This window comes from Schistocerca cancellata, chromosome 2, assembly GCF_023864275.1.
Source record: "Schistocerca cancellata isolate TAMUIC-IGC-003103 chromosome 2, iqSchCanc2.1, whole genome shotgun sequence".
NCBI classification, from domain to species: Eukaryota; Metazoa; Arthropoda; class Insecta; order Orthoptera; family Acrididae; genus Schistocerca; species Schistocerca cancellata.
The window spans coordinates 380,127,785-380,416,142 of NC_064627.1; the positions used below are offsets into that span (position 1 = coordinate 380,127,785).

General features: G+C 40.3%; 5 protein-coding genes and 1 pseudogene across 6 annotated transcripts; 2 read left to right on the forward strand and 4 right to left on the reverse strand.

Annotated features, from left to right (window-relative positions):
• The first annotated feature begins 396 nt into the window (after positions 1–396).
• On the forward strand, positions 397–125,215 carry LOC126161775 (endonuclease/exonuclease/phosphatase family domain-containing protein 1-like). Of its 2 annotated transcripts, none has more exons than XM_049917844.1 (13): positions 397–512; positions 2,892–2,979; positions 11,497–11,694; positions 26,975–27,186; positions 27,870–28,077; positions 51,913–52,045; positions 56,193–56,439; positions 73,230–73,281; positions 78,215–78,322; positions 97,673–97,804; positions 105,983–106,136; positions 110,531–110,665; positions 119,523–125,215. In XM_049917844.1, exons 3-13 carry the CDS (start codon positions 11,545–11,547, stop codon positions 119,654–119,656), a joined length of 1,665 nt encoding a protein of 554 aa, XP_049773801.1. In that variant the 5' UTR covers positions 397–512; positions 2,892–2,979; positions 11,497–11,544; the 3' UTR covers positions 119,657–125,215. The 2 variants fall into 2 exon arrangements, with proteins under 2 accessions (XP_049773801.1, XP_049773802.1); XM_049917845.1 differs by lacking the exon at positions 397–512 and adding an exon at positions 544–707.
• A 39,324-nt stretch (positions 125,216–164,539) lies between these two features.
• Positions 164,540–168,549, reverse strand: LOC126161777 (uncharacterized). Its single transcript, XM_049917847.1, has 3 exons — positions 166,738–168,549; positions 166,160–166,391; positions 164,540–166,074 (listed from the first exon to the last, which is right to left on the reverse strand). The coding sequence occupies exons 1-3, from the start codon at positions 166,742–166,744 to the stop codon at positions 165,969–165,971; spliced, it is 345 nt and encodes a 114-aa protein (XP_049773804.1). The 5' UTR covers positions 166,745–168,549; the 3' UTR covers positions 164,540–165,968.
• Positions 168,550–168,689: 140 nt separating this feature from the next.
• On the reverse strand, positions 168,690–170,531 carry LOC126161776 (uncharacterized). The gene is made up of 2 exons (XM_049917846.1): positions 169,101–170,531; positions 168,690–168,955 (listed from the first exon to the last, which is right to left on the reverse strand). The coding sequence occupies exon 1, from the start codon at positions 170,455–170,457 to the stop codon at positions 169,177–169,179; it is 1,281 nt and encodes a 426-aa protein (XP_049773803.1). The 5' UTR covers positions 170,458–170,531; the 3' UTR covers positions 168,690–168,955; positions 169,101–169,176.
• Positions 170,532–170,947: 416 nt separating this feature from the next.
• Positions 170,948–179,214, forward strand: LOC126161779 (protein asteroid). The gene is made up of 2 exons (XM_049917848.1): positions 170,948–172,078; positions 177,275–179,214. The coding sequence occupies exons 1-2, from the start codon at positions 171,263–171,265 to the stop codon at positions 178,871–178,873; spliced, it is 2,415 nt and encodes an 804-aa protein (XP_049773805.1). The 5' UTR covers positions 170,948–171,262; the 3' UTR covers positions 178,874–179,214.
• A 41,941-nt stretch (positions 179,215–221,155) lies between these two features.
• LOC126145825 (mitochondrial import inner membrane translocase subunit Tim29) lies at positions 221,156–232,519 on the reverse strand. The gene is made up of 3 exons (XM_049915583.1): positions 232,311–232,519; positions 232,011–232,112; positions 221,156–221,611 (listed from the first exon to the last, which is right to left on the reverse strand). The coding sequence occupies exons 1-3, from the start codon at positions 232,366–232,368 to the stop codon at positions 221,232–221,234; spliced, it is 540 nt and encodes a 179-aa protein (XP_049771540.1). The 5' UTR covers positions 232,369–232,519; the 3' UTR covers positions 221,156–221,231.
• On the reverse strand, positions 223,094–223,210 carry LOC126163462 (5S ribosomal RNA; annotated as a pseudogene).
• Positions 232,520–288,358: the final 55,839 nt, after the last annotated feature.

Here is a 288,358-nt window from a genome sequence, read left to right on the forward strand (position 1 = left end):
CTATACCACCTCTAACGACACACTGGGGGACACAGGTCAGAAAAAATTGGAAGCTATTATTGGCCTTATGTATAAGCTTACTAGCTGGTAAAACCGGCCAGAACTGGCTACCACTACTAGCCCTGTGTTCAGCAATCTACAGCGCGGATACTTGCGTGTCGTACTATATCACGTTACATTACCTCGCGAAAAGGTTACAAACGGTATAAAGTAAACAGATGACCCAAAGCTTTTTTGTATCCTGTTTTTAAAACTGAAAAAGCTATGCTTCTGTTATATGTTGAACAAGATGCTATCTCTGCTGTATAGACGTATAGGAAGTTGTTAATACTAAAACTTGAAATTCGCGGGGCAACAGGAGGAGTGTCTGAATCATGTAGCACTTTGATTTGAGTAGTTTACGCTGAGTTGACACTTTGCATCTGTACTGATCACCAACAAGTAAATCATGCAATTGACTATAATGACACGATCTCCCTGTCATGCGTTACATCTAATCTCACCCTATACAGGTGCGCTAGATTAGTTTCAGAGCTGTTCTCTTCCGTGTATCAGCAGTTCTTATCCAAGATGAGTCTTCAAGGAGGTTATCGGCGAAACAGATATTCAATGAGTTGTCTATGTTAAGCAAGGGCAGACGATGCTGAGTAATCGAAATATGACAGGAAAGCTTTTAGGTGTCAGTGGCCCATAAATTTTAAGTGAAGGTATTTTTTAGAGGTTAGAGATTTTACTAGTATTTTGTATTTACTACCATATGCTCGGATGATAGACTGACGCGAGGCTTATGTCATCGCTAATCATAAACTAACCTTGTGCTAGTTGTATACACGGTAGCATTGGGAAGTGGTACGATGTTATTTAATGCCCAGTAAAACTTGAGTTACAGGAATGTGTTATTATACACTGTGTGGTACAATATTCTGTAGATGCAGAGTAAGCGTAGCTACAGTGGGTGCACCTTGCTGGAAGTTATGTTTATGAAGTAAGAAGCGCATAATCTGGTTTAGGCCTGTGTGTCCCGTCGTTGTTATTCCGTTTATGCTATGTTGTGATTTGCACAGAGCGTCAACAACAAAATTTGTGTTAGCACCACTTAACAGAAACGCCGTTTATAGGCATACTGCTGAAAGCTGTGGACAAAAGTTTTGTTGTTGCTGTTTGTAATATGAAAACAAGTTGTTGCCAGTTAGTAGGGGAACAAGCACAACGTCAGTACGTTATTTTATATTAATACTATATACATGCCAAAGAAACGAAACCTACAGGGGAGGGGGCGGGGTAAAGGATCTCATCCGTTCCCTACATTCCCGGCCAAATTTAACACTCGCTTCTGCATATATTTTAAAAAGTCGCGACTATGATCCCTTGTTCATTACTCTCCGAATCCATTTTAAAGTCGATAATTGCTTTCTCAATAAGTATCTTTTACAACCTATGATACCACTCGATAGTGAATGTGAAGAATGTGGTACACAGTTTCGTATATCATTCATGATTTCCTGTACAATATATCAAGGCAAACATCGAGACATGGAAAAGACTAAAAAGGATATGTTGAAAAAACCCACTTAGTGTATTTTCTGCTGACCACTATGCAGTTGCATTAGTTAATGTGAAAATAAACATTAGATAAACCAAACTGCACCAAAGAAGAACTTTAGTGAATATTTCAGTGAATTCAGTTGGCAAATTCCACTTATGAAGGTAGAAGATAGTGGCAGCAGGTTTTTGTTGTTCGGTCTCTCTCTCTCTCTCTCTCTCTCTCTCTCTCTCTCTCGCTCTCTTTTCACATATGAAATATGAAGAAATAACTATTTGTGAGTTTAGATAGTAATGAGGTCTCAAAGGGGAAGAAGGCAGTGTGTACAAGCTCAGTGGGCCTATGCTGAGTACGCAACAGTGTTTGTTGCCACTTTTCTGTGTAGTTTTGTGTATAGTGTTTTAGTAGTAGCTAATATCTTCCATGTTACTGTAAGTGGAGAAACTGCTGTTTATGATTTCTGTTGTCAGTGGAATGTTAAATTACCAATATTCCATACTTTCATTTTCCTTCTTAGTCGGAAGAAGTGACCCTTTTTCAGGGAGAAAATGTGATAAAGTACAGTTCATCATGAAACATACTAATTTCTGTTGGAATTTTGGAATTCATTTTATGCTTGATCGTAAGAACTACTGACATTAAACGGTTCATCTGACTAACATTGTTGATGATCCTGTTAATGTAATTGTTCAAGGATTTTAATCCTATAGCAGATTTCTTGTTTATTCATAATAAAGTTTTTATATGCTGTCCCCTTAACAACCATTTATACATGCAGACTACAATTGGGCATCAATTGTGCACAAGGATGCATTGTAGTACAGCACATATTCTCATTGTACATAAATGATTTACAATACAGTGTAAATTTCGATGTTAGTTATATACTAAATTTTTGATAGGCAACTGGTATCCTAAGAAAAGTAGTGTGACATTTAGAAAGACTTACAAAATTTCAGTACTTTTTGCAACGTATCACAGGCACAGTAAATATAAGCAGATACAATATAATGTTCGTAGTTAAAAAGTAAGTTTGGACACAACTAGAGGATGTTATCAGCAGTAAATCACCACTGCCACTGACATAAATGCCTTGGCAAGCACATTCAAGGTGACATGAGATTGCAGTTCATTGGCAGAATTTTGAGCACCAGCACATCTTTTGTGAATTCATTTAGTGTATACTGTGATGCCTTGCTATCCTACTTTAAATTGTGTAGTCAGCATATTTTGAATTTATTACCTACAGCTGAAATGTAACTAGAATAATGAAATAGATTGGTTACAATTCTTTTGTACCTCTTATGGCACATGGAGCATTACTAATACTCCCATTTTTTTGTTTCAGACATGCTCAGTAGTCAAAGAAAGGTGTTCTGATATTTTGATTGATCTTACCTTTATGGACAACCAGTGTGTTCAACTTGAACCCTAAGGTACGAATTATTATTTTTTTATTTTTATTATATTTCACAGGATAGAGTAGACTGAAGACACCAACAACATTAAAAAGTGATAAAAAAACTAGTACTGTATGAATTGTAGTACGCAGAACACAATTATAGACTACAAAATTAAATATTAAGTATAAGAAGATAAAAAGAAAATGTACTAAAAATTAATTAATCAGATGACGATAAAGAGGTATTCAACAGGAGTAGCCAGACAATAGCACAGTATAATGAAGAAAGCCAATGTCTTTCTTCATTGTAATTTCAAGTGTTCATACTTCCCTGAAACCCTGTGTATCAGTTACGAAAGTACCACAGGAAGTGGGAACAATATTCCCTTGGTGGTTACATTAGTTTGTAGTCATTTATTTTTTGTAATGTTTTCATGTTGTGAATGAAATCGTTCATTGGTTGTTTCTTGTTCGTTGGTCTGGCAATGCAGTATTGCATTGTTAACTACACCTGTATCAGAATAACATTTGATTGACAGATGCACATGAAAATGGGTGATGTAACCGCAGAGTGACATGACAATGTTGAACAAGATGGAAAGCTTGACCAAGGTCATTTTGTGGTGCATTGTTGCTGTGGTAGTTTTTTTTGTAAACAGCTAACTGTCAATCACCATATTATTTCTATTCAGATGTAGTCCTGAAAGAGTTTAGAGGGAAGGAAGAAAGGGGAGGGAGCAGGAAAGGGAGAAGTGGATGAGAAATAAGGAGGAATGAGAAAGGTTGAAATAAGACAAGGAGGATTGTGCCGGCAGAACATACAATGCCGGGAATGCAGTTTGGCTGGTGGAGGTGTGCAAATGGTTGAGTTGGCTGGGGGGTAAGGGGTGAAAGAGAAGGATGAGGAGGAGTGCAGCAGGCGTGTGCAGGAATGTGGGAGGTAGAGGCAGCAGGTACATGGGACTAAGAGTGGGACACATGGGCTCTGGAGCCAGTGAGTTTGTGTGATGCACAGTGATGATGACATAGATTTTTTTTTTGGTGGGGGGGGGGGGGGGGCAGGGCAGAGGAAAGAGAGACTTTCGGGTAGACAGTGTGAGTGCAGTAGGTTAGCAGAGACTGTAGTCAGCAGGATTACGAGATTGAAGGATGTGCTGTGAGGATAACTTATACTTTTTTAGTAAAGCTTGCTAGTATTGAGGAAGTAGACGTAGATTTGAACATTTACTAATTGTGTTGTTATCTGTATAGTTTGGGAAAGCTCATGCTGGAGAGAAGGATCCAGATGGCATGGGTTGTGAAGCAGATATTGAACTCAAACGTGTCACACTCAGCAGTATGTTCAGCCACTGGGTGATCCACTCTGTTGTCAGTCACAGTTTGGCAGTGGTCATTCATTCTGGAGGACAGCTCGTCCCACATTCCTATCCTGCACACCAGCTGCCTCCCTCCGAGCCACCAGCTACCCCTCACCAACTGCTCCTCCCACCTCTTTCTCTCATGCATGTGTGCATGTTGGGGGGAGAGGGGTGGCACTGAATGGGGCCCACTCATGCGACACCTACAGGCAAATTGCTTAGGAAACTTAGTACTCTCAGATTTCTTACCATGCCTATGGGAAAGCATGTCACACAGTTCTTCAATGATTCTATGAAGCTTTGATTGTATCCTGCTTGGAGAATGGCTGTGCTGCCTATTGGTTGACAACACAATCAGTACTGAGCTTGTTTACCAAGTGAGGCAGTGCTGTATTTAGCACACTGGAGTCGCATTCAGGAGAATGGTGGTTAAAACCCACATCTGGCCACCATGATTAGGTTTTCAGTGATTTTCCTGAATCACATTAGGCAAATGCTGGAATGGTTCCTTGGAAAGGGCTTGGCCGATTTCCTTCTCCATCATTCGCTAATCCGAGTTCCTCCTCCTCCTCCTCCTCCTCCTCCTCCTCCTCTTGAGCTTGTTAGACTTGTTCATCAAAGTGGTGTGTGGTTAGCAACTGGAGCCTTCCGGGCAAACCACGTAGACAACCTCGCACTGACGGTCAGGTGCTAGCAACTTTTGGCAAGCTATATGGACGCAGTCAATCAGATGCTTACCCATCCATGTTATTTGAATCTGTTTTATGACTCACTGTTTGGACTGGCTACAAATTGCCCAAAAATATGTAGACCAGCTGATGTATGAATGGAGGCTCTGTGCAGGGATATACAGGTCACCTCCCCCTCTCCCTCTTCCTCCCCACGTTTTGTACAAAGGTCTGTGATTCAGGTGAACCTTTTCTGGAGGAAAATACTGACACTGGCATTCTCAGAAGTCTCTTCTGTTCGGTTCTCTGTGACCACATCCAATTTGGAATGCATCTACACAGTTGGATCAAAAGTCAATGACAAGGTTGGTTATATGTTTGCATACTCAAGGCGCGAGGAAAAGCAGTCTGCTGAGTGCATACAATGTATACACTGTGGACTCTCCAGGAGGTTCTTTCATAAGTTCGTGCATGGCGCACATGGGGCCCCGAGCTATTGTGGCCCATTCTTCATTCCCTGGCTGCATTTCCTTCCCTCCCTCCCTATCCTCGGTCCTTCCCTGTTGCCACCTCCTTTCTCTCTCTCGGTGTTCTGATTTATGTCGACCTGGCTATCCACCTGGTTTCCTGTATTGGTTGCAATTTTGTTCCTTTTGCCTGTTCTTTCATCCTTTTTGGTGTTTAGGTTCCCACTTGAGGTTTAACCTCCATTTCAAAATTTCCTGTTTTTAGTGTGAGCCACATGGGGAACAGCTCCCTCCCTAGCATCTACAGTGTGGATTCCTCTCCTGCCTTCCTTTCCCTCTCCCTTCCCCACTTTAGCCCCCTTTCAACCTACTAGGTCACCAGCGTGTGTGATGGGGCTGTTATGTACCCTTATGGCTGAGCCCCCTGACAACACAGGGATCACACTACTGATATCGGAGCTGTTCCCTGGTCGGAGTGAGTGGTATCAGGGCAGATGCTTGGTGCGTGAAGTGTATCAAGCTGCAAACATCTGGCCATACTCCAACAACCGTCTCTTCAAATGGTGAAGGGTCCTTGACTGCTGCTTCGTATGACCTGGCTACTTTCCTTTCCCAGACTATGCCATGGGAGGAGGGCCAGGCTCGCAGTTTTGGGATGAAACCCTTTTCCCTTTACCTCATCTCTACTAGGACGGATGGAGACACTTCACCACCACAAAGCCATTGTTTATTGTGGAAAATGTAGAGGACAAGTTTGGTAATATGTGGTTGTGCTCCCTGTTGATCAAAGCTACTTCTGCCACCCAATCTGCAGCTCTTCATACCTAGGGTAGTCTTGGCAATGTCCCTGTGTCTATCACTCCTTTCCAATGTCTTAATATGGTCCAGGGAGTAATTTTTCATAGGGACCTCATCCTAAAAACTGATGAGGAACTCTGAGCTAATCTGAAGTGACGTGGTGTTCATTTTGTTCAATGTGTGCAGAAGGGTTGCAAAGACAACCGCACTTATACTGGCACCTTCATTGTGGCTTTTGAGGGGGATACCTTCCCAGAGAAGGTCAAGGTTATGCGCTACAGATGTGACATGAAGCCGTACTTCCCTCCACCTATGTGGTGCTTTCAGTGCTTAGGTTTTGGGCATGTGTCTTCCCGCTGAATGGCAGACCCTTTGTGCGGTGACTGTGGCCACCCACTCCATGAGGGAAGCCCCTGTGTTCCGCCACCTGTGTGTGTCAGTTGTACTGGCCACTCGCTGGATTTCTCGGCTTACAAGAGAGAAAAGAGGATGCAAGAATAAAAGTCCCTGGATCACCTGTCTTATGCTGAGGCTCGGCAAAAGTATGAGGAACTCCATCCAGTGCCACTATCTTCAACTTTTGCCTCTGTTACTTCCTTTCCTCCTCCTCCCTCATCCTTATCTCTGCCCCATTCCACTCTCCCCTCTCCCTCCCGTGCAGTTCCCACGACCTCTCTTCAGGGAGCTGCTTCCCCTCCCCAGCCAAAGAAGTGCCCTACTTCATCAGCATCTGCTGGTGATTGAGCTCCCTCCTGGGACCCCTCTCCCCGGCATCTCTCAGGCCAGAAGACTGTTACTACCACTCAACTACGAGGTGCACCATTTGTCCATCTGTGTGCCCCAAGGTTGCCCGCTCTCTTTCGGTTCCAGATCTTACAGCAGCCTATACTCCCCCTGTGCCCTGCCCTCTTCCACCTCTGAAAAAGAAACATAAGTCCCAAGACAAGGTGCCCCGTGGAGGTGCCATCTCCACCCTCGCAACCCGAGTCTGACATCTTATTTATGGATGTCACCCCATCCTTGTTGGTGACAACTATTGGCCAAGTGACCTGACCTCCTCCTCGGCTTCTTTGTCTACCTTGGACTCATGCCACATGATCATACAGTGAAGTTGCAATGGATACTATAGTCACATACCGGAAATTCAACGTCTTGTCTCCTCTTATTCTGTGTTCTGTCTTGTTCTTCAAGAAACGCATTTCCGTGATGACCACTCTTCAACTTTTCATGGTTATTGGGCATTCTGTCAAAACCATGCTGGCCTTGGGGTAGCGTCTGGTGGGGTCTGCACTTTGGTTCACTCCAATGTCATTAGTGACTGGATCCCCGTACGTACCACCTTGGAAGCGATAGTGGTTTGAGTGCAAACAACTCCAGCAATCACCATTTGCAAAGTTTACCTCCCTCCAGGTAGGCCACTTGCTTACGTTTCTCTGTCTACCTTAATCCAGCAACTCCTCTCCCCATTTCTCCTCCTTGGGAACATCAGTGCCCACCATCCACTGTGGGGGAGTGTCACTTCAACAGATAGATTGACCAACTTATCACAGACCTTGTTTTGTGTCTCCTCAATGATGGCTCCCCTACCCACTTCAGTGCCGCTCATGGCACCATCTCTGCTATCAATCTCACAATCTCCTACCTGCCCTCGTGGCTTCCCTTCATTGATCATCCCATGATGACCTTTGTGACAGTGACTACTTCCCGGTGATTCTGTTGTTTCCCTGCTGCCACCAGGCAGACAGGCCCCCACGTTGGGCATACCGCAGTGCCAATTGGCCTTTATATACATATGCTATCCACTTTGACACCCCCTCTCAAATTCCATTGGTGTAATCATGCAAGGCATCTCTGCCACTGTTCGTCATGGTGGTGGCACTGCTGTCCCCCTATTTGCAGGTCCCACTCATCGTTGGCCAGTACTGTGGTGGACCGAGGATGTCGCAGTCGCTGTCCAGGACCGCCGGAGGGCACTGCAGTGATTTAAGTGACACCCTTCACAGACCAACCTCCTCACTTTTAAGTGTCTTGGTGCTAAGGCTCGTTACCTTATTAAGCAGAGTAAAAAGGAATGCTGGGAGCACTATGTTTCCTCCCTGGGGTTGTATGCCCCTTCTTCACAGGTTTGGTCAAAGCTCCATACCCTTCTGGGCTGCCAGAGAAAGTCAATTGTCCAGGGCCTGAACCTCCAAGGTGCTCTGTGCACTGATCCATTGGTCCTCACACAACGCCTCACAACTCACTTTGCGATGGCATCATTGTCCTTTTCCTACCCAACTACCTTTCTCCGGCAGAAATGCAGAGTTGAACAGACCCCCCTGTTTCATCCCGCACCACACTGAGCCCTATAATGCACCCTTCACTGAATGCGAATTGGTGCAGGCTCTTAGCTCTTCACAAGAGACAGCCCCAAGGCCAGATTCCATCCACAACTAGATGATCCAACACTTGGATGTTCCCCAGAGGCAATAGCTCCTCAGGGTCTTCACCCACATTTGGCTCACAGGTGCTTTTCTGTCACAATGGTGAGACAGTATAGTTATCGCTGTCCTTAAGCCCAGGAAAAACTCAGTCTCTCAACAGCTACTGCCCAATCAGCCTGATGAATGTACTTTGCAAACTGCTTGAAAGGATGGTCAGCTTCAGATTATGTTGGGTACTCTACTCTCGGGGCCTTTTGTCGCCTTATCAGTGTGGCTTTTTGGCAGGGTGATATCCAATGACCATTTACTCCAATTGGAATCAGCCATCCAACAGGCTTTTACTCACTGCCAATGCCTTGTCGCGGTCTTCTTTGACCTACATAAGGCGTGTGACATGGTTTGGCGCTATCACATTTTAGTTACACGCCGTGACTGTGGATTCGGTGGTCCCCTTCAGATTTTTATTCATGAATTTTTATCATACTGGCTCTTATGGGTTCGAGTTGGCACTTCACTCAGCGCCCCTCAGATTCAGGAGAATCGTAGCCCACGGGGTTCTGTGCTAAGTATCACATTCTTCCTCATTGCCATCAATGGGTATGCAACCTGTGTTGGGCCTCTGTTTTTCCCGTCGTTGTACGTTGACAATTTCTGCATCTGGTGCAGCTTCCACTCAGTAGAGTCTGCTTAGCGCCAGCTCCAAGGCACCATCCAACAGGAATCTGTGTGGGTCACCGCTGATGGCTTCCATTTTACTACCTCCAAAATGCGGGTTATGCATTTTTGTCGTCGACCCACAGTGCACCCCCTTCCAGAACTTTATTTAGGCAACCAACTCCTCAGTGTTGTAGCACAGTCCCATTTCTTGGACCTTATTTTTGATAACAAGCTGACATGGCTCCCCCACATTTGCCACCTAAAGACTACATGTATGCGGAAGCTTAATGCTCTCTGCCTCCTGGCCTACACAACTTGGGGTGCAGACTGTTCCTCCTCCTCCATTTTTACTGTGCCTTGGTCTTGTGATAGGACTGCTGTTGTTTTCTATATACATAAGTGATTTTGTGGACAACATGAGCAGCAATCTGTGGTTGTTTGCTGATGATACAATGGTATACGATATGGTGTCAAAGTTGAGTGACTGTAGGAAGGTACAAGATGACTTGGACAAATTTCCAGTTGGTGTGATGAATGGCAGCTAGCCCAAAATGTAGAAAATTGTAAGTTGATTTGGATGAGAAGGAAGATCAGACCCGTAATGTTCGGATACAGTATTACTAGTACTCTGCTTGACAGCCACATCATTTAAATATCTGGTCGTAACATTGCAAAGCAATATGAGATGGAACGAGCATGTGAGAACTGTGGTAGGGAAGGCAAATGGTCGACTTTGGTTTATTGGCAAAATTTTAGGGAAGAGTGGTTCACTTGTAAAAGAGGCTGCATATGGGACACTGGTGCAACCTGTTTCTGAGTATTTAGGATCTGTACCAGGTCAGGTTGAAGGAAGACATTGAAGCAATTGAGAGGTGGGCTGCTGGATTTGTTATTGGTAGGTTCAAACAACACGTGTAAGTGTTACAGAGATGCTTCCTAACTCAAATAGGAATCCTTGGAAGGAAGGCGACATTCTCTTTGAGGAACATTATTAAGAAAATTTAGAGAACTGGCATTGGAAGCTGATTGCCAAACAATCCTATTGCTGCCAACAAACATTGTGCGAAAGTGCCATGAAGATAAGATATGAGGAATTAGGGCTCATATGGAAGCGTGTAGACTGTCGTTTTTCCCTCACTCTAGTTGTGAATGGAACAGGAAAGGAAATGACTAGTTGTGGTATAGGGTACCCTCTGCCATGCACCGTATGGTGGCTTGCGGAGTATCTATGTAGATGTAGAAGATATCATGAAATGCTGTCAAGTTGTGTATTACTATTGTGTGTGTGGTGCCTGTTCTTTGGACATGTGCGAAAGAACAGATACTGCACACACAATAGTAATAACCACAAAATGCCAGCAGCTCAAGCATTCTGTTCAGAATGCATACCTCTATCAGAGTTTGTATATTGGTGACTGTTCTAAGAGAGGAAATTGTTATGTCTAAAACAAATGCGAGCAAGCTATGGTTATTTATGTTGCTAGTGGGCCTTATTTTCAAACTATTGGTATGTGTATTAGTAATCTCCTTAGAATGATTAGCACTCTCTCTGGGAGGTTTGTAGCAGCAAGTACATAGTCCTCCACAAATGTTTACGTATACCAAAATTGAGAATTGAACAGTATATAGTTTATCATTAATGCAGAAATATTTTTGAAAAAAGGAGCACAAGACATGTATAAAAACATAGATTCAGAAATTTATTAAATTCACTGGAAGGCTGATGGCCTAGCCAGTGTCTGAATAGAATAAATGAATACAACTGGGCTGTCTTTATATATTTTTCAGTGTGTCTATTGGATCTAAAGAAATTTGTTTCTCAATAAGATAACTTCAGTGATACAGTAGTTTTGCCAATTCTTAAAGAATGTATTTCAGTGACTTGTTATTATACGTAGTTTCCGGAGAAATTACATTTAGTTTGACATCACCTTCCTTTGCAACATTTTTTCTGTAAAATATACAAGGCATGAAGATTAAACACTTGCAATATTTTTATCACTGGCTGTGTATAATTTTATCCATTTTTTGCTGTTTGTAGTACATGTCTCATTACTGATATTTGAACTTTCTATGTGATGCAATCCTATCTCCAATATTTTAAATAATGTGTGACTTTATGCAGGACTAACAGATTTGGTATAACGTGAAACTAACTCATGATTATTATGTTCTTCTAGGAAGGACATTGGTACTTTTAAATTCTGAACCACATAGTGCTGACAAGAATGGGTCAAAATACAAGTGTTCCATCTGGATCACATTTGGGACGAAGGAGATCTTTTCGTAATTCCTGGCGCTCTCCCTTTCCTCGGCGATCCCACACGCACAAGAGCTCTTTAAGTGCTGCTGTCAATTTCATAGATGTTGATCCAAAGGTAAATAAAAGTAATTTCCTTGTCTCTTTAAAATATATTTTATGGGTAGGTGGTCTTTTGAACAGTTGCGAAAAAGTAAAAATCTTTACCAGACTGGGACTCATTCGAATCTTTGCTTATTACAGACAGTGGGTTACCAATTGTTCTATCAGTATGTGCCTCACAGGCTGACAGCAAATTTTCAACTCCTCGCTTGTTTTCTTTCCACCTTCTAATGTCATGTCATGTCGATTTTTAACAATGTGTGTGCATCAAAATATAATAGTGAGTGCAAATTGGGCACATTGGTGACACAGAGGTGGTTGGTGCTTAAGAAATGGTAGATTATAATTTGAGAAAAATATTATTAGCTGCCTCCATTCACAAAATTGTGTCTACACTATAATGTAACACAATACAGCATGAGCACTGGAGATCTGTATTCAGATGTTATGGGTATGTCTTTAGATGGAAGTACCGTATTTACTCGAATCTAAGCCACAGCTTTTTTCCGGTTTTTGTAATCCAAAAAACCGCCTGCAGCTTAGAATCGAGTGTAAAGCAAGCGGAAGTTCTGAAAAATGTTGGTAGGTGCCGTCACAACTAACTTCTGCTGTCGAATATATGTAGCGCTACACAGGCATGCTTTGCAGGCACAAATGTAAATACTGGCGCCAAAACCTCTACGTCAGCAAATAAATTTAAAAAAAAAGGTGGAAGATGAGCTTTTATCTCCGCCTCGAGTTTCGACCACTGTATTTTCATACATTATACAATGAAGTAAATACAAATTCTGTATTGTTCGTCTTCGAATGTAGCAGCATTTAAATGTACTACAAAAATCTGACTGGCAAGACTGTCTGGGATGTTTGTCAATATGGCCAACTCTACGTTCTGAATTTTTTCCTACCTGTGAGAAGAGATGGTTGCTAATAGGAACTTTTATGAATTGTGAATCACAATTCACCAAAAAATAATACGAATATAAACATTTTGCCACATATTGTTTCGTGTTTGCTGCTATCTCATTTAAATCCTGTCTGCCTAATAAATTACGAAACTGGAGTGAGACAACAGCAAACGTGGAAGAATATACATACCGTGTCATGTTTATATTCGTATTATTCTTATGCCTAATAGTGATACAGTCAGAAATGAAGCACGGCAATTGACTAGATTTTTAAATCTAAGATGACACTAATTTCTGTGCAGAATGTAATGTACTAAAGAGGCGCCTGCAAAGATTTTGAAACGGAGAAAAATTTTCGCTAAACTCTCGTTCAGAACATCTTCTATCATAGGCAGTCTATTATTTGGTTCTTGTTGATAATTATCAAATAAAGCAGCAGTGTAAGTAACAACAAACAGCAGTCTCTTTCCATTGTTTCGCTAATGAGACGATTCCTCTCTCTCTCTCTCTCTCTCTCTCTCTCTCTCTCTCTCTTTTTTTTAATTGTAAGCGGCGGTAGCACGGACAAAAGCAAGCCATACCGCGAGCGGCAACAGGCCGTAAACACTCATTATCAGAATGAGACAAACAATGCATGACTCAGTACAATAATGTATTTTCAGCTTAAAGTGACGTAAACACCTATAACAAAGAGAATGGCACTTGTCAGATCAAAGCAAAATAAGCAATCGATTCAAACCAGACGAAGCACGTGAAAAAGGAAGGGTACCTGTATAAATACGGACGGAGCGCCTGACGCATAGCAGTGGCTACCTGGTAAAGCTTAACTGCTAAGCTTAAGACTCGAACCAAACTACTGTAGCTGTACTGTCATTCATTCGAACTAAATTGTGTCTCATATTACAATGGACCAACTTTATTTCGATTTGGAGGTGCGGCCTAAAACTTTTCTCTCCTCTTGAATTTCGAGTCTCAAATTTCAGGTGCGGCTTTGATTCAGAAAAATTTTTTTTCCTTGATTTCGAGTCTCATTTTTCAGGTGCGGCTTAGATTCGAGTGCGGCTTAGATTCGAGTAAATATGGTAAGGCTCATTCCATCTCAATATGAAACATGTGCTTCTTACGTGAACGTATGTCCCTTGGTAAAGAATAGTGTTTCACTCCATTGTACATTTATGTTTTCAAAAATTTCAAGCTCTGCAACAAGATAGTAACTCTACCCATAAAAAAGGATAATTCTTTTAATGGCTTTATGTTCATGTGATGAGATCTGAATGTTGTTCTCTCTAAATTCCAGTAATATGAGACAGGAGCATGTAAATGTAAATGGTCAGAAAATATCAATTTTTAGTTAAAGCTCATGGGATTCTCTCTCTCTCTCTCTCTCTCTCTCTCTCTCTCTCTCTCTCACACACACACACACACACACACACACACACACACACACACACACACACACACACACACACACACGTGGCAGCTGTCCTCTCTAGACACCTTAGTGACACTGTGCTGATTAGTGATCTCAGCTGAGGAAGTTAGTGGCGGTCAAGAAGAGGTGTGGAGTGGGGATTCGGAGGGACAGCAATTTTGGGGTTGGAGGAGGTGCTGTAGTGCTGCCTGTAGTAGTGTGCAGCATCATGGCAGACTACTAGGTGCAGCATTGTACTGGAGAGGGGGGGGGGGCAGAGAGATGGAAATGACTATGTTGTTGAGCTGGGAGGGAGGGAGGGGGGGGGGGGGAGAAGGTGGTGAAAGGCAAATGTAAGGCTGGAGTGGGAGCAGGGAAGGGGTAGAGGCAGTTGGTGGAAAGGGACTTGTGAAGGTTGATGCCAGGGGTGTTACAAGTATGAAGGAGATGTTGCAAGCAGAGTTCTCACCTGCACAATTCAGAGAAACTGATGTTGGTGGGAAGAATCCAGATGGCATAGGCTGTGAAGCACTCGTTAAAGTAAAGCACATCACGTTGCATGACATGCTTAGTAATGGTGTGGTCCAGCTGTTTCTATGTAGATGAGAACGGCAAGGGTTTGAGAGCAGGGGTAGAATATGGTCAAACAAGGATATTATGTAGATTGGTTGGCAACAAAATATGACTGTGGGAGGGATGGGTTGGATAGTGGGGGTGATATTTCTCATTTCCAAGCTTTAAAAGGAAAAAGAGTGGAAAGTATGCATAGTTGAAGGATACATTAGCTACTGAAGTTGGACATTAAAGAGAAACAATACACACAACAGGAACATGCCCTTGAAAGATTGTTACACACGAGCAAAAGCATAGCTCTTTCTAAGAGAGTAGCTAACTACTTAAACAATGATGATTTAGGAACAAGTGTCATTTTAAAACATTTCAGATACAGGTACACCCACTACTTTGCAAAAAATGGGAAAGAAATTCTACACGTCCTGAGAAATGAACTCATTTCGCACAACATGAAAAAATACAGTGGCACTTGCAGGTGGTACAAAATTAGAGAACAAATGTATGCTTTTACTTTTGGTTTAAATTTAAAAGATTAAAATGCAATAAATGTGGTTTGGTTGATTTTGGGGAAGGGACCAAACAGCAAGGTCATCGGTCCCATCAGATTAGGGAAGGATGGGGAAGGAAATTGGCCACGCCCTTTCAAAGGAACCATCCCAGCATTGGCCCTAAGCAATTTAGGGAAATCATGGAAAACCTAAATCAGGACGGCCAGAAGTGGGTTTGAACCATCATCCTCCCGAATGGCTTGGTAATGCAATAAATGTGTGAAATGAATTATGGAAAAGTTAATTTTCTACCACTAACCTTGATTTGACAATAAACAACACAAATGAAATGTGTCTTAAGAAACTATCTTAGCTCTGTCTTGCTACAAGCTTTCGTGCCATGGGTAGGGTGTAATAGTTTGCATTGCACCTGTTGTATTATGGGTCACCAGTTCAAAGCTGACCATCAGCAGTTATTTGTTATTACTTATTTAGCACTTTTAGAAGGGTCTTGAAATATGTTACGTTTGTAATGTTTGTAGACCTGGAATATTCGATGGTATTATAAATAATAGCTTTCTGGAACATTCGATGTTTGTCTAAGTAAGTGCACTCTCTGTCCAGGAAATCCATTCTGTTCTGGCTATATGTTGACGCCAGTAATTAAACGTGCTTTCATTTCTATATGTTGCACTTTTTTGACAGCTGTGCCTTCAGATTTGGATTGGATTGTGGTTTCAACATGAGGTTGTCTGGTGGAGGCACAAGATATCCTCAAGACATCTACATCACCATGGCTCCAATTAGGCATCATAACAATTGTTTCTTACACAGACAACAACCAGAGTACAAGCAATAAATCGTTTCCATGGTCTGTACAATCAGAAGACCAATGGCTTCCATGCTGGTAGTAAGTCAAGTTCATATCAGACATCTGCCAGTATTTTCTGGTTGGTAGCGAACAGAAGAGGTAAAGGAATTCGACCGAGTCGCCAAAACCAACAGGTGAGATGACGTGATGTGTTCAGCAAATGTGTTCTTCTACTTGGATGGCACAGCCCAGCAGTGGTTAGAGAACAACAAATAGAAAGCTAGTAGCTGGGACAAATTCCACACAGAATTTCAGAAAACATTTGACGACAGTCAGCAGTGTCCTTTTAGCTGAACAAAAATTGGAAACAAGACCCAACATCATGATGAAATGACACAGCCATACATATAGAATCTTTTGGCCCTTTGCAACATTATAAATCGAAATATGGCAGTAGCTGACAAAATCTCACGTTTGATGAAAATGATCACAGAAGATGTGCACCAAGCTCTTCTGGTAAAGGAAGCCACAACAGAAGAATTCATCTGGTGATGCCAGCACATGGAGGAAATGTGACAGAAAAAGTCAGTCAAAAGAAGTGTGTTTGACTCCAGAATGTAGCCCCTTCGGCAGTTGTGGAAGACCACTATGACCTCACGTATCTCATATGCCAGTTAGTAAGAGAAGAGGTACCAGCAGTGTGTGGTAGCCCAAAACTTCGGACCGAGTATTAAAGAGATAGCAGCCATGTACGTTACTCCCGTATGTCAGGATGTAATAGATAATGTTGAAAAAAAGGTGTATTGATCTTCAGCACCAATCTCTGCCACCAGTCAAACAAGCCATGACGAATGGACGTGCCCAATTTGGTCTTGAGCTGCCACAGTTGAACGGCAACCCAAAATTTGGCTAATGCAGTTACGACCAACTCCTCCTCCAGGTAAAATGCCCCAAAGAACAGACATTTGGAGGACAGAGGTAACACACCAGTATATTTTCACTGTGGGTGCCCTGGACATATTGTACACTACTGCAGAGAGAGAGAGAGAGAGAGAGAGAGAGAGAGAGAGAGAGAGAGAGAAATGTTTGACAACTATTACACTACCAGACTTCAGCCATCACAACAGTCCTGTTCATGCCAGTCATCTGCAGATGATTATAGTTGACTGGGGATGAGACTGTTGCCCAAGATGCTGTCATTGTCATTACAATTATCAGTTGAGATACACAGTTAAACTGTGAAACTTGTGAAAAGTTACTTAGATTCACAAAAGAAATCAAGATACCAGCGACAGTCTTGAACACTGTAGGTTGTCAAGAACAGCCACTACCCATCTGTCAAGGTATGTTTGTGGGGACAGCCAAACCAGTCTGGGAAGGGCAGCCTAATGCCATCAATGAAGCACTACACTCCTCTACCATTACTAACAACAAAGGGAGGGGAGCTACTTCCGAACTGTCAGTATTATCCAGCCTGACCAAGAAGCAATGTCAGTGAGTGTTTGCCTTTCTCCACCCATTTTCACATGCTTTCAAATGCAGATGGGAAAAAGACAGACCAAGCAGCCCATGCTAAAACACCCTATAAACACTGGGGATTATCCACCATATAGCGGGTCGCCAACTGAACGACAGATAGTCCAGGAGGAAGTGGAGAAGATGCTGCAAAATGACAGTCATTGAACCTTCTGAGAGTCCTTGGTCCTTTCTGATAGTCCTAGTTAAGGAGGATGTTGGCACATAGCATTTCTCCATTGACTGCCAATGAGTTAACAAAATTATGAATAAGGGTGTCTATTCATTGCCGTCCATTGATGACAACCTGGTCTGCTTGAAAGGAGCAAAGTATTTTTGTACTAGGGACATGCAGACTGACTACTGGCACATTAGGGTTGACATGGTTGACCAGGAAAAGACTATGTCCATAACTCCAGATGGCCCCTTAAGAGTCCAAATTTATACGGTTTGGGTGATGTGACACACTAGCCAGCTTTGAATGTATGGTGGACAATTTGCTTCAACACCTTAACATGTCATTGTTGTTTTTTTAAGAACATCTAAGCTGGCTAACAATTGTGTTGAAGTGTGTTCAGATTGCAGGTCTCTGCCTGAATCTGAAACAGTGCGTCATCTTTGCCTAAGAAATAGAAATCTTGGGGCACCTCATGAATGGCAGTGAAGTCTGTCCTGATCCAGAGAAAATAAGACCAGTCACAGATTTTCCAATTCTGCAGCACAATCATGATGTGAGAATTTTTCTCAGAATGTGCTCATACTACCAGCAATTCATAGAGTTCCTGTACAAGGCACATCCGTTTCAAGAACCACTTCAGGTAGATGTGAAATTTTCCTGGAATGAGGTGTGAGAGAGATCTTTCCTTGGCCTTTGGGAGGTGCCATAATCATCATCAGGTCCATTGTATCATGAAAAAGCCAGTACAGAATTTCACACAGACTTTAGCAGTGGATGCTGACGGCCTGCCTTTCAAGAAATTCTTTGCTGGAACACAGCATTTGTACGAAATGTCGGCCATCACTGCATTAAATGACGTTGCTGATGAACAGAGGGAAGAGGCAGCATTGCTGAAATTACAGAAGCATAGAAAAATGAGGAAGCAACCAGAGGAAGATTCCATTTCATAAACTGAATATTTTATAAGAGGAATTATGGTCTGATGAGGTAGACATTGCTGCTTGTCATTCCAGCACATCTGCGGCCAGTGATCCTGAAGTATTTTCAGTATTTTTATGTACAGTCAGATTTCCGTACAAATTCAGTGCAGTAATGTGATAATTGTAAACAGGCGTTACAATTTTTTTTTATTTTTTTATTTTTTATTTATTTTTTTATTTGATGATGCATGGCTCCAGCAGTATAAGAATTATCGCATACACGTTAGTGTATTGAGTATTTGCATGTTTTATGACAATTTATTTATTACCTTTTAAATGGAAATATGTTGAAGATTTTTTTGTCTTATTCACTATTCCTGAGAACCATTTCACTCTGAGGATCTGTGGAAGGTTCATTAGCATTTTTATTTAAATTTTTTTTTATTTACTATATGTTCTTGTTTTTCTGTCATATTCACGTGCGTTCTCCTTAGTGACTACAAATTTTATATCATACTGATGTTGCCTGACACGCACTATTAAGTGCAAAATGTTGAATGGGAGAAATAGCTATTTAGTAGAGAGAGACAAAGGCAAACAGTTTTACAAATTACTAGTGGAAGCATTCTTATACAACAGTCTTAAACATCTGCTTAAGTTGGTCACGTGTGACATAAGCACTTTGTATACTAGCAACTTATACACAGGGTGTTACAAAAAGGTACGGCCAAACTTTCAGGAAACATTCCTCACACACAAAGAAAGAAAATATGTTATGTGGACATGTGTCCGGAAACGCTTACTTTCCATGTTAGAGCTCATTTTATTATTTCTCTTCAAATCACATTAATCATGGAATGGAAACACACAGCAACAGAATGTACCAGCATGACTTCAAACACTTTGTTACAGGAAATGTCCAAAATGTCCTCCGTTAGCGAGGATACATGCATCCACCCTCCATCGCATGGAATCCCTGATGCGCTGATGCAGCCCTGGAGAATGGCGTATTGTATCACATCCATCCACAATACGAGCACGAAGAGTCTCTACATTTGGTACCAGGGTTGCGTAGACAAGAGCTTTCAAATGTCCCCATAAATGAAAGTCAAGAGGGTTGAGGTCAGGAGAGCGTGGAGGCCATGGAATTGGTCTGCCTCTACCAATCCATCGGTCACCGAATCTGTTGTTGAGAAGCGTACGAACACTTCAACTGAAATGTGCAGGAGCTCAATCGTGCATGAACCACATGTTGTGTCGTACTTGTAAAGGCACATGTTCTAGTAGCACAGGTAGAGTATCCCGTATGAAATCTTGATAACGTGCTCCATTGAGCATGGGGCCCAATCAAGACATCACCAACAATGCCTGCCCAAACGTTCACAGAAAATCTGTGTTGATGACGTGATTGCACAATTGCGTGCAGAATCTCATCAGCCCACACATGTTGATTGTGAAAATATACAATTTGATCACGTTGGAATGAAGCCTCATCCGTAAAGAGAACATTTGCACTGAAATGAGGATTGACACATTGTTGGATGAACCATTCACAGAAGTGTACCCGTAGAGGCCAATCAGCTGCTGATAGTGCCTGCACATGCTGCACATGGTACAGAAACAACTGTTTCTCCCATAGCACTCTCCATATAGTGACCTGGTCGACGTTACCTTGTACAGCAGCAACTTCTCTGACGCTGACATTAGGGTTATTGTCAACTGCACGAAGAATTGCCTCGTCCATTGCAGTGTCCTCGTCGTTCTAGGTCTTCCCCTGTCGCGAGTCATAGGCTGGAATGTTCCATACTCCCTAAGATGCTGATCAATTGCTTTGAATGTCTTCCTGCTGGGACACCTTCGTTCTGGAAATCTGTCTCGATACAAACGTACCACGCCACGGCTATTGCCCCGTGCTAATGCATACATCAGATGGGTATCTGCCAACTCTGCATTTGTAAACATTGCACTGAGTGCAAAACCACGTTCGCGATGAACACTAACCTGTTGCTGCTGCGTACTGATGTGCTTGATGCTAGTACTGTAGAGCAATGAGTCGCTTGTCAACACAAGCACCGAAGTAAACATTACCTTCCTTCAATTGGGCCAACTGGCGGTGAATCGAGGAAGTATAGTACATACTGATGAAACTAAAATGAGCTCTAACATGGAAATTAAGTGTTTCCGGACACATGTCCACATAACATCTTTTCTTTATTTGTGTATGAGGAATGTTTCCTGAAAGTTTGGCCGTACCTTTTTGTAGCACCCTGTATGTGACTTTATCATTTTATACATTTTGGTATTAGTTGTTCTAGAAAAAGGCTTGTAGATGAATAATTTACAGGTGTAAAATATGCCCTGTTTCCTGTTCAGACAATGGTTAATACTTCATGACTATGTTCCTGTAGTTTAAGAGGCCTCCAAGGTATTTGAAGATTTCTACTTGCTCTTCTTCTTTCTGACGTATGAATTGCATGGTATCAGCATTAGCTGGCATATTTGTCTTCCAACCCAATTCAGTTCCTGTGAAATATTTTCCCACTTCCCTTAACTCTTTTTCTAGGACCAGCACAGGGCCTAGAGGGCAGAGTAGGAGAGTGAGTTCGGTTCCTGATTCTACCACAAATTCTTCTAGTATCTCATTTTGTTTTCTCTCACACTGCATTTGGATAACTAGTGCAGAAAGTTCATAAATTGTTGTAGCAGGCAAGAAGGTATTAGGAGATGGTTTTAGAATAACACACACTGTTCTTACTGAAGTAAAGTCTGGTGAAGACTGTAGGGAAAATTTCAGTTAGAGATGGAAGTTATTGAGTTACTGCTATAACATGGAGTGTAAGTTTTGACACCAGTCTAACACACACAGTGCAAACTATGCAGAATACTTTGCCAGAATTTTTGTCATACTTGCTCGTGGTCTGATCTGCTGTCTCAGTGTGACTGTCAAAGAAAGAGAATACTTAATCTTCCAATGATGAAACTGACAAAAGCCACATCCTGATGTGGAGAATGGGTTCTGTATTCTCTGCTGCTCATGACTAGACCTCAGACTTTTAGGTTCTAAAAGTCCTAAATTGGGCACCTAAAATAGGTTCTACCACTTATAAAAATAGGTTATAAAAATCAAAAAATAGGTGATCAAAATGTGACATTTTATTGTTTAGAAAGATAGATAGATTGACAAAAATCCACATTATATTATTGTCCATGACCAAAATTACAGTCACAGTGAATAATTAACACTTTCTCCAGATTTTCCGTTGAGAAACTGCATCTCTTGTCTGTTAATAGCATCTTATATGCCGAGAATGAGCGTTCCACATCAACAGATATCACCTGAGCATATTTAAATGACAGTATTAGGCGTAATGGAACTGCACACTCATGTTCTGTTGATTTACCTGATAAGATGGCAGCCACTATGCAGAGGGTGGTCAGTCCTGAGTTTTTTGTAGCACTGTCTTTAGTTTCTCACTATCTTTCATACCAATAGAACCTGGGACCAAGTTGATTTTTTTCTGTCATTTCTTCTATCAATCGCAGTTGCTTGTAGACAGGTTTCTCTCAACACTCTAGAGCTTTAATAATAGGGACCAAAAATGCATAATGAGATTTTATGTATACAATATTGTTGGAAATTGTTGGGTCCTTTAGAAGGACTTTAGCTGAAGTAATGCTCACTGCCTCCTCCTGCAGTTAAAGAACAATGTTCTTAATGTATTCCAAATACTCGCTGTAGTATTCGGTGGCTTCTAGCCACATTCCCCAGCGAGTAAGTGTAGGTTCTGGTGGAAGTGGTACGTTGGGACGTTCCTCTCAAAATAACTGGATTCTTGTAGGTGTCTTAATAAAAAAAAAAATTTGATGGTTGAAACTAGCTTATTTACCTGTGGAAACTAGAGACACATCATCTCGGATACACGATTACCGAGCGAGGTGGCGCAGTGGTTAGACACTGGACTCGCATTCGGGAGGACGACGGATCAATCCCGCGTCCGGCCATCCTGATTTAGGTTTTCCGTGATTTCCCTAAATCACTCCAGGCCAATGCCGGGATGGTTCCTCTGAAAGGGCACGGCCGACTTCCTTCCCCATCCTTCCCTAATCCGATGAGACCGATGACCACGCTGTCTGGTCTCCTTCCCCAAACCAACCAACCAAATCGGATACACGATTCATGGCCTGGGCAAGACGTGTGATTTGGAACAAGGCTCGGTAAAATAATTCAACAATTTAACAGCAGCAGTTGTGTATGTGGGTGCATCAGTGTTGATAACTAATACTGTATTTTCATCTAGGCTGTTGGGGAAAAGTAATTTGAGGGCTTTATTAACAAAGTAAGCAATTGTTTCCTGGTTAGTCTTTTTTTATATGCTTGCTGTAGATCAGCTGAGGTACAGAGTAAGTGCCAGGATCTAACTTTCCAACAATCAAATTAACCACATACCGACCTTTTCTGTCAGTTGTCTCATTGACAGAGATCTACAGGGTTATTACAAATGATTGAAGCGATTTCACAGTTCTACAATAACTTTATTATTTGAGATATTTTCACAATGCTTTGCACACACATACAAAAACTCAAAAAGTTTTTTTAGGCATTCACAAATGTTCGATATGTGCCCCTTTAGTGATTTGGCAGACATCAAGCCGATAATCAAGTTCCTCCCACACTCGGCGCAGCATGTCCCCATCAGTGAGTTCGAAAGCATCGTTGATGCGAGCTTGCAGTTCTGGCACGTTTCTTGGTAGAGGAGGTTTAAACACTGAATCTTTCACATAACCCCACAGAAATAAATCACATGGGGTTAAGTCGGGAGAGCGTGGAGGCCATGACATGCATTGCTGATCATGATCCCCACCACGACCGATCCATCGGTTTTCCAATCTCCTGTTTAAGAAATGCCGAACATCATGATGGAAGTGCAGTGGAGCACCATCCTGTTGAAAGATGAAGTCGGCGCTGTCGGTCTCCAGTTGTGGCATGAGCCAATTTTCTTTATTCGTCGACTTCTGCGGGCTACGCGTGAAACTTGCCCGCACGCGTTCAACCGTTTCTTCGCTCACTGCAGGCCGACCCGTTGATTTCCCCTTACAGAGGCATCCAGAAGCTTTAAACTGAGCATACCATCGCTGAATGGAGTTAGCAGTTGGTGGATCTTTGTTGAACTTCGTCCTGAAGTGTCGTTGCACTGTTATGACTGACTGATGTGAGTGCATTTCAAGCACGACATACGCTTTCTCGGCTCCTGTCACCATTTTGTCTCGCTGCGCTCTCGAGCGCTCTGGCGGCAGAAACCTGAAGTGCGGCTTCAGCCAACAAAACTTTATGAGTTTTTCTGCGTATCTGTAGTGTGTCGTGACCATATGTCAATGAACGGAGCTACGGTGAATTTATGAAATCGCTTCAATCATTTGTAATAGCCCTGTACATGTGTGAATTGCCTATATCTTCCCTTATCCTGCTCAATGTATTGTCATATAAAGTATCTAAATAATTCTTTATCAGTGTGGATTCTAATGGAATGCTGTGGTGACAGTGTTCCTCTAGAAAACTTTTGTACTGGCTATTTTCAACTGCATTGAATGGTATGTTTGCTGCAACAATGGCTCAGCTCAGGTCAAGATGAAATTCATTTTTGTTTGTTGCATTTGGTTTAGTTACAAACATTTGTTTCAAGTTTGATTTATTTTTTAAATTTGTCTGGTGTTTAATCCCTGCAACATGCCAACTTAAATGCAACCTCTGTTCAGAATGTACCTAAAAACAAAAAGAAATGAGAAATACTTTGTGGAAGAATTTACGTACGAGATCTACTTAGGAAAAGTAATCTACATGAAGGGTTTAGAAACAATAATTTTGCATTCCCATATGTCTGGTCAAAGTTAACTCAGAAAAAAAAAACATTGACGTCACTGTTCTCTGAGTGGGCATAACATTTAAAAGGCTAACATTTTACTTACATCTTTGTTGCACACATTGCAGTGAATAACTTTTCTGTCTGTAGAGAAATCAGGAAATTTTTGTAACCACTGACGAATCAGAGATGATTTGGAGCTGGTTACTTTCAGCATGCTTGACTTTCCAAAAATACACTGTCGCTGTGAAATATTTCACCACATACAAGCAGCATGCAGACCGACTGAATGAAGAGAGTGCAGGTGTTTTAAACAGGCTGCCCCTGACAGGGCAGGAAGGTGCAAAGAAACCAGTTATCATTCAGTTAACATTTCTAAGTAGTCAGGAAGACCAGAAGAGTAGTTTTAGTCAGACAAATTTTATTTGGCTTGATTTTTAAAAATTAGTTAGTCAGGCTCTAACATGAAATTAGATATTTTTAGGATTTTTAAAAATGAGGTACAATCAGGTACTATCATGAAATGAGGTATTTTTAGGTGCCATAAAACTAACATTTTCAATCATAAATTGACATAATTCGTTTATGTACAAATTTTATTGCCTTTATGAAATGAGGAACAAAATAGGTTTTTACCTAAAATCTGAGGTCTACTCATGACACACATCAGCTGGTCATGACAGGCACATTGTGGCATGTGACAGACAAAGATTAGAACTCATCCACACTCATTGAAATTTTGTTCAAGAAACAGGAGAGAACACCCTCTTGGTATCTGGAAATTTATTTATTTATTTTCAATTTACGTGGATCCTTGATACGAGTGCATTGCTAGTATGTAAAGTGTGTCAGATTGTTGCAGTAATAACCACAAGTAAATGATGACGAGGCTTAGAATCTAAATCACATGTAAACAGATACATGAGATTCAACTGTTCAAGTAACAACACAGATTATACTGGTAAGAATGGTTGCAGAAAAAAATTATAAGTCTTACATTCTAATTCATTTAAAAGCATTCCGTCAGTGATTGATATACCAGTGTTGCATAGTCATTTCATAAAGAAATGCTTTAAATTAAACACATTTTGCTAATTATTGCACATTGTCAAAGTATACCTGTAAAGAATAGAAAGAACTATTCAAAAGACAAAAGTTTTAGCTGGTTTTTTGAATTTAGTCTTATACCCAATGACTGATTTGACATGAACTGGAAGTTTATTGTATACTTCTATGCTTGAATAATTTACTCCTTTCAGTTCCATCCTGAGATTTTTTGTGAAGATAATGTTTACTTCTTGTATCAAAGGTTCACACGTACTTTAAAAAATCTGTAATAATGTTTCTCTTAGTAGCATTACAGGGAAAAGCTTTTGTGTAGATGTTAGAAATGCCATTTTTATCTGTGTTCTCAAATCTGACAGTTTGCATTACTGCTTTCGGTGAAGGTGGTGTGTGGTCATCTTCACTTTTACTTTGTCATATAGCTTAGAGAATATGGAGCCTAATTCAGTATACCTTAATCATAGATTATTTTTCTATTTTTCCCTCTTCTTGTAACCTTGCACCCACTTGTACTTCAACTATAGCTAACAATTCGAAGGCTGAAAGAATGGATTGAAACAAAAACTTTGTTATAGGTTTCTGACTCATTGAGTCTGTGCGTGTACATTTTATCTGTCCAAGCTGAACTAGGATGAAATGTCACTGCTACAAGTGTTAAGTGTATGTTGTTTTTGGGAATTTTTTACTCAAAAGCTTATGTACTTGTCACAACTGAGGGACATTGATGCACAGCACCTCAAATCCATGAATATTTTAAAATATGTTACTCTCGGGACATAGGAAGCAAACTACACATGTTTGCTGTAATTTTACATATCATGTATAAGATGTTGGCTTGGTTACGGATGCACCATGAGGAAAATATGCTGAATGTCTGGGTATTATGTCCTCAGAATCTTGAAAGCTGCTCATTCATTTTGTGTGTGAGATGTTTTATATAGTGTCCTGGTGGAATTACTTTAATATTTCTGTAATGTGTTGATACTGACCAATCAATATCTCGTAAATCATGCAGCTCTTCTCCGAACATTTCAATTACATTTGTCTTTCTGTCTGTGAAGTGTTTGCATGTCCAATTTCATATAGTGCATGTAATTTGTGTAGCTGTCAGTGATTTAAGCTCTTAAATGGAAAGACACAAATCAAAGAAAACCTACTGTTCTTTTGACTAATATTGCATTAATCTTATCAAATCGTGAAACCTCATGGGAGGAAACACATTGGTTGAGTCACTGGATTTGCATTTGAGATCAGTGGTGTTCAAATTCTACTCAGGCCATCCAGATTTTAAGTTTTTGTGGTTCTGTTACACTGATTAAAGCAAATGATGAATATCATGATGATTCCTTTGAAATTGGCATGGTTGATATCGTTCCCCATTTTGTCCATTCTATCTGATGCTCTGTTGCTAATGGATTGTCAACAATTACACTAATGTTCTTTCATTCAAAGTATGAGTGTTACAGTATATGTGAAATAGACTTTACTATTGTTTTATTATATTTCTCCATTGATTTTTGTTGTTTTTTCAGCTTAAATCAAACTAGTTATGAAATTTAATTCCAATTTCAGCATATAGAACTGTTAAATGTAAACACAGCCAGTGAAGAAGAGTTAATGACGTTGCCAGGGATTACAAGGCACATTGCACGAAGCATTGTGGAATATCGTCAAGCTATTGGAAGGTTTAAGAAAGTTGAAGATCTTGCTCTAGTGTCTGGTGTAGGAGCAGAGAAACTGGATTTGATTCGCCCAGAGATATGTGTTAGGAGCAAAAATGCAAGGTATGATTTATAATATAATTCAAAAGTCTGAAGCAGATTAACTCTTTTCTTTTGTAGGTGTATGTATCAATGTCATTTTCAGTTTACATACTTATCCCTAGTCACTGGACTGTTATTGTTAGCTTGTGTGAACAGGTTTCGTTGTGTTCCTCTAAGTAAAATATGGGAGCCACATTCTAAGTTTTTACAAAAACCGTTAAAAATCAATATTTTGATACAAATAATGTTATTGTTTCTAATTATTTGCCTTCAGAATTAACACATTTTTGCCTGGATTTGAATCAATTCTGGGAACATTTTTCCTCTCCACTGTTAACTCAAAAACATGATTTTCGGAGGATTCATCAGCTTCTTTAGGTGATGAAATCATTGTCCATCAACATTTTGTGTGATGTAAGAGAACAGAAAGAAGACAGTGGGTTATAAATCAGTTGAATATGGGGAGTGAACAGAAACATTTTTTGTATCTATTAACTTCTGTCTATATATGTGTCAAATTGCTGATATTTGAGCAGACTTCACATTTGGTAAGACTTCTTTCTCTGATTCTTAAGTAATTGTATTCTCATATTGGAGAGCCTTATATTCAATGTAAAAAGAAAAAAAAAATTGTTTTACTTTTTGACTGTCTCTCTTCAATTGATGAAATGCGTAATATACTTTTCTTTGAAATGGCTTTCTAGTTGTGCATCATCTCGAGCACAGTCCTTTGACAGTATAGCAAGTTCTGAGTTTTCTCAGGCTGGATCTACTAGCCGCACTGTAGATGTGAACTCTGCAACAGTTTTTGAGCTGATGACTGTAAATGGCCTTAACCAAGAACTTGCAGCTAACATAGTTGAACACAGATTAAGGAGAGGGCCATTTAGAACATTAGAGGATCTGGCAAAGGTTAGTATTCTGCTTCCCTTTGCAGTATTTTATTATACCAGATTATTGATTTACAGCAGATGCATATGATAACTGGCTACTAATTAATCATTATTTTGTAGCTATAATACTGATCTTAAATTAGTGACCTGCCTCACAAAAAAGTGAAGCACCCAGTAGGAAAAGAGGAAATGAAACTGCACGGATTGAGAGGCTATTTGATAGTACTCCAGTGATTACAATACCTAGTCAACTTTACATAAGAAATTTGGGAGTATGAACCCACTTATCAGTACGACGTTGCACTCCCACGGCCCTGGATATGTGCACTGATTCAGTTGGGAAGGGTGTCATAAAACTGTTGTCACCTCTCCAGAGGCAAGTTAGCCCACATCTGTTGCAGCTGGTCCTTGATACCATGAATGCTGACATCAGAGCTGGTCCCACACACATTCTGTCGGAGACAGATATGAAGATCTTGCTGGTCATGGTAATACCTCAGCATCATGCAGACGGTTCATAGAGAACCATGCTGTGTCCGGACAAGCATTGTCTTGAAAATGGCACTACAATACTATTCTAAGAGTGTGAACACTTGAGGACACAGGATGTCCGTGATGTACTGTTGTGTTGTCACATTTCCCTTGATCCCTACCAGCTGACTTGAAGCATACCTGATGCTCCCCACACCATGACACCAGTAGTAACGCTGCTGTGCCTCACCAAACCATTAGGAGGGTGAGGCATCTCCTCAGGTTGCTGTCGTACTTGCCAGTGACAGTAATTCCAGGTAGTGCAGAACTCTGATTAATTGCTAAACACAATGTAATGCCATTCATCTGCAGTCCTTGCTTCCTGATCAGAGCACTACTCTAGACACAGCTTTTTGTCTGACATTAATGGGAGCCTATGTGTGGCACAGTAATTCCCTAGTCCCGCTGCTGCTGCTGTTGCTAGTCTCCAACCAGTGGTGTTGCTGGTACTCGACTCCTTGTTCTCAGATGGCAGGCACAGATGTGAAGGGGGTTACGGTGTAGCTGGTGTACAATGTGGTCATCCTCAATTGTGATGGTTAACCAGAACTTTGATATTGCGTATGCCTGTTCTCATATTCTGATGCGGTCCAACATCAAGCCACTGTTGCATCTGAATCCCCCCCCCCCAAAAAAAAAAAAAATCTGGATAATGCACAATTCAACCAGCCAGACAACTGAAGACTCATAATGAGACCCATTTCAAACACTCTCAGGTGCTAATAATAATGCCTCACATGAGTATACAGCATCTCTGTGCCCTTCACTGTGATTGCTCATCTGACACTGTTCACACCCCTTATACACACTATCAGTCCTGGCACTGTACTAAACACAGACAACACTTAAGCATTTTGGTGGCTGTTTACCTGTCACAGAGAACTCCAACTATAATAATTTATAAATCTTCCAATGGTATGTGCATGCACAATATTACATTGATGTCTAACCATGTCTTCTGAGTGCTTCACTTGTTTTAGTCAGGCAATGTATTTTCAAAGCAAACTGGACTGCTACTGAATTGAGGCATTGCATTGAGAGCAAAGATTATTTATCTTCTTGTAACTTAGATTATAAAATGCAAAAAGTCGTGAATAAGTTCAATGATCATGGTGCACTTTTGCAATAAAAGAACTGTCCATATAGTGCTTCATTATCCTCATCAATGTTTTGAAGAATAGTCATCATCAGATTCAAGAAAGAAAGAAAGAAATAATTTTACATAATATACACCAATTTTTGTATTGAATCTTGTAATTTACACGTGTCAGGTTGTGGTTATTGCTTTCTTCTCTAATCTGATGATGACAGTCTATTGAAACATGTAATTTACAATGGATAAATAAGGTGTGGTGTAGACCATGTGTAGCATCTCATTAAAAAAAACTTTATTGGTACTGTTTTTAGAGATATTACTGAAGATTAATTTTCAAACTGCAACTTCTGTGAAGCAAAAGAGCGGAACATGATGGAGAATATTCATATTTTTCAAAAAAAATGTTGATTTTGCTGTCATGTAGGATGTCAATTTATTTTGAATGTATGCAACAGTGCATTGCAACACCTGACATTCTACAGTTTAGAGAAATCTCACTGTGGCATATATGGTAGCTGGTCTTTGTATAATTAGTTTTTTTCATGGGAATAGCAGACCCTTTCAGCAAGCATAGATTGCTTATGTAACATAATCCTAAAGATTTTTCTCGGTATAGTTGACTGATGATTTGTTTTTGGGTTGCTGATAGAGCACACAATATTTCAGTGTCAGATCTAGTGTGCTTAAATTGTTTGAAGCTGTAATATGATGTGTACCTGCTGCTGGACTCCAGCCAGATTGAGAGGTATTATTTGTGTTGTGCCACTATTTGTAGCCAAATTGATTCCTTACCCTTGCTACTCCCTTTGACACAGATGTTGTTTTCCTGCAGCTATGAGAGTCCTTCGAGAAAGAAACATAATAGAGCTAGAGAAAAATGTCAGTTTGTTCTCCTGTAAAGTAAAGTTATTAATTGGGCATCAGCAGTTAATTTTGTTAATATTGGGTAGTAAATAAGTGTACTTCCTGTTTCAGTTGATACAACAAAAAATGTCATTTTTCCAGTCGTATTGTTTATAAATAGTGAAAAGTTTGTAAGAAGGGAAAATCTTGCATGTAAGCTTCAATTTGTTAACAATAAATGTGAAACAAACTTTGTCTGGATTTAATTGTTTAACTCTCATTTCATTCAAAATAATTTTTTAAGTTTTCATTTCATCTAAAACACCAAGTATCAGAGTACTTGATGTTTACTTATGAGAAATAAAATGTTTGATTTTGATTAAGTTGTGAGGAAATTTGGTGTTATAAGTTGTGACCAGTTGGGCTAATTTGTTTATACAGGGGCCATCAGATGATAGAGGTTTAACTTTGCTTTTAAATAGGATTCACTTCTAATTACATAGTAAGTGCAGTTTTTAATCACTGTACAGGGCAGTTTCATTGGTTCAGTAAATCGTAATATGAGGGGAATGGAGGAAGCCTGTGACAGATCACCAATGGGTACAATTACATAATCTTGGAGTTAAACAAGAACATTCTGTACCACCCATCAACTTTGACCATTGGTGTAATATCAAGCCCTGACATGCTACACAGACACGGTTTCAAAATGTCAACCAAATAACATTACACGTTGCAATGGTGCAAAAATATAAACATCAAATGCAGAACACAAATGTACAAAATGTCATAATGTGATACCAAAACACACAGTGAAATCTCACAAAACTAACAAAAGACAGAATCAATCACATGAGTTGAACTAAAAGGTTACCTTCCATTGGGAAAGTGGGTGCACTCAGCGACTGTTATTCAAAGAACTGTGACTGACGTCCGAACAACAAGGAACTAACATGCATCAAGATTAGAAAATGTTGCATTGATAATGGCTAGGCACTAGCCGAAATCTTGATTTGCATAATAAAACCTACAACAAAGAAGAAGAAGAAGAAGAAGAAGAAGAAGAAGAAGGAAGGAAGGAAGGAAGGAAGGAAGGAAGGAAGGAAGAAAGAAAGAAAGAAAGAGAAGGAAAAAAGATGGCCAATTGCTGCGCTCTATAATTTATTGCCCTATATACACCCACCATTGGTGGGTACATAAATGATTAAGAGTTGCAGTTCACTGTGACAGGTAGAAAAGCCACCAAAGTAGATTAGTTTTGTTCATGTTTAATGCTGTTACCAGGCATGATAGGGCGTATATAAGGGAAGTGAACAGTATCAGATATTTATTTATCACTTTTAAGGATGTGTAGATGCTTTGTACTTGAGTAAGAGTGTGTTATAAGGTGCCTCAGAGCTTAAAAAAGGCCTTGTTGTCGGTCTACATGTGGCCACCTGCTAGACTCTTGCAATAACCAGATTCGTGAGCATTTTGAAGTGACAGTGGCCCTTTGTTGGACTTCATGGGTACATGAGGACAAATATAGATGCTGTCAAGGTTCCAGTTAACAACATCCTTCCACCACAATATAGGGTCACCATATTGTGTATTAAGCACATCATGACCCTTTCACATCTGCCTCTGTCTTTGAGAAATGGTAATGGACTTCCTGGAACATTCTGTATCTTTCTGTACCATTAGTTGGAGAGTATCAGTAGCAGTTCTAAGGATGCACAGGGCGCATCCTATTGTGTTCAGCAATTAATTGCCATTCTGCACTACCCCAGATGACTACCATCAGTGGGTATGGTTGCAACACGGGGGGGAAGTACCATTATTCCAATGTTTCGGAGAGACACAATGGTGTTACTCCTGGTGTTATGCTGTAGGGAGCTGACAGGTATAACTTCAGGTCACAGCCGATAGTGACTGAGGGAACTCTGACTACACAAAGATATCTCACGGACATCCTGCTTGCTCAAGTGATAACTCCCATGAGACAGTATCATGGTACCATTTTTCAACTGGACCATACTTGTCGAAGCATGACATGTACCTTTATGAATGGACTCGATGATGATCCCCACATTTGTCCCTGATAGAACATTTGTGGGACCGGCTTGCATGTAAACTTCATCCCAGTGTCAGTATCCAGGATATCAAGGATCATTTACAGCAGTTGTAGGCCAGCTTGCATTAGTAGAGGATACAACACCTTTATAACACCATTCCCAATCGAATCGGTGCATGCATCCAGGCCAGTGGGGGTGTAACATTGTACTGATAATAGGGCTCGTACTGCGCAGTTCATTGTAAATTTGACTCGATTTTGTAATCACCAAAATAATAATGCATGCCCTCTGTACCTGAGAAGTTTCTGTCTGTCCTTTGCATTTCATAAGTACTAAACTTGATGGAACTTAAAAATCACAATTGTTGCAGTATAATTACAGCAGCCTCTCAAGAATAGCCACATAGAGTGAAGTGTAACTGCATTTCATGATTGGTTTGAAGTTTGAAAAACCTATGAAGCTGCAATAAATATTGAAACCATTATCACACCCAGTTAAATAACACCGAAAAAACTGAAATCGGGGAATTATACTGGGACATATTTTCACAATATTGATTAAGTGATGACTATGCATGTGTTCAATGCAGAGAAAAAAAAAATAGTTTTCTGGGTAGTCAGTGTTATTTCAGGCACCTGTAAAGAGCATCAAATAAAGTGAAATGGGTGAGAAGTTAGTTGGGTAATGTAGGCTACTTCAGGGATTTGTGGACATGGTAAAGAGCTGTGCATGTCTTGTTCATCCTGTCCAACAAGGGGTGCAAGGCTGATGTGACAGAGCAACAAGGAGGGATTGCCTCTAAGCATACAAAAATTAATTCTATTAGAAAAGTGGTGGATGTTGCAAGTATTACTACATACAGTCGCACAGGCTTCGTAAGACTAACAGACATCCCCATTCACAAGAAATGCCATTGAAAGGTAATAGCCAGCAACTTATGTTGTACAACACACCATGAGATCTGGCTGTCATGTGTATTTCCCGATGCGCTTGCTGGACGGGGCTCCACTCCTGCCGAGAGGGCTGTTGTAACAACTGCAGCCGTCATCTGGCCTGTGTTGTGTTAGTGCGTGAGTGTAAACCTGAGTCCAAATGTAAATTTTTGTGCATGAACCAATAGTTCCCTGCATTCTGCTAGAGTCGCTGTGATTTGTTCTTGTGACACACAGTGCTTTCATTCCTGGTTTTGTTACATTTGTATGTTAGTTATTCTATTTTTCTTACCTCTATTCTTGTATGGGTTCCTATGTACAATATACCAAGTAACACAAGCAAACAATGAGCTTACTAAGTGCAGTTGATCTGTTCCCATGTTCCTAGTCTCATGAGCCTGGTATTTAGTGTTAATCCTCCTGAGCTCTGTATTTAACATTCTGCAGTCAGATTAAATTCTGTGGTGTTGAAGATAATACGGTGTATGTGTTGTTCCTGTAGCAGTCATAGTAGAATCTCGAGAACTGATTCTCATACACAGTGGCCAAGGATTGATATAGACATTTCAAGGGTAAAGCTGTGGACTACACTCAACAAGCAATGCCACAGCTACGTACATACATGCAAATCACAATTACTCAGTTCTCTGCCAAGGAAATAAAAATTCCCTCCATCAAAAGCAATAACTCCCATGGCATTCATAATAATCAAGTAAATGAATACAGTGAAAACACACACACACACACACACACACACACACACACACACACACACACACACACAATGCTGTTAGTCACATGTGCAATATACCACAGTCTGAAATATATTATTGTCAGACCCTTTTAAAAGATATGTTTTAAGGCAGATATAAATAATTGCTGATGAGTCTATGTGCTTCCTTCTTGGTGACACTGAAAAATATTGAGCATGGAAAGAATAACAGTATACTTATCCCAAAATGAGATACTTACTCCCAATGTTTGTTTCAGAATGATCTCTGCATAGAACATACCAGTTTTCAGTTTATGAAGTGAATGGCAAAAATATTGCCAACTGGTATTTTATGTGACATGCCAAAAGCATTTAATTGGGTGGTAGCTGGTGACAGGTTTCCATCCTATCTAATTAAAAGAATATAAAGTGAAACGTTGGTCAGGAACACAAGGAATGCCCACAATGAATTAACATCTTCATTATAGCAAATGGTTACTACAGGTGTACCACATGGGTTGATATTGGGTCCACACTTGTTCTTGTTATATATAAATGAATTGCTGTTGTATGGCAGAACAGCTGGATTAGTTCTCTTTGCAGCTGATACTAATATTAAAGTTAAGCCTAATACAGAATTGAAATTACTTTTGAAATTAATAACTAGTTCACTACTAATGTTCTGTCACTGATCTTAGGTAAAACATGATATATGTACTTCTGTTCTGCCCAAGGCCTGAACACCTCATTAGAAATAATGCATTAAGGCAAATCAGTAATGAAACAGTTTATTCTTAATTCTTAGGTGTTTATACTGATAATAACCTGAAATTGAAATCACTTGTCTAAGCTCACAGCTTTTGTATTGTGAATAATTTTAGATTTGGGGAATGAAAATGTCAAAAAGTTGACTTGATCAAATCAACCAATCAACCACAAATGTCGTATGGAATCAAATTCTGGGCAGACACTGTATTGAGGAATGAAAGTTCTTGCTGCACAGAAGCACGTAGTAAAGATAACAAATGGTGTCCACTTCAGATTCTCTTGTAGATAGCTCTTTAAACAGTTTGGCATACTGAAAGCAGCCTCGCAGTACAACAACTCCCTTATGAAATTTGCTGTCAACAATTGGTCACAGTTTGGAAGCAACATTAATGAATATAATACTAGGAAGGGAAATGACGTGCATTATTCGTTGCCAAACCCTTATGTTTGTATGGTACAGAAAGGAGTGTAAGATATTTAGCCACAAAAACTTTGACCATGTACATAGTAATATGGAGAATCTGAGAGATAATATAATGGACTCCAAAAACAAACTAAAATTGCTGTAGCTCGCCAAACGAAAGCGTTGTTACGTTGATAGAGACAATAAAAAACTCTCAAACACACAGACAAATTTCAAGCTTTCGCAACCCAAGGTTGCTTCATCAGAAAAGAGGGAAGGAGAGGGAAAGACGAAAGTACCGTATTTACTCGAATCTAAGCCGCACTTTTTTCCCGGTTTTTGTAATCCAAAAAACCGCCTGTGGCTTAGAATCGAGTGCAAAGCAAGCGGAAGTTCTGAAAAATGTTGAAAGGCGCCGCCACAACTAACTTCTGCTGTCGAATATACGTAGCGCTACACAGGTATGCTTTGTAGACACAAAGATAAATACTGGCGCCAAAACCTCTGTGTCAGTAAATAAATTTAAAAAAAGGTGGAAGACGAGCTTTTTTTCTCCGCCCCGAGTTTCGACCACTGCATTTTCATACATTATGCAACGAAGTAAATACAAATTCCGTATTGTTCATCTTTGAATGTAGCAGCATTTCAATGTACTATGAAAATGCAACTGGCAAGACTGTTTGGGATGTTTGTCAATATGGCCAACTCCACGTTCTGAATTTTTTCCTACCTGTGAGAAGAGATAGTTGCTAATAGGAACTTGATGAATTGTGAATCACAAGCAGTATTCTCTTCACCATAAGAATAATACGAATATAAACATTTTGCCATGTATTCTTTCATGTTTGCTGCTATCTAATTTAAATCCTGTCTGCCTAATAAACTACGAAACTAGAGTGAGACAACAGTAAACGCGGAAGAGTATACGTATCGTGTCATGTTTATATTCGTATTATTCTTATGCCTAATAGTGATACAGTCAGAAATGAAGCACGGCAACTGACTAGATTTTTAAATCTAAGATGACTCTAATTTCTGTGCAGAATGTAATGTACTAAAGAGACGCCTGCAAAGATTTTCAAACAGAGAAAAATTTTCGCTACACTCTCGTTCAGAACATCATTTATCATATGCAGTCTATTATTTGGTTCTTGCTTATCATTGTCAAAGAAAGCAGTGGTGTAAGTAACAAAAAATAGCAGTCTCTTGCCATTGTTTCGCTAATGAGATGATTCCTCTTTTTTTTGTAAGCGGCGGTTGCGCGCACAAAAGCAAGCCATGCCGCGAGAGGCGACAGGCCGTAAACACGCACTATCAGAATGCGACAAACAAGCATGACACAGTTCAGTAATGCATTTTCAGCTTAGAGTGACGTAAACACCTATAACAAAGAAAACGACACTTATCAGATCAAAGCAAAATAAGCAAACGATTCAAACCAGACGAAGCACGTGCAAAAGGAAGGGTACCCGTATAAATACGGACGGAGCGCCTGGCGCATAGCAATGGCTACCTGGTAAAGCTTAACTGCTAAGCTTACTACTCGAACCAAACTACTGTAGCTGTATCGTCATTCATTCGACCTAAATTGTGTCTTATATTACAATGGACCAACTTTGATTCTATTGGGAGGTGCGGCCTAAAACTTTTCCCTCCCCTTGAATTTCGAGTCTCATATTTCAGGTGCGGCTTAGATTCGGGAATTTTTTTTTTTTTTTTCATTGATTTCGAGTGTCATTTTTCAGGTGCGGCTTAGATTTGAGTAAATACGGTATGTGGGTTTTAAGGGAGAGGGTAAGGAGTCATTCCAATCCCAGGAGCGGAAAGACTTACCTTAGGGGGGAAAAAAGGACAGGTATACACTCGCACACACAGGAAAAAAGGACAGGTATACACACACACACACACACACACACATACAGACACAGGCAGACATGCCTCTGTGTGTGTGTGTGTGTGTGTGTGTGTGTGCACGAGTGTATACCTGTCCTTTTTTCCCCCCTAAAGTAAATCTTTCCGCTCCCGGGATTGGAATGACTCCTTACCCTCTCCCTTAAAACCCACATCCTTTCGTCTTTCCCTCTCCTTCCCTCTTCCCTGATGAAGCAACCTTGGGTTGCGAGAGCTTGAAATTTGTGTGCGTGTGTGTGTTTGAGAGCTTATTTCATGTGTAATCTATCTGTTATAAGTGAAAAAAATCTTTCTGGCTGGGTTTGACAGAATTCAGGATGGAACTACACTTTTTGCTACTGTGCATGTTCTGAATGGTCATTAACTATCCTTTTCCTGTAACAGCTTGCTCTACTATTTTCCATCTTGGTTTGGTGCCCTGATAGATAACTGAAAAAATAATAATGAAAAACCAGGCTGTAGGAAAAAGGAAAAGATGGTAAGATTTTTACTTGAAATTCATGCCATAAAATATGTGATGTTCATCTTGGTTGGTTCTGTTGAAGCATCTCTCAAATACAAAAGTGAAAAGTTGATTCTTGGAATACATTACATTGATTCTTACATACAAAAATTTCAAGTGCATTTACTTCCAATGTAAAATTACTTTAACTTCATATTTTCAGGTGCTGACCTTTCTCTGATTGTGCAATACATTATTTTCATATGCCTTCATTATTCTTCACATGAGGGACAGAAACATCAAAATGAATGTGTCTAAAGGTACAAATTTAGAATTGTGCTTGTCATTTTCATTGCTGCATAGTTGCTGCATTACTTGTTGAAGAAGTCTGTGTTTGCAAATAGCGCTTTTTTTGTAGCATACACACACACACACATACGTTTGTAACTACTATTATATCAATTGCAAACAGTTCGTTCAGTGTGATCCTTTGTCATCTTTGTATGTTTGGTAGTTTCCGCTGTCTTAATGGGAGCATTTAAAGACTATGATAAGTCCGTATGGTTTTTAATGGTTCTTAATCACTTTTTTTCCTATGTTGTCAATTTTGTCCTGAGCTGGAGTACTTCATCCTTTGTGAGATGAAGTCATATAACACTTCACATTTTATGTACACTCATTTAGTTTCACGTGAGTTATTTGTGCTTTGTAAAAATATTGCATTAAACAGCTTTCATCAACAAATTTTGTTTACTCTCGGATGAGAGTAGCCCACATTGTCTGGGCAGGGAGAGGGGGGTGTGGTGAGGGGTCAGGTTGTCTGGCTGCCATGCACATGACCCAGCAGCATTTTCCCAGTAATTCTAGGGATTTTTTCCTTGGGTGGGATTTCTGAAACAGCATGCACACGGACTTGTGAGACCAATTAGAAGCTACTTTAATGAGAAGTAGTGGCTCCAAGGTATGGAGAACGATGTGCTGACTCCATGCTCCTCCATACTACATCCAAATGACGGCATATGCCAGAGGATGACAGGTCTGCCAGTCAGCATCATACAGTCCACTTGGCTTGTTTACAGAATTCCTGTTTCCTACATGCTAGAATGCACTCATGAAGATAAGTTTCAATTGATTATTACTCTTAGTACTAATCAACTGAGACACTGGGAACACTTGAACATTCTCCAATCACAACAAATTTTTGTGCATTTAGTGGCTACATAGAATTGGTTTTGTTCTAAGCAGTTACTGTTCACTAACAATGTCCTCATTTCTTGTTATTTGTGTGCGACTTCTACTGACTTTAAAATATAAAAAATAAAAAAGTGGAAATGCTTACACCTACTTGTATAGGATAATGTGTAATCTGTTATGTGTTGTCTTTTCCAAATCTGAAATTTTTCTCTCGGGGAATGTTGAAACAGACCAATAGATGAATGTGTGTCAGTTTATATTTTGAGCTAGTATTAGCTTTTCTGTTTTGCTTACTGTGTTTAAATTTTGTGAATTGCAGTCAGCTTGCCACAGATCATAGTCAGCAATTGGTAACTTCCAATATGCATTAAAGCTACACAGAGTGGTTGTAAAAATACTAAACTACACAATGGACAGTAACAACCTGAAAATTTATCTCATTGTGTTTGAATTCTTTGGTATCATCTAGGTAGATTGTCGCCTCCCCAATCAGTTAACTCCACTAGTGACATGTACAGTTATCATTCATCGATACCTAGCTTTTTAACATGAATGACACTATAATTATCTAAGAGCATTGCATTTTCTGTATGCTTGCACCCATTACGTTGGTATGATGATGTATCACTCATTTGTAAATGTTTTTCTTGATTATACATTTCTTGAAACATGTAATGGGTATGTGTTCATATCTATAAAACAATAAACTCAAACATTTGGTTGAATACTACTTCAATTTTGTTTTCGTTTAATGTCCATCTTTTCAGTTAGTTTGCATTTTACCATTACTTCCTCATGCACTGATGATCATTTCTGAACATTGACTTTGTTTAAAATAGGTCACAACCTGAATAAAGCTGACTCCTAAGTTAAGATTTTGGGGCTAGTGACGTTTGTGGCATGAGGCAAGTCATTTTAAGTTTCAGTATACAATCGACTGCTGAATTGCGTAGCCAGTCCATTTGGCATACTATCATCTATTAATGTGAAATTGTTGGGAGTTTAATGAAGGCTAGGGATTGTTCTGTCTGTCATTTGCATTTCATAAGTACTAAACAGTCTGTTCTAAAACTTGATAGTAAGTTAACAATCACAGTTGCTGCTGTATAATTACAGCAGCCTCTCAAGAATAGCCACATAGAGCTAAGTGAAACTGAGTTTCATGATGGGTTTGAATTCTGAAAAACCTATGAAGCTGCAATAAGCATTGAAACCATTATCACACCCAGTTAAATAACACCGAAAAAACTGAAATTCAGGAAATTATACTGGGACATTTTCACAATATTGATTAAGTGATGACTAAGCATATGTTCAATGCAGAGAAAAAATATAGTTTTCTGGGTAGTCAGTATTACTTCAGATACCTGTAAATGGCATGAAACAAAGTGAAATGGGTGAGAAGTTGGTTGGGTAATGTAGGCTAGTTCAGGGATTTGTGGACATGGTAAAGAGCTGTGCATGTCTTTTTCATCATGTGCAACAAGGGGTCAAGGCTGATGTGTCAGAGCAACAAGGAGGGATTTCCTCTAAGCCTGCCAAAATTAATTCTGTTAAAAAAAGTGGTGGATGTTGCAAGTATTACTACATACTGTTGTACAGGCTTGCTAAGAGTAAGAGACATCCCCATTCATGAGAAATGCCATTGAAAGGTAATAGTAATATTTCTGGACAGGTGGCACAAGTTTCTGATAGTGGCTGAAGATTACTTGACTACGAGGCACAAACTGCTGCAGTACTTCACAGCTGGTTGTTACTGACCCATTTCTAAGGGAACATGAACAAGTGTGATTTGCTTCATGATTGTTTGGAAGAAAGTTGCCCACAAAGCAGCATTTCTCATTTCTGTCTATGAAGTTATCAACTTACAATAGGCTGTGAATGAACAAAAATAAACCTTAACTGGTTAGAAATGTATCTGGTCATGTGAATAATATTGCTGCCTAAGTGTGAATGGTGTGTGATTTTGTGTTAATTGTAAGCCTCAGGCTGTGCATGTTGAAAGAGGCTCTTGGCTTAACTGACAGGCTCATTAATTCAGAATGGACACATTTCACTCCTGGACAGCTTCATTTGCAGTTTTCTGTTATCTTAATAAGGACCATGATATTATGAGCCCTGTCATCCAACTTGACAATTCTCTTGACTGAGCTGAGCATGAACAGCTTTTCATGACAAAAATTAATTAACAATGACACAGATGGATTGCCCTCAAAGTCCCTGAATTTAGACATGAAAGCAATTGTATGGAATCATCTGAAAAAAAAGGCAAAAATCTGGAATGCCATCCATATGTCCAACACGAGATGGCAGTTGTTGGAAATAAGTTTTTGCTATATCCAGAAAATGGCACAGAAAAGTACTATTGCCACAAAACTTGTGCAACTCTTTCAATCTGTTAGGATAAAAGTAAACTTATTTTTGGTTATAATATTTGCACCACATTAAATTTAAAAGAGAAAAAAAATGTAGACAGTATTAGCATGATTTTTAAATAAAATGTAGTAATTCATCTCAGTATTGCAGAATTCTAGACTTAACTTCTGCATAACATTTTACTTGTACTTAATGACCACACTGTGAAATGCTAAAAACATGTGGGAATCCACTACTAAATAACCTGACGCTTACTTTTATGCAGAATTTTATTTCATATGACACAAAAAGGCTGAGCCACTTTGGTAACAAATTACAGGTAATATATCCTTACTATGTATGCTAAAACTGCTTTTCTCCTGATAACATCCTATGTTGCTGCACCTTGGTACTGTCAGTGATTCATGATCCTTGTTTTGTCTTTTTTTTCCTGCAGCACACTAACTAAGTGACACTCTTTTATTCTTTTCTTACTGCCTTCTGTAGAATAATTCGTGGCAGGTTCATGTATTGGGATTGTGCAGTGGTGGATGTGATAAAAATTAACTGTGATAGTCATAATCATTAGCCTTCTTGGGTTAATTTTCTAAGGATTGTGGTTGTAAGATGCTTTCATATAGCTTTATTTGTTTGTCATCTGTGATTCGTGCAGGCATTTAATAATTTTCCATTTTGATCTCACTTGCTAACTTTTCAGCTTTCAGTTTCATATGAAATACTTGTATACATTTTATTCAACACCAAGTAACTTCACTTATTCCCTTTAACTTGTATTAAGAAAAAATAATGATAATGTGGCAGATCTCACTCAGATTGTCTCACGAACCATCCACAATCTTGCACAGATACTTCATGCACGATTTGATTACAGATGGTGCCTTATGTAGGGAAGGCTGTGAAATTCACAACCACAATATTAGACATAAAAACAATTTCCATATAGTCTATGTATTATTGCAATATATTTCATTGGGTCTAGTAAATCGTACATGTACGGTATAGCACATTAAATATAGGGCACCGTCTGGGGTCCAGAATAAAATTAATATTCTGGTACAAAAGTCTGTATCAAGTTGCCAGCAGACAGCAATGGCAATCCCCAGATCTAAAAGTAATTTTTATAAAAATTGGTGTGCTTAATTTGGCACTAGACTTGATTTTTTGTTAGTATGCTATACGGAAATTGCCTGCAGTGGCTGCTTCTGCCTGTTAACTCATTCCACATCTCTTAATGCTGCCCTTCAAGATAAAATTTACTTGTGAGAGTGAGTGAATGTATGAATAAACTGTGCATCAGCAAGCCCAATGCACTGCAGTGCTGATTGTGGTAGTTTGTAGTTATATATGAAGTAAAACTATCAACAACATGAAAACATAAAAAAAAATCTGCTCACCAAGTGGCAATGGGAGACACAAATATAAAAGGTATTACGTATGCAAGAATTCGGAGCCAGTGGTTCCTTCTTCTGGCAGATGGGTTAAAGGGGAAGGAAGAGGGGTGAAGGAAAAGGACTGCCGAGGTTTATCACTAATCCTTTACCTTCACCTCTCTTCCATCCCTTCTGACGGAAGTAGGAGCCACTGGTTGCGAAATCTTGCATACATAACACCTTTTATATGTGTTTCCTCCTGCCACTGCTGAGTGAGTAGATTTTTTTATCTATTCAATTACACTTGTTTTCAAGAATTGCTAATTTTTGTTAACGATATGAAAAGGGTAGATTGCTTTTCACCATACAGAGCAGCTGTTGACTCACATACCAATACAATGAAAAGACTGCTAAAATTGTAGCCTTTGGACACACACACACACACACACACACACACACACACACGACTTCTGACTATGGCTGTTTGCGCCTGACTGTGGGCTACACCTGCAACTGTAATGAACAGCAGTTTGGAATGGGTTGGTGGGGGTAAGGAGGCAGAATGGGTTGTGGAGGGGAGGAAAAGCAGGGTGAGGATGGGGGAGGATGCTGTTCTGGGAGTGAGCAGGGATGTGGTGGCGTCAGGATAGGGCTGCTAGTGCGGAGTTGGAAGGGGAGGGAGAATGGGAGAGGGTAGAGGAGAGATGTAGAGAAGGGGAAAAAAACTGTAGTATGTGCATTGGAGGAGTAAAAGGCGTGTGTGTTACTGGAGTGGGAACAGGGAAGAAGCTGGAGAACAGGGGCTAGTGAAGGTTGAGGTGGGAGGGGGCAGGGGGATAAGAGAATGTAAGATGTGTTGTAGGTAGAGGTCTTACTTGCACAGTTCAGGATGAATAGTATTGTTAGGAAGGATCTAGATAGCACAGGCTGTTAAGCAGTCACTGAACTGAACCACATAGTGTTGGGCAGCAAGTTCAGAAACTGAATGGTCCAGAGGGGCCTAAACCTTTGATAGTCCTGATCCTCCAACCTCTGCCCTGCTTCCACTACAGCACAATACACCTATTCCACCAATGTACCTACTAGTCTTATACCCTTCCCCATGTATCTTCTCTCCCCTTCCCCAACACAGCCTTCTGACTGCACCTAGCAGCCCTGTCCTTTCCCCATGTCCTTGCTTGCTACCATGACAGCACATCTTCCCCCACCTCTATCTTGCAGGATTTCTAGTTTGTGTTATGAATAGCTGCTTGCTGTAAATGTAGTTTATGTAAGTTGATGTGGATGAGTAGAAAAAACAATCCTGTAACATTTGCATAATAGTGTGCTGCTTGGCACAGTAACATCAATTAAATATCTGGGCATGACATTGCAAAGCAATATGAAATGGAATGAGTATGTCAGTTAGGTAGTAGGGAAAGAAAATGCTCTACTTCATTTTATGGGAATTTTGGGAAAGTCTAGCTCATTTTATTGTTAGAATTTAAGGAAAGTGTAGCTCATCTATAAAGGAGATGACATATGACATCTCAAGTATTGCTCGTGTGTTTGGGATCCACACCAGATCACAGTAAACAAAGACATTGGAACAGTTCAGAAGTGTGCTGCTAGATTTGTTATCGGAGGTTTGACCAGCATGCAGGTATTACGGAAATGTTTTGTGAACTCAAATGTTTAGGCTGGAGAGAGAAAAATGCTTTTTTCGTGATGCACTATTGCAGAAATTTTTAGAACCAGCATCTGAAGCCAACTGCAGATCAATTCTGATGCCACCAACATACATTTTGCATAAGGATCATGAAGATAAGAGAATTAGGAAACATATGGAGGATACAGATAGTCATTTTTCCCTTGTTCTGTTTGCGAGTGGTACAGGAAAGGAAATGAAGAGAGATGGTAGTGCTCCTGTTTGAGAAGAGTGTCGCCACAAGTCAAGGCATAAGAGTCCAGCACTCTACCGGACACCGACTCTGGACATTGGGCACTGTGGGGTGTTATACTCAAAGATCTTGTAGGATGCACAGCATGACATTAGCACATGGGAGGAGATGACTGCCAGCTCCCACAGTTTAAAGCCCAGCTTGAAGAGGTCTCTTGTGGATTTTGGGGACCATTTTCCCTCCCATTTCAACATGACCAATGTAAAAAACACTTTCTTGGCACCACGATGCAAGTTGAGGATGGCATGCTGGATGGATGGTGTGTTGTACTGCGTCGCCTTCTCATTGTGGCATCAGTCAAGCCGAAGGTGGTGACAGACTATCTGGATGTTGACTGTGAGGGCTTGGCTGCCTTTGACTACGACAGTGTCTGGCTTGCGGAGTCCTGTTATATAAAGGTGGGTCTCCACTGAGACATCGAAGCCCCTTTGCGTGAGTCCACGTGTGAGGTACAGGATATGTGGCACCATACAGTGGCATGTGTGTAGATGCATGTGTACCCTGATTTCCCTACCTCCCCCTCCCCATGCTGCTTCTCTACTCCTACCACCAACCCCAGACTGCTGTTCACGTCAGATGTGAGCACTGCATGCAGTCAGGCTTGAGTGGCTGTAGGCATAGCCACGCGTGTGCGTGCGCATGTGTGTGTGTGTGTGTGTGTGTGTGTGTGTGTGTGTGTGTGTGTGTGTGTGTGAGCGCGTGCACATGTGTGCGTGGGTGTGTGCACATGCTTCTGTTTCTGAAAAAAGACTTCTTTGTTTGAAAGCTAAAAGTTTAGTTTATCAGTCTTTACATTGTGTGTGTCTGTGACTCAATGCCTCCTCTGTGTGATGAGTATAATCTATCCTTTTCATATTGTTGTTGTTCCATCCTGGAGTTTCCATTGCTTGATTAACTATCAATCCGAGATGTCAAGCTTCAGTAGTATAATACTTCTATCATTAGTTTTTGTGAAAAATATTTGACTAAAGTTCGCTGAGTTCCATCCTGAAGCCGTGAATGTGAGTAGTATAGAACAAATGTGGGGATATGAAATGGCATGATCACATAGGCTCTGTCTTGGGTAAACCATGTAGCAGACTTTGGTTCATTGGTAGGATACAGGAAAACTCAAACATCCTGCAAAGCAGAAACATTACTAAAATATGTGGGATACATACCATATGTGACTCACAGGAAATATTGACTGTATTCATAAAAGGGCAGCACAAATGATAACATGTTTATTTGACTCATAGGAGAACATCATGGAAATGGTGAAACACCTGCACTGGCAGACACTTGAAAATAGATATCAGCTATCCTGAAAAAGCATAGTCCCAAACTAGTGTTGAGTGAGGAATTGAAGAATGTACTGCAGCACTCTACATTCTGCTCCCACAGTGACTGTGTGTTCAAAATTATAGAAATTGCAGTATGCACAAAACCATTTAAGTACTCATTCTCCCTGTGATCTACACATGAATGGATCAAGATAAACCCTAATAAATGTTACAGTAGAGAGTACCGTCTGCCATGCACTCTACATCTACATACATACATACATACATACGTACATACATACTCCACAAGCCACCATTACAGTACATGTTGGAGGGTGCCCTGTATCATTACTAGTAATTTCCTTTTCTCTTCCACTTGCAAATAGAGGGAGGCAAAAATGACTGTCTATATGCCTCTGTATGAGCCTCAATTTCTTGTCTCTTATCTTTTGTGGTCTTTAAGTGAATTGTATGTTGGTGGCAGTAGAGTCGCTCTGCAGTCTGCTTCAAATGTGGTTCTCTAATTTTCTCAATAGTGTTCCTTGAAAAGAACATTGTCTTCCCTCCAGGGAAGTTCCTGAAGCATCTCTGTAATATGTGTGCATTGTTTGAACCTACTGGTAACAAATTTAGCAGCCCGCCTCTGAATTGCTTCAATATCTTTCTTTAATCCAATCTGGTGTGGGTCCCAAACACTCGAGCAGTATTCAAGAACTGGTCACACTGGTGTCCTATATACGGTCTCCTTCACAGATGAATTGCACTTCCCCAAAATTCTCCCAATAAACCAAAGTCAACCATTCTCCTTCCCTACCATAATCCTCATATTCTTGTAACATTACACTCTCATTTTTAAAGGTCATGATTGTGTCAAACAGGACACTACTATTGCTGTATACAAACATTTTAGGTATGTTTTTCCTACTTGCCCACATTAACTTACATTTTTCTACATTTACAACTAGATCCCAATCATCACACCAACTAGAAATTTTGTCTAAGACATTGTGTATCTTCCTACTGTCATACAACTTGGACATCTTGCCACACACCACAACTTCATTAGCAAACAATAGCAGGCTGCTGCCCACCCTGTCCACTAGATCATTTATGTATATAGAAAATAATGACAGCACCATTATGTGTCCCTGGGACACTCCTGACGATACAATGGTCTCTGATGAACTTTTGCTGTCAAGGATAACCTACTGGGTTCTATTACTTAAGAAGTCTTAGAGCCACTCACATATCTGGAAACCTATTCCATATGCTTGTACCTTCATAAACTATCTGCAGTGAGACACAATGTCAAATGCTTTCTGTAAATCTAGAAATGTGGAACCTGTCAGTTGCTCTTATCCATAGTCCGCAGTACATCATGTGAGAAAGGGTGAGCTGAGTTTTGCATGAGCAATTTTTTCTAAACTGTGCTGATTTGTGGACATAAGCTTTTCGTTGAACAGAGATTATGTTCAAGAATCGTACAGCAAACATATGTTAAGGATATTGATCTGTAATTTTGCAGTTCCATTGTTTTACCCTTCTTATATACAGGAGTCACTATTTTTTTCCAGTTGCTTGGGATTTTGTGCTGGGTCAGATATTTGCAATAAATACTAGACAAGTAAGGGACCAGTGCTGTAGAGTACTCTGTAAAACTGAATTGCGATTCCATGCGGACCTAGCGATTTACTTGTTTTCAACTCTTTTAGTTGTTGCTTTATGTGAGGTATGCTTAATGCTATATTGTCCATACAGGACTCTTGAGTGATGGTCAGATGATAGTATAGTTGTACAATTCTCCTGCATGAACAATTTCTTAAATGCGAAATTTAAAAGTTTGCCTTTTGTTTTGCTAGTTTCTGTTGCCACGCCAGACCAGCCAACAAGTGACTTAATGAAAGCCTTCAACCCACTTAGCATTTTTACATAGGACCAGAATTTCCTCAGATTGTTTACCAGGTCTGGTATGATTGTGATAGTTCCATGCTTTGTGCATTGGTCTTTACAGACACACAAATCTCCCCTAACTTTTGTCTATCTGTCATTTGCATGCTCTGTTTTGAACTGAAAGTGCAAGGGCCTTTACTTCCTGAGTATTTTACGAATTTTGTCGTTAAAGAGAGGCAGATATTTTCCGTCCATAATCCTCTCACTAGGCGTGTACCTGTCCAGAGAATGATTTACAATCTGTTTAAACTTCGCCCATAATTCCTCTATGTTCATAATATTGGAACTAAATTACATCAGTTCATTGTCTAAGTCAACAATGTAGGAAAAGATAGATTGCTACTTACTGTAAAGAAGACGCATCAAGTAGCAGACAGGCACAGTTGAAAGACACTCGCATATAGATTTTGGACACAGCCTTCATCAAACAATGGCTTATGTGCTCTTTCTAGGAGAAAAACTCTCGTAGCCCTCTTGACTGATTTATTAACTTTCGTTACCATAGTCACTATGATACAATCAGTAATCTCTGTGTCTATATTGCTGGTGTCGATAAGGTCTGGCCTGTTTGTAGCTATAAGGCCTAAGATATGTCTTTGGATGTGGTTGCCGAACTAGTCGCTCAAAACAGTTTTTGGAAAACATCTTAAAAAGTACTTCACAAGACTGTCTGTCTGTACCCACCTGCAATGAATCCATAGATTTCTCATCTACATTCGTTAGTTAAAGTTGCCTCCAACTAGTATTATGTGATCTGGATGTTTAGGCACTACTGGGCATAGACTTTCATTGAACGACTCTAGAACTGTTACAGTGGAAATGGGTGTCTTGTAAAACACCCAGAATTTAACTTAGTTTCAACCTCAGCAGAGACAACATTTTTGTCAGTTGCACTGAACACTACCCCTCCTGTGATGTATAACCTGTCTTTCCAGTATACATTCCACGACTTGCTAAATACCTCAGCTTTCTACTTTGTATTTCAGCCAGTTCTCAGTCGCAAGAAAAATTTGAGCACAAGAACTTTCCTGGTGGTGGGGGGGGGGGGGGGGGGGGGGATGGAGCAAATTTGGTAGTAACCTTGTTATGAATACTTCACCAATTTACTGATAAAATTTTGACAGTCGCAGTGTCTTTATTCTGAATGCAGTCTGATTTCACTAGTTGCTGGCAAGTGTCCATCAGAGTACCTGAAGCTACCTCCTAGCCTAAAAAAGAAATCCATGTTCACTCCATAAGTACTTCACTAACTGAGCAGGTGCTTTCTGTGTCTGGTGCACACCTGATCTATTGAAGGAGTCCTACAGTTCCCCACCTGATATTGCAGGTCCAGAAATGTGCTCCCAAGCCTGGTAGAGTTGATGAAAGCTTTGGTTGAGTCTCTCCACTCAGCTCCAAACCAAAGGACCTCAGTCAACTCTGAGAGCAAAGCTGCAAATTGTGAGCTGTGCTTGCACACCATGTGCAAGGCCAGCAGCCTTCACTACCTCCACCAGCCACCTGTACACAAACTGAGGCTGTCCTGTAAGCCCATGTGATAAGTGCTTTTGGTGCTGATGTGAGCCACAACTCAGAGACTCCTGCACCCTGCTTGCCTGATAGCTGCAGGCAAGGCCACCTTCACATCTTGGATGAGGTCCCCTGGCAGACATACTGAATCCACATTGGCTTTCTTTCCAGCCCTGAACACTATCTTCCTAAGGGGCACCATAATGCACCCAACGTTGGAGCTCCTGATAACTAGGAAGCATTTGCTCACGTGTGCCTCCTCAGACCCTGCTGAAGGAGTGGCCACCTGTTCAGTCACAGGGTGAATAGGCGAGACCAGAGTGCCAGCCTCCACATTGACCATCTGCCTCAAGTGACGAAAATGCAATACCAACTAACACCACTACATCCCAAGGCAGCAGCCTGAAGGCAGCTACCCATAGCCAAAAGAGCATTCCGCTGTTCACAACCCGCAGCCATTTCCTTTTTTGTTCGCATATAGCATGCACACATACTACTCATCCTAACAAGACTAAATAAAGAAGTAAACTATAAAACTATTCCTCAGTGGTTTGCTCAGTACGAATGTAGAATATATATCTTCATGTTGGCTGTTTTTCATCATGGAACCTCGGAGGCAGTCACTGGAAGAATGGTATGATGTATTACTTATAAGGTCTTAATTATATGGTATGTAGTGGTGACAGTCGTATGTAGTGGGCCTGAAGTCAACATTAGATTATGAGCAGAGAATTTTGTTTGCTATGAGCTAAGCAAATGATGTAAACTAGGTGAAAAAATAATTTGCCAAAACTGTGATAAGTAAATGAATTCCTTATTGGCAATGTAAATGTTTCAAATAATTTTCTTTGTTTATTTCTGTTTTCCCCAGCAATAAAATAATTTTTCCTGACTATATGATTTGCTCTCTCACTGTTTGTATCTTGTGGTTGTCATCATGTTATAAATTATTAGTTGCTTTGTCCACTATTGAAAGAAAATTACCTTACTGATACATCATTGATTACTTGACATAAATTCCCATGATTTCTCACAGAAGTCTAACATAATTTGATCTTTTTCCCAATTTTAATGATCTGTTTATTATAAAATGAAATATTAAAAGACACATATTTCCTTTATATTACTTTTGTAACATAGATTTCTAGAAGCAGGGCATATTTGTCCCTGTGATCTGTGATTTTGATTACATGCAGCCTTGTAGGTAGAAATGAATTATAGGTGAACATGTTGGGCATACTGCGGTGTCATCCTGGGCTAGATCTTTGTGAGTGTGATTTTTGTTGTGATTGTTATATCCATCTGACTCACAAATTTCTGTTAGTACTGTATCGTCATAGCCATATTGTGAGATGTTAAAAACATAAAGAAAACCACTACTAAATATGCAGACTTTTATTTCACATAAGCAAAAGAAAAATCGGGTTAAGCTACATGGATAATGAACCTGTACCAAAAAAATGAGGTTTAGGATTTTGCTTGAGCTATGTTTTTACATGCTTTGTGAACAAATGGTACAATATAAATCAGATGTAAGTGATTAAGACTCTCTAACCTTGAAATGAACCACCATATCATTGTGATTTAATGTAAGTTGATATGTAATGCACTGTTGCTCACATACGTTTGAATAACTTTGTACCCACTCAAATTCTTTTTCTTACTGAGACTAGTGGACCAGAATTGTTTGTAACTAACTATAATTAGTGTACTTACAATATCATTCTTTCCTTTTGAAACATTTTTGTCACCTATATAATGCAATCTTTTTCTCTTCTGTTGCAAGTTATTAAAAGAGCATTATGATCTAACATACACCATATGTGAATAGGCAAAAAACATAACATTTTAGCAACAAATTCCACAGTTAAGCAATTACCTGATGCTTTAAAATGGTGCACCTGTAATCACTTACATTTGTTCATTTGCAGCAAGCAGTGGCTATGTGGAAAATCTGCATCACAGTTTCAATGCAGCAAATATTTTCAGAGCTTAGACGAGGAAGATAAGTGGGTGAGATAGAAACTGCAGACCTCAGTGAAAGAAAAAAAAACTGTCTATTAAAATGTGTTACAGCTCAGACACTGTTTGGAATGTAGCATATATCTACATAAACTGTTTTGTTTCTTATAGCGATCCCTTCCCCCACCCTTCCATAGTCTTCCCTCTCTCCATTTCAGGGGTAGTAATCACTATGTAAAAATGTGGTGAGGAAAACACTGTACACAGTCAGAAAGAAATAGAAAAAGTTTTTACATATTATTGAAACACCTTTACTGTGTTTTTGACCATCACAGATCATTAGTTAAGGATAGGTCTTATTGTCTAATAATAGTCATGAGAAAAGACTGTAAAATCTTCAGTCCATCAGTAGTATAAATTTGAGAGCATGATGGCTTGTTTATGTGATCTGCAGAAGTGAGCTGCTGCAGAAAAATATCTAGTGAACTGCAAAATAAATGATTGAATTGTGTATTGAGCTGTTTTTCATCAACTTTTATGACTTTTAATTTGTTAATAGAAACCTTTTTGAAAATATAAATTAATAATCCTTGTTTTAGGTGAAAGGGATATCACACTTAAGACTTGGAGCCATTCGTTCACAGATAACAATGAACCTGCCAGAAAATTTGCCAGTAAGAAATGGTTACGTGCCACACATGATACCAGAGAATTCCACTTCATCTCTTGAAGGTATGGTAGTAAAATAATTTGAATATACTGTTCAGTGGAATAGATTGGGTAAATTGAGAGGCAAAGGACAGGTGTTCAGCAGATAGGAAGTGAGAAAATGCTGCATATTGCACTAAAGAGCAAAGTTAAGTGCATAGTTGGAGAGGGAAAAGAGGAGAAATAAAATCATTGTTAAAATGATAAATGCATCACATCCCAAGGGTGCCAATTAATGAAGATGCGAACCCAAGAGTGAGATAATGGTAGGCCGTAACTTTTGGTTGGATAGTGATAGAGGCTTACATGGTTAGGCTGGTCAAAGAGTTTTAACATGTAATGTTTCACTATATCTATATTTAGTGTACATCTCTTAAATCAATGTGAAATGTATAATAGAAATTATTTTTTATTGTATTGTGTTTTTGTGCCCTTCTATTTGTTGTTGGAGCTTGGGAAAAATGACTGTTTGTAAGCCTCTGTGTGAGCTTTTATTTACTTACTTGCACGATCTCTGCAGGATAAATACATTGAATGTTGAAAATTGCTAATAGTTTCTGTTCTTAAAGATACTTCCTGAAGTTTTCCAAGCAGAGTGTAATGGTATGTGTGGTGTATTTCTTAGTGTGTCCACCAGTTAATATTTTTTAACATTTCTTTCACTTTCTCCCAACAGTTGAACAAGCATATGACCAATCACACTGCTTTTCCTTGTGTACAATCAGTTTCTTCTGTTCATTGAGCTTGATATGGGTCCATTCATTTAATCAGTACTAAAGTCTGGGCTGTACAAATGTTTCGCATCCGATCTACCTTGTAGATGAACTGCTGTTTCCCAATATCCTACCAATGGATTGTAGCTGGCCATTTGTTTCATAGACATTGAGCTTATGATGTCATTCCTCTTCATATATTTAGACAACACTACTTCCAAATATTTGTATGCCATGACTAACTCTGGTTCTGATTCATTAATCCTATAGTCAAAGGATGCCATTCGTTTACAATGCTTAAAGGGCACAACTTTGCATTTCTATATATTAAAAGCTAGTTTGCAGGTTTTGCACCATGTTGTTATTTTACTGGGATTTAACTGGAAGTAACTGCAAATTTTATCAGATAGAATTTACTCTTAGATAACAGCATCATCTGTGAAAAGCCTGAGGTTACAACTAAGACTATGTAGTTAGTCATGAACTGCAGTAGTCGTATTAACATCTGCAGCACTTCATATTTTGTTTCAGTGTCTGTAAAAGGCAGTCCATCCCGGATAACATGCTACATCCTGCCTAATTAGGACATTTTTGATCCAGTTGCAAACCTGTTCAGCTATCCTGTAGGAACAAATTTTCTGTAGAAGCCATTGTTGTGGTACTGAATCAAAAGCTCTAGCACTGAGGATGTCATATGTGAGAAGTAGGAGTTTTTAGTTTTGCGTGATTTGTCTATTTTGGGATCTGTGCTAATCCCCATGGAGAGTATTACTTTCTCACATGCTGTTGGAACTGAGAGTGTGTTTCAGTAATCTGCCACAACAATGTCTGAATGTTGTAGGGTAATAGTTCTGTCGATCAGCTCTACTAGACTTTGTATGGCCCTTCTGAGTTTTAGAAATGTAAGCTGCTTTTCAAAACCACTGGTGCTGTTTAGTGTTCCTTGGCAGTGGTACAGCTATTGAATGACAACATTCCTTGTCTTGAAGGATGATTTAAAGACAGAATTAAGTGGTTCAGCTTTTGTGTTGCTATGTTTTATTTCAGTTCCTGTCTCATCCACAAGGTTTGTACACTGATTTTTGTGCCAGCAACAGCATTATCATATGACATAAATTACTTAGGATTTCTACAATTGTATTGTTCCATTTGAACCTATTGTGCTGTTTGTGCTATTTTTAAGATGTTCTTCCCTATTGTCTGTCTTCCAGGGCATCTCTGCCATCTTTATCATGCTTGGTTCTTATTTTACTAGACATTAGTCTACTATTTGTTTGAACTTGAGCAACAGTTCCTTGTGTGTTCACTGTTTGAAGCAAATAGTTCTAGTTTCTGTCTGAGAAATGATTTAACCTCCTCCTTATCCATTTTACTGAACATAAACATTTCTAGCTCTTTGTACCCAGGAGTCCACTGTTGCTACAAAAAAATTGTTAGTGTGTTTTACACTGTAGAATGGAATAATCATTCTGTACCTTTAGTATTTTCATGGTTGAATGATTGATTGCAGCACATTTCACTAGGTCCCATCAGCTTCCGTTTAGTGTATGTAATTATTGTTCAGTGAATGGTCAAAAGCAACACATTAACCAGAGCGCTATCAATTCAAACCTATTGTTTCCCATCGTGCATAGCAAAACTTTTTACAGTAAATGTTCTTAAAAGACAGGGCTGGCTGTGGGTAACTAAAACAAAGAAAAACACTCTAGTGTGGATAGAGCTAATATTATTTGTAAACATGGATTGTATATTTAATCAAAAGGTAAAAAGCATCAAAAATGAAAATAAAGAGCTTTCATTGTCAACACAGGAAAGTAAATGATTATGAGTGTAATGTCACATGGAAGTTACAGAAATCGAGTAATTCCTCTTGAGGTTTCCAAGTGTATGATCATAGAAGTAGATGAAGAAGTTTGTTGGTGTGGTCTTCAGTCCTGAGACTGGTTTGAAGCTGCTCTCCATGCTACCCTATCCTGTGCAATCTTCTTCATCTCCCAGTACTTACTGCAACCTACATCCTTCTGAATCTGCTTAGTGTATTCATCTCTTGGTCTCCCTCTATGATTTTTACCCTCCATGCTGCCCTCCAATGCTAAATTTGTGATCCCTTGATGCCTCAGAACATGTCCTACCAACCGATCCCTTCTTCTAGTCAAGTTGTGCCACAAACTCCTCTTCTCCCCAGTTCTATTCAATACTTCATCATTAGTTATGTGATCTACCCATCTAATCTTCAGCATTCTTCTGTAGCACCACATTTCGAAAGCTTCTATTCTCTTCTTGTCCAAACTATTTATCGTCCATGTTTCACTTCCATACATGGCTACACTCCATACAAATACTTTCAGAAACGACTTCCTGACACTTAAATCTATACTTGATGTTAACAAATTTCTCTTCTTCAGAAACGCTTTCCTTGCCATTGCCAGTCTACATTTTATATCTTCTCTTCTTTGACCATCATCAGCTATTTTGCTCCCCAAATAGCAAAACTCCTTTACTACTTTAAGTGTCTCATTTCCTAATCTAATTCCCTCAGCATCACCCGACTTAATTTGACTACATTCCATTATCCTCGTTTTGCTTTTGTTGATGTTCATCTTATATCCTCCTTTCAAGACACTGTCCGTTCCGTTCAACTGCTCTTCCAAGTCCTTTGCTGTCTCTGTTAGAATTACAATGTCATCAGCGAACCTCAAAGTTTTTATTTCTTCTCCATGGATTTTAATACCTACTCCGAATTTTTGTTTTCTTTCCTTTACTGCTTGCTCAATATACAGATTGAATAACATCGGGGAGAGGCTACAACCCTGTCTCACTCCCTTCCCAACCACTGCTTCCCTTTCATGCCCCTCGACTCTTATAACTGCCATCTGGTTTCTGTACAAATTGTAAATAGCCTTTCGCTCCCTGTATTTTACCCCTGCCACCTTTAGAATTTGAAAGAGAGTATTCCTGTCAACATTGTCAAAAGCTTTCTCTAAGTCTACAAATGCTAGAAACGTAGGTTTGCCTTTCCTTACTCTGTCTTGTAAGATAAGTCGTAAGGTCAGTATTGCCTCACGTGTTCCAATATTTCTACGGAATCCAAACTGATCTTCCCCGAGGTTGGCTTCTACCAGTTTTTCCTTTCGTCTGTAAAGAATTCGTGTTAGTATTTTGCAGCTGTGACTTATTAAACTGATAGTTCAGTAATTTTCACATCGGTCAACGCCTGCTTTCTTTGGGATTGGAATTATTATATTCTTCTTGAAGTCTTCTTGAAGAGGAGGGAGAATATTTATATAATATGAAGAAGCAAAGTAAAATCCTTGGCCATATTCCTGACAACTGCTCAAAAAATTGAGAAACTTCACACAGCAGATCAGTTTAGTTGTATTGGAGTATCACAGTCACAGTTTGCAAATTGAAGAAACCCATTTATGAAATAATAAAATGTAATTTCCCTTTTCTTTCAGGTCACAAAAGAAAACCGCAAACATCACTAAAATATGGCACTTCAAATGGATTCCTGGCTATTGGAGATATTTTTGAGATGCTTTCAGCATCAACTCCACGACCTATAGTTGAAGAAGATTTCCAGTATGAACGTAATGGTAAACCAGCAATAAGAATAGCATCATGGAATCTTCAGTGCCTCACAGTGGAAAAAATAGAGAATCCTGGAGTGAAAGAGATATTTTGTCGAACGATACTGGAAAACAAGTAATTATGTTTCATTGAATTTTAAGTCTTTGGATTTGTTGCAACTACCTGACTTATTTTGTTGAGTATTGGGTGTTTGAAAAGCCTATTCATGTCATATGTCATTCACTGGCTTCTGTAAAAGTCGTAAAAATTTTAGTGTACAGCAAAAAGTTCCTAGCTCTTTCAGTTTCTCTATTTTGTAGCTCATTACTGTGTTGACAAGTGCATCTCGGTGTCATATATTGTTCAATAGCAATATAGCCTATTGTAAGGTGTGTCCTTGTAAACATAATTACATTTTACAATGGGTTGGTTAGAAATCAAGTTAAAAACAAAATCCTCAAAGTTTGAAGCAGAAAATATTCTTTCCCAAGGTAGATGTACAAGTAGAGAGGGAAGTAAGACAGAATGGTTGAACAAATTTCTCTTATATTGAGTGAATTGTTTAGGTTCTATATGATGATTATCACATATGTCTGTCCTGTTAAACTAGTGCATTAAACATATAAAACTTGTAGCCAAGATGAACATAGTTGAAAGATATAAAACACAATGAAAACTGTTCTTAAACATATCATCATAACATTTTATTATGTTTTATGCCTTTCGACAGTGTCTGTCTTGGACGCAGTTTTTTTATATTTTATATTCTAGTTTAGTGAGACTCACATATCTAATCATGATCATGTGGATCAAAATCAATTGTGCAATAAAAGAGAAATTTATGCTGTCAGAAACTGTTTGAAATTATACAGTTTTCAGTATATTTCCCTTTTTCTTAGTCAGTTGTGAAGCTTCTTGCATCTCAACAAAATAGTCAATATATGCAAAAACTGTCTACCCTTCCCAAAACCTTAACTGGAATAATAAACTAGCCTTTGTTGTATTTGACTTCTGTAATAGTTGAAGTAAAATTGTTGGCTTCTTTCTTAAAGATTGTGCATAAAGCTAGTCCAAAGAATGTTTCCACATTCAGGCTTCCCTGTGAATGATGTAATCTGCTCAATTGCCAAGACATTGTAGTCAAAATCATTAGAGCCTGCAACTTTTCAATTACAGCAAGTGTAGTTTTCCAAAGACACACAATACTAAGATTTTGTTACTGAGCCAAGATAAGTTAAAGTTGCAGCCAGAACATGCTCTGTGCTTTCATGCGCAGTGTGATACATTTTCTGTTAATGAGACATCAAACTCACAGCTACTTGTGTGAACATATATGAACAGATTAAGACCTTGTGAAGAACTCTTCAGGAAACAAACAGTCCTCAGAAATATGAAATCCTTCATTCAGTAAAACAGCAAAAAGATAGGAGGAAATGGAGCTGTTGAAAGATTGGACAAAACATTCATCTAAGGCTCCAGCTCTAGGGTCAGTAAGCAAGAGAGGAGATGGTTGACCCTGAGAAGACTCCTCCGAAAATCTCCATCTGAATCTATGGAAATTCTTGTTCCATTTATGATATAGAATTCCCAAACATACTGGTCAACATACAGTCATCGGCTTCGAAGTAGCCAGTAATGTTGCTGCTAGTTTTGGTAACATGCATAATGTGTCAAAAAGACTAATTTATGTATTAAAATCACTACTCATTTGGTGGTCCTCCTGCATTCTGTGCCTGCCCCAATCATACTCATATTTCACTATGTGTCATTGATACCATTTGCTCTCTTGACCAACTGTGTTTTGTTTTACAAAAAGTAGTACATGACTCCATGTTATTATTTTAACAGGCCTATTTGCTTCGCATGAAGGAGTACAAATTTTCTTTATTCTAATCTTTGTCAAATTTTATTTGCATGTCACAGTTCATTTTTACTGATTAAGCAGAAGTTGCTTTGAAATGTATCTACATCTCCATCTACATCCATACCCCGCAAGCCACTTGACGGTGTGTGGCGGAGGGTACCCTGAGTACCTCTATCGGTTCTCCCTTCTATTCCAGTCTTATTGTTCGTGGAAAGGAGGATTGTCTGTATGCTTCTGTGTGGGCTCTAATCTCTGATTTTATCCTCATGGTCTCTTCACAAGATATACGTAGGAGGGAGCAATATACTGCCTGACTCTTCGGTTAAGGTATGTTCTCGAAACTTTAACAGAAGCCCGTACCGAGCTACTGAGCATCTCTTCTGCAGAGTCTTCCACTGGAGTTTATCTATCATCTCCGTAACGCTTTCGCGATTACTAAATGATCCTGTAACGAAGCGTGCTGCTCTCCGTTGGATCTTCTCTATATCTTCTATCAACCCTATCTGGTACGGATCCCACACTGCTGAGCAGTATTCAAGCAGTGGGCGAACAAGCCTACTGTAACCTACTTCCTTTGTTTTCGGATTGCATTTCCTTAGGGTTCTTCCAATGAATCTCAGTCTGGCATCTGCTTTACCGACAATCAACTTTATATGATCATTCCATTTTAAATCACTCCTAATGTGTGCTCCCAGATAATTTATGGAATTAACTGCTTCCAGTTGCTGACCTGCTATTTTGTAGCTAAATGATAAGGGAACTATGTTTCTATGTACTCGCAGCACATTGCACTTGTCTACATTGAGATTCAAGGTAGATCAGGGTATGTCTTGGATTTGGATAAGGAAGAAGCTAAGAGATTATGTGAAGACTGTCTGTAATTAATATCTTCAGTGGCTTCAGTATTCAGTAGTATGGTAAATCCCTGCGGCATGCCTTTGCATCCTACACAGCTCGCTCAGAAAAATTACCCTGTGTTTAAGTTAGAAATTTTCATCACTCTTGTTTGTAATTAGAATACTATGTCAGGTGAGAACAAGAGCGTTTTATACTTTCTGTCTAGTCACCTAAGAAGTGCACAGTAGTGCTGGAGTTTTGCCGAATATTATTTCTTTCTCTTTAAAAATTAAATGACATTGAAGCCATACTGTTTCTTTACTCGTCTCCTTTTATATCTGAACTGCAACTGGTCGCATCGTTGTAGGTTAGTTGGACCTCTGGCTGGCTAGTGCTGTCCAAGTTTAATGCACTGGTAAAGCTGTTGTCCCATATTATCACTCAGTTTTTGTGCTTGTAACTCAGCATAAAACAAATCCTTATGATCACACTTGACTGTACTGGTCACAGTTTTGCTTCTGCCCCACATGAAACAAAATCCAATGAGATTCAAGCAATCGCGGACGAATACATTGCATACTGTTTATGTCAGGTTTATTTTTATGTTGAACAGAGTATAGTTGGGATAATAATATGTAATAAGTTGATACTACAGAAAATATTGATCTAAAATTAGACACTTGTCACCCTACAGTAAAAAATGTTAGCTCAATATTATTTGCACACCGTCAAGGATTGTGAGTCACTAACATGATTCTGAATGTAGAAAGTAAAGTACTCCAGACAATTAAGGGTGTCAAAATATAATGGAACAGAGCAAACTATTATTCATGTTGAGATACATTTCATATTGAAATAGTGTCTTTTCCTGTCATATATTCAAGAATGATGCCTCTCGTCATTACCAAATACCAACATCTTTTTTGATTGCATCATCATCTTGGAATTCTCTACCAGCAGGGGAAAGTTATAAGATCAGGTAAGATTGGACCTGTAAACTGAATGAGGAAAAGTTTCCTCAGTGGATGTCTGCAATGAGCTGTTATGTTCAGCCATTGGGTGGTGATTGAGTATTGCCATAGATGACATCAGCAGCCTATCTCAACATGCAGCATTGCTCATTATGGCCTGTACTCTGCCATTTGTATTACATTGTAATATCACTTGATGGTTGCATTGCTCAAAACAGTCCATCAGCATACTTTACCTGCTCCAGAACACCACTGTCAGGAGCATTTTAGTGGATGGAACTGGTTTGGGTTTCATCCTATGTGACGAGATGTGTGCCTCCACTTTCCAAACTGTTGTTTTGCCTTAGGAATCTCCTGTGAAACCCTTCTTGTATCTAGTCACAATACGGTTGAAAAGAACCACCTACCTTCTTATGGTGTATAGTATTAGCCATACCTTTTTAATTTGTCACATTGTTATGTATGCATTGTGTAGTCAACATTCCATAGTCTGCAGTTATGACAGCCAATTCATGAATGCTTGGATATAATACATAACTCTATGAAAATCTCCTTATTTTGAATTTAATGAATTGTATGTTGACTTGACAGTGGCTTCAAGACTGAAGCTAGAAGTCTGATAAAGACTAAATTCATTACACTGCCTTTGATGCTTCCACTGTGACCTTATTGTGAAGATTCACTTTACCTGACATAATTTTTATTTTTTTATTTAACCTGATAAGGTTTGTACCGTCTACACTCCATCGTCATCCGCAGTTAGTCGGGCTGACATGATGCACCTGATTGTTCAGCTTCCTCCGCCATTTTTATTGTTTGGCGACTTCAATGCCCATCATCCCCTTTGGGGCTCTCCTGCATCCTGTCAGAGAGGCTCCCTCTTGGCGGCGGATGTCTTCAACCATCTCAGTCTTGTCTGCCTCAATACTGGCGCCCCGACTTTCCTCTCGGACTCTACTCATACCTACTCCCACTTGGACCTCTCGATCTGTTCTACCACTCTTGCCCGTCGGTTCGAGTGGTATGTCCTTTCTGACACCTATTCGAGCGACCACTTCCCCTGTATAGTTCGTCTCCTGCACCACACCCAACCCCACGTCCTTCGAGCTGGAACATACCGAAAGCTGACTGGGGACTTTACTCCTCCCTGGCAACCTTTCCAGACCACGATTTTCTCAGTTGTGACAGTCAGGTCGAATACCTCACGGCTGTTATCTATCATCAATGCTGCCGAACGTTCCATTCCTCTTACTGCCTCTTCTTCCCGTCGCGTTTCCGTCCCCTGGTGGAAAGAGGCTTGTCGAGACGCTATCCGTGCTCGACGACGTGCTTTACGCACCTTTCGCCGCCATCCTATGTTGGCGAATTGTATTGGATACAAACGACTCCGAGCGCAATGCCGTAGAGTCATCAAAGACAGCAAAAAAGCTTGTTGGGGCTCTTTCACCAGCTCCTTTAACAGTTTTACTCCCTCTTCTGTCGTCTGGGGTGGCCTGCGCCGGCTGTTGGGCATTAAGGCCCATTCCTCGGTACCTGGCCTGACTTCAGGTGATGAGGTCCTTGTTGATCCTGTGGATATCTCCAACGCCTTCGGCCGCTTTTTCGCGGAGGTTTCAAGCTCCGCCCATTACCACCCTGCCTTCCTTCCCAGGAAAGAGGCAGAAGAGGCTCGGCGACCTTCCTTCCACTCGCTGAATCTGGAAAATTATAATGCCCCCTTTACTATGCGGGAACTCGAACGTGCACTTGCACTGTCCCGGTCCTCTGCTCCGGGGCCAGATGACATTCACGTTCAGATGCTGGCACACCTTTCTCGGGCAGGCAAAAGCTTCCTTCTTCGTACCTACAATCGCGTCTGGACCGAAGGTCAAGTCCCCATGCGTAGGCGTGATGCCGTCGTTGTTCTTATACCCAAACCCGGGGAGGATAGACACCTTCCTTCTAGTTACCGCCCCATTTCTCTTACAAGCTGTGTCTGTAAGGTGATGGAGTGCATGGTTAACGCTCGGTTAGTTTGGATTCTTGAATCTCGACGGCTACTTACCAATGTTCAATGCGGCTTTCATCGCCGCCGCTCCGCTGTTGACCGCCTTGTGACCTTGTCGACATTCATCATGAACAACTTTTTACGAAAGCGCCAAACGGTCGCCGTGTTCTTCGATTTGGAGAAGGCTTATGATACCTGTTGGAGAGGAGGTATCCTCTGCACTATGCACAGGTGGGGTCTACGCAGTCGCCTGCCCCTTTTTATTGATTACTTTTTAACAGATCAAAAGTTTAGGGTACGTGTGGGTTCCGTATTGTCCGACGTCTTCCTCCAGGAGAACGGAGTGCCTCAGGGCTCCGTCTTGAGTGTAGCCCTTTTTGCCATAGCGATCAATCCAATTAGGGATTGCATTCCACCTAATGTCTCAGGCTCTCTTTTTGTCGATGACTTCGCGATCTACTGCAGTGCCCAGCGAACATGCCTCCTGGAGCGCTGCCTTCAGCGTTGTCTCGACAGCCTATACTCATGGAGCGTGGCAAATGGCTTCCGGTTCTCTGAAGAGAAGGCGGTTTGCATCAACTTTTGGCGATATAAAGCGTTCCTTCCGCCATCCTTACATCTCGGTCCCGTTTTTCTCCCATTCGTGGAAACAACTAAGTTTCTAGGGCTCACACTGGACAGGAAACTTTGTTGGTCTCCGCACGTCTCTTATTTGGCTGCTCGTTGTACATGTTCCCTTAATGTCCTCAGAGTTCTTAGTGGTTCATCTTGGGGAGTGGATCGCACTGTCCTGCTTCGCTTGTATCGGTCCATAGTCCGATCAAAGCTGGATTATGGGAGCCTCGTCTACTCGGCCATCCCTCTTACGCCGTCTCAACTCCATCCACCATAGGGGGTTACGTCTTGCGACCGGAGCTTTCTACACTAGTCCCGTCGAGAGTCTTTATGCTGAAGCTGCCGAATTACCATTGACCTACCGGCGCGACGTACTGCTTTGTCGGTATGCCTGCCGGCTGTTGTCAATGCCCGACCACCCCTCTTATCAGTCCTTCTTCGCCGATTCTCTCGACCGTCAGTATGGGTTGTATGTGTCTGCCCTGCTGCCCTCTGGAGTCCGCTTTCGTCGCCTGCTTCGACAATTGGATTTTGCCCTCCCTACCACCTTCAGAGAGGGTGAGAGCCCGACACCACCTTGGCTCCAGGCTCCGGTTCATGTTTATCTCGACCTCAGCTCGCTCCCGAAGGCGGGTACTCCGGCTGCAGTGTATTTCTCACGGTTTGTCGAACTTCATGCGCGACTTACCAGTCACACCTTTATTTACACTGATGGCTCCAAAACTGACGATGGTGTCGGCTGTGCCTTTGTCGTCGGGGCCGTCACCTTTAAATACCGGCTCCTCGACCAATGTTCCAGCTTTACGGCTGAGCTTTTTGCTCTCCATCAGGCCGTTCAGTATGCCCGCCGCCACCGCCATTCATTGTATGTACTGTGCTCTGATTCACTCAGTGCTCTTCAGAGCCTTGGAGCTCCATATCCGGTCCATCCCTTGGTGCAACGGATCCAGCAGTCCCTCCATTCTTTCGCTGAGGGTGGCTCTCCTGTCAGCTTTATGTGGGTTCCCGGCCATGTAGTAGTGCCTGGGAATGAGGTTGCTGATGCTGCAGCCAAGGCTGCAGTCCTCCTGCCTCGGCCAGCCTCCCATTGTGTCCCATCATCTGACGTTAGTGGGGTTGTTTGTAAGAGGCTTGTGTCCTTGTGGTGGGATACTTGGTCCTCACTTCAAGGAAACAAGCTCCGGGCAGTAAAACCATTCCCAACTGCTTGGACAACCTCCTCCCGACCATCTCGGCGAGAAGAGGTCCTTCTGACCAGGTTGCGGATTGGGCATTGCCGGTTTAGCCACCGCTACCTGCTCTCCGGTGACCCAGCCCCGCAGTGCCCTTGTGGTCATGCATTAACAGTGCGCCATGTTTTATTGTCGTGTCCCCGTTTTAGTCAATCTCGTGTTGTCTTGTCTCTGCCATCTACTTTACAGGATATTTTAGTGGATGACGCTCGAGCAGCTGCTCGTGTTCTTCGTTTCATTACTTTGACTGGATTGTCCAAAGACATCTAACTCTTTTACTTATTTTATCTGCCTCTTTGTAAGAACTTTCTGGGTCCGCCCCCCCTCCCCCCCCCCCAAGTTGTACTAGATTCTGTGTGCTCTAACAATTCTGACTGGGCGCTAATGACCTCAGTAGTTGAGCGCCCTTAACCCCCCCCCCCCCCAAAAAAAAAAAACACTTGACTCTTAGCAACAAATAATCCAGAGCTGATGATGAGCATCAAAACAGATACAGGGATTGGTGAACACAGGGTTGTCATAGTGAGATTAAATATTGTAACCCCAAATCCCCCAAAAATAAATCAAAAATATACCTATTCAAAAAAAGCACATAAAAGTTCACTTGATGCCTTCCTGAGAGACAATCTCCACTGCTTCCAGATTAACAGTGTATGTTTAGACCAGATGTGGCCTGGATTCAAATAAATAGTGTTGACAGAAATCAAGAGATTTATAACAGATAAATTAACAAATGACGGAGCTACCTTGGTACACAAACCGGTGCAGAACACGGTTGCCAAAGCAACGAAAAAAGCATGCGAAATTTAAATGAACACAAAATCTTCAATATTGGTGATCTTTTACAGAAGCTCAAAATGTAGCGCATATTTCAATGTGAGATGCTTATAATAGTTACCCTCAACAAAACTTCGTCTCAAAACCTGGCAGAATATCCAAAAAGAGTCTGATTGTATGTAAAATATGCTATTGGCAAGACACAGTCAATACTTTCTCTGAGTGATAGCAATGGAAATGCTATTGACAACAGTTGTGGTAGAGTTACTAAACACAGCCTCCAAAAATTCCTTTACCAGAGAAGATGAAGTAAATGTTCCAGAATTCAAATCAAGAAGAGCTGCCAACATGAATAACTTAGAAGTAGATATCCTTGTAATAGTGAAGCAACTTAATCACTTAATAAAAGTAATTATTCTGGTCCAGACTGTATACCAATTAGGTTCCTTTCAGAGTATGCTGATGCGCTAGCTCCATACTTATCATATACAGCCACTCGCTCGATCAAAGATCCATACCAAAGACTGGAAGGTTGCACAGGTCATGCCAATATTCAAGAAATGTAGTAGGAGTAAGCCACTAAATTACATGCCCATATCATTAATGTCGGTATGCAGTAGGATTTTGGGACACATATTGCATTCAAACATTATGAACTACCTTGGAGAGAGTGGTCTGTTGACACAAAGTCAACATGGATCTAGAAAACATTGTTCTTGTGAAACACAACTAGCTCTTTACTCACACAAAGTGTCGAGTGCTATTTACAGTGGATTTTAAGTAGATTTCGTAGTTCTAGATTTCCAGAAGGCTTTTGATACTGTACCACACAAGCGGCTTGTAGTGAAATCGTGTGCTTATGGAATATCGTCTGTTATGTGACTGGATTCATCATTTCCTGTCAGAGCAGTCACAGTTCATAGTAATTGATGGAAAGTCACCGAGTAAAACAGAAGTGATTTCTGGCATCCCCAAGGTACTGTTATAGGTCATCTGCTGTTCCTTGTCTATATAAATGATTTAGGAGACAATCTGAGCAGCCATCTTAGATTGTTTTCAGATGATGCTGTCGTTTATCATCTGGTAAAGTCATCAGAAGATCAAAACAATTTGGAAAATGATTTGGAAGAGGCATCTGTATGGTAAAAAATTGGCAATTGATCCTAAATAATGGAAAGGTCATCCACATGAGTGCTAAAAGGAATATGTTAAACTTCACTTACACGATAAATCAGTCAAACCTAAAGGCTGAAAATTCAACTGAACACCCAGGAATTATAATTATGGACAACTTAAATTGGAAAAAACACACAGAAAATGTTTTGGGGAAGGCAAACCGAAGACTGTGTTTTATTGGCAGAAAACTTAGAAAATGTAACAGATCTACTAAAGAGACTGCCTGCACTATGCTTATCCATTCTCTTTTGGAGTACTGCTGCATGATCTGGGATTCTTACAAGGACTAATTGAGTACATTGACAAAGTTCAAAGAAGAGCAGCATGTTTTGTATTATCCCGAAATAGGGGTGAGCATGCCACTTACATGATACAGAATTTGGGGTAGACATCATTATAAGAAAGGTGTTTTTCGTTGTGGTGGGATCTTCTCATGTAATTTCTACCATCAACTTTTCCTCTGAATACAAGAATACTTTGTTGACACTGATGTGCATAGGGAGAAATGATCATCATACAAAATAAAGAAAATCAGAGCTCTCATGGAAAGATATAGGTGTTCATTTTTTTGTATTCCCACACTGTTCAAGACTGGAATAATAGAGAAGTATTGTTAAGGTGCTCGATGAACCCTGCTGTACCAGGCACTTAAGTGAGATATGCACAATATTGATGTAGATGTAGATATAGGTGCAGATCCCACTGACACGCTAAGTCGCTCATGCATGTGCAGAATGCACACAATAGGGTCACCTGGCAGGTAGCCTATACTACCTTCACCTGGGTGCTCGTGGACAACATAAGTACTCCTCAAGCCACTTATGGTGCATTGCGAGGGGTATAATGTACCACTACTAGTCGTTTTCTTTCCTGTTCCACTTGCAAACAGAGCGAGGGTAGGGCAGCTAGGTGCAGTAGGGAGGTTAAGCAGGGGGGGGGGGGGGGGCATTAGCGGAAAAGGAGAGCAGTAAAAAGACTTTGGATGTGTTGTTGGAATAGGGGACTTGTGTAGTGCTGGAATGGGAACAGAGGGGGGGGGGGGGGGAGGGGGGGGGCTAGAGGGTAAGGACACAGGCTAATGAAAGTTGAGTCAAGAAGGGTTACAGGAACTTAGGATATATTGCAGGGAGAGTTCCCACCTATGTGATTCAGAAAAGCTGGTCTTGATGGGAAGGATCCAGATGGCACAGCCTGTGAAGCAGTCATTAAGATTAAGAATGTCGTGTTGGGCAGCATTCTCAGCAATGGGGTCATCCAGCCATTTCTTGGCCACAGTTTGTCGGTGGCCATTCATGCACAGAGCCAACTTGTTAGTTGTCATGTCCACATAGAGTGCAGCACAGTGTTTGCAGCTTAGCTTGTAGATCACATGACTGGTTTCACAGTTAGCGCTGCCTTTGTTGAGAGTAGGTGATGCTTGTGACTAGACTGGAGTAGAGTAGATGGTGGTGGGATGATATGACAGGGATATGAGCCATGAGGCAAGGGCGTTGGAAGCAGGGGTAGAGTAGTGATGGACAAGGATATTAAGAATACTGTGTATGTCCAGTAGGCAGTGGAATACCACTGTGGGAGAGGAGGGAAGGGTACTGGGTAAGACATTCCTCATTTCAGGACACAGAGAGAGGTAGTTGAAACCCTGGTGGAGGATGTGATTCATTTGCTCCAGTACTGGGTGGGTATTGAGTCACGAAGGGAATGCACCTCTGTGGCTGGACGGTGGAACTTTGGGAGGTGGTGGGTGGCTGGAAAGATAAGGCACAGAAGATCTGGTTTTGTAAAAGGTTGGGAGGGTAATTACAGTCTGTGAAGGCCTGAGTGAGATCCTCAGTGTATTTCGAGAGTGACTGCTCGTCACTATAGATGTGACAGCGATGGGTGACTAGGCTGTATGGAAGGGACTTCTTGGTTTGGAATGGGTGGCAGCTGTTGAAGTGGAGGTATAGTTTGGTTGGTAGGTTTGATGTGTGTGGAGGTGCTGATGTAGCCATCTTTTGAGGTGGACATCAACATCAAGGAAGGTGGCTTGTTGGGTTAGGTAGGACCCGGTGAAGCAAATGGAGGAGAAGGTGTTGAAGTTCTGGAAGAATGTGGATAGGGTGTCCTCATCCTCAGTCCCAGACCATGAAGATGTCATCAATGAAGAATGAGTCTGATGAGGGTTTTAGGAATCTTAGTGTTCAGAGGGGGAAAAATGCAGTTATGGGCTTTAAGCCAAAAATTGACTGTGCTTTACTTTTTTATGCAGTACTTTGTCTTCAAATGACAGGTTGTTTCCCTTTCCATGATTACTCTTTTTGCCTCCTCGTTGCCATCTTCTTCTGTATAATTTCATTTTTTTTATCATAGTAATGTGGTAACAGAAAAACCTGAAAGAAGTCTTTAGTATCCCCACAGCAGACCTCCCAATGGAGGCAGATCAATTGGCACTGGTAGAACAGCAGAGTAGTTCAGGAATCTTCCATGGAGGGCACACATGTCACGTCATATGGGGCAGACCCTCTGAAGTGTTTACTTACGAGCAGCAGTGAACAGAACAGGCAGTGTTCCTGCAGAGTTAGACTGCTGCGGACGTAGTCTAGAGCTCGTGTCGAGAGTTGTCATTGTGCATGGTCATTAGACTCCCATGACAGCCCTTACTTCAATTTGCATGGCAGGTTAGTCCCATTCACGGGGGTTCTGTTCCCTGTTTGTTGCCAAGCCACCATCAGCATAAAGTACCATGCCAACCGTGTTGAGTAGCAGCATTCTCACACTTTCTGCAGATAGTAAAGTGATAACAAAGGACATTCTTACATGTGTGCTGCCCCTCTTTTTTTTTTCCATGGTGTTCACTTTGGCCAACCATGGACCTGGCATTTCAGCAAAGCTGACAGGAACAATGGTGCGTACAGGAGAACCAGTAGTAGTTGCAGCAGTAACACCAACAGGAGCAGCTGCATGTGCTGGTAACCTAGAATATGAACTTAATCCACACCCTTGTCTCCCCGGGGAGTCAATTTTCTTCTCCACACTCTGTGCCATTTGCCCAGTTTCCATAAGTCTCCAGAAAGTGGGATAATTATCCGTGCTGGTTCTCGCTGCACTGTCTGGTAAGGCATATTGTTGATCTGGTTGATATGGCCACCGTGTTGTTGACCAGCAGTGTGGGTTTACATGAAGTTTTACAAAATTTAAAGCCCTCAACTGAGCCCGAGAAGCTCTCCTTTGACTAGTTTCGTCAGTTGTTCACACAGTATTTCGATCCTCAAACCCATGTGATGGCAGTAGCATGGTTGCATTTTAACAAGCATCGCAATCACTCTGGGCAGTCATACGTGGCCTGGATCACAGATTTGCATGGCCTATCACACAAGTGTCGTCTTGAGTGAGTGTCCGGTGAGCCACCTCTTATGCTGACTTGCCAATTCATGAAGTGATGGGTCAATTCCTGATTACGATATTCAGATTAGGGCATTGACCTTGTCCGATCCTTCTTTAGCCAACATTGCCCAAAATTCAGAGTCACAAGAGGTTACGGTAGTGGGAAGGGATGCCCTTTTTGATAACTGGCAGGTGGCTCAGCTGGGTGTGTGTGATAAACAGCACTTGATGCACCATGGGATGGATACCCCAGGCAGCCAAACCTCTAGCGAAGTCAACTTGTGTTACCACCATTTATGACATCAGTGCCAAGGTGTTGCATCGCAGCCTGACCTCACCTGCAGTGAGCAAGACATGTTCACACTAGTTGCAGCATCGTAATTCCTATTGGCAGCATTTTTCGAGTCCTCAATGTCATTCCCTTCACACTCGTTGGGTGAGCCAGTGGTCCTGCCCTGACTGTCATTTGTCACATTGCTGTGACTCCCCATGTGTGGAAGCCACATTAGTCAGTGGAAGCATGAATCAGCCTCATTAATTGGGATACATACAGTATCTTGGGGTATCCGATGCTGCAATGACTGCTCCATCAGGTTGTGTCTTACAGTAAACAGTGCATTCCATTCAGAGGGCAATTCTCTACCTCTGCGCATTACAAGAATGTTGAACAGCAACTTAACATTGTTAGTGGTCAATTTATCACTGGTGCAAAATATCTTTGGGCTCAATACCTTTCCTGTTTCCAGCTTTCAGATCTCGAACAAGTGCATTTACTATCTCAGTTTGTTCCTTTTCATGATTTGGACTCCTTACTGCAATCCTATAGCCCACTGTTTGAGAGTACCTTGGGCTGGGCAGAAAATTTTGAAGCAAGTTTCTCATAAGCCACTGGTGGTCCCAAAATTTTTTACCCCACCACATTCCCTTTGCCATGTGCTACAAGGTAAAAGCTGAGTTGCAGTGTTGGCAGGATCAGGGTGGTTTCTCCAATTTCAGTGAGTCAGTAGGAAACTCCTTTGCTGGTAATTCAGAAACCCTAAGGTGCCGTGTGCCTCTGTGTCGATTTTGAACAGATGGCCAGTGCACAATCTGTCGTGAATTTGTATTGCATTCTGTGGCAGGCGGAGTTGTTGGCAAAGTTGTTGGGGTGGAGTGGGAGGGAGGAGGGAGCAATGTTTTTCCCCGCATCGACTTGAGTGATGCTTATCTTGAGGCAGTTTTCTAGCGGTTTCTACTGAATGGCCTTAATTGCAAGTTCTCTCCATAGGTGCATTTTTGGGTCATGTGCTTAGTAAAAAAAGGCCTTGTTCCCGTTGAGGCCATTGTCAACCTACAAGTGCCCACGAATCTAAAGGAGACCCAGTCTTTTTTTGCATAAGATTTGACATTATGCTTAGTTTATTCCCCATGCTATGCACGTCTGCCAGCCTCTTAATCGTCTCTGCCAGAAGGACATTGAGTTTGTGTGGCTTGTGGACTGCCAGTGGGCTTTCCAGTCTCTCAAGCAGTGTTTTTACTGTGCCCTTTGCCTGGATTCTCTTAGGCTCAGTACACCTTTAACCCTGTCCTGTGATGCATACTAGTATGGCATTGGTGCCATCCTGTCTCATCGGAACCTGGATGGCTCCAAATAGCCCATGCTTACACTTCGAAGACACTTTGTGCTGTGCAATGGAACTATTCACAGTGGAAAAGGAGGCACTAGCTGTTATTTTTGGGGCCAAAAAGCTCCACACTTTCCTGTATGAGGTGAGGTGCCTCCTCATCACTGACCACAAGCTATTGGTTTCCTTATTTGGTCCTCATTCTGAGTTCCCAGATAGGACTATCCACTAGTTGCAGCAGTAGGCCCTCTCTCTCAGCAACTATTCTTATAACATTCATTAGTGCTCCACCACCCACCATGCTTATACTGATGTGCTGGAGTTCGACCAGCAAGAGGCTCTTGTGTTTACCTTGGATGATGGCTTGCAGCAAACCCTGTCAGATTTTCTGTTGACAGCATGAGAGGTCACAACTGCCATGGTGGTTGATGCACTTTTCCAGAAAATGGCTTCAGTGGTCCAGATGAGTAGCCTGGATCATGTCTCATTGTTTGCGTATCCAGTGCAGGCATACTTTTTTCTCCTTTGTGCTTGACTCAGCATTATCTTTGGGGTCCTCATGATTGCCACTGAGGAGCAATGCAGTTGAGTGGTTGTCCCCTGCATCCTTGCATTCTCCAGTTGCTGCATGTGTCACACTGGGGTATAACTTGGACAAAGACTTGTGATGTCAAACATCTGGTGTGAACTTGAGGGGCTTGTGCACAGAACTGGGCCATACCACTGTGCCAGTTCTCTCCTTGGGTAGACCCAGAGCATACTTGGTATGTAAACTGCATGGGGCCCTTTTTGGGCAGCATGCGGTGGTTAGTTGTAGATACGTTGTCAAATTTCGCATGCATAGACGAGCTGTCATCCATGTCATTGTCTACCACCATTTGTGCATGCTCAGTTACTTTTTCCATTGAGGTATCCCTTTGCATTCTACTGTCTGATAACAGTAGGCAATTTTTGTTGTAAGGGTTTGAACACTATTGCATCTGCAGTGGTATTCAGCATCCGAGTACCACTCCATTTCTCTCGGCTTCTAACTTGGAGGTGGAGTGCTTTAAGCTTACATTCAAGACCCAGATGAAGTAGTCCATTTCTACCCCTTCCTGTGTTGATGCATTGTCAAGTTTTCTGGCTGGTCAACATGTGCAATCCAGCACGAGAGCCAGGTACAGCGTCTTCTTGATTTATTGCATCCTAAGTCACATGCCACAGACCTCCTTGGCCCATTGCATTTCCCTGCTGAGGCTGCCGTTTGGGCCTGATCCTTTGGCTGGTGGCTGGGATGGCTGCCGGATGTTGTGGTGGGCCACAATGGCTGGCAGTTGTTCGTAATGGATGTCTGTGGAGAGCAGCACGACTCATCATACCAACCAGTTGTGCCCATGCGCTGGGAGAGTGTCGGCATTGCAGCGTTCCAGTCAGCTGAGTGACAGTGTTGAATGCAACGTTGTTCCCAGACGAGGCTTCCACGTGCAGCATCATGCCTCACTGTTGCCATCCCCTCCGTGCCCTCCAACTTCCTACCATCACCTGCCCCATTTTGGCCCGGTGAAACTAACACCTCCACCTGCTGTGATTGAGTCTATGGATTTCAACCCGCTGGATTTCAACCCACCTCTCTTACCTTCTGCCTCCTCTCCCTCTTTGTCAACGAACATGGCCTCATCCCCACTGCCATTGGATGAAGCGTCATTGCCATATCCTTCGTGTCCTTCCACCCTTCTATCAGAGCCAGCAGTGTCAGTGTTGCCTTCTTTGGTAGCTAGTTCACTGCAGGGTTCTCCAGTGCTCTCTCCAGTTCTGTGATGGAGGTTGGTATTCAAGCCAATTTTCAGCCCTACATGGCCTGGTAGTCAGCCTGAAGCACCACACTGACTGTGCCGAGAAGTGGTGTTGTCACACCTTCTGCAGAAACTGAAGAGTGTGAATAATAATTGAGAGGCCAGACCTTCACTAACTTTTAAAGGGATATGGAGTGGTGAATCAACATGCCAGAAATGCTGAACACTCTCTCTCTCTCTCTCTCTCTCTCTCTCTCTCTCTCTCTCTCTCTCTTTGCCTCTCTGCCTGTATTGTCACCCCTCCCCTACTTCCTCTTTCGGGTGTGGAGTCTTCTGACAGGGAAAATGATTTGGGAGGCGGGGGAGTGGGGGGGGGGGGGGAGTTGTCATCCGTTCAAATGATTGTAATTATTACATGGAATAATAACTAAGTATATTTACTTTCTGTGACCTTCCATTATGTCACTCCGAACCTTAGACACCCCCCCCCCCCCCTTGCTGCCTGTAGTTTGTTTTTGCTGTAGTTAGTTTATCAGCTCAGTGCCTCTGGGTTATCAGTTATTTTATTATTCTCATATATGTATCCTTTAAAGCAAAGTGTAAGTAATGCTTTTGGTTGATAACATTGCTATCTTAAGAGAGCCAACATTTGACAGTGTTGGCAATGCATAACAGATTTAAACATACATTTGTCAGTTTACTTTAATAGTACTTTTGGTTTCAGGTTTTCTGTGATAGCTATTCAGGAAGTTATGGACAGTTTTACTTTAAAAAAGGTATGTATTTTATACACCATCTTTTTCAGTGTCATGTGTAACTATATTGATGTGAATATATAGTTGTTGAGAGTATAAAAGATAACTCTCATTTCTTCCCTGTCAGTGCCCATCCTTTATGCTTCAGTCTAAGGACAAGTGTATATTTTTGTACTTGGAGATAATGTTTTTATACTATTACATTTGGGTATATTTTTAATGTTTTCTTGAGAGGAGCAAGGCAATGGAAGTAGAGTGTAGGATAATTACAAATACAACTTTCTTAACAATTGTTAATTGGTAGCTAATACATGACATTGTAACTAATGAGTAAAAAACAACAACTTCTTCATTCTGTAGATAATTGCAATAGTTTAAGAGCTGCAATATGTGGATGTATGTGTTAACACTGTTTGAGCTCCATGTGTTGCCCCTTTTCTTAACCGTGTCTAACAAACAGCTGTTTGGAAATCATACATGTCAGTCACATGTCCTTCACCAGCACTCAGATGCGAATGCAACCAGAGCAACATTAGGCTATGTAATGTTGTCTTTACTAATCATTTCAATGCGCACTTATTTGTCCATGGTGGAGCAATGAGTCCTGCAAGTATACATGTTGTTTACATCACAACTCAGTATTACAGTAGTTGCACTAGTGTACTACAGTGTTGTTACGTGTACAGTCAAAACAGTACAGGTCATTGTAGTGAAACTATCACAGGTCTTCACACACGCAGAATGTGGTGCCATGACCTTTGTCTACATGTTCTGCAAAGGTAATTCCAGACTTCAAGCAAAGGACCATAAAATGAGCTCAGATCAGCAACACAGCAACTGTCTATTAGAGTTGCAAAATGGGTACAAATTAAACGAACCATTAAATCATAATGTTTTATCCACTAACATCTACATTTGTCCTATTGACCATTTTTTTCATTAGTTTTCTCAGAAACTTAAGAACAAGACCTATTTTTATATTACATGTTTTGTTCATAATCACCAAATGAGATGGTGACAACTACTCTTTCTTCATACCCATGAGGTCCTCATCTAGGTTCTGATGAAAATAACAAAATACATGAAACAGTTCTTTCAATCATCCTTGGAGCTTCCGTGGCATCATGTGAAGTCCCACTTGCAAATGCAGACAGGATGCACATACTCTGTGATGTGCAGTGCCCAAGATACAGTACCTGACATATTGAAACATCCTTGCACATCAGAAGTGTGTGCTGGACTGGGACTTGAACCTGGACCTTTGCCTATGGTAGGCAAGTGCTCTATTGACTGAGCTATCCAACTCATGCCCTGCCATCACAGCTTAACTTCCGCCAATACCTCGTGCTCTACCTGCCAAGAAGTTTCAAATCAGCACACACGCTGCCACAGAGTCAAAATTCATTCCAGTTCCCGAGGTGTTGGCCGGTTGGTGTGGCCGAGCGGTTCTAGGCACTTCACTCTGAAACCGCGCAACCACTATGGTTGCAAGTTCGAATCCTGCCTCAGGCATGGATGTGTGTGATGTCCTTAGGTTAGTTAGGTTTAAGTAATTCTAAGTTCTAGGGGACTGATGAGCTCAAATGTTAAGTCCCATAGTGCTCAGAGCCATTTGAACCATTTTGAACTGAGGTATTGCTCACTCAGAAACATTTATTGATGAACTTGGATTAAACCTCTGCACTGATAATAGTATTAAATCAAGACAGATTTAAACTTCTTGTGGCTCCAAAATCAATTATTAAAGCTCTGTAGTTTTGTAACAACTTCCAAGAAGATTCCTTGATCCAACAATTGGACTTAAATGTATACACTTCTCCACCTCCAGCTGGCTAGCAGCAATTTTTTTTTATAATACCCAGAAACACAAAACAGCAGAAGAGTCCCCTTCATTCATTGAACATTATTTCAGGCTGGCTGCTGGCTCCACGATCTAAGGTTTCTGCCTTCCGAGCATTTCGCACTCAAAAACTGCCAACTCTCTCCTACATGATTGGAAAATGATTCAATGAGAATTCAGTGCCCACATGTAGGAATACACTTGCAAATTCTTTCAAAGATTTGTGCTCTGGCATAACAGTGTTATCACTCACTCAGGACTTCATAAGTGCATCACCAAAAAAAGTACAGCTGTTTTATCTGTTTTTATTGCTCTGAGTTGTGCATCAATGCTTCAATATGCTGAACTGTGCAAGCATTATTAGCTGCAACAGGCAGAAAATGTGCTTTGTTGATACTGTACATTTTAGCAGTTTTGATCGAGATAAACTTGTGCTGCAGTATTCTTCTCCAGCACACCGGTGTAGAAGTGTGCACAGAATCAGCTAAGTAAAAAATCCGTGCATTAAGCACACTTATTTATATATAAAAGCAGACTTCAGAATTTTCCTTTGTGTTAGTCCGCGTGTACAAGATCGTGTGCAAATTTAAAGATCTAGATTCATGTATTTTACTGTTTGCATCACTTCTACATAATCTTTTATTGATTGTATCAATACCCATTTGTATTGTGTTCTGTTGTGAAATTTCAGACATTCGCAAGTGATGTGATAAACTAATACTGTTGTTATCAATTGTAGGCTTAAACTTAATTGTGCTCTTCTAAAGTTTTTGGGAACAGTAGACTTATCCTCATTCAAAATAATTGTTCTCCAATTACATTGTGCAATTATGTGAGAAATAGGTTATTTTGAGAATTTTTGGACACTTAAAAAAACTATATTTTTGTAAGTTACTGGTGCAAGTGTTTTGGATATGTAATTCATTTCGTAGCAAATCAGGATTTGTGATCCACAGTTCAGCCAAAGAATACATCACCCCTGAATTTCATTGTATATCAACGAAAATAAAAAAAAAGCATGTTTGAGACTTTTCGGAAGTTACCATTGTCCTTTGCATAATTTACAAGTAATTTGTAGTAAATCAGCATTTGTGATTTAGTTACTGTAGCAGATTTTCTGACTGACATATTGTGTTACATCTAGTTTTCCCTTAAAGAGGTGTAGCCCTATACATTATCTGTATTTATTGTAAATTAACTCTGTTTTCGAGTTTGCTAAAACCTACACTATAATTAACATCAAAACATATTAGGACACTAGTAATTTTTACCACAGGTTTTTGTGTTGCCTTAACAGAAATCTTGTTTTGTGTATTTGCCCCAATTCTTAAAAGTAATTAGCAACCTTTTAGCTCAGCAGAGAAAAGATAATAAGTGGGCTTAATTTGAAGTTATTTGTTCACTGCCTTGTAATACATTGTATCAGCCACAATGCAGCCCCACAGTGAATGACGTTCTCAAACATGGGATGAGTTGTTTGATGTTCATAAGCAGCTGGAAATTGCTCTCTGGCTACTGTCGAAGGATTGGCAGCTGCTGCGAGGTGGTTGTCGGAAGAGATCCTGAGAGTTGTGTAACTGTGATACCTGTATCAGAGGTGCCTCAAGTACTATTCTCGCCTGTGGATCTTGTATCCTTGGCAGAAAGTACAGGATCTATTACTACTCTTCTACTTGACTGTGAGTGGCTTGTCAATGGTAATCTAGATGTCCTGTACAGGATGGATGGGGACCAGGGAGGACTCAGGGTTTTGTACGGATCCTCCTAACCAACAAGTTTGAGCTGCCATCTTTTTCTGAAACTCGGTGAGTGGTATTCACTTCACTTGTTTTGGGGAAACCTGTTTCGTCTGGTGTCAGGAGAAGGAAAATGCAAAAGGGTAGGAGTCTGTTAATCGTCTGCAGTTCAAATGGACGGCGAGTGATGGGACCCGTTAGGGAAATGGCAGCAAGGGACAGGGAAGGACACAAGGTGCACTCAGTGTGTATGCCTAGGGGTCTCATTCAACATGTTGTAGAGGCTATTCCAGCAATCATCGGGGGAACAGAGTGCAACCAACTGCAGATTGTGGTGCAATTTGAAACAAGTGATGGCTGTTGTTTGGGCTCAGAGGTCATTCTTGTGTCATTCCAGTGACTGCCAGAGCAGTTCTTGGAAGGAGGTCACATCCATCTACAAGAAGGGTATTAGAACTGATCTGCAAAACTACTGTCCCATATCCTTATCATCTATTTGTTGCAGAATTTTAGAACATACTCTGAGCTCAAACATAATGAGGTATCTTGAACAGAATGACCTCCTCAATGCCAACCAGCATGGATTTCAAAAACACTGATCATGTGAAAACAACTTGCACTTTTCTTACATGACATACTGAAAGCATTGGATCAAGACAATCAGGTAGATGAAGTGTTTCTTGATTCCCAGAAATCATTCATCTCAGTGCCACATCTATGCTTATTGTCAAAAGAATGAGCATATGGGGTATCAAGTGAAATTTGTGACTGGATTGAGGACTTTTTGGTAGGGAGCACACAGAATGTTTTCTTGGATGTAGAGTCATATTCAGATGACAAAGTTTCCTGGGTGAATAGTTATGCCATTTAAACCTTTTAGTAGTACTTTATTCAATTATGTATTTTTAATGTAGAAAATTCATTTGTTGTGTGTACGTGAATACGTGAGTGTTCTTTCTTCTGTGCTGTTTTAATCAAACTTGCAGTTAAATTGTTAAAGGTATTAAAACCAAAGAAATGTTAATCATTATTGACACAATTTTCCATATCAAACTAAAATACTAGACAAGAAGAATGCATATGAAAAAAGTAGGAGGGAAATCGGGGAAACACAATACATGTTGAAAGTGTACGAGCAATGAGCTGATTACACATTTCTGGGAGGGTTGGTGCTTGAAAAGCATTTTTATGAAAACAAAGACTTTGTTGATTGCAATGCAGGAGTTGTTTTTGGCAACAATAATTTGATTCAGAGTTTATTTTGTAACTATATCAGATTCATATTTTCATAGATGCTGTAATACTAAGTCACAAATTAGTTTCACATTTCAAAATATTGACAGCATAGCATCAGAGATTGTATAATTTAATGTTTCAGATATGTGAAGAACTTAACAGTCCAACACTACGTAAAGTTGCAGAATGGAAGGATAATTCAAAAAACTGGAAGTGCTGCACCTGTGAGAAAACAGTTGAAAATTTCAAGGTTAGTACGATGTATTTGCAAACTGAAGACTTATTTTAAGGCAGCCTACTTGTTTTGTTATCCTGGTTTTTTGCACCATAAATGGTATGAAAAAAAGAAACAAGATGGTTTCATTGCTTAGCAGTGGCAGAACTTGCACTACTGTAATTTTACCTCAAATTGTGTACTTACACCATGACAAGTTTCACCAAAATAGAAAAATTTAGTGACATGACAGTGGATGAGCCCCTTCCAACAGAAATACTGTAGTAAAAAGAGTTATTAAAATGGAATGGTATGGCCCATGTCAGATGCAGGAATGTTGGGCATTAATAAAGTGGGAAAAATGTGTTCAAAATTTATGTTATTATTGTGCATACATCATAAACACAAATTTCTCAGGATGTGTTTGCCTGGGTGCAGACATGACTTCATGTATGGGGGTGGGGGGATGAGAATTAAGGGATTAACCATTTTATCTTGCCACATGATGAAATTGGCAGAGTATGAAGGTATAACTGTTTAAAGGAAGTCCCTCTAACTAAGAGCTCACCTTCAAAGGATGTCATGTTTCCAAGTAGAGAAGGAATTAGCGTATTTCATCAAGATATTAGAGGTATTAGAGATAAAGCTAGTGAACCACTTATAGATATTGACTCTGAAATTATTGATATGTCGGGGCAACACTTAAATAATTTTCCAATTCAGGGGCTTCCTTTACCAGGATGCAGATTAGCTGGCTGTTTGTCAAGGAGATCCTTGCGGGGTGGGGGAGTGCCTATGTACGTAAGAAACAGTATTCCATTTGAGTCTGTAGACGTATCATGGCACTGCACTGAACAGATATTTGAATGTTGTGCAGGGGTAGTTGAATTTAGTGAAACTAAACTTCTAATTGTTGTTATTTATAGGTCCCCTAACTCTGTCTTCAGAGCATTTCTGCTGAAGCTAGAGGGGATTCTTGATTCACTTTGTAGGAAGTACCAAAATTTAGTTGTATGTGGTGACTTCAATATAAATTTTGTATATGATGGAGCAAGAAAGAGATGTTGGTAGATCTCCTAAATTTATATGGTCTGATGCAGACTGTGTTTTTTCCTACTAGGGTGCAAGGATACAGTAGCACAGCCATAGACAATATTTTTATTCATTCTTCACTACTAGATGGGCATTCTGTTAGTAAAAGGGTGATTGGTCTTTCAGGTCATAATGCACAAATTTTAACACTAAAAGGCTTTTGTACTCAAACAAATGTCACATATAATTACAAACTTTGTAGGAAAGTTAATCCAACAGCAATAGAGAGTTTTTTAAACCTTGTCAAGCAACAAGAGTGGCAGATTGTTTATAGTGTCGATAACATAGATGATAAATATAATGCTTTCCTTAACACATTTCTCATGCCCTTTGAGCATTTCTTTCCATTAGAATGTTGTAAATGGCGTACTAGCAGTAATAGGCAGCCCGAGTGGCTGACTAGTGGGATAAGGATATCATGTAGAACAAAGTGGGAATTCTAACATTTTGATATAAGTAGACACAGTGAAGTCGCAGTAGCCCATTACAAACAGTATTGTGAGGTGCTTAAAAAGTTATTAGGAAGGCAAAGAGTATGTGGTATGCAAATAGAATACCTAATTCACTGGATAAAATTAAAACCATATGGTCAGTTGTGAACGAAGTGTCTGGTCAGCAGCATAAGGTTAATGACATAAAGTCAGTTCGTAGTAAAAATATTTCTGTTACTGACAAATCAGATATATGTACAGTATTCACCAATCATTTTCTGAGCATTGCTGATCAATTAAATAAAAATTTAGTTTCTACAGGGAACAAGTTAAGGCTTTGATTTTGTCTGGAAAATGAGGTTGGATAAGGTAATTGGTAGTGCACTGGCTGCAAAATGTTTTGAAAGTAGTGCTGTCACATACAATAATCAAATAAAATATTCTGATAAGAGTAAAAGAATTTATTCTCTTCTTAGAATTCTTGCAGTTCTTCATCTGATTGTGAGCACATTTTGTCATACGCTCAAATGGTTTATGTGTAATGCTTTTTGTTTATTTTTAAAACAAGTCTCGCTATTCTTATTGAGGTTCATTAAATATTGGTAATACTGTTTTTAGTTTTCTTGTTTAAAATAAAGTTACACTTTATTATCCTCTCTGTCCTGTTCTTTCTCTTCCAACCTCCCAGTAATCTATCTCTTTGTCCCAAAGTTGTCCACTTTACTAGGTGCAGCAGAATATCCAGGAAATTGAATTTCCTGAGTGAGTACTACACAGCAAACTGAGAGAAAAGTATTTAAGGCACAAAAGCACCTATCCTCAAATAATCATTTGCTACTACAGTGGAAGAAAAAAAGTAGCACAAAAGATGAATATGATTTCACAGACTAATGCAAATACTAAAAGTGAAAAATATGTACATGCAAATCCACTTGTAAAAATGTAATAGGGACAATACCTATAAACTCCTCCAAGCAGCTAATGAAGTTCACCTCAACCCATGAACAGTGTTTAGGCAAACATATGCTAAGAAAATTTGCTAGCATCTGTACGATAGTTAAATCTGCTGTCTCATGACCAAAATTAAATTTGAGAACAGGAATCAGAAATATAAGAACTATCAATAAAAAAAGACGTTGAAAATGTTGATTGCAAAATACTACCATGAATTATTTGCAGAAGAATGGAAAGACTGGTAGAAGCCAAGCACACGGAAAATAAATTTGGATCCCAGAGAAAAATAGGAACTTGGGCAGTACTGACCCTACAACTTAATAGACTTAATAAAAAGGCAAACAACATTTATAGAAAGCTTTAAACAATGTTGACTGGGAACATTATTTGAAATTCTGTCATTCAATTTGTACATTGAGGAAGGAATAAGGAAGTAGGAGATATTTGGTAATGGAATTTAAGTACAGGGCTAGAAATAAAATATTTGAAGTTTGCCAATGACAGTATAATTCTGTCAGAGATTGGATGGATATCATCTCCAAAAGGAGTTATAAGATGAACGTCAACAAAAGTAAAACAACGGTAATGGAATGTAGTTGAATTAAATCAAACTATGCTGAGAGAATTAAGATTAGGAAATGAGACTCTGAAAGTAGTAGATGAGTTACACCATTTGGCTACCAAAATAACTGAAGGTGGTAGAAGTAAAGATGACATAAAATGCATACAGCCAGTAGCAAGAAAAAACTTTTTGAAAAAACATCCAATATAAATGTAATGAAAAGGATAGATTATGACTCACTACATGGAGGAGATACTGAGACACAGGCAGGCATGACGAGAAGGCTGCTGTACATTCAAACTTTCAGCCAAAAGACCTCCTTCTGAAGCAAAAAACACATACACATTTTACTTCAGAACAATGCCTTTTAGCGGAAAGATTATGTGCATAGCAGTCTTGTGTTGTTTGTTCCTGTCTGCGACTCAGCATCTCCTCTATGCGGTGAGTAGCAATCAGTTCTTTTCAAGATATTGTCATTATTCCATCCTGGACTTTCCATTCCCTCTTCTTTATCTCTGTAAATTGAAGTCAGTTACTTGCATCTGTCTGTACATGCAGGCTAATATCAGGAACTGCAGTGTGGTTTTTGATCTGGTTTTGACTCATAGGTACATTGATTCATGAGAAAGGCTTTGTATATAATTTATGAATACATTACAAATTGTCCGAATTATGAGGAATTAAAGTTAAGTCATAAAAATGATGCCATTGCCACGTAGCGAACAGCTGCCATAACTTGACAGAGGAACAGTGTGTTGAGAATGCAGCAAGCCAGATGTAATTCCCATCAAATGTGCTGGTCCAGCAGTAGAATATGTGGTTGGATGCTGGAAGGTTGTGGGGACTGAATCTTAGCTGGGTCACATTTTTTACTCAGCCATTTAAGCTAGCTTCACCTCTCAGTCATGTGGAAATATTCGTTTTGAAATATGTAAATTTCAGACTGCCAATTTCTGCTTCCCTCACATTAGCAATGGCAATTTGCACTCTTAATTTGCTGCAGATTCTTTGGACAATGGGCAGTGAGTTATTCAGCTTTGAAGTATTGTAATAAATATGACCAGTAACGGAAAGATAACCACCTCATTATCAGGCTGTGATGTGAGACTTAAAACTTGAAATAATCGAATGTTTTTAACCAGTGGTCTCCCTGGAATTGTTTGAGAACAGTAGCATAGCGAAAAAATGTGAATTCAGAATATGTGGTGTTTTATTTTTTATGCTGCAAGCAGAACATTTTCCAAACAAGTACTTCAGCAACTTTGCTTCGTTTGCATACAGTGTGTATTTTTAGCAGCAGATGACTCAACTTTTCTCTTTCTGCCTTTCTCTTTCTGCCTTCCTTGAATCAGTCCTATAAATGATTCTTTGTGTGGTATGGCAAAATATTCTGCCATAAAAAGTCCACAGCAAAGAATTGCAGCAATGAGTCTCAGCAGTGCATCACAGTGCATACTAAGCTTCACAAGCAGAGTGCTGTGACTGAGCTAAACATGTGCACTGTTCATGTATATCATCTGTATTTTTTCTTTTATCTGTGCCATCTTAGCCAACCTCCAGTACATACTGAATCTCACACATAAACATGTGATTCACATACGGTATTTACATTGGTTGTAAACATATTACTTACATCAGGATGTGCTCCCATCATTGCCATGAGATGTCATTCCAAAAGCCAATTAAATTTGCCTCCAGACAACTTTTCTGCCACGTGTTGCTCACATCGCGTAAGTTATATGAAAGCCACGACATTCAGTTACTTAACGTTGGACTCCGAAAGTTATTGATAATTCTATGCAGTGACCTGCAAACAAAAAATGCTGGGTCACACAAGTCGTCTGATCATAAATACTTAATGCTACTCGTGTGTAGCCAGGCTGAGTCGCAAGTTCAATATAACTACAGGATTATTACAAATGATTGAAGCGATTTCACAGCTCTACAGTAACTTTATTATTTGAGATATTTTCACAATGCTTTGCACACACATACAAAAACTCAAAAAGTTTTTTTAGGCATTCACAAATGTTTGATATGTGCCCCTTTAGTGATTCGGCAGACATCAAGCCGATAATCAAGTTCCTCCCACACTCGACGCAGCATGTCCCCATCAATGAGTTCGAAAGCATTGTTGATGCGAGCTTGCAGTTCTGGCACGTTTCTTGGTAGAGGAGGTTTAAACACTGAATCTTTCATATCACTATGCGTGAAACTTGCCCACACGCGTTCAACCGTTTCTTCGCTCACTGCAGGCTGACCTGTTGATTTCCCCTTACAGAGGCATCCAGAAGCTTTAAACTGCGCATACCATCACCGAATGGAGTTAGCAGTTGGTGGATCTTTGTTGAACTTCGTCCTGAAGTGTCGTTGCACTGTTATGACTGACTGATGTGAGTGCATTTCAAGCACGACATACGCTTTCTCGGCTCCTGTTGCCATTTTGTCTCACTGCGCTCTCGAGCGCTCTGGCGGCAGAAACCTGAAGTGCGGCTTCAGCCAAACAAAACTTTATGAGTTTTTCTACGTATCTGTAGTGTGTCGTGACCATATGTCAATGAATGGAGCTACAGTGAATTTATGAAATCGCTTCAATCATTTGTAATAGCCCTGTATAAGAGTGAGGACGTATTTTTTTAATACTTGAAAATATTTGTAAAGATTGTAGTCTTATACATATGTGAAACTTCAATGCTAAACAATAGATACAAGTAGAGGATAAGAGCTTTTGAAACATGATGTTATAGGAGAATGTTGAATATTATATCAATAGGTCAGAGACAGCTAATGAAAAGGTACTGAATCAAATCAGGGAAAAGATAAATTTATAGTAAAACTTGACTAAATGAAGGGATTGATCTGTAGGACACATACTGAGGCATCAAAAAATAGTTAATTTTGGTACCGGCAGATAATAACTGTAAAGGAATTGTAAAGAAAGCCGGGATCTGACTACCACAAGCACGTTCGTCAGTGGATGTAGGTTGCAATCTTCATGTTGAGATAAATGAGACTCCCACAGGATAGACTAGTATGATCAGCTGTTTCAAATTATTCTTCAGACTGCAGTCCAAAACAACAAGAAAGTGAGACTCCTAGACCATCGTGCCACTCAGTGGTAGTTTTTTTACGATCTGCCTAATGGCATTTCAACAGATACTAGGAATTATGAAGTCCTTGTGAGTGTACATCTCTGCCCCGTAGCCATTTCATCATATTTGTAGATTCTTAACTTGGCAGGATGGTATAGTGAAAGATAAAGAACTTCACTGCCTGGATTACTGCAATGGAAATTGATGGGTTCAAGGCACACGGGTGGGCTAAAACTTTCAGTTTGTGGTAGAACCATGTATTTAAATTTGCAGGGAAAAGTTTAAACTCGCTTGTACCCTGTGTTAAATGGGTATAATTTTCATCTAAGGATAACCTTACTTGTGATAGGGCCAAATGATGGGTGACTATAGTTGTAAATAACACACTGCATTACTCTGCTGTCACCTACTTTATGTATTTTCAAGAAGTTGCCATTGACATGAGAGAGAGCCACAAAAGAAATTATGTTAAGAGGATCTGTGACCTCAAAATGCAAGGCACCTCTGCTCACTTGTATAAGGCTCAAGATGACTGATTATCACGAGGGTCTCGGTCTTCCACAGAACCAACCCCACACCCTATCTTGTGTTTGAAGACTTCATCCAGTGGCAACAGTCAAAAGGTTGCCTGGTGTTTGAGAATCTTACACTTTTGTGGAACAAATTGTCTTCAGTTGTCCACAATTAATGAGGACATTTACAATAAGCCTGAAGCATGGTCTCATTTCGCCAACCCAAACTCAAGTTTGGAACATGAAAATAATTTTAGATATGTTTTTAATTTTGTGTTTTATGAAATTTTAAATGATCAATGCAATTATGTATCAGCATTCACTGATGATTGTAGGCAAGGGACATCTTGGCTGGTCTGCTGTTTTCGTTGATTGTGACCTCAATATCGATCTTCCAAATGAATTTACTGTGTTCAGTGAATTCGACATGATCTTGGGGCACTAGAGAAGATGAAATATATCCAGTTGGTGAAATTCGTTGTATGCTCAGACTCATTAAGTGATCAGTGAAAGCCAATTGGTCCTCTTTATTATGGTTGCTACTAGAAATGACCATGTTCCAAAAATTTTGAGAAAGGGCACTCCAGAACTGCAGAAAAACTGAATAAATCCTTACTGAAGTGGTAAAATTTAACTCATTACTATAGGAGTCACTTTGGAACTCCTTGCCCCTATTACATGTGCAAATAGCTTACAAAATAAAAATAACCACTTGCATGATTTTTGTAAATCACGCACACTTGAGTTGAAACGATTGCCTGTATTATTTGAAATCAAAAATGGTCTCTCATGGATTCAAAAACATTTAGCTATAAAGTGTGTCTCTTAAGACTGGTCAGGGTCTCACATTGATGCATAAGATATCTGTACTGGGACTGGTCAGGTGCATTTTCTCTACTGTTTCAGCAGATATTTGTGATTTTGTTTTTGAATTGTGTAGCTGGAGTCATCTGAAACAATTACTGCTCACTATGTGTTTCATGCAATGACCAGTGTTGATGGAAAGCATTAGTTTGTTTCCCATTACAAGCAAAATTATTTTTAAAGCAGTATTTTATGTGTTCCATAAAAACACGGGAGAACTGCCGGATATCGGCTCATTGATATGTATTAATGGGGACAGTAAAGCTCAAAGAGCTGAATGCTTTTGCCAAGCATGCAGAACTTTAGTTTGCTGCTGGATTGCTGATTTATTCTTCATATTTTACTGTCAGGTTAATACATAATGAAAAAACAAATCTAAGTCTAGACTAATTGAGAGCTTTCTGTTGAATGGACTTGCAAAATTCTGACTTAAAAATAATTTTGCTTGTTATGGGAAACAAACTGATGCTTTCTGTTGACTGTGGGCATTGCTTGAAAGACATGATAAACAGTGATTGTTTAGGCTAACTCCAGTTGCACAATTCAAAAACGAAATTTCAAATATCTTCTGAAACATCAGAGAAAATGCAGCTGATCTCTCTCATGAGAGACAACAGGGATATCAGGTACCAAAATGTAAAGAAATGCTGCTGGAGTTGAGTATCTGTTAAATGTGTCAGGTTCACCCTGTCTGAACATAACACACATAAGAGGAAACTCTACTACAGCGTGAGTGGCTGAGACGGGCCACTGCATAAAGACACTAATAACCTAAGGTGGGCCCTCAAGGGTGCTCTCCACTCTTTGGCAGGTTTGTGCATGGCTACCATGGGGTCCCAACCCTTGCTTCATCTTTTCCCTTCCGTGCTGCATGTCTATACTCTTGCTATTCTTTTTCCCCTCCCTTGGGGAACCTGTCTGGGATGTTTTTGGGAATGTGTTCCGCATTTTCAGTAGTTGACATTAGAACAGCCTCTCCACTGTTTTTTATTCCCTTTTTTTTCCTATTTCCCTTCTCCTGCCCTTCCACTGCTTCGGCATTTGAGGGTCCTCTTTTAGTTCTTCCTCCCTATGCACTCCTGAAGGCCGGCCCATGCATCTGACACATAAGAGGTGACTGGGTAACGCATAATTCCCAGCCGGATCAACAGGTAGAACAGGTAGGGTTCACACGTAACCCCTGGTACAGACCAGCCCCCAAGGAGGGGTGATTGCCTGAACTGCTACCTTCCCAAATTGCTGATTGGTCCCTCTGTCAGGTGTTTGGGAGGTGTGACCTGAGGTGTGAACAAACCCCTAAAGCGGGTGCTCTACCCTCTGAGGGAGACCCCCAGCTGGAAGGAGCACACCATCGGAGACACTGGCAGTTCTCAGGGATTTTCTCACAATGAGCTGAGCCAATTATCTTCTTCACAGTCAATGTTACTATATGAAACAGAATGAAACTTGTGATTCAAAGACCGTCCCAGTTGCACCGCAGTTCCTCATGATTTCAAGTACTGAAGACAGTCAGTCCTTTGCGATGGTAAATCCGTTTATTATTCAGAAAGGTGATGATGCAATTCCCGACCCTGTGGAATCCTGTTCTACTTTACACAATGGCACTTTCCTTTTGGAGACAACGTCTGATTCTCAAGCACAACAACTGCTTGCAGCTTCACTGCTCCATGGCTATAATGTTCATGTCTAGCCCATCGAACGCTGAATTCTTCAAATATTTACACTAGGCTGATTGATGATCTGACCAAGGCAGAAATCCAAGCATACCTCTCTGATCAGGGCATGATTGCAGTGCATCAGGCGATGAAAAAGGTAGATGCATCCTTAGTGTTCACACGCACCCTTTTACTCACTTTCAATAGACTGGTGCTTCCATCAAAAATTGAAGCAGGCTATGAAGTTATCATAATCTGACCATACATTTCGAACCTGATGCACTGTTATATCAGTGTCATCATTACAACTACATTCAAACATCCTGTCAACACTCGGCCAAATGTGTAACCTGTGGTAGGGATGCTCAGGAGAGCGATTGTCTGCTGCCTCCTCCTCCTCCCCGCTGTATCAGTGTAATGGTGGCCATGCAGCGTCCTTCTGTGATAGTCCCTTGTATCTCAATGGGTGGGGCATCCAGAAGATCCAGGCGAAGAAAAAAGTGCCTTACCAGTCACTCGTAAGCTATTGGGTAATTGGAAACCCTGCATTCTACCATCCAGCACTTACAGTACTGTTCTTGCTACATCTTGCTCCACGAAAGACATGGCCACGCAGACATATGTCATCAAATTCAGCACCGTGGTTATAAAATCACCTAGTGTTGTGGTAGCATCCCTGTATCCTTCTCCAGCTGTGCAACAAGCCACCAAACTTTCACCTCATGGGGCAAATTCACCTGCTACACAACCGGCAGGACAGAAAGAACGCTCTCCTGAAGACTTATGTCTCTCCAGCCAATAAACATCAGAGTCTTTCTCTGCCAACTGGAAAGACTCCAAGAAATCAAAGGGAAATTGTCTTCTCCTTTGCTGACTTGAAGATCCTCTCACCCGGCTGACCCATGTCACTGGTGCACACCGCCAACTGTTTCTCTGCTCTGGACTCTGCACACTGACAGAAGGAGAGTGCCAATGCCTCTGTAGATCTCATGGAGCAGAATCCTCCAGCCTCCGCACCCTGTAGCAGTGAGTCTTCGAAGGCTGGCATTAGCAGCTGCCGAGGTGATACCCCTTCATTTTTTCCCTGTTCCTTTTTCCTTGTTATGACTCTCCTCCAGTCAAACATGCACAATCTTTGATCCAAAAAAGAGGACTTACGGCTGCTCTTGGAACTGCAGCTGCCGCTTGTTCTCTGCCTTCAGGAATCAAATTGCGTCCTCACGACTGCTTAGAGCTCTCACATCTCTTCCCGGTCTGCTTTGACCTTCCCACCAAGAATGGCATTCTATCTCAAGGGGTGGAGGGGGGGGGGGGAGGGGAGGGGTTCGTGCTGTTCTGTGGGATGATGTTCGCAGGCAACCCATCTCCCTGACTACCTGGTTTCAAGCTTTTGCCGTCTGCATTTTCCTTCCTCACTTCACCTTTTCCCTTCTGCTGTGTGGGCCAACTTCCGATGGCTCTCTAGGACCGAGGTCTGTTCCCCCATTTCTGGCCTTACAGTAGCTGGTGATGTCATAGTGGACTCTGTTGCTATCTCCAACATCTTAGGCCATTATTTTATGGAGATTTCGAGCTCCACCCACTATCATCCTGCCTTCCTCCATCAGAAACGAGTGGAGGCGGCTTGGGTGATAATCTTCTCTTCTCAGAATCGCGAGTGCTACAACGTCGCCTTTACTATGAGGTAGCTAGATCATGCTCTCACTTCATCCCAAGCCTCTGCCCCAGGGCCGGATGATGTTCACATTCTGATGTTGCAGAACCTTTCTCTTGTGGTCAGGCACTTTCTCTTTCATATGTACAATCACATCTGGGCTGAGGGCACGTTCCCAGATGCTGGCATGAAGCCACTGTCATACCTGTACCTAAGCCCTGTAAGGACAAACACCTTCCTTCTAGTTATCCCCCAATTTCTTTGACCAGCTACGGTTGCAAGGTGATGGAAAAAAAGATTCATGCCTGGCTGGTATGGTTGCTCGAATGTCCCAATTTGTTAACTACTACACAGTGTGGATTTCAACCACACTGTTCTACAGTTGACCATCTCATCACTTTTTCAACCCATGTCATGAATGATTTTCTGTCGAAATACCAGACTGTGGCTGTGTTTTTTGATTTGGAGAAAGCCTATAACACCTGCTGGAGGAATGGAATCCTCCGTACTCTCTACACGTGGGGCTTTCATGACCCCATGCCTCATTTCCTTCAGGAATTTTTAAGAGACCAAGTTTTCGAGGAACTTATAGGTTCTGCCTTGTTGGACACCTTTATCCAGTAAAACCGTGTGCCTCAGGGGTTCCAACCTGAGCGTCGTCCTCTTTTTTATCGCTGTTAACTGTGTTATGGCCTGTCTCCCTTCTGGCATCTCCGGCTCCCTTTTCATTGATTATTTTGTGATTTATTGCAGTTCTCCATGGACTTGTCTTCTTGTCGGGGTCATCAGCGACGTCTCGATCGTCATTACTCATGGAGCATCAACAATGGCTTTTGCTTTTCCACTGACAAAACTGATTGTATGAATTTCTGGTGGTGCAATTAGTCTCTTTCACTGTCCTTACTCTTACATGGCTTCCCACTATACACGGTCCCTCAATGTCCATGTCCTCAGCAGCACTTTCAAAACTACACTGTGTGTGTTTTGTTTATTCATCTGCACATCTGTCTCTCTTACACTGCCTCAGTACTATCCATTATCATGGCATCCATTTGGCCACTGGTGCCTTTTACGCTAGCCTGGTTGAGAGTCTGTATGCAGAATCTACCGAACTACTGCTGTCTCACCGCCTTTCTCCTCAGCAGATACGCATGCCAATTGTCTGCCATGCCTGGCCACCCACGCTATGCCACCTCCTACAATGATTCTTGTGATCGCCAGTATAGGGTGCGTCCCTCATCTCTGTTACCTCCTGGAGTTAGCTTTTGGCTCTTGCTCCTACAGCTTTAACTTCGCGTTACCTGCCACTTTCCCAATGGGTGTGAACCTTTCACCACCTTGGCTTCGTGTGGCAGTCTTTGTTCACCTTGGCCTTCATTTTCTTTGTTAGATCACTACTCCAGCCTTGTTCTATTGCTGTAAGTTCCACAGCCTTCACACGGAACTTCATGATAGTACCTTTATGTACACTGATGGCTCTTAGGTTGACCATGGTGTCGGGTGTGCTTTTGTCATTGGTGCCGACAATTTTCAGTATCGGCTTCCAGAACACTGCTAATTATTTACAGCAGAGCTCTTCGCCCTGTATCAGGCCACGCAGTACACACGGTGACACAGGAGTTTCAATTGCGTCATCTGCTCAGACTCTTAGTGCTTTTCAGAGCCTCTGTGTGCTGTACACCGTCCATCTCTTAGTGCAACGGGTCCAGGAAAGCTGTCACTTGCTCACTTTTGATGGAGCCACTGTGATGTTTATGTGGGTTCCTGGTCATGTCGATCTGACCGGGAACGAGCCCGTTGACACTTCAGCCAAGGTTGCAGCCCTCGTACCTTGGCCCACTAGTTCTTCCATTCCTTCCGATAATCTCTGTGTTGCCATCTGTCAGCAGGTGGTGTCATTTCAGTGTCACCATTGGTCCACCCTTCATGGGAACCTCTCCCAGCGGCTTGGATGACCTCTTCTCGGCCCTCTCGCCAAGGGGAGCATATGACCCTAGTTGCTTTTGTGTACCAAAACAAAACAACCTAAAGTGGCACAAACAAGAAATCGTATGTAGCTGTTTACAGTTTGGATGTATGACAGTTATAAATTCAAGGAAAATGTTTTGTTGCATGTTGTTATCACTTTCATAATAACTGAATCTGAAAATTTAGTATTAGTTGATGTGTGAAATCAGTGATGATGGTGACAGTTACACTAACATTCAGTGTGTATTAAAGGAACTGTTTGTTAGTAAATTGCCAAGGCAGAGTTTTACAACCATTTGAATGTTTGGACCCACGTAAATGTAAGAAAGACTTTGCCTCAACCTATGATGGTGGCTGGTACACAGTGACAGTGACAATGCAACATGCTCAGTACGCGCAACTACAGCAGTGATAATCTTCTTAAAGTGGACACATTTCCCTGAGCAAGAGTGTCTATACATTATCCACATGTCCTGGTTCCGTGATGATGAAAGCATTTATAATCATCATCATAAATTGTGATGTTTGGAACTAAATATGCACATTCTACTTTCACCGAATATGAAAGCAGTCATAATGAAACTGGTTTGATGCTGGGTCAATTAGGAATAAACTGGGTAATTAAATTGACACTTGATACATTTATATCATTAAACAGACATGTGCTAGAATAGGTACATCAGACAGAACAGGTGATGGTTGACCTGCACATGCACAGCCAGCCAGCAAGCAAGCACTGTACATCCCTCCCCTCTCCCTGTACTCCCTCTCATATTGTCATTCTATGCTGGGTTCCAAGAGACAAGGAAAGACAAAGATGACGCCATAATGGAAGGTGGGTGAAAGACATTACAAAACCTGCAGAGCAGCATGGGTGCTTAGCTTCAAAGACCATACGTAGATTCACATCTGTGTGACTACTTTGCAGTTCACACTTATGTTCCTGGCAAGGGTTCTTTGAACTATCTTCAGACTATTTCTCTACTGTTCCACTCTCTAATAGTGTATGAGAAAAATCAACACTTAAATCTATCTGTAAAGCTTTGGTTTCTCTTATTTTATTATGACAATCATTTCTCCAGCGTCCTGCCATTCTGATTTAGGTTTTCTGCGATTTCCCTAAATCGCTTCAGGAAAATGCTGGGATAGTTCCTTTGAAAGGGCATGGGTGATTTCCTTCCCCATCCTTCCCTAATCTGATGAGACCGATGACCTCGCAGTTTTGTCTCCTCCCCAAATCAACCCTGTAAAATATTTTCACATTCAGAGGAGAAAGTTGGTGATAGAAATTTCATGAAAAGATCTCACCACAATTAAAAATACCTTTGTTTTATTGATTGCCATCCCAAATTGCTTGTTGTATCTGTGACACTCTCTCCCCAGTTTCACCAATAATGCAAAATGAGTTCCCCTTCATTGTAACCGAGCGAGGTGGCACAGTGGTTAGCAAACTGGACTCGCATTCGGGAGGGCGACAGTTCAATCTCACATCCAGCCATCCTGATTTAGTTTTTCCGTGATTTCCCTAAATTGCTTCAGGCAAATGCCGGGATGGTTCCTTTGACAGGGCACAGCCGACTCCCCTAATCCGCTGTTTGGTCTTTTCCCCCAAATCAACCCAATCTTCTTTGTACTTTTCTGATGTCTTGTCAGTCCTATCTGGTAATGATCCCATGTAGCACAGCAATACTCTAGCAGAGGGTGAACAAGTGTAGTGTAGGCAGTCTTTTTAGTAGACATTTTGCATTCTAAGTGTTCTGCCAATAAAAAGTAGTCTTTGGTTTGCCTTCCCCATAACTTTGTCTATGTGATCATTCCAGCATAAGTTGTTCCTAATTGCAATTCATAGGTATTTTAGTTAAATTTACAGCCTGTAGTTTTTTTCTCTCTCTCGTGTGGATGATATTAGGCTTTTCATTATTGAGAGGCAGTTGGCACTTTTTGCATGATACAGGTATCGTGTCTAAGTAATATTGCAATTGGTTTTGATCTTGTGATTACTTTACTAGACAGTAAATGACAACATCATGTGCAAAAAGTCTAATAGGGCTGCTCAGTTCTCTCTTAAATTGTTTATGTAGATTTGAAACATCAGAGGGCCTATAACATTTCCTTGGGGAACACAGGACATCACTTCCATTTTACTTGATGATTTTCTGTTTATTATTATGTACTGTAACCTTTCTGAGAGGAAATCACGGATCTGGTCACACAACTGAAATGGTACATACCATAGCCATGCAATTTGATTTGATGACTCTTATGAGGAATCTAAAAGTATGCAATCAATTTGACATCCCCTATCAACAGCACTCATTACTTCATGCAAATGAAGAGGTACTTGTGTTTCTCAGGAATGATATTTTCTGAATCTGTACTGACTGAGTCAGTACTCTTTTAACTTTGAGGTAATTCATAATGTCCAAACATAATATGTGTTCCAGAATCCTACTGAAAATTGACATTAGTGATATGGGTCAGTAATTCAGTGGATTACTCCTTTCTTGAGTTTTGGTGTGACCTGTGCAACTTTACAGTCTTTTGGTATGGATCTCTCACCAAGTGAGCGGATGTATATGTATATGTATGGGGCTATTGCACGAGAATACTTTGAAAGGAAGCTTACTAGTATGCTGTATGGACCAGAAGACAGGTCTTCATTAAGTGATTTAAGCTGCTTCACTACACCGAGGGTGCCTACTTCTAAATTAAACATCTTGGCAGTTGTTCTTGATTTGAATTCTGGAATATTTACTTCATCTTCTTTGGTGAAGGAATTTCTGAAAATTGAATTCAGTAACTCTGCTCTAGTGGAACTGCCATTGGTAATTTTGTAATTGGTATTGTGCTGTGATAGTATTGATTGTGTCTTTCGGCTGATGTACATTACCTAAGACCAGAATCTCTCTGGATTTTCTGTCAGTTTTAGAGATACAGTTTCATTTCGGAAGCCATTAAAAACATCCCACATTGAAGTGCGGGCTGAGTTTCAAGCTTCAGTAAAATTTAGCCAGTCTTGGAAATTTTGTGTACCATGGGGAATCAGCACCATCTTTTATTAATTTTATTGGTATAAATCTCTCAATTGCCTCAGATACTATTTCTTTGAATTTAAGCCTTATCTCGTCTACACTTACATTGTTATTTGGGAAGGAGTGGCAGCTGTTATGTAGGAAGGTGTTGAGCAAAATTTTATTTGCATTTTAAATAGATATATTTTGTGTTTAATTTTGCTGAATTAGGATGTTGAGATGGTTAGCCTCACTACAATATCTTGCCCTTGCTAATCTTTATATCCATGTTGATGCCCCCTACTTGCTCAGCATAATTTGTTGCTAAGAGATCAAGTATGTTTTCACAACCATTTACACTTTGAGTAGGCACCTGAACTAATTACTCAAAATAATTTTCACAGAAAGCATTTAGGACAATTTCTACGTAACACCAGCTTTGAGTATGTATTTTCACTAACAAATTGAGGGTAGACTGAAGTCACCACCTACTATAATTGTACGAGTGGAGTACTTATTTGTGATGAGACTCAAGTTTTCTTTGAACTGTTCATCAGCTGTATAATTTGATCTGGGGGATCAGTAAAAGGAATCAGTTATTAATTTATTCTGGTTGTCAAGTATAACTTCTACCCCTACTATCACAGGAAATATCTATTTCAATTTGCTACAAGTTAAACTATTTATAGTAGCAACAAAGACTCCACCACCAACTGTTTGTAATCTATCCTTTTTAGAGATTGTTAGGATCTTTGTAAAAATTTTGGCTGAACTTATTTATGGCTTCAACTAGCTTTTGGTACCTGTAACGATTAGTGCTTGCAGCCATGGTTCTTTCTCAATTGTTTCTGTGCCTACCCTCTTCCCGTGTTTGTTCTACACCCTTTGAACCTGAAGCCCTTTCTGCACTTTACTGAGACCCTTTAACCTAAAAAACTGCCCATTCCATTCCTCACATCTCCTGCTACCCTTGTAGTCATCTCTGTGTAATGGACACCTGACCTATTTTGCAGAACCCAAAACTTCATCATCCTATGGTGCAAGTCAAGAATTCTACAATCTACATGGTCGCAGAACCATCTGAGCCTCTGATTCACTCTCTCCACGTGGCTCTGTACCGAAGTTGCACAGTCAGTCCTGTCAGTGGCGCTACAGATGGTGAGCTTTGTCTTCATCTCGCAAGCAAGGCTGGCAAACTACCAATTCAGCTATCACCTAAAACCAGAGAGAATCTCTTCTGATCCAAAGTGACACACATTGTTTGTGCTGATATGAGCCAACACCTGCAGTTGGCTACACCCTTATGGTATCCAGAAGCCATTGTTCCTCATCTGGAATCTCACATCCCGGTACGCACACAGAGTGCACACTGGATTTCTTCCCCACATCCCTAAGGGGCCCCTTATGTGCCTAACATTGGAGCTCCCACCTACTAGTAAAGTCATGCCATTTGAATGGCCAGATCTTTTCAAACCAAGAGGCTTCCTGTGAAACAGGGCCAGCAACTGCATCTGGCTCAGTGCCTGTGTCAGCCACATACAGACCCAAAACCTGTTCATCAGACAAACCAGGCATGCCCTTTGATCGACCCCTCAGAAAGTCTTTCACTGCTTCCCACACTTGAAACAACTTTCCTCTAGACCATAACTGAGGGGTTGTCCTCAATGTGTGCAGTACCCAGGACAGTCACAGTAGTGGATCAATCGGAGGACTTGAGGGACAAGCTGGACATGCCTTGCATCTCTACATCCAGCCTCCAATAGTGATGCCGTTTGGTGAAAGCCTCAAGTTGTGTAACCAAAGCCAGCACTGCTTGGAGCTGCAAGTGGAGGATCACCAGCTTAGTTCAGATATGAACCTAGCAATCACAGTATCTATCCATCCTAAAGTCAGAGGAACTGTAGAATAAACTGTGATTTAAACATGGAACTTGCAAACAAAATGCTGTGCTCTGAAATGCTGCTAGTTGGGAGCTGTTGACCAACTAACAAGTTCTGCAGTTGTGTTATTTACATAAAAATAAATGCCTAATGCAAAACAAATGGGAGAAATGTATGGTACACAGTAGTTAAAAATGCCAAACTGTGGCTACCAGAAATACAAATACGCAAGAAATTTAAGATTTCAAACTGAAATGCACAAAGTAAATAATTCGCTTATTGTTGTTAAAAGCTTGTTACTACTCACAAACGGAACTCTGTGCTCCAAAGACTCCTGCCTGGACGGGTGCTGCTGACCAACTTGTGAAAAGAAAAGTCAAGAGCAGGCCTGTATCCACCAGTGGATGCTGCTGCTGCTGTTAATGATTTACTATGCTCCAAACAAGTTCAGTTAATCAGTTTAAATAACAGTTACTGTTTTTGCATATCTATAACAGAGAGCTTCATTAGAAATGCTTCCTATATTTTTTTCTCAAGTGCTGGTTCTGGAGCAATTTTTATTTATTCTAGTCTGTTGTCATATAGTGATACACTTTTGTGGTATGATGGTGATCTGGAAATAGTTTCTTTGAATTTTTCTCTCATGTTAGTTATGTCTTAAGATGACATTTTTCCATAAGTAGTCCCTAGGGAAAAAGATGATTTTGTGGATGTATAGTATAGTCCAGTACAGTAAAATTTACAAGACACAATTTTTTGAAGGCACTAATTATTCTCAGTGTGATTTCTTTTCCTTATTTTGGTATTATAAATGCATTCATGCTGTGACTGGCTTTTTCTGAGAAACTGATTACATAGCAGAGTAATGAATGGAACTAAGCATGGTTTGCCTTCCTCATCCTTTGTGTACTTGTAAATTTTAATACTCTAAAATTGTAGCACACTCTTGAGTGTTTTTTACAAGTTGGTTCAGTATAACCATTTTCAGCCCATATTGAACCCATAGCCCAAAAGTTTTGTGACACCTACATATTCTTATTTTGCCTTTCAATCTTACTAGGACAGATTTTTGGGTAAGTGGAGAAAATCTCACAGTTCACACATACTGCTTTTTGTTCTTTTTTTAACATTTTCAGTAACATTATTGTCAAAAAGTGATTGTTTTCATTATTATATTTCAGGAACATTAGTTTGTTTGTGTTGACATCAAATTTTCTGCTGTTGAATGCACACTTTATATTCCACATCCACTCAGTTATGCATGAGTGTCATCAGCAAATGGCACAAATTTTTGGAGACCCATCTATCCAATTACGTCAGAAACATTTACAGGGATAGGATCAAGCCCAGAGGAATGTCATACTTTGTTGGTGTTTCATTGATGGGAAAATGTTTGCAATTGTATTCTGAATGCTGAACTTTTATGTTGTGATAACATTTCTGTGCAGTTTTCTAGATTTGAAAATAACAATCTGTAACTATATATTCTACACTCATTTTTTTAAATTTCATGCTTCCATCAATGAACTATGGCATTAACAAATGAATTTTATCTCACATTAGTAATGCTTCCAACTGTATATTACCTATTAATACATTTTTTATCTAAACCATTTTCCAGGTGCGATGTAGTTTCTTTACGTATTTGCTTTGTACTGAATTCCTTAGATATTTTTAATGTTCTTTTAATATCATTTGCATTGTCTTCCAGGGTTCAGCTGGCCTTGGATTTATTTATGACTGCAGGAATGACCTGCAGATTCTGCAAGTAAAGGAAGTTGAACTAAGTGAAGCCTGCCCTAAGTTGGCATGCAGTATTGGAGTCCTGCTAATGAAATTCAAGGTTGTTATGAAATAAAATTTTCATTTTTATTTTGAGTAATGTTTAAATTCGTAAATAGATTACAATTTAAATATATTTATTCGTTTGTTAACTTTGATACCTGTTATTGATAACTGCATATGAGTTAATGATTCCTTTTGAAAGTGGCAGAGCGGATATGACGAACTATATTTGGTCGTACAGGGTATATATCGATTTATGGGTATTGTGGCATATGAAGGAAACAATTTGCACATCATGGTGGTGAAATGCACAGATTGAGTAATTGTTTTTATCATGACCTGTTGAATTGCATTTTGAATAAAAAATGTAATTGTACTACAAGATATGAAATAAAAATATAAACCTACCAAAATTTTTGATTTTTCTCCACAATTCTTGTGAGATAGTGCAAAGCATTTTTCAAATTTTTATCAATGGGTAGACAAATTTATGTAGCTAAAGTGATGAACTGTAATATTTCCTCTTGTTTCACTCAAGGTGAGAGGGATATCTGCTGCAGTTATACTTTCTTTTTCATCATCAGTTTTCTGAGACTGGTTTGACGCAGCCCACCAGAACTTACTCTCCGTTACCAACCTCTTCATCTCAGGGTAGCATTTGCACGCAACCTGTAAGTTATTTTTTGAGTATATTCCAATCGTCTTCCCCTTGAAATTTTACCCTTTGCAACTCCCTCTAGTATCATGGAAGGTATTCTGAGATGTTTTAACACATGTCCTGTCATCCCCTCTTCCTCCTTGTCAGTGTTCTTCATATGTCTTACACCCATTTTACTCCGGGCACCTCATTCTTGAGCTTTCGTATTTATTTTTCCTCTCTGGGTTTTTGTACACATTGTATATTACCATCATTTCCTATAGCTTACAGCTGTTCTTCTGATTTCGAACATTTTGCATCTTTTTATGTCGCTGAGCACTTTCTGTAGGTTGACAAAGCCTATGCTGCCACTATCAAGCACTTTGTTAGGACTACCCCTCTGGTGGCTTTCTCTTTCCTAAAGCCAAACTAATTGTCATCTGACAGATCCTCAATTTTCATTTTACATTTTCTGTATATTGTTCTTGTCAGCAACTTGGATTTATGAATTGATTCACGCACTTACATGCCCTTGCTGTCTTAAGAATTTTGTGGATGATATTTTTCCAAAAGTCTGATGGTATATCTTTAATCCCGCAGATTCTACAAACTTGAATAGTCAGTTTGTTTCCAAGTGACTCAATGATTTTAGAAATACCAAAAGCAATTCTTCACCCCTGTAGGGGCCTTCAGTGTACTCTTTCCACTTATCTGCTCTTTCCTCTGTTTTTAAGTGGAGTTGCTCTTTCATTCATAATGTTGGCACCTTTGCTTTTAATTTCACTAAAGGTGTCATGACTTTTCTACATGCAGGATCTATCCCTCCAATGACCATTCCTTTTTTAATTTCTTCACTTTTTCCTGTACAATTTTGCTTCAGCTTCCCTACACTTCATATTTATTTCATTCCTAACTGACTTTTCTCCTGAGTGGTTTTGTGCTTTCTTCTTTTGTCTGTCAACTGAAACATTCATTCTGTTTTCAAGGCTTCTTTTCAGTTACTTTCCTTGCACATATATTTGTCTGTTCATCTTCTGTGATTGCCCTTTTTGTTAGAGATGTCCTTTCCTCTTTAACTGAACCATCTACTGTGGTGTTCACCATTGTCATATGTACAGTCGTAGAGAACTTATAAGGGGCGATTGGGCGTTTAATAGGTAATGCAACACTTTTTTCTGAAAGCAGGTTGTTTTTATTCAGGATTACTATACACCATATTGTTCCCCACTCTTTTGGCAACTAAACCCTATTTTTAATGTAATGTCTATTCAGTGTGATGGCCGTATGCCACCTTATTGGGAGGGCCTGTATGCGTGCATGGTACCAGTACTGGTCCAACGTCAGAACTATTGTCTTGCAGCATCAGTGACTTCTCATCATCTATGTATTGCTTTCTGCAGAGTGCGTCCTTCAGTGGGCTTTCTGCAGAGTGCGTCCTTCAGTGGGCTGAACAGTTAGAAATTAGAAGTTAAAAGATTAGAGCTGTATAGTGGACGAGGAAGAACAGTTCAATGAAGTTTTATGAGGTCCTCTCAGGTGCACAAACTTGTGTGAGGCATTGCATTCTGATGGCAAAGAAGTAGTTAATTTGCATTTTTGTGGCAACAACATGCTAAAATCATTCCTTCAATTTCCTGATGGTAGAAGACTAAATTTCAGGGTTGATTGTTGCACCATGAGGGAGGACATCAAACAGAATAACCCCTTCTGAGCGCATTACTAGCTTAGGGTGCAACTTTGAACTTTTTCTTTGGAGAAGAGGCAGTGTCGTGCCACACACCATAGATTGCCATTTCCATTCTGGTTCAAAATGATAAACTCAAGTTTCATCACCTGTGACGACGTACTACAAAAAATTGGCATGATCATCGTCACAACACACAAGAAATTCTGCACAGATGGTCCTTGATTGTTCTTTGTAGTCTTCTGTTAGGCAGCAAGGAACCCAGGGGGCACACACTTTTAAGTGCCGCAAATTTTGGATGAGTGTATCAGCACTACTAGCAGACACATCCAGTTGTGGAGCGAGATGTTTGATCGTGATTTGTCAATCACATCAAATGACGTGTCCACACATTCCAACATCACAAGAGTCACAACTGTGTGTGGCCAGCTGGCACATGGGAGATTGGATGGGTTTGCGCAGCCTTGTTGTGATGATGACAGATGCCTCACACAATGACTCATTGTGCTGTTTTTCACTTCCAAGTCTCTGTATACATTCTGCAAGTGCGTATCTGTGATGCTCTGGTTTTCCACTAAAAGAAATTCAGACAAGTCTGCTTGGAACTCACCCCTGTTACAGACACCATTTTGAAGGCTATGTATAGTTCCACCACATATCGGAACTTCATGAAACTATAGGTGCTGAAGTGGGAATACTCCAACATCTCCCAAAGAAAATAAGTGTTGCATTACTTATTGAATGTACCTCATAAAACACACATCACCGTTTCTCAGTATTGTATCCCACTTCTTTCCACATTGATCTTTCCAGATGATTCTTGTAAACTTCAGTGTACTCTTCAACATTACTAAATTGTGTACTAGATACTCATAACAATTCAAAATCTGATTTCAAAATCTTTGTGTCACCATGATATAATCCATCTGGATTCTTCCCATGTCCTTAGACCATTAGTTTTGGGCAGTGTTTTTGCTATTACCAGCTAATGTTTACTGCAGAACCGTATTATGTTACCTACCCTTTCATTCCTGCTACCAAACCCATATTCTGCTGTAACTCTGTCTTCTATTCCTTTCCCTATTACATCATTCCATTACCCCATTATTTTTAGAGTATCATCTTCCTTCCAGTGTCCACATACTTTCTGTCTCTTCATTTTGTACTTGTGACATAATTATGTATATCTGAACATATGTTGTTGACATAGATTTGCTTTTGATTATGATCAGAATAATCATATTACTGAACTATTCACAATAATTTTCTGTCTGCCACACCATTCTATTCATGATACTTCCTGCTCTCATTAAACCATTTTCTGCTGCTGTTGATATGGCCATATACTGATCTGACTAGAAATTCTTATCTTCTTTCCATTTCACTTCAAGGTCTCCAATATGTTCATACTGAGCTTTTGCATTTCCCTATCCAGATTTTCTAGCTTTCCTACGTCATTCAGACTTCAGACACTCCGTGTTCTGTCACACAGAATGTTTCCCCTTTGGTGGTTATTCAGTCTTCTGCTCATAGTCACTCTCCCCTTAGTAGTCTCCTCCTGGAGATCCAAAAGGAGGACACTTTCTTCTGAAAGCAGGTTGGTTATATTCAAGATTACTGCACACCATATTATTCCCCACTCTTTTGGCAATTAAACCCTATTTTTCAATGTAATGTCTACTCAGTGTGATGGCCTGTATGCGTGCATGGTGCCACTACTGGTCAACGCCGGAACTATTGTCTTACTGGATCAGTAACTTCATCATCATCTATGTATTGCTTTCTGCAGTGTGTCCACTCCAGTTAGCCAAAGAGATAGAAATTAGAAGTTACAAGATCAGAGCTGTAGAGTGGATGAGGAAGAACAGTTCAATGAAGTTTCCCCAATGGAGAGATTATCATGACACTTTCTTAATTACAGTCCATGCAGTCTGTGGCTTTGCAGGAGGGTCAGAGAAGGGGATAATATAATAATTACTATAATACAAGTATTGGTAAGGCAAGCTAATGCTGTATGGGGGGGGGGGGGAGACTTAATACACTCCTGGAAATGGAAAAAAGAACACATTGACACCGGTGTGTCAGACCCATCATACTTGCTCCGGACACTGCGAGAGGGCTGTACAAGCAATGATCACACACACGGCACAGCGGACACACCAGGAACCGCGGTGTTGGCCATCGAATGGCGCTAGCTGCGCAGCATTTGTGCACCGCCGCCGTCGGTGTCAGCCAGTTTGCCGTGGCATACGGAGCTCCATCGCAGTCTTTAACACTGGTAGCATGCCGCGACAGCGTGGACGTTAACCGTATGTGCAGTTGACGGACTTTGAGCGAGGGCGTATAGTGGGCATGCGGGAGGCCGGGTGGACGTACCGCCGAATTGCTCAACACGTGGGGCGTGAGGTCTCCACAGTACATCGATGTTGTCGCCAGTGGTCGGCGGAAGGTGCACGTGCCCGTCGACCTGGGACCGGACCGCAGCGACGCACGGATGCACGCCAAGACCGTAGGATCCTACGCAGTGCCGTAGGGGACCGCACCGCCACTTCCCAGCAAATTAGGGACACTGTTGCTCCTGGGGTATCGGCGAGGACCATTCGCAACCGTCTCCATGAAGCTGGGCTACGGTCCCGCACACCTTAGGCCGTCTTCCGCTCACGCCCCAACATCGTGCAGCCCGCCTCCAGTGGTGTCGCGACAGGCGTGAATGGAGGGACGAATGGAGACGTGTCGTCTTCAGCGATGAGAGTCGCTTCTGCCTTGGTGCCAATGATGGTCGTATGCGTGTTTGGCTGCCATGCAGGTGAGTGCCACAATCAGGACTGCATACGACCGAGGCACACAGGGCCAACACCCGGCATCATGGTGTGGGGAGCGATCTCCTACACTGGCCGTACGCCACTGGTGATCGTCGAGGGGACACTGAATAGTGCACGGTACATCCAAACCGTCATCGAACCCATCGTTCTACCATTCCTAGACCGGCAAGGGAACTTGCTGTTCCAACAGGACAATGCACGTCCGCATGTATCCCGTGCCACCCAACGTGCTCTAGAAGGTGTAAGTCAACTACCCTGGCCAGCAAGATCTCCGGATCTGTCCCCCATTGAGCATGTTTGGGACTGGATGAAGCGTCGTCTCACACGGTCTGCACGTCCAGCACGAACGCTGGTCCAACTGAGGCGCCAGGTGGAAATGGCATGGCAAGCCATTCCACAGGACTACATCCAGCATCTCTACGATCGTCTCCATGGGAGAATAGCAGCCTGCATTGCTGCGAAAGGTGGATATACACTGTACTAGTGCCGACATTGTGCATGCTCTGTTGCCTGTGTCTATGTGCCTGTGGTTCTGTCAGTGTGATCATGTGATGTATCTGACCCCAGGAATGTGTCAATAAAGTTTCCCCTTCCTGGGACAATGAATTCACGGTGTTCTTATTTCAATTTCCAGGAGTGTATATGGATTGTTGAATGTTAATAGAAAAGCTGTGTGAGGGAAGGCTATGGAAGGGGATAAGGAAAAAACTAGCATAAATAAAACCTATGAAGTTTTTGAAGTGATGGTTGTGGATAATAGTAGTCTCCAAATGATCAAACTCGAGATTCTTGCTTTTATATTTCATAACATGCTCAACAAGATGATAAGTGTCGCCAACATAGTGTGTTCATGGCCAACTGTTAAAGTGGCTGTACTGGAGTGTACTGGTGAACTTGATATGAGCCGAAGTGTCAATGTAGTGCATGCCAACCTAATGACGATGTGGGAAACAGAGAGACCTTGTAAATTTTGCAAGAGATGGGGTATTGAACTGCCTCAGTAAATGAAGATATTCAAGCCACTGCAAGTCAGTCACTGAGAGTAGCTGTCACTGTGAATCAAATGTACAGTTGTCTGTCCTGTGAATACTTTATTATTTAATTGTTGGTATTATTTACTACTACTACTGTCATTATTTTCTTCATAATTATTTGTAATTACTGATCTTACTTTACCTCCTTTGCCTTGAATCTACCTTTTCTTTGACACATGCCCGGTTCTTCCCTTTTCTCTCTGACAATTTCTCACTGCTGGTGTTCTCTTGTTGTTCTATGGTTTTTTGCTATATTCTGAAGAATCTACTTTTGATATCACCATCGTCATCATCATCATCCTACCTGCCTCGTGATGACTGGATGTTTGTGTTGTCATCATTTCATCATAATTTATGTAAGTGGCGAGATTGGACTGAGCGAAGGTTGGGAATTTGTACGGGTGCTGATAACCGCACGATTGAGCACCCCACAAATCAAACATTGTCGTCATCATCATCATCTGAGATAGAAGAAGAAAATCTACTTACAGTTGTTCAAAACAGGAAAAAATAGAGCAGGACTGACAAACCGACAAATTAGTATACACATGTAAATCTTCCAGCAGTATTAATCCTTTATTTGGAGAGAAAGAAATACAGGAAATAAAATTTACAAATGTTGTAATGACTAAAAGTCACTCAAACCTCTGCATAAAAAAACACATTTTTCTCATCAGATGTTTCTTTCTACTTCTGTTGGCCAAAATGTTTTTTTTCTAGTGATTCAGATTTGTGAGTTACTGCCTCATATATATGATAATTCCAAATAGGTCCCTGTACTATTCATAGTCTTTCAGCACGTGTATCTCTCTACCTTTCAGTGAACAAATGTCATATTTAGATTTCTTTATGGTACATTATGTATCATGTCTTCAATTTCTCTCTAATTGTATTTAAAAATTAAGGACAAAAATGTATAAATGAAATTAATCTTCACCTACCTTTAATTGTTTGTGTTTCACTCTGTGGCTGTTTGATGTTTCTGAGTCAGTAGTTATTTAAAAATTCTGAGAAAAATCTGAGAGTGTGGGGGAGGGGGATTTTGAATAGTTCTTGGCTTTGCACAAAAAGAATAGTGTCAGAGTTTTGACAGTACACATTTATTTAACATATTGCACCCCTACCTCTTCTTAAATCATTGATGCATATTTTCTAGTCCATTAAGTAAGAAAAATATGTGATACATAGTCAAATGAGCTCTCAGCAGCTTGTTTGACATGTTCATTGGTGTCTAAATGGTGACCCATGAGATGTTTCTTCAGGTTAGGAAATAGATGGTGGTCCAAAGGGGCCATGTCAGTTAAATGAGAGAGATGGTCAATCAGCTGGAAACGTAAGGCCTTTAATTTGGCATCTACAACTAGGGACATTTACAAGGGCACATTGTCTCACCACAAAATCACCCCTTGGATGAATTTTCCATGGTGAATAGTTGAGGAGGCTGGTGTAATACTCTCCTGTTATACTAGAAAGCCGAGAAAGATAGCCCACCAGCAGAGAACAACATCCTCGTGTCAGGAAATGGGTGCCGTGACTTGTTTGATTGATTTCTGGATGTAGAACTTTCTGGTCACGGAGTCCCACTGTAGTGCCTTTCCTTTGATGGTTCCTTTATTTCAAGATAGCAAATGTTAATCCTAAGTCAACAACCTAACCATAAGTTTCCAAAATTAGCTACCACAACTCTGGATGTCACATCTGGGGCTTTCTTCCGTTCACTATTCAAACATTTTGGCACTGACTATGCGGAAAGTTTCCTTATATCTAGGATATTGTTGATAATGAAACCAACACACTCCCATGAGATGCCTAGTATTTTGGTGAAAACTTCATGATGCCCTGTAACTCCACAGATGAGGAACTTCCTGACATTCACACAGTTACACAATGAGAGATTAAGCTTACATGTGGTGCCAAATTAATTTTTCAGTTCCAATTGGAAGGTGTTAAAGTCATGGACTTTTGCATGCCTAAGCTCCCTTATTTTAAAGAAAAATCTTACTATTTTTGAACTTTAATTTAAGAGCTAACAATGCATATCTTTCTCATACTGTTTCAGGTTACCGATACTGTAGTATCATTACTTAATATGTATGTAAAAGACAGCAATGAAGATTCCTTCTCCAGTATAGAGCAGATGACACATGATAACTTCCAAGAAGATGAGTTACTAATAATATTAGGAGATTTCACTGGCCTTAAGAAAAACAAAGGTAACTAATTTTGTTGTGCTCACTGTATAGTGTTTGATAGACACACAAGCCGTGCTGAAAAATTTGCTGAGCTTTCTAATAACGTCATTCTGTGAAACAGGATGATGGTGGTGGTGGTGGTGGTGGTGGTGGTGAATTATGTGATGTTTTCAGTTGTGTTACTGGTTTCCTGTTCTTTGATCCTATAAAGTGACATGTCCAATGCAAGCAAAGAAACAAGTATTCATGTCATGAGAGTGCTTTGTGAATGTATTACTTTTGTAGGTTTCAGTTCACCTTGGAACACCCAAAGAATTGACTGTTGCTTGATTTCAGACTCATATTTCAAAATTTTTTCTGCTGTTACAATTTTGTATACAGATTTTGCATTTCCTCAGTTGAATTTTCATGCATTTCTTTACAAAAATATCGAAACTAGCTTCTTTTTGAGCTTTGGTCAATTTGTATGAAATCCATTGGGAAGAGATTTTCACAGTTAAACGTTCATGCATAAACCAAAATCCAGGAGGCTGCATGCAGCCTTCAGTATGCCTAAATATGCCTCAGTCTCCTGGTAACTCACTTGCCATCCCTCTTCAATTATGTAACGCATAGCATCAACATATTTTGGAACAACAATCAATATTGATTGACCTTCACAAAATTCATAATTGTTGCAAGCATGACCATTATGAAATTCTGCAAACTAATTGTGAAGAATCTTTTCTTTGGATGATTTATTATCCAACAAAACTTCATGTAAAATTTACAGTTCTTTCACAACACCAGTTCTATAAATGCTCAGAATAAACACTGCTACTGTTTTAACAGTAACAAGTGACAGATTTTAAAACAATAGTAAAGTTACATCTCAATGGTGCGATCTGCTAGTCATTTGTAATTAATTACAAAAGTGATCCTCGTACTGTACAGAAGATCGACACGGAACAGAATGAATAAATAAAGCTCCTGTTCCTGTTTGTAATATGTTACATGTAGTTTAATGAAATCAGTGTGACAAATGTGTTCTTGAAACAATCACAAACACAAACAGTTTTATATTAATGGTCTGTTATATCCAGCGCTTTAACAATGGAGAAAGTCATTTGAGATGGCCAGATAAAAACTGGATATTTATCCTGTTCTTATTATTTGTTGCTGGGGGCTGTAACCCAGTGATAATCTCCTTGTGACTGTCAAGTATAAAATTATATTTTAAAAAAATCATTTTCACCATCATACCACAACATTCAGGTAAGGTGACAAACTGAGTCAGGGACGATGACAAACTATGACAGAGGTTTATTTCAACTACAAGTTTTATTTGTTTTATGGCTTTGCTAAGTTTTGATGATTTAAAAAATGTATCACAATAAATATAGTGACTTCCCAAGTTAAGGAAATAAAAATTTGATTCTGTAGCAACAATATTGCCCTCCTAGAAACAGTTTCATTACTTCACTTTTACTACTATTACACTACTGGCCATTAAAATTGCTACATCAAGAAGAAATGCAGATGATAAACGGGTGTTCATTGGACAAATATATTATACTAGAACTGACATATGATTACATTTTCACGCAATTTGGGTGCGTAGATCCTGAGAAATCAGTACCCAGAACCACCACCTCTGGCCGTAATAATAGCCTTGATACGCCTGGGCATTGAGTCAAACAGCTTGGATGGCGTGTACAGGTACAGCTGCCCATGCAGCTTCAACACGATACCACAGTTCATCAAGAGTAGTGACTAGCGTATTGTGATGAGCCAGTTGCTCCACCATTGACCGGACATTTTCAATTGGTGAGAGATCTGGAGAATGTGCTGGCTAGGGCAACAGTCAAACATTTTCTGTATCCAGGAAGGCTTTACAGGACCTGCAACACATGGTATTGCATTATCCTGCTGAAATGTAGGGTTTCACAGGGATCGAATGAAGGGTAGAGCCAAGGGTCGTAACACATCTGAAATGTAACATCCACTTTTCAAAGTGCCATCAATGCGAACAAGAGGTGACCGAGACGTGTAACCAATGGCACCCCATACCATCACGCCAGGTGATAAGCCAGTATGGAAATAACGAATACACTCTCCAATGTGCGTTCACTGTGATGTCGCCAAACACGGATGTGACCATCATGATGCTGTAAACAGAACCTGGATTCATCCGAAAAAATGATGTTTTGCCATTTGTGTACCCAGGTTCATCGTTGAGTACACCATTGCAGGCGCTCCTGTCTGTGATGAAACATCAAGGGTAACTGCAGCCATGGTCTCCAAGCTGATAGTCCATGTTCCTGCAAACATCGTTGAACTGAACTGTTTGTGCAGATGGTGGTTGTCTTGCAAACGTCCCCATCTGTGTTGACTCGGGGATCGAGATGTGGCTGCACGATCTGTTACAGCCATGTGGATAAGATGCCTGCCATCTCGACTGCTAGTGATACGAGGGCATTGGGATCCAGCACAGCATTCCGTATTACCCTCCTGAACCCACCGATTCCATTTTCTGCTAACAGTCATTGGATCTCGACCAACGTGAGCAGCAGTGTCGCGATATGATAAACCGCAATCGCGATAGGCTACAATCCGACCTTTATCAAAGTCGGAAACATGATGGTACGAATTTCTCCTCCTTACACGAGGCATCACAACGACGTTTCACCAGGCAACGCTGGTCAGCTGCTGTTTGTGTATGAGAAATCGGTTGGAAACTTTCCTCATGTCAGCACGTTGTATGTGTCGCCACCAGTGCCAACCTTGTGTGAATGCTCTGAAAAGCTAATCATTTGCATATCACACCATCATCTTCCTCTCGATTAAATTTTGTGTCTGTAGCATGTCATCTTCATGGTGTAGCAATTTTAATGGCCAGTAGTGTAAATTACTGCCATTCAAAACACACTCAAAAGCCAATCAAAAAATCATGATAACTACATTTCCATGGATGGCATTTGACTTGAATTTCATTCTGGTTAGTGAACATGGTATTGCTTGCACATAATTTGTGGGAACAATAATTCAGATTTCCTTTTTTCACTATAAATAATGTAGTGTTTTAGGTCCATACCATCATCTGTGCCAGCAAATGGCACATTGCTCTCTTCTTTTTAAAAGAAATTACTAGTTTAGGGCATTTGGTATCGGTGATTTCATCTGACACAGTTTTGAGTTTCTCTTCTTGTTCAGTTCGTTTCTTTTTTTATTAAAAAGCATTTTAATCTCTAGTGTGTTATAGTGAGGTATATAGATGGAAATTTCTTATTAGGTTTCCTAAATTTATATTTTTTACAGTCAGAAGTTGCAGAAAAAACAGAGTTACTTCATATGGTAAAAAAAGCTGTCAATTTTGTAGCTCTGTCAGATAGAAGCATGTCAGAGAGTGGCTGAATTGAATCAGTTGTTGATGTTTAAATAGCAGTTTCACCTTATTGACAAGGTATCTCAGCTGTGACAAGGCACAAATCATCGTTGGTGAAAATACTATTCTCTAATGGCATGATTGTCATAACTGAGTAGTTATTAATTGCTAACCTCCCATTAGCAACCACAAGGCATGCTTCGCTAGTTTCTGACTACATGACTCCTACACCCAAACCTGCACCCAGTGGGGTCACTTTTCTCGTCTCTTTCAGTTTCTTTCATTTTTTATTAAGAAGAAAGACCTACCACTCATCACTTTCCTTATCCCTCCCTCCTCAGGATTTAGTGAGTGAAAGTGTGTGTGTGTATATGTGTGTGTGTGTGTGTGTGTGTGTGTGTGTGTGTGTGTGTGTGTGTGTGAGATATATATATATATATATATATATATATATATATATATATATATATATATATATATATATATAAAAAATGATAGTTTGCCTGGAAAGCTATTGTAAGTTTTTGAATTGTCAGTAAGTCAGCTGTGCGCGTCTCGCTGTATTTTCTCATTTTGATTTTTTATTTCATTCTATGACCATTTTGTGACACTGATGCCTTAAATGTGTCACAGGAGTCATAAATAAATAAAACAGTCAGATCATAAACATCTTTGTTGTCTCATGGATGGAACCTAAATTTCAGGAATACATGCGAGATTCCTTTCATGAAACCTTACATTATGAAACAAAATATATTGGCTACCATGTCAGACTATGATAAAAAGAAATGTTAAAATATTTATGAAGATATTTAACTCCTCTGGAAGTAAATTGAATTATGTAAGTTCTTAGTGTCTTAGTTCATAGTGTTTAACTAGAACCTGTAGATTACTAATTCAGATTTGAAACATTGTAATAATCCATCCCATATTTTTACTGCCATAAAAATTCTGTAGTGCATAAGAAGTTTGAGTCACCAAGTCATGTTAAGTTACAAAAAAAGATTGTTTTGTTATGTGATTTAATTGGATTTCTTTATTCTCTCCACAGAGATGGATGATAGTCTGAAAGTACATTATAGGACGATAATTCCTACCACAATTTCTACAAATGCTAATGAGAATCCAGTTGTAAAATATGCAGATAACGTCCTTCTGAACAAAAATGCACAATCACTGTTTACAGGTAATGGTCTTTCCCTTCTCCGTGCTCACTCATTCATCTTTTAGACTAATGATGTCCCCATTTTTTGGGAACTAAGTGAAAATTATTTCATAAAAGTTCCAGTTTCGATCAAAACAGTTAGTGTTCCAAAAAAGAGAGAGAGAGAGAGAGAGAGAGAGAGAGAGAGAGAGAGAGAGAGAGAGAGAGAGAGGGGGGGGGGGGGGGGTGAAGGAAAACTGCAAATTTTTTGCAGTAAGAAATAAGTACTGGCCCCTAGCCTGCTGCAGGTATTTTTTCATTTGACACAATTTCATTGGTTGGAATATCAGTTTTTTATGCATATTTAATCAATTAGCTTATCAGTTGCATCATGAGACTAAATGCCTCCAACTCCAGACCATCAAACTTAAGGAAAATCTAAGGTATTTATTAATACTGGATCTTTGGGCCTCCATATTAATAGCAAGTTACATGTGGTAGTGAGTAGTGTGGTGTCAGTATGATAGTTACTCCCAGAAATCTACTGCTTTTTGGTTTTGTGAGAATTTTATGCTTGTTCTAAAAGTCTGAGGTATTATATCATCTCTGATCAGTTGCTTTTTGCTTGTATTTTACATGTTAACAAACATATATAAGAAAAACAAATTGCTGGTTGGATCTACTGTAGAAACTATTTTTAAAAAATGAGCTATTGGAAGAGGAGGATAAAAAAGACATGGTCTACACTTTTAACAGGAAGGGGAAAGATTGGTATCTGAAGTGACAGCAAGAAGTGTAGGGGGAGGGTGTACCATTACAAGCAATGGAATTCTTTATATTACATATGTGAGATGTAAGCCTTCTTGTCTAAGTACTTAATTTGTACAAACTGATTTAAAAGTGGTCCAGATGAATGAAGTGTCACACATAAAAGAAACAAGTGTGAATGAGCATACTGTGATTCATCAGAATGTTAGAGGACTAAAAAACAAAGTTAATGAACTAGTTCTCTGTTTACATGATCTAGAATGTCTTAAGGAAGTTGATGCATTAGGTCTAGGTCTGTCTAACAGCCAAATAAATATAGAAATATTTTGTGTTAAACATAAAAATGAGGAGTTGTCATGTAATTTAAAAATAATACTGAGCTCAAATCTATTGGAAACCTGTAATTTCCTTGTGAACTGCTGTTAACAGAAAGGCCATGTATAATTGTTACAGTATATAAACTCCCAGTGGGACAATTCAAATGTCCATTGGAATATTTGAATCAGTATTACTCCACTCAGAAAAAATAGGCTGTGGAGAGCTTAAAAGCAATTAATTAACAGTTTGAAAATGTTACATAAGGCCTATAACCTCAGTTATCTTTTTAATTTCCCCAGCAGCATTACATAGCAGAACTACTACTGGAGCACAAGAAAAGGTGAATAGGCTCCTGTTTAATTAAAATACTTTGACAGAAAAGTGGTTCACCGGCTGCCTTATTCTGCCTTCCTGAGCACCTTTAAAAATTTTCCCAAAAATTTTATCATGAAAACATATCCCTGCTCATTTTAACATGCAACTCACCTCTCACTCCCACAAGCTCCCCTAACTGTATCTCTCTCACAACCACTAGTCCATTGCTGTAAGCCACTCATACCCATCCACTCTCACTTCCTTATTCTCACTCACTCAGCCCAACTCATTGTCATCATCTCTTTGTGTCTCTACTATCTCCTGTCTCTCAGCCACAGTCTCCTTCATTTTGTACTACTACTACTACTACTACTACTACTACTACTGTCGTCTCCTCTCACTGTCACTGTCTCCCTGTTGCTCTCTCCTAATGTTGCTTTCTCATTCATTCCTTCCCACTGCTGCTTTCTGTTCTCACTGTCATTATCTCCTTCTTCCTTGTTATCATTGTCACAGACTCTGTCTCTCATTATCACCGGCTCTAACCCACTTCCACTTTCTCCTTCTCTTTGTTCCTCTGGTACTGTCTCCCTCACTCTTTTCCTAGCACTGTTTTGTTTTTGTCACCTATGTTCCACTGCTAATGCATCCCTCCTTTGCTCATTCTATACAACCACCGTCTGCTATCTTACAGTATTTATTACTTTTATGTCTCCTTCCCACTTCCAGTGTCTCCTCCTCTCTCAGCATAAAAAAAGTGGGAATATGTTTACATGCCAAAATTTTTGGAAATTTTTTAAAGATGCTGAGGAAGGCAGAATGAGGCATCTGGTAACCCAGTTTTTAGTCAAAGTATGTTAAACAGGAGCAACTCACCATTTTTTATGCTCTGATAGGAACATTTTTCCGCTGGCTCCCTTCTTTTCTCTGCTGCAGCAGGGCATATCACTCATATGAAAAGAACTTTATGGCTCACAAATTTATGGTAGTTTCCTTACATGAAATTAAAACGCAAAACTAATTGTACTCTTCAGATTGGATTTTATGTGCACAAAAATTTTTCATGTGGTGCACATGGGGGCTCCCAGAACCCTTCTGATGATAATGGAGATACTTCACAGCATATTTCTCCATGCTACATACTATAAACTACGGTTTTTGTTTCACACCGAATTTTTACATGTGTGTTTTACGTGCGCAAATAGGGTAACTGTAAACCTCTATATCTCAGAAACAGATAAGGATGTAAAGAAAATTTTTCAGGCTGTTAGAGATCAAGACCTTAGGAATCGGTCATAAAAGTTACAGCCACTTGTTGTGAATAACTGTCTTGAAATCTGCAGCTCAGTTTTGGTACCCAAAAACTATGTTTTTGGGGTGTATCTTGGTAACGGATAAAGATTTTTAAATTGGAAAGATGGAATTTCTAGATAAATGCCTAGAGAATTTACCATTGAAATTTTAGCAATAGCAATGTGTGATTATGTTGTAGTGATATCATGGAAAACAATTAGAGTAATTAATGGATGGACATCAGAAAATTTCAAGGCAGCTTTACAGAAAGATAATGGGAGGGATGTTTATAATGTGACAGTTGTAAATTCTGAATTTTATACATTTATAGAAGGGTTTGTATTGATCTTCAATAGCTGCTTTCCCAAGAAAACAATAAAGTATGCCACCACTGACATGTTTTTAGAACAAAAATGTAGGAGAGTGAGAGGTTGAAAGACTTTCGAAAGAGGGGCCTGCAGGAATCTGTCTGTTGCGCATGTTGCGTTGCTTTTATAGTTCTGTTTTTGATCCTGATGATGACTGAGCTAGCAGTTGTGTTACCGCAGAATATAATCTCGTACTGTGGAAAGCTGTGGTGCTGGGCAAAGTATACAATTCGAACAGTGTGAAAGCTTGCTTTATGTGCAATTGTGTGTGTCTACCATTTAAAATCATGTTGAAGCCACATGCCTAAAAATTGGTTTCCAGTGAATGTGTAAGTTTGCTGGATTTTGTCACAGAGGTGTTAAAGACTTCCCCCTCAGAACTTATTATCATGCTGATTAGTCACCCTGTTTGATTACTAATACTGCAGTCGCACAGAGTCACTGTTCAGATAGTTTTAGTAGTTCGCTTAGTTCCTTGCAATTAAAGTTAAATTATCCTAATGATGCTATTACTGATTTTTACAAGTGCTTGCATTACCATTATGTGGCACTGCTGCCTGTTGACCTCTCGGCATGATGTGCAAACAAAAGTATCTCCACATGTAAATTTCCAGCCACATACGTCTCTCTCTGTTAGAATGATCACCATGACTGTTGGTTTCATAACCATTGTGACACAGCTTATTGTTGCCCTATATGACATGAGACACAGATGAGGAAATTACACCGTTTATTATAAATCACTGATACTTACACTGCTGTAAAACACACAACTTCTGTGGTGAGTGCTTTGACCACTTTTTGCCAAAATAAAGCAGTGTTCCTTTTTTGCAGGCCACATCTCCAACACTACAATGGCATTCATTGCCGAGATCACACACAAATCTCTTTAATAATTGTACCACACTCCACCCTATCCAGAGAGTCAGCTATTGATATAGTGTCAGGGTGGGCAACAATAACACACTATGCTTGCATACCAATTCTCAAAGACAATTGAAAAACAAGAAAATATAGTCCCTCCAGTGGTGGGGATGGAGGGGTCAGATACCTGGTCCCATGAAAGTAGATCTAGTTGGTAAATGATCACGATGTCATACCATATAAATTAAGCAAGAGATACAGAAAGACATGAAAATACAATCCATGTTAGTAGAATTCACATACATATGTGAGTATACCTGCAGTGCAGCCTGTCACAAGAAATATAATTACAATTTTAATCATTTTGATGTCAATAAGACAAGGAAAGCAAGCAAAATTCATTTAAGGCTAGCAAATTTCCCTACAGTATAATTTGTATGAGAGAAAGAATGAAAATTTTTCAAAGGAAATACACAACAAAAATAATATTAAGTCCCTGAAAATGAAAGTACAATTAACTGCTCAGTACACAAAATGCATCCACATTACATATCATTGATAGTAACAAGAAAACTACGCACTTACATAGCTCCTCTTGGCTGTTCCACACAAGCAAAATTTATTCTACTCACAGCTCTGCACCATCGGGCATTAACATTGATAAGTGGGGAAGGGGTGGTTTCTCGTGGCACCACCTCAGTTACAGGTAGAGACTTGGCAATCACTGGCACAGCATTTAATGTTCCCAATGTCCACCCATCAGGTTAGCATCTCTGCCTTGCAGTAAACCACCCTTGGTATAATAGATAGAACACTAAATATCACTATTTCGACTGTTTCTCATCCTGCCCCAAAAGGAGAAATATCCTCCCCACTATCTCCCCCACCCCTCTCACAGTGTTATCCCATGACCCACCCATGCACCCACCCTGTGCACTATCCTTGTCTGTCACTACTACACCCCTGCTCCCCACCCCTTGCCTCATATTCCTGCAATACACCCATATAGAAGGCCTGTCTCATACATCCTCCCACTATCACTTACTCCAGTTGTCACTGGCATCTTCTACCCCGTCAAAGACTGGGCCACCTGTGAAAGTAGCCATGTGATCTACACACATCACAAAAAGTTTTGCATCATCTCAGTTCTGAGAGTTCCGGAACCTGTAAAGAAAATTGGAATAGATATCAACATAAACATCATTTCTGCCCTTTTTATTGCTCATGAAAACCACACATTTCATATTGTACCACCATATAGCGACACCTTCAGAGATGGTAGTCCAGATTGCTGTACACACTGGTACCTCTAACACCAAGTAGCACATCCTCTTGCATTGATGCATGCCTGTATTTGCCACAAGTTCATCAAGACACTGTTGGTCCTGATTGTCCCACTCCTCAATGGCGATTTAGTGTAGATCCCTCAGTGCAGTTGGCGGGTCACGTCATCCATAAACAGCCCTTTTCAATCTATCCCAGGCATGTTCAATAGGGTTCATGTCTGGAGAATAGGCTGGCCACTCTAGTCGAGGCGATGTCGTTATCCTGAAGGAAGTCATTCACAAGATGTGCACGATGAGAGCGCGAATTGTCGTCCATGAAGACAAATGCCTCGCCAATATGCTGCCAACATGGATACCCTATCAGTCAGAGGATGGCATTCACGTATCGTACAGCAATTATGGCACCTTCCATGACCACCAGTGGCGAAGGTCGGCCCCAAATAATGCCACTCCAAAACAGCAGGGAACCTCCACCTTGCTTCACTCGCTGGACAGTGTGTGTAAGGTGCTCACCTTGACCGGGTTGCCTCCAAACACGTCTCTGACGATTGTCTGGTTGAAGCCAAATGCGACACTCATCAGTGAAGAGAATGAGATGTCAGTCCTAAGCGGTCCATTTGGCATGTTGTTGGGCCTATCTGTACCGCACTGCATGGTGTCGTGGTTGCAAAGATGGACCTTACCATGGACGTCGGGAGTGAATTGAGCATCGTGCAGCCTATTGCGCATAGTTTGAGTTGTAACATAATGTCCTGTGGCTGCATGAAAGGCATTATTTAACATGGTGGCATTGCAGTCAGGGTTCCTCTGAGCCATAATACTAAGGTAGCGGTCATCCACTGCAGTAGCAGCTCTTGAGTGGCCTGAGCGAGGCATGTCATCGACTGTTCCTGTCTCTCTGCATCTCCTCCATGTCTGATCAACATTGCTTCGGTTCACTGTGAGATGCCTGGACACTTTCCTTGTTGAGAGCCCTTCCTGGCACAAAGTAACAATGCGGACGCGATCAAACTGCGGTATTGACCATCTAGGCATGGTTGAACTACAGACAACATGAGCTGTGTACCTCCTTCCAGGTTGAATGACTGGAGCTGATTGGCTGTTGGACCCCCTCTGTCTAATAGGCACTGCTCATGCATGGTTGTTTTCATATTTAGGCCTGTTTAGTGACGTCTCTGAACAGTCAAAGCGACTGTGTCTGTGATACAATATTCACAGTCAACGTCTATCTTCAGGAGTTCTGGGAACCAGGGTGATGCAAAAATTTTTTTGATGTGTGTGTAAACTTGGCTGCAACAACTATCCTGCAGTGTATTTGCGCATGGCGAGTAACAAGCTGTCTGTCTGCATGAATGGCCACTGCCAAAATATGGCCAAGAGATAGCTGGAGCACCCAGTTGTTGAACATGGTGCTGAACATGGTGTGCCTCATTTTAGTGACTGCTTCACAGCCTGTGTCATCTGGATTCTTCCCACCAACACCAGCTCAGTGTTTTCGAATTGTGCAGATGGGAACTCTCTCTACAACACATCCTTCATTCCTGTAACCCCTCTGGCTGCATTCAACAGTGCCCATCCTTCTCCCACATGTCTCTTCCCCTGCTCCCACTCCAGTACACACACACACACACACACACACACACATACACACATACACACACACACACACACACACACACACACACACACACACACACACACACACACACACACGCGCGTCTTCCCCTGCTCCCACTCCAGCGCGCGCGCGCACACACACACACACACACACACACACACACACACACACACACACACACACACAAACAATATCCCTCAGTGCACCTACAAATGATTACCTCCTCTCTACTTCTCTGCAGCGCCCCCCCCCCCCCCCGCCCCCATTTCCCAGCACAGTGTCCCAATGCTGCACCTAACTGCCCTACCCTGTCCCTGCACATGCAGACAGGCAGGACCTGCATCTTCCCTCCCTATAACTTGCCGTCCATCCCCATTCCCAACCAACACCTCTTCCACACCCCAACTACAGACCACAGCTGGATTGCAACGAACACCAGATGCAGTCGCAGTCAGTCTTAGTGCCCCTTGGCAGTGGCCGTGTGTGTGTGTGGGGGGGGGGGGGGGGGTTTGGTCGTTGTTACTGTTTGCATGTGTGAGAGATCTACTTCTGAAGGCATTCTCCTGAAAGGTGAAAATATTTCTAGTGTTCTGTTGCATTGTGCCTATCTGCAACTCACTGTCTCCTCTATGTGGTGAGTAGCAATCTGTTCTGACCATATTGCCACATTGTTATTGTTCCATCCTGTAAATGAGTGTTCTTCAATAGCCATGGCTTCTTCTAAGTTGTTGTATTTTGTTCTGGTATTACGAGGTGGTTTTAAAAGTTCTCAGAATCACCATGAGAAATCAGCACTAGCACGACGAGTTGTTCATATTATATTGCTTGGACTGTTGCCACGTCAGTGCTCTTGTGGAGAGAGCTGTGGCTGTGACATGGCTCTGTTGTTGTTATTACCATGTAGTGATTTGCGAAGATGGAAAAAATCGCGATTCGAGCAGTGATTAAGTACTTCATAAAGAAAGGTATGAAAGCTAAGGACATTCATGCCGATTTTCAGAATACATTGGGGGACTCTGCTTCCTCATATTCAACTGTTAACAAGTGGACAAATGAATTTAAATTTGGTTGGGAGAACTTAGACGATGATCTGTGTAGTGGTCAGCAGAGATGTATCACTACTCCAGAAAGCATTGCAAAAGTGCACAAAATGGTCATGGAGGATCGCCGATTGAAAGTGTGTGGAATTGTACATGTTTGCCAGATGTCATCTGAAAGGGTATATCACATTTTAACTGAAGAATTAGAAATGAAAAACTTATCTGCAAGATGGGGGCCGCAACTCGCAACGCGCGCCCGCACACGTGCCATCGCCATGGCAAAATTACATGAACTAAGGTATGAATTGTTGCCACGCCCACCTTATTCAGCAGATATGGCTCTGTCAGACTTCCATCTCTTCCTAAAACTGAAAATTTTTCTTGGTGGACAAAGATTCACTTGAAATGAAGAACTGAGAGCTGGAATTGACAACTGTTTTGTAGGCCTGGAGGAAACTCATTTTTGTAATGGAATCAAAACAATGGAACATAATTGGACCAACTGCATTAATCTACAAGGAGACTACATTGAAAAATAAAAAGAGCTTCAGTGATGTAAGTACTTTTTTTCTATTCTGTTCCGAGAACTTCTCAAACCACCCTCGTAGTTGTTTCAACTCTAACTATATTTATTATGCAGCTCTGTCATTCAGACAAACTTATTGCAAAAAATGCTTAATGAACATATTGGAAATCACTGGCTTAGAATGGACACCACTTTGATGAGACTAAATGTCTCTGATAATCAGCTGTGGAAGTAACCTCTCACTAGAAAAATTCAGATACAAACAATGCTTTATATGCTGTGACAAAGTGAATGTGTTGCCCCTAAATATTTGCGTTATGTGAAAGGCTCCAGAAATTCAATCCTTACATTTTAATCAAATACTATCAGCCTTTCTCTTTCTTATAAGGAATATCTTTCATTACTACTTATTTTATGTTTTATTGGGTAACTTGGTTCATGTGGCTTGGTCTGCAGTGATATCAGAAAGTAATAAGTGTTGGCAACAAACATTTTATTTCCAGGTGTTTGGGGTATTGTGAGGCAAGGTCTGTCACATCTCGCTATTCCTAAAGGATGGCTGTGGGGTGGCTGTGCCACAGAACATTGCCCGGTGTGGTGTGAACTTTTCACAGGCACTACTGTGCAGCACAGCTGAGTTGTAACACATCACATTCTCCTGAAGTAAACAGAGATGATATATTGATAGTTAATAATATTTATCATATGTTTTTCTCTCAAATAGTTTATGTTCGTAATATTTAATTTCATCATTCCACACACAATTAGTGCCACAAATTATACATGTATTTTCTAGTTATTAGAAATACTAAATCTGTAGCAGACAACAGTTGTGGCAGGCTTACCACAGATAAAGCAAATAACAAAGTAGTTTTTTGTTGCACTTGAAGGGAAAATGCACAGAAAAATAATTTAAGATGCAGGAATTTTGTGATTTGCATTGCTGATCTTACTTATTGCATTGTTGATTTATTGTATAATATTTATTGTGGAATTAGTGTGTGTGTGTGTGTGTGTGTGTGTGTGTGTGTGTGTGTGTGTGTGTGTACGTGTGTACGTGTACACGCACGTGCGGTTGTGCCCACATGTGCGTGCGTACACACGAGCATGCATTGATACGTGAGTGAGTGAGTGAGTGAGTGTGAGTGAGTGTGTGTGTGTGTGTGAGAGAGAGAGAGAGAGAGAGAGAGAGAGAGAGAGAGAGAGAGAGAGAGAGAGAGATTCTCTCCTGCTTGTTTTAAGTATGTGTGGTATCAGATTGTTCTTGCCTTTGTAAGTTTCACAGTATTATAAGTCTTCCCATAATTGTCTAACAGAAATATATTTTATACTCATGTATTGTTCTGTCTGGAAGATAAAGTATCGAGAAGTAGATGTAAAGATGCCATTATCTGTGATAGATTTTGTAACACAGTGTAATGGTTCATAGACTGAAATAACTCCAAACTTCACATCACATTTAATATACATATATAATCATTCAATCTCATATAATTGACCAGATTTTCTTTTAATTAAGAAGTGAGAAGTCATACCTGGATCTACTGATATTTATAATACTATTTTATTGTAGGTGACAGTCTTCAGTTAACTCTATGATGCAAAATATTTGCTTTGGAAAAGCATCATGACTTTTAAATTGTTAAGACATTTTAGATTTCACTGACAGGTGCTCTTACACCAATCAAAAAGTCTTCCTGTTGTGCGTAATTTGTCATGTTTTGTGATATTGTAGTTGAATTAATGATTTGCAGTTTTAATTTATATACTGTATTCTTAGAATATGTTGTGCAAAACCAGAAACAATCAAGTATATTTTAAATTTTGATGCTAAGAAACATTTATTTCACTATGTAATGTGACACAGATGTTGAGAACCAGAATTTTGTTCTTGAAAGCAAATGCTAAACTGCTAGTGCATCCTACTGTCATCATTCACTATAGTTTGTACAGTAATTGTCTGTGAGGGTATTCAGCCTGTTCAGACTTAAAAACTATTATATTATATGTTGTAAGTCCTTTATTGATCAAGACTTTTACTGTTAAGAATCTATGTTGCTGATGTTTCCATTATGTTCATTGGTCACATAATCTTGCTCACTGTGTTTGCATTACACACACTCAAAATACTTACACACTTATATGGAAAATAATTAATTACAGGCAGCTGTAGGGGGAGACTTTGGGAATTTCTGATCATTCTCTTGAATTTCATAGTAAGTGGTGTACCACCTTTTTTTTCCAGCTTTGTTTTTCTTCCATCATCTCTTTTATTTCTGGCATGTCACTCTGGGAGAACTCCAGCTTAACATTATGTGTAATGCAGTCTACATACTTGCAGATAACAACACCACAGTCACTTTTGTTGCTTTGCATTGGGATATGCTTCACACACCAGATCTCCCATATGTCTTCACTAAGTGGTTCAGTTGATCTCTGTGCAGCTTCTTGGTACAAGTAATTCCATTTAGTTAATGGACTTGACTCATTCTCTTCTCCCATACTGTCATAATACAGGAATGCCTGCTTTTGGAAATAGACAGCTGCCACACATCAGTCAGTTCCCAGATGAACAGGAAAAACAAAATGTCAAGTTTGAATACATCTGTCTGGTCAATTTTTCAATGCTCTGATAACCACATTTAATAATATTTGGGGAAAAACGTGTTGTATGCGCACCTTTCTGGTTCTTTGTTCTGTCTCCCTGTTTGATTTACAAGTTTCGTGTAGAAATTCACAGATTTGATTGTTGAGTTAGTTTGTCCCAAATAAAGTAACTAAATCAGAAAGACTCATCAGCAAGTGAAACCCTTCACCCACCAACTCCATATTAGTGTCCTTGCGTTAGTCGTCGTAACCCTCCGACTCGCCAGATGAGTGAGATGCATTTCAGCAATTTTAGCAGTCATCACATCATACTCATGTGGAATATCTTCAGGAAAACTGTTAGATACTATCCTTTGATAGTGACTTCCAATTGTATTTCATTGAATAAATGTAGTAATGTGACCTTCTCCATACTGCTTTTTTAGAGTCTCATTTCTCTCTTAGCCTTTCAGCCTCTGAATATTCAGTTTTGTTGGGGTGAATAGGTTTCGCCTGACCAGTTCTCCTCCCACCAAACTACTTGCATCATTCTCCTTCCACATGCTGAAAACATAAGTTTTTTGGAAAAATGCTGTAGCTTTTAAATAAGATTATGTTTTCTACATGTCTAAGAAGAATGATATATGTAGTGCAGATGGAGTACAGTTGCTATTGTGGTATGTAGATAAGAGGTTTCAGAAATATAAACATTTTAATTTTTTTTATTTTGTAAAGCTGACATAGACGGTAATGTCTAGTGAACCAACACATGGGACAAATGAAACTAACAGTACATGATCATTTTTCTTTTCTTTTACATTAATTACTCAAAAAGAAAAATCAATTAACAAGATTAAGAGGTTATAAAAATATTAAATGCTGTTGCAGTTTAGGGTTTATAGTCTGGAGACACTTACATTCTTGAAGACTATTATTTATAATCAAAGTTACAAGCAGTTTGCAATGTAGTTTACTCCTATTTGTGAAAGGAAACTGAAGACTTGTATTCCTTTATTCAGGTCATGCCATATCTGATTGTTCAAGTTAGTAGCTAGAGTTTACAACTGAATTTTTTTATATGAAATGCTCATTGCTATTCTGTCAGCTTTACTTTAAAGAACTGGAGGCAGGGGGGAGGGGAGAGAGAGAGAGAGAGAGAGAGAGAGAGAGAGAGAGAGAGAGAGAATGTGCTTGTGTGCTGCAGTGTGCATGGGAGCATACATGCATTCACACGTAGGAGCATGCACACATGTGGGAACATGCATGTGTATGTGCTCTAAAGCAGATGTGCAAATGCGCATGCACTTTGTCTTGGTATAGTTTCTCACGAAGTTAAATCATCCTAATGATCCTATTACATGCACATGCATTAACACATGGGAGTGTGCATGCTCATCCACATGTGAGAGCACATACATGTTGTCAAGCACACATTCACACTCAGAGAAGAAGAAAATGCCTTGTCTCATGCGACGGTTCCCTGCAACCAATAGATATAAAGTTTAGTTCACAGCAAAACATGAAGAGAGTTTTTAATGAAGCAATTATTTATGTTAACCACAAATGAAAATTAACTGATTAATACTCAATCTGTGTCCAATATTTTCTCAAATAAAGTTATGAAAATTAAATGTAAAAATATTGTTTGAATGATCTTATTGTAAATGCTTAAAATTAAGAATCTTTGTTGGTACGTAAATACAAAAGGTGCTCATAATTCAACATGTTTTTGCTATAAGATCTTTTGAATGGCAGCTTCTCTGTATAGTAGACCTAATTGTCAGTACAAAAGCTTTTTGTAAAAAAAGATGGTGGCATTGACTAGAGTAATAAAGAGAAAGAGAGATGGGAAAGAAAAACAGTATATAACAATTAACACATACCATAAGTATGTAAATACAAGGAGACCTTGCCAAAGAAAAATAAAATATTAGGGCAGAACTAACAGAATAAGCAAAAAATTACAAGTCCTAGTTTCTCTTTGGAGAACAGTTTACTTCGGTACATTTAGTAAAAGAAGTATCAACATACTGTTGTATTTTTAAGAGTGGAGCTGTAGGATATGGCTAAAAAGACAATATAATTTACTTTCAAACCAACACTCATGTCAAGAACTGCCCCCCCCCCCCCCCATATCTTCAGAAAAATGTTGTTAACTTTTAGCTACAGTTGGTTTCAGTCAATCTGTCATGCTTCGTAAAATACATTCTAACTGACTAGCATTTGGTTTTGGTTACTAAAGATTAGTAAGCACCACATGGGTAGATGGCAGGAAAAAGTGGGCTGTGAGTAATCAAAGAATTGTGTTGTTAAAAATGTGTTCAGGTAAATAATATGAGGACAATATTGCTGTAATTTTGTGTTCAAGATATGGGCTGTGCACTTGTACACATAGTTTACAATCATTAATTATATCAAAGAGAAGATTTCTCTGGATTGTTAGTACAGGGCTACTACAAATGATTCATTCATTTTCATAGCTCTTTATTTTCCAAAGTATTACATGTACAAATATGATTGATGCATTAATAGAACTATAAACCCTATACAGCTTCATCTGCAACACTGCACAGAAAATATTAACATTCGGTAAATCTGTTTCATTTACCACAGTTTCATGAGGATTTTCAGTGCCCCACAGTCACATATTGTGGCGATTAACATTTCCATATAAATGCAAGGTTGCTCCATTGCTGAATATCACCTTGAAGGCAAAATGTTCATCCTCTTGCTTTGTCACCGTTTTGTCAAGGCATTGCACTCATAACATCAACTATTGGGTACAATGCAACTTGGCGAGTTTACAGTTCTACTTGAGCATCAGTCATGACTGTAAATGTAATATTTTGGAAAATATAGAACTTTTAAAGCAAATGAATTATTTATAGTAGCCCTGTACGTATGCACTGGTGTCTGTGCTGTTTGTTCACGAAACCGACTCACTTTAATTAAGTTTTAGGCATTCCAGATATGCATACATAAACACTCAGCTGAAACAATGTGTTGAATCATGTTACAAATAGGCTACTCTTTTTACAGTGGAAATGTTTGTAATGTTGGAAATAAGAACTGTTGCTTATTATTGTTGCTGTTGTTACTATTTTTTTAAGTGACTTAGTATGGAACAGTTATAATTATTTTAAATTCAGACACTGCATGCAGTCAGCTTTTCAACTGTTGTTTGTTAAACGTAAATGGAGTTCATAACAGAATACTACAGTTTGTTCATGTGAATTTCTTGTAAGCTCCCATCAGAAACTACACCATTACAACAGTGCTGTGGCTTATATTCTGAAGTTAAGTTGTCTGTAAGATTTACTGTTTTAACAAGTGAATTGCATAAACTAAAGTGGCAGAGGATTATGGCTAAAAAGTAATGTAACTGTAAGGAAGTGTGCTGTTAACAGTATTCACAATAAGGAGGCTGTGAAATTGGCATGTTAGCCAAGAATGACAAATAACTGAAACTATGTGTAATGTGTTCTTACAGCATTCTTCTGACCCTGTTGTTATTAACTTTTGTTACTGTATTCAAATGCAAATCTGAAATGATTTTGTACTTTGTTTTTTTATGTAGAATGTTATTAAAATTTTGAATATCAAAAAATAATCTCCAGTTTTTCTCAAAATGTCAAAAGATTGCTGGAAAAGCCTGAAGAATTAAACTTCCAGTTTGTTGCCACATGCAAGATGCTTACATATATACACTTTTTACGTCTACGAACATTTCTACATAAAACTGATACCACTATTCATTTCACCCTTCTACTATAGTATATCCACTTAGATCTCTCCCTCTCCCCCTCCCCCTCCCTCGTGTGTGTGTGTGTGTGTGTGTGTGTGTGAGAGAGAGAGAGAGAGAGAGAGAGAGAGAGAGAGAGACCGCTTCTTATCTCATTATTCTGTATATAAGAGTTACATTTCCTCTTTTTTACCATCCATCCTAATGTTTCCATTATTGATTCATATTATTTTACAATGAAAATGTATTATATACAGGAGGAAAGGTAGTACAAACAAAAAGAAAACTCGGCTACATGGACAAAATTACAAAGATTTTTTTGCTTGTATGCTGTTGTAAAATATTCCTCCAGTACACGAACAGCATTATCTTGTCATCATTGCATGCCTTTCATGAATTTTTGCTTTAATAATGAAGTGGAATGAAATTACTATTTGCAGTTAATCTTCTTCCAAGGTTTATTATTTAAGTAGTGGCCATTTCTGTTTTCCTGCACATTAAAATTGTAATTTATTGATGGAAGTGTATTGCACTATTGTGCAGAAAGCTAGTTGTCACAAAGTGGATGGTAACTGACCATTCTCAGTATTACCAAATCCAAAAACACGGTCGTCAATGAAGTGTACCACTATGTTTATTATGAACACAAATATACAGCCAGAACATAACTGAATTCCTGGACAGACAGTGCTGCTGGTTGTGCAAACATAGGAAATTTTGAAAACCTTCCAGAAATTATATGTAATAAATAACTACTATTGGTCAGGTTTGAAGGTTACCCGCAGAAGGTTACTGATAGTAACTGCTATGCCACATTGCATGCACTACAGCTCATGGCAATGGCATTGCTCTCTTTCTTAGAGAAACAGCGACCCATTGCTTCAGAAGTTTTCTTGGAAATGATTACAGCACCCTGGACCTACCGGTAGACCTCATCAATGGTCCTCTATACGGCAGTGTTGGCAGATCTTCGCATTCTGGTTGTGTTTGCACTTCATCTTCATTATAATGAGCATAGGTGACCTTTCACATCAAAGCTTTGTGGTTATAGAGAGGGTCTTAAGTTTCCTTGAATGAGAAGCCTCCATTGTCGATCTGTGCCTTAGGACTGTAGTAGGGCTTCAGACAGGGGACATGGGTAACGTCTCTGCATTCTTGTCATTGTATGTGATGCCTGACAAATGACGAACTGTATGATGTGGCCCTAGGTAGCACTTTAGTAAGCTTTGAAGTCATTTATTAGTTACCAGTAGTACAAGCACATTCTGAAAAATCCCCACATCATGAATGTGTTCAGGACTCAGAAAATCTGTGCTTCTCTTATTTTTTGTAGATTGAGACTCACTCCATTGCCATTCACTAGGTCCCCCCAGATTTTTATTTCTTGGGCTCTGAAGACACACTTTTTCAAGTTCAGACAAAGACCTGCAGTCTGAACACACTTCTACTTAGTTGTTGGGTGGCTTAGATGTTCATGTTTCTTCAAAATAAAAAGAAAAAACAGACATTTTGTCCATTTAAGGTGTCAAAGCAGGTTGTCCATGATACGTTCAAAGGTGGTGGAGTGCTATGTAGTCCAAATAATTGTAAACTGACAGAGACTGTCAGAAGTTATAAAAGCAGTCTCTTCCTGTTCAGCCTCATCAACCTCTATTTGCCAATACCTTGCATGCATGTCCATAGCTGAGAAATACGTTACTCCTCTCAAGCAATCTAGGGGTCATCAATGTGGAGAAATGGGTAGACATCTTTATTCATGATTTTGTTCAGTCATCAGTATTCAATGCAGAAATTCCATGTGCCATGCTTCTTCTTCTACTCATGGATCACAGGAGAGAACAGAGGATTCCCTGAAGGTCCAGTGCCATCTTAAAGTGTTTTCTTCACTTTCTTCCAGATAATATGTTGTCCAGCCGGCGACACCCTGTATGAGCACTTGGCTACTTAGAAGATAATCCCCCACTGTTGATACGGTGTTTCAGCATGGGCTACATGGTCTGTCTTTTCCTCACTCCAGATTTGAGAGCATCAGAAAATTGTTGAAAAACGGCCAGTACTTGCTGAAATTTTTTCTTGGCCCCTTTGTCTGTAGTGGGAGTGGAGCACAATTACCTTTTTTTTCTGACCTTCTTAGACTGGTTCAGCTCTTCATACCTACACACATTTAGAGATGAGGTGTTGCTGCTCCTGACAATTAGTGATCCACAGTTCTGCTTCACCACCTACAATGCTTATGATCACTGCTGGCATGTAGGTTTCTCTTGTGAGCCTGAGTAGCTTTTTGCAATCAACAAAAGCTTCGGTTTAAGTGTCTAGATTGATATTTGGAATTTGTCTTATTTATGACAGTGGGATAACAATATCTTCACTGGAAAACAAATGCCCAGAGCAATATTTGTCACATGTGCTTGTCAAAATAAGTTTGTCATTCTAGAACTCTCATCATCCACAGTCTGTGACTGCTTGTGATGTCAGCATGAAGTCCCATCCAAGAACAACATACGACTACATTCTGAAATTGCAGATTTGAAGGACTGTATTCTGTCCTTGGTAGTTATTCTTGCTATATGTGTTTCTTTCAGCTGTACATACTTCTCATTTGTGACTTTTAGTGCAGTTGCTTTCATATCGCTGGATGTAGTATTACTTAGCCGATAACGATAAACATTTGTCATCACCGAAAAGGAAGCCCCTGAGTCGACTAGCACCCAGACAGGTTGGTCGGTGGTGCCTGAATTCAGCGGCTTGGTGATCAATTGATACTTTTACATGGCAGTCGAGAATGGCTAGGGCATGTTGGGGAGCATCATCATCCAGTGTTTAGCAATGGGCTTCTTCCCAAAGGCTGACTATAATACTTTGCAGTTCACTGTTGTGAACAGAACTGTCATGATGCTGGATGACATCTGATGGCATAGTAGTAGTTGAAAACTCATCTTTGTTCTCTGCAGTAGTGTACAACACATCCAGAGCATCCACAGTGGAAACACCAATATGCTGTTCTCTGCCCTCCTAATGTCTGTTCTTCTGAAGGACATTATACATGGCAGAGAAGATGGTTGTACATGTGTTGGATGGGTGACGGTTTGGACTACTGCAGCACACGTCTGAGTTGTCAGACTCCCCATTCTTCCTTGCACACTCGAGTGGTTGTTTAGATTGATGCTAAAGAGCAATAAACCTCTTCTTCAACATTGTCAGTTATCTCGACATATGGGGTCGACATTTATGTTTTCTATTGCTTGCGTACTCAGTCTGACTGTTGGGGCTGCCATAAAATGGGGTCTCTCTTCTCTTACAACCTGGCATACAAGAAAGGTGAGGTCATGGTGGTCTTCCACAACTGCCAAATGGACCACATTCCAGCATTGGTCATACCTCTTTCGTCTGAATCTGTTCTATTCCATTCCCTCTATTTGTTGGCACCACGTGATGAATTATTCTGTCATTCATCTACATCTACATCCATACGCCGCAAGCCACCTGACAGTGTGTGGCGGAGGGTACTTTGAGTACCTCTATCGGTTCTCCCTTCTATTCCAGTCTTGTATTGTTTGTGGAAAGAAAGCCTCTGTGTGGGCTCTAATCTCTCTGATTTTATCCTCATGGTCTCTTCACGAGATATACGTACGAGGGAGCAATATACTGCTTGACTCCTCGGTGAAGGTATGTTCTCGAAACTTCAACAAAGGCCCATACTGAGCTACTGAGCGCCTCTCCTGCACAGTCTTCCACTGGAGTTTATCTATCATCCTTTATCAGAAGAGTGTGTTACATGTCTTCTGTGATTCCATTTATCATGTTTGAGATTTTGGCAGGTCCTGTCATGTTAGGATTCACAGTGTGGGTAGCATAGTACTAAAACATTTTGTATGTAGCACTGTGCCATTTCCCCAAGATGTTAGGGCTGTTCTTCACTTGTTCTTCCAGTACACAGACTTGCTGCTGATTGTCGCCAAACATCTTCAGTCTGGCATGGAATTTATACCACGCATTGAGCCTCCCCTTGTTATCAAACTGCTGCAGGGATGTGCAAAAATAAATATACACATTTGCCAAACTCATGTCATCCCACCTATTGTATTTGGTGACTCAGTCAAATCCTATGCCACCGAATCAAGTCCTGAACAGCAGCTCCGGACAACACTTATGGATGCCTGACATGCAGCTGACTTACTGCTGTTTTGGAATGCATTGGTCTCCTGAATATATTGACCATGGGAACAATGTACTGCTTTTATTCCAGTTCCTGTCTGTGTAGGCAATGGATTTTATGTTTCCTAATTTGAAACATAGTGATGTACACGTTTTGAATTACCCAGAATCTACATCAATCAGTCACACATCATAACCACAATCTGGTCCCTATATGAAACATGTTAACAATTAATTAACAACATGAACACCAACATGCAGCCAGAATAGAAAGAAATGAACTCCTTGACATGGTTTACTGGTATTTATATAGACATTTAATATTCCAGAATATACAAACACAAGAAATTTTGAGAACCTTCTAGAAATTATGCATACCAGGTAACAAACAATATGGATGGCTCTTAAAAAGCACCTGCTGGAAATGCAACTCTTAGATTGTCTGCCGTGTGTGATGCGACTGAGGGGAAAAAACCACTCAACAATCAATGGAACTGTGGGAAGATGGAGTACCAAAAACAAGTGGAGGAGGGGGGGGGGGGGGGAGATAGGGCACTTGCCCCTGCCCCTGCCCCTGCCCCTGCCCCTGGAGTATAGACACTTTATTTGTATACTGAGTGGGTAACTGTTAATTCTCTGGAATATAATAAGTTTTTTGTGTCACCTATATAGTTTAGTTCGCATGATATAAATATCTTGAAACAGACTGACTTATGTATATCAGTAATAGCAATTTTAGAACCTTGCACCTCCTCCTCAGGAATAATTTCTGCGGACACCCATGGTAACACTGCATTGATTTTCTGGTGAAGTCAGAAGACAGCCAGGAAGCCAAAATCATTAAATTCTACTCTAAAAATGCATTCACACTTAGGACTGTACTACCATATTACCAATGTACAAACCAAGAAGTGACTACTACTGAAATGAGCTCTACCAACATTGAAAGCAAGACTACTCAGAGTGGACAAGAATACTGACAAAACTTCTTTTGTGTTGTAGTTCCATCAAATATTAATCAGGAAGTTGGTTTAAACACCACAGTGCTTACTAGGCCTGGTCCTATTGGAGATGGTTTGACCTTCCCCTCATCACTTCAAATTAATACGTGTTATGTTTGCCTTACATCACCCATAAAGAATACAACATTGGCTAAGGGACTGCCCCACACGTAAACATACATGAAGGTCAGTGCTAAGTTTTCTGCGCCTGTTCCAAAGTGCACTCTATATGCTGGCGTACGCCTTTGCCAGCACTCCAGTTGGCACTAGGGAACATTGTATAGCAAGCACAGAACTAAGCATGCCTATGAGAAGAGAATACCAAGACATACCCCAGGCTACATGCTGCTAACACACACTAGGCAGAGTGCCCCTGCTGATCGAGCTGTCTTGATATCAATCCCAGTACCTCAGTAAGTTGCATCAGGACTCAATTCGCATTGTACCTCAATACATCACACTGTGCTCTAGTTTCCCACAATGACAGTCATCACCTCACACCTTAGTTAGCTGTGAGGGAACATTAGTCATTGTATATAGCAGTGATATGGACACGGACGAGGTTCAAGAATTAGTACATGTGATTTGTGTACTGTTAACCACGGAGGTTCAGATTGGGCATCACCGAAGTTAAGTACCCAATTTGTTCCTGTAACAAAGTGTATTTTAACCATGTGTGCATTTTGCGTTGTAGTGTGAGGGAACTGGCCATCCACGTATCATCAGTTCATTGCAAGTTCCTAGAGTATATTCTGCAGTTGGCTTGAGTATTGTGACATTTCTGAAAGAAAGAAAGAAAGAAAGAAACTTTTTGGAAGCAATTGATAAATGTCGAGGAAAAAGCAATTTTGTGAAATGCAGCTGGCATTTTTCACACCCAGTTTCTTGCAAATAGTGGATGCAAGTGCAGTAGAAGATTATGTCTCCTAGATTTCTGAAAGGCATTTGATACTAACACTTTACTGCTACAAACCAGTATACAACATGCATAATATCTGTACAAGTGTGTGACTGGCTGGAAGAATTTTCGTCTAATTGAACGCAGTACTGAATATGCAGTGCACTTTATTCACTTCAGAACCCAGTACACTATAATGGACAGAAAATGTTAAAATGTGCCTTGAGAAAGTGTAAAGTTCTCAGTACAAATACGTGATATCTCAAGGAGAGTCTGAAGTACCCACAAATTGTTTGTTGAAAATGCAGTTGTCTACAGCAAAGTATCTTTGTTGATGATTATAAGCAAATGCAAAACAATTTAATAGTGCTTCTACTTTGTGCACTGAATGGCAGTTCTCTTTAAATGTGGCTAAATGAAAGAATGAAATCAAACAATGGAAACTCCAGGTAGTCTTAACATTGTAACGACTTAAAGTGTGAAAGTAGGTGTGGGTTACACTGATTTATTTCCCCAAACCACATTCCCTTCTTTACGAGGTGACTTACTTGGAATTTTGCAGCCCCTCTTGTTTACGAGATAGTCGGCTGCTGGAAAATATCTTGACTTCTTCTCTGTCGAATAGCGCTAGGTACAGGAACTTTTAAGCCTCTTTCTGCCTATAAAATGAGTAGACATACAAACTTCCCTTTTCGTCAGTTAATGATGTATTTGACTTCCATGCACAATATAATTCATACTTTCATCATACATATGTAACTTTCTGTAAGTACCTCGTACCATCGAACATTAGAAACAAAATGAGTTACAGTTAAAAGAAAGTTGACGTGACTCCCATGACTTTCTTAAAGTAAAAAAAATAGTCTGAAAATACATATTGCCTCTATGAAGGCTGAGTCAAAAGTCCACAAGAGTACTTTGCAACTGTTCTTGTTTCACATAACAATAGTCAGTGACACAATAAGCACAAAGCTGCGTATAGACTCCATGGTTCTTCCATACACACTCACTAACAGATCTATGGATTGCCCGACAGGTACTTGTTGGTACCGTTCGACTGCCACGTCTACCTTCTTTCCGCAACTGCTTTTAAACCTGCACACACAATAATGACACGTGCAATAGATATATCTCTCTCTCATATCCAGAATATCCGTGTGTTCGAGACAGTAGAAGGCTGAGTGGTTCTAGAATTTACACAGAAATTCTCGAATCACTATATATCCCCCCCCCCCCCCCCCCCCCCCCAAATCAAACACACAATACTTTATACATAATCATTATGCAAGTAATATCACTCATAATAACATTTCATATCTTAACAGTATGCATTTTTTACATATGTTTACATACATATCTCTCCTTTCCATAACAATTCTCTGTCCTCTCTTGCACAATGTTTTGCTTATTTTTTCTTACCTTACTTTGCTATTAAGAGAGCATTTATTCGTTGATGAACATGAGTAATCTATTTTTTTGTTCTTATCTTTTTGTACTACCTTTTTCCTAGTATGTACTATTTTTATTAGTTGTAGCTTGGAGGAACTCTGGGCGAAATGAAAGTATTATTTTGACCCTCGTTTACTTCCACAAAACATAATAACACTAGTTATTCATAGAATTTACACTTTCCAGAATAATTCGTATAAAATTTGTAACACTTGTCACAATACTGTCCCCGTCTCCTAGAATAAGCACCTATTTCTTGCTTCTGGGTTGACCTTATGAGAGCACTTCCTCTTTCCATTCTGGTGGGTACGCCCCTTTTTAGGTCGCAGATCGTCCTATCTGCACCCAGGTACATCTGTGCATTATACTTTGTGATTGCTAGGATAGCCCCCCCCCCCCCCCCCCCTATGCTTTCTGAGTAGGCCTCACGGTTCATTACCGTAATTTAAGTAGCTTCTGGTAAAGATATAAATCTATCTTAAACTTCACATTCATTCTTTAATATATCATTCACTCCCTAGAGTCCTCCGCTACTTATCAACTTCTATACTTTCAATAGATATTATTTCTATATATATTACTTATGTCCCCCTACCCTTCAATTCATCAAAGTATTTATTGCATTGACGTTGCTCACACCTTTTTCTTACTTATCCATTACTCACTACTATTTTATAGTTGTTCGTTATGTATGAGCACCTCTCCTTATGTATATTCGACGTAGAACCGTCATAACTCCCCATATATGTGTGCATAATTCCCTATGGACACACGTTTTCCCCTACAACACCTGGTGGTTCTCACATTGTGACAGGCTTTGTCTTATATAATTTAATGTTTGCGTATATTTGTGTATAAGTGGATGTGTTTTCGTGTAGTCTGATTCTTCGGCCTTCTTATCTAAAGATAAGATGTAGGTTATTAGTAACCACAGAAATAAGGAAGGATTTCAGTGATAGAAGTTTATGAATCTGGAAAGAGGGAAAAGATAGACAAGTCCTCAAAGTAAGAAAGGAAAAAGTAGATGTGGTTACTTGGATTGGTGAAGAGAAAGAAGGAGCACCAAAGACAGAAAACCCTTCCCACCCCCCTTCCCCAGGATCCCTACCTCTCAGGTACTTGAGTGAGACGCTGGAGGAGGTTTGGTGTTAAATCATCTCCTACAAAATGGACTTGTCCCACCTTCACCCTTTGAGCTCCCCGAAGGAAATCCTAGCAACCCTATGTAAACGGCAAATGAAGAAGAATCAGGCACACTTGTGTGTGAGGGTTGTTTGAAAGGTGTGTTTTGTGTTAATCATGATTTATCAGTTCTTGTAAATCAAGCTTTTAGCTACAGTACCAACCCCTTTCAAAATTTATACAAACCCTCCCATTTATATCACATCTCATAAAAGGTATAAAATACTCTATACAAAATAGAAAAGCTATACACTTTGGTATAACAATTGTTCAATTAGTCACATCATATTACATTTTCCACAAATACACTACTTTATTCAGTTTATTTTGTTTGGATATCATTTTTTTTCTGTAATTTTCTTAAGTTGTTCTCTATTTATTTGGTTTTATAAGGAATAAAATTACAGAATAGTTCTAGATTTTAAAGGAATTTGGTGCAAGAAAACTATTTTGGAAGAAACACCGAAAACAACTCAGGATCCTATGGTCATTACTTCGCCCATTAACTCGGAATGTTAATGTCCCTGGCGGATAGATGACCCTGCCCAGGTCCCATGGATCTGATATTAACTTTTCTTGTGAACTGGTAGACTAGTAATTTCCTTTAAATTTCTTTTGAAAGTCTTCCCAAGAGGAAAAACTCTCAATATTTACTGTTCCCCATTCTGAGGGCACCCGTAAAAGGTACCCCACCGCAAGTTCGATCTTCTTGGAATCTTCCCAGTTTTTTGGCAAAGCTTGGTTAGATCTTTTTAACAAATGGGTTGAATGTACCTCTCTGTTCAGCTTAAACTTAGGGAATTGTCTAGATAACCCTGAATTAGCTCCCCATTGTAAATCAGTCATAGCTTCACTAGTTAATACAATGATGGTGAGGATACCCTTTTTTCTACTTTATCTTAGATAAGCTGAATCTCTTTCCACAGGTTGTCCATACCCTTCCTGGTATCATTAAGTTCAGAAGAAGGAATAGGCAATACATTGCCGGATGTTATTCTCTCGGTAACTTTTCAATCTATAATTTCCCCAAATTGTTCCTCCAAACTAATTACATTTATAATATCAGAGTTAGCTATTTTCTCTTTGAAATTCCTTTCTACATTGTCTACCTGTGTACTGACACCTGTAATTTGTGACTGGCATTAACTCATTATGCTTATCTACACTCTCTTGCAAAGTATACAACCCATATCTTAAATCATTAAACTTAATATTGTACACATTTTCAAAAAGAGCCCAACTTTTCAATAAGTTCGGATTCTACATTATTACATTTGTTCTCAATGTTAAGTTCTAAACTTTTTGACAAATCTTGAAAGGTATCATTCTGTTTCTGACTAAGGTCAGTAAACATATGATTTACATGAGTAGTCAAAGAGGTTGTAAACTCATTTTTTAGATCTACTTTTAACTTCTCTACTTTATTACTTATGGCATCGAATTCAGACTTCAAAGCACCCATGCCTTCACATAGATTACTAAATTACTTGCTTTAAGAGTTGACTTTGGCATTTAACAAACCTAAATTAGTTGTCTGAATATTTAGAGTTTCCCTCTGAACATTTAATTGAGAATTTACCAAACCTAGTTCTTTTAATTAGAGCTGCACTCTGAGCTTTGATTAAATTTGTCAACTCAGCCCAGTCAGGCACTTCTTTGCTGTTTCTCATGGCCATAGCTGGGTCTTGAGTTTCTTCAACCTGTTGTATATTTTCCATGTTCTTGTATCCTTTAGCTCTTGTAAGCACTTAAAACTAACTTTAAATATGATAACTATACAAATAAAGTTCACTCAAAAGTATCTTGTACCATTTCATACTGAAGTAATGAAGCTTTGTTTCACGCTCACCCGACGTAGGGTTCTTATAGCGTAGGTGAGCGGATGTAGAGGCAGCTCAGCACTGGTGATCAGCAGCTGATGCCGGCGGCATCAGATGTATGTTGGTGTCTGTGTCTGCGTCCCCGCGACGTGTGAGAGCTGTATACTCCCTGCACTGGATCTTCTTGGTTGAAGCATTCTATGCGTATTTCTTCTTAGACAAATACGTGTAAATCTTCTTTGATGTTTTATCATTGTGAATTTTTCATGTCTTCATTTTTCATTAAATTTTGCTCCATTAGATACTTGAACGTATTCCAGTGTTTCAGAGTAAATTCCTTGTCACATTATTTTTTTGGTCCTTTCACGCAGGTCGCCATGTTCTAACATTTCGTGTCAACTTAAAGTGTGGAAGTAGACATACAAACTTTACTTTTTGTCAGTTAACGATGTATTTGACTTTCATGCACAATATAATTCACAGTTCCAACATACATATGTAACTTTCTGTAAGTACCTCGTATCATTGAACATTAGAAACAAAATGAGATACAGTTAAAAGAAAGTTGGCTTGACTCCCATAACTTCCTTAAAATGTAAAAAAGTCTACAAGAGTACTTTTTCAACTGTTATTGTTTCACATAACAATAGTCTGTGGCACAATAAGCACAAAGCTACATATAAATTCCATGGTTCTTCCATACACACTCACTAACACATCTCTGGATTGCCCAACAGGTACTTGTTGGTGCCATTTGACCGCCACATCAACCTTCTTCCCGTGACTGATTTTAAACCTGCACCTGTGATGAGCAGTAGATAGGAATTTACCATCACACACTCATATCCAAAATATTGTGTGTCCAGGCCGGTAGAAGGCTGAGTGGTTCTAGAATTTACACAGAAATTCTCGAATCACTACAGTAGGAATATCAACAATGAAGGAAAAGACGGATTGCTACATACCATAAAGAAGACACATCAAGTTGCAGACAGGCACAATTAAAAGACAGTTCCATAAAGCTTTTGGTCACAGCCTTCATCAGTAAAAGAGACGGACACACCATTCACACACAAGCAAGCACGCCTTACGACCACAAACTCCTGCATCTCGGGCCAGAATGCTGGAGTTGGCAGTTGTGTGTGTGCGTGAGGTGTGCTTGCTTGTATATGAATAGTGTGTATCTTTCGTTTATTGATGAAGGCTGTGGCTGAAAGCTTTATAGAAGTGTCTTGCAATTTTGCCAGTCTGCAACTTCACATGTCTTCTTTACAGTAAGTACCAATCTCTTTTCCTACATTGTTAAATGAAAGAATGCTCATATTGCAGAGACTTGCAAAAAATATTCTGGAAAGTGTAAACATTATATAAATTCTTAGAGGTAGCACTAATCAACAATAGGACATGTAATGAACAGACAGTCAATAGTAAGGAAGATAAATGTAAGTCTTAGATTTGCTGGAAGGATTCTGGGGAAAATGAGGTACATCTGTAAAACAAATCATTTGCAGAGGACAAGTGGGACATAATGTTGAAGGAATTCAGACACATTGCTAGGACCACAGTGACTTGGTGTAGTATGATAGTATGAATGATATGCATTATGATTATCTGCAACATGTTGGACTTCTCTGCTTGCCTGTATTATTATATTATCTTGTAATTATTGTTCAAAGTGATCTTCAGTTTTATCAGATACTTCTAATTACCCACATGAAAAATAAAAATGAACGTATGTCTGTGGATCTGATCCCCACGACATTAGTGCCAACTCTCTAGGTGACACTAGTGAAGCAGTCAAATGTGATGACTGCTGACCTCTATTTTTCAGTTACTAGATCCTAGTGACTAAACTCTTTGAGGAGGCATTTAGAAGGATTAAACTGCTTTCCCTTGTAAGATTATCTTCCTGAACAGGAAATTATTCTGGAGAAATTTATCACACAATGAATTGAAGGTTTTGGTTGCACATTAATGTATTGATGCGTTTTGATACATCATCGTCAAACATACAATAGCATATGAACAAACTACACAAAAATGGGCACATAAGGTACTAAAAATATAGTTCTCATAAATGCAGAACTAGGTTCCAAACTTGGTACCTGGATCCATACAAACCATTTTGTATGGTTGGTTTGAATTTCATTCTGTGTGCAATGATGATACATCGAAATGCATCAATAAATTTATATGCCACAATTCATTGTGTGCCAGCTCTGAATGGTCACCTTCCTCTTAGCTGGACGCATTTCACTATCAAATGAAGTAATTTAGCATGTCAGACATTATCCCGGCTTGTTGTGGCAGTATTCTGCTGCAATGCCTGACAGTCTAGTGGGTGAGTTATGCCTGTCTTAGCACCATTCATTCTATAATAGCAAGTTACAGTACATGATTTAAGGACATATGGGTAAACCACCTCACCAACAGTCCAGTCACTTAAAAGCCATGCCTCACTGTCAGTCATGTAATTCATGAGCTATGCCTCATGACCAACAAGCTATTCATGACCACCTTATTGCTCCTGTGGAGTTAGGGACTTTGCCAGTGTCAGAATTGTGGTACAACACAACATTCCTAAGTGCTGTGTGCAAGATCAATCAAATGATCTTGTGACAATAGAGAATCCGGTTGGAAACTGTACTTTTGGTATACACCACCAGTCCAAGATAATGAACTTCTAAATACATCACAGAAAAATCATTTTTTTAAATGCAGTGCAGCGTAAACATGGTACTTTTTTTCCCTGCATTGGCTGTCATGACTCAATGCCAGCTTAAAGGGACTGGACTACAAAGGGAATGTGCAGCCATCAAGGGGGAGTTCCGTGATGATCATTGACTCTACCAATTAGTGTTTTCTGTTGAAAATATATATCATGACTGGCAGAAAGTAATATTTTATGATGAATCAATATTTTCTGAAGTGAATGGTGGTCTGGTAGAAGTACGCAGGCCACATGTTGTCTTGTTTGGACCCCAAATGTGTCCAAATGTCATCTCTCAGTGGCCGTGTGTCTGTGGCATTTTGGGGCTATATTTTTTCTCGGGGATTTGAGATGCTTTGCAGGATAAATGACTGAGTTAATACTACACCATACTGCAATGATTCCATCAGTATTACAACTATATACTGGACGTTTCTGTTTCTGTAGGTTCATTCTCCAATACACATCAGCCATAGTGCAGAAGTGAGTTGCACAACATAATTGAGATTTCTCTTCCCTGATGGCTTCCTCCTGCACCATTCCCCTTTGGAAACGTATGGAAGCAGACACACATACACACACTCATGCAAACGCAACTTGCACACATGTCTGCAGTCTCAGAGAACTGAAACCGCACTGCGAGCAGCAACACCAGTGCATGATGGGAGTGGCGAATGGGTGGGGGTAAGGAGGAGGCTGGGGCAGGGAGGGGGAGGGATAGTACAGTGGAAGTGGCAGACACAGCCTGTGCCATATGGATCCTTCCCACCAACACCAGCTTTTATGAATTGCACAGGTGGGAACTTTCCCAGCAATACATCCTACGTTCATGTAACCCTCCTGGCCTCAACCTTCGTTAGTCACTGCCCTCACCCATCCAGCCCCCACCCTTTTCCCATTTGAGCACTACACAGCCATCATTTCACTGCCACACCCAGTCTCTTAATTTCTTTTTATTTCTCTCCTTTCCGCTACTTTCCCCCTCCGCCCTCTGCACCTTCTTTCCTGCTCTCCATCTAAACTGCAACACTTCACTGTCTGCCACTCCCACCATACTATCCCTTGCCCTCCCTGTCTCAGTCTCCTCCTTACCCCAATCCAGTCACCACTCCCATCATACACTGGTGCTGCTGCTCGCAGTGTGGTTTCAGATCTCTGAGACTGCAGACATGTGTGCAAGTTGCGTGTGTGTGTGTGTGTGTGTGTGTGTGTGTGTCTGCGCGCGTGCGCTCGCGCCTATGTGTGTGTCTACTGCTGACAAAGGCCTTAATGACAGAAAGCTATAATTGTGTGAATCTTTTTGTTGTGCCTATTGTGACTCATCATTACTTTCATTATTGTCAACTATTATTATTATTGTTATTATTGTTATTATTATTATTATTATTATTATTATTACTATTACTATGCTTATTTTCATCTCTAAGATTGTTATCATTTTTATGAATGTTTTGGTAATATATCTGTATGTGTTGTTCCTGGTCAGATGTAAGAGAGGGCCTTAAGGCCCTAATCTGGTCAGGCTAAATAAGCAAATAAATAAATAAATAAACACCTTAAGGCCCTAATCTGGTCAGGCTAAATAACCAAATAAATAAACACCTTTTCATTAGCTACAGAGAAGAGGCAGTTCTCAAGACCCAGAAGCTATGGCTTCTTACATATTTACCAATGATATCTTTGCAGTCAGGGCTTGTTAAGAACAACTCCTCAACTTTCTGCACTAGCATGATGTCTTTTCCAAATTCAAATGGTCCTTTCTCAAACCCAAAGCCACCTTCTATGGCACTGACTTCCAATGCACGGCAGTTCACATCGTAATCTTGGTCCACATAAAATCTACCAGTAAGCAACAATACCTGATTTTTGACAGGTGCTACCTCTTGCACATGGAGTGCTCTCTTTCCTAACCTACACATCAAATTTTTCTGCTCTGTCACTGTAGCCCTCAACAACTGCACTAACCACATCACTCAGCTTTTCCTCTTTCACTGCTACCCCACAGATCTTGCCCATAAACACATATCCTGGGCAGTATACTCCTCTAACCCTGTTGACTAGTACAGCTCCCACTTTTTTAAATAAAAAATAAAATAAAACGTTAGAACTGCCCTCCCAACCTCCTTTCCCACTATTATCCATCACCACCCATCTCTTAAATGACCCGATAATCAGCCAATTGTGACTTTCTCAAGTCAAATCCTGAAGTGAGGTCCTTCCTCCCAACAATATAAATTCACAGACCAAATACCCTCACACACTACCATCTTTAGACTTAGGGTCGGAGATTTTCTCCGCTCAGGGACTGGGTGTTGTGTTGTCCTAATCATCATCATTTCATCCCCATCAACGTGCAAGTCGCAGAAGTGGCATCAAATAGAAAGACTTGCACCCGGCGAACAGTCTACCCGACGGGGGGCCCTAGTCATACGGCATTTACATTTATTTAGCTCCATCAACATACAGTCCCTCCACCCTCCATTTTTAAAATTTATTACTATGTGTGTACATTTAGTTATTGAATTAGTTTCTCTGGTACCATGCACTGTGGAATTTGAATCCGTGCCAGACGTGTTGGACGTCAAATACCCCTAGAGGTCTCTGCACCATCGCGCTGTAAGCCATGGCGGCGCACGCCTCCTGGCCTGCATTTAGTGTGAGGGTGCCTCAGTGGAACACGTGGTTCCAGTGGCCAATAGCAGCATCCCAGATTGTGTATTTAAGCGCCTGCCTCTCGTTTAACCAGCAAGTCTAATCGTTGCACGAGTCTTGACATATCACCTCAACAACAGACAGCGTGTTTACCGTTCTTTGTTTTCATTACTAGTAGACATCTTGGATTCATTTGGTTGTCTCTGTCACTCCGCTGCTTCTTGCATGTTGTCATCGTAAGGTCTCTCTCAATCATCCGTTGCTGTTTCGTGTCCGTCCTTTCCATTCATTTGTTTGTTTGCGGGCCGCTCTCCGTTTGGTCCTGCTACACTTTCTCGGTTGCAACATTTTTGGTGCGCCGAGGTAAATGGTGGTAGTTGCTAGCATGGAGGAGAAGTTGGTCTGTCTTCTCGAGCAACAGCAGCAGCTCATGCAGCAGCAGCAGATCCAGTTAGACATCTTACAACAGTCGCTGCAGTTGTTAACGGACAAAGTCGATGCCTGGGTCGCTTTACCACAACAGCTTCAGAGTCCTCGAGTGTCCGATGCTTTCCCATGTCCACCGTCGTTCCCACCCTTTAATGACACTAAAGAGGACAGGGAAACGTACTTACATTGGCTGAAACAACATTTCATGGCTCATCAAGTCAGGGACGACTCCTTGCAGTGGTCATTGTTTTTGTCTTGGGCCTCCCCAGACATGTTCTTTCTTCTCTGCAAGTTGGCACCATTGTCCGATCCTGTGGCTCTCTCTTTCCAGGAGATATGCCTTTTGCTGACAAACTATTATTCCCAATGATACCATGTGGTCGCCTCTCAGCTGGAGTTCCACCAGTACCATAAACAGCCTGGTCAATCGTATTGTTCCTGGGTCATGGACTAGCAGAGTCTCAGCCATTGATGAGATTTTACGTGCACCAATCAGCAGTGTAAGGCTTTGTATGCTGACTCCCTGATCCAGGATGTGGTGGTTGAGCAGGCTCCCGATCCTGGGGTCCATACTGCAGCATTGAAACTCGACAACCCCTCTTTGGAAGAGATTCTCTGCATTGCCCACACCTTTAAAAATTGCTCAAGCGGCTAACGAGTGTCTTATGGCGTGGCCGCAGATGGCGGCGATTGAGGCGTCACAGTGGGTTCTGCCCTCGCGACGTCGACATGGCCCAGCTGACAGAGGCTACTGGCGTCAGGACTCCTCGTTGTCCGACGTCTCTATGGCATCAGCAGCTCCGGTCACCCGTCGTTGCCGGTCACGCGGCCCACTTCCATCTTGCCCACAGTGCTTTACTGCAAATTCCCGAGATGATTGTCCCCACCACTGGAAAACGTGCGTGCTGTGTAACAAGGAGGGTCACATCCAATCGGTCTGTTGTAGTCGCTTGACTCGCTCCAGTCCCGCCCTTCCTGAGCCTCAAGATACAGTCCGTGCTCTGCAGTCAGTCCTCCCACAGGATGACCTGTCAGTGCAGAAGCTTTTCTTCACACTCTGCCTTTTCACTAAGGATGTCAGTTTTCATGTCGACACTGGGGCCACCATCTCCCTGATTAATATGGCGACATATACTCGACTGAGCTTTCCCGAGTTGTCACCTCCCTCTCGCCGTTTGGGCGCCTACGTAGATGGTTCCATTCCCCTTCGTGGGCAGTTCATCATCCAGGCGATGTACAAGCGTGTTCCCTGGCTCCTTACCTTCTTTGTTATCGACCATCCGTCAACTTCGAATATTTTTGGTCTGGATGCGTTTCAACTGTTTGGCTTTTCAATTTCTGATGAAGTTAAGGTCATTTCCACGGCTGTTGCTTTTCAGGACTTGGACAATCTGTGCACTGCTTTTGCGTAATTGTTTGCAACGGATCTCAGATGTGCTTCCGGTTTTCTGGTTATCAGGCACACGTCACCCAGCGGCGGGATGCACAGCCTCGCTTTTTCTGGGCCGGCCCCTTCCGGTGCCCTTATGGCTGGCGGTCAAGCAGGAACTTGATCGGCTCCAGGCGGCTGGTGTTCTGGAGCTTGTGACTTACAGTGCCTGGGTGATGCCGTTGGTAGTCATACAGAAACCCAACCTTTGGTTGCGTGGGGACTTTGGCACTACAGTCAATGCTCAGTCCCTCGTTGACACTTACACCATTCCCCGGCATGAAGCCCTTCTAGCGAAGCTTGCCGGGGGATAATATTTTTCAAAGATCGACCTGGCTAAAGCATACCACCAGTTACCCTTGGATGCCGAACCTCAGAATGTAATGATTATCAACACGCCTTTCGGATTGTATAAATACAAGAGCCTTCCCTTTGGTGTCTCTTTGGCGCTGGCCCTTGTCCAGCAGTTCCTGGAGCAGCTTACACAGCCTATCCCCGCGTGGGTGAATTATCTGGATGACATCTTGGTCACTGGGTGTTCCCGCCAGGAACATTTGCAAAACCTCAGCACCTTATTTCATGCTCTGCAATCTGCCGGTTTACGCTGTCGGCTGGGCAAGTGTTGTTTTTTTCAACTGGAAGTGGAATACTTAGGCCACTGGCTTAGCAAAGATGGCATCCGCCCTTCAGGTTGTAATGTTGTGGCCATTGAAGCCCTTCCTCATCCCAAGGACATACCTGAACTCCAGTTGTTTTTGGGCAAGGTTACTTATTACTTAAAGTTCTTGCCCCAGGCTGCCTCTGTTTCTCAACCCCTTGCGTTGCAAAGGGGTACCTTTTGATTGGACTTCTGCCTGTGACCAGGATTTTCATCGTTTAAAGGTGATGCTGAATTCCGCCTCTTGCCATACTCCCTTCTCTCCAGACCACCCCTTGGTTGTGGCAGCTGATACGTTGGCAGCATTGGGGCTGCCCTCGTCCATCGGGATGCCGATGGCTCCAAACAGCCCATCGCTTATGCCTCTAAGACGTTGATTCCAGCGCAACGGAACTACTCCCAGATTGAAAAGGAAGCCGTGGCGATCATATTCGCCGGCCAAATATTTCACACCTATCTCTTTGGGGCAAAGTTCACTCTCCTGATGGACCATAAACCCTTGGTTATGCTTTTTGGAACCCATTCTCAACTTCCAGAGGGGACGGCTCAATGTCTCCATCACTGCGCATTGTTTTTATGTAAGTAACTGGTGATGGTCGAAGTAGAGAGGATATAAAATGTAGACTGGCAATGGCAAGGAAAGCGTTTCTGAAGAAGAGAAATTTGTTAACATCGAGTATAGATTTAAGTATCAGGAAGTCATTTCTGAAAGTATTTGTATGGAGTGTAGCCATGTATGGAAGTGAAACATGGACAATAAATAGTTTGGACAAGAAGAGAATAGAAGCTTTCGAAATGTGGTGCTACAGAAGAATGCTGAAGATTAGATGGGTAGATCACATAACTAATGAGGAAGTACTGAATAGGATTGGGGAGAAGATAAGTTTGTGGCGCAACTTGACCAGAAGAAGGGATCGGTTGGTAGGACATGTTCTGAGGCATCAAGGGATCACCAATTTAGTATTGGAGGGCAGCGTGGAGGGTAAAAATCGTAGAGGGAGATCAAGAGATGAATACACTAAGCAGATTCAGAAGGATGTAGGTTGCAGTAGGTACTGGGAGATGAAGAAGCTTGCACAGGATAGAGTAGCATGGAGAGCTGCATCAAACCAGTCTCAGGACTGAAGACCACAACAACAACAATGCTTACACCATCCGGTATAAGCCCACCGCCCACCATGCTGACATGTACGCTTTCTCACATCTCCCAGCAGGCCCCGATCCTACCTTTGACCAACAGGGGTCCTCTGCTTTCACATTGATTCCGCCCACCGGGATGCGCTGGACAGTCTGCCTCTTATAGCTGCTCACATTGCTGCAGCTACCCGCTGCGACCCTATCTTGCGGCAGGTTCTCCACTACGTGGTCCATGGGTGGCCCTCCTGTGTTACTCATCGGATGCAGTCCGATTTCAGCCCCTGGCGCCACCTGTCCCACAGGCTCTCCATGGTCAATGATGTCCATCTGTTGGCCACAGAGTCGGATGCCCATTGGGTGGTCATCCCTCTGGATTTGCAGCTTCGAGTGCTCAGTTTGTTACACCGCGGACACTAAGGTATGTCCCGTATGAAAGTTTTGAATCGTCAGCAAGTGTATTGGCCTGGCATTGATGGTGCTGTTGACCGCCTGGTCCGAGAGTGCACTGTGTGTGTGCATCAGCAGGCAAGGCCCCCCCCCCCCAGTCGTTTGCACCCTGCCTGTGCCTCGCCGGCCCTGGGACTGCATCAGTGTCGATTTTGCAGGCCCGTTTTAGGGGTCCATGTGGTTACTCATCGTTGATGCCTTCTCCAAATACCCATATGTCATCCGTATGGAATCCACCACCATGGAGGCTACACTCATGGCCCTGGCCCAGGTTGTCGCCAATGGCCTGCCACACATGTTGGTTTCCGATAATGGTCCCCAGTTCACGGCGTTCTCCTTACACGACTTCTGTCAGGCCAACGGTATCAAACATATCCATAGCCCCCCTTTCCACTCTTCATCCAATGGCACAGTGGAGAGGCTTGTTCGCACTTTTAAACAACAATTGACAAAGGCAGTCAACACATATTCAACCACATCGGCCCTCACCCTGTTTTTGACTACCTATTGCACTACGCCAATTGATGGACGCAGTCCGGCAGAGCTCCTTCAAGGGCGACAGCCGTGGAACCTGCTCCATTTGCTGATGCCATCTCCCTCCTGCCCTCGCCCTCACTCTTGGCCCTTGCAGCGGTATGCCCCCGGCACGGCCGTGTGTGCCCGCGAGTTCAGGCGCAAGATGGGTTGGACACCCGCCACAGTCGTCATGGCCCATGGATGGCAAGTTAAGTAGGTGCAGATGTCGAAAGGGTTGGAGCACCATCATCATAATCAGCTCCATCCGTGTGCCCCCACGGAACTAGTACCGCCGCCTTCTCCCCTACCTGCTTCAGCTGCGGGCGTGGTCCTCGAGTCACTGCCCCTGTCCCCCGGTTGCCATCTCCCCATGGGCCTGCCGCTGGCCCTCCCCACCTCCGGGTGGATCTGTGGCTCCCTCCCACACCCTGGACTCTGGGTCAGCTGTCATGGATACCTCGGGCATCCCTTCCTCCCCGCCAACAGTGGTTGATGAGCCCGGCTCTTCTCCTCACTGCCCCCACCTTGGCACTGTCCGGGGCATTTCCACCCCTACGCACAAGTTTCAGGGGGGAGGGATCTGGTGCCGTGTGCCACGAAATTTGAATCCATGCCAGATGTCATGAATGTCGAAGACCCCTAGAGGTCTCTGCACCATCACGCCGTAAGCCGTGGCGGCGCGCGCCTCCTGGCCTGCATTTAGTGTTAGGGCACCACATTGGAACACGTGGTTCCAGCGGCCAATAGTGGCGTCCCCGATCGTGTATTTAAGCGCCTGCCTCTCGCTCAGCCAGTGAGTCTAATCGTTGCGAGAGTCTTGACATATCGCCTCGACAACAGACAGCGTGTTTACCGTTCTTTGTTTTCATTACTAGTGGATGTCTTGGATTTGTTTAGTTTTCTCTGTCACTTCATTGCTTCTTGCATGTCGTCATGGTAAGGTAAGGTCTCTCTCGATCGTCCATCGTTGTTTCATGTCCGTCCTTTCCGTTTGTTTGTTTGTTCGCAGGCCGCTCTCCGTTTGGTCCCACGGATCTTTCTCAGCCACCCCGTGATCATTCTGGTCACGGTTACGACAGGTTACAATGGTTTCTGTGTTCCTTTTTTACCTACACTCCCAACTGAATCAGAGCTACTCCGAAGCATTAAAGCTTCACCTCTGGTAAAACCACTGCATGACTGGCACAGGTTTAGACATCAGTCAGATATGTCTAAGCTTAGTTTCTGTATTGAATCTTATAACTCTAATCCTCGGTCATCTGTTTCTTCACTGAACCAAAGCAATAATTTTGCACTTGTTGATACATACACTCCTGGAAATGGAAAAAAGAACACATTGACACCGGTGTGTCAGACCCACCATACTTGCTCCGGACACTGCGAGAGGGCTGTACAAGCAATGATCACACGCACGGCACAGCGGACACACCAGGAACCGCGGTGTTGGCCGTCGAATGGCGCTAGCTGCGCAGCATTTGTGCACCGCCGCCGTCGGTGTCACCCAGTTTGCCATGGCATACGGAGCTCCATCGCAGTCTTTAACACTGGTAGCATGCCGCGACAGCGTGGACGTGAACCATATGTGCAGTTGACGGACTTTGAGCGAGGGCGTATAGTGGGCATGCGGGAGGCCGGGTGGACGTACCGCCGAATTGCTCAACACGTGGGGCGTGAGGTCTCCACAGTACATCGATGTTGTCGCCAGTGGTCGGCGGAAGGTGCACGTGCCCGTCGACCTGGGACCGGACCGCAGTGACGCACGGATGCACGCCAAGACCGTAGGATCCTACGCAGTGCCGTAGGGGACCGCACCGCCACTTCCCGGCAAATTAGGGACACTGTTGCTCCTGGGGTATCGGCGAGGACCATTCGCAACTGTCTCCATGAAGCTGGGCTACGGTCCCGCACACCGTTAGGCCGTCTTCCGCTCACGCCCCAACATCGTGCAGCCCGCCTTCAGTGGTGTCGCGACAGGCGTGAATGGAGGGACGAATGGAGACGTGTCGTCTTCAGCGATGAGAGTCGCTTCTGCCTTGGTGCCAATGATGGTCGTATGCGTGTTTGGCGCTGTGCAGGTGAGCGCCACAATCAGGACTGCATACGACCGAGGCACACAGGGCCAACACCCGGCATCATGGTGTGGGGAGCGATCTCCTACACTGGCCGTACACCACTGGTGATCGTCGAGGGGACACTGAATAGTGCACGGTACATCCAAACCGTCATCGAACCCATCGTTCTACCATTCCTAGACCGGCAAGGGAACTTGCTGTTCCAACAGGACAATGCACGTCCGCATGTATCCCGTGCCACCCAACGTGCTCTAGAAGGTGTAAGTCAACTACCCTGGCCAGCAAGATCTCCGGATCTGTCCCCCATTGAGCATGTTTGGGACTGGATGAAGCGTCGTCTCACGCGGTCTGCACGTCCAGCACGAACGCTGGTCCAACTGAGGCGCCAGGTGGAAATGGCATGGCAAGCCGTTCCACAGGACTACATCCAGCATCTCTACGATCGTCTCCATGGGAGAATAGCAGCCTGCATTGCTGCGAAAGGTGGATATACACTGTACTAGTGCCGACATTGTGCATGCTCTGTTGCCTGTGTCTATGTGCCTGTGGTTCTGTCAGTGTGATCATGTGATGTATCTGACCCCAGGAATGTGTCAATAAAGTTTCCCCTTCCTGGGACAATGAATTCACGGTGTTCTTATTTCAATTTCCAGGAGTGTATGTATTCTGTAAGCCACTGTGCGATTTGCGATGGAGGATACATAGCGTAACTCCTTGTTTCATCTCCCCTCTCCCTTCTTAGTCCGTTCATGGGTGACATGTTGGAAGAAAGATTGAAAATACTTCTCTTTGTGAGCTTCAATTTCTCTAATTTTAGTGATGTGGCTATTACACTTACGTTACTGTAAGCAGTATGATTTTAGATGCACTTAGAAATGTGGTCACTTGGAATTTTGTGAGTAAGTCTCTCTGCAACACATATTGTCTCTCTTGTAACATTTCCTATTATGATTTGTTGAGCATTTCTATGAAACTCTAATGACAAATAGTGCAGCATTTATTAAAAACATTTCAACCTCTTCCATCAATCCAACTTGTCAAAGATCCAACACTTTTAGGTTAAACAAGGGTCTTGACTCCCAGCTCTTTTGTGGATGAATTACACTTCCAAGGTATTTTTCCAATCAGGTAATCATCATTTCACATCCCATAAAGGCAACAAAAACTGATGCCATTTCTTTCCTGCTTATGGTGTGAATGGTGGCAGCACATCATCTAGAACCAGTTCAGCATAGTGGATGAGATGGGTAGTGATAATTTCCTGGTATCCACATGATCAGAGGGGCCTGAAGACAGTCTAATGTAACACCAAAATCGATGACAAATAAAAATAACAACTAACACAAGATAGCTGAAGGTGCTGTCCCTACTACATTAACTTAAACTGCACTGGTCAGAAATTTGCAGCTACTTTCAGGTTTTGGCTGATCGCTAATCACACAGTAATTGCACCAGGTGCTGGTCACCTGAAAGTCATGCTGTATCTCATAATCACTTTCAAATGGCATCACCTCCTCCACAAAATTGTGTCATCAGTGAACATGTCATAAAGCTACAGACCTTATATTCCACAACATTCATTTACATCATAAATAGCAGCAGCCTTATTTCTGGACCTCAAGGTCCACCAAATGCTACCTTTGTTTCTGATGAGACCTCCCCATCAAGAATAACATATTAAATGGATGTGTCAGTGCTATGGAAGAGCATGCTTGTAATGTGATGCACCTGTTTGTGGACACAATCAAAAAGATCAAATGCAGCCAGTTGGCTGTGCAGCATCCACTTAGCATTGTTGAGAATTCATTTCAGCTGTTTCCTTTCATGCACTGTTTGATCTGTTATCTTATTTGCACCATAAAGTGATCATTAATTAGGGAGGAACCCATGACTGTTGTGAAGTGTGTCTATTTCCCCTTATTTAAAATACATATCTTGACATGATAAGCCTCCTGACAACTTGATCCCTCAGGCAAGTTCCATAGTACATTGTGCACATTAAAGTCACCAAGTTTGTGAAAGAGATGGGACAGTTTCACAATAGTGCTAATGTGATCCTCATGGTCTGTATCCTCATAAGCTGGTAAATGGAAGGACCATATTGTATCTCTCAAGGGAAAAATAACTGAATCATAGCATTTGAGTTTTTGTTACAGATGGATGCTGAAAATTAATTGGACTGATAAGAAATGAGGAGTTTCTGTGCAGACTTTGTGAGGATATGAGTATGTGATTGGAAGTGCATTAAACTAGTATGAGTAAGAAGAGGTAGAGGGAACCATTAAGGGCAAAAACTGTACGGTATGACAGCTGTTGGAATATGTCTAACAAACAATTAAGGACATTTGGTGCAAGTTCTACTCTGAAATGAACAGGTTGTCACAGGAGAGGAAGTTGGGGCAAGTGTGCTACTCTAGCCAAAGCAGATCCTGTACAATTACCAAGTTTTTGGAAATGTTGATTGCTATGTTCCACCTGCTGTTCCACATATGAGATATTTTACATGAGATTAGTTGAGTACCCGGCGTCATCCAGATATGTGTTTATTCCAATCTTCTATTATTTCATTTCCTCTTTTCCTGTGTCTCTGTCCATCTCCATCACTTCTTCCCTCTGTCCACCTCCTCCACACCCACTCTGCCCATTTCCTCCTGCCTGTCTCTTTGTTCAGCTACTCATTCCTTGTCTGTCCATATCCTCCTCCCCTCTGTGTGTATATCCTTCTCCTCCCTCCAATGCCATTCCCTACACCCCCTCTCTTCATCAGTCTCCTCTTACTCTTTCTCTTCATCTATTCTTCCCTCTTCCTCTTTCCAGCCCCCGCTGTCTGTCCATCTCCTCCTCCCCCCTCTCCCCGTTCATTCCTACCACTTTCCTTTCGGCGTCCATCTTCTCCTATTTCCTTTCTGAGCCTCTGTCTGTTCATCTCCTACTCCCCCCTCCCCATGTCTGTCTATCTTCTCTTTGCTTTCTCTGTCCATCTCCTCCTTTCCTCTTGATGTCTGCTGTCCATCTCCTTGTTTCCAGATTGTAACTAATAGGGCTATGTGTACTAAATTTGATTGAAATTGTTCCAGAGATTGTTGTTTATAACGAGCTGTGCATGTGCTTGTGTCAAATATATTTCACACATATTTTACAAATTTTATGCATATTTGTATACACATTTCACCTGTGTATCTAGTTTACTACGTACCTATCAGTTTCATTTTCACACACCTCAATGTTTATGACACTGAACATATCTCCTGAACTATGTGCTATACAACGATATAATTTTGCAAGTACATCAAGTGGTATATGTCTACTGTTACGAAATGTGTTGTGAATAAGTAGTAAATCTGAACATCTTACATATTCAGTAGTTTTTCATGCATCTCAGCGTTTACGATGTCATATCTCCTGAAATAACTGTCACACAATGACACAGTGATGTAATTTTTCTCGTACATTCAGTAGTATATGTGAATACTGCCTGCAAAATGTGTCACGAGTACAATTAGAAGTAAAGAAGTAATAAATTCAAACATCATGCTTCATGTGGAAGCATGGACAGCAAAAACGTTGTAAGTGATAAACTTTTTCCTTTCATCATTTTGTGGAGGTTGTCAGTGAGAAAAAGTTTCATAAGGATTCAAAATTATGTGTAAAGCTTCTTGCAAGTCTCTAAGTGCTCTCATTCCCAAATAGTGGATGAGTAAAGTGTGAATATTTTTGCATCATGGACTATACTGATTTTTCATCCCCACCAGCATCCCTTTGATCGATCAGGAAAGTAAGTACTCTCTCATACCAGACAATAAATGATATGTGAACCATGTTTGGTTAAAATTGGTCCAGTGGTTTAGGAGACGATGTGGAATATACATATATACGTATGTAGATCCGTTTTTATAATTTGTAGGGATCGTGGTTGAGTGATTTGATAGGCCAGTCAAGGTGCAATAAGATACTCCATAGCGATGCCCCATCTGATTCCACATAGGGCACAGTCAGATATATTGCTTCTTGGGTTACCAATCCTCACATCCCACTGTGTGGTAGGCATTTAAAGAATGATGATAAGGTAATTCTCAAGATGGAATGTTTCCTGAATGGCCAAAATAGAGTTCACTGCCATGTCATCCAACATTCGAATAACTGGGCTGCACTGAAAGGTGAATATGCAGAGAAGGACTAAAATGATCATGAACTTTTGTGGCTTCAGTTTGAATCTTTCATTGTGATAATTAGAACTCAATGAATATCCTTTGCACACACAACTTCACTGCTGTATCAAATGGGATCAAATGAATATTAACAAATCAACTCTTACAGAAAAGAAAACTGAAATTGGAAAAACAAACAACTGATATGTTACAAAAATACATATTATGATTTTTGAGCACTGCAGAAGTATTTCATCTGAATGCAGGGGTTGAAGTCATTCAGAGATATGAGGACATAATGTGAATACTTCTCATCCTGACTTTCCTTTTTAATCTTCTCCCTCTCTCTCTCTCTTCCCCAAGGAACAAACTGTTAGTCTATAAAGCTAAGATTGTGTGTGTACTTTTGTGTGTGTATCGATCAGGAAAGTAAGTACTCTCTCATACCATATTTTCCAGACTATAAGATACACTGTTTTCTTCAAAAAATTGCCTCCACAATTTAGATGTGTCTTATGCTTCAAATTAATATAAAAATGCCCAGTATTTGATTTAAAATTCCCACCAGTCTTAAAAATGGTCATATATTTGATGCCGCAGGAAATGTATCTCTATCTGGCAACACTGGATTGGTTCTCTGAATTTGTCAAACACTATTTTGTTATTGTATTTTATGGACTATAAGATGCACCTGCATTTATAAGCAATTTTTTTAATAACATTTTTATTATCAGATTGCAAAGACGGACTAAAAAAATTCTTAGTTTATAAAATTGATCCGACCTTTAAAAGCCCTGAAAGTTGTCATCTGAACATTCTTCTTCTTCCTCCTCCTATTTGGCATCTTTGTCCTTTTCATATATAAGATTATCTTCAATGTCATCGAGAGAATTACTTGTGCCACACTTTTTGAGAGATTTAACAAGAATTTCTTCTCTCACTCTAAAGCATGACTATTTTATCCACTGACATGCTTGTTTTATTGTAGGTTGTTTTAAAGCTCTAGACCCAATATAATACATTTGGCATGAGAAATATAAAGTTAGATCAGAGCATGGGCAGCAGTAAACAAAGATTTTGGACAGATCAAACTCTTTGATACTGGCTGTCAGCTTTGACATTTAACATAATGAGGAGGCATGTCATGTCATATATATATGTTGAGTATTTGAAAGTTTGAGAAGACAGCCTTTTGAAATAAGTGTCATTTGATGCGACACACTCTTGTGATAAGTCTCATTGGGCTGGAAATTTGTTGGGTTCTTTATTAGTCATCATCCACTTTCTGTCATTGTAGTTTTTGTGATGTTTTGTAATACATCTCGAGGTGAAACTTGCAAGTCATATGTTGTTTGATGAGATATGGGACATGTCCAGCACTATAATTTTCGTATACAGTATGGATGTTAAATACTGTGAGAAAGTTATAAAATGACAAAGGTTGATCCCTCAAGTAGTAGAAATACAGGGTGTAATCAATAAGTAGTAGGACTGAATTAATTTAAATTTTTTTGTTGAACTAACTGGTACAAATCCTTAGTATTCCTCGAAGTAGCACCCTTGTCCTTTGACACAATGCATATAATGCAGTTCCCATTGCACATATGCTTTCTGGAACTTGCTTTCCTTGATCCTCTTCAAAGACGCCGTCGCAGCATTTTGGACGTCTTCTACGGAGGTGAATTGGTGTCCCTTGAGGTCCCGCTTGACTGGGGAAATAGGAAAAAGTGTGCCGGTGACAGATCTGAACTGTAGGGAGGGTGAGACATTGTGGCAACCCTGTGCTTGGCGAGGTGTTCCAACACCCACAGCACGCAGTGGCACGGCATGTTCTACATCTACATCTACATCCATACTCCGCAAGCCACCTGACGGTGTGTGGCGGAGGGTACCCTGAGTACCTCTATCAGTTCTCCCTTCTATTCCAGTCTCGTATTGTTCGTCGTGGTGCAGCTAACAACAGGTGGCGATGTCTGGCTGCACTCGGAGGACGCATTGTGCAACCTTTCAAACACTTCCACATAAAATTCAGATATTCACAGTTTGTCCAGGGGGCACAAACGCCCGGTGAACCAGACAACAATGGTCAAACTAGCAGATGACCAAGGTTTTGACCCTTGACTTGCTCATTTTGGCTTTCTTCGCACATGGGGAATTGGCGGTGTGCCAGTCAGCGCTCTGGCATTCATCTTCAGGTCATACTCAAAACACTATGTTTCGTCACTGGTAATCACATTGTGAAGAAAATTTGGGTTTTCTTTAACACAGTTCAGAATTTCCTGAGAAATTTGCACACGATTCAGTGTTTGTTTGTCACTCATGATTTTTTGCACAAACTTGGCACACACCTTTTGCATGGCCATACCCTCAGTAACAATTTTTTGGCCGGTACCATATGTAATCCCCAACTCATCAAACAACAGACAAATTTTATGTACTGGTTGGAGTCCAGAAACGCCTTCACTTTGGCCACATTTTCATCTATCCTTGAAATTGATGGGTGACCAGCACGCTGGTCCTCTTGAACACTCTGCGGCCCCTCTGGAAACATCCCCAGGCTGTGGCAAATCCATGTCTCCGCAATATCCTTTCTTGCAGGAGTGCTAGTTCTGCAAATTTCGTAGGAGAGCTTCTATTAAGTTTGGAAGATAGGAGACAAGGTACTGGCGGAAGTGAAGCTGTGACGACGGGTCATGAGTCATGCTTGGGTAGCTCAGTTGGTAGAGCACTTGCACACAAAAGGCAAAGGTCCCAAGTTTGAGTCTCTGTCTGGCATGCAGTTTTAATCTACCAGGAAGTTTCAGTTTTATAATTTCCTGGCATATCCACTTTTCAATTTTACACACTTTTGCAAACATTTGATGATAAAGACAGTAATACAGTGTTTTTTCTCCTTAAAATAAACAATATTTGACTTGTCATAAGACAGTTGGAATTGTCATGATGATGAATGATATGACTTTTTAGTTGTTTTCCAAAATTTCCTGTTGTTTGATCCTCTAAGGTGATGGGTACAGTGAAAGCCAAGAAACGAGTACTCATTTTCTTTGAAGTGCTTTGTGAACATACCAGTTTTGTTGCTTCAGGTTCATCTTGGAACACCCAGACAGTTGATTGATGTTGGGCTTCTGGCTGGTATGAATATATCCAACTTTTATCTCCTATCGCAATATTGTACACAGATACTGTAAACTGGGGTGAATAAGGACAGTTTATTTTTCTTAAACATATTTCTGAACAATAACTAACTTTGGTACTGAGGGTAATGCTGCTATAGAGCACAACACTGCTCAGCTTAGCATACCATATAATGAAAAGCTGCTCTCCTTTTCTTGAACATATACATACAGGGTATCCCACTTATCTTGACAACCCTAAATAACTGTTTTTCCAAATGCAAATTACAAAATTTTTCAAGCAAATGTTCTTTAGTCATCAGGGGGACATCAATCAGCAAGATTGCCTTTGTTGTAGCTTTATTTTTTACAAAAATATGAACAGCAGTATGACTTTTTTAAATGGCACGCTGTATTTTTTATTCGGTAATTCATTTCCTCTCCTAAAGACCTATTCAAAAATGTATCACAGTGTACCATTCACTGAAAAACAATATTATTAATTACATAACACAACATTGACTTTGAGCCCGGGATCACAAACCCATCCACTTGTTGGAGTTGTCAGAAAACAAATGAAAACATAACACAAAATTGACTTTGACTCTCCTGTACCATTGCCCAGGAGTAGAACACTCAAAGGTGCTCAAAGTGGTGACCCTGGACACCGATACACTGGTGCACTTGTTGAATGAAAGAATTATTTACTGCTTCTAGTGTCGCCTGCTGAAGAGAATTACAAGCAAGCACGGTAGGTTCCTGCATGTCCTCTGGAGTTGTTGGAATATCGCGACAGACAACGTCTTTAACGCATCTCCAAAGAAAAAAGTCTAGAGGATTTAAATCAGGAGACCTAGCAGGCCAAGTAACTGTTCCTTCTCGACCGATCCATCTGGCAGGATACATTCGGTTCAGAACACGCACGGGATTATGTGCTGGACATGCATCATGTTGATACCATATAAGCTCTTCAACTGACGATGGATGACAGAATGACGGCTGTGCATTCTACTTACGTTTACATTTGTCCTCTGTCAACGTCAGCATGTGGATGTGTTCCATTACCCCAAGTACCTGCACTAAGTGCTGGGAGTATCAGTGTCAATGTTGTGTTATATAATTAATAACATTGTCAGGTACCGACCACCACAGGTTTTGAATCTGCGCAAGACCGCATGGACCTCGATTACCACTAGAGGTGTCTACAGCCATCGCGCTCTAAGCTGTGGCTGCGCACATTCCTGGCTCGCGTATAATGTGACGGTGCCACGGTGGAGCATGTGGTCCCAGCAGCCAATAGCGATGTACCGTATCGTGTATATAAGCGCCTGCCTCTCGCTCAGCTAGGCAGTCTGAAATTCGTGGAGTCTATTGACATCTCGGCAACAGACAGCATGTGTATAGTACTTTGTTTTCGTTACGAGTGGATGCTGTGGATTCGTTTCATTGTTGCTTGTCACCCTGTTGTTTCTTGCATGATTTTGTCATAAGGTCTCGCTCGGTCGTCCGTTGTTGTTTGCGTCCGTCCTTTCCCATTTGTTTGTTTGTTCATGGGCCACTCTCCGTTTAGTCCTGCCACGCTTCGTTCTCGGTCACACGTCCGTTCTGGCCGCGGTTACAACATTTGGGCAACGAGGTAAACAGTGGTAGTTGTTAGCATGGAGACGAAGTTCGTCTGTCTTCTGGAGCACCAACAGCAGCTCATGCAGCAGCAGCAGCTCCAGTTAGACATCTTACAACAGTCGCTGCGGTTGCTCACGAACAAAGTCGATGCCCGGGACGCATTACCACAACAGCTTACAAATCCTCAGGTGTCCAAAGCTTTCCCACGTCTGCCGTCATTCCCACCATTTAATGATGCTAAAGAAGACTGAGAAACATCCTTACATTGGCTGAAACAACATTTCACGGCTTTTCAAGTCACAGATGACTTCTTGCAGCAGTAGTTGTTTTTGTCTTGGGTCTTCCCAGACACATTCTTTCTTCTCCGCAAGTTGGCACCGTTGTCTGATCCTGTGGCGCTCTCTTTCCAGGAGATATGCCTTTTGCTGACAAACTATTATTCCCAATGCTACCATGTGGTCGCCTCTCGGCTGGAGTTCCATCAGTACCATAAACAGCCTTGTCAATCATATCATTCCTGGGTCACGGACTTGCAGGGTCTCAGCCATTGATGCAATTTTACGTGCACCAATCAGCAGTATAAGGCTTCATATGTTGACTCCCTGATCCGGGTTGTGGTGGTTCAGCTGGCTCCCAATCCGGAGGTCTGCTCTGTGGAGCTGAAACTCGATAACCCCTCCTTGGAAGAGATTCTCCGTATTGCCCACTCCTTTGAAATTGCTCAAGCGCCTAATGAGCATCTTATGGCGCGGCCGCAGGTGGCAGCGAACAAAGTGTCTCGGTGGGTTCCACCCTCGCGACGTTGACGTGGCCCGGCCGATAGAGGCCAGCACCGTCAAGACTCCTCATTGTCCGATGTCTCTACGGTATCGGCGCCTCCAGTCGCCCCTCATCGCCGGGCACGCAGCCCCCTTCCAGGTTGCCCAGAGTACTTCACTGCACATTCTCAAGCTGATGCCCCACCGCTGGAAAATGTACACACTGTGTAACGAGGAGGGCCACATCCGATCAGTTTCTTGTAGTCGCTTGACTCGCTTCAGTCCTGCCCCTCCCGGGCCTCAAGGTACTGTCCATGCTCTGCAATCAGTTGTCCCACAGGATGACCCGTCAATGCGGAAGCTTTTCCTCACGCTCCATCTTTTCACTGAGGATGTCAGTTTTCATGTTGACACTGGGGCCACCGTCTCCCTGATTAATATGGCGACATATACCCGACTGGGCTCTCCTGAGTTGTCACCTCCCTCTCGCCGTTTGGTTGCCTACGGAGACGGTTCCATTCTCCTCTGTGGGCAGTTCGTCGTCCAGGCGATGTACAAGCGTGTTCCCCGGTTCCTTACCCTGTTTGTCGTCAACCCTCCGTCGGCTTTGACTATTTTTGTCCTGGACGTGTTTCAGCTGTTTGGCTTTTCAATTTCCGATGAAGTTAAGGTCTTTTCCATAGCTTTTCCTTTTCAGGACCTGAACGATCTGTGCTCCGCTTTTGTGTCATTGTTTGCAACGGATCTCGGACGAGCCTGAGTTTTCTCCCATCTGTCGCCCACCTCGGCACTGTCCGGGGCATTTCTGCCCCTGCGCGTAAGTTTCAGGGTCTCTACAGCCGGCATGTCGTAAGCCATGGCTAAGCATGATCCTGGCTCACATATAACATGATGGCACCATGGTGGAGCACGTGGTCCCAGCAGCTAATAGCAATGTACCATATCCTGTATATAAGTGCCTGCCTCTCGCTCAGCTAGGCAGTCTGAAATTCGTGGAGTCTATCAACATCTTGGCAACAGACAGCGTGTGTATAGTACTTTGTTTTCGTTATGAGTGGATATTTGCATTAGTTTGGTTGTCGCTTGTCACCCTCCTTGCTTCTTGCGTGTTGTCGTCGTGAGGTCTTGCTCAGTCATCCGTTGTTTGTGTCCGCTGTCCGTCCTTTCCCATTTGTTTGTTTGTTCACGGGTCACTCTCCGTTTGGTTCCACCGTGCTTTTTGTGTCAGTGAATGGTACACTGTGATACATTTTTGAATAGATCTTTAGGACAGGAAATGAACTACTGAATAAAAAGTACAGGGTGTCATTTAAAAAAGTCATACCGCTGTTCATATCTTTGTAAAAAACAAAGCTACAATGAAGGCAATCATGCTGATTGATGTCCCTCTGGCGGCTAAAGAAAATTTGCTTGAAATATTTTGTAATTTGCATCTGGACAATAAGTTATTTAGAGTGGTCAAGATAAATGGGACACCCAGTATATTTGTGTCCCTCCATGGTTAGGGTGAAAAGGAATCGACATTTACTTATGTGTGTTCCCTATCCAAACATATGATGGGGGTCTGTAGGGATGTTCATCTTTTTTAAAAAAGACTTGATGGCATTTATTATAGAAGTACAGTAACAAAAGTAACTTTCATTTATCTCAGAATGGGATGCTTATTAAACACTGTTTACATTTTTCACATTAGAGTATTTAAATAAAGTTTATTTTAAACCTATAACTATAATTTTAAAAATACAATAGAGAACTTTTTTCTTTTTTTTCAAGTCTTGCTTTCTGTAATAATGTCCAAAATGAGTTTTTTACAGTATATTTTAATTGAGATGGCTGCCTTTCTTATTAAAAAGCAGTTTTTTCCCACCTCAAAACCCAATTACTTCCATGGTTAGAAGATACCGAATTCCCTCCATTATTCCAAACCTTGCATTAAAACATGCTTTCTCAAGCTAAAATTTTTGTAGGGTTAAGTCTTTTGATTTTAATAATGCCATTTTCAGTGTTCATATTGGTAACATATCCTGAAGTAAAAATAAAGCCTCATAACATTTGCTTGCTATCCATTTGCCTTATTCTTGGGTCATTGTCAGTGATGACAGAGATGTTTTATGTATTCTTAGCCTCTGTTTCAAAGTTTACTTTTAAATAAAAAGACAGAAGAATACTCTGAACCTGTAATGAAAGTTGGAAGGAAGAAAAGTAAGAGAAGAGGTTTTTTTACAAAAAGAAAAATGAAAACACTAGAAGATACATAATGAATGTGCAGGGCCATTGTGTGCTAGAAGTGGACCTTTCAAGTGATTATATATCCAGGGATTGTTATGCTGCTGACTTAACCTACAATGAAATGGATGATAAGCACTTAACAACACTTTTGAATAATATTTCATTCAGAAGTTGTAACAGACTAGCGTTGCACTTGCAGAATTAGAAATTAATTGTATTTTATTTGACTATTTTCCAGACTTTTGGAAGCTCCTGTATAAAAATGCAGTGCAACTTCATGGTTCAGATTTCTGTTACACATACATATTTTAGGGAATCAACTGTAGTACAGACCCTCTAAAAAGGAGGGAAAGCCTACAGAACCATGGACTCAGCTCAAAAAATGAAATCAATGAGTCATGTAAATCAAGAAAAGAGTTGAGATATGTCAATGTCAGTGAAGTTCACTGAAATACCTGATGATGCCAGGGAATTCCATGAAATTATTTTGAAGTGGACCAGTGCTGTAGTGCAAATAGGTAATGTGATGGAAAATGTAGACTTTGGGGAAAAAGAGTAAGCCACTGGAATATACATACATTCAATGGATTCACTTAAGATACTTTAATGCTCGTCTTAACCCATTAGCGCCGTGATGCGTTGCCATATGGCAATGTTTGTAACTCTTTTTTAAAATCTTTGATTCTATGACATCAACGAAGCAAGAGTGCTGGCAGCACTGGATTCTGTTCTGCAAGACTCTAAAGATCACTACAATGCAACAGTTTTAACAATACATTTAAATTCTGCGGCGTAAGCAGTGTTGGAAGTCATTGTTTGCTGAACGACGAAGAAAAATGGAGTATAAGTTCGAGTAAGTATGTTTTACACAGTAACTTACAACATGTAATTTGGTTTTTTAGTATGGTTGTGCTTTAATTACTCAAATATATATTCTTTGGAGGTTACTGCTTGCTGTGAAATAAATTACTTTCTTTTATGCTGTTTGAACATCGGTGTTGCCATATGGCACTTGTACTCAGTAAAAGGACGAATGTTCTCTTTTTTGTTTTAAAAGAGGTTTCTCGCTTGCTGAGGTGCTGGAGATTCTTTATAATGACGATATTGAAGGTGATGTGTTTGTTGAGCTCCCAGATCCAAATGTAGACAGATGAAGATTCAGGAAATGAACATGTTGGCGGGTAAGTATGCCTATCATTGGTTTGTAATTGTTTGTATACTGATGCCAACTTTATTATGATTTGCTATTTCATTTCTTATTTTTACAGATTGTTAGACAACCTCTCCTCTCATCAACTATGAGCTAATGCTGAAACAAGGATGCCTAATAATGAAAGGATCAGTTTTGATTATGAGCACTGTAATCCACCGGCACCATCAATGCGTACTGCACAAGATCCAATTGTACCTGAAACAGCTACGCAACGTCCAAATATACTAGAGCCATCTGTATCTGAGGCAGATCTACGTTATTATCAAACTATTACCTTGTTACTAAACTATTTCACAGCTTGATTTCAAGAGAGAAGTAGCAACAGTGTACTTGCAAAGAAAACCAAGCTTTACCAAAAGGAGCCGGGAGACCATCTGCATCAAGGGCACGTTCTGACAGACGCATATCAGATTCAATTAGGTTTGATATGACTGACCACATCATCCAGCACACAGAAGGAAAGAAGACGAAAAGGTGTGCACACGAGGACTGTAAATCTATTGTGAGAACATGTGTTCAAAGTGTAATGTGGGATTGCGTATTGACTGTTTTATTCCATTTCATGTAAAATAATGCTGAGTTCAATGTTTTATTTTTGATTATTAATTGTACTGTGTTATAAAGTATCAATTGTATGATGAAGCTTGAATAATAAATTTGCACAAAACTTGTATATGTAATACGAAATTTCAGTAACCTACTTATTTTAGTTGACGTTGTAATCCATATAAATTTAGCTAGTGAACGCGCCTAGCGTTGCCATATGGCAACATCAAATATCTCGCTAATGGCGGTAATGATTTTCGTCGAATCAACTCTGTTGTGTAATTTATACCTTTTACAGACATAATAACACATTTTTTTAAAAAAAATCGCGAAAAAAATTAATTCAGGCGCTAATGGGTTAATGTAATAACTGCATTCTACATCAGAAATACTTTATGAAATTGTGTGTAATGTACTTGTTTATTATGTTTCCTTGGTAAGTGGATGATAAGAAGGGTAGTTGCACATCAGTATATTATGAAGAAAGCAGGTTTTGAAATAAATAGGTATTTTCAATGTCTGTTTTAAATACATGCATGCGTACAGGAAACACAACAGACTATTTAGGGACTTGTAGATGGATGAAAATTCTGCAAGCTTCACAGATAATCTATTAATTTCTAAATAGCTGTTGATGCATCCATAAATCAAATCACTCTTGTGACCCATCCTAGAATATTGCTCAAGTGTGTGGGACTCGCACCAAATAAGATTAATAGGAGATATTGAACACATACTAAGAAGGGCAGCACAAATGGTCACAGGTTTGTTTTAATCAATGGGAGAGTGTCACACAGATACTGAAGGAGCAAAACTGGAAGACTCTTGAAGATAGATGTAAACTATCCCAAGAAAGTCTATTAACAGTTTAAAGCTGCACTCTATAATTCACAAGTAACATACAGTCACTGAGTGCATCCACTTTCTGAATGGAAGGTAACCTGATAGTTTCTACTATGATAAAAATAAAAACGTGATTTTGGTATCAAAATACCTTGTGACAAGAGACTGGCTATCTTAACTGCGTAATAAATCTTTTTCTTTTGATTTATGGATGCATCAACTGCTATTTAGAAATTAATGGATTACCTGTGAAGCTCGCAAAATTTTCATCCATTTACAAGTCAACAGTCTGTTGTGTTTCCTGAAAAACTACAGTTTCGTAGAAACCAAGTTTTGAAAAAGTCATCCTCAATTATAAAAAGTTGGGATAACATAAAAATAAGAAACTGATTAATCAAATAAATCACTCACTATGGAAATAGCTTTGGCTTGAAGGTGTAATGTCCCCTTCACACAGACGATGTCTTCAAAACAGCAAGGGCATCAGCTTTTAAGAAATGACACTCATCTGGCCTGTCCAAAGAAACAAATACATCTGAATACTCAATCAACTGGTGAAGAAAAGTTCCACAGTATTGGCCATTTTCCTTATCAACTTGAAGAACCTTTTCAATGAACACCTTTGTATGCTTATAAGAATACTTGACCTTAACCCAGTCTCCTTCCTTTAAATTGTTTACTTCTTCATTTGAAGTCTCCACCATTTTGTCCATGTTCTAGGTCATCTGAAACAGGTTCTTGATCATTAGATTATGGTTCTGGGTCATCTACATTGCTATTTTGAAAGTCTGCTAGAGCAACTCTGGCTCCAATGCCTTCCATTGGTGCTGTTAGCTCATGCTGAAGTAACTCTGGGTATACCTCAGAGAAGTGTCTGGGAACCCTTGTTGTTCATGTTGTATATCTTGCAGACAACATTAAAAGCAACATCAGGCTTTTTCCAGATGATGCAGTCATCTATAATGAGGTATTATCTGAAAGAAGCTGCACAAATATTCAGTCAGATCTTGAGAAGATTTCAAAGTGCTGCAACTTGCTCTAAATGTTAAGAAATGTAAAATTGTGCTAGGGATATGACATGGAATGATAACGTAGGCTCAGTCATGGGTAAAGCAGCTGGTAGACTTTGGATTATTGGTAAAATACTGGAGAAGTCCAATCAGTCTACAAAGGAGATAGCTTACAAATCACTCGTGTGACCGATCCTAGAATATTGCTCAAGTGTGTGGGACTCACACCAAATAAGATTAAAAGGACATATTGAACACATACAGAGAAGGGCAGCACAAATGGTCACAGGTTTGTTTTAATCAATGGGAGAGTAACACACAGATACTGAAGGAGCAGAACTGGGAGACTCTTGAAGATAGATGTAAACTATTCCAAGAAAGTCTATTAACAGTTTCAAGCTGCACTCTATAATTCATAAGTCACATACAGTTGCTGAGTGCATCCACTTTCCGAATGGAAGGTAACCTGATAGTTTCTACCATGATAAAAATAAAAACATGATTTTGGTATCAAAATACCTTGTGACAAGAGACTGGCCATCTTAACTGCACAAGTATCAACTCCTTAGGGAAAACAAAAGTGAGAGATTTCTTTTAATTTCATTTCACAGTTTTTGCACCTATTAACCCTCATGCCTTTTCACTACAGTTTATAGTACTGCACTTCTTTGGCAGAATTTTTTGAGCATTTCCTCACACCAACTGACACAAGTCTGTTCTTAGCACTGGCCACATTTTGCGGAAGCCATCAGGAACAGATTTTTTTTACAGCTGGAACAGAACGATCTTTTATTTTTTACCTTACTTAAATTTAGTTTGGATGGTAAGTAAGGTAGAGCTTGTTTTGTGTGATTATTTCTTAAATTTATTTTACGAGAGCTATGATTTTTTTCCTCTGTTTTTGACATTTCCTGTAAGGTACAATTAATTTTACTTAGTACTATATCCTCCTGAGACCTGGCAACAATAGTCATGATGTTTTTCGAAAAAGATATTCTGTACCTGTCAAACAGAAAATCCACAAAAGTTTTTCTTTTTTTCTTTTAAATTCATGATTTTCTGAAGTGTTCATTACAATGGACACTGGGTCTTGGAGACGTATAAGTAAATATTAGAAAGGAAGTTGAAAATGTAAAAAAAAAGTACTTTATTGGTAGTTTATTGAACAAAATACAGTCTTATTAGTCAGATATTACTTGAATCATTCACTGATTATTAAATTAAAATAATGAATATAAATTTAAATAGTAAAATAAATGACAAATTTTGACAGTTTTATTTCTGATGATACTCAGAGAAACAGTTTTACTGTGATGATAGACAGAGGAAAACTGAACAACCTCTGCTCCTTATTTTGGTTTTCTTCATGCAGCCACTGTTCTTACACCTCGTGCTATTTTTCAACCCAGTCATTCCTGGTAAATGGGTTACAGAAGGTGAAGGCGATTGTGGCGGCAATAATCTTTGTCTTTTAGGAGTTGACTCCTCATCATCTTCATCAGAATGTTGTTCCTCTTGGCCCCTTAACAAATGCTCAGCAATTCTAATTTTGAAATCAAGGTACTGCAGGATATTCTTCTTTGGCTTGTCATTCTTAAGCAATTCTAAATTTGGAAACCAAGGTACTGCAGCATATTTTTCTTTGGCTCGTCGTTCTTAATTCGGTCACTTCTGTACTGAATCCAGCTATTTGCAATTCCCAGATCTATGAAATGAAAAATAGTTTTTACTGTCCACTTTCTGGTTCTGGTGCAGATCCTGTAAAAACTCGTCATTCTGTCAATCAGGTCTATGCCACCCGTATTTTTATTGTAGCAGCTGATTACTGCTGGACGGGGAACCTGAATGTATCTCCGATCTTTTTTCGACCACCATTTACATTGATCCATAGGGTTCTTCCCAACCTTCGTCGATGCAGTTACGACTGGCTTTTGGACATACCATTTTACAATAGAAATGTGTTTGTCTTTTCTCAATGTCTGGTCAACAGACCCACATCCTTGATTTGCAAGAATCTTGTCTGCTGTCAGATGGACTGCTCTGGGTATTCTTGACTTCATGACTGTTCCAGTGGCAGGCAAGTTTTTTTCAGCCAATGATTCCAGTAAAGGAACAGAGGTAAAATACCTATCAAAGAACACATGTGTTCCTTCTGGAAGACTCTGGCAAAGCCTGAGGACTGCCGAGGCTCCTATTCCTTGTTTTAATTGTTGACCAATAGCTTCTGGGAATGTTCCTTTACCGTGATAAATCTCAAAGTCAAGGACTAGTCCTGAAGGAGCAGCCAACACAAAATTTTTAAGCCCTTCAGGATTTGGCTTTCCCCTGACAAATTTTTTTATTGCACATGCTCCAGTAAACGGGATCATTTGTTCATCCACTGCCACTTCAGGAGTTCGAGGTAAACTGAGGCATGCTAATAACTCTTGTTGTTTTACCCCAGTACATCCTAACTCTAGGGTATCTCAAACAAGGCATTAGTATTGTTGCTCCAATAAATACCTGCAATTCCTTGGCAGACAGCTTTAAAGACCTCCCAGTCTGCTGTAAGTATCTCATATTGTTAAGTTCAGACGTATCCTAAAAAAAGGCCAACTCAAAGTATTGCTGAAAGTAGTCCATGATCTGCTTCTCATTATGTTCTGCAACTTCCGTGGGTGAGAAGGTAGCCTGGAGTCCCTCAAACCTGAAATTTGGAAACAAAGCATGAAGGAAAGATTGAAAATATCAGGAATAATAGAAAATTATTTACAAGAAGGTATCACACTTACCTTTCACATTTCTCCCAAAACATCCTGCAATTCTGTGAAGAACTCTCGTCATCATCAAAATTATCAGTACTGCTGCTACTATGTTCACTTGGGGAAGGAACATTGCGTTGCTGCACAGCATCATCTGCCAGATCAAAATCACCATCCTCCTCCTCACTAATCTCAAGATCTGACATGTCTCCATTCAAAAGAAGTTCTAAAATTTCTTCTGAACTTAGCTTTGATCTGTATCCTTTAAGAAAATGGTTGTTTTAACATAGTGCCTACTTTCCTTACAGAAAATAATTATAGTGGTGTATCAGATAATGTCACTGAGCAACAGTCACGACACGAAATGTATTGGAAATTAGCGAAGGTAATGCCTACGAAATAGTGCTCAGAAATGTGACTTCAAGTCCCAGCGTCCACTACAGTGGACATTACTGTTTTGCAACGATAATTTATTGAAATACACAGTACTACCAAACCTTATTGCACAGAAAGGTTGTATAAGCACCACTTATAGATACTGTCTACAATAGGTCCTTTTTTTCATAAAATAAATTTCGAAAAATACACAATAATGATGGAGAACTCACCTGTCATTGTAACACATCGTTAACAAAGCTGCTACTTGGTGCCAAGTAATCGTAGTGACTGTTTCTCCCACCAGATGGCTACAGCATACAGTCCATTCAAATGTGCCACAGGTATTACAACAGAAAATGCAGAATCTTTGACAGCAGGACAGGAAACTCAATGTCCATTATAATGGACATCAGGTCTCAGGAGGATATGAAAGTCTTTGCTTTGTTTGGTTTCTTTTCCTTTTGTTTTCTGAATTGGAAACATTGTGCAATAATCTCACTTGTACAGCATCTAACTGTTTTACTTTTGGGTGCAAAGACACTTGGGATTGTCGAACCTGCAAACATGGTACGCCAAGTTGTCTGTGCGGAAAAAACAATTTGTCAAAATTCCAACTGCCCTCATCTTATGCCTTTTAAATCTGAATGGTAAGTTAGCTGAATGAGTTGAATTTGTGGTATGAAAACCAGTTTGCCTCTTTATTTTCCTATAAAATTTCCATATCTATGATGCAGTTTAGAAGCTGTTTTGCGAGAGCATACTGGGAACACTGAGCAAATTTATAAAGTACTGCCTTAGCAGTCACAGACCAACAGCTGCAATAGAGTCAGAATAACATACAAGTAAAGGATTGTGAGATGAGACTAGTTGTGCTCAGTGGAAAACTGCACTGCGCAGCTGTAATGACCATAGGGACAGGTTGATGTCATCACACCACAGAGAATCTCTCCTTCTGAGCGATGTGACTAGGTGTGAGGTTTTAGTGCAACAAATGTGTGCCTCAGGACTATATAAATATGCCTTAATTTTTAGGCATAAGAATTCTTGTCACCAGAGTCCAGCAGCACCATCACGACGCCAAGGCAATGCCGGACAGTAAGACGACTGCACGTCGCCAGCAGCAGCCACAGGTTTCGGACCATGCTGCAACTGCCACCAGCACTTAGTTCCTCACGGGAACCTATAGTCCACACTTGCGGCTATCAGCACTTAAAATTCCCTCCCTGGGACTTAGCACCACATCGGCAGCCGCCATCCATCTCCTGCCAGAGAGCAGCACGTCGAGTCCCATGCACAGTCAGCAGTGTTTTCCATTGGGCCCTCTGCCCCATTACCACCACCACTCAACCTTCTGAGCGCAGCTGCACTTTCCAGAGCGGAAGTCTCCTCTGGGCATTCTTCACGATAATAATATTTTTGTTGGTTTAGGTTTGTGCAACATTGGCTGGTAGGTTTTTGAGCCATTTCTTTATTTTTAATTGTATCTTGAATCTGGGTGATGGGGTTATTTTAATCATTTTCAATAACACAGCTCTTCTCCCCATGCAACCTCTGTGTGTGTGTTTTCTGTAAAGCTACTCCTTCTGCTCCATGCAAATCTCCCTTGAAAGCATTCATAGTAGAGGTTGCATGACCTGAATGGTTCTTTATAAATTTACTTCTTCTTGTGGTCTCTGAAAAGCAAGTATTCACAGATAATTTCCAAAATGTGGATGTTATCTGTGCAATCCAAGTTGACACTTGGTGCAATGGCTAATGGCAGTGAACATAAAGGCATTTACAATTACAGTCCACATCGGCCATCAACTCGAGTGTAAATTTGGTGTGTGTAGACCACACATTGTGTCAATGCAATACCTGATATGTACAGTAAGTAGTTACAAGTGATAACACTAAAATAAAATTATTATGTGGCAACTGAGGGGTCTGCCCTTAGAGCCACAGATGCTACTTTAATACAGACTATACAATTTTTAAAACACATGCTCTATTTAATATCTAATTGCACTTCAATCTACATGTTATTATGGGCACATCCTTTCTTGGTTTGCTGCCAGGAATCACCTACATAAATTTAACCACTGATTTTGTCATCACAACCCTCTTTATCTAGGTACACTCGCAACTGAAAAAATTCTACGGCTAGTACCTCTAGATTGTGTAAACAGTGTACAATTTTCAATATTTTTATAAGACCTGTTTATTACCAAAGAGAAATTTCAGGTACACTGCATTACGATACAAACACTGCAATGGTGATATAAACTATTAAAGTCATAAAAAATATAGCAAAGTTCTTAACAATAATTACAGTCTCTAGACGTAGCCTAAGCACGATGTATCACTTTAAGAAAATAGCTTTGTCATTGACAAATTGAGGCACCAAGGAGTAGTAGGGGCAGTTTGCAAGTGTGCAGCTAGCTGCAATTGACAAGGCTCTGCACGTACCTACATAACAGAAAACACAATGAGCATGCGTCACTCAATTGTCTGGTAACTGGGCCCAAACCAACTGACTTACTGAAATGTCAAGCACATAGTTATTTTAATCAATGTACACTTATAATCACTTATGTTCTTATTCAGACGTTACCTGTAATAACACCGCATACAGCACAAATACTGTCCTTCAGCCATTCAGGCAGACAACTATTTTGTTGTCCTCTACATTATTTTGTACTCTCACTTCCACGCTTTACAATACTCAAGTAGTTGTTATAGCAAAATGTGCATAAGGGGTCTGTCTCCCAATCTCGGTAAGGTCGTTGGCTTGAAAATCGGTTTCTTTCACAGGAAACAGAAATAGTAATTTCACAACCTGCAATTTCGCATATTTTATTTAAATCTGATATTGCCTCCGATAACGTATATGAAGTTAAAACAAACGGTACTGCATCATATTTAAGAAAAAATGGTATGGACTGGCCCCATGTGTCGTGAGAACTCTGTTCATCAATACCACTATTGTATGCCACGATTATAGATGGAGTCTCATAAGTAACTGACTTAACGAAGTCATGATACATGCCACTGTAAAGTTTAATGTTGATCCCCTTTCCATTTTTTTCACATCCAGAGCACAATGTGAAACTTTTACCCTCAATAACATCTGGTCCAATGAACACAACTGATAAATATTTTAGATGTGGTAACCAGTGCAACACACTTTCCCAAGAGAAGAAAGAGGAGCACTCAAGGTAACTAGCACCAACAACATGCACAATAAGGGAGGCTCTCATAATTCTCTCTCTCTCGAGGGCATACAACAGCGTTAAAGGACATGAGAAAAGCTCTGACACATACGCAAACACCAACTGTTGAGGCAGAGTAACCAGTTTATCAAACGTAATATGGGACTGTATAAAATCTATTGTGTTCTTGGGCAAAAGAGTATACTCTTCTTGACTTGTCACCATTAGAGTGCTAAAATCCAAATCATTTTTCACTTTTGTGTCAATTTCCAAACAAAGTTTCAAATCATTGCACACTCCCGAGTGATTCGTTGAATCTTTTAACTGATGGTCAACTGAACAGTAACTTGCTGACAGACAATCGCCACAATCAATCAAATCGCCGTTATTGAACATTTTGCAGACCCTACAAACTCTTGGGAAGAAAAACATCTCACGCTCGTATTTACATAGTTTTCTCGCTACAAAGACTTCAGCAGCAGCCATATATTTCGTGCGAAGAGTGCACCATTCTCTCGCCGTCATGTGCGCATTGGTATGTTCAAATAACGCCGACACCCCGCTATTGTGGCATATTCTCACAATACTTTTGCACAGATCTTTATGCTTTGGCCAATGTTTCTTTTGGTGTTTCACAGAACAATATGAAATCAATCGACATTTGCTGCATCTCTTCACATCAACATCGGGTTGATGCAACTTACAAACATGACAACAGTTGGAATAAAAAGTGTCTTCCATCAACAAGTCGCCACACATCGCCGTTTGTCAACCACTCTGTTATCAAAACAAAAACAATTAATTAAAAGATCAAAGATAATTTTTTAGTTCACATGATTTTTCAAAGTTCTTCCTGCAAGTTAAGTCACAGACAAATTATAGCAGGTGTCTTCTTTGTTTTAGTAGACTCATTGCACGTGGGCCAAATAGCTTGTTTAATGTTTTGCATTAACAGTCCTGAAAAATTCTAATGCATCCAATAGTCAGTAAGCCCCAATCAGCAACAAGGCTTAAGACTTGTAAACATATAAAGGCCAGTTAAAATAATAAAAGAGCAAGATCTTTATCTTTTATTTTCCATTCTGTTCATTCGCCATCTGCTCCAATTTCTCGGAAAATGTAAAACCATGGTTTCTGCAAAATTAGACTCTAAACCATCTATAAAGTAAAAATAAACAATTTACCCCACAACTGAGCCTTGAGTACGAGGATATCATCTTCGTAACAAATGATCATTGGTTATCGGCAGTAGTTTGTTGTCACGTTGTATGATTAGCATAACAAAACTGATTGGTGTTTTCGTTGTATGCTATGCAGTTTGTTGAGGAAACATTCATTTAAGCCTGTGGTGTTACGTTTTATAATTGTATTGATGTATTCTAAGACTGAAAATGGGGACAGCGGTGAACCTATTTTTTCTTTAGGCACTGTGAAATGGTGTAGCCTGTAGATATAGATGATTTCAGCACTCTTAACGAATATGTTGTTCGTAGTTTGGTCGATACTATGAGTTTTTAAATACATGTACCAATTTCTTTGGGAGAATATTTAGTTATTTAAAGCAATGGGGATCCGAGGGCTTACTACTTATATACAAAGTAATGCCGACAAGTACTTGGAATCATACGAACTACACAACAGCCACTTAGTTATCGACGGGAACAATATAGCGTCTCACCTGTATAGTTGGTTTTCTAAATGCAACAGTGCCTTCGGTGGGGATTATGACGAATATGAAAAGTCTGTGAAGGATTTTTTTAAGCTTCTGCGGGTATGCAATATTTTTCCATTAGTTGTTCTCGACGGCGGATATGAGCCACGGAAACTAAATACTGCGAAATCTAGGTTACGAAGCCGCTACCATATAGCCAAGAACGTTACACCGCGAACACAGTCGAGCATAAAATTCTTCCCTCTTATGATGAAAGAAGTGTTTAAAGACGCATTACTGCATTTAGACATCCCATTTGTTCAGTGTGATTTTGAAGCCGATGATGAAATAGCAGCATTGGCCAGAAATTTAGGATGCCCCGTACTGAGTTATGATTCAGACTTTTATGTTTATGATGTGCCTTACATACCATTCTCAACATTGCAGATGGAACCCATTAAATGTTCAATGAATGAAAACAAGTACTTTATTAACTGTAAATTGTACAGGATTGAGAATTTCCTAAATTCATTTGGGGGGCTAGAAAAAGAAATGTTACCACTGTTAGCTACACTGCTTGGTAATGATTATATTAAAAGAAGTACTTTCAGCAACTTCTTCAGCCAACTGAAATTACCCAAAAACAAAACTATGAGTGAGACCCAGAAAAGAATTTGTGGACTGCTTCAGTGGCTACGTAAGGAAACTCCAGAGACAGCTCGCAACAAGGTATACACATTCCTTATTCATTTGTAACAACATTAATATAAAATCAAAACATATAGTAGGACCAGCTGAAAATCTATAACTACGACACAAATTTGGTACAGAGTTTTCAATCTTAATTTATTCGGTTTTACTATTGGTACTTAAGTATTTTTCAAAATCTTGCTGAGTACATTTATTTTCACAAAAGTAATTCACTAACTATAACATGTCTGTTATAATGGAGAGACTGTAATAACAAATGTTTAAGCTGAAACAAATTTTTATGAAACTACTTAGAACACAAAGAAAGACATTAACACAGATCAAAGTGGAGACACAAGGGTAGATTCTGAAATCAGTGACAGATATATGGTAATAAGGCCTACTTATCAGGAGATTAGAATCAGTTCATATGTGATATGTAAACGAATACATACTGTAGCTGAGAAACTTTTTTTGTTATTTGTGCTGTATATGGCAATGCTGGTACTATCAGTTTATTAGAGCAATTTTGAGCTGTCACAAATTGAAACTTTTTTTTAAATTTTAACTTCTATGCTCTCTCCAGTTGTAAAAATAAATTAAAAAAGAAATAAAAATGTAGTACCTTTCATTGTTTTCTTAATCACAACATTCCTCTGTTGAATGTTTCCATTTGGTTGTTAGTGAAACACCCAACTTAGATTCACGTATGTCTATATAGAGGTTAACGTCACAAGAGATAGGTGCTGTAGGTTTTAAGTTGATACGTTGTGCCCTGTGTTTTAGTCCCCAAGAATTGCTGCAGTTCTAGCATATTGCTATCTATTCTGTTTGGAAATGAACAAGAGTCAGTGTTCGCTACGTAAGTACGTAGTTTCTTACACACATCATCACCCTGGCCTGCTTAATTATTTCCATTTATTTGAAGGTGAATTCAGTTATAAATTATATTCTATGATGCTCATGAGGCATTTGTTGCTACATATTGTAATTTTATTCCACAGATTCTAGTAAGTCAATTTGCTCAGACACTTGTAAACTTTAATTACAATAACTTTGTATTTGATATTTCTCTGAGTTGAGGGGTTGGGTACCAGCCAGTTATGGTGGTTTCCACATGCTTGATGTTGTCTGTTCTGCAAGCACAAGCAGTGCAATGCCTTTTCTGGGAGAAACAGTTTCCAAGGAGGGAAAGGGGGGGGGGGTGAAGGTGAGGTAGGCCAAATGAGGTACTTTTTTCCCACATGAGTTTCTTATCTTAGGAACATGTGGTGTGGTGTGTACCAACCGGCAGCTCAGCTCCATTACCTACCATAAACATGTCAGTCACAAAGTTATTATAAACAAAATTAAGTTGGGTTTGTCTTTCCGAATGTTCATGTCAACCAGCAGATACGGATGGTCCACCCACATTGTAGACAGCATGGTGAATCAAAATGTGCTTCCCTCTGAACTAAATATATTAGGGATGACACAATGCCTGACTACCTGCTACATGAAAATATTGACACAAAGTCATTGCTGACACACACTCAACAAGTGAACTAGTCACATGCTCTGAGATGTACAAGCCCTCATATATGGAATGAGACTCCTGTGAGCATAGCTCTACCAGAGCTTAGCATTGTGCATGTCTACACACTTTTTGGGTCATGGCAAGCAGCTGTAAGATCGGTATGGTTAATTGAGGCCGTTCTGGCACATGCTAGTTCCTCAGATTTCTGCACATCAGTACAGATAAAACTGCAGTGGGAGTAGAGGACTGAATAGGTACACCCAGATATTTTTGCACTTGCATCTTGATGCACACAATGTGGGTGTAAGCAAAATAAAACAGACATTAGAAGCCCACTTGTTTCCACAGCTTTTTATTTTGAAATAATTAGTTGCAGAACATTAGGATTGAAAATAGGTTAGTGGAACTGGATGAAGAATTAAAATAGAATCAGATGAGGCATTATATGGATTTCAGAAGTGCACAGAAAAACCAAATACACTCTAGTCCCATTACTACCTGTTAAAGGCCTGGATAACCACCTGTTGCAGCACGGACATGCAGGAAGAGGGGCAATGAGGTTCCAGAAGCCATGTGACTCAAGTGCTGTGGCCAGTTGTGCTAGGTTTCTTGGCTGAGTATCAAAGGTGCAAACAGCCCAGTCAAGGTGGTCCCTCAGATTGTTGATTGGTTTTAAATCCGGAGTTTGATGGACAGGAGAGTACAATAAACTCACCCTGAGACTATTCAAACCACACACGTATACTGTGAATTGAGTGACGCTTTGCATTGTCTTATTGGTAGTTGCCGTCATGCTGAGGGAAAAGAAACTGCAGGATGGTTTCCAAAGGTAGGTGCATACATGTGTTGAGCCATTGTGGCTTCCAGAGTGATGAGATATCCAGGGAATGCCACAAAAACACCCCCCCCCCCCCAGGTGACAACACTCCCTCCTCCAGCCTGGAGCCTTCCAGTGATTGTTACAGGGTTTCAGCTTTCAGATGTTTCACACCAATGGAGCATAAATCATGATTCATCTGGAAAGGACACCTGTCAGCACTCAGTGAACCTGCAGTCGTGTTATTGGTGTGCAAATTCCAGCTTTTGTCACCAATGATCAGCAGCAGTCAGGATGGAGACTTGAACCAGGCACCTGCTGTGGAGATCTGCACGGAGCAGTATTAACTTAACAGTCATTGAGGAGACACTGTTGGTAGCCCCTTTATTCATCTGGGCAGTCAGTTGCTCAACAGTTGCAAATCTGTTTGCATGTACAATTCGTTGCAGTCACCGTTATCTACGGCCCATGCTGCACCACAGTTGCCTCGGCAGCAGTTTTGGATAGCACCATTTTGCCATGCACGGTATACTTTAATTATGGCAGCACACAAACAGTTTACAAACTTAGCTGTTTCAGAAAATGCTTCCACCCTCGGGCTTATAGCCAACGATCATGCTCTTTAGATGTTAGATAAATCGCTCTGTTTTGCATTACAACCAAGACTGCATTGTTTTCTGTGTTCTCCTGACATATATTAGACTCTCCACTGCTACTGCTGCCACCTGCTGTCTGTGAGTGGTTATTGTACACATTAGTGATGGTTACATTAATGTGACTGGACTATGTAGAATAAACATTGGGGCAGGTTTTATTGTTGTTGTTGTGGTGGTGGTCTTCAGTCCAGAGACTGGTTTGATGCAGCTCTCCATGCTACTATATCCTGTGCAAGCTTCTTCGCTTCTTCATCTCCCAGTACCTACTGCAACCTACATCCTTCTGAATCTGCTTAGTGTATTCATCTCTTTATTACAGACCAGAAAATGAAGGGAAAACAATATTACAGGTATTAAAGGAATCTCAGACAAATAGAAAAATTAATTCTAAAAAGTCATATAGGGAAACATTCCACGTGGGAAAAATATATCTAAAAACAAAGACGATGTGACTTACCAAACGAAAGTGCTGGCAGGTCGATAGACACACAAACAAACACAAACATACACACAAAATTCAAGCTTTCACAACCAACGGTTGCTTCCTCAGGAAAGAGGGAAGGAGAGGGAAAGACGAAAGGATGTGGGTTTTAAGGGAGAGGGTAAGGAGTCATTCCAATCCCGGGAGCGGAGAGACTTAGGGGGAAAACAGGGCAGGTATACACTCGCGTACACACACACACACACACACACATCCATCCGCACATACACAGACTATATATATATATATATATATATCTAAAAAGAAAGATAATGAGACTTACCAAACAAAAGCGCTGGCAGGTCGATAGACACACAAACATACACACAAAATTCTAGCTTTCGCAACCAATGGTTGCCTCGTCAGGAAAGAGGGAAGGAGAGGGAAAGATGAAAGGATTTGGGTTTTAAGGGAGAGGGTAAGGATTCATTCCAATCCCGGGAGCGGAAAGACTTACCTTAGGGGGAAAAAGGTCAGGTATACACTCGCGCACACACACACATATCCATCCGCATATACACAGACACAAGCAGACATTTGTAAAGGCAAAGAGTTTGGGCAGAGATGTCAGTCGAGGCAGAAGTGCAGAGGCAAAGATGTTGTTGAATGACAGGTGAGGTATGAGTGGCGGCAACTTGAAATTAGCGGAGATTGAGGCTTGGTGGATAACGGGAAGAGAGGATATATTGAAGAGCAAGTTCCCATCTCCGGAGTTCGGATAGGTTGGTGTTGGTGGGAAGTATCCAGATAACCCAGACGGTGTAACACTGTGCCAAGATGTGCTGGCCGTGCACCAAGGCATGTTTAGCCACAGGGTGATCCTCATTACCAACAAACACTGTCTGCCTGTGTCCATTCATGCGAATGGACAGTTTGTTGCTGGTCATTCCCACATAGAACGCTTCACAGTGTAGGCAGGTCAGTTGGTATATCACGTGGGTGCTTTCACACGTGGCTCTGCCTTTGATCGTGTACACCTTCCGGGTTACAGGACTGGAATAGGTGGTGGTGGGAGGGTGCATGGGACAGGTTTTACACCGGGGGCGGTTTTTCCCACGTGGAATGTTTCCCTCTATTTTTTTATATTTCTCCTTCTTCTTCTGCTCCTGAAACCTTTGTATTGATTAAGTACATTTTGGAACAAGATGCAATTGAGGCTCGACATGTATTAGATATGGTTATTAATCCAATAAAAGTGTTCTTATGGTAAATACATAACTAAACTGATCGGGGAAGTATTACCAGCTACATATTCAGAGTTGAACCTGCAAGACAGTTAATAACACCAATAATTTGTGAAATTTATTTTAATTTGTAAATGGTGCAACTTCAACAAATCCAAATACCATTCAAAATCTATACATTTCAATGGAAAAATATGTATGATTTGAAATTTTCTGTTGTCAGACAACTGAGGAAATCACAAGGAACTTTAATTAAGTATGCATATGCATGCTTTTTTTTAATGTGCTTATATCATATTGTGGAACTTCATCACCTCTTTGCTAGATGGTAGCACAAGTAATTGGAATGTGTTTGCTTTGTGACATAAATGTTTGCAGTATGCAAATTTACTTTTGTGTGCTTGTGGCTGTGATGGAATTACAAACCTTGGCTTGTGGCTGCAATAGTAAACTCTAAATAAAAAGAGCCAGGTTCAGATGCATTGTAATTTTTCAGGACATTATTAGCTTTACTGTGAAGATTAAAATACTGGACTATCAGTTTTCACATATAACTTTGTATTATTCATATTCATTTCTAGGTTCTTGGGCACCTGAAGAAGCCATCTCGGGAGTCTGTTGAAAGACAAATAATGAAGATAGCTTCAGGATATCATCCAACAGAAATACATTCAGCTCTGGGATTGCCGTTGCAGCCTGCCTTAGTATTTGTAGAGAAGAGGGTTGTTCAAGAAGAACAGTTACAAGAAACTCACTCACTTCATAGTGACTATACCCCTGGTGAAGAAATGGGTTGTAATACAATTGACAATATTTGCAGTGACAGTGGAAGTGAAAACACTTACAGTGACAATGATTGTGAAGAACCCAGCAGTAACAGTGACGAAGAAAAATGTACTAACTCTGAGTCAGAGGGCGGCAGTAAATCAGAGACAGATGAGAAATCTGCATGTGTGAAAACTGCTGAAGAAAATATTGTTCTCTCTCTCCCCGAGTGGTTTAAAAACAGCTTCAGAAAAGGAAATATGCCAACTAGCTTTCACGATATGTTGACACAAAAGTTATATTTTATGTCACCTCAGGTTGAAGACTACTCTCTTGTTTTTTCACAGGACATTAGCATACCTATTATTCAAATAATATTTGGCCTTCTGATGTCTGGAAAACCGAGCACTTTGAGCTACTATTCCAGAAGCCCTCGTGGACAGTTACAGAAGTATTGTTTAAGTTCTTTGTGCAAAACATCAAGAGTAAAAGAATTTCCTTCCTTGCTTAATCTTCCACAACTTCCTTTGACTGAGAGGCAATATATATTGTTAGATACAATGGGCATTAAAGACAAAACTGAAAATATAATACAGAAATTGTGTCCAGAATGGAGATTGTTTGCAATTGCATTGAAGTATTGGTTCAGCCATACTACGCAACCTGTGCTTAACTCTTGTCATATACATGCACTCATTTTCAGTGCAGTTGTTTTAAATATAGTTAGCAAGGTACCAGGGTACTATAAACCGAAAAAATCTTTGTCAAGTGTGCTCAAAAAAGTGAAATTGAGTGAAGTTGAAAAAAGTTCTTCAGAAAGTGATGATTTTTTATTTGGGGAATTTCTTCAATCTTCAGATGCTCTCAGCGAACCAAATAAAATGCTGCATGTCATTAGGAAAGAAGACAGTATATTATTAGCTAATATTATTTTGCCTTTCCACCAAATTAATGAGCACATGAAGTCAAATGCTCGCCTTTATTCAGTTACAACTGTTCATGCCTTCGCTCAATTCCAAAGCTGTCTTATGCATTTGAGACATTTAAATGCTTTACTCAGTTTTCCATTTCCACAGATCCTACCTGCAAAATTTTATTCAGGGACTCTGGTATACAATATGTTCATGAATTTTCAAAAACGGTCAGATGTAATGGGATATGTATGTCACCTTTTGCAAAAAGCTGAGTCTGTACTGGTTTTGTACAAAAGTGTGATTGAGGCACTATTCGAAATGCTACCATTACTTCCATCTCTGAAACGTCGCAGACATAAGAAAAAGAAAAAAGGAGCACACATGAAAGTAGTAGATGATACTGATGATGACAATGGTGGTTCTTCGGGAAGCCAAATTGCCGAAAGTGCTTTCAGTGATTTGAACAACAGATTCAGTATTCTGGGAACAGGTGACAGGTGAAGGAAGGTTTCTTTTCAAAAATATTGAAATATTGCACAGAACAGAATATTATTATGTTGTTTGTAGTAAGTGTGCAATTGAAGCAGTGGTAACAAATATGCAGTTATGGAATAGAATATTGATATTTTGTGTGTAGTTAAGTGTGCAAGTGAAGCAGTGGTAACAAGTATGCAGTTATGGAAAGTCTGTAACAGTTGTGTTCCAGTATTCTGTCCTATGATGAATGGTGCTTTACATACAAAGACCATAATACCACATTCATAATGAAACATATATGTCCTATAGGTATCTATTTTTGTCATACCATATATGATGTAAATAAATCATGACCTAAATCTTGTTACTGATGAAAATCATGTCATACAAGACACTTGATTCAGTCAAACTGAACATATTCACATTTGTAGCGTACTGCAGTAATTTTTTTTTTTTAATGCCTGAACATCAAATGTTGATACCCAAGTCCATAGGTTTTGTATGGTGTTAGAAAATGTTTTGAGTGAATCCTACTAAAGTCAGTGGGTTATGATTGATGCACCTCTTCTTATACACCATCCAATGATTTGTTATGTTTCTACATCAACTTAAAAGAAATGACTAGGCCGCAACAAAACTACCCTACAAACACACATTGATGCTACCATCTGATGACACACACACACACACACACACACACACACACACACACACACACACAGAGAGAGAGAGAGAGAGAGAGAGAGAGAGAGAGTGTAAATGTAGATTACTGACCCCTCTGTAGGTACTCTTTTGTGCTGAGAGCATAGTGAATGGAAACTGAATTGCCTATCTTGTAGCCATGAATAAAGAAAATGGCAAAAGGCTGTGGTAACTACTGCTACATAATAATCATGCACATTGGATCTTTGCCATCATTGATGAAATCAGATTTTGAAAAACTTGATTTGGATTGAGGTTCTTTTGATCTTGCTAACTTTGATGATCTCTTCGTTTAGTCTTTCTCAAACTTTTCATCCAGTAATGAACAGGCCTTTCAAACTTGATAACTTCAACTCCAAATCAGTTCACATGGAGCTGAGAAATTAACCAGTACACTAGCTAACACTGAAGAACTCAAACTAAACTCTATCCGAACAGGCCTTGGAAGGCACATCTGTGCCAACCAATCACCGTGTCATTGTATGCTGATATGGAGGGGCATGTGGTTAGCACACTGCTCTTCTAGCTGCTGTCATTTTTCATGACTGGAGCTGCTACCTCTCAATCGGGCAGCTCCTCAATTGACGCCAAGGACTGAATGCACTCTGCTTACGAACAGTGCTTAACAGACCTTTTGGTCACCCTTCTGACTGCTAGCCAAGCCCAACTGTGTTTAACTTCGGTGATCTGATGGGAACTGGTGTTACCACTGCAAGACCATTTGCACAACAGTGGAGAATATATTAGTGATTTAACTCTGTCTGCTGTTTGTGTCAAGAAAAAATTTTTAATGCAGAAAAAATTGCTGAGGACTTTTTCATCAGCGTAGTACATGCAAAAGCAGTTTAATATTACACGGTACAATACACTGCTGATCACTGAAATTGCAACACCAGGAATGACAGCAAACAACAAAATTTTATCTATTCTGCGAATACAGTAAGGTAGCAAGAGTACAGGATTAAATTTTTAGAAGATTTGCGGGTTTGGAGAATGAAAAATTTAGTACACGTAGTTGCCACCTTTAGCAGCAACAGTGGCTTTAGCCAGTCCGGCCATCGAGTCGAATTGAACTTTGAAGACAGATGCTGATACATCATTCTATGCTGCTCAGGACCAGAGTTCATCAGTCATAGTGGCTCATGGCTGATGTCACTGCAGTCTCAGCAACTCTTGATCAGAAGTTTTCAGTGGGCGAGGTCTGGAGAACATGCTGACTAAGACAACAGTCGAACACCCTCTGTATTCAGGATAGTTCAGGACTGTATGGTCAACTTGTGGTCTCAGGGTTATCCCACTGAAAGGTGATGTGACAGAGACCTAGAAGGCAGGGTATAGACATGAGCCTTACACAACAGAAATGTAATGTCTGCTGTCCTGATTAAGTCACAAGTGATCATGGGTAACCAGTGGCACTTCATACCATCATACGAGGTGCTGGACCTGTTGGACGATGACAAATGCTATCTGACAGTATACATTCTCCTCAGAGCCTCCACACACAGGTGTGTCCATTGTGACTCTGTACTGAGAACCAAGACCCCTCTGAAAATACGATGTGGTAACACTCCTGTGTTGTCATCAAGGGCACCACTGTTGAAACACTTCTCTTTGCTGCAGCACCAAGGGAAATAACAACAATAGTCACCATGCTGACAATGCCTGGTGCTCTAGATGTCAACACATTGTTTATGTGAATACTTGTTTTGCTGCAAACAAGCCCATTTTCTGATTCAGTGTAAGTAATGTGACTGTACCATTCTGCATGACTGAATGAACAATATGTATGTCTGCTTGGGTGCTAGTTGTGCAGGGCACTGGAGGTCTTGAATGGCGCTGAGTATGGCCTCCTGAACGCATTCATTCCATATTAGCATGATGAATGCAAGCATCAGTACTGTGGAATGATGTTCCGTAATCTCCGTAGGCCAAGATCTCGCCGCTGTCAAAGTTTGACATGTGCCAATAAATATTTTTTCCTTTTTACCATGGTGTAACACAATATTCTCGTGAACAACAAATATTCAAATCTCCACTTATACAAATGGTGTTACCATCACATACATAAGGTGTAAAAGGGTAATGAATTGGCGGAGCTGTCATTTGCACCCAGGTGAATCGTGTGAAAATATTTCTGATGGGATTGTGACCGCATGACAGGAATGAATATACCTAGAACATGGAATGTTAGTTGGAGCTTGATGCATGGGACATCTCATTTCAGAAATCATTGTTGTTGTGGTCTTAAGTCCAGAGACTGGTTTGACTCAGTTCTCCATGCTACTCTATCCTGTGCAACCCTCTTCATCTCCGAATAACTACTGCAACCTACATTCTTCTGAATCTGCTTAGCGTATTCATCTCTTGGTCTCATCTAAGACTTTTTCCCTCCAGACTTCCCTCCAGTACTAAATTGGTGATCGCTTGATGCTTCAGAATGTGTCCTATCAACCGATCCCTTCTTCTAGTCAACTTGTGCCACAAATTCCCCTTCTCTCCAATTCTATTCAGTTGCACTTGATTAGTTATGTGATTTACCCATCTAATCTTCAGCATTCTTCTGTAGCACCACATTTCAAAAGCTTCTATTCTCTTCTTGTCTAGACTGTTTATCATACATATTTCACTTCCATACATGGCTTCACTCCATATAAATACTTTCTGAAAAGACTTAAATCTATACTCGATGTTAACAAATTTCTCTTCTTCAGAAACGCTTTCCATGCTATCGCCAGTCTACATTTTATATCCTCTCTACTCCGACTGTCATCAGTTATTTTGCTCCCCAAATAGCAAAACTCATTTACTACTTTAAGTGTCCCATTTCCTAATCTAATACCCTCAGCACTGCCTGATTTAATTTGACTGCATTCCATTATACTCATTTTGTGTTTGTTGATGTTCATCTTATATCCTCCTTTCAAGACACTGTCCATTCTGTTCAGCTGCTCTTCCAGTTCCTTTGCTGTCTCTGACAGAATTACAATGTCTTTGGCAAACCTCAAAGGTTGTATTTCTTCTCTATGGATTTTAATTCATACTCCAACTTTTTCTTTTGTTTCCTTTACTGCTTGCTCAATATACAGATTGAATAACATCAGGGATAGGCTGCAACCATGTCTCACTGCCTTCTCAATCACTGCTTCCCTTTCATGCCCCTCCACTCTTACTGCCATCTGGTTTCTGTACAAATTGTAAACAGCCTTTCACTCCCTGTATTTCACCCCTGCCACCTTCAGAATTTGAAAGAGAGTATTCCAGTCAACATTGTCAAAAGCTTTCTCTAAGGCTACAAATGCTAGAACCGTAGGTTTGCCATTCCTTAGCCTGTCTTCTAAGATAAGTTGAAGGGTCAGTATTTCTTTGCATGTTCCAACATTTCTACAGAATCCAAACTGATCCTCCCCAAGGTTGGCCCCTACCAGTGTTTCCATTCATCTGTAAAGAATTCGTGTTAATATTTTGCAACTGTGACTTATTAAACTGATAGTTTGGTAATTTTTGCACCAGTCAACACCTGCTTTCTTTGGGATTGGAATTATTACATTTTTCTTGAAGTCTGAGGGTATTTCGCCTGCCTTATACACTTTGTTCACCAGATGGAAGAGTTTTGACATGGCTGGCTCTCCCAAGGCTATCAGTGGTTCTGCTGGAACATTGTCTACTCCTGAGGCCTTGTTTCAGCTTAAGTCTTTTAGTGCTCTGTCAAATTCTTCACACAGTATCATATCTCCCATTTGATTTTCATCTGCATCCTCTTCTGTTTCCATAGTATGGCCCTCAAGTATATCACCCTTGTATAGACCCTCTGTATACTCCTTCCACCTTTCTGCTTTCTCTTCACTGCTCAGGACGGGTTTTCCATCTGAGGTTGTGATATTCATACAGGTGGTTCTCTTTTCTCCAAAGGTCTCTTTAATATTCATGTAGGCAGTATCTATCTTAATCCTAGTGATACATGCTTCTACATCCTTACATTTGTCCTCTAGCTATCCCTGCTTATCCATTTTGCACTTCCTGTCGATCTCATTTTTTGAGACGTTTGTATTCCTTTTCACCTGCTTCATTTATTACGTTTTTATATTTTCTCCTTTCATCAATTAAATTCAATATCTTTTCTGTTACCCAAAAACTTCTACTAGCCACCTTTTTACCTACGTGATCCTCTGCTGCCTTCACCATTTCATCTCTCTTCTTTTACTGTATTTTTTCTCCTGTTCTTGTCAATTGTACCCTACTCTTCTCTGAAACTCTCAATAACCTCTGGTTATTTCAGTTTATCCAGGGCCCACCTCCTTAAATTCTTACCTTTCTGCAGTTTCAGTCTGCAGTTTATGACCAATAAATTATGGTCAGAGTCCACATCAGCCCCTGGAAATGTCTTACAATTTAAAACCTGGTTCCTAAATCTTTGTCTTACCATTATGTAATCAGGCCTCTTCCACGTATATAACCTTCTTTCATGATTCTTGAACCAAGTGTTAGCTATGATTAAGTTATTCTCTGTGCAAGTTGTTCCAGGCAGCTTCCCATTTCATTCCTTACCCCCAATCCATATTCACCTGTTACGTTTCTTTCTCTCCCTTTTCCTACAGTCACGTTCCAGTCCCCCATGACTACTAAATTTTTGTCTCCCTTCACTATCTAAATAATTTCTTTTATCACATCATACTTTTCTTCAGTCTCTTCGTCACCCGTGGAGTTAGTTGGCATATAAACTTGTACTACTGTGGTAGGCATGGGTTTCATGTCTATCTTAGCTACAATAATGTGTTCACTACGCAGTTCTTAGTAGCTTATCCGTGTTCCTATTTTCTTACTCAATATGAAACCCGCTCCTGCATTATCGTTATTTGATTTTTTATTTATAACCGTCTATTCACTTGATCAGAAGTCGTGTTCCTCCTGGCACCGAACTTCACTACTTCCCACTATATCTAACATTAACCTATCGATTTCCCTTTTTAAATTTTCTAACCTTCCTGCCCTATTAATGGATCTGACATTCCACACTCTGATCTGTAGAATGCTAGTTTTGTTTCTCCTATAAAGACATCCTCCTGAGTAGTACCTGCCCGGAGATCTGAATGGGGCACTATTTTACCTCTGGAATATTTACCCAAGAGGACACCATCATCATTTATCCAAGCTGGATGCCCTCGGGAAAAATTACAGTTGTAGTTTACCCTTGCTTTCAGCCGTTCACAATACCAGCACAGCAAGGTTATTTTGGTTGATGTTACAAGGCCAGCTCAGTCAATCATCCAGACTGTTGCCGCTGCAACTACTGAAAAGGCTGCTGCCCCTCTTCAGCAACCACACACTTGTCTGGCCTCTCAACAGATACCCTTGCATTGCAGTTGCACCTACACTACGGCTATCTGTATCACTGAATCATGCAAGCTGCTCCACCAACAACAAGGTCCATGTTTCATGGAGGGGAATTCAATGTTCCAAGTTCCACATTGTTAGGAATGTACCGAGAACACCAGATTTCAGGTATTAGCTCTCACCGCAACAACACAGTGGCTAGTGGCCTTCAATTAATAATCGAAAGCAGTAGCGTTTATGTAGAGTTATCAGTGCTAACAAACAAGCAACACTGCATGAAATAACTGCAGTAATCAATGTGGGATGTATGACATAGCTTTCAGCGCCTCCCTGGGCTCGTAACCATATTGGTTGGACCATAGACAACTGTGGTGAAGACCTAACAAACCCTTGGGGCCCAGACTGTCAAGATGGCACTGTGTAAGCTGGTGGTGGCACCATAATAGTGTGGTAAGTGTTTACATGGACTGGATCCTCTGGTTCAGCTGAACTGATCATTGATGGGAAATGGTTATTTTCGGCCATTCATGGACTTTTTGTTCTCAAACAATGATGGAATTTTTATGGGTGACAATGCCAACATGTCACAAGGCCACAATTGTTCACAATTAGTCTGAAGGACATTCTGGACATTTCAAGCAAATAGTTTGGCTGCCCAGATCACCAAATATGAATCCTATTGAACGTATTGGGGCATAATTGAGAGGTTAGTTCATGCACAAAATCCTGCGCTGGCAACACTTTGTAATCATGGATGGCTGTAGAAGCAGAATGGCCTAATATCTCTGCAGGGGTCTTCCGAAGATTTGTTGAGTTCATATCATGTCAAGTTGCTGCACTTCGCTGGGAAAAAGGAAGTACAATGTGATATTATGAGGTATCCCATGAAATATGTCACCTCAGTATATAGTTAATACAGAATTAGGTGGCATTACTTATGCTTACTTTGTGCTATTGCGGCAAAATGCATGTCAGTCTGATGTTTGTAGCATATCTTCATGACAGTTTAAATGGTCAGCAGTGTATAAATAGAAGAGAGTAATCCAAATGGTAAATTCAGCTAAATAAAATAAGGCAGTCTATGTATTAGGTTTCAACAAACATGGAAACAATCAAGAAACATAGCTTGCTTTTTTCCTTCCAACAGAACACACTGCCTAGAGTTCTCACTCTAGCTGGTTGATACTGGCTGGAACCAACTTGGCTACAGCAAATTAGAAAAAAAAAATAGTTTCTTACAGCTGCACCACCATTGCTGCCACCGTCTTCTCTTCTTCTTCTTCTTCTTCTTCTTCTTCTTCTTCTTCTTCTTTTTTCTGTATTTAGCTTTCACAGGATGAATTATGCCTAGGACTAGAAGCTGCAGGTGTCTTATACTGTGGAAGGGAGAAACATCAATATTCTAGAGGAATGTCATTATCTTTGCGTGTGCAAGGCATCTCTCAATAACGAGAATGGTCTTTCTTCCATCTTGCACATAAATTCCCGAGAAATTTCAGTAATTGTCGAGGTGTTGCTAATAAAATTGCAGTTGACAGTATTGTTCTTAAGTTTGTAAATTTTTCCTGTTAGTAATGCCGGCAACTTTTCACTGTCATCGACACAGTGCGATAATTCTTTCTTTGCTTATTTTGTCCATGTAACATCAACCCACACCTCCACATAAAACAGAATAGCCCAATGTTTTTGAGGGAAATTTTTAGAGAACCCCCGTTACATCAGCACTGAAAATGTTTCTAGTCATATCCATTATCAGCTGTGGCAAAATATTCTTCTTCCATCATTAATTATTTTGCAAGTCTAATGCCTCACTTTTTCCACAAAAATTTTGGTAAGAGTGGTTATGTCAGTTTCTACTTTCTTTTTAAATTTTATTAGTAAGGTGATGCTTTCCAAGTCCTTAACAGGCCCACACACCTTCAGTTTAGCTGTGCAGATTATCTCATGTGATGTCATATCTGAGCAATAATCAGTATGATTGCCCGAGCTAAGCGAGTCTTTCAGGTAGGCCATCTGTCTCAACGTGTTACCTTTATTACTTCCATGGAGAAAAAAGATGCATTGCTGGATTTTATAGAATGCTACTAGAATCTTCTTATACATTTAGAACTTTATGAAGCCTGAAGCAACTCATGATGCCCCAGGAAGAAAGTAAACAACTTTCATTCTATATTTTGGAAAGAATTATAAAGAACTGACACACAAAAAGCTGAAACTCTTCTTTTTCTGCTACCCACTCTCACTTTATGGATGTGAACACCCCAGAATTTCGAGAAACACATGGGAATGCTGAATGCTATCTATACACTTTCCATGCAAATAACTGTACATATTCTGACTTGAACAGATAACTGCATAGTTAAACTGAAAGTGTGTAGCCCCCCCTTTAAATGATTAAGCACATATATTAACCCTTTTTAATGAAGGAGGATTGGAAGTTTCAGGATTTGGGAACACCTGCTTATTTTTCAGAAGCTGGTGCAGAGCTCCAACATTAGGCGGGTGATGGAGCCCCTTAGGGAAATAGCGGAAAGGTCGGGGAAGAAGGCCAGTGTTCACTCTGTCTGCTTGCCAGGGGGTCTCATCCGAGATGTGGAGGAGGCCCTGCCGGCGGTGATAGAGAGCACTGGGTGCACCCGACTGCAAATTGTTGCTCATGTCGGCACCAATGACTCCTGACGTCTGGGTTCAGAGGTCATCCTCAGTTAATACAGGCGGTTGGCGGAGTTGGTGAAAGCGGAAAGCCTCGCTTGCGGGGTGGAATCTGAGCTATCTATTTGTAGTATCGTTCCCAGAACCAATTGCGGTCTTCTGGTTTGGAGCCGAGTGGAAGGCTGCGGAGATCTGGGGTGCGAATTTCTCGACCTCCACTATCGGATTGAGAAATGTAGGGTCCCCCTGAATAGATCAGGCGTGCACTACATGCAGGAAGCTGCTACAAGGGTAGCGGAGTACATGTGGAGTGCACATGTGGGTTTTTTAGGTTAGAGAATTCCCTCCCTAAGCCTGACAAGACACCACCTGAGACGCGGCAAGGTAGGAGTAGGCAAAATGCAACAGGGAATAACTATATTAATGTGCTAATAATAAACTGCAGGAGCATCTATAGATAGGTCCCGGAACTGCTATCATTAATAAACGGTCACAATGCCCACATAGTACTAGGGACAGAAAGTTGGCTGAAACTAGATGTAAACAGTAATGAAATTCTAAACTCAGATTGGAATGTATACCACAGAGACAGACTGGGCAGTGAAGGGGGAGGCATGTTTATAGCAATAAGAAGAACAATAGTGTCGAAGGAAATTGATGGAGATCCGAAATGTGAAATAATTTGAGTGAAGGTCACGGTTAAAGCAGGCTCAGACATGGCAATTGGATGTCTCTATAGGCCCCCTGGCTCAGCAGCTGTTGTGGCTGAGCACTTGAAGGATAATTTGGAAAATATTTCGAGTAGATTTCCCCATCGTGTTATAGTTGTGGGTGGAGATTTGGATTTGCCGGATATAGACTGGGAGACTCAAACGTTCATAACGGGTGGCAGGGGCAAAGAATCCAGTGAAATTTTTTTAAGTGCTTTATCTGAAAACTACCTTGAGCAATTAAACAGAGAACTGACTCGTGGCAATAACATATTAGACCTTCTGGTGACAAACAGACCCGAACTATTTGCAACAGTTAACGCAGAACAGGGAATCAGCGATCATAAAGCGGTTACTGCATCAATGATTTCAGCCGTAAATAGAAATATTAAAAAAGGTAGGAAGATTTTTCTGTTTAGCAAAAGTGACAAAAAGCAGATTTCAGAGTACCTGATGGCTCAACACAAAAGTTTTGTCTCAAATACAGATAGTGTTGAGGATCAGTGGACAAAGTTCAAAACCATCGTACAATATGCGTTAGATGAGTATGTGACAAGTAAGATCGTAAGAGATGGAAAAGAGCCACCGTGGTACAACAACCGAGTTAGAAAACTGCTGCGGAAGCAAAGGGAACTTCACAGCAAACATAAACATAGCCAAAGCCTTGCAGACAAGCAAAAATTACGCGAAGCGAAATTTAGTGTGAGGAGGGCTATGCGAGAGGTGTTCAATGAATTCGAAAGTAAAGTTCTATGTACTGACTTGGCAGAAAATCCTAAGAAATTTTGGTCTTATGTCAAAGCGATAGGTGGATCAAACAAAATGTCCAGACACCCTGTGACCAAAATGGTACTGAAACAGAGGATGACAGACTAAAGGCCGAAATACAGAGGAAGACTGCACTGTAGTTCCTTCTCTAGATTGCCGCACATATGACAAACTGGTAGATATCGAAATAGACGACAGAGGGAAAGAGAAACAAGTAAAATCGCTCAAAAGAGGAAAGGCCGCTGGACGTGATGGGATACCAGTTCGATTTTACACAGAGTACGCAAAGGAACTTGCCCCCCTTCTTGCAGCAGTGTACCGTAGGTCTCTAGAAGAGCGTAGCGTTCCAAAGTATTGGAAAAGGGCACATGTCATCCCAGTTTTCAAGAAGGGACGTCGAACAGATGTGCAAAACTATAGACCTATATCTCTAACATCTATCAGTTGTAGAATTTTGGAACATGTATTATGTTCGAGTATAATGACTTTTCTGGAGACTAGAAATCTACTCTGTAGGAATCAGCATTGGTTTCGAAAAAGACGATCGTGTGAAACCCAGCTCGCAGTATTCGTCCACAAGACTCAGAGGGTCATAGACACGAGTTCCCAGGTAGATGCCGTGTTTCTTGACTTCCGCAAGGCGTTCGATACAGTTCCCTACAGTCGTTTAATGAACAAAGTAAGAGCATATGGACTATCAGACCAATTGTGTGATTGGATTGAAGAGTTCCTAGATAAATAAATAAATAAAATAAATAAATAAACAGAACACAGCATGCCATTCTCAATGGAGAGAAGTCTTCCGAAGTAAGAGTGGTTTCAGGTGTGCCGCAGGGGAGTGTCGTAGGACCTTTGCTATTCACAATGTACATAAATGACCTTGTGGATGACATCGGAAGTTCACTGAGGCTTTTGTGGATGATGCTGTGGTATATTGAGAGGTTGTAACAATGGAAAATTGAACTGAAATGCAGGAGGGTCTGTAGCGAATTGACACATGGTGCAGGGAATGGCAATTGAATCTCAATGTAGACAAGTGTAATGTGCTGTGAATACATAGAAAGAAAGATCCCTTATCATTTAGCTACAATATAGCAGGTCAGCAACTGGAAGCAGTTAATTCCATAAATTACCTGGGAATACGCATTAGGAGTGATTTAAAATGGAATGATCATATAAAGTTGATAGTCGGTAAAGCAGATGCCAGACTGAGATTCATTGGAAATGCAATCCGAAAACAAAGGAAGTAGGTTACAGTATGCTTGTTCGCCCACTGCTTGAATACTGCTCAGCAGTGTGGGATCCGTACCAGATAGGGTTGATAGAAGAGAGAGAGAAGATCCAACGGAGAGCAGCGCGCTTCGTTACAGGATCATTTAGTAATTGCGAAAGCGTTACGGAGATGATAGATAAACTCCAGTGGAAGACTCTTCAGGAGAGACGCTCAGATGCTCGGTACGGGCTTTTGTTGAAGTTTCAAGAACATACTTTCACTGAGGAGTCAAGCAGTATATTGCTCCCTCCTACGTATATCTCGTGAAGAGACCATGAGGATAAAATCAGAGAGATTACAGCCCACACAGAGGCATACCGACAATCCTTCTTTCCACGAACAATATGAGACTGGAATAGAAGGGAGAACCGATAGAGGTACTCAAGGTACCATCCGCCACACACCGTCAGGTGGCTTGCAGAGTATGGATGTAGATGTAGATGTAGATGTAGATGTAGGTGTAAATCATATTTCTTTGCCATTGTGGAGTGTTTAACATTTCAATTGTCTTGACATCACAAATAATTGTCAGCTTGTGTTACATTTTAAGCATTCTTATTTTGCTGGTCACAACCACACAAAACGTTTGCTATACAGAATTCAACACTTCTATTGACAACACACTGCAAGAAAAACGTATGCTAGGACCTGATGGGGCGTTAAATCACATAATGTACATGTCTTTGGGTTCAGTTTGGAAACTGCATAATAATTATTTCCTAGAAGCAAACTTTTTTTTGAAGTGGGAGACTGAAGGAAATACTGTCACGTAGAAGAAGCTGTAATTAGATGAATGACGAACACAAACTTCACTTAACGAAGGTGTATACAGCACATGCACATACAAGAGCGCGGAGCGAACTGCCTCCGGCCACAACACATACATTATATATACGGCTACAGAACATTCCAATCCAATGATTCTTCACATTTGTGGATACTTCTAGAATGTACTCGATCTGAATATAGAAATTAAAATTGTACAGTCCAGGTGAGTTTTGAACACACGACCTTCCATGCAACAGTTTAGTATCATAACCACTACACCACAGTGCTACTCATATTCTTCTGCGACATTGCTCCCTCCCTAAAAGAGATGCCTCTGTGTTACGTCCTCCTAGTCTGGGAACGAGTCATCAGTCCTGCGTACTCTGACTCGTGATGACTGATTCTCGCCCTGGCGGTGATCTTCTTAGAACTTCTTTTGCCGCTATGCTTTTCGTCACCTTTCCACTTGTTGCCAGAGCTTCGAATTTATCCTGGGTTGCAGGATCCTTATAGGGCTTCATTCGAAGGACATGGACTGTACCTCTGATCTTTCATTGTCTTGTGTCGAGGTCAAAATCTTAAACTTTATAAGGAACGTCAGACAATTGTCTTACAACCTTATAAGGTCCAAACTAGCGCCTGATGAGCTTCTCAGAGAGACCAACCTTTTGAACAGGAGTGAAGATCCAGTCGAGGTCACCAGACTGGTAGACAATATGGTGGTGGCTTGCGTTATACCTTCGGCGATCGTTTTCTTGAGCCTACAGCATGCGGAGTCGAGCTAACTGCTGAGCTTCCTCAGCTCTGGTTAACCCCCGGCCAATGTAGTCGTCGTCCACGTCATCAGAATGTAATGGAAACACAGCGTCCATCGCCGTAGTCGCCTCACATCCACGCACCAGGAAAAATGGCGTAAATCCTGTGGTGTTTTGTTTGGCGGCGTTGTAGGCAAATGTCACGAAAGGTAGCACCTCATCCCAGTTGCTCTGCTCAGCATTGACGAACATTTATAGAAAGTCGTCCAAGGTCTTATTAAGGCGTTAAGTAAGCCCGTTAGTTTGCAGATGGTAGGCAGTCGTCATGTGATGAGTAGTGTTGCACTGGCGGTTTATCTCTGTCACAAGATTCGATTGAAAAACTTTCCCTCAATCTCTAATTAATGACCTTGGGGCACCGTGTTTTAATACAATGTCTTCCACGATAAATTTGGCTATCTCGGATGCTTAGGCTGTTTTCATGGCTTTTGTAATGGCATAGCGTGTCAGATAATCAGTTCAAACAACAATCCATCTATTGCCACTAGCAGACGTTGGAAATCGTCTGAGGAGGTCAATCCCAACACGCTGGAAAGGCATTTCGGCTGGTGGAATTGGTATGAGTCAGTAAGGTGGTTTCTGAGGAACTGCCTTTCTCCTCTGGCACTCTCGACAGTGTGACTCTCAGTGACTGACACTCCTAAATAAACCTGGCCAGAAAAATCTCTTGCAGATTCTATCGTATGTCTTAATAAATCCTCTGTAGAACATGTAAGTGCATATGTTTAGGAATCACTAGTAGCCACCTCTTTCCAAACAGATCAAAGTTTTTCTCGCAAAGTAACCCATTAACTACCTTAAATTGTCCTTTCACGTCCTCTGACCGATTTAAGGCAAGCATAATTTGAGATATCATGGCGTCCTTCTTCTGCTCAGCAGCGAGACAGTCACTATCTTCATCAAAGTCTTGATGGTCTTGCACAGGGTTTCTTGAGAGACAGTCAGCATCTTGGTGTTTTCTTCCACTTTTGTACAGTATGGTAATGTCATACTCTTGAAGACGTAGTGCCAACCTGGTGAGTCGTCCTGTTGGATCCCTAATACCTGTCAACCAGCTAAGTGAATGATGGTCTTTAACAACTGTGAATGGCCTACCATAAAGACACTGTCAAAATTTGCACATGGCCCAGATCACAGCAAGACATTCTCTTTCTGTAGTTGAGTAGTTTCTCTCGGCTTTTGTAAGTGTCCTAGAAGCATAGGCTATAACCTTCTCTTTTCCATCCGAAATTTGCACCAGAACAGCACTGATCACATATCCGCTGGCATCTGTGTGTAGTTCTGTAGGTGCTATCGCATCATACAGACCAATTACAGGGTCAGTCGGCAGAGCTTTTCACACCACATTGAAATAATCTTGTTGAGCACGACCCCAGATAAATTTAGCATCGGCTTTTAACAACTCTTGGAGTGGCCTGGCTTTGATACAAAAGACTTTGATAAAACAACGGTAATAAGAACATAATATGAGGAAGCTTCACACGTCTATAATACTTTTAGGAATAGGAAATTCCGTTATAGATCTCACCTTTTCTGGGTCATCTTTGTTTGACACAAGGTGTCCCAGTATTTTGTTTTCTTATGCTCCAAAGAGACACTTTCTGGGATTAAGTTTCAGTCTCCATTGTTGGAGACACTTAAGAACGCCCCTCAGTCTCTTTATGTGCTCATCAAATGTCTCTGAGAACACTATAATGTCATTTACATAACAAAGACAAATTGTCCACTTCAGGTGCCTTAGAAGATTATCCATCATCCGTTCAAAAGTCGCTGGTGCATTACACAAACCAAACGGCATTACCTTAAACTCATACAGGCCCTCAGGGGTGACGAATGCAGTTTTCTCACAATCAGCCTGATCTACTTCGATTTGCCAGTATCCCGAGTACATGTCCATGGTTGAGAAAATCTTAGCCCCCTTCAGACAATCTAGTATATCGTCAATTCGTGGAAGAGCGTAAAGTCGTTTTTTGTTATCTTCCTGTAATCAATACAAAAGCGCCAACTGCCATCCTTTTTCCTGACGAGGACCGCTGGTGACGACCATGGGCTCTGCGAAGGCTGAATGATGTCATTCTTCATCATTTTCTCCACCTTGTTACGAATTATTCGACGTTCAGTTGCTGACACACGGTATGCTCTCTGGCTTATTGGTTGATGGTCTCCAGTGCTAATCCGGTGCTTGACTGTCGACTTGTCTAATTTGCTCTTCACCTGTGGATTGAAGCATTCAGAGAACTCTTGAAGAATGTCAAGTAGCTTCTTCTGTTGTTCCTTAGTGAGATCTGGTGATAGTCAAGCTAGAAGATCTTCCTGTAGGTTTTACATATTTCCCATTAGCCACCTTCAGCAGAGATGTTTTGTTGTCGACGAATACGGTTTTCTGCAACTGGCGACGGTACTTCTCCGAAATGACTGAATATGATGCTCCAGAATCCACAAGAGCTTGGGCTGGTTGGCCACCCACGAGGATATCGGCGTAGCTTCCTATCAGTTTTGTAGTGATTGACGGTGGAGGATTTTTCTCTTCGGCGGCCTCGCAAGGTCGCACCTTTTAGTTTTCCAGGTTGTGGCGGCTAGGTGATAGGTTGGAGCTTCTGAACGGTGATGGAGACCTTGATCGGCGTCTAGGGGAGCATCTTCTCCAGTGGCTAGCTTGCGGCGACAGTGACGTATGTCGTCCTGCACCCACATCTTCTTGTTCATCTTCATCGTCCCGGAGTTGGCGTCGGCTAAGATCGGTCTGCTGTCTTCTGGCGCGAGCGTCATCAAATATCCGCCACCTTTCTTGACAACAGTGCACCACATGTCCCAGTCATCTGCAGTGGAAACATACTGGTTGGTTATCCTCGGTCCTCCAGGTATCAGTCTTCCATGGTGCCCAAACAGGTTCTTCATGCGGCATTTTCACAATATATATAAATGACCTAGTAGACAGTGTCGGAAGTTCCATGCGGCTTTTCGCGGATGATGCTGTAGTATACAGAGAAGTTGCAGCATTAGAAAATTGTAGCGAAATGCAGGAAGATCTGCAGCAGATAGGCACTTGGTGCAGGGAGTGGCAACTGACCCTTAACATAGGCAAATGTAATGTATTGCGAATACATAGAAAGAAGGATCCTTTATTGTATGATTATATGATAGCGGAGAAACACTGGTAGCAGTTACTTCTGTAAAATATCTGAGAGTATGCGTGCGGAACGATTTGAAGTGGAATGATCATATAAAATTAATTGTTGGTAAGGTGGGTACCAGGTTGAGATTCATTGGGAGAGAGAAAATGTAGTCCATCAACAAAGGAGGTGGCTTACAAAATACTCGTTCGACCTATACTGGAGTATTGCTCATCAGTGTGGGATCCGTACCAGATCGGGTTGACGGAGGAGATAGAGAAGATCCAAAGAAGTGCGGCGCGTTTCGTCACAGGGTTATTTGGTAACCGTGATATCGTTACGGAGATGTGTAGCAAACTCAAGTGGCAGACTCTGCAAGAGAGGCGCTCTGCATCGCGGTTTAGCTTGCTCGCCAGGTTTCGAGAGGGTGCCTTTCTGGATGAAGTATCGAATATATTCCTACTTATACCTCCCGAGGAGATCACGATTGTAAAATTAGAGAGATTCGAGCGCGCACGGAGGCTTTCAGACAGTCGTTCTTCCCGCGAACCATACGCGACTGGAACAGAAAAGGGAGGTAAAGTGCCCTCCACCACACCATTGGGTGGCTTGCGGAGTATAGATGTAGATGTAGATTGTAGAAACGTAACTCCGCCTGGGTCTCGACTTTTTCGCCATTTTAAAGGGAAATGAAGGACGAGAGATTGGGTCTTTCCACTTCCTCCCTTATGACCGCTTGAAGTGTCTCAGTGTTTTTGCTAGCCATGCAATCTAAGTGCCTTCTGAACTTCCTCTCTCACTATCAGACGAAGAACACTTGTGAAATCATTTGCTTCCTCTATCACAGACATCAATATGACATTTGGAAGCTGTTCAAACTTCTTGTGTGTAATTTTTTTTGATGCATTGTCTCGGTATACTGGCACCATTTTATGAAGTCGTCTGCTGTTGAAACCTGCTTCAGGAGTAGGGCCGTACGCTGATACACCTGCAGCCACTTGTTTGGATCTTGGCCACCGTCACCAGAAAACCCGGAAGAATGTCTCATCTGGTGGCTCACAGTTGCTGTCATCGTAATGTCCTCTTCTTCCTCTGTCTCTGGTAGATTGCGATCTGTTGAATATGGCTCAAACTCGGGTTTCTTGACACGTAAACGGCGGCTCTGTCGTGGCCTGATGGGAGCCACGGTGTCGTTGATAATGTGTGCTATCAATACATGGCATCTCCACCAGAACAATGTCATGTAGAAGAAGGTGTAATTAGATGAATTATGAACACTAACTTTACTTAACGAAGGTTTATTCAGCACTTGCACATACAGGAGTGTGGAGTGAACTGCCTCCGGCCAGAACACATACAGTATATATACAGCTACAGAATATTCCAGTCCAGTGATTCTTCACATTTGTGGATACTTCTAGAAATTAAAATTGTACAGGTGAGTTTTGAACTTACGACCCTCCATGCAACAGTTTAGTGTCATAACCACTACACCACGGAGCTACTCAGCTTCTTCTGCGACAATATTCATTAAAAGTGGGTTGTTAATGTGGTGTTTTACTGTACAACAGATGAAAGATTTGCAGACTTCTGGAATGTTATGCCCTTTCATCCTTTTCTGCTATGTCTCCTTATGACCAATACTTGATAAGTCCTATTTCATTTGATGGTTACATCTCTCTGCTACTATGCGAAGGAATCATCATTTGTCAAAAGTTAGTAGCTTGTCAATTGTTGTACATATCCATCAGTTTGCTATTGCCTGATAAGAAGATAGTGCAACATAAAATGAAATGTATACTGCCACATGGAGGAGCAAAAGTTGTGTAAGTACATACATGGTATTCAAACAGAACAGTGCTAAAATTAGCATTTCATGAGGAAACTGACAAGAAATACATTTCATTAAGCAACCAGAGGTTGGAAATGCATATTCAGTGAACACTAACCATGAATATGTACACCTGTGACAAAAGGAAGAGAAAGAAAGTACCTTCTTCTAATATTGTTGAGGTACATAGAATTGTGAGATCCTGAAGTTCACAATGTGCCAGTAAACAGCACAGTAATACTGTAAGACCTCCTTGATGGTCACAAAGTACACAGCATGTAGAGTCCTGGTAGAGAAGCAATTACATATCTCTGTGCAAGCAATGGGCCAAACAATTTTGGTCCCAGAATACAGTTCTGTCCATGGATTATGCGGCACAGTTTTCGAATCACTCAGCAGCCATGTCTGGAGTGATAAAAATCTGTAGGCTATGCTTGTCTCAGATCACTGTCAATTACTCTCTACTACTGTGGGCTGGAATTTTAAAACGTCAAATAAAACGATCTCATATGAATGCATGTTACCTCGTGTTCATGCTAGATGTGTTGCTGAAGTTGTTGGAGACTATACCTCTTGCTGTTCATGAGAGGATGTGATTTCAACATGCCTGTGTACCATCCCACTCTGATATTAATCTGCTGGGGTAATAGATACCATAGTTGTTGGATTGGAAAAGGAGGTCCTGTCCCAGATCCAACAAATTTGGCTGATCTCACTCCTGTGGATTTTTTGCTATGAATTTACACTCAGTACCACATTATAAACCGAAAAGGAACTGGTTAGTAGGGACCTGGTTGTTTTCTCATGGTATGGCAGTCAACAAGGATATACAACAGAGTTTTGCAAAATTTTATGGCCACTTATAATGCATGCTTGTATCTCTGTGTTAATAAACAATAATAACAGAAAATAAATCTCTGTGATCAGATCCTAAAGATGGTGCAGTGTTGGCTGGCCATTGCATCATCCTCTGCCATGTGATGTGGTGTCATGCGGATGCAGTATGAAGGGGCATGGGATCAGCACAGTGCACTTCCAGCTGTTGTCGGCTTCCAGACCTCAGAGCCACTATTTCTCATTCAGGCAGTTCCTCAGCTGGCATTACAAGGAGGAATGCACCACAATCTAGTCGTCTCATCAAGGAAAAATCTCTGGCAGTACTGGAAACTGGTCTTCCAAATGAGGTTTGGTTTTGGGGGCAGACTGTTTATATCAATAAAAAATTAAATATCCAGTTCTGACCATTAATTCCATATGTTGAAATACTCAGTTTTGGTTTCTCTGTTATCACTATTATTTTGACCCTAATGTAGAGGAAGGATGTAGAGAACAAAAATATTTTAAAATGATGTGTAAATGACTTTTCCAACTATGGCACAAATGTTAAAGTACTTGGATGTACTATAAGCAAGAAAACGTTTGTTTAGATATTGTGTGACGGGTGTAGCAAGATGAACCGAAACCACTGAATGTGGTTTATTCATGAAGCAGTTCCAAGAAAATTATCATTTGCTTTTTTTTATCGTGCTGGACATATTGTGACCATTGCTTTAGAGGGTCAAAGGACATAGTTAGTTTGAACGATATGCAATTTGTTTGCCACCAGTCATCAATAAAACTGGGCGAAAAACAACTGAAAATGTTGCATCATAACAATGCCAGCCATCACACAGCTCACCAAACATTTTATCATATAACAGGAAATAACGTCAAATTAATTTTCATTGGCTATACCCACCTGATTTATCACTGAGTGATTTCTGTTGTACCCTTACATCAAGCAAGAAAGTGTGGGAAATGATTTTCATCAACCCGGGAACATGCTGAATTCTTCCAAAATCATATTTTTGATGAATCGGTTTCAGAGTGCAGAGTGAAAAGAAACGTTTTCATTATGAACAGATGCAAAAGACAAACATTTTGAAAAAGATTGAACAGCTTTACACAAAAAATGTTTTTGTCACTGCTTTTGCAAAAATTTAACACTTACGCTGCGGCTGACGCCTATAAGCTTCACAACAAACCACGAGCCAGTGCGGCTGACGCTTATAAGCGTCCGCGCTCACTATCAGATTACTCAGTCTAGTTGCAGCGTCTAAACAAGCATCAGAGCGTGTAAACGTTTGTTTTGTGTGGTCAGTTATCGAACCTATATTGTTCCTATAGGCGACTGGACCTTCCAATGTGAAAAGGATCAGGAAAAGTGTTAAACTGACAGAGGAACAGTTACTTAGTGTACTAGACGACAGTGATTTTCTGTGTAGTGAGGACGAGGCATACCACGGAGATTGTCATTTAGAGGCTGCGTAAGAATTGCAGAGTGATGATAGCGTGGAAGCACAGCATTCGAATCTGTTTCTTGACATTTCCGGATCTCACGATACAGATCACGACGATTATGTGGAAGTCGACGACGAGAAAGAGCCCGACCTGTCACACGGAGATAATCCAGGTAAGTCCTGGTATAAAGTACCACATAATATGCAGTATCACCCATTTACGAAGGAAAAAGTTTTGCAAATTAATCCTGCTGGCAATTCTCTTATGCATTTCTTCAGATTATTGGTAAAAGACGAATTGTTGCAACCTGTAGTTGACGAAACGAACGATAACGCAGTCAACATATTGCTGAGCGAAAATACGAGGGCAGTTCAATAAGTAATGCAACACATTTTTTTTCTCAGCCAATTTTGGTTGAAAAAACCGGAAATTTCTTGTGGAATATTTTCAAACATTCCCGCTTCGTCTCGTATAGTTTCATTGACTTCCGACAGGTGGCAGCGCTGTACAGAGCTGTTAAAATGGCGTCTGTAACGGATGTGCGTTGCAAACAACGGGCAGTGATCGAGTTTCTTTTGGCGGAAAACCAGGGCATCTCAGATATTCATAGGCGCTTGCAGAATGTCTACGGTGATCTGGCAGTGGACAAAAGCACGGTGAGTCGTTGGGCAAAGCGTGTGTCATCATCGCCGCAAGGTCAAGCAAGACTGTCTGATCTCCCGCGTGCGGGCCGGCCGTGCACAGCTGTGACTCCTGCAATGGCGGAGCGTGCGAACACACTCGTTCGAGATGATCGACGGATCACCATCAAACAACTCAGTGCTCAACTTGACATCTCTGTTGGTAGTGCTGTCACAATTGTTCACCAGTTGGGATATTCAAAGGTTTGTTCCCGCTGGGTCCCTCGTTGTCTAACCGAACACCATAAAGAGCAAAGGAGAACCATCTGTGCGGAATTGCTTGCTCGTCATGTGGCTGAGGGTGACAATTTCTTGTCAAAGATTGTTACAGGCGATGAAACATGGGTTCATCACTTCGAACCTGAAACAAAACGGCAATCAATGGAGTGGCGCCACACCCACTCCCCTACCAAGAAAAAGTTTAAAGCCATACCCTCAGCCGGTAAAGTCATGGTTACAGTCTTCTGGGACGCTGAAGGGGTTATTCTGTTCGATGTCCTTCCCCATGGTCAAACGATCAACTCTGAAGTGTATTGTGCTACTCTTCAGAAATTGAAGAAACGACTTCAGCGTGTTCGTAGGCACAAAAATCTGAACGAACTTCTCCTTCTTCATGACAACGCAAGACCTCACACAAGTCTTCGTACCCGAGAGGAGCTCACAGAATTTCAGTGGACTGTTCTTCCTCATGCACCCTACAGCCCCGATCTCGCACCGTCGGATTTCCATATGTTTGGCCCAATGAAGGACGCAATCCGTGGGAGGCACTACGCGGATGATGGAGTTATTGATGCAGTACGACGTTGGCTCCGACATCGACCAGTGGAATGGTACCGTGCAGGCATACAGGCCCTCATTTCAAGGTGGCGTAAGGCCGTAGCATTGAATGGAGATTATGTTGAAAAATAGTGTTGTGTAGCTAAAAGATTGGGGAATAACCTGGTGTATTTCAATGCTGAATAAAACAACCCCTGTTTCAGAAAAAAAATTTGTTGCATTACTTATTGAACTGCCCTCGTACAAAAGAGGGATCTAGGATCTGTAAATGGAAACCTCTAAGTATTGGCGAATTACTGGTTTTCCTGGGTGTTTCGTTACATATGGGTAACGTTAAATATCCGCGATTACAAGACTACTGGAAGAAAATAGAGGAATAGCGACGAGTATAAGCAGAGACTGGTATTTGTTTATATTACGCTCTCTGCATTTTGCAAAAAATCCACTTCCAGGAAACCCAAAACCAGACGATTGTTTATATAAGATAACACGAGAATGTCTCAAGTGTATTACCCGGGAAGAGATTTACAAATAGATGAATCAATGATTCTTTAGAGGGGAAGATTGTCATTTAGAGAATACATAAAACGCAAACGTAATAAATATGGCATTAAGATGCATATGCTCAACAATCCAGACGGTTTCAGAAATAAGTGCGCTGTGTACACGGGAAGCAGTGGATATATGGGGGGGAAAAGGTCCCGCTGAAAAGGTCGTTTTGCATTTGATGGCAGAAAAGCTGCATTTACTTGGACAATTATTATAACAGTTTTCATTTAGCTACAACTCTGTTGAACCTAAAAACACTTTCCACAGGTACTCTGAAATTAAATAGGAAATATACCCCCGAAGACGTTGTATCGGCAAAACTTGGGAGAGGAGAGACAATTGCGCGGTATTCTGATGGAGTTATGATTGGAAAATGGAAGGATCGACGAGAGGTTTCCTACATTTCCCCAGAACATCTAACTGTTATGGAGCATGTGACGAGTGCGCTCCAGCAAATAGTCACGAAACCTATGCCTATTGTCAGGTACAATGCGTGTATGTCTGGGGCTGATAAACAAGATCAGATGTTATCGTATTATGTATGAGAACGAAATACTATCCGCTGGCCGAAAAAACTATTCTTTCATGTCATTGACATGCTGGTTTTCAATTCTCTATATCTGTACGACAAATACTCAGGAAATAAAATGACGTTGTACGATTACAGAATGAACATTATAAAGGGCTTCCTTCCGCCAATGGACGTTCCGCGAAATGTGAGCAAGAAACATCACAAACACACGTTGTGCAAAATCTGGAAGCTACTGCAGGGAAGAAGCAAGTTATTAGGAAGCGGTGTATGAAGGGCGCGGAACAAGGCAAGCGCACTGATACACCTTACGAGTGTACAACCTGCCCAGCCAAACCTGGATACTGCTGTATAATTTCCCATAAGTAGCAAAAACGCGATGATATGGGGAAATTCTGATTATCAAAGACAACTTCTTTTATTTCTTTTGACATTGCATGGTGTCTTTTTTATGACGTGAAAGCTTAGAACTCTTTTTCACGAGTACTCACAAAATGAAGTTCTCTTTTGTGTTAAGTCGACTTATTTCTTATTGCGTTGTAAAGCGTTCACTTCAGTTTTTCGTGAAAGAATTTGTTGTGCTAAATTTGTTTTAATAGCACCGCAATTGAAGTGATGGGGGACACGAGAGAAGACTCCACGTAGGTTGTGTTTCGCTTACTAATTTCTACACATCCGGGCGTCCCCTGGGCGTCTATGATAAATGTAGACGGCTAATTCTCTCATACCAGGAGCATACATGCTACTAAATTGACGACCTCTATCAGAGTAAATCTTAAAAATGCGCATTGGAAGTAAATATAATTTCAGATGAATCCAGTTTCCTATTTCCTTTTTTTTTCCTTCTTAAGAATTTGCATTTTGGAATTCAAATTTTTCCTGAATGCAGTGGATTTGTTGCTTGTTTGAATTGTATTTTTTGTTACACTATCAACAAATCACGAACATTTGAATGACGCCTGTGATCCCTATAGGTGTCAGACTTTAAAACATGACCACAATACAGTCGAAGCTTATTTGACGTAATGCATCTAAGGTGTCATCATTAAGTCAGTATAGAACGTGATCCTACAGATCCTACAAGGTCTTGACGTCAGCCTGTAGCTCAGGTGTGCTTCGGAGCGTTGGCTCCGAGCCGTACCTGCCGTTTCAGTGTGTTACCGGCCCGCACTCGCACTTTGCCGGACGCACTGGAGAGTTACGCGCTTGCACCAATGCCGCAGCGAAAGTGTTAAAAGGCATTCTCTAAAGGGCTTTAAAATCCATAAAAAGTAGAGAATTAACAGAATTGAACCAGTTAGGAAAACATATTTTATGTATATGTATAATACACTCCTGGAAATTGAAATAAGACCACCGTGAATTCATTGTCCCAGGAAGGGGAAACTCTATTGACACATTCCTGGGGTCAGATACATCACATGATCACACTGACAGAACCACAGGCACATAGACACAGGCAACAGAGCATGCACAATGTCGGCACTAGTACAGTGTATATCCACCTTTCGCAGCAATGCAGGCTGCTATTCTCCCATGGAGACGATCGTAGAGATGCTGGATGTAGTCCTGTGGAACGGCTTGCCATGCCATTTCCACCTGGGGCCTCAGTTGGACCAGCGTTCGTGCTGGACGTGCAGACCGCGTGAGACAACGCTTCATCCAGTCCCAAACATGCTCAATGGGGGACAGATCCGGAGATCTTGCTGGCCAGGGTAGTTGACTTACACCTTCTAGAGCACGTTGGGTGGCACGGGATACATGCGGACGTGCATTGTCCTGTTGGAACAGCAAGTTCCCTTGCCAGTCTAGGAATGGTAGAACGATGGGTTCGATGACGGTTTGGATGTACCGTGCACTATTCAGTGTCCCCTCGACGATCACCAGTGGTGTACGGCCAGTGTAGGAGATCGCTCCCCACACCATGATGCCGGGTGTTGGCCCTGTGTGCCTCGGTCGTATGCAGTCCTGATTGTGGCGCTCACCTGCACGGCGCCAAACACGCATACGACCATCATTGGCACCAAGGCAGAAGCGACACTCATTGCTGAAGACGACACGTCTCCATTCGTCCCTCCATTCACGCCTGTCGCGACACCACTGGAGGCGGGCTGCACGATGTTGGGGCGTGAGCGGAAGACGGCCTAATGGTGTGCGGGACCGTAGTCCAGCTTCATGGAGACGGTTGCGAATGGTCCTCGCCGATACCCCAGGAGCAACAGTGTCCCTAATGTGCTGGGAAGTGGCGGTGCGGTCCCCTACGGCACTGTGTAGGATCCTATGGTCTTGGCGTGCATCCGTGCGTCGCTGCGGTCCGGTCCCAGGTCGACGGGCACGTGCACCTTCCGCCGACCACTGGCGACAACATCGATGTACTGTGGAGACCTCACGCCCCACGTGTTGAGCAATTCGGCGGTACGTCCATCCGGCCTCCTGCATGCCCACTATACGCCCTCGCTCAAAGTCCGTCAACTGCACATACGGTTCACGTCCACGCTGTCGCGGCATGCTACCAGTGTTAAAGACTGCGATGGAGCTCCGTATGCCACGGCAAACTGGCCGACACTGACGGCGGCGGTGCACAAATGCTGCACAGCTAGCGCCATTCGACGGCCAACACCGCAGTTCCTGGTGTGTCCGCTGTGCCGTGCGTGTGATCATTGCTTGTACAGCCCTCTCGCAGTGTCCGGAGCAAGTATGGTGGGTCTGACACACCGGTGTCAATGTGTTCTTTTTTCCATTTCCAGGAGTGTACATTTGGTTTTGAAGCGTGTACAGGTATCTTTCAGAAGAAACTACAGCCACGCAAAGTATTAGTCTATATTAAGCATGTCACATTTCTCTCACATTAAAGAAAACAAAAAAATCACTATCCTTTTAGTTGAGTCTTCAGGTATGGGAAAAATGAAAAGTTACATAGGACAAGATCAGCTTTCATACCCTGTAGCCCTAATTTTCTTCTGATATTTTCAGAATGCAGTTGATGTAGCTATCTCAAGCTGTTGTTTTCTATTTTTCCAAACACCTTGTCTGGAATTTGGTTTACAACAACTGAACTTGTGGTCACTTTAGATAGATATGTACCAATTATGGCAATAACAATAAGCAAACACCCACTTGGGCTACCTGGTATCACTGTAATGATGTTGGGAAAATGGTAATTCTTCAAAAAATGCAGGACAGTCAACAGAGAAAGCTTAATGACAAAAGAAGAGCTATGTGTGGAGCCTACAACAATTTCCATGTTCAGGTCATAGCAAGTAGTCTGTTAGAAAACCATATGAAGGTCTGGTCCTGTCTAAAGTTAAGTAATAGATCCATCCCTCTATCCAGTCACTCAGATCAGTTAACTGTTAAAACTGAACACAATAGATATTATATAAGATATGGTCGGTCTGTTTAGTGTCCACATTAAGGCTGACTCCTCAACCATACTTGTGTGAGTGGTTGTTTTAAGGTATGGCTGGCAGTGAAAGACTTTCAGTGGGATCAATTGAAAGGTCTCCCCTCATTTCCTCTCTAGATTGTGTATAACAAACAGGCTGTCTGTGGTTGATAAATATCCTGAGCCACCTGCATTTGTTTGCCCTCTTTCAGTGGAAGCCAGTTAGCCTGCAAGGTCTGGGCACTCAAAGACGGTGGGGTTATTGGTAGTCTGGAGCTCCAATGTTACTTATGTGATGGAGTCCCTTAGGAATACGGATGCCAAGAAGGGGAAGAAATCCAGTGTACACTCCATGCACATACCAGGGGGAGGCATCCTATATGTGGAACAGGTTGTTCTGAATGCCATAAACAGCACAGGGTGCAGCCAACTGCAGCTGGTAGCTCTTGTCAGTACTAATGATGTGTGTCACTTTGGGTCTGAAGAGATTCTCATTGGTCTCCAGCAATTATCTGAAGTAATAAAGACAGCTGGTCTTGCTTTCAAGATGAAGACAGAGCTCCCCATCTGCAGCATTGTTGACAGGACCAATTGCAGATCTTTGGTACAGAGCCGAGTGGGGGGTTGTGAATTGGAGGCTCAGGCAATTCTGCAACCATGTAGGCTACAGACTCCTTTCTTGTGCCATACCGCAGAGAGATGTCAGGATGCGCTTAATACATGAGGGGTCCATTACACATAGGAGGCAGTTACAGATGTGTGAAATGGACTGATGGTTTTTTAGGAAGAGGTTCAATCTCAGAGGGTGCACAACACACTCCGGCTGAGGGTACACCTAGTAAACATTGGTATCATAGTTGCAAATTGTCATAGCTGTATTGGGAAAGAACCAGAGCTCCAGGTGCTAACAGAAAACACTGAAGCGGAAATCATTACAGCTACCGAAATCTAGCAAAAAGCCAGATATAAGCTCCACCGAAATTACCAAAATTTTTACCGAGGACATAATGGTGTTCTGAAGGATAGATTAAATTCAGTTGTTGTCATGTTTGTTGCTATTATAAGTAGTTTATCTAGAAGTTACACTGAAGTAGGTAGTTGCTGCGAGTTAGTACGAGTAGCGGTTATGCTTAAGAACTGGCATAAATGAATAATTGGTTCAGTATGGTTTCAGTTGCCTGAGACTGCAGTTGTGTGTGAGTGTGCATGTGCATGTCTGTCGTTTATTGTTGACAGAGGCCTTAATGACCAAAAGGTGAGAGTCTTTTTGCTGTGTCTATCTGTGACTCAGCATCTGCGCTATATGGTGAGTAGCAACTTTCCGTTTCATAATATTGTTACATTCCATCCTGAATTTTCCATTGTTTGAATAATTGATTCCTTTTCTGACACCCCTCCAGGTGATTCAGATGATATAGTTACTGAAAGGTTCAAGGAAAATTTATGTCTAATTTTGAATATGTACCCAACTCATACAATTATAGTTGGTGTTGACTCCAATTACCCTTGATTTGCTCGAAAAACATTAACGTTTAAATTTGCTGGTATGCATAAAACATCATCCACAATGGTACTAAATGCTTTGTCTGAACATTCTGTGCAGTTAGTTCAAGAGCCCATACAAAGTATAAATGGCTGCAATAATATACAATACCTCTTCGCAACAAACAATCCTGAGCCAATAGTGTGTGTGTCATTAAAGGTAGAGAGATTCATTACCATGAGGTTGTTGTAGTGAGTCTTAATACCATAAGATCCAAATCCACCAAAAATAAATGAGAAGTATACCATAAATTCGCTTGCCGCCTTCCAAAGAGATAGTCTCCATTCCTTCCAAATTAAGCACGTAAGCATGAACCAGATGTGACTTAAAGACAAAGAAATAGTATTGACAGACATTGAGAGTCTCTAAAATAAATTACTAAGGTATTAACAAAACCTAATGGTACACAAAACAGGTCAGGATACTGTTGCAGAAGCAAGAAAAAAAGCATGCTAGATTTAAAAGAACACAAAATCTTCAAGGTTGTCAATGTTTATAGAAGCTTGAGATTTAGTGCAGATTCCAATACAAAGTGCTTTTAACCCTCCCCCCCGCCCCCCCCGGCCCAAAAAAAAAAAAAAAAAAATCTGTCTTGAAACCTGACAGAAAACCCAGAGAGATTATGGTTGTATGTAAATTATACCAGTGATAAGATACAATCAATACCTTGACATTATTAAACATAGTTTTCAGAAATGTGTTCACCAAAGAAGATGCAGTAAATCTTCTAGAATGTGAATGAAGAACAGCTGTCAATATGAGTAACTTAGGTACAGGTACCATCAATGTAGTGAAGCAACATAAGTTGCTCAATAAAGACACTTCTTCTGGTCTAGATTGTACATAAATTACATTCCTTTTGGAGAATGCTGATGAAATAGCTCCATTTCTAGCAATCATATACAACCATTCACTCGACTAAAGATCCATACCTTAAGGATGGAAAGTTGCACTGGTCAGACCAATACACAAGAAAGGAAACAGAAGCAATCTCCTAGGTTAGAGACCCATATCACTGACATCAGTTTCAAACATAAACTGTGTTCGAACATTATGAAATATCTCAAAGACAACCATCATTGACACATTGTAAGCTCCAGAAAATATTGTTCTTGTGAAACTCAACTTGTCCTTTATCCACATGAAGCATTGTGTACAATGGACAGGTCATTTAAAGTTGATTCCATATTTTTAGATTCCCAGGAGGCTTTTGACACCCTTTCTCATAAGCAGCCTCTAATCAAATTGTGTGCTTATGGACTATCATCTCAGTTTTGTGATTGGATTAGTGATTTTCTGTCAGAGATGTGAGAGTTAATAGTGACTGACAGGAAGTCATCCAGTGAAACAGTGTGATATCTGGAGTTCCCAAAGGAAGTGTTATACGTCCTCAACTATTTCCAGTCCTTTCAGGAGACAATCTGAGCAGTCCTCTTAGACTGTTTGCAGATGATGGTATCATTTATCATATAATAAAGTCAGCAGAAAATTAGAAAAAAATTGCAATATGATTTAGAAAAAAAATATTTTTATGGTGCAAAAAGTGGCAATGATGTGGGGAAGGTGAACCAAAGACTGCAGTTTACTGGCAGAACATGTAGGACATGCAACAAATCTACAAAAGAGATTGCCGACAATAGATATTTCAGTACTCTTCTGGAGTACTGCTGTGTGATATGGGATTGTTATCAGATAGCATTGACGAAGGACGCAGAAACACTTCAAAGAAGGGCAGCTTGTTTTGTATTTCTGCAAAATAGGGGTGAGAGTGTAATGAATATGATAAGGAAGCAAAGGTGACAATTATTAAAATACATTCCATTTTTGTTGCAACAACATCTCTTCGCGAAATTTCAATCACCATCTTCCTACTCCAAATGTGAAAATATTTTGTTGACTTCCATCTACACAGTGAGAAATGACAATCATAATGAAATAACAGAAATTAGAGCTTGCATCCAAAGATTATATGTTCACGTTTCTCCACTTTATATTCGAAGAGGTAGGCAGATCAGAATTTAATGTCCCATTGACAGTGAGGTTAGTAGAGATTGAGCACAAAACTGTACTATGAAAGAAGGGGTAATGACATTGGCTGTACCCGTTACAAAGAAAACATCGCAGCATTTTCCTTAATCAATTTAAGGAAAGCATGGAAAACTGAAATCTATATGAGGATACAAACTGTTGTCCTCCTGCATGCAAGTCCAGTTTGCCAATCAATGTGCCATCTCGCATGTTGCTATTCTTGAGAGGAATGGTCAAGAACTAGTCAGAAAGTGGTTCTATAAACCCTCTACCAAGCACTAGTGTGAACTGTAAAGTAGTCATGTAGATGTAGATGAATAATTAATTCTGCAGATAAAAATTCATCCATACATGAGGATATCACCACCATTCCAATATTCTATCACTGTGGACAATTACAAGTGAGAGATATTGAAATAATCACTCCTAGTACCCTACTGAAAAACATTTGAGGCTAGTAAAAAAGAACATAGTGCCAGGTATTTGTGGAATTCCTGTAGTACTTTACATTGAATACACTATGGAATGAGCCCCGTTTATATGTAATATTCAAAGAGAATATCAAACACAATAAATGGCCCTATGTGAATTTAAAAAAATCATCTCAAATTTTGTTATAAAAGAATATGCAGATTTACAGCTACTGTCTCTCTCTGCAATATTCTAGAGAGTAATCCAAAATCAAACATTATGATGTTCCTGAACAAAAGCAAGCTACATTCAATGGATCAGCTTCGATTCAGAAAGCTTGTTTTTTTCACATCAGAAGTCATAGCAGAGTCAAGTGGACAGGTATATTCTGTCTTAATAGGTTTCTTTGTTATACCACAATGTCAGTTTCTAACCAAAGTTTGGATATATGAAATATCTTCCCAAAAATGTGATTACTTCAAATAATTTTTGGTCCACAGAACATACCACATTACATTGGATGACAAATGCTCAACATAAGCAGTAGTAAATGTGGTAACTCACAGGAAACCAATATAACAAAATTTCAGTGGTCAAGAACCATAAGCAGTCGTATTAGGGTATTTAGCACTCTCAGATTGTTATCTGATGATTCTGTTGCCAAGAGGAAAGTGTTCTTGCTGGAAAAATCGTAAGGAAATGGAGAATTATTTGAGACAGTATTTCCACTTGGTGCACTGAATGGCAGCTCTCATTTAAATGTGAGTAGTGCCTATAAGAAAGAGTTTCCTGGAAGGATTCTTGGAAAGTACAGTTCATCTGCGAAGAAAACCCCAAACAATATGCCAGTATGAGCAATTCTTAAGTGCTGCTCCAACATTTGGCATTCATTCTTTCAGACATTGAATTCCAGAGATTTCCCACCAGAAATGTGGTAAATACTTCTTCAGTAGAATGTGAAACTCCATTCTATACTGTATCAGGGATGTGTAGCCTACTTGAAAATTATTTACTTCTAGTATTGTGGCTGTGAATTTCACACTTCATCCTAAATTCATTCATATTGCTATACTAACTAAAAATACCATAAGAGAGGATGTAAACTGACACATAACTGTAAGAAACTGAAAATTCCTTTACATGTTTGGCAGCCAGTTATATTCAAATATGCTAATAGCCTTGTCTGCAGGTCAAAACAGCAAGAAAGATTTCCAAGTGAAAAGCAGGTGAGTTGAGCTTCTTAGTTAACACCATATGCTGGTGTCATTTCAGTTTAATATCCATCAGAATGAACAGAACTTTCACACATGGAATTTTATTTAGTATTTGCTCTGTTATCCCTACTTATCCCAGTTTACATAATTTTTATTTGGTTGGAACTACACAGTATAATGTACGTAAGATTGAGTTAAGGTGTTTACTTCAGGGATGTCCTGCAGGCATTTTGCAAATCCTAGCTATTTTTGCAAATCCTAGCTATTTTTGCAAATCCTAGCTATTGAGAAAAAGCAGCAGGAGCAGTGGAATACTCACAGGATTTTCTTCAATATGCAGTGGTTGTGTTGGTACATATCATGTTTCCCACAGCTTTATCTTTGATTCATTTGGAAAGGTTTCATATTAAAACAAACAAACAGTGTCTGAACAGGCTATGAAGGGCCAACGGTAGTTTTCATAAGTGGTCATCAGCCATTTAGTTTTATCTAACGAGATAACACTAATTACTGAAAAGTGACCTCAATCTCTCTCTCTTCATCTGCAATTGTGATGGTGAATAGGAGTGACAAGAAATTTTCAATGTTGAATCACATTCTTTGTTTTGAATCAGTCGGACTTCTGGTGTGATCTACTTGGCTTTGGGCATTCCTTTTGCCGCCAGAAGTTTATACAGACAGTTTTCTTGGTGGAAAGTTGGAAGCTGTTGTCTATGTTCCTTGAGTAGAGGTGGTTGAGACAGTGCTGAAGTTACCATACAAGTAAACAGGTCTGCCGAGAGCAACAACAGACCACAAAATCATCAATGAAGAGTGTGTCTGAGTTACCTGGTGGGAGACAATCAATAATAAGGTTGATTACTACAACAAATAAGGTTACACTCAGCACAAAGCCCTCAGGTGCACCATTCCCCTGCATAAAAGTGTCCTATAGAGCTGATCTTATGCATACATTAAAAACCCAGTCTTTTGAAGACTCTGAGGTCAAGTCAGTAGGTGGCCTCATCCATTCATTGTACAGAACATACCCTCTCTTCAGAAAGTGGCATAGGCTTTCTCCAAATCAAACATACAGTGCAGTCTGGCACTTCTTAAAAAAATTGTTCATGACATGGGTCGGAAAAGTGATACGATGTTTAACTGCAGAGTGAAGCCTACAAAAGACACGTATGTTTGTTAGCAATTTCTGAAACTCAAGCCACCATGCCAAATGCTCACTGATAATTCATTCCATTGCCATGCAGACACTACGGGTTTAGATGTAGAGATTACAGTGGATCAGCATGAACATTTAGGAAATGTGCTGTCCTTCCAGATATGATTGTACATATGGAGGAGAAATGGCCTGCCACCAGGAGATAGGTGCTATAATATCTGAATGTGAATGCCGTCTCATATCAGGGCAGTGTGTCACGACAATGAAGGAACATGCTCCATCTCCCTATATCAGAAACAATATTGTAGCATTTGGGTTATAGTAAGTGAAAGAATCTCCCGTGCCTCCACCATTCTTTTCCAAGGCAGGTAGGTATGATGGTAATGGGCAAAGCTTGAGATCTGTGCAAAGTGCTGCCCCGGAGTGTAGAAGGTACTGACAGGAGCCATGAAAATATTATATGAAACTGTCAAATCATGTATTGGAAGATGGACCTTCTTGCCAGCAACACAATGAAGTTCATCCTAAACAACAAAAGAGATAGTGAAATGTTAAAAATGTTTTTTGTTATTTCTGATAATCCGATGTCTCTTTGTACAACATTCTTGACCATGGAATGGCATTCCATGACACAGGGAGTATTTTCACGTGAGAGTCATGTCTTGGCATTCCTAACAATCAACAGACTGGTGTTCATTGCTGGAGGAAAGACATTTGGGACATAAGACATTCAGTGGCAGTGAGAATAATGTTTGTAGGAAACTGAGGGCCATCACTGCTGTGGGACTGTTATTTGTCAAAAGGTAACCAATGAGGAGTGCAGCCTCCAGACACCTTTAGTAAGTTGCCTGGTTGTCTTACGCATAGATTTTACATAGGACAGCAAATGGTCATTCGAGTGTACATCAGAGATGGTGGACCACTCTAGACAGTGAGCAAGCACGATGCAGGAGGGGAGATTCAGGGGTCAATGAATGTCTAGAATCTGAAAGAAATATGGGCTTGCCACTGTTGCGGGGAATGATAAGATGGTCCAGAATATCTGCCAGGAATGAGAACCCTGTGCAGGCTCTGGGAAAGCCACAAACTGACTAGTGGGCCTTGCAGTCATTGAGCAAGATGGGTTGGGAGCTGAGTGATAAGCTACAGTGAGAAGTGGTGGAAGAATATAATGTTACTAGATGTTCCTGTCTGCATTCCCCTTTTTTAATTGCATTTTCTGTTTGTAACTACGAGAGGGGATCAAATATAAGTGGGATTTTTGTTCCTGAACATCGACAGTTGGTAGGACTGGCCCCACGCTTCTGTTATGCTTAGGTGGGACCGTTAGAAGTGAGGAGAGTGTGCTGTTAGATATTTCCCGCCGTTTTGTCACTAATGCTCACGATGTCTGAAGAACAGGTGCACCCCTTCATTGCACAATGCATAATTATCACATTTCTTGCCCGTGAAGGAGTTACAGCAGTGGAAATTTGCCAAAGACTGACAGCACAGTTCGGTGATAAAACATTATCCAGGACACGTGTGTTTGCCTGGCATACAATGTTCAAGGAAGGACAAGAATGTGTGAAAAATCAGCAACATGATCGCCGTCCTAAAACCAGCATTACAGACAAAAGCATTAGTGTGGTTAAAAACATTATTGATGACAATTGGCAGGTGACAGTATCAGAAATTGCACAAAAGTCAAAATCAGTTATGGGAGCTGTCAAGCAATCATCACAAATGATCAACAGTTCCGTAAAGTGTGTTCCAGATAGGTCCCTAAACTTTTGACCGAAAATCTGAAGTTGAGACATTTGGAGGTCTGTCAGAGGCTTGCAGCAAGATTTGCTGAAGAAGATGATGCATTTTTGAGTCGGATTGTCACTTGCGACAAAACATGGATTCACCACTGCACTCCAGGATCCAAACAAGCCAGTAAGGAGTGGCAGAGGATAGGGGAGGCAGTACCAATCAAAGCCAAGACGCTACTATCAGCTGGCAAGGTTCTTTCAACAGTTTTTTTCGATCAGAGAGGTATTTTGCTGATTGATTTTTTGCACAAGTGATGCACAATCAAGGCCGCTTACTACTACAAACTGTTGAACAAGACGAGAGTTGCATATCGCTGCAAAAGACAAGACCAATTGACTCGACAGGTCATCCTCCTCCATGACAATGCGCGACCCCATACTGCAGCTCTAACTGTCTCGAAGCTACAGGAAATGCACTGAGCTACACTTTATCATCCTCCTTACAGCCCAGGCTTATCACCCTGCAATTTCCATTTATTCGGACTGCTTAAAGAAGCTCTAGGAGGACAACGATTTGAAGATGACGAGAGTGTATAAGCCTTCATGCGCAAGTGGCTGGTGACACGACCCAGTTCTTTATACAGTGAGGGCATCAAAAAGCTGCCCTTACGCTGGAACAAATGCGTTTCCAAAGCAGGAGACTATGTGGAAAAATGAATTATAACTGCCCTGAGTTTTTCAACAAATGAATTTAAATAAAAAATAAAATCCTGTTTATATATGATCCGCCCTCACAGGTGTCCAACAAAATGGTCTGGCAATGGATATTGTTTCAGATGAGCATCATTACACCCTCATGAGCAGTACTGCCGTCCTTATCAGGGAGATCATAATATACCATGGCGAAAGGTGAAAGATCAATGCAATTTTGAGGGTATATTTTCACTTCTTGCAGGCATGTAACAGCTGGGGATTGCGAATGTAATAGCACCAGCAGTTCCATCCTATGCAATCTGATACTGCACACATTCCTTTGAACGATAGCCATATTTAAGGATGATGGACGTCAGTTGTGTTAGTGGTTGTTAGCTTGAAGCACCTAGTTTGATATGTGCTGGACTATATGGTTCAGAAACAAGATGATAATATTCCATTATTTCTGCAGGAGTAAGGTTTTCCTCCCATTGTTGATCAGCTGTCTCTAAGGCAGAGGGCTGATTGAGATTTGTATCAGTGAAGTGGAAGTTGGTTGGGCAAACTTTGTGCATAGAGTTGCCTTTCAGGAGGATTTCCAAGTTGAGGAAGGGGAAGAACATTTCTCTCTATTTGTCTCATTATTCCCCTCACATTTGTCAGGCATGGATCTGGACTTTTTCTGGCCAGATGTAAGCAAAAAGTAATCATGGGGGTATTCCCTTTCCATTTTCAGTTCGATATAAATCACATGAGACTTCCCATATGTGTGTCAAGGTTTTATTGTATGTTGTGGAGCTAAAGTAGCGTTAGATGAGGATACTACTTCAGTAGTTGAGTATTTTACAACTGTGGCACTGAACTGTATAGGTCACAGGTCTATGGGTTCATATCCTCTTTTGGTTGTGGTATGGTAACAATAGCTCTGTAACTGCTGGACAGTGGTGCAGAAGGCTTTTGTGTAGCCAGTATTTTCCAAGTAACAGTAAGGGAGACATTTTCACTAACTGAAGCACACCTGGCATCCACAGGATGAAGCAGCATGGTCCCCTGTACAGTTAATGCAATGATGGAAAAGGAGTTGTACAATCCCCCTCATGTGAATTTCTGCCACAAGTAGATATTTGACTGTGTTTTTACAGGACATGTGAGTATGATTTAAATATTGACACTGGTCCCAAAGCATCTGATTCAAGATATATATGATGATATGCTGATAACTTCATAGCTCGTCTTTATCTCCGACAGAAACTCCACTCGACTGAATGTGAAGAATATGGTATGACAGCTAATCACTAATTCAGTGTCTCCTCCTTCAGAAGCCAACAGACTACTCTTCTGCCATGATCAGGAAAGGTATCCTTCGAGTTCCTCCTCATTGGACATCAAGCAGCTATGTGGTAAAAATTCCACGAGACTAATTCGGTTTGTGATGACCTTCTACATGAATGAGGTGTCTGTGGAGAAGCGTAGATTTCTTCAACAGATTTTGGGCCTGAAAGGCACTGTCTTTCTTTATTAGCAAAGCTCCATTATGTGGGTCATAGATGAGAGCATGAGTTCACTATCATGGTGAATGCACTAGCCAGTACTGTTGAGTGCACAGTACTGACTGGGTCAACTTTTGCACCTGTACTGATTCTTTATGCACCTTGTAATATATCTAGGCTGAGCAAATGCAACACCAGCTACCCGCTGAAAAGATTTGTAAAGTGGGATCCAGACCAAGTAGGGGTCAGCTTTGCTGGTCTGTGTTCATGCAAACTCTCAGCAGCAGCCTCAGCTGCACCAAAAGAGGTCATGCTGTTCAAGGAACTAATTTTTTTCTGCACAACACTTGACTGGGAATAGTCTGTGATGTAGTCTGTAGCAGGCATCCTATATAGCCCCGCACTGAAGCTTGGAAGGCATTTACACCAAGTCAGCCACCTGGGCCAGGAGCCGAGAGCTTACGCTCTCCATCAGTCAGTTGCCCATTCTAATGCCATTGCAGCAGCCATGGCACCATCCACTGTCAACATACCATAGCAAAATCAACCCAGGAACTCTTCAGGTCCTCATCCATCCGTTAACATTATGCGTCTCTGATGCTGCTCATCAAGAAGCATCAGAGTAACTGTTCTGTTCTTCAACTTTTCAGGCAACGCTGAACTTTCGCCTTTGTCTAAAGATACTATTTTGCTGCACAACAGGAATACTGTTCTTTTTACCCTCCCATTCCTTATTATGGGCTGCAGAAGCAGCCAGTAGATCAGTTACTTTGTATGTCACATCAGAAGAAATATTGTGTTAACAGTTCTGAGTTGATACAATCCTTACAAGTGACTTGGATTTTTTTTTTTTTTTTGTCCAAAGTCCACAAAAATAGCACTTTGTTTTACAGACAATATTTTACATATTATGTGACACTTTAAACATTACTCACATTGCGGTTAAATAATGCTCAGCTGTCTGCAAAATGCATCTCAAGATCAATGTGAAACCGATACCTCTTGCATTTGACATCAGTTTGAATAATCTAACTTAAGTATTCACCTTCAAAGCAACAGCAGGACACATACTTAGAAAAGTTGACAATCAAAAGCCAGTGAAGTATTTATAAATCTGCATCCAATGACAATTTATGAAAAGTGCACAGTGGGTGTGGACATTAGTGAAGGTGTGGTAGATTGTAACACTTTTTCATCACCTCCACAATGAGGTGACAGTCTGCTGTGCACAGAATTCCCCATCCCCATTTTTGGACAATTTAGGCTATTTGTGTTGATGTTTCACCCAAGTTGAGTATGCTTACTTGTAAATATCCATAGTATCTACTCCAGACCTTGAATCACTGTGCTCTCACAGTATGTAATGCATAAAATTTTGTGGAAGATTAAACAAAGCCCATTTCTTTGCTGTCTCATTTAGCCTATTTCTATTTTGCATCTGGAAAGCTATATCACTTTGCAGGATGCATAAGAATTTAATATTATTGTAATTCAAAACTCTAACAGCATTTCATTACATACACCTAGCAGCGATATGCTGAGACATTTTCTATTCAGTTCCTTCGCAAAAAAAGCAAGGTACATACAATTATAGCTTAAAATATATTAAAAGAACACTTCTGAGCATTCCAAAAGAACAAAAATTATGACTGTCCCACATTATGTAGTGCATATTTTTCCCATACATTACCAGTCTACTTTATCCAGACAAGTAATACTGGCAGTACAAGACTTTTACAGTGAAAAAACACACTTGAAATGACAATTTCTGAGACTTTGCTGGTCTCATACGGATATGATTTTATGTATGTGTATATAAGTTGGAGACCTGGGTTCAATTCCCAGACTTGGTACAAACTTTCACTTACTGTGTGTGTGTGTGTGTGTGTGTGTGTGTGTGTGTGAGAGAGAGAGAGAGAGAGAGAGAGAGAGAGAGAGAGAGAGAGAGAGAGAGAGAGAAATCCTCTCATACACAACTGTCTGGAATATATTTTAATGAAACATGCAGGATCATTTTTGCCCAAGCTCAAGATTGCAAGTGTACTGTTAGTTTACTTGCACAAATGTAGCACTGCCACCATAAATTTTAGTTAAAAATAGGATTATTCTAGATAAAAAAAATGTTTTCTGAATTGAAAAAAGTGTAATTGATAACCTCACTTGTATAGCATCTTACATTTTCAACGTACATTCATTTGGACCATATTTGGTATTTTGCTTGTGAGTGCAACAATGAACATTTCACGGTTGTCTATTATGTGAGATTAGATTAGATTAGATTAGATTAGATTAATACAAGTTCCATGGATCATGAATACGATATTTCGTAATGATGTGGAACGAGTCAAATTTTCCAATACATGACATAATTAAGTTAATTTAACAACATACTTAAGTTAATATAACAACTTTTTAATTTTTTTGTGTTTTTTTATTTTATTTTATTTTTTATTTTTTTTTATTTTTTTATTTTTTTTATTTTTTTATTTTAATTTATATCTAAAAATTCCTCTATGGAGTAGAAGGAGTTGTCATTCAGAAATTCTTTTAATTTCTTCTTAAATACTTGTTGGTCGTCTGTCAGACTTTTGATACTATTTGGTAAGTGACCAAAGACTTTAGTGCCAGTATAATTCACCCCTTTCTGTGCCAAAGTTAGATTTAATCTTGAATAGTGAAGATCATCCTTTCTCCTAGTATTGTAGTTATGCACACTGCTATTACTTTTGAATTGGGTTTGGTTGTTAATAACAAATTTCATAAGAGAGTATATATACTGAGAAGCTACTGTGAATATCCCTAGATCCTTAAATAAATGTCTGCAGGATGATCTTGGGTGGACTCCAGCTATTATTCTGATTACACGCTTTTGTGCAATAAATACTTTCTTCCACAGTGATGAATTACCCCAAAATATGATGCCATATGAAATCAATGAGTGAAAATAGGCGTAGTAAGCTAATTTACTAAGATGTTTATCACCAAAATTTGCAATGACCCTTATTGCATAAGTAGCTGAACTCAAACGTTTCAGCAGATCATCAATGTGTTTCTTCCAATTTAATCTCTCATCAATGGACACACCTAAAAATTTGGAGTATTCTACCTTAGCTATATGCTTCTGATTAAGGTCTATATTTATTAATGGCGTCATATCATTCACTGTACGGAACTGTATGTACTGTGTCTTATCAAAATTCAGTGAGAGTCCGTTTACAAGGAACCACTTAGTAATTTTCTGAAAGACACTATTGACAATTTCATCAGTTAATTCTTGTTTGTCAGGTGTGATTACTATACTTGTATCATCAGCAAAGAGAACTAACTTTGCCTCTTCATGAATATAGAATGGCAAGTCATTAATATATATTAAGAACAACAAAGGACCCAAGACTGACCCTTGTGGAACCCCATTCTTGATAGTTCCCCAGTTTGAGGAATGTGCTGATCTTTGCATAGTATGAGAACTACTTATTTCAACTTTCTGCACTCTACCAGTTAGGTACGAATTAAACCATTTGTGCACTGTCCCACTCATGCCACAATACTTGAGCTTGTCTAGCAGAATTTCATGATTTACACAATCAAAAGCCTTTGAGAGATCACAAGAAATCCCAATGGGTGGTGTTCGGTTATTCAGATCATTCAAAATTTGATTGGTGAAAGCATATATGGCATTTTCTGTTGAAAAACCTTTCTGGAAACCAAACTGACATTTTGTTAGTACTTCATTGTTACAGATATGTGAAGCTACTCTTGAATACATTACTTTCTCAAAAATTTTGGATAAAGCTGTTAGAAGGGAGATTGGACGGTAATTGTTGACATCAGATCTATCCCCCTTTTTATGCAAAGGTATAACAATAGCATATTTCAGTCTATCAGGGAAAATGCCCTGTTCCAGAGAGCTATTACACAGGTGGCTGAGAATCTTACTTATCTGTTGAGAACAAGCTTTTAGTATTTTGCTGGAAATGCCATCAATTCCATGTGAGTTTTTGCTTTTAAGCAAGTTTATTATTTTCCTAATTTCATAGGGAGAAGTGGGTGAGATTTCAATTGTATCAAATTGCATAGGTATGGCCTCTTCCATTAACAGCCTAGCATCTTCTAATGAAGACCTTGATCCAACTATATCCACAACATTTAGAAAGTGATTATTAAAAATATTTTCAACGTCTGACTTTTTGTTCGTAAAGTTTTCATTCAATTTGATGGTAATACTGTCTTCCTGTGCTCTTGGTTGACCTGTTTCTCTTTTAATAATATTCCAAATTGTTTTAATTTTATTATCAGAGTTGCTGATTTCAGACATGATACACATACTTCTGGATTTTTTAATAACTTTTCTTAATATAACACAGTAGTTTTTATAATGTTTGATAGTTTCTGGGTCACTACTCTTTCTTGCTGTCAGATACATTTCCCTTTTCCAGTTACAAGATATTTTTATACCCTTAGTAAGCCATGGTTTGTTACAAGGTTTCTTACGAGTATATTTAACTATTTTCTTGGGGAAGCAGTTTTCAAATGCATTTACAAAAATGTCATGAAATAAATTATATTTTAAATTGGCATCAGGTTCACGGTACACCTCATCCCAGTCTAACTGATGTAGGCTTTCCCTGAAATTTGCAATTGTTAAATCGTTGACTGAACGTACTACTTTGGAGGACTGTTTAGTATTGCTGAATGGAGCTATGTCATATATTGTAACTAGCTGTGCACCATGATCAGAAAGACCATTCTCAACAGGCTGAGCATTTATCTGGTTAAACTTATCTTGGTCTATAAAGAAGTTATCTATCAGTGAGCTGCTATGTACACTATGTACATGTGTTCACATAATAAATACAGTTCTTTTAAAATCACTTTGCCAAACTGGAATGTTCGCTCTTGTGCTTTATTTTTTATAGTCATACTGTATGCTAATCTTACCTGCATAAGCCAATTAAAGCTGAATGGTAAGCTAGTTGAAGTCAGAGAAATTCATGGTATGAATCCTGATGTGTGTCTTTTCTTGGTAGTTATTTCTGCTTGTAGTTTAGAAGATTTTTTTGTGAGGACATACTGGAAACATTGAGCGAATTTATGAATTTTATAGGGAAGTTTATACTTTCGTCTTGATTGACCATTCTATCAATCGGTTTTAATACTTTTCTTTTCCTGGTATAATGTTCCATATTCGCCCACTTGGTTGTTGAACTACATTTTTTTGTTGCTGAAATTTTTCACATAGACAACCTTCTTTGTTTACAAACTTTTGATCTATAAGCATATATACATTTAACAAATGTTCCTGTCTTTACTATATTTGACAACTGTACAGTTAAGATAATTTTGCCACAGTTTAGATCAGTGCAATGTGTGACATTTCAAAGTTGTACTACAGAATATTTTAGAATATTCTACGACATTCGACAATATTAAAAAAGCTCAATAACAATATAAAACAATCAGGAATTTTTTTCTTTGAAAAATACATTGATGTAAAAGAAACAAAAGATGTCCTGGATACCACCATGAGTTGATGGGGACCATTTCAAACACTCATGTCTCCACAACCACAACAGCAACCACACCTCAATCACAACAAAGCACAAGAGGGGAATAATGGGTGACACCAGACATGAAAACCAAAGACAGGTGGGTGGTTTTGGAAGTATTGTTCAATTTCATCCACAAACACTAATTTTTATACATATATAGTGACTGATTAATGAGAAACCATGCATTATTCAGTAGTGGCAGTTCTGCAAGAGATCTGAAACACAGCAAAGGTAAGCACTTGTTCTAATGCATGATCCATACTTACACAGCTTGAGAATAAAGTCTGTCTACTGATCACTTCATACTAATTTAAGTCAGAAAATCAGGTTTTAACTAACAGAGTGTTTATTAGTTTCAAAATAATAAGTTCATAGACTACAAAAATAACAAAACACTGATCACTTAGGAAATTCTAGAGGATTTATGTCATAATCAGTCATTACACTATTTAGCCACCACCATCTTCCAAGAAAGCCAACATCAATGACATGTTTATGGAATGTAAAAAATGATGGGCGAAGATAACTGCACTGTGCACTATAAGCAGCTGAACTTTTACTTCTATTGTCAACCCATATAAGTGAAAACAAACCAAGATTTAAACTACGTATGAAACCCCTGTTATAGCAGCTTTCAATGTGCTCCATATGCTGAACAGAAGATGGATTACGTATTGGTTTTCCTACTAACATAATGTCCTGATTACACATTATAACATCTCGACGAAAGCTTTCTTCATCAGGGTTGGTGAGAGAGCAGCATACAGCAAAACCCAGACCTATTGATTTGAAAGAAAAACAAATCATGAGACATTTATAATAGTCATAGCAACCTGTTCATCTGGAGAAAACTTTACAACAACATAACGTAAGTTAATGTGATATTCAGGAATGTGACTTCCAGGTCTAATCGAATGATTAGCGAAAAGGAAAGAACACTATAGAATATCATTTTCTGATTGAATATTTGGACATTATTAACAACTCATTAATATCTCTTAATGGTATTTTATGCAAGTAGGGTAAATTGATCTCTGACATAACAAATGCATAATTAAAGAATCTTTGATAATGCTCTATACCCACTGAAGTACTCTTCTTACCATGTTTTGTTCTTAGCTACTACCCACAACTGTAATTCTAGAGTAAAAACCAGCTTGCAAACTAATTTCTTTCCACTTCTACATGTGCAGATATTTTAGCAGATTTATGCTTCCACAAATTACAAAAACAAAAAAACTGCACTTGACATTCCACTTACAGCAACGTCCTTCCTGTTCACTTAAATGCTACCATGTTCCAAATATAAAATTATGAAAAGGATAGCTGCTACTCAGCGTGTTCCAAATGTAGTGTTCATTAGTAATGAGGTAATGACTTCTAATAATAAGAGACTTTAATAACTGAGGCTATATGTAACACTACCAGAATCTTATGAAGTGCAAATGCGACACAATCTTCCGTCATCTTCACATGTCACCAAAGTGCGTCCAATCAGGCCTACTACCCATTCAGTGTGAAGCATTTCATCATCACTTGCATTTGTGATTTTTACATGTTATTAATAAAAATATACCATAAAACACACTATCATTGTTATTAGATGCAAAGCTATACTTTCATGAGTAAGTCACATGCTCTGCGAGGCAAAACATACTACTTTTGCTCATAAATGAACAGGAGATAATTTAAAAATTAAAACCATGCCTGTCCTCGGGGGGTACCATCTAGTCTATAGCACAGTCAGTGGCGGTTGGAGAGGCTTTTTTATGCTAAAGAAGCTGGGCAAAATCAGCAATACCATAGGTGTAAACGGTGCCGCTGCAGCCAGACTGATCATTCCTGCGAAGGATTCAGATAAAATTTGTGTCATCACTGGCACAGAGTTGTTCTTTCTGCTTGGCTGTAGATCAGATGTGTTATTGTTCTTGTGTAACCTATCCCTTCCATGATCTTTGAGGGGGAGATAAGCAGTGTGACTGGACAGTTATTCTTGTAAATGGGTATGTCAACAGCATTACTTCCATGTCTGGAAATGTACCTTGTAAAAAAAACTACACTCCTCCCGAACAGGCCATGAAGGCCCAACGGTACTGACCGACCGCTGTGTCATCCTCAGCCCACAGGCATCACTGGATGCGGAGGGGCATGTGGTCAGCACACCACTCTCCCAGCTGTATGTCAGTTTCCAAGACCAGAGCCGCTACTTCTTAGTCAAGTAACTCCTCAGTTTGCCTCACAAGGGCTGAGTGCACCCCGCTTGCCAACAGCACTCGGCAGACCGGATGGTCACCCATCCAAATGCTAGCCCAATCCGACAGTGCTTAACTTCGGTGATCTGACGGGAACCGTGTTACCACTGTGGCAAGGCTGTTGGCGGAATTGTACCTCGTGATAGCAACATATTGTTTGTGTGATTGAATGATGCAATATATACGTGTGAATATAAGGATTTTTAGTAATTTTCTTGATATATTATGAACCAAAAGCTGATATAATATTTCATTTATTCCATGGTAAATTTGTACCATTATCTAAAAATAGCTTTTTACATAAGCTATTCAGAAAGAACATTTGACAGCCATGTAGAAAACCATGGATCACTAGAGGGTTTAAAGGAAAAGGGAATTTTATCTTTTGGCAAGAACAAGTAGAGATCCTGCAGCAGTTACACACACACACACACACACACACACACACACACACACACACACACAAAAACAACCTACTCAGAATTACTAAGAAACGGTATTAAAAACCAGGGTACATGCATATCGTAACATATCACCAACTTCTTCCTCTGAAATTACAAAAATTATGTATTCCCTAAGAAATATAATCTCATATGGATCTGTCAGTGTTTCCAACACATTTTTCCTGGGAAATTGAAGTATGCCATTGTTAAACTCTTCATAAGAAAGATGATAGAGATGTTTCATTACTGACGTAATTTTTCTATGACCTCCATTTGGCATTTGACTGTGTGAACCACAATAACCTGAGGTTTTACAGAATTAATGGTACAGCCAACCAATGGATAATGTCATATCTAACAAAAGTGTACAGAGAGGTGTACTTAGTATTTCAACCAATGTTATCAGAGAAAATTCCTCTGACTAGGGATCACTTATGGAGTTCCACAAGGCTCAATCTTAGATCCACCACTGTTCCTCATGTACACTGATGATTTTCCACCTAATATACAACAAGCAGATGTAGTTCTTTTCACAGATGACAACAGTATTGTAACCATTCCGGGCACACATATGGCAACAAAAGAAATGGTAAACAATTTTCTTAACAGTGTCACTCACTGGTTTCCTGCAAATGGTCTTGCAATCTATTTTAAGAAGGCACAACATATTCAGTCTGGTACATCTAGAGGTACTACACCAATGATACATGTAACACATGGTGAGGAAATAAAAAAAATATGGTGGAAAATTCAAAATTCTTAAACATTCACGCAGATGAGAATTTAAACTGGAAAAATTACATTTTAGAACTCTTAAAACAACTTAGTTCAGCCAAATTTGCATTTTGAGTTATTGCAAATCTTGGAGAGAAACAAATCAGCAAGTTGACATTTTTTGAATATTTTTACTCAGTAATGCCATATGGAGTAATGTTCTGGGGTAAATCAACTTTACAAAAGAAAGTCCTCATTGCTCAAAAATGTGCTGTAAAAATATGTGGTTCTCACCTTTGATCATATTTGAGACATCTGTTTAAGGAATTGGACATTCTGACTACTGCATCGTAGTATACTTATTTCCTCATGACGTTTATTGTAAATAATTTATTGCAGATCAAAAGAGGGTCACTCCATTCCAAGTCATCACATTTTTTAAAAGTTTCCCACATTTCTATTTCTGGTTTTATTTAACTTTACCATGGGTACAGAGATACCATAGAAATGAACTCATGCAAAATTTCAACTCATAATATCCAATATGTAGGAACAGCCACGCCATATTTAAGAAACTCTTTGACAAGGATGTGGTGAAAGTCAGCAAACCCCAATGTTTGAACCTTTCTTAATACAAGGTAACAGCAACTAGGAACTTCTTGTTTTCAGATCTTGTACGACTTTTGGCTCTGAATCAGAAAAACACAATGTGGAAGTGTGTAAAACAGTTCTTGAGCCAGTATAAGCATCAAAGTACCCCAAAAAGCCTGCAGAGACAAACATTTGGATTTTTTGGCCTTTTGGAAGTAAAAATGGAAAAGAACAACTCAGAACAAATATTAACAGTACCTGTGGCATGACTATTAGTATATCTTTCTGCCTAAGTACTTATTGTGGATTGTACTCAATCAGAAACACTTGCCAAATCTAAAACAGCAGAAAATGAGCCAAGTTCAGGTGCAAATATTTAAAAAGGACACCTCAGAAGTTTTTCTTTCCAGACCACTGGAAAGAGCACACTTTTCTGCACTAGAAACATCTTGGATCTCAGCATTGATCCAGGAAAGGGATGAAAAGTAAGGCTGAACTTCAACAAAAATCGTGCACAACATGCTACCATGGCAAGATGGTACATCTTGCTAAGTGTACAGTGGCCATTGGCAAACTGATGCCAAGACACAGAAGACAAAAGACAGCTACAAGAAGAATGACTAGCAAATAGCCATATTTTAGCTGGAACTCGTGAAAATTACCAATTTTTGCCAAATGGTTAGAATCACATTAAGTTAACCAGGATTCATATGATAAAACTTCTTTTCTGGCATCTGTTTATCAACCAGCTGACATTAGCGTGCCTTTCGTGTCAGTTTTAAGCCTCATTCCTGGCCAATACATTGCCTGCATCTCTGACAATCACTAGTGGACTGGTGACATACGTGAAGTTGATACTGAAAAACATGATGCCCTGGGTCAAATTCAAGCACCCGTTTGGTCCAGCTTGCTCATTCTGTTGGCCTGAACGAGAAGATAAATTTGGACTCCTGAACAGCACATCACGAATATTGCAGTACCTTCAGCAACTACAAGAGGATATCAGTATAATTTTACAAAACCCATATTAAACAGCACTGAAGAAAAATTTAATGCCATGAAGCAGCAATTTTAAATAGCACTGGCTTGGGAACCAGCATGAAGATACCCACACATGTGCTTGGGAACCATGGCAAGAAACCCAACTGTGGCTTTGGAACCTCAATGAATAAACTAACCAAGGCTAGGAACTCAATGAGGCTTTGGAACCTTCATGAAGAAACCAGCAAACATGCCCATCTATACATAACAGAATAAGCAATGTTTGATATCATCATCATGCCCATCTTGACTTTGCAACCATACATGGTTACTATCAGGGAAACTGACTCAACAATTGGTTTTGAATTGGTTGAGTCATCAAATTTCCATGATTTTCAAGACTAGTTGCAACACTAGCATTTATCTATCATTTTTCGTTCCTACTTGCCTCGAAGTTATGGGTTCAGTAACCAGTATCATGTTGCGACCACAACATGACTTTTGTGGAAGTTCAGCCTCATATTTGGTTCCTTTGCTGAACTATTTAAGTGTTACTGCAGAAAATTGTGTTCTCTGCAATGGTACCAGGAAGAAGAATTTGTGGAATGACCCTTTTGCAATATTTACATCTGAACTTTGCTCATTTACTGTAATTTTAAATTTGACACACTATGTTTGTCACTGAGTATAATCGAAAATAATGCGCTAAGCAGGAAGATATGCTAATAGAATCGTGTCCCTGGCATTGTCAACAAATGTGGCAAGTTGTAGTTCCTTTGCATTTTTCTCCCCAAGATATAGGACCCCAAAGATGATCAAAAACTCTATGCATTTATCTCTGCAGGTTTTTTGAGTCACTTTAATGCCTTATGCTGGCTCACAAAATGCTCTTTACATCCTGTCACACTGTATTTTTATAATTCACAGCCAAAAGTTATGCACAATCTTAAAGTAATAGTTTTCTACATGCTTTTTTCTTGTAGTAGAAGAGCTTCAAATACTGGGTATTGTTCATTTTCATGCACATTTGTTAAAAAGCCATCCAAATAGAAGGCCACTGTTTCTCTCATATAGTTCAGCTCATTATTTAAAATTTTGCACAGATTAATTTTTAGGATAGGTCTACAACCATAGCAACCATTTCCATCAGGTAAACTGAAGCTCAAATAGTGGGAGGTCCATGATCCTTTTGGATGTAATGACCCATGGAACAATGTTGTACATAATTACAATACCAGAAGGAAATGTGACATTTGTCACTCCACATTTAATTTGCCTTTAGTACTAAGAGGGCATCTAAAGATGTTTCTCACTGACAACGCCTCCTCTTCTATAGAAGAATTTCTATTATTGCAATGTCTAAAAGGTGTTAGGTAGGAATTACTAACTCAAATCTGTATACTTAATATAAAAAAAAAGAACCACATCACCACCACCACCGACAACAACAAATCTGTGGAAGTTTATGGATGTGACTGAGTTAATTCAATTATTAATTTCCTACATAGAGCAAGGAATAATTGGAATAATGAGGTATGTATGTGGCTGTGGCACTGTTTCTTGAATGTGCTATATTACTTTATCCCTTGGACTGCCCCTGCACACAGTCTTCTAAAATATTTGCAGGAAGTAATTATTAAATATGTTGGCAACATGACAACTAGCAACCTTTTGTTTATATTCCAATTAAAATTACTTTGTGATTGAAATTTCAATGAGCCGAGTGGTAGAGGTACTCTTAATTCTTTCTCAAGGACCATGTACTCACTGTATTGCCTGTTTTTGTCGGTACGTACAGCATGGCTGGCTGCATGCTGGCAACACTGACCCCCTCCCCTCCCCTCCCCACCCATGCAAAATTGCAATCTGCCACACACAAAATATTTCTAATCAGAGGATAATTGGCTGTTTTCTGTAACAACAAAGGATTCAAATTTTGACAATTCTCTTTTTATTACTGCCCACATAGATCTAATTTTGTAACATGATTTATTAAATTCAGACATTATAAACACAGTATTTTTTCAATCACTTTCCTGGAGACAACACAGTATTTCCTGTAACACAAAATCAGTCAAACTCCTATATGCTAATCGTTTCACATCATGGCATATCCTTTTTCTTGCACACGGTATTTTGATGCATTTTGTAAGTCATGGTTTTTTTAAAGCCCTATTGTTTCCAAACCTACATGTGTTCTTGGAAATGCAACATTTAAAGACTGACAGAATTCTATCTATAAACACATAAAATTTAGAACTGGCATCTGTCATATTATAATCTCACTCCAGTCAGTTTCCTGTAAGGCTGCCTCGAAACTTTTGATTATCTGATCACCAATTACTCCATTCCATTATACCCTTCATTGTAACCACTTAGTATTGTTAACTGTGTATCATGCTCAGAGGGGCCATTCACGACAGTATAACCACTGATATCAGCATTCAAGTGCTCATCTACAAAGACACTGTCCAGTCGCATTAATATGACCCCAAGTCAAAATCCTGAATAACAACCGTTTATAGTATGGGCCCTGTGACATATGCAGAGAAAGTCTGAAGTTCTTGGTTTAGGATCCAATGGGCACACAGTCTGATCGAGTTGATCCCACGGATTCTTGATTGGGTTTAAATCTGAGAAGTATGGTAAACTCATCCTGATGCCCTTCGAACCATGCACACACACTGCAATCTGTGTGACATATTGCACTGTCCTTGTTGGTAGATGCCATCATGCTGAGAAAAAACAAACTGCATGTAGGTGTGGTCATGGTTGCCAAGGATAGATGCATACTTGTGCCCACCCACTGCACCTTCCAAAATGATGAAACCATGCAGTGAATGCCACAAAAATATTCTCCAGCCCATAACTCTCTGACCTCCGGGCTGCATCCTTCTGATGATTGTTGCAGGATGTCTACTTTCAAACATTTCACATGCACATGTCAAGGGCCATTGTCGCATAAAATGTGAATCATCTGAAAAGGCCACCTGGTGCCACTCAGTGGATGTCCAGTAGTGGTACTGTCATGCCAATAATAACCTCCGTTGCCAATGAACAGCAGTCAGCATGGGTGTATAAACCAGGTGCCTGCTGTGGTGGCTCATAAGCAGGAATATCCGCTGAATGGTCATTGAGGAAACACTGTTGGTAGCCCCTAGGTTCATCTGGACTGTCGGTTTTCCAACAGTTGCACATCTATTTGCTTGTACACATTCCTGCAGTTTTTGTTCACCCCTGTCATCTATGGCCCATGGTGCACCCCAGTTCCTGTGGCACAAGTTTTGGATAATGCCATTTCGCCAGGCATAGTATACTTCAACAACAGCACCATGTGAACTATTTACAAACTTAACTGTTTTGGAAATGCTTCCACCTTTTGGATAACATAAATTACTCTGTTTCTGTATTACAACAATGTCTCCACTATTTTCCACACTGATACGCTTTATACACCCTGCCGCCTGTGAGCAGTTATTGCATCCTGATGTCAAACGTACAAGGTGGTCACATTAATCTGACTGGACAATATATTTTGCCTACTAGTGTACTGCTTTCTGAAGTAATGATGGTGCGGATAGCAACGATGTAAGCAAGCATACAAATGTAATAGCATTTCCAATTATTTTTTTTTAATTTTAGAGTAAATTAATATTATAATCTCCACATAATATCATTTGCTTTTCTTTTTTCTTGGTAGCATAGGACTGATCAAATTTTTCTGAAAAGATCTTAAAACTTTCCATGATGGATCCTTTACTGTAATAAATAAAAATGACATTTCTCAAAGCAGCACTTTACTAATGCAGACTTCTCATTGTATTTTTTCTTATAAAAATATGCTTATAATTTATGGGTCTCTATGTCAAACATATGATTCCTACACTTACATGGTGCTTAGACAGACTTGACTAGATCATGCAAACAAACAAGAAATTCATCAACTTTGGTTTTTAGTCCTCTAACACTCTGAAGTAGGCCTACCATTGTAAGCTTATTCAAACAAGTTTCTTTTTTATGTGACATTTCTTTCCTCTTGATCTTTTCTAAATTTGTCTGTCTGGATGACAGATTTAGCCTAAAAGAGGCTTACCTACGACACCTATAAGCACAGGAATGTTAATACGGTAATAGGGACCCCTTTATATTTTCAGCAACCATGTCAACTAATACATCTTCCCCCCGCTTCTGTTGAGGTCTAAAGTAAGCAGCTCCAACACTGTCCCACGAGACAAGGGCAACTGTGCTCACCACTCATCACACTCATACGCAGGCACAGATAATACAGATTATCTGTCATATGGCCCTACTGCACATGTTCTACACATGCTTGCACTGCTTGGCCAGTGGAGCATTGCATATGCTATGGCCTGCCTGCCCAGCTAACCCTCGGGATGTACAATACTTGGCACAGCCTCATGTGGAGACAGTCTTGTGCATCTCAACCTTCCAATAGGAAAAACTGACATAGTACAGATGTAGGCCACACCTGAAGTCAGCAGCAACCTAATCCCAGTTAACTCACCCTATAGATTTGTTCATTTAGTGTTGCTCTCAGCTTCAGAAACTCAACCCCACATGTGTATATCAATTAAATGAAAACTTGAGTACATGATATTCATCGGGAAAAGAAATAAAATTTACACTTATTAACTGCTGGCTTCAATTTTGACATTTGCAGATTTTTTACTAGCTGTGATCTAATACCAAAGAGGAGAAATTATATGTAAAAGAAAATAAAATTTCACATTTTAAGTGGTAAAATGTACTCCCAGATGTTTGAAGAAACTAAAGACCTCATGGATATTAAACATACTGAAAATACACAACACCATGGTCAAGTCTGCAGTAATCTATCAATGTGAAATATGGGCATGAAGAGTACTGATGTACAGAAGCGCAAAATATTTGAATATAGGCTCCTGTGCAAGATCTATGGGGTCAATGGAAGTGTCTGATTCCACCCGTCTGCTTTGACTCGTGACGTTAGTCTGTTGTTGCGTGTGACGACATGATAGTGCGGAGTTTGGTTTGTGAGAGTGGCGTGTTTGTAGGTGTCGTTTTGATGTGATCAGTGGTGCTCTCTGGTGGTGAGTTCATGTGTTGTGTGTTAGGTGATTTTTTGGTTTAGTTTGCATGTGTGGCGTGTTTATCGGTGGCGTATTGTTACGGTAGGTGGTTCTCTCTAGTGGTGTGTTTATGGGTAGCGTGTTATGTGGCATATGGGGTTCATTTGTGGTAGCATTGCACGTGTGGGGTATCAGTAGTGACTGTGTTTTCAGAGCAATATTTTTCAGTTAACAATTTCGGTTTTGTTATGTCGATGTTACTGTAGTTTTTATCTGTTCGTCGTGTGTGAATTTTGGTAAATTGCTTTGTTTATGTCTTTGGTAAGTATGTATATGACTGACAAGATCAACAGTTTTCAGTTGTTGGCGATGGTGGGGGACAGTGTGTTATATCTAATAAAATTTCTTCAGCTATTTGGCCTGTTGGCTTAAGTCGTGAAGTGTTCAGTGTGTCGTGAAGAAATGAGGCTTAGTTGCTGTTGACCTATATAGGTCAAGGGAAGTGTTCGATTCCAATTTCGATTTTCTAGGTTTTTTTGAGATTTATAGTGTGGTATGGGCAGCTCAAAATAAAAATGGTTCTTGAACATTAAAAGAACTTATTCATTTAACTTTTTGTGAAGAGCCCAATAAAATACAGAATGGTCAGTAGTGTGCAAAAGACAAACTAAGCATACACACTTTACCTGTGCACCACGTTAACAAACCATCCACATACTGCTTAATACTAGCCTACTTGTTTTTCATCGGGTAAATAAACCGCAACATCTTATATGCCGCTATTCTTGGAATAAAAATACAAGCTTAGACCACATTATACAAGGCGTTGACACTGAGGGGGAAAAAGGGCCGGGAAGTCGCTAGGCTCGGGACTGCTCTTGCAATGAACACTATGTGGAAGAAAAACTAAAACGGGTTCTGAATGGAGGCGAAATGGAAAACGACAGAAGACCACGACACCGGCAGAAAGCTGACGAGGAAAGTGAAATATATATAACCTCTGAGAAAGGGGATGACGAACAACAGCAATGGAGAAAGCAGAATGGAGGAAACTTGAAGTTGTCACGCCTCGTACAGGATTGCAATGTCCCGAGAAGCATAACTGAACACATAATATGAATGACTCACCTACTGCTGTTATGAAGGACCTTCTTTTGTTAGCTTTAGCGTCTTTCACAAGATCTAAGGTAGCTTCTTGGTAGTCCTTTGCTAGATTTATCAAATAAAGTCCTGTAATTTCAATAACAATTCTTAGTATATGCACAGCACAGACGAGTAAACTCTACATCCTCGGCTACTGCTTAACGTTAACTTCACACCCTACTGTCTTAAATTCATTGCGAGTAAACATAAATACCTCATGACAAAATCAACGTACAAGAAAACGTGTACTGGCACTGTGTATGAAGAAAAATTTGTTAAGCTTACGTAATTTTTCCTTAATTTGAATTTTCTTCTCGATCTGCGTCTCTCCTGCCACTGACATGCTATATTATAATTTATTTAGTTTATTTTTCTCACTACCTCTTCCTATCCCACAATTCAAACTTCCATAGATGTACATCACAAACAATATTTTTCATTACTACAATAAAATCTCTGACAGCACGAGTGACCACACTTGGAACACGCTTACCGGAACACAGCGGCAGCGGTCCTCATTGAGAGCTATTTATTGCTTCGCTTTCTCGCTTGATAAAGCTGCACTCACGTTGCCATTATTAAATCGCAACATGTTCGCAACTGATTGTATCTTATGTCTTAGTCCGCACTGGGGTGAATACATTTCGGGTAGTGTCATCTTTCATATCGCTACTTTTCGTACTGTATTTGCTTCGTCTGTTACATTACGTCTTGGGACAGAACGAAATAAAGACATCTGATACTGCGCTTTCAACCTATACTTCGGAATGCGTTCTGAGCCGCCTGCTACAGGCGAGTTAGTTCCATATCTAGGCGAATAAAAAAGTTTCGAGTATTTATCATACAATATATGTGCCTCATTGCGGCCATCGTTTCGCACATGAAGTCCACTAACTCGAGAACAAATGAAATATCTTTCTGCTCTCAATTTTAAATAAAATTTCGATATCTTATCTACATTTCAATCACTGCAATGTAGGAGCTGAAATCAGTCATAGGAATAATTTATGCAATGCGTTTATACATCTGCAAAAGTATTAAAATTTCGTGCAGTGTTTTACTTAATATTGATGTAGCGCAATAAGTGTAATGGGTAACGAAAATAAATCCAGTTCTTTATCGAGTAACAATATCAGACTGTAGCAACAGATAGTTTTCGAAAAATCGCATGATATGTATTTCATATCCACCAGTACGCCATCTCTCACTATAGGCACCCGCATTTAGCGAGCAATATAGCCTTAACGAAACCAGCCTCAGGAAGAAATGCAAAGAGCTCGTTTGTAGTAGCGCTAGTGTTAAAGGCCAATTCATACTTCATGGAACATCACGTCACATCACAGCAAAACATTCTACAATGCATTTGAAATATTTATTTAGCGAAAGCTTAAAAAGTAGGGCTATATTGAAAACAATAATGTGTGTGAAGTGTTTTAGCTGTCATAGAAAAGTTAGTTCTGGTGTGCTATGCAACTGCTACAACAGATCGTTTCACAGGGGGGAATGTAGTGGCATGGAACTTGGGGAACAAAATGAGACTCTTCCTAGGTACTGTAGAGTGTGTTCATGGGATGTGAAAATAGCAGAACAGGAAGGGAAGATTAGAGCCCTTCAGGATAAATTAGATAAAGCTAGGGAGGATCTAACTAGTTTAAGGGGGGAGAAGGGTTAAGAGAAGTGGGAAGTTGTAGCAGGCAACAGGGACCACAAAAGAGGACAGTATCTGACAGTTTCATTGTTGGTACAAAAAATAGATTTGCCCTGCTCCCACAGTTAAGTAATGAAGAGCCTCATGTACATGTAAGTGTAGCTGATGCACAGCAGAATGCAGTTAGGAAGGGTGTTGCTTCAGAAAAAGAAGGAAATAGGGAGAAAATTCTGCTGTTAGGTAGCAGCCATGGAAGAGGTGTGGGCCAACTTCTGCAGGGAAAATGAGGTGACAGCTACCAGGTCACAAACTTTTTCAAGCCTAGTGCATCTCTCAGCCAAGTGATAGAGGGCATAGGATCTTTGTGTAAAGGTTTCACCAAGGAGGATCATGTTTTAATAGTGGGTGGAGCAGGGAACAGTATTGATAGGAACCAGGGCTACAGTATTGAGAGTGACCTGGTAAAATTAGCATCAGCAGTGAACTACACTAATGTTGAGTTTGTGCCTGTTTTCAAGTGGTACGGTTGACCCCAGTTGAACAGCTATGTGAATAGGGTCAATATGGAGTTGGATACACTGCTTTGGGCTGGTGCTGGGGGACTGCTTTGGTTCCTGTTGACACTATTGGTAGGTGGGGCATTACATCTCATGGCCTGAATCTCAACAGACTAAGGAAGGATATACTGTCTAGGTTGATAGCAAATTATTTAAGGGGGCACACTGCAACTCATGGAAGCAGTTCTTTTTTAGGTTAAGCTCATCATCTACACAATTAATATTGAAACAAGTTGTATCTGAAAAAGTTAAGCATAATACTTGTGAAGACAAAAAAGTAACAGTAAATTTACTACATCAAAATATCAGAGGTTTAAAAAACAAAATTACTGAATTTCAGATCTCTTTAGATGAACTACAGTCTACAAATCCTGTTGATATTTGTATATCTCAACACCATTTAGGTAGTGAAACTGAAATGCTTAATATGGAAGGGTATACCTTAGCTTCAAAGTACTGTAGAAAAGAGATGGAGAAAGGAGGAGTTGCCACTTACATTAGAAAGGGTCACAATTATAAAAATATTGACATTCTTAAATACTGTAGCGATCAGCATTTTGAAGCATGTGCCACACAAGTAGACACACACAAAAGAAAAATAATTATAGTCACAATATACAGAGCTCCAACTGGTAATTTCCAGCTATTGACTAAACAGATTGATGCAGTATTAAATTTCTTAACTTCTAAAAATAATGAACTCATACTAAGTGGGGAGGATAGTCACTCAAGATCCATACTAGAGTCTCTTACCACTTCTTATAATCTCATTCCCGTAGTACAGTTTCTAACCAGGGTTAAGGGTACCAGCAGCACTGCTATTGATAACATTTTCATAGATACTACCACACTAGCAAATCATAGTATAAATACAATATTTAATGGCCTTTCAGATCATGATGCCCAGTTGCTTACATTGAATATAATGGGGTTGATTCAACTAACAACAGGAAGTGGGAAACTATACTAATAATAGATTAAATGGCAATTGAAGGTATAAAAAACTGTTTGAGGAATACTGACTGGGAAGTTGAATACAATTCACTCGGGATAAATGAAAAATAATACCGTTTCTCTAATACAGTCATAGGTCACATTGACATCTGCTGCCCTAAGAAAGTAATCAAAGCAAATGGTTTAATGATTTCAAAACTTTGGATTACAAATGGAATAAAAGTATCTTGGACAACAAAAAGCTGTACTTAATGTCAAGGAAAAACGATGACTACAGAGCTAAATCTCATTACAATTTATATTGTAAAATTCTAAACAAAGTAATCAGAATATCAAAATGTATTTATTTTCAAGAAAAAATAAATGCCTCTAATAACAAGACAAAAACTATATCAAACATAGTAAAAAGTGAAACATTAAAAACTAATTAGGCAAATGAGGAAATTATGTTAATTGTAAATAATAAGTTGATTACACACACCTCCAAAATTGCAGACACTTTCAACAACTTTTTCCTTTCAGTAGCAGACAACTTTGGTTTGCATAGTTCCTCAGAAAATGGCTTAAAATATTTAAAAAATACATTTCCGCATAAGTTTGACAAAATTCAACTATATCCTACCTCTCAAAAAGAGATTTCTAATATTTTTCAGTAGCAGACAACTTAGGTTTGCATAGTTCCTCAGAAAATGGCTTAAAATATTTAAAAAAATACATTTCCACATAAGTTTGACAAAATTCAACTATATCCTACCTCACCAAAAGAGATTTCTAATATTATCAGCTCTCTTAAATGTTCCAGCATTCATGATTAAATCAGCACTACCACAATTAAATGTTACTCCTCAGAACCTTGTGACATACTGTGTTACTTATGTAATGTTCCCTCCACAGTGGTACTCTTCCAGATAGGCTTAAAAAAGCTATTGTCAAACCATTACACAAAAAAGGAGACAAATTCTCAGTGGAAAACTTCCATCCCATTTCATTATTGGCAATATTTTCTAGTGTTTGAAAGGGTTATGTACAATAGACTTTATAAACACTTAGTACAGAAAAATATTCTCATTCACAATCAGTTTGGATTTCGGAAAGGATTGTCAACTGATGAAGCTATATTCACTTTTACAGATGATATATTAGAAGCAATAAATCTAAAGTTATTAACACCTGGAATATTCTGTGATCTGGCTAAAGCTTTTGACTGTGTTAAGCATGATATCCTTATACAAAAGTTAAAATATTGTGGGATAACAGGAGTAGTAGGCTCATGGTTCTCATCCTATCTTTTTAATAGAAAATAGTGTGTGTCTGTATCAGGCTTACCACATAAGAACAGTCATTCAATATATGAAACCATCAGACAAGGGTTGCTCCAGGGCTCTATTTTGTTTTTCCTGTTATGCATTAATCACCTTCCATATGCAGTGTCACAAAATGCAAATTTTGTCATATTTGCAGATGACACAAGTATTGGTATAGAAACAATACCCATGATCTCACTGAACAATCAGCGGAAATACGGAAGCGTCCGATTCCACCCGTCTGCTTTGACCCATGACGTCACAAATATGGCGGAAACAAAAACAAACACACACACACTTTCCACAAGAAGCCTAATGACACTAACGGGACAAGCGCGGGAAATGGGATGTTTTGGGTGGGGGGCAAACTAAATATAAACAAATTTAGGCGCCTTGCGTAGCTACAACGTGTAAGTGAAGACAGCCATGCATGAATACCCACCTACCTCCCCAGGGGTCGTAACCCCTGCAACCCATAGAAGATAAAGATGCTTCAGTAGCTGATTAGTGTTTTTTGTCTTTTTTAAAAAAAATCTCACAGGATAGAACGAACAGATCAGAAAGATAAATATAATAAACTAAAACAGAAATTCGAGGAAACAGATAATTAAAATAAGTAATAAGTGTTTTTAAATTTAAAAAAAAAATCACACAAGATAGAACGAACAGATCAGAAAAGTAAATAAAATAAGATAAAACAGAACTGGAGACAGCTACACTCAAACCAAATTCCGCGCCGTCATGACGTCACACACGACAACACCCTTATGTCACGGGTCAAAGCAGACGCGTGGGATCGGACGCTTCTGTCGACCCCAATCAGCAAATGAAATATTTGTTAGTATCAATGGGTGGTTCACAACAAATGGATTGTCACTGAATTTTGACAAGACCCAGTACATACAGTTTAGTACCCCACAAAGAATACTTGACCCTATAAGTATAATGTGTTCAAACAATGAAATTAAAGCTGTAGACTGTGTCAAATTTTGAGGCCTACAAATTGACCCCAATCTAAATTGGAAAACGCACACTCTAGACTTAATGAAACGCCTTAGTTCAGCTACAGTTGCAGTATGCATGATAGCAGAAATAAAAAATGAAGAAGTTAGTTTATTCGGACTACTTCCATTTGCAAATGAGTTATGGAATCATTTTTAAGGGAAACTCCTCTCACAAAGAGAAAATTTTCAAAATTCAGAAACGAGTCATTAGAATTGTATCTGGTGTCAGTCCTAGATCATCACGCAGAGACCTCTTTAAGAAACTTGGTATTCTAACTACTACTTCTCACTACATATACTCATTGATATCCTTTTTCATTTCCAATATGTCTCTCTTTACACAAATTAGTGCAAAACATGATTATAATACCAGAACCAAAAACAGTTTGTATAAGTACTATAAAAGCTTAACATTAGTACAAAAAGGAGTCAGATACATGGGTACTCATATATTCAATAACTTACCAGAGCATACCAAAGGTCTTGTAAGTGATAAAGATCGGTTTCAGAGTGAATTAAAGAACTTCTTGTTGGCCAACTCCTTCTACTCCATCGATGAATATCTTCACAAGGATTATAGCTCATAACCCTGTCTGCATTAGAATTGTACGATATCCATGTATCTGATTAAAAAAAAGACATAAATTGATGAAGCAATATTCATTTAATAACCTTCTGTTTAGTAAAAACTCATCTCTCTGTGCTACATAAGAAAAATAGAAAAGGTAAACAGCTTTATTTATTCATTTATAAATATTGTCAGCTGTGTGGGTGTGTCTGTTTGTCTGTGTGTGTGTGTGTGTGTTTTAATATGTTTTCGATATCAAATAAAAGTCGATGTCTTGAAATGTTGTTTCACTTATCAGCAATTTTCCATGCAAGATTGACCAACATTATCTGTTATGAGTTTTCTGCAGCCATTAATAAACTCTGCGGTACTTAGTTCCTCAATTCCGATATGTACTCGTACTTTTTGTATCGCAGGTGGTATCTTACAACCTCATTTTCACGTTCTGTACTGGGCTAAGCGAACTGATGTGACATGGTGTGATAACCAGTATGAATATTTAAGGTTTTGCGTAGTAAACAGTTTTACTTATTAACGTCACTGACATTTAAATATCTCTGTCTTACCAGACACGGACTGTTTTGCGTTCTTTGCCGCAATGGAAATGTGTTGTCGTTATTCTGTAAGCTTCTAATAAACCAGTGCGTTTTTATCTATGACAAACTTGTGCGATTCCTAACTAACCAAACAGATTACGGTCCCAGCTATACTACTGCGTAAGTATTTAAAGCAATTGATGAAATCCAAGTTGCAAGTTTCGTACATTAATGAAATTGTTAAATTCGCGTATTGTGACTTTTGTATGTCGGTGTAACTTTTGAAGTGAAATTCGACTATGGCTTCGACAAGAATAATAAGCATTGGATTACTGGAAGGGCAATCAAATTGGAATACATGGAAATACAAAGCAAATGTCTGTCTTGAAGCGCTTGACGTTTTTAAAGGTAGTTTACTTAAACTTGTGGAAGATGCCTCTTGTTGGAATTGTGTGAACAATATATTTCCTGTGATACGGTGGCAAAGTGCATCTTGTGGAATATAATAGACCTCTCTGGTGCTACTGTATGCTCTGAGTTTTACATATGTAATTTAATGTTCTGTTAAGTGTTAATTATTTTCTGTGTCTTGTAATATGTTATGCAAGGTGTTTTTATATATGTTTCATGTTCCATGCAAAAATGTTGAAATAGTTACTCTGTGTCAGGCAGTTGTTTTCTTATCCAAGCTTGCTGTAGCGCTGTACATAAGTGAATGATATATTAAAGTGTTCTCTTTTATATACCACAAGATATTTCCTTATCTTTAAAACAAGAATTTGTCAAGAGGTTATGGGCCCATAACGCATCTGTAAGCTTGCCCAGGTAAACGCAAGTACGAAACTGGATATGTAACTATTTGTCTGTTATTTTTAAAGGAGCAGACAAACAGTTCAGTGACGAAACTTCCTGGCAGATTAAAACTGTGTGCCCGACTGAGACTCGAACTCGGGACCTTTGCCTTTCGCGGGCAAGTGCTCTACCAACTGAGCTACCGAAGCACGATTCAGTTGGTAGAGCACTTGCCCGCGAAAGGCAAAGGTCCCGAGTTCGAGTCTCGGTCGGGCACACAGTTTTAATCTGCCAGGAAGTTTCATATCAGCGCACACTCCGCTGCAGAGTGAAAATCTCATTCTGGAAGTTCAGTGACGCATTGCATATCAGTAAATAGTCAGAAGTAGCATCAATCGGCAAATTAGTGTCATGAAAATTAAAGTTGCGAAAACTTTGTTAATCGTTGAAGTACAGTCAGAAGAGACAGTTACGTGTATAAACTTCATGAACAGTAGAGTTTTTAACTGTTACCAATGGATTCTATAAAGTCACAATTGGACGTTTTGTCAGAGGATCATCACGGAAATGTTAACTATGTTTCCTGGCGATTTTACTAGATTTAACTTTAAAGTCAAAGAAATTGTATTCAGTAGCAACTGGTCAGTAAATTAAACCAACAGGAGCAGAAACTGATCAACATGTAAAAGCTTGGATTGAGAAAGATCTTGAGGCACAAATTTTTATAGGTTTAAATGTCAGTAGTAACATAACAAGGAAAACTGCAAGTCTGCTAGTCAATTGCTTAAAAATTAGAAACGCTATATGGCAAGAAATCAAATTTGACAATTAAAGGTTTGGAGAGAAATTTCTTTAGTTACAAATACAATATAAGTCTGCTTTTCAAAACTGCACGCATATTCAAGAATCTGCAGAAGATTTAACAGTGGAAGATGAAGCCGTGAAAGAGAGCTGGATTATGTCGCGAATTCTTGGGCTGTTACTGCCGAAACTTCACCACTTCTGTACTGCATGGGATAATGTAGCGGCAGCTGACAAAAATCTTGCCGCATTGTTTGAATGTTTGCATCTGGAGGAAGATAGGTTAAATGAGACAGAACCGTTAAGCACACCCCCACACTAATGTTTTTATCTCAAAACAAAGTAAACAGTTTGTCAAAGCAGGTCAGCAGGAAACGATCATAGTTCAATGTTTCAAATGCTGCAAAAAAGGGCATGTAAAGAAACAGTGCAGAAATAAACCATGTGGGAAATATTTAGTGTACTATAGAGAGAATTATTCGTGTAACAACTGCAAGCAAAAGGGTCGTTTTGCCAGGGAATGTCCAAGTCCAACATTAGACAGAACAAGACAAGCGATAAACTTGACAGTAAAGAATCAAAAGGTTACAAACATAAAGCACTGGTCGCTGCTGGGTTATCTATTGCCAACATTAATGAAATAAATTTGCAGTCGGGTCAAGAGAACTTTCGGTACCAAGACTGTGGTGCCATGCAACATATGACATTTAGAAGGGACTTGTTAATAAATTACATAAAATTAAATCACTGCATGAAAGAGTTAATTGGTGATGCAACCAAAGTAGAAGGAAATGGAGTGGGATATGTCGAATTAGAGGCTTTCGATGGAGAACAGTGGAATGATGTAGTTCTGGAGAATGTTCTATATGTACCAAACATAAACTTTAATTTACTTTCTGTTACTCAAGTATTAGACAAAGCCTATGTTCAGAGTGCAAATGCAGATCTCTCAGTTTTCAAAACCACTGACAATCTGGAAACTGTAGCAATAGCTTGATGCGAACATCAGCTGTACAAAATGCTGTTTCATACAAAGGAATTTAACAAATGTATGACAGCAGTCTCAATTAAAATGTGGCATGAAAAGTTAGCACATCAAAGTGTCGCATATGTCAGGAATGTACTAAAAAGAAATTATGTTGATGACTGGAATGCATATGTATGTGTTGGTTTTATGTATGACAAGCAACATCAGAAATCTCACCCCACAAATACGAAAATTGCTGAATATACACTCCTGGAAATGGAAAAAAGAACACATTGACACCGGTGTGTCAGACCCACCATACTTGCTCCGGACACTGCGAGAGGGCTGTACAAGCAATGATCACACGCACGGCACAGCGGACACACAAGGAACCGCGGTGTTGGCCGTCGAATGGCGCTAGCTGCGCAGCATTTGTGCACCGCCGCCGTCAGTGTCAGCCAGTTTGCCGTGGCATACGGAGCTCCATCGCAGTCTTTAACGCTGGTAGCATGCCGCGACAGCGTGGACGTGAACCGTATGTGCAGTTGACGGACTTTGAGCGAGGGCGTATAGTGGGCATGCGGGAGGCCGGGTGGACGTACCGCCGAATTGCTCAACACGTGGGGCGTGAGGTCTCCACAGTACATCGATGTTGTCGCCAGTGGTCGGCGGAAGGTGCACGTGCCCGTCGACCTGGGACCGGACCGCAGCGACGCACGGATGCACGCCAAGACCGTAGGATCCTACGCAGTGCCGTAGGGGACTGCACCGCCACTTCCCAGCAAATTAGGGACACTGTTGCTCCTGGGGTATCGGCGAGGACCATTCGCAACCGTCTCCATGAAGCTGGGCTACGGTCCCGCACACCGTTAGGCCATCTTCCGCTCACGCCCCAACATCGTGCAGCCCGCCTCCAGTGGTGTCGCGACAGGCGTGAATGGAGGGACGAATGGAGACGTGTCGTCTTCAGCGATGAGAGTCGCTTCTGCCTTGGTGCCAATGATGGTCGTATGCGTGTTTGGCGCCGTGCAGGTGAGCGCCACAATCAGGACTGCATACGACCGAGGCACACAGGGCCAACACCCGGCATCATGGTGTGGGGAGCGTTCTCCTACACTGGCCGTACACCACTGGTGATCGTCGAGGGGACACTGAATAGTGCACGGTACATCCAAACCATCATCGAACCCATCGTTCTACCATTCCTAGACCGGCAAGGGAACTTGCTGTTCCAACAGGACAATGCACGTCCGCATGTATCCCGTGCCACCCAACGTGCTCTAGAAGGTGTAAGTCAACTACCCTGGCCAGCAAGATCTCCGGATCTGTCCCCCATTGAGCATGTTTGGGACTGGATTAAGCGTCGTCTCACGCAGTCTGCACGTCCAGCACGAACGCTAGTCCAACTGAGGCGCCAGGTGGAAATGGCGTGGCAAGCCGTTCCACAGGACTACATCCAGCATCTCTACGATCGTCTCCATGGGAGAATAGCAGCCTGCATTGCTGCGAAAGGTGGATATACACTGTACTAGTGCCGACATTGTGCATGCTCTGTTGCCTGTGTCTATGTGCCTGTGGTCCTGTCAGTGTGATCATGTGATGTATCTGACCCCAGGAATGTGTCAATAAAGTTTCCCCTTCCTGGGACAATGAATTCACAGTGTTCTTATTTCAATTTCCAGGAGTGTACTTTGGATGTAAGTCATGTTGACTTGTGTGAAACGAATCTCATGTCGTTAGGAAGAGCAAGATATTTCTTGTTGTTTAAAGATGATTTTTCTCATTTCCAAACTGTTTATTTTTTTCAAGACGAAAGATGAAGCTGTTTCAAAATTAGAAACTTTCATGAAAAAGGTAGAAAATCAGTTTGGGAAGAAAGTAAAATGCACTCACTAAAAGGCGTCTAGATGAACTTGGTGTTTTTCACATCAAGACGAACACATACACACCACAGCAAAATGGCAGAATTAAAAGAGAAATGCGCACAGTTGTCGAGTCAGCACGATTGTAAATACACGTACGAAACGTGAATGAGAATCTTTGGGCTGAAGCGATAAATTATGCCGCCTTTACGCTAAATCAAACTGGTAGAAGTTCAGTAAAAGGAAAGAGTCCCACTGAATTGTGGTTTGGACGGAAAACAGATTTTTATAAGTTGAGAAGTTTTGGATGTGACTGCTATGTTCTGACTGAAGATCACAAACGAAGAAAGACTGAAAAGAAATCAAAGAAATAAACCTTTGTTGGGTATGATTTGGATTCACCCTGCTACAGAATCTATGTACCTGATGAAAAGGACGTAGTTACCTCTGATAATGTCACATTTGACGAAAGAATAGAAGACCGAGTAGGAGCTAGTGTAATCAAATCTTTCACAGGAGAAAAGTATGAATTAAAATATCCAGAAGAAACACAGATATCTGAAGATTGTTTCTCTAATGTCTCTGAAGATTGTAGTATGTCATCTGATAACATTAAACAAAATGAAGTCCCACCACCAACAGAACCTTAGGCAACCTTTCAGATTTACAGACACAATAATAATGCAAACTCTGGCATGGCTGGTGAAGTTGAAGACATTTCTGTTTCAAATACCCTGAAAGGTAAGAACTGCCATAAAGCAATGTCTGAAGAAGGTAAATCGCTAATAAAATTAAAAACTTGGAGTCACATAGAACTTCCAAAGAATGCAGAATCTTTAACCTGTCACTGGGTGTTGCGTACAAAGCAAGAAGAAGGATTGGATTATTTAGAAACTTTTAGTCCTTTAGCGCAATATGAATCAATTACACTATTGCTTAGTATTGCAGCTACAAATAAAAATAAAATAGCAACATATGATGTGAAGACAGCATTTTTATACAGTGACTTGCAAGAGGAAATCTACATGAATCAACCTGATGGATTCAACGATGGTACAAATTGAGTTTGTTAGTTAAAGAAGAGTTTATATGGCCTAAAACAAGCACCAAAGAACTGGAACGAGAAATTATCAAATTATCTGATGGCATTAGAATTTGAAAGTACAGACAATGATCCTTGTATCCATTACAATGAAGACAGAAGCATCATTATAGCATTGTTTGATGATGATGGACTAGTTATTGGAAGGATGACAGACAACATCACCAAAGTCTTGAACAAACTTAATCAGATGTTTGAAATAACATTTGACAGGAAAATGCGAAATCAAATGATGTATTTTGGAACAGAAATTAAAATAATTTCACAAGGAATTTGTGTACATCAATCTACATATACTAAGAAAATCTTAAGACAATTTAAGTTCGATGATTTAAATTCAATTATCACATCTATGGAGCGTGGAATGATGACAGATGAAGTAAATCTTGTCAACGATGAACCATTGGAAAGGACTGAATCTTACAGAGAAGCTACAGGCTGCCTGCTTATCTTGCAAGAATATCAAGACTGGATATTAGTTTTGCTGTTGATTACTTAAGTAGATTCAGTAATAAACCAATGGTTAGTCACTGGAAAATGTTGAAACGAAATATTCAGCATCTAAAATGAACTATAAGGTATGGCATACTATTTGATGGAGGCTCAACATTGCTTGCTTATACTGATTCTGATGATGGTGGTGATATTGCAACCAGATACTCCACCAGTGGAGTTCTTATTACGCGAGGAGGGCCCACTGTCTCGTATGCTTGAAAGCAATGTCAGTGGCAAATTCAACTGCCGAAGCAGAATACCGAGCTGCTGTCTCTTCAATCGTTGATATATGTTGGATACGACACCTTGGACAAGAACTTAGAATTTCAGGCTTGAATAAACCAACAGAACTCTGTCTTGATAATCAAACTGCAATACACATGTTGAAGAATACTTATGAAAGAAAAATAACAAAAGGCAAGAAACACATCGGAATTTCACAAAAGTTTATTCAACAACACATGGGAATGACTATCAAAGTGAAACATGTGGACAGTTCAAGTCAACTTGCTGACATACTCACTAAGCCACAGACAGTAAAAGTGTTTCAAGAATTAAGAAGAAAAATAATTAAGGAGGAGTGTTAAGTGTTAATTATTTTCTGTTTCTTGTAATATGTTATACAAGGTGTTTTTATATATTTGTTTTTATATATGTTCCATGTTACAGGCAATAATGCTGAAATAGTTAGTCTGCGTCAGTCAGTTGTTTTCCTGTCCAAGCATGCTGTAGTGCTGTACATATGTGGATGATATATTAAAGTGTTGTCCTTTATATACCACAAAATAGTAACTTCTCTTGAAAACAAGAATTTATTAAGATGTTGCTTGGTTGTTGTGTTCAATGTATTTTATGTGGAAGTGCAAATATAGTTACTGGCACTAAATGTGTTTTAATCACTATTCACCTGTGTCGACTCTAACAGGTTATAGGCCCAGCGATGCATTTGGAATAAGTATATACATAATATAATAGTGAGAAAGTATTGGAAAAGTTCCAAGTAGTGCACTTGCGTGAAATACAAGTTATCCTTACAAGACGAATGCAACTCTTTTGTATTATTCTTTTGGTCAAGAAAGATCAAAGTTAGTGTAAAATGATTGCGGCACAAATTCAGCAGATTGAAAGACTTATGGGTCGCGAAAACTAAGCAACATGGAAATTTGCAGTAGAAGTGTATTTACATTTAGACAACCTATGGGATGTGGTGAATGGGACAATGAAATCCACAGATCAGAATTATTTAACTAAGGATAGGAAATCGAAATCAAAGTTAATATTACTAGTTGACCCAGTGGATTATGTTCACATTTAAAAAGCTGCAAAGACGAAAGAAGTATGGGACAAATTATGAAGTGCATTTGAGCATGGAGGTCTTACAAGGAAAGTAGGATTATCGAGTGAGTTAATTACCACTCAGCTCTACAAATGCAAGAATGTAGACGAATACATCAACAAAGTAATAGCCACATCAAACCAACTGAGGAACATTGGGTTTGAGTTTGCTGACTAATGGATAGGGACACTACTGTTGGCAGGACTGCCTGAAAGGTGTGCACCAATGATTATGGGGCTGGAAAGCTCAGGTATACCGATCACGGGTGACAGTGGTAAAGTGAAAATCCTATAGGATGTAAGGAGTACTTCAAGATGTTATGTATTGGAGTAAGAAACTGCATCTGCTCTTTATTCAAGAAACAAAAAGAAGAAATCAGTGAGGTGCTATAGATGTCAGAAGAAGGAGTATATTGCATCTCAGTGCAGAGACAAAGGAAACCCAAGGTCAGACATGCAGCAAAAGAGGTATGTTGCTGATGCCCAGAGAGAGAGAGAGACCAACAGTGAAGGGAGGCACTCTCATGTTTTTATTCTTTTGGAGATGTAGGTAAACATCAACTGGAATGGATTTTAGACTCAGGTGCATCTCTGCATGTTGTTAAAGACAAATCTCTTCTTTATGATGTTAAAGATGAGACTCAGATGGGAATATCTACTGTTGATGGCAGCAAGCTTCAGTGTCATTTGGCTGGGAAACTAGACCCACATGTAAGTGTAAATGGTGAACCCGATATGGTTACAACACATGACGTTCATTATGTAAAAAATGTTGCAGTTAACCTACTGTCTGTAGGGGAAATTGTCAAGAAGGGAAATAGTCATTTTTGACATGCACAGAGCAAGAGTAAATAACAAAAATGGTGCAGTTATAACTACAACAAGTAACAAAAGGGGTATTTTTAAATTGAATGCCATTGACAGTAGACATAGAAATATTAGTCATTCAGTATATTCAGTGGAAGGTTTTTTATGGCACTGCAGACTTGGACACCTAAATAGAAAGAGTATGTTGTGAATGAGGGATATGGTGTAGGGAATACAGAATTACAGTGTAACCAAGGACTTGGTGAGATATGCATGAAAGGGAAACATGCGAGACTACCTTTTAAGACTAGTAAAAGTAAATCTACAGATGTCTTACAGTTAATCTATACAGATGTATGTGGCCCAATGGAGTGCGAACCAATAGATGAGAGCCATTATTTTCTTATGTTACTCAAGTTTATTTTCGTAGTTCCAAAGACCAAGTCAGTGATATTTTTGAGGAATATTGTAATATGGTCGAAAAGTGGATGCGAAAGAAGATTAATATCATCAGGTATGATAATGGGAGAGAATATAGTAACCTGTAATTGAAGACACTTCTGGCAAAAATGGGAATCAGGCATGAAACTACCATAAGGTAAGGTTGCTGAGAGGATTAATAGGACCATTGTCGAAAAAGCAAGGAGCATTATTACTGATGCTAGATTATCAACAGGATTTTGGGCAGAGGCGATATCAACGGCCGTTTATTTGAACAATAGATCACCTTCAAAAGCATTATATATATGGTTAGCATTATATATATGGGTAGGAAGGAAACCTGACCTAAGCAAATTAAGGGTTTTTGGGTGTGATGCAATGGCGCACATTCCAAAACAGCTAAGAGGTAAATGGGACCCAAAAGCTGAAAAGTATATTTATGTAGGCTATTGTGAGAATTCAAAGGGCTACCGATTAGTGGATCCATTGAATAAAAGGATTGTTACAAGCAGAAATGTAGTATTCTTTGAAAAGAGAAACGACTCTGAAGAGGGCAAGACTACTAAGTTACCTGCACCTAGTTCCAAGAGTGAAACCTTATGTGAAGGAAGAGAAAGTGAAGAACAGGAAGAGGACAGTCAAAGGCAAATGGAGACTATTTATGATGACAATGTGTTTGAAGACGAACAGAATGAAGGGAACTATGTAAGGTGTTCTTCTCATGTGCCAAAACGGGAAAAAAATCTGGATTTTGAAATGTATGCAGCCCAGTCTTTTAATGATGTGCCAGCAACAGCAGAAGAAACAATGAGCGGCCCAAACTCTCAATAATCGAAAGAAGCGATGGAGAGAGATTGGAATCTTTATCTCAGAACGAAACCTTTGAATGGATAAATATGCCAGCAGATAAGAAGCCATTACAGGGAAGATAAGTATTCACTTTGGAGAGCTCCGAAAATTCATCACTAAGATATAAAGCACAGCTTGTAATAAAAGGACATTCGCAAAAACAGAGGGTAGATTACAAAGAAGCTTTTTCACCTGTAGTCAAGTATGCCTCATTGAGATATCTTTTAGCATTGGCAGCAAAACGAAATTTAACAATTCATCACGGATGTAAAAACAGCATGTTTAAATGGGAAATTGGAGGAGGAGATATATGTCATTCCACCAAGAGAAGCTATGAAAATCAGACTGGAAAGTAAAAGATTTGACGTTTGCAAAAAAGTATTTATGGACTTAAACAGAGTGGACATTGCTGGAATCGATGTCTACATACAACTCTAATAAATATGAATATGAAGCAATCTAAGGCAGATCCCAGTATGTACTATAAAAGTGAAAGAGAAGGGATAATAATAATAATAATAATAATAATAATAATAATAATAATGGCAATATGGGTGGACAACTTCTTTATCCTGGCTGAAAACGAAAGTCAGATTAGAATTTTTAAGAAACAGCTGCAAACCAAGTTTAAGATGCATGATTTGGCTGAAGTTAAACGTTATTTAGGTATGCAGATTACTAAGGATGAAAAGAGACAAGAATTGAGAGTAAATAAATCTTCATATACAGAAAAAAATCTTAAAGAAATTTGGCTTGAGCTATTGTAAACCCATAACTACTCCAATGGAAGTAATAGTGAAGTTAAATATGAGACAGATGTGGAATGTGATAAGAATGTTCCATATTTAGAAACAGTATTTGTCTCAAATGTTATGACCCAACATTGCTTTTGCCACTAATGCAGTGAGCAGATATTGCAGAGACCCAAAGGAAAAGCACTGGAAAGCTGTGAAAAGGATATTCCGATACCTAAGAGGAACTTCAAACAACGAATTAACATAGCATAGAGAAGGTAATGCAGAACTAGCAGGCTACAGCGATGCAGACGTGGGGGGGGGGGGTGAATTGGGAGAAAGGCACTCCACTTCTGGCTGCTGCTTTAAATTAATGGGAGGCCTCATTTCATGGTTCTGTCAATAGCAAAAAAGTGTTGCATTGAGTACCGTAGTGGCCGAGTATATGGCGCTGTCTTACGCCATGCAGGAAGCATTGTGGCTACGAACATTAATATGTGAAATAGAACCCAATTTAATAGTGGAACCCATAACGATCTTCTGTGACAATAAAGGAGGCATTAACCTAGTTAAAATGATGTCACTAGTGCTAGAACAAAACATATTGATATAAGGCAACATTTTATTCGGGACCACAAAGAGCGACAGGACATTGCTGTGAAATACCTGTGTACAGAAGACATGTTGGCTGACTTCTGACAAAACCCTTGGACAAAGCGAAGTTTGAAAAGATTGTGGGACTATTTGGTTTATCTTGTGAAGGCAAGCCACAAAATATATGTTCAAAGGGGGGGGGGGGGGTTGGAATTGTGTGAACAATATATTTCGTGTGAAATAATTGTCTCAAGGTTGACAGCAATGCTTCAGTTATACTGATTACAATTACGACAAAGGAAACATTGCAGAAAGTTATGCATCTTAATACATCTCGAGAAATCTAGGTAGAACTGCATAAAGTATTTGATGATGTTTCTGAAGTTAAATTTTACGACCTTTCTTCACTATTGGATATGTGAAACAATCTAGGATGATGTAGCAACACACATATCAAAGGTGAAAAATATGTGGAAAGATTTGAAGCAAGAAATGGCGAAAGATGTAGAAAATAATTCAGAATTACCTGATGGATCTTTAATTTGTAAAACTTTAGGCACACTAATAATTATGTTCATGCTACAAAACGATTAAGGGTGAAAATGGATCGAAAAGCAGTGACAAGGATGCTGACTAGCTATGACCATGACGATGATTAACAGACCTGGTGTGAAGAAAATCGTCAGTTAATGAGGTCACAGGAAGCTATTTTTGAAGAGAAAATTATGCAAAAGGAAAGTCCAGTAGTTCCTTTGGATTTTGATCTCCCTCATCGGATGTCTCAGAAGTTATCAGACGAAAGTAAAAGCAAAATGAAATTTAGTTTTCCAAGAGAAAATGAGTTCGACAATTATGATGATCTACAGGACAAAACAGAAGATAAATTAGAAAAAAGTTCGATAATTATGTTGATTTACAGGATGAAACTGAAGAGAGATTAGAAGAATTTGTAGATGGAAGAATTAGGCCACAACTACATGAACGTTTAATGCTGAAATGTCCTAAAAGACTTCATGACTATGTAATGCAGTTAATGACCTTTGAGGAACCAGAATCTTTTTGTATCACCATCAGTTTGATTCAATGAGACAACCGGAAAGGAGCAATGAATCAAGAAATGGCGGTACATCAAGATAATGGAATTTGGACTTCAGAGAATTTACCTCCTGGAATGAGGGCAACTCCATGTAAGTGGATCTATAAACTGAAGATGAATGCTGACAGATTGGTTGACAGATTCAGATCAAGAGTGGTTATCAAATGATTTTCGGAAAAGAAAGGGACTGATTCTGAACAAACTTTCAGCCCTGTGGCTAAGATGTCGACTATTCGAACATACTCAAGGTTGCAGCCAAAGAGAAGATGAACATTGCACAAATAGATAAGACTACTGCCTTTCTTTATGGTGACCTGAAGGAAACGATATTAATGACACAACCTGAGGGCTATAATGATGGTTCTAGAAAAGTACATTGATTAACAAAAACCTTATATGGCCTGAAACAGCCACCATACTGCTGAAATGAGAGATTCACTATTAATGTGATGGAATTAGGATTTAAGAGAAGTGGAGTTGATCCTTGTCTCTTATGTTCTTACAAGATTTTTACTCTATGCTGATGACAGGTTGATAGTAGCAAACAATAACAGTGGATTTATAGAATTCATTGAAGATCTTGAAAGAAAATTCAAAATAAAATCAAAGCCAGCATCATATTTTCTTGTAGGCTTGGAAATTAATAGAAAAGGAGATGGAGCCGTTCAACTCAGTCAGACTCAACTCACTACACCAAGAAGGGTTTTGAGCGCTTTGGCATGAGTGATTGAGGAGCTGTAACAACTCCCAATTATCAAGGCATTTAAGAGAACCTTAACAACACTGAATATTCTTATAGACAAGCAGTTGGATCCTTGATGTACCTGATGTGTGGGACAATACCAGACATAGCATATGCTGTTGGAGTGATATCTAAAAGTCTTGAAAATCCAACAGAGCATGGCAAAACAAAGGTAAAAAGAATTATGCTGATGACAGGTTGATAGATTTATTTACAAAAGCTATGAAGGCAAACACATTTTTGAATCTTATAGTGATTTCGATAATGGAGGTGACTTAGGGACTGGAAGATCTACCTCAGGTGTTCTCTGCCTGTACTTCAGTGCACTTGTCAGTTGGATGAACTTCAGTTGCAATCTATTCTACAGAAGCTGAAGTTGTAATGGCTAGGGAAGCAGTACAAGAAATGGGTTGGATGAAGAGACTTTTAACTAAACTTCTCCAATTAAAGGACTCAAAACTTTGCCTATGTGTAGTCAATGAACTGCTGTTCGACTCGCACAGTATCCAGAATTTCACCGACGGGCAAAACATTTTCGTCTCAGACACTTCTTTGTTCGAGAATTAATTACAGTTGGGGAAATTACCATTTCAAGAGTACATGCAGAAAATAAGCTTGCAGATTTATTAACAAAACCATTATTTGCTGCCTGACTAAGACAGCTGCGTAAAAATATGAGTGTGTAAGTTATAAAATAAGGGCGATTGTTAAAGTTTTGCATTGAAAAGTTTTATTTGATAACTTCACTGAATTTGAATATCTCTGTCTAACTGGACGTGGATTGTTTGGCGTCCTTTGCCACAATGGAAATTTACTGTTGTTGTTAAGCGTTATTCTATAGACATCTAATAAACGAGTGTGGTTTTTTATCTACAGAAAACCTTACTCATTCCTAAATAAGCAAACATAATACACCCTGATGCTGTCATGGCATGACGTCTTGTTCCGTTGACATTTAGCATAAGGTTGCCATATTTCCAAAGGAAAGATCGGCGATCGGCGGCCGGGGGGGGAGGGGGGGGGGGAAGGCTGCGGGACGGTCTTACAAGCAATCTTTATGTCAACCACGATGGCTTACTTTTTTACAAAAGCATATTTATTGCTTTCTCACACCTTCTTAAGTAACTCTTTCTTGGATTTCATATTATCATAGTATTGACAGCAAATGAGCTCTTTATAGTTATAACTGATGATCAATAAAATTTGTATCCATTACACAGAAAGTTTATTTCTCTCTCCAGTCAAATGTTTATTTAAGAAGAAAAATGTCCTTTCCATGGCTGCTCCAGACTGACTGTTCATGAAAGCACACCATCTCTCATACAAATATTTTCTCTAAAAATGTTGACCTGGTTTCTGATTGGAGCTGTTTACATAGAAACAGTTTTAGGCGATTTACATTATCAGTCTTTACACATATTTGAAACGTTTTCTACACTCACAACACCAAATACCAATGACTACTCCTTGACCACAGCCAACTTGATACATGTTACACTATTCTGGAGGAGTGAAACTGAAGATCAAGTCATCATGCTATGACAGTCGACGATCGCCTGGAGTGTCGCCAACTTGAAAAGTTATCACATTTAGCAAATATGCGTTAACCAGGCTCATCAGACTTTACATCAAAAGTATTCAAAATATCTAGAATTAACTTAACCACAGTGACAGTTTCTGACAAAGCTACATACTAATGAACAGAGAAGATTTTGTTACACTTCCTTGTTTCTCAGATGTACAAAATGTTACATTTCCAAATGGTCTAATTATATAATCTGACGTGGACTTAACGATCTACACAGTCACCAGCCAAATCTGTATCTACAAAACTATGTAAGAGATCAATACTTTCAGTCATCTTGTATGTTGTCTTCACCTTTTCTTTAGATACAAATATTTTAGTATTCATAAACCATATTTAAATAAAAATCATTGAAACATTTATGAAATCTACTCAAGTAGTTTACACTATAAATTATATCTGAGTGTGTTCCTGCACTGATGTACAAGAGAACATCTATCAAGTTCCTGTACATAAGATCATGACTTACATCTTGTGCTGATTCTAATTTCTAATTAGTTGCCATCAGTGCACTACACAATGTCGAATGTTCAGTCTGATATTTCTTAGCTAGAGATTCAATATGGTTTCCTGACTAAGAGCCATTAAATTCTTTGCATAATTGTAATGAATATTTATCCTAAGATAATCCTTTATTTCATCTAAGTCTTTCATCTGAAATTGCCTGCATATCAGATTCTTGGTTTCTTATATTTACAGATATGCTTACATATAGGCAATAATCATATTTACTTCTTTTAAGACGTAGACTGTTTAAAACCACGTCCAAACAAGCATACAATCTTCGAGGACTTCCTCTCAAACCAAATAACACCACAAATACTTTATAAAATCTGTCTGTTCCAGCCTCGTACGTGATTGTTGTATATTAGGTGGGACATGATTAACATATGTGTAGAACAATGGCGGATCGAAGATTGAGCTTTAAGGAACTCCATATATGTGATTTCTCCCCAGTCAGAGGACTCTCCCCTGATTACTCTGGTTACTCCTGTATTCTTTTGTTAGATATGATGTTATCCACTGGTTAGTTATACCATCAATTCCATTAAAGCTCAGTTTATTTAGGGGGATATTGTTGTTCACACAATCGATTGCCTTAGGTAGGTCATAGAAAACACCAACCAGTGCTATTTTGTCACTTAATGTTAATAAAATTTGATGAATGAATGGGGGTAAATGGCATTCTCAGTTCAGCAACACTTCTGAAATTCAAAATGTGCTTTACTAATGGTATTATTGTTGCTCAGATGTCACTGTTACTCAGGTGGAATACTATTCTTGAATATATATCCCCCAAAAAATTTTTGGAAGATAATGTCAGTAATGAAGCAGATCAGAAGCGGTTGAAATATTTATCACCCTTCATGTGGAGAGTTTAAGAATGACATATTTCAATATCTCTGTAAAAATGCCTTGAGTAAGTGATGCATTACATATTTCAGATAAGACAGGTCTTATTATGTGGGAACAAATTTATAGTACTATGTTAGAAACAACATCAAATATATAATTTTCTTAATTTCAGAGGGAGATGTTAGTGATACATTAACATGATTGAATTTCATGAGAGCTATTTTTTCAACATACTGCTCTGCCTTTTGTCTTCCACTGTTAATGTTTTAATTTATTTTATCATAATTCAGATTAGTGCAACTTGGACTTTCATATAAAATTTAAACTTGACAAGTAGTTGTACCTGAATAAAATTGAAGGTTCATTGTTCTTTATACTATATATGGCATATTGCACTTCATGTAATGGTTAACTCACGTCTATGTATTGTAACTGAATCATATATGTTTCTGTTTGGAAAATAAAGTATTTTGGCATTTTTCTGGTATGAAAGTGAGAATATTTATCTCTCTGGCAAGCCATAGTCGATAGCTGTTGACAACATGAATGAAGAACAACAATGAATAACAATAAGGTAACTGTTAGTTTATGTATTGCATGATTACAGATTCTATGTATTGTCTTATGTTCATATTGATATAGTGACATGCTTTCAGTAACGTGTAATGTTGGATAAAGACTATATAAAGTCTGGTCTCAGGTGTGGAATATAAATTTCAGTTGTGTGCCACATCCTATGTGATGCATCATGTGATACTCGTCCACATACAAGCAAGAGTTACAGGCTTATTTTTCATCTGTAACAAGATCATTAATGTGTTTTTTGTAATGTATGTACTGACATTACAGTATGATAAGTGTGGTATATTTTATTTCAGGTGCTTAATAATGATTTAACTGTCGACACTGGCCAAAAGCACAGCTAATAAAAACTAGAAGCAATACAGCCTACTACAGACTATGCTTCCCTTCAGGACATTTATGTGACTTTACATGCTGTATCACAAGAAGAGAAAACATGGCACACATTACAGAAAAAAATGTCTGAATTACGAGCTGTGAATACAAGGAAGAGATGAAACAAATGTAGCAACTGCAATTTTTTCACAATCCAAGAGAAGAGTACCGACATGGTGACGACATAAAAATAAAATATTAGCAAGCAAATGGGCAAAATTCAAGCAAACACATTGTGAATAAGTGTTTTTCCGGTGGAAAAAATGACATATATTGAAAGACTGCATAACGGGTTTAATGTGCTTTAAATACAAAGGTAAATGTCATTTATCCAGCAACAGCCCAAGCCTTGTTGATTCTGCAATACAATGCAATGTGTAAATACTGCCAGGAGTAATTCCGGTAAAAACTTTGTTAAAGAAATCTGATTTACAGGAAAATGTGGATATATTAGTATGTGACGAGTGGCACAGCGATAGTGGTGTTACACATCATGTAAAAAATCGTTAAGATGGGTATGTTTCATACAATCCTTTTGAAACACCAAAGAAAATGAAGAGCGCTAAGGATAATGTGTACATCAGTGCTTTTAGATGTGGACTTACCGATGTTGAAACTTTTGATGGAAAAAGGTAGATTAGATGGCATTTGAGTGATGTGTGATACTGTCCAGATGGTGTTTGTATTTTATTTTCTGTTAGAAAGGCAGAAGAGAAAGGTATTGATTGAAGTATCAAAAATTATTTTAAAATATGGTTATTTTACAGAAACAATGTATCAATTACTGTTGATTTATCCTAAAGTAAGAATGAATTATATATTTGGCAATGAAAGTCATTCAGAAACGAAAGTGTTTTTTTTTGTACAGAAAGCTTTTACAACTCTTCATGGTGACATCCCCCCATGAACCATGGACCTTGCCGTTGGTGGGGAGGCTTGCGTGCCTCAGCGATACAGATGGCTGTACCGTAGGTGCAACCACAACGGAGGGGTATCTGGTGAGAGGCCAGACAAACATGTGGTTCCTGAAGAGGGGCAGCAGCCTTTTCAGTAGTTGCAGGGGCAACAGTCTGGATGATTGACTGATCTGGCTTTGCAACATTAACCAAAACGGCCTTGCTGTGCTGGTACTGCGAACGGCTGAAAGCAAGGGGAAACTACGGCCGTAATTTTTCCCGAGGACATGCAGCTCTACTGTATGATTAAATGATGATGGCGTCCTCTTGGGTAAAATATTCCGGAGGTAAAATAGTCCCCCATTCGGATCTCCGGGCAGGGACTACTCAGGAGGACGTCGTTATAAGGAGAAAGAAAACTGGCGTTCTACGGATCGGAGCGTGGAATGTCAGATCCCTTAATCGGGCAGGTAGGTTAGAAAATTTAAAAAGGGAAATGGATAGGTTAAAGTTAGATATAGTGGGAATTAGTGAAGTTCGGTGGCAGGAGGAACAAGACTTTTGGTCAGGTGATTACAGGGTTATAAATACAAAATCAAATAGGGGTAATGCAGGAGTAGGTTTAATAATGAATAAAAAAATAGGAGTGCGGGTTAGCTACTAGAAACAGCATAGTGAACGCATTATTGTGGCCAAGATAGACACAAAGCCCATGCCTACTACAGTAGTACAAGTTTATATGCCAACTACCTCTGCAGATGATGAAGAAATAGATGAAATGTATGACGAGATAAAAGAAATTATTCAGGTAGTGAAGGGAGACGAAAATTTAATAGTCATGGGTGACTGGAATTCGTCAGTAGGAAAAGGGAGAGAAGGAAACATAGTAGGTGAATATGGATTGGGGGGAAGGAATGAAAGAGGAAGCCGCCTTGTAGAATTTTGCACAGAGTATAACCTAATCATAGCCAACACTTGGTTCAAGAATCATAAAAGAAGGTTGTATACCTGGAAGAATCCTGGAGATACTAAAAGGTATCAGATAGATTATATAATGGTAAGACAGAGATTTAGGAACCAGGTTTTAAATTGTAAGACATTTCCTGGGGCAGATGTGGATTCTAACCACAATCTATTGGTTATGAACTGCAGATTGAAACTGAAGAAACTGCAAAAAGGTGGGAATTTAAGGAGATGGGACCTGGATGAACTGAAAGAACCAGAGGTTGTAGAGAGTTTCAGGGAGCGCATAAGGGAAGGATTGACAGGAATGGGGGAAAGAAATACAGTAGAAGAAGAATGGGTAGCTCTGAGGGATGAAGTAGTGAAGGCAGCAGAGGATCAAGTAGGTAAAAAGACGAGGGCTAATAGAAATCCTTCGGTAACAGAAGAAATATTTAATTTAATTGATGAAAGGAGAAAATATAAAAATGCAGTAAATGAAGCAGGCAAAAAGGAATACAAACGTCTCAAAAATGATATCGACAGGAAGTGCAAAATGGCTAAGCAGGGATGGCTAGAGGACAAATGTAAGGATGTAGAGGCTTGTCTCACTAGGGGTAAGATAGATACTGCCTACAGGAAAATTAAAGAGACCTTTGGAGAGAAGAGAACCACTTGTATGAATATCAAGAGCTCAGATGGCAACCCAGTTCTAAGCAAAGAAGGGAAGGCAGAAAGGTGGAAGGAGTATATAGAGGGTTTATACAAGGGCGATGTACGTGAGAACAATATTATGGAAATGGAAGAGGAGGTAGATGAAGACAAAATGGGAGATAAGATACTGCGTGAAGAGTTTGACAGAGCACTGAAAGACCTGAGTCGAAACAAGGCCCCGGGAGTAGACAACATTCCATTTGAACTACTGATGGCCTCGGGAGAGCCAGTCATGAAAAAACTCTACCATCTGGTGAGCACGATGTATGAGACAGGCGAAATACCCTCAGACTTCAAGAAGAATATAATAATTCCAATCCCAAAGAAAGCAGGTGTTGACAGATGTGAAAATTACCGAACTATCAGTTTAATAAGTCACAGCTGCAAAATACTAACGCGAATTCTTTACAGACGAATGGAAAAACTGGTAGGAGCCGACCTCGGGGAAGATCAGTTTGGATTCCGTAGAAATGTTGGAACACGTGAGGCAATACTGACCTTACGACTTATCTTAGAAGAAAGATTAAGAAAAGGCAAACCTACGTTTCTAGCATTTGTAGACTTAGAGAAAGCTTTTGACAATGTTAACTGGAATACTCTCTTTCAAATTCTGAAGGTGGCAGGGGTAAAATACAGGGAGCGAAAGGCTATTTACAGTTTGTACAGGAACCAGATGGCAGTTATAAGAGTCGAGGGGCATGAAAGGGAAGCAGTGGTTGGGAAAGGAGTAAGACAGGGTTGTAGCCTATCCCCGATGTTATTCAATCTGTATATTGAGCAAGTAGTAAAGGAAACAAAAGAAAAATTCGGAGTAGGTATTAAAATTCATGGAGAAGAAATAAAAACTTTGAGGTTCGCCGATGACATTGTAATTCTGTCAGAGACAGCAAAGGACTTGGAAGAGCAGTTGAACGGAATGGACAGTGTCTTGAAAGGAGGATATAAGATGAACATCAACAAAAGCAAAACGAGGATAATGGAATGTAGTCAAATTAAGTCGGGCGATGCTGAGGGAATTAGATTAGGAAATGAGACACTTAAAGTAGTAAAGGAGTTTTGCTATTTAGGGAGTAAAATAACCGATGATGGTCGAAGTAGAGAGGATATAAAATGTAGACTGGCAATGGCAAGGAAAGCGTTTCTCAAGAAGAGGAATTTGTTAACATCGAGTATAGATTTAAGTGTCAGGATGTCGTTTCTGAAAGTATTTGTATGGAGTGTAGCCATGTATGGAAGTGAAACATGGACGATAACTAGTTTGGACAAGAAGAGAATAGAAGCTTTCGAAATGTGGTGCTACAGAAGAATGATGAAGATAAGGTGGGTAGATCAAATAGCTAATGAGGAGGTATTGAATAGGATTGGGGAGAAGAGAAGTTTGTGGCACAACTTGACTAGAAGAAGGGATCGGTTGGTAGGACATGTTCTGAGGCATCAAGGGATCACAAATTTAGCATTGGAGGGCAGTGTGGAGGGTAAAAATCGTAGAGGGAGACCAAGAGATGAATACACTAAGCAGATTCAGAAGGATGTAGGTTGCAGTAGATACTGGGAGATGAAGAAGCTTGCACAGGATAGAGTAGCATGGAGAGCTGCATCAGACCAGTCTCAGGACTGAAGACCACAACAACAACATGGTGACATGAAAGAGTTGGACACAAGAGTAAATGACATGTACACTCATTCTTAACAGCACATGGTGCTGACACAAAGACTGATGGTGAATTCTATGAAGGATGCGAGCTAGGTAAAAAACATGAGCTTGTGTTTGCTAACTGATTTGATAAACCAGCTGAGCTAGGAGAATTTGTCTTTGCCACTGTCTGTGTTACAATGGAAGAAAGGGGTTTAGTTGGCTATCGATTTTTGTTTGTTTTCAGAGATGATTTTTCTAGTTTCAAAGTGACATGTATTTTATTGCGAAAAGATGCCAATATTTATTGAGATGGTGAAAACACAAGCTCAACTGAATATTAAAGAACTGTGAACGGATGGTGGCCAGATCTTTGACAATTATGATGTAAAAAGATATTCTTAGTCAGTTGGGTTGAAATATTGTAGGACTACACCACATACACCACAGCAAAATGTATTCATTGAAAGCGAGAAGGATTATTTATAAAATGATAAATTCAAGGCTTCAATCAGCAAAGCATATTCCAAAAGCATTGTGGAGTGAAGCTATACTTCATGAAAATTACATTCTGAACCGAACTAGGCAAAGAAAAGAGAGCCAGTTTGGTCTCCTGAAAGTGTTTTGCAGAGAATGTATTGTCTGGATTCTCATACAGCAATGGAAGAAGTTCGATCCTAAATCTTTGAAAGATTATATAGTTGGCTATAATGACAGTGGCTATTGTGTATACCCTCCAAACAGGCATTCAATTATTGTCAGGCGAGAAGTAAAGTTCAACGATCAAACATTACAACCATCGTTGGTGACTGATAGTAACAAGTTAGTTGATATCTCGACTGTTGATGATTTTAAAAATTCAACACCATATGACTTGAATGATGTGGAAACCATAGAAAAAATATTACAGTAGTGAATCATCGTGATCATGTAGAAGTGATTGAAGATGCAGATAACATCTCTTTAAATGAAGCTGAAAATACAGGTGGACATTGAGTTTTTGAGAACAGAAAAATGATTAGAAGGCCCATACGTCATCGAGATGAACCAGAGCCACCAAAGGTGATGATACGAGGTAAGTTCCAAAGGACTACGATGAAACAGTGATGACTTCAAGTGCAGAAAACTGGAAAACTGCAATGGACGAAGTAATGCACTCACATAATAAGTTTTGTACTTGGAAATTAGTCAGTTTACCAGCTAGAAGGAAAGCTATTGGTAATAACTGTGTATTTGCAACAAAACTGAATAATAACAATGACATAGGCCACAACAAAGCAAGATTTGGTGCAAAACGGTTTATTCAGTGGCGAGGAATCGATTTTTCTGAAACATTTAGCCATGTCGTTATTTCTGTAAAAATAAGAGACCTTTTTCGTGTTGCTGTTCAATGAAAATGGAAGTGTAAACAATCTCATGTCAAAACAGCTTTCCTAAATGATACACTGGAGGAAGAAATTTATGTGCAACGATCACAAGGTTACGATGATGCTACAGGTCAACTGTGCATATTGCTTCAGAGCTTGTATGGATTGAAGAAAGTGGCAAGCTAAGTACTGACAACGCTATCGAGTGTTACAAAATGACACCATCACTTAATTGTGCCTTGAAGTCAACATACTGTGGAAGCCCTGGGAAAACATCATTTGAACTTTTGATATGAGTTAAGAGAAACACACAGCTTGACCGTCACGTTACGAAATTATTAGAAGAAAAATTATTAATTCATTTGTAAAAAGACACAATAAACTGGGGAAGAGATACTAAATTACAAATCAGATGCAAAAAGAAAACTGTGCTAGCTTCAACCAATGGCAGAAGAAAGCCTTCAAATGCAAAGTTGGTTTTCTTGTGGAGAAACTGAACTAAAATTAAAGCTGTAAGTCAAGAATCTTGATTCCCACCAAGCTACAAAATTTTAAGCAAATTATATTTGTGATGTGCAACAAGGAATCGATAGCTATGAGGATTTTAGCACTACAACAACACGTGATGCGTTTGTGCAACACTAGCCAAGTGATTCCGCATCATCTGAGTCAATGATTGTCAAGATGGCTGAGTATGGGATTCAGGTGTTGGTTTTGAAGGTTTGCCTGGTGAGAAGATGAATGACACAATAGGAAGAATGATAATGCATAGTAGTTCTTGCATGGTCATGGAGATATTATGTTTAGAAGAATGAGTTTCATTGGTCTGTTCTTTTGTTTCATCCATTATTAAAGTTTATAACTGTGTAAGTAACAAATAGTTTACATGAAAGCAGAAATTGTTTTTTCTTACACCATTGCTGAGCAGTATACTGTATTAATTGGCAATTCCTTCGTCTGTATTTTTAGATATGTCATTGTATGTTGGTGGTGAGCATCCTTCAACCACAGATATCAGAAAACAGTTGTCTTAGTTTACCTATGCTTAGTAGGACAAATAAGGGAAAACATGTTTTTAGTAGATGAGTCAACTGGGCATATAATTCATGGAGCAGCAGTATACAAAGGAGAGAAACCAAAATTAATTATCCAAGAAATTGGGCCATGATACAAGAACCTGTGAGTCAGCATTTACTTATGCGCAGATACAAGAAAGAAAGAAAGAAAGAAAGAAGAAGAAAATATTTGTAGGAAAGAAGACAGATGAAACGTTGACCAAAATATTTTGCCTCATTAACTCATTCAGTCAGCAAGAACTCATAAAAAATTGCCAACGATCAGGCTGAATTGAAGCAGAATGAGTCTAAGGTGAAACATCATGTGTCTCGAGAATTTAAGGCATGTTAATGAGAATTGGAGAACTCTATACGAAAAGTACAAGAAGAAAAGTGTAATACTGAGACAGAAGCAGAACAAAGTTTTCTGGTGGTAAAACAGAAAAAAGAAGAAATCAGGGGTAATAAAATTTTTGAGATGAAAGAACAACTATGTGGGGATACTGGAAATGAGGTCTACAGTACTGCAAACATATTGGTGATAGGGATGGAGTGAAAGGTAAACGTGTATGTGAAAAAGAAGGAAATATGACATGCAAGGTCGAAAGTTCCTTCAATGGACAATATTGTTAATGGTGGAGCTAACCAGGCCTGACTAACGATCTGGCCCCTCAACTTCACTTCTGCCAGTGCCTTTCGCCAGCAGTTTCAAAATAATGCACTCAGGTGTAGAGTGAAATTGCGGAAAGTCAAGGTGGTTAGTATAAAGGGCTGGGCTACTGTAGTGGAAAAAAGACTTCATATTTCGAAAGTGCTTCGCCAGAAAGATGTCCCCGGAGGCTGATCAGAAAGCCTCCCCGGTGTGTCTGACAAACAGGTTTCAGGCACTGTCTCTGGCTGAGCCAGATGCAGCTGCCTGCCCTGTTTCAGAGGATGATTCCCAACCTTCAAGGTCCGGGCAGTCGCAGAGGGTGGGCTTATTGGTAGATGGAAGCTCCAATGTTAGGCGCGTAATGGGGCCCCTTAGGGATATGGCGGCTAAGGAGGGGAAGAAATCCAGTGTGCACTCCGTGTCCATTCCGGGTGGAGTCATTCCTGATGTGGAAAGGGTCCTTCCGGATGCCATGTAGAGCACAGGGCGCAGCCAGCTGCAGGTGGTGGCACATTTCGGCACTAATGACGTTTGTCGCTTTGGATCTGAGGAAATTCTCTCTGGATTCCAACGGCTATCTGATTTGGTGAAGGCTGCCGGTCTTGCTTACGAGATGAAGGCAGAGCTCACCATCTGCAGCATCGTTGACAGAACCGACTGCGGACCTTTGGTGCAGAGCTGGGTGGAGGGTCTGAATCAGACGCTCTGACGGTTTTGCGACCGTGTGGGCTGCAGATTCCTTGACTTGCGCCATAGGGTGGTGGGGTTTCGGGTTCCGCTGAATAGGCCAGGAGTTCACTACACTCAGCTGGCGGCTACACGGGTAGTGGAGGCTGTGTGGCGTGGACTGGGCGGTTTTTTAGGTTAGAAGGCCTCGGGAAAGTACAGGGTGGGCTACAATCTCAAAGGGTGCATGGCAAATACAGGACGTGCTTGGATCAAGGAACAGTCGGAATTGTAGCTGTAAATTGTTGTAGTTGTGCTGGGAAAGTCCCTGAGCTTCAAGCGCTAATAGAAAGCAAAGAAGCTGAAATCGTTATAGGTACAGAAAGCTGGCTAAAGCCTGAAACAAGTTCTGCAGAAATTTTTACGAAGTCTCAGACGGTGTCCAGGAAAGATAGATTAGGCAGAATTGGTGGTGGAGTGTTTGTGTCTGTCAGTAGTGGTTAATCTTATAGTGAAGTCGAAGTAGATACTGCGTGTGAATTGGTATGTGTGGAGGTTATACTTAACAGCCAAACTAAGTTAATAATTGGCTCCTTCTACCGACCCCCAGACTCCGATGATATAGTTGCTGAACAGTTCAGAGAAAATTTGAGTCTCGTAACAAATAAATACCCCACTCATACGGTTATAGTTGGTGGGGACTTCAACCTTTCCTCGATATGTTGGCAAAAATACTTGTTCAAAACCGGTGGTAGGCAGAAAACGTCTTCCGAGATTGTCCTAAATGCTTTCTCCGAAAATTATTTCGAGCAGTTAGCCCACGAACCCACGCGAATTGTAAATGGTTGCGAAAACACACTTGACCTCTTAGCCACAAACTATCCAGAGCTAATAGAGAGCATCATGACTGATACAGGGATTAGTCATCACAAGGTCGTTGTAGCTAGGCTCAATACCGTTTCTTCCAAATCCACCAGAAACAAACGCAAAATAATTTTATTTAAAAAAGCGGATAAAGTGTCACTAGAAGCCTTCCTAAGAGACAATCTCCATTCCTTCCGAATTGACTATGCAAATGTAGTCGAGATATGGCTCAAATTCAAAGATATAGTAGCAACAGCAATTGAGAGATTCATACTTCATAAATTGGTAAGAGATGGAACTGATCCCCCATGGTACACAAAACAGGTCCGAACGCTGTTGCAGAGGCAACGGAAAAAGCATACGATGTTCAGAAGAACGCGAATTCCCGAAGATTGGCTAAAATTTACAGACGCGCGAAATCTGGCACGGACTTCAATGCATGATGCCTTCTTTTAGGTTCCACAACGAAACATTGTCTCGAAATTTGGTACAAAATCCGAAGAAATTCTGGTCGTATGTAAAGTACACAAGCGGAAAGACGCAGTCAATACCTTCGCTGCGCAGTGCCGATGGTACTGTTACCGACGACTGTGCCGCTAAAGCGGAGTTATTGAACGCAGTTTTCCGAAATTCCTTCACCAGGGAAGACGAATGGAATATTCCAGAATTTGTAACACGAACAGCTGCTAGCATGAGTTTCTTAGAAGTAGATACCTTAGGGGTTGCGAAGCAACTCAGATCGCTTGATACGGGCAAGTCTTCAGATTACGCTGATACGATAGCTCCCTACTTAGCAATCATATACAAACCGCTCGCTCACCGATAGATCTGTACCTACAGATTGGAAAATTGCGCAGGTCGCACCAGTGTTTAAGAAGGGTAGTAGGAGCAATCTATCGAACTACAGACCTATATCATTGACATCGGTTTGCAGTAGGGTTTTGGAGCATATATTGTATTCAAACATTATGAATCACCTCGAAGGGTACGATCTATTGATACGTAATCAGCATGGTTTCAGAAAACATCGTTCTTGTGCAACGCACTTAGCTCTGTATTCGCACGAAGTAATGGCTGCTATCGACAGGGGATCTCAAGTTGATTCCGTATTTCTAGATTTCCGGAAAGCTTTTGACACCGTTCCTCGCAAGCGACTTCTAATCAAGCTGCGGGCCTATGAGGTATCGTCTCAGTTGTGCGACTGGATTCGTGATTTCCTGTCAGGAAGATCGCAGTTCGTAGTAATAGACGGCAAATCATCGAGTAAAGCTGCAGTGATATCGGGTGTTCCCCAGGGAAGCGTCTTGGGACCTCTGCTGTTCCTGATCTATATAAATGACCTGGGTGACAATCTCAGCAGTTCTCTTAGGTTGTTCGCTGATGATGCTGTAATTTACCTTCTAGTAAGGTCATCCGAAGACCAGTATCAGTTGCAAAGGTATTTAGAAAAGATTGCTGCATGGTGTGGCAGGTGGCAGTTGACGCTAAATAACGAAAAGTGTGAGGTGATCCACATGAGTTCCAAAAGAAATCCGTTGGAATTCGATTACTCGATAAATAGTACAATTCTCAAGGCTGTCAATTCAACTAAGTACCTGGGTGTTGAAATTACGAACAACTTTAGCTGGAAAGACCACATAGATAATATTGTGGAGAAGGCGAGCCAAAGGTTGCGTTTCATTGGCAGGACACTTAGAAGATGCAACAAGTTCACTAAAGAGACAGCTTATACTACACTCGTTCGTCCTCTGTTAGAATATTGCTGCGCGGTGTGGGATCTTTACCAGGTGGGATTGACACGGGACATCGAAAGGGTGCAAAAAAGGGCAGCTCGTTTTGTATTATCACGTAATAGGGGAGAGAGTGTGGCAGATATGATACGCGAGTTAGTATGGAAGTCATTAAAGCAAAGACGTTTTTGTCGCGGCGAGATCTATTTTGAAATTTCAGTCACCAACTTTCTCTTCCGAATGCGAAAATATTTTGTTGAGCCCAACCTACATAGGTAGTAATGATCATCAAAATAAAATAAGAGAAATCAGAGCTCGAACAGAAAAGTTAAGGTGTTTGTTTTTCCCGCGCGCTGTTCGGGAGTGGAATGGTAGAGAGATAGTATGATTGTGGTTCGATGAACCCTCTGCCGAGCACTTAAATGTGAATTGCAGAGTAATCATGTAGATGTAGATGTAGATGTAGAAAAGGAAGAAGGAGATACTTTCAGAGAAAGAAGGACAATAATTATAGAAGAAGAAGAACAGAAATAACAGAGGAGTATGGGCGAAATGTAATTGGAAGAATCAATATCACTTGCATATCCCATCGTGAGAAAGCAAATTTGGTAGAAAAATGGTTCAAATGGCTCTGAGCACTATGGGACTTAACTTCTGAGGTCATCAGTCCCCTAGAACTTTGAACTACTTAAACCTAACTAACCTAAGGACATCACACACATCCATGCCCAAGGCAGAATTCGAACGTGCGACCATAGCGGTCACTCGGTTCCAGACTGTAGCGCCTAGAACCGCTCGGCCACTCCGGCCGGCGCAAATTTGGTAGACTAGAATTCAAGAGTAGAGGCTCTGTCCATCTGATGCGTTTCATGAAGGACATTAGAAGTGTAGAGGACAAGAGGTTATTTTTAGGAAATATGGTGCGAAATTGTGATTTAGTGTGTTTCAGTGCACCATGCGCCAGCCTCACAGCGGACGGCGGATGAAGGCTGGCCAGCGCGTTATGCAGGTGATACAGTTTTGCAACGAGCATTGGTATGTGTGTATTTGCGCGGCAGCCATCAACAGCCAGAACGCAGCATTTGCAGAATTATGCATGCGTGGGCCGCATGTGGCGCGGTTGCGTTAGCCAACTCATCGAGAACATTCTAATAAACAGGCGCCGTGTAACCGGCGGATTCAGCAGCGGTCTGCACTATTTAAGGGCATCAGAGGTGGGCGTCAGCATCGGTTCGACCGATTCGGCGTTCGGTCTCTGTTACGTCGTCGTCATCAGTGATGCTGTCTTCAAGGACCTGCCGGCAGAGGATGTTGCCCGCTGCTGCACCGGCGAATCCCAGCGTCGTCACGAGCCACAGAGTCTGCAGGAGGCGTGCTAGGCCGGGCCTCGAACTGCTAACCTCCTACCGCCTGCACAGCCGCTGACCGAGCACGGCGTCGCGTTCCCCGGGCTGTGTGCATCAGCACGTCTCCACCATGACACGAGTGGTGGGGCTGAGCTACCGGAAAATGTATTGGAAGAACCAACAATAAAGAGGAAGATTGCTAAAAACAGCCACCTTCTTCTACCCAGCCACGCCTTACAACCCCGACCACGTCACCCGCTCCGGTCATCCTGTTACAAGTGGTGTCAGTCGGGCAACCTGCGCACCACACACTCCTGTTACAATTGGTGACAGTAGTGCTCTTCTCCCTGGATTTGGAGAAAATTGTGGCTGGTAATCGACGAGGATATATGGCACCTGAGAAGGGCAACAATGGATCAGCAACTCCTGCAACAGGACAAGTAAGTGCCAATTTTTCGTTTGGTGGTTGGTCTGAATCTGTAGCATAGTCCGTCTTCCCTTCCTGTTCTTCTTTCTGGGCTTACTGTAGTCTTGATTCGATAGCTGGTAGTGATGGAGCAGTCTGTGTCAGCCGAGGTGGCTATTCAGCAGCTACTTGAGCAAGTGTCGGAATTAGAGATAGAGCTTGCTCGGTCTAAAGAAGTGAGCAAGGAACGGTTTCCTGTTAATGCAGTAATTCTTGACACTAACGCTGCGTCTTTGGTCTTCCCTTTCTTGGCAAAAGCTGGGGAGGATGTTATGATTTCTTTTTAGAAGCTTAGCACAGCCGGTAAATTGGTAAATTGGGGTGCAGAAACACTTTTGCATGTGGCTAAGTTGAAAGTAACTGAGGATGCCAGAGCGTACATTACATGCCATGAAGAATTAAGGGATGCTCGGACATCTGAAGTATTCAAAAAAGGGTTGCTGGAAAGGTATCGGAGGAAAAATACGTGTAGATATTATCGGGAACAATTGAATAGAATGTATCAAAGGAATGGGGAATCATTAGAAGCTTTTGTAGATCGAATTCGATAAATTAATGTTAATACCTAGGAGCTAACGGATTCCGATAGGGTTAATGAAGCAATTCTGCAAGAAGCTGAACAGAGTGCACTAGACGCATTTTTGCGGGGAATACAACCCGAAACCTCCTGCAAGATTAGGATGGAATTCCCTAATACTCTCAATAAGGCAGTCGGAATCGCTGTGGCGTTAGAGGAAGTTGAAGCAGTAACAAAGACGCGGGACAGGAAAGCAGTGTTTAATGCAGAAATAAATTGTTCCAGATGTGGTCAGATGGGACACATTAGACGCGATTGCAAGGAAGTGCAGTGCAGGAAATGCAGACGTTGGGGTCATTGGGAGCGTAATTGCAATGGGTCGTGGCAGAAACATGATAGGAAACCGCAAGGTGGGCCTCACCCCCCTCAGTTAAACAGGGCAGGGGGTGGTGTGTCCACTGTGCAACACCCCTGGTAAGGATTAATGCTACTGCAGAACCAGTGGCAGACTTTTATCTGACCGGCTTGGTGAGGGGCAGACCGTGCAAATTTTTATTGGATACGGGGCCTCAGGTATCTGTGGCGAGTAGAAATGTACTCGGTAAAGTAGAATTAAAACCACCACGCTGGGCGTTAAGTGGCGTGGGTGGGGGCAGGTGAAGTCACTCAGATCAGCGGTGTTAAACTTCCGAGTGGAAATGAGGAATTTCCAGGTGAAGGTAGAAGTTCTTCCAGTTGTTGGCAGCAGCTATGATGTCATACTCGGATTGGATTTCCTGGTTGCACATCACGCAAAAGTTAACCTGGAATGGCGTACAGTAGAACTGGACGGAATATAATTTCGCTTAGGTTCTGTGGCTGGAAAACCATTACTGTCACAAGGAACTGCCCAGACGTCGGGTGGGCCACCTAAACTGTGTACAAGGTCCCTTACAGTTAACTTGTGGGATACTATACTGAAGGGTACAGGGAAAATAATCTGGGCAGATGTTGGAGCTAGCGTGCCGGTAAATTCTTTTTGTGTCGTTAACCTTTGTCTGAGAATGAGCCACTGCATAAAATGTAATGTTTTACGTGCTGTCCTACAAGCGGGAGATAAAAGGAAAAAAGGTTGTGGTTGTCAGTATTGATAATTTTTGCCTTGAAGAGGTGCAGTTAGCATGGGGTACTGTAATAGCGAATCTGGAGATAATAGGGCAAAATGAACTGGATAAGGATTTCACAGTGGATTACACAATGCCGGGAGAGTCTGTCAGCTGGTCCACACTGAGGGGTAAAGTAGCACATTTAGAAGGGCGAGACAGAGAAGTCATGGAGAACCTTTTGACAGAATATAAAGAGTTATTTAATTCTCATGGTCCACTGCTCGCCACACCGTTACTTCAGCATTACATCCCCACTGGGAATGAAGCACTAGTGTATAAAAGTCCATATAGTGTTCCAAAAAGTTTACAGCCTGTCATGGAAGAATTTATTAATCAACAGATTCGGGATGGGATAATAGAAACCAGTAGTAGTCCCTAGTCCGCTCCTGTCGTAATAGTGGGTAAAAAATTACCTGATGGTGGCAAGGCATATCGTTTTTGTTGTGATTGACTGTATCAGATGCATACCCAATGCCTAATATCACTGAAACTCTGGATAATTTGGGTCAGTGTCGGTACTTCACGACCTTGGATCTTCGAAGCGGGTACCATCAGTTGGAGGTCGCCCCAGAAGACCGACCGAAGACAGCTTTTTCAACGCCTACAGGTCATTTTCAGTATTGGCGAATGCCTTTCGGACTAAAAAATGCTCCGGCAACCTTCCAACGGTTACTAGATAGCGTGTTACGAGGGCTGAAACCTAATCAGTGTATGATATATTTGGAGGACATAATTGTTTTCTCAAAGGACGAGCAAGAACATGTGCGTCGTTTGCGCGAAGTTTTCGATCGTCTCAAAGCAGTGCAGTTAACTCTTTATATGGAAAAATGTCATTTTTTGTTGAAAGAAGTCCATTATTTAGGTCATATTATAGGACAGGAGGGTGTCCACACTGATCCAAAACTTGTAGAGGCGATAATGAATTTTCCAACACCTACAAAAGTATAAGAGTTGCAGTCTTATTTAGGTCTCGTCAATTTTTACAGGAGGCCTATTCCAAAATTTGTGGAAATTGCAAAGCCCCTCACGCAGTTGTTGAAGAAGGGAGCAAAATTGCACTGGTCAGCAGAATGGGAATAGGCTTTTCAAAAGTTAAAAAATTTGTTAACGTCTAGTCCGGTTTTGGCTTTTCCAGATTTTAGTAAACAGTTTATACTATCTTGTGACTCTAACAATTTTGCTTTGGGTATTGTATTATCTCAGGAAATAGATGGGCAGGAACACCCGGTAGTATATGCTTCCAGACAGCTAAACAATGCAGAAAAAAATTACTCAACAACCGAGAAGGAATTATTGGCATTAATTTTTTGAAGAACCTATTTCCAGTGTTATTTGTATGGACGAAGTTTCAAGGTGATTACCGCGCGATGGAATGCACAGGAATAAATGAGAACGAATGGGAGGAGGCACAAACCGCAGACACAGATTGTCAACAATTTACCTCGCAGTGACAGTTCGTCATGGAAGACAGGATATTGTACCGTAAAACTAGGAATGGTCCACGCATAGTCGTACCAGAAAAATTGCGAAGCGAAATTGATTCAATGTTTTCTGGTAATTCGGGTTTAAGAGCAATGGAAAGGAGGGTAGCACAGAGTTATTGGTGGTCAACGCGAAGGCAAGATGTCGATCAGTATGTAAAGAATTGCATTCCCTGTGCTCAACTGACAGAATTAAGTCATCAGAAAACTGTGTTGCAGTGACTACTGGAAGCGGATAGACCATTTCAATTACTTGGCTTAGACGTCTTGGGACTGTTTGTACAAACACCAGCGGGTAATCGCTATGTTTTAACAATATTAGATCATTTTTCGCATTATGTGTCTATGACATCTATTCTGGACCAGCGAGCCAAAACAGTGGCTCACGCCATGGTACATCAATGGATATTGAAATTCGGAACACCTGAAGCTATAATTACAGATCAAGGGACAAACTTTATGTACGATTTGATGAAACAGTTATGCAAATTGTGGCATGTAAAGAAGTTGAGATCGAGCGCGTTACACCCGCAGGCTAATGGTCAGACCGAGAGAGTTCACCGTACAATAGCTAAGATGGATACCCTATTGGTGTTTGTAACTGTGGCGTACAGCTCAAAGCGCATGAAAGTACAGGATTGTCTCCATATGAAGTACTGTTCGGTCAGAAGATGCCATCTCCGTTTGAATTGCTCAAGACCCCACCAGGAACCGATATTTCGGTTGTTAAGGATTTATCCACAAAGTTGAAAACAATCTGGCGTCACGTGAAAAAATGAACACTAGAGCATTAGAGAGACAGGACAAAGTTCACAATAGAAAGGCGGCTTTACCCAAATATCATGTAGGACAATGTGTGATGATGACTAATCCGTATGTGCCAAAAGGGAAAACGAAAAAATTTGTATCCCGTTATCAAGGTCCTTTCCAGGTGACCGAGATGACATCGCCGGTAAATGTATAATTACAGCTTCCAACTCGCTCTACTATTGTGCATGTGAGCCGAATTAGGCCTTTCAAGGGGAATTTTGAGGAACTTCCTTCTTTGTCTGCAGTAACTTCTAGTGGAGAGAAAGATGAATCTAAGAAAAAGAATAAGAAAGGAGTAGATAAACAAGAGAACTAAGTTAATTGTGGAAGCGATCAGACATGATATTATGCTCTTAGGCCACACGTAAAAAGGAAGAGCTAATGTGAGTTGTTTTTCTTTTGTTTCTCAGGAGGCGTGACGTTCTCGTAAGACCAGCAGTTCTAGCGTCATGGGTTGCGCTGAAGAGGGAAGAGGGAAGGTGTGCACTATCTCTCAGCACAGTTATTCTGTTTTGCTGTTGGAACTTAGCTGAAGCCTCGAAGGTACGTCCTATATCAAATGGTGTTTTGTTCTCGTGACAAGCGGACGTAATTATGTCCGGACATCAATGGACCTTAAGGGTGGACTGTAATATTTGGGCAGTTGACGACGAAATCTATAAATTAGAGGATACATTTAATGAACTTCATTCCATGGTTTAATGACACTCAGGGGCAATACCAGTTACTACGATCAGCTTTTGCATGCTTACAAGCTCAGTTGCAGCAAACTGCGGGGTTAATCCCGCACGTCCATAGGAAAAAGAGGATGGTTAGATGCAGGTGGCCGTATTCTAAAAACTGTTTTTGGGACCACTGACACGGAAGATATTAAAAGTATTAATGAAACGCTACGGCAGGTACTGGATAATGTGAATAGCAACCAGGGAATGCTAGATCTTCACACAACCCAAGTAGAGAGTTAGGAGAAAGATGTAGTTAATAATACGCGCCAACTGCGAGCTTTGGCAGCGACCTTGATGTCCCACATTAAGGCCACAGCTGACACAACCAATCACGACTTGGGTATAATCAAGTACCGGTTGGATAACATCGATTCACAGCTGATAATCGCTAAGCTGCTCCGTTTTCTTGCTGATAGTATTACGGAAGCACGCATAGAAGCAACGGAACTACAGGAGGCTTTGTTGCACGCAAAGTGAGGGCACCTAACCCTGGTACTGTTACCTTTGGAACAACTTCGGGAAGGATTATGGAAAGTTCAATCGGAATTGCCCACATCCCTGGAGCTACTGAAGACATTAACAGACGAACACTTTTCTCTGTACTACAAAATGGCCACTGTTGCCAGCCCTAAGGAAATTATAGCAGACACGGTGCAGTTCTTTCAGCAAGTGGGTCCACTTTGGGTATTTTCAGTAATGGAAAATACAGTCGTTATTTGCGTTTGTTACGAGCAGGGTAAGCAAGGGAGTACACAAAGAATAGAATTGCAGGGGCAGGGACTGTTAATTAACGGCACACAGTGTGACATTTCACGGTCAACTTTCCAGTTACCAGCCGTGATTACTGGAGCTACAATCATGAACATAACACGCACATTGATCTATGTACCTGACCAACTGGTGCAATTCGTCACGAAAGAAAATCTCACTCTTTTGAATAGCACATTAGACCCGACTTTGCGCGCCTCTTTGGACCGGATCCTAGCAACTCAGGATGGAGTATAACTATGGAACATCCTATTACACAAGAAACATGTCTGGTAACTGGACAGGACAAGTGATCAGTAATGTATAGGTAACTGTGGTTGTTGTAAGGAGCATACGAAAGTTCCCTTAAACGAGAAAATCAAAGATGATATTGAGGAACTACTGAAGTATATTACTCATCCACAGTATAAAGACACAGTTGGAGATTGGTTCTGCCACAGAAGTGGATGACATTGACTGAAAAGTGACTAGAGCCAATCCTTTTTGTAATGTGTTTTTCACTCATTTTTGCATAAATTTGAAACAGTTGTGTGACAATTGGCCGATCATCTTTTGTGTCATATTTTACATTGATTTTAGAAGGAGTTAGGGACGTTTTCTGAACAGATAAGATTTCGGAAGTTAAGATTAAGGATATTAAGTGGTGTAGGTTCAAAAGGGTTGAGGAACAATAAGTTATTTGGTTGTCATTTAAATGTATTTCATAGCATGACTATGTATGGTGCGCATTTTTCTGTGCAATAGTGCATTCAGATGAGTTTTCTCTATATTAATTTTATTGTGCTTGAAACACTGTCACAAATGAACTGTAAGAGGAGCTTATCATCTGTTGTCTGCAAGATTGAGATAAACATAATTTTTTATTACAAAGTATGGAGCTATCACACTGAAGCGCCAAAGAAATTGGTATAGGCATGTCTATTCAAATACAGAGATATGTAAACAGGCAGAATACGGCGCTGCGGTCGGCAACGCCTATATAAAAAACAAGTGTCTGGCCTAGTTGTTAGATCGGCAAGTGTTGCTACAATGGTAGGTTTTCAAGATTTAAGTGAGTTTGAACGTGGTGTTGTAGTCGGCGCACGAGCGATGGGACACAGCATCTCTGAGATAGTGATGAAGTGGTGATTTTCCGGTCACATCGTTTTACGAGTGTACTGTGCATATCAGGAATCCGGTAAAACATCAAATCTCCGACACCGTTGCGGCCAGAAAAAGATCCTGCAATAACAAGACCAACGACGACTGAAGAGAATCGTTCAACGCGACAGAAGTGTAACCCTTCTGTAAATTCCTACAGATTTCAACGCTGGGCCGTCAACAAGTATCAGAGTGCGAACCATTCAACGAAATATCACGGATTTGGGCATTTGGAGGCGAAGGACCACTTGTGTATCCTCGATGACTGCATGACACAAAGCTTTACGCCTCACGTGGTCCCATCAACATTGACATTGGACTGTTGATGACTGGAAACATGTTGTCTGGTTGGATGAGTCTCGTTTCAAATTGTATCGAGTGGATGGACATGTATGGGTATGGAAACAACCTCATGAATCCATGGATTCTGCATGTCAGCAGGAGACTGTTCAAGCTGGTGGAGGATTTGTAATGGTGTAGGGCGCATGCAGTTGGAGTGATATAGGACCCCTGATACGTCTAGATACGACTCTGACTGGAGACACGTATGTAAGCATCCTGTCTGATCACCTGCATCCATTCATGTCCAATGTGCATTCTGACGGACTTGGGCAATTCCGGCAGGACAGTGATATGTCCCATGGGTTCAGAATTGCTACAGAGTGGCTCCAGGAACACTCTTCTGAGTTTAAGCAGTTCCGCTGGCCACCAAACGCTCCAGACATGAACATATTTGGGATGCCTTGCAACGTGCTGTTCAGCAGACATCTCCATCCTCTCGTATTCTTAAGGATGTAAGGACTGCCCTGCAGGATTCATGGTGTCAGTTCCCCCCTGAACTACTTCAGACATCAGTCGAGTCCATGTCGCGTCGTATTGTGGCACTTTTACATGCTTGTGGGGGCCCTACACGATATTAGGCAGGTGTACCAGTTTCTTTGGCTCTTCAGTGTATATGTCTTTGTTGCTTTAGGCATAATTAACTTTAATACTGCAGAAATGGTTCTGCAAAGCATCCAATATCAACTTCATTCGGTAAACTACTTAAAATTGTTGAAACCAAAATGTGTACATGTCTACTTCTGATGTAAACATGCTTGTAGATGACCGTTTCTGATGAACAGGGATTCATTTCATAATGCTGTGCATCTTTTACAAGATTATCAACTGGGAAATTGTAGGAATTTGGAGTTTTAAACTCTATTATGTTACTGAAAAACATAAAAATTACCGTACTCTGAGTGCTACATACAAAACAAGACGTAAATTTTAAAGGTATTTAACATGTTTTTCTCGCTTACAGTATTTTGATTAGTAATAAAACTTGTTTCTATTTTAAAGTTCTTATGTTATGAAACCATGGACCTTGCTATTGGTGGGGGGGGGGGGGGGGGCTTGCGTGCCTCAGTGATACAGATAGCTGTACCGTAGCTACAACCACAACAGAGGGGATCTGTTGAGAGGCCAGACAAACGTGTGGTTCCTGAAGAGGGGCAGCAGCATTTTCAATAGTTGCAGGGGCAACAGTCTGAATGATTGACTGATCTGGCCTTGCAACACTAACCAAAACGGCCTTGCTGCGCTGGTACTGCAAATGGCTGATAGCAAAGGGAAACTACAGCCGTAATTTTTCCCAAGGGCATGCAGCTTTACTGTATGGTTAAATGGTGATGGCGTCCTGTTGGGTAAAATATTCCGGAGGTAAAATAGTCCCCCATTCGGATCTTCGGGCGGGGACTACTCAAGAGGATGTCATTATCAGGAGAAAGAAAATTGGCGTTCTACAGATCGGAGCGTGGAATGTCAGATCCCTTAATCGAGCAGGTAGGTTAGAAAATTTAAAAAGAAAATGGATAGGTTGAAGTTAGATATAGTGGAATTAGTGAAGTTCGGTGGCAGGAGGAACTAGACATTTGGTCAGGTGAATACAGGGTTATAAATACAAAATCAAATAGGGGTAATGCAAGAGTAGGTTTAATAATGAATTAAAAAAATAGGAGTGCGGGTAAGCTACCACAAACAGCATAGTGAACACATTATTGTGACCAAGATGGACATGAAGCCCACACCTACTTCAGTAGTACAAGTTTATATGCCAACTAGCTCTGCAGATGATGAAGAAATTGATGAAATGTATAATGAGATAAAAGAAATTATTCCGGTTGTGAAGGGAGACGAAAATTTAATAGTCCTGGGTGACTGCAATTCGACAGTAGGAAAAGGGAGAGAAGGAAACATAGTAGGTGAATATGGATTGGGGATAAGAAATGGAAGAGGAGTCCGTCTGGTAGAATTTTGCACAGAGCATAACTTAATCATAGCTAACACTTGGTTCAAGAATCATAAGAGAAGGCTGCACACATGGAAGAATCCTGAGGATACTAGAAGGTATCAGATAGATTATATAATGGTAAGACAGAGATTTAGGAACCAGGTATTATTTTGTAAGACATTTCCAGGGGCAGATGTGGACTCTGACCACAATCTATTGGTTGTGAACTGTAGATTAAAACTGAAGAAACTGCAAAAAGGTGGGAATTTAAGAAGATGGGACCAGGATAAACTGACTAAACCAGAGGTTGTACAGAGTTTCAGGGACAGCATAAGCGAACACTTGACAGGAATGGGGAGAGAAACACAGTAGAAGAAGAATGGGTAGCTCTGAGGGATGAAGTAGTGAAGGCAGCAGAGGATCAGGTTGGTAAAAAGACGAGGGCTACTAGAAATCCTTGGGTAGCAGAAGAAATATTGAATTTAATTGATGAAAGGAGAAAATATAAAAATGAAGCAGGCAAAAAGGAATACAAATGTCTCAAAAATGAGAAATGGCTAAGCAGGGATGGGTAGAGGACAAATGTAAGGATGTAGAGGCTTATCTCACTAGGGGTATGATATATACTGCCTACAGGAAAATTAAAGAGACCTTTGGAGAAAAGACAACCACTTGTATGAATATCAAAAGCTCAGATGGCAACCCAGTTCTAAGCAAAGAAGGGAAAGCAGAAAGGTGGAAGGAGTATATAAAGGGTCTATACAAGGGCGATGTACTTGAGGACAATATTATGGAAACGGAAGAGGATGTAGATGAAGATGAAATGGGAGATACAATACTGCGTGAAGAGTTTGACAGAGCACTGAAAGACCTAAGTCGAAACAAGGCCCAGGGAGTAGACAACATTCCATTAGAACTACTGATGGCCTTAGGAGAGTCAGTCCTGACAAAACTCCACCATCTGGTGAGCAAGATGTATGGAACAAGCGAAATACCCTCAGACTTCAAGAAGAATATAATAATTCCAATCCCAAAGAAAGCAAGTGTTGACAGATGTGAAAATTACCGAACTACCAGTTTAATAAGTCACAGCTGCAAAATACTAACGCGAATTCTTTACAGACGAATGGAAAAACTGGTAGAAGCCGACCTCGGAGAAGATCAGTTTGGATTCTGTAGATATATTGGAACACATGAGGCAATACTGACCCTACGACTTATCTTAGAAGAAAGATTAAGGAAAGGCAAACCTACATTTGTAGCATTTGTAGACTTAGAGAAAGCTTTTGACAATGTTGACTGGAATACTCTCTTTCAAATTATAAAGGTGGGAGGGGTAAAACTCAGGGAGCGAAAGGCTATTTACAATTTGTACAGAAACCAGATGGAAGTTATAAGAGTGAAGGGGTATGAAAGGGAAGCAGTGGTTAGGAAGGGAGTGAAACAGGGTTGTAGCTTCTCCCCAATGTTATTCAATCTGTACATTGAGCAAGCAGTAAAGGAAACAAAAGAAAAATTCAGAGTAGGTATTAAAATCCATGTTGTTGTTGTTGTGGTCTTCAGTCCTGAGACTGGTTTGATGCAGCTCTCCATGCTACTCTATCCTGTGCAAGCTTCTTCATCTCCCAGTATCTACTGCAACCTACATCCTTCTGAATCTGCTTAGTGTATTCATCTCTTGGTCTCCCTCTACGATTTTTACCCTCCACACTGCCCTCCAATGCTAAATTTGTGATCCCTTGATGCCTCAGAACATGTCCTACCAACCGATCCCTTCTTCTAGTCAAGTTGTGCCACAAACTTCTCTTCTCCCCAATCCTATTCAATACCTCCTCATTAGTTACGTGATCTACCCACCTTATCTTCAGCATTCTTCTGTAGCACCACATTTCGAAAGCTTCTATTCTCTTCTTGTCCAAACTAGTTATCGTCCATGTTTCACTTCCATACATGGCTACACTCCATACAAATACTTTGAGAAACGACTTCCTGACACTTAAATCTATACTCGATGTTAACAAATTCCTCTTCTTGAAAAACGCTTTCCTTGCCATTGCCAGTCTACATTTTATATCCTCTCTACTTCGACCATCATCGGTTATTTTACTCCCTAAATAGCAAAACTCCTTTACTACTTTAAGTGTCTCATTTCCTAATCTAATTCCCTCAGCATCACCCGACTTAATTTGACTACATTCCATTATCCTCGTTTTGCTTTTGTTGATGTTCATCTTATATCCTCCTTTCAAGACACTGTCCATTCCGTTCAACTGCTCTTCCAAGTCCTTTGCTGTCTCCGACAGAATTACAATGTCATCGGCGAACCTCAAAGTTTTTACTTCTTCTCCATGAATTTTAATACCTACTCCGAATTTTTCTTTTGTTTCCTTTACTGCTTGCTCAATATACAGATTGAATAAAATCGGGGAGAGGCTACAACCCTGTCTTACTCCTTTCCCAACCACTGCTTCCCTTTCATGCCTCTCGACTCTTATAACTGTCATCTGGTTTCTGTACAAACTGTAAATAGCCTTTCGTTCCCTGTATTTTACCCCTGCCACCTTCAGAATTTGAAAGAGAGTATTCCAGTTAACATTGTCAAAAGCTTTCTCTAAGTCTACAAATGCTAGAAACGTAGGTTTGCCTTTTCTTAATCTTTCTTCTAAGATAAGTCATAAGGTCAGTATTGCCTCACGTGTTCCAACATTTCTACGGAATCCAAACTTATCTTCCCCGAGGTCGGCTTCTACCAGTTTTTCCATTCGTCTGTAAAGAATTCGCGTTAGTATTTTGCAGCTGTGACTTATTAAACTGATAGTTCGGTAATTTTCACATCTGTCAACACCTGCTTTCTTTGGGATTGGAATTATTATATTCTTCTTAAAGTCTGAGGGTATTTCGCCTGTCTCATACATCGTGCTCACCAGATGGTAGAGTTTTGTCAGGACTGGCTCTCCCGAGGCCATCAGTAGTTCAAATGGAATGTTGTCTACTCCCGGGGCCTTGTTTCGACTCAGGTCTTTCAGTGCTCTGTCAAACTCTTCACGCAGTATCTTATCTCCCATTTCGTCTTCATCTACATCCTCTTCCATTTCCATAATATTGTCCTCAAGTACATCGCCCTTGTATAAACCCTCTATATACTCCTTCCACCTTTCTGCCTTCCCTTCTTTGCTTAGAACTGGGTTGCCATCTGAGCTCTTGATATTCATACAAGTGGTTCTCTTCTCTCCAAAGGTCTCTTTAATTTTCCTGTAGGCAGTATCTATCTTACCCCTAGTGAGACAAGCCTCTACATCCTTACATTTGTCCTCTAGCCATCCCTGCTTAGCCATTTTGCACTTCCTGTCGATATCATTTTTGAGATGTCTGTATTCCTTTTTGCCTGCTTCATTTACTGCATTTTTGTATTTTCTCCTTTCATCAATTAAATTCAATATTTCTTCTGTTACCCAAGGATTTCTATTAGCCCTCGTCTTTTTACCTACTTGATCCTCTGCTGCCTTCACTACTTCATCCCTCAGAGCTACCCATTCTTCTTCTACTGTATTTCTTTCCTCCATTCCTGTCAATTGTTCCCTTATGCTCTCCATGCTATCCATGGAGGAGAAATAAAAACTTTGAGGTTCGGTGATGACATTGTAATTCTGTCAGAGACAGCAAAGGACTTGGAAGAGCAGTTGAACGGACTGGGCAGTGTCTAGAAAGGAGGGTATAAGATGAACATCAACAAAAGCTAAACGAGGATAATGGAATGTAGTCGAATTAAGCCAGGAGATGCTGTGGGAATTAGATTAGGAAATGAGACACTTAAAGTAGTAAAGGAGTTTTGCTATTTACTTGCAATACACACTAAAATGGAGCAGCGTAGGTTACAAGCTATCCTTACCTTTCTCTCTTTTTCATACTCCTATCTTATTTCTGTGGTTCTCGAATTATATTCCTGACTTTTCGTTCTGTGGCTGGTGAAACTTTTTTCTCCATTTCACTTACATGATTATTAATTATTTGTAGTAACACAGTAAAAACGCTTCAAAACCTGAAGTACATGTTAACACATTTATTATTTGATTTGGGCAGTTGTGATGTCTGATTTAGGAGGTCATTTAATCACATATGGTCTTACCACTGGTTCGTATTGGTTTATTCAGGAATGTTCGAATTTTGACACCAAGCTGTCGTATAGGTGCCTACTTTTGAAGCGAACAGTGAACTTCAACGCGTAATTTATCACGCATATGTCAGTTTCCGAAACAAACAGACGTCACTAACGAAAAGAGCGAAAAATTCCCTGTCGGAATCCACTGATAACTAAATTTCAACTGCGAGGCTAAATGTCCAGCTTTGATATCGGGCTACTCATAAGTTCTTATTTTCATGTAATTGAAATAAGCGCCGTAAAATGTACTTGCTTCCTTATTTATTTCTTTGAGAGAGGAACTCTAGGCGGTACAAAACACCATAGCATCTAAAAATATTTTTCAAACAAGGTAGTATTACTCTTACACAGCCCGGAAAATGAAATGTTTTACAATGACAAAAGGAATTCGCCTTCAAATAATTAAACGAGTGTGTGGTATGTTTTTTATTTGCCCCTTGAATATTTTATCAATTGTGAATTGTCCCCTTTCAGGAATAAGCGACTGAATTGCTGTTGAAAACGAAGAATGAAAGTTTTTCTTTTATTCTTGCACTTCTTACACATGAGAGGAAGATGGGAAATTGTGGAACTTTGGGTGGGAAATAAGGCACAGGCGTTCGCAATTGGGAATATGTGAGAGGAAATTTATAGCTCCAATATTCGCCTAGCTCCGATGTTCTGTTCTGGGACAGTGAAAATTAAAAACTAGGGTGTATGCGTGAGTGTGTGTGTGTGCATGCTGTTCAAGTGAGAATTGTACTATAGATGGCCTGGAATCGTTATTGTAGTTGTATTTTTGTAAAGTAGGCAATATATTTCCATTTTCTGCTTCTACCCATGACTTCTTTTGTCTGTACCAGGCACAGTATATCTTACAGGCTGCGTACATTACTACACAGGACACATCAGCTGCGTGATGTGTAGCTGACATGATGTATTTCATATACAGGGTGAAATGGAACTCTACTGACAAACCTTCAGAGTTGACAGTATCGACCAAAACAAGAAAAAAAAGACTAATAAAAAGAGACTCTGAAATGTCGGAAGAACTATGAACATTTGTTCATCCTTGCTACCATGAAACATATCTTTTCTCCTGAATATGGGCTCATAGCTCTTAAGGTATGCATTTTTGAGCCCATATTTACTACAATATTTTTTGGTTTTTGTTTTTGTCCATACTGTCTCTAACCAAAATAGGAAACCATAGAGTTTGCAGTACAAGATATGTGTTTCACTGTATCAAAAATGAACAACTGCTCATAGCTGTTAAGGTATGCATTCTAGAGCCTATGTCTAGAGTACGTTTTGTTCTTGGTTTGGTGCATATTACCACCTTTAGAGGTGTGTGTAAGTGTACGAGTTTCCACTGCTACTGAGAAGATCGATCTTCATAAAAATTTTCTACAGGATAAAGACACTATTCGTGCGAGGAAAAATATATGCAGGTACTGATACAGAAAAACTCGATAAAGAAATCGGAACAGACTAGAAGACGTCAGACATTGGGAATCCAATATTAAAGAACTATGGCCACAAAACGGCAGTCAAACAGCAACAAGCTGCTAACAAGAAATTTCGATGCTGCAACAATCATTTGCAGTTAGCCAGGAAGTTTGGAGAAGGTAGACCAAACGATTCTTTGAGGATATCAACTTTTTAGTTATTTTGAGTGCAGATTTTCGGACCATTCACCATAAATATGTATATATACGTATGTGTGTGTGTGTGTGTGTGTGTGTGTGTGTGTTTGTATCTCAAAAAGCAACATTATTGAAATTTAATTTCTTTTATATTTTTCATTGGTGCCTTAAGTTACAGTTGCCAATCTATTTGTTAGAATGAAAGTTTGTTCATGCACTTATTACATTAGCAAAAATCAGCTAATGCTGCCTTTTAATTTTCTTAGTAAAACAGTATCACAAGTCAACTATATTATTCCATTTCTCTTCCTATAGGACAGCTTATTGTCCTCACAAATTAAAGGCATTTTAGTACTTAGTTTGCAGTTGATTTGAAGACAATAATTAATTAGTAAACATTGAACAAAATTCATGTCTAACATAAACAGCCAGATATAGTTTAGCTTTGTCTGATGAGCTTGTACAAGTAACTTGAGCTAATTTAGCCAGTAGCATACAAGGCAGTACAGGGGATAAAATAGATTAAATATGAATACATTTGTCACTACTTTTTTATGGTTCTAGCTACAGAGCACTGAATTTCGAATCTTTGGTTATCTAGCAAAAATACTACTGGGTTCCATATCCATTAACCTGCTCTGACGTTATTATAATTCTTTTCAGTCCCATATCTCCATTAGAGTTTTTTGTACATTCACACAAATATGTAATCATCAAATACAAAATTAAATTGCTTACCGTTTATGAAATACAGTGCAAAATCTCCGTAAAAAACTCTTTGGTGTTGCAGTAATAACACAGTGTGTGTGCATTTATGCAAATTTTGACTATTATTACATGTGACATGAAAGAATTTATTTACACATATTTTGTACTGTATTTTATATCCTGCACAAAACTGGATCATATATTTCAGAATTTTCTGTTTATTGGAACTATTATTTCTATTTATTGGAAAATTCAGATATAGAAGAGAAACAGTGATCCAGCAAAAAGCTTTTCAGATTCCCACAACATAATGACAATATTTTATTATTTACTATTGCTGCTGGCAGGTTTTCAAACATAAGAATACTGTCATTGAAATAGAATGTTCGAGAAACACAGTTTTTCTTATTATGACGTGATTTACAGCTTTTAATGTTGATGGAATGTATACAATTAGAATTTTGTATCTGGTATGGCGTGTAATCCGAAGTGAAAAAGTTGTAATTGATATAGGTTTTATGTGCTTTCGGTGGTGCTGTCACAAAGCTTTTGGAGGAGTAGGTAGGTTCTGAAAAAAATAATATGTACCATACTGCACAGTCTCCAAAATTTCCATATAATTTGGAAAGGATTTACTGGTCACAGGTTGAAGTCTCATGCATTCCACCCACGCATGATTTCCCAAAAGTGCGTCTAGAGTGACTCTCAAGTTTGAGTATGAGAATATTTTGTAAGTGTTTCTGTAGCGTGTATCAGAGGTGGTACTGTCTAAGGTGGGATGTAGATATCAGCTTGTATTTACCTAATGGGATGTGGAAAACCGCCTAAAACTGTATCCAGTCTGGCCAGTGCACGAGCCATCGTCATTAATCTGTGAGGCAATTCAGTCAATGACAGGCTCACCTTTCTGGATCCTCAAAGCAGCACATTATCACCCATGCCTACACCAACGGGTTTACTTTATGCCTAATGACTTTAACAAATTTCATGTTGCGGAAATTTGTTGGAAAAAAACCATAAAATGGAAGACTCGATATTCATTACATTCAATTTTGTTTTACAGAATGTCTTAAAATAGGGTAATGTCGAGGGTGATATACTATAAGGACAACAAAACTTTGAATTACCGTGTTCACATGCAGCACAACTTCTGGACGACGAAAACGGAGCTTCAGGAACTCTTTTTCTCGCTCTCAAGTTCACTCATACATGTTGAAGCGGCTTTGCAGGGCTGGTCAACTGCAGCATCTGGAAATCAGCTGCTCCAGTTTCTGATACAGTCAGCGCAATGACTGTTTTACAACTTCATGCTCAGTCTAATGTTTTTCTTCTCCTTCATGGCAAAAAAAAGTCATTCCATCCAGGTTAAACAAAAATTTTTAAAAGCAAGATGTAGCCTCACAATCCAAGCATTTTCAAAAATGGTTGTGTGTTTACATGGGAGCGAAAATAAGACTGTCGTAGTGAAAATACGGCCACTAGAACCGCATTTTCATAATCGATATTGAGAGTGTTTACATGATCGTCCAGAAGTAGTATTGGGAACTATGTTTAAGAAATTCATTTTTTGGAGCCCGATGTGCACATAGTGCTGTGCGAGTTTCCGAGCAGCTCTTATATTGTCAGTACAATATTCTTTCCTACCAATGAAACTCACAATGTTGTCAGCGAATGAGCCGCTTCTCAGGCAAAGAGCTTCTGTAGCAAGGGCCTCTGTAGTGGGAGAACCTAGGACATGCACGTAAGAATACCTTTCCTAAAGCCAAACTGATCACCACGTAACAGATTCTCAATTTTATTATCCATTCTTCTGTATATTATTCTTGTCAAAACGTGGATGCATGGGCTTTAAAGCTGAGTATGCGATAATTTTCGCATTTTTATCGGCTCTTGCAATCTTTGGGATTGTGTGGATGATATTTTTCTGAAAGTCTGATGGTAGATCGCCAGTCTCATACATTCTATGTGTTACGGTGTAAAGTCAGCGCCGGCACGCCAGTCGGGAACGACAGAGAAGAGACGGCCAATTGCACACTGGCCAACCTCCCTCCAGGATGACAACGTGACAGCAACGGCCCCTATATGAAGAGGACATAAGTGCCTCGCCTGAATGGTGGCGGCCCATTTCGATAGCTGCTTTATTATTAGCCACTTCGTTAGTAAACTCTACGTAGCACAGACTTGTGTTTGTCTATTCTGAAGAAGACTGCTTGTTTTGTATGTCGCCCTTTGCTTGTGACACATCTATCAAAGTACTGTAACAGTCTTTTGTAATAAAACTCATTAATATGAGTTGTTTGATTGTTTGTCTAGCTAACCGAGTATGCAGGATTCCTAGGCACAAAAGTAGGCAACGCTGTGAACAGTCGTTTTATTGCCACTTTCCCCAATGAGTTTAGAAATTCCGATGGAATGTTCTCTATCTAACTGCCTTATTTGATCTCAAGTCGTCCACAGCTCTTGAAGTCTGATTATAATACGGGATGCCCTATTTCTCCCCTGTCGACTCCTGTTTCTTCTTCTGCCATGTCGTCAGACCAGTGCTCACCCTCACAGATGCCTTCAGTGTGTTCTTTTCACCTACCCACTCTATCATGTGCAGTTAACAGTGGAATTCACATTGCACTTTTAATGTTACCACCCTTGCTTTTAATTTCACCTAAGGTTGTTTTGACTTTTCTATATACTGTGTCAATCCTTCCGACAATCATTTCTTTTTCGATTTCTTCATTTTTCATGCAGCCATTTCGCCTTAGTGTCCCTGCACTTCCTATTTATTTCGTTCCTAAGACACTTGTATTTCTATATTCCTGAATTTCTGTGCACATTTTTGTATTTCCTTCTTTCATCAATCAACTGAAGTATTTCTTCTGCTACTCATGGTACCTTCACAGTTTCCTTCTAAGTACCTACATTTTTCTTCCCAACTTCAGTGATTCCTCTTCAACGGAATTTTATACTGAACTATTCATTATGGCAATGTCTATACCCTCAGAGAACCTCAAGCACGTATCTTCATTCCATAGGATTTCTGTATCCCACTTTTTTGTGCATTGATTATTCCTGACTAGTGTCTTAAACTTCAACCTACTCTTAATCGGCGCTAAATTGGGATCTGAGTCTATATCTGCTCCTGAATACTCCTTACAATCTCATCCTGGCAATCATGTAGTCTACCTGGAGTCTTCACGTACCTCGCAGCCTTTTCCAAGTCTACCTCTTTCTCTTGTGATTCATGAACAGAGGATTCGCTATCACTAGCTGAAATTTATTGCAGTACACAATTAGTCCCTCTCCTCTCTCAGTTCTACTACCACATCCATATTCTCCATAACCCTTTCTTCTACTTCTTCCCCTACAACTGTGCTCTAATCCCCGATGACTATTACACTTTCACCTCCATTTATGTACTGAATTGCCTATTCAATATACTCATATACTTCCTCTGTCTCTTCATCTTCAGTTATCTAGACTGAGCCTTAGTATTTCCCTGTTCAGATTTTCTAGTTTTCCTACTATGTTCAGACTCCTCACATTCCACACCCTGATTCTTAGAATGTTCTCTTTCGTTGGTTATTCAGTCTTTTTCTCATGGTTACCTCCTACTTGGTAGTTGCCTCCTGGAAATCCAAATGGAGGACTAGTCTGTAATCTTTTGTCAATGGACAGATCATAATGACACTTTTCAATTACAGGCCATATTTTCTGTGAACACATGTTATTCTGTTGATCATTGCCGATTCTTCCACCTTTTAGGGGCAGTTTCCCACGCCAAACGCAAGAGAGTGCCCTGTCTGATAAAGCTCTTGGCAGACGAGGGTGACTTGTTACGCTGGAATTCTTCGGCAGCCATTGCTGATGATTTTTATTCAAAATTTAAGCAGTGGCGAGACCCAGGACGTTTTGATTATTGGTCAAAGACGCTAGCTCTAGACCACAGGAGAACACTGCAGAAAAAAACCCACTGATGTCAATCAGACATAAGTGCACGCCAACTGATAACGTCTTCACATCGTATCCAACTCTCAGCAAAGGGCTGGGTGAGCTCTTTTCTAACCACTAGCTAACAGTGAGCTGGGCACTCATCGTGTTGGTACAGGGTGACACACGGGAGATGGACGGTTTTTAATGAAATGTTATTCAGCCAGCTTTAAAATTAATGCATGTTTATTTACACAAAATCAAAGCTAATTTTTGCCATTTTAGTTAACAAAGTTATTTGTGAAAAATAATGTCATCAAGCTGATGTCCATCATTTCGAATGCAGGACTCAAGTCTCTTCTCAAAATCCTCCATCACACGGACTAAAATCTCTGCAGGGATGGCAGCAATTCTTGAATGATTGCATTCTTCAACTCGTCCAAATTTCGTAGTTTGTGCTTATAGACAAAGTTCTTAAGGTACACCAACAGAAAAAAGTCACATACTGACAAGTCGGGAGACCTGGGAGGCCAAGGAACATTGCCAAAACGTGAGGTAATCCGGCCAGGAAACACGCGTCTAAGAACTGTCATTGAAGTGTTTGCGGTGTGCGATGTTGCTGGAACCAAACGCGTTTTAAAGGGATTCCTCGTCTTCTTAGTTCTGGTTTCAAGAATGTTTCAAGCATACGAAAGTAACGAACCGAATTAACAGTAACTGTGGCCCCATTCTCTTGAAAAAAATAAGGTCCAATAATGCCAACAGAGCCAAGAGCACACTGGACTGTTACTTTTTCTGAGTGTAAAGGACACTGGTGGATAATGTGTGGATGCTCTGGAGCAAAACGTGGGTTTTGCTTAAATGAGCTTCATTGCTCATCAATAAAATTTCATTTTCATTCGATCCCAAAAACACTTGCATTCTGTAAGCGAAGTCTTCTCGTACAGCAAAATCATTTTCCTTAAATTGTTGGACAAGGAGCATTTTGTAGGGATACAATTTTAATTCTTTATGCAAAATTCTTCTAACCGATTCATGATTAATTCGTAACTCACTAGCATGACGTCTAGCTGACCGTCCTGGGCTTCTGACTGCCGCTTGCCTTACCCTTTCAACATTTTCTGGTGTCGTTACTCTGCGTCTCGGGCCAGGATGCTTCTTATCCAGTATGTTTCCAGTTGATCTGAAGTTTTCCACCCATCTGAGGATTATGTTACGGCTCGGAACAGTTCCATGTCGACCGACATTAAACCGCGCACGAAACAATCGCTGCGTAGCAATAATAGACTCACCACTTTTCACGAAACTGTCATAGACAAACACTCGATGTTGCAAGTCCCACTGCTCCATAGTGACTGAGTAAATGAAATGGCGTCTTGTGTGGATCAGAACTATCCCCACCACGACCACTTCCCACCACCGCGCCCTCAGCACTACGCAGTTCGAAACAGTCCGTCTCGTGTGTGTCACCCTGTACCATATACATCTACGTATTTCAAGCGGTACGTCTTCTACTAGAGACAGAAACACTCTGGTGTCAAACTGTGACTACTTCTTACCTGTTAATGTTTCGTTAATGAATTAATGACGAATCACATAGGCTCCAGCAACCCCACACCAAACGTTGACACACTTTACAAACTGT

Bases quoted from the DNA above. Each gene is read 5' to 3' on its own strand.
- LOC126161775 (XM_049917844.1), top strand. From the start codon at position 11,545: ATGGGTCAAAATACAAGTGTTCCATCTGGATCACATTTGGGACGAAGG. The intron at 78,323-97,672 runs GTTAGTACGATG...ATTGTCTTCCAG, and splicing joins AAACAGTTGAAAATTTCAAG to GGTTCAGCTGGCCTTGGATT. The intron at 110,666-119,522 runs GTAATGGTCTTT...TTTTATTTCCAG, and splicing joins TGCACAATCACTGTTTACAG to GTGTTTGGGGTATTGTGAGG.
- LOC126145825 (XM_049915583.1), bottom strand. From the start codon at position 232,368: ATGTCAGTGGCAGGAGAGACGCAGATCGAGAAGAAAATTCAAATTAAG. The intron at 232,113-232,310 runs GTAAGCTTAACA...TTGAAATTACAG, and splicing joins TCAAATTAAGGAAAAATTAC to GACTTTATTTGATAAATCTA. The intron at 221,612-232,010 runs GTGAGTCATTCA...TCAAATCAATAG, and splicing joins GTCCTTCATAACAGCAGTAG to GTCTGGGTTTTGCTGTATGC.
- LOC126161779 (XM_049917848.1), top strand. From the start codon at position 171,263: ATGGGGATCCGAGGGCTTACTACTTATATACAAAGTAATGCCGACAAG. The intron at 172,079-177,274 runs GTATACACATTC...ATTCATTTCTAG, and splicing joins CAGAGACAGCTCGCAACAAG to GTTCTTGGGCACCTGAAGAA.
- LOC126161776 (XM_049917846.1), bottom strand. From the start codon at position 170,457: ATGTGTGGCGACTTGTTGATGGAAGACACTTTTTATTCCAACTGTTGT.
- LOC126161777 (XM_049917847.1), bottom strand. The intron at 166,075-166,159 runs GTAAGTGTGATA...TCCAAATTTCAG, and splicing joins TTTTGGGAGAAATGTGAAAG to GTTTGAGGGACTCCAGGCTA.